Source organism: Melospiza georgiana, chromosome 31 (genome assembly GCF_028018845.1).
Source record: "Melospiza georgiana isolate bMelGeo1 chromosome 31, bMelGeo1.pri, whole genome shotgun sequence".
Classification (NCBI taxonomy): domain Eukaryota; kingdom Metazoa; phylum Chordata; class Aves; order Passeriformes; family Passerellidae; genus Melospiza; species Melospiza georgiana.
Window position 1 is genome coordinate 866,259 of NC_080460.1, and position 245,424 is coordinate 1,111,682.

General features: G+C 55.1%; 10 protein-coding genes across 30 annotated transcripts; 2 read left to right on the forward strand and 8 right to left on the reverse strand.

The window, feature by feature from the left end:
• The first annotated feature begins 243 nt into the window (after positions 1–243).
• Positions 244–53,352, forward strand: BIN3 (bridging integrator 3). The gene is made up of 9 exons (XM_058042302.1): positions 244–1,639; positions 14,027–14,075; positions 20,693–20,733; positions 21,319–21,380; positions 26,605–26,741; positions 27,950–27,990; positions 42,691–42,832; positions 47,505–47,639; positions 53,130–53,352. The coding sequence occupies exons 1-9, from the start codon at positions 1,632–1,634 to the stop codon at positions 53,274–53,276; spliced, it is 762 nt and encodes a 253-aa protein (XP_057898285.1). The 5' UTR covers positions 244–1,631; the 3' UTR covers positions 53,277–53,352.
• A 3,692-nt stretch (positions 53,353–57,044) lies between these two features.
• C31H8orf58 (chromosome 31 C8orf58 homolog) lies at positions 57,045–61,630 on the reverse strand. Of its 11 annotated transcripts, XM_058042301.1 has the most exons (5): positions 61,530–61,630; positions 58,952–59,547; positions 58,771–58,858; positions 57,710–57,813; positions 57,045–57,454 (listed from the first exon to the last, which is right to left on the reverse strand). In XM_058042301.1, the coding sequence occupies exons 1-5, from the start codon at positions 61,579–61,581 to the stop codon at positions 57,371–57,373; spliced, it is 924 nt and encodes a 307-aa protein (XP_057898284.1). In that variant the 5' UTR covers positions 61,582–61,630; the 3' UTR covers positions 57,045–57,370. The 11 variants fall into 11 exon arrangements, 2 of the variants coding, with proteins under 2 accessions (XP_057898284.1, XP_057898283.1); XR_009115789.1 differs by lacking the exons at positions 57,045–57,454; positions 61,530–61,630 and adding exons at positions 58,117–58,157; positions 58,308–58,422 and having other exon boundaries at positions 57,705–58,076; positions 58,499–59,934; XR_009115791.1 differs by lacking the exons at positions 57,045–57,454; positions 61,530–61,630 and adding an exon at positions 58,233–58,348 and having other exon boundaries at positions 57,705–58,157; positions 58,730–59,934.
• A 2,499-nt stretch (positions 61,631–64,129) lies between these two features.
• Positions 64,130–74,182, reverse strand: PDLIM2 (PDZ and LIM domain 2). 3 transcript variants are annotated; one of them, XM_058042485.1, is made up of 10 exons: positions 74,008–74,182; positions 72,362–72,491; positions 71,074–71,225; positions 70,694–70,763; positions 70,536–70,612; positions 70,398–70,443; positions 67,468–67,619; positions 67,068–67,213; positions 66,887–66,992; positions 64,130–64,528 (listed from the first exon to the last, which is right to left on the reverse strand). In XM_058042485.1, the coding sequence occupies exons 2-10, from the start codon at positions 72,476–72,478 to the stop codon at positions 64,333–64,335; spliced, it is 1,062 nt and encodes a 353-aa protein (XP_057898468.1). In that variant the 5' UTR covers positions 72,479–72,491; positions 74,008–74,182; the 3' UTR covers positions 64,130–64,332. The 3 variants fall into 3 exon arrangements, with proteins under 3 accessions (XP_057898468.1, XP_057898467.1, XP_057898466.1); XM_058042484.1 differs by lacking the exons at positions 72,362–72,491; positions 74,008–74,182 and having other exon boundaries at positions 66,887–66,989; positions 71,074–71,448; XM_058042483.1 differs by lacking the exons at positions 72,362–72,491; positions 74,008–74,182 and having other exon boundaries at positions 71,074–71,448.
• A 358-nt stretch (positions 74,183–74,540) lies between these two features.
• SORBS3 (sorbin and SH3 domain containing 3) lies at positions 74,541–85,207 on the reverse strand. The gene is made up of 20 exons (XM_058042423.1): positions 85,169–85,207; positions 82,549–82,649; positions 81,408–81,541; positions 81,220–81,325; positions 80,929–81,134; positions 80,795–80,858; positions 80,589–80,703; positions 80,427–80,511; positions 80,312–80,353; positions 80,119–80,205; positions 79,031–79,086; positions 77,742–77,857; positions 77,495–77,574; positions 77,363–77,409; positions 77,125–77,239; positions 76,922–77,047; positions 75,371–75,751; positions 75,219–75,301; positions 75,018–75,124; positions 74,541–74,939 (listed from the first exon to the last, which is right to left on the reverse strand). Exons 3-20 carry the CDS (start codon positions 81,504–81,506, stop codon positions 74,878–74,880), a joined length of 1,977 nt encoding a protein of 658 aa, XP_057898406.1. The 5' UTR covers positions 81,507–81,541; positions 82,549–82,649; positions 85,169–85,207; the 3' UTR covers positions 74,541–74,877.
• An 882-nt stretch (positions 85,208–86,089) lies between these two features.
• On the reverse strand, positions 86,090–146,793 carry PPP3CC (protein phosphatase 3 catalytic subunit gamma). Of its 6 annotated transcripts, none has more exons than XR_009115801.1 (15): positions 146,672–146,793; positions 121,900–122,097; positions 119,153–119,277; positions 108,403–108,514; positions 106,036–106,181; positions 103,872–104,011; positions 103,012–103,089; positions 102,757–102,851; positions 100,819–100,944; positions 99,844–99,921; positions 98,121–98,202; positions 96,496–96,593; positions 93,446–93,475; positions 89,271–90,838; positions 86,090–89,225 (listed from the first exon to the last, which is right to left on the reverse strand). XR_009115801.1 is itself a non-coding variant. In XM_058042427.1 (14 exons), exons 1-14 carry the CDS (start codon positions 146,721–146,723, stop codon positions 90,663–90,665), a joined length of 1,536 nt encoding a protein of 511 aa, XP_057898410.1. In that variant the 5' UTR covers positions 146,724–146,793; the 3' UTR covers positions 86,090–90,662. The 6 variants fall into 6 exon arrangements, 2 of the variants coding, with proteins under 2 accessions (XP_057898410.1, XP_057898411.1); XR_009115800.1 differs by having other exon boundaries at positions 86,090–89,148; positions 89,194–90,838; XR_009115803.1 differs by having other exon boundaries at positions 86,090–88,490; positions 88,559–90,838.
• Positions 146,794–149,683: 2,890 nt separating this feature from the next.
• SLC39A14 (solute carrier family 39 member 14) lies at positions 149,684–162,344 on the reverse strand. Of its 3 annotated transcripts, none has more exons than XM_058042367.1 (10): positions 162,313–162,344; positions 159,552–159,613; positions 159,064–159,333; positions 158,786–158,972; positions 156,749–156,918; positions 156,187–156,309; positions 155,397–155,582; positions 154,619–154,826; positions 153,128–153,312; positions 149,684–152,895 (listed from the first exon to the last, which is right to left on the reverse strand). In XM_058042367.1, exons 3-10 carry the CDS (start codon positions 159,316–159,318, stop codon positions 152,749–152,751), a joined length of 1,461 nt encoding a protein of 486 aa, XP_057898350.1. In that variant the 5' UTR covers positions 159,319–159,333; positions 159,552–159,613; positions 162,313–162,344; the 3' UTR covers positions 149,684–152,748. The 3 variants fall into 3 exon arrangements, with proteins under 3 accessions (XP_057898350.1, XP_057898349.1, XP_057898351.1); XM_058042366.1 differs by lacking the exon at positions 162,313–162,344 and adding an exon at positions 161,179–161,372; XM_058042368.1 differs by lacking the exons at positions 156,749–156,918; positions 162,313–162,344 and adding exons at positions 158,074–158,243; positions 161,179–161,372.
• Positions 162,345–164,360: 2,016 nt separating this feature from the next.
• On the reverse strand, positions 164,361–181,693 carry PIWIL2 (piwi like RNA-mediated gene silencing 2). Its single transcript, XM_058042365.1, has 21 exons — positions 181,474–181,693; positions 181,290–181,404; positions 180,763–180,906; positions 180,576–180,686; positions 180,218–180,335; positions 180,010–180,131; positions 179,833–179,913; positions 178,926–179,039; positions 178,634–178,822; positions 178,394–178,478; positions 177,554–177,640; positions 177,316–177,456; positions 177,113–177,226; positions 174,724–174,912; positions 170,734–170,835; positions 170,535–170,654; positions 169,271–169,359; positions 168,913–169,018; positions 167,237–167,490; positions 166,452–166,559; positions 164,361–165,217 (listed from the first exon to the last, which is right to left on the reverse strand). Exons 1-21 carry the CDS (start codon positions 181,691–181,693, stop codon positions 165,061–165,063), a joined length of 2,766 nt encoding a protein of 921 aa, XP_057898348.1. The 3' UTR covers positions 164,361–165,060.
• Positions 181,694–182,667: 974 nt separating this feature from the next.
• On the reverse strand, positions 182,668–193,492 carry POLR3D (RNA polymerase III subunit D). Of its 2 annotated transcripts, none has more exons than XM_058042372.1 (9): positions 193,148–193,492; positions 191,696–191,903; positions 189,982–190,025; positions 187,876–188,021; positions 187,668–187,792; positions 186,950–187,121; positions 185,236–185,483; positions 183,307–183,459; positions 182,668–183,091 (listed from the first exon to the last, which is right to left on the reverse strand). In XM_058042372.1, the coding sequence occupies exons 1-9, from the start codon at positions 193,186–193,188 to the stop codon at positions 182,969–182,971; spliced, it is 1,260 nt and encodes a 419-aa protein (XP_057898355.1). In that variant the 5' UTR covers positions 193,189–193,492; the 3' UTR covers positions 182,668–182,968. The 2 variants fall into 2 exon arrangements, with proteins under 2 accessions (XP_057898355.1, XP_057898354.1); XM_058042371.1 differs by having other exon boundaries at positions 187,668–187,795; positions 193,148–193,487.
• Positions 193,493–195,143: 1,651 nt separating this feature from the next.
• On the forward strand, positions 195,144–198,155 carry PHYHIP (phytanoyl-CoA 2-hydroxylase interacting protein). Its single transcript, XM_058042373.1, has 4 exons — positions 195,144–195,308; positions 195,968–196,142; positions 197,299–197,416; positions 197,538–198,155. The coding sequence occupies exons 1-4, from the start codon at positions 195,144–195,146 to the stop codon at positions 198,070–198,072; spliced, it is 993 nt and encodes a 330-aa protein (XP_057898356.1). The 3' UTR covers positions 198,073–198,155.
• A 1,854-nt stretch (positions 198,156–200,009) lies between these two features.
• On the reverse strand, positions 200,010–233,792 carry BMP1 (bone morphogenetic protein 1). Its single transcript, XM_058042364.1, has 20 exons — positions 233,654–233,792; positions 221,385–221,498; positions 221,167–221,313; positions 220,965–221,082; positions 219,696–219,874; positions 219,373–219,478; positions 218,898–219,022; positions 213,628–213,743; positions 213,333–213,435; positions 209,980–210,096; positions 209,760–209,905; positions 207,448–207,643; positions 207,249–207,374; positions 206,988–207,148; positions 205,817–205,997; positions 202,022–202,147; positions 201,818–201,945; positions 201,532–201,745; positions 201,199–201,449; positions 200,010–200,271 (listed from the first exon to the last, which is right to left on the reverse strand). The coding sequence occupies exons 1-20, from the start codon at positions 233,790–233,792 to the stop codon at positions 200,137–200,139; spliced, it is 2,928 nt and encodes a 975-aa protein (XP_057898347.1). The 3' UTR covers positions 200,010–200,136.
• Between the last annotated feature and the right edge of the window lie 11,632 nt (positions 233,793–245,424).

The following is a 245,424-nucleotide window of genomic DNA, read 5'->3' on the forward strand; positions in this document are numbered from 1 at the left end:
CCCAGGGAATAACCCTGCCCACACCCATCCCCTTCCCTGTGCCCTGGCCCACCCCAGGGAATAGCCCTGGGCACCCCCTGCCCACACCCATCCCCTTCCCTGTGCCCTCACCCACCCCAGGGAATAACCCTGGGCACCCCCTGCCCATCCCCTTCCCTGTGCCCTCACCCACCCCAGGGAATAACCCTGGGCACCCCCTGCCCATCCCCTTCCCTGTGCCCTCACCCACCCCAGGGAATAACCCTGCCCACACCCATCCCCTTCCCTGTGCCCTTGCCCACCCTAGGGTGTTCCTGGGCACCCCCTGCCCATGCCCATCCCAGGAATCCCTTCCCTGTGCCCTGGCCCACCCCAGGGAATGCTCCTGGGCACCCTCTCCGTGCCCTCACCCAGCTCAGGATGCTGCCAGGCAGTTCCTGACCCTCGCCCACCCCAGGAATGCTCCTGGGCATCCCCTCCCTGTGCCACTGCCCACTCCGGGCTGTTCCTGGGCATTCCAGGCTCCTGCCCTCACCCACTTCTGGGGTGTTCCTGGGCATTCCCTCCCTGTGCCCTCACCCACCCTGGGCTGGATCCAGGCAATTCCTTCTTGCCCACCATTAAATTCCTTCTCCTTGCCCACCTTGGGGTTGACCCATTAAATTCTTTCTCCTCGCCCGTCCTGGGGTTGATCCAGGCAATTCCTTCTTGCCCATCATTAAATTCCTCCCCCTTGCCCACCTGGAGTTGATCCAGGCAATTCCTTCTCCTTGCCCACCCCAGGGATGATCCAGGCAATTCCATCTTGCCCATCCCGGACTGATCCAGGCAATTCCTTCTCCTTGCTCACCCTGGGGTTGATCCATGAAATTCCTTCTTTTCCACCCCAGGGGTGATCCACAAAATTCCTTCTCTTTGCCCACCCTGGGGTTGATCCAGGCAATTCCATCTTGCCCATCCCGGACTGATCCAGGCCATTCCTTCTTGCCCATTTTGGGGCTGATCCATGAAATTCCTTCTCCTTGCCCATCCCGGACTGATCCAGGCCATTCCTTCTTGCCCATCCCGGACTGATCCAAGCCATTCCTTCTTGCCCATTTTGGGGCTGATCCATGAAATTCCTTCTCCTTGCCCATCCCTGACTGATCCAAGCCATTCCTTCTTGCCCATTTTGGGACTGATCCATGAAATTCCTTCTCCTTGCCCATCCCAGGGCTGATCCAGGCCATTCCTTCTTGCCCATTTTGGGGCTGATCCATGAAATTCCTTCCCCTTGCCCATCCCAGGGCTGATCCAGGCCATTCCTTCTTGCCCATTTTGGGGCTGATCCATGAAATTCCTCCTCCTTGCCCATCCCAGGGCTGATCCAGGCAGTTCCTTCTCCCGGCCTACCCCAAGGACTCTCCACAGCTCCCAGCCGTTTATCTCCACCCCTCCCGCCCCATTTGCAGCCCTTTTCACCCAAACCGGGCGAATTTCGGGATTTTTCTCCCCGCGCGCCATCCCCGTGACGTCACCCCCCGGCCATGTGACGTCACGCCCCCGCCGCGTGACGTCACCGCAGCGCGCGGTCCCGGCGGGTGAGCGCTGGCGGAAGGGGCGGGGCTAAAACCGGCGGCACTTCCGGGAGCGGCGCGGGGCGGAGGGGGAACATGAGCTGGTGAGTGCGGGGGGAGCCCGGGGCACCGGAACGGGACCGGGAGTGGGGCAGGGCAGGGGGAACGGGAGCGGCTCCGGGAGGAGGAACCGGGACCAGCGGGACCGGGAGCGGGGCAGGGCAGGGGGAACGGGAGCGGCTCCGGGAGGAGGAACCGGGACCAGCGGGACCGGGAGCGGGGCAGGGCAGGGGGAACGGGAGCGCCGGGACTGGGACCAGCGGAACCGGGACTGGGTCAGCGGAACCTGGGACCCCGGCACGGCGGGTGAACGGGAGCGCCGGGACTGGGACCAGCGGGGCCGGGAGCGGGGCAGGGCAGGGGGAGCGGGAGCGCCGCACCGGGACTGGGTCAGGACGGAGGAACCGGGAGCGGTGCTGGGGGAACGGGAGCGCCGGGACCGGGTCAGGGCGGAGGAACCGGAACCGGCACCGGGGCAGGGCGGGGAAACCGGAACCACTGGCACCGGCCCGCCCGGTCCCGGCTCCTCACCTTGGGGGCTGCGGGTGAGGAGGAGCCGGGAACGGGCCCGGAGCGGCCCCGGTGCTGAGCGGCCATGGCCCGGTGGGAGCCCCGGTGCAGGCCCTGGAGCAGAGGCGGTGCTGCCGGGGATGTCCCGGTGCAGGCCCTGGAGCGGAGCCGGTGCTGCCGGGGATGTCCCGGTGCAGGCCCTGGAGCGGAGCCGGTGCTGGTCAGGTTTGTCCCGGTGCTGGTCAGGTTTGTCCCGGTGCTGGCCCTGGAGTGGAGCCGGTGCTGGTCAGGTTTGTCCCGGTGCTGGTCAGGTTTGTCCCGGTGCTGGCCCTGGAGTGGAGCCGGTGCTGGTCAGGTTTGTCCCAGTGCAGGCCCTGGAGCAGAGCCGGTGCTGGTCAGGTTTGTCCCGGTGCTGGCCCTGGAGTGCAGCCGGTGCTGGTCGGGTTTGTCCCGGTGCTGGCTGGGTTTGTCCCGGTGCTGGCCCTGGAGTGGAGCCGGTGCTGGCCGGGTTTGTCCCGGTACTGGCCCTGGAGTGGAGCCGGTGCTGGTCAGGTTTGTCCCAGTGCTGGCCCTGGTGGGATGCCCAGTCCTGGCCGAGTTTGCCCCAGTCCTGGCCGAGTTTGTCCCAGTCCTGCCCAGGTTTATTCTGGTGGGCTCCCAGTCCTGGCCAGGCTGTCACCCCCACAGGTGTCAGGTGTGCAGCCCTCACCCCCCTCACCTGTGCCCCCACAGCCCCCCCGGCCCTTCCCACCGTTCCCCCTCCTGCCTGTCCCTGCCCAGGAGCTGCTGCAGGTGCGTGGAGGGTCCCCAATGTCCCCGTTGCCTCTTCAACTCCATGAAAGTAAAAGTTTTTTCCTTTAAAACAAGAGGAAAGAAGAATTCCTGTGTGTTTGAATCAAGCTGATGAGGGCTCAGTATGGACACACTGGTGCTTATTTAATTGAATTGTATTAGAACTCAATAATACTAGAAATTAATAATATTAGAAATCGATCTGGACTGCTGTGTGTGATTTCTCATGCTGGGTAATTCTGGAGATCCAGGGCTGTTGTGGGAGGCAAAGGATGGGATGGATCAAGAGCTCAAAGGGCTTTTCCTTGCCTGGCAAGTTGAGTTCCATGGTGACAATGGAAAATTTTTTGGGTTGGGAGCTGTGGAAGTTGTGGTTTGGAAATGTACTGCAAGAATGTAATGAGGCACACAGAGGTATGATTAAAACCTGGCATTTGGGCTAAAAATACACATTTATCCACTGGAATGGCTCTGGACTCGTCTCAGAACAGGAACAGTTATGGACAGCGTTGGCTAACGAGGTTTTGGAGCCAACTTTTCCCAGGGAATCTGAGGGAAGGGACTCTGGAAGGGACCCTCTGGTCCAGGAGGGGCTTCAGAGGCAAAATGTGAGGAATAAATCATCCCTTGCATGATTCCTCATGTGTTGGATGAGGAATAATTTGGGTGCAGGGTATCCACACTTCCACTTCCCTGTGTCCATCCCTCCCCAGGGACTGTCCCTTGTCACCACAACACACGTGGCTTTTCCTGGGATCCCTTTCTTAGGGAAATTGGGTATTTTCACCTCTTTCTGGGGAGAAATCTGAGGTTTTGGCTTCCTTTTTCTACCTCTGTTGAGGTCAGGATTGAGATGATAATTTAGACTCAGATGTTTATTATTTATTATCAGTTACAGTCTCACAGCAGTGAGTCTTGTAGCCTTTCATTAACAAGGCACAAAATGGTTAACTATCTCTTGGTACAAGGTCTTTTAAGGCTAAACTATCCAATTAAGAAATTACACCTAAATTATTTCCACTTTTAACCCAATAACTGATCACTTGAAGTCTGCACTGTGGACTTTTCTGTTCAGTTACAAAATACCACCCAAACCCATGAAGAAGAAGGTAAAGAAGAACAACCTACCTCAGCCTGAAATCATCCATCTTGCTCCATATTTATTCCTATAATCTAAAACCCCAAACTCCTAAGTTTTCCACCCTGTGATATCACACACTTCTGACCAACTCCACACCTGTAATCCCAGTGTTATCAGTCAATTTTGGAAGCCTTTTCCACAGCTTCAGGTCTAATGTAGTGCTCTCCTGAGAGTCAGAGTCTGTCTGTACAGAAAGTCTGAAATTCTCAGCATCCAGAACTCCAACAGTTGCCTGGTGAGCAGAGGTTTGGAATGTAGTTATATTGCAAATAGTTATATAGCTATATTCCAGATAGATCTATAGTTATATTCCAGATAATTATATAGTTATATTTCAATATAGCTATATTCCAGATAGTTATATAGTTATATTCCAGATAGTTATATAGTTATATTCCACTATAGTTATATTCCAGATAGTTATATAGTTATATTCCAATATAGTTATATCCTAAATAATTATATAGTTATATTCCAGATAGTTATATAGTTATATTCCAATATAGTTATATCCTAAATAATTATATAGTTATATTCCACTATAGTTATATTCCAAATAGTCATATTCCAGATAGTTAACCATTTTGTGCCTTGTTAATCAAAGACCACAAAAGCCTTCTCCACAGCCTCAGGTCAAACGCGGTGCTCTCCTGGGAGTCACAGTCTGTGTGTACAGAAAATTTGAAATTCTCAGCATCCAGAACTCCAAGAGTTGCCCAGCGAGCGGGGGGAACTCCGGGGGAATTCTGAGTCTCTTTCTTCTCTGGCTGCGTCACCCTCTGGAGCGCGGCTGACGCACGAGGGGCTCGGAGCCCGCGGGGTTCCAGCGTGGCTGCACAATTGTCCTCAGTCCGGCCTTGGGTGTGTGCCCTCAGTTCAGCCTTGGGTGTGTGTGCCCTCAGTCCAGCTCTGTGTGTGTGTGTGTGTGCCCTCAGTTCAGCACTGTGTGTGTGTGTGCCCTCAGTTCAGCTCTGTGTGTGTGTGTGCCCTCAGTCCCTCCCTGTGTGTGTGCCCTCAGTCCAGCCTTGGGTGTGTGCCCTCAGTGCAGCCATGGGTGTGTGTGTGCCCTCAGTCCCTCTGTGTGTGTGTGTGTGTGTGCGTGTGTGCCCTCAGTCCAGCCTTGGGTGTGTGCCCCCAGTATGGCCCTGTGTGTGTGTGCCCTCAGTCCAGTTCTTTGTGTGTGCCCTCAGTCCAGTGCTGTTTGTGTGTGTGCCCTCAGTCCAGTTCTGTATGTGTGTGTGTGCCCTCAGTCCCTCTGTGTCTGTGTGTGTGTGCCCTCAGTCCAGCTCTGTGTGTGTGTGTGTGCCCTCAGTATGGCCCTGTGTGTGTGTCTGTGTGTGTGTGTGTGCCCTCAGTCCAGCCCTGTGTGTGTGTGTGTGTCCCCTCAGTCCAGTTCTGTGAGTGTGCCCTCAGTCTGGCCCAGTGTGTGTGTGCCCTCAGTCCATCCCTGAGTGTGTGCCCTCAGTATGGCCCTGTGTGTGTGTGTGCCCTCAGTCCAGCCCTGTGTGCGTGTGCGTGTGCCCTTAGTATGGCCCTGAGTGTGTGTGTGTGTGTGTGTGTGTGTGCCCTCAGTCCAGCTCTGTGTGTGTGCCCTCAGTCCAGTTCTTTGTGTGTGCCCTCAGTCCATCCCTGAGTGTGTGCACCCTCAGTGAAACCGTGTGTGTGTGTGTGTGTGTGTGTGTGTGTGTGTGTGTGTGTGTGTGCCCTCAGTCCATCCTTGTGTGTATGTGTGTGCCCTCAGTCCTGTCCTGTGCGTGTGTGTGCCCTCAGTATGGCCCTTTGTGTGTGTGTGCCCTCAGTCCCTCCCTGTGTGTGTGTGTGCGCCCTCAGTGAAACCGTGTGTGTGTGTGCCCTCAGTCCCTCCCTGTGTGTGTGTGTGCGCCCTCAGTGAAACCGTGTGTGTGTGTGCCCTCAGTCCCGCCGCTCCCTCCCGGAGCTGCCCTCAGTCCAGCTGCCCCTTCCCGGGTCTGCCCTCCCACAACTGCCCTCAGTGCAGCCGCTCCCTCCCGGGCTGCCCTCCCGGTTGCTCTGTCCCGGGGCTCCCTCCCGGCCTCAATCGGGCCATTCACGGCTGCAGGGCCCGCCGTGGTGTCCATGACGTCCGTGGCAGCGCTGACACACGTGGGGTCGTGCCCCACTGCTGAAATGTCACAGTTCCGGCCCTGGCATCGCTCCGGGGAGGGAGAGCTTTGTTCCAGCCCTGGATGCTTTGGGAAGTGTTGGATCATGCATACATACATTATGTGAACTTTCTGTCAAGCTTTAAAAATGCTCTACAAATTCATTTCCTTCAGGGAAGAAGGGACTTTGCTCAGCTTCCATGTGCATCTCTCTCTGGCATTGGGCACCATTAGTCCTGGGTTGATCCCTCTTTTTCCAGGGTTTAGATGCTGTAGCTGAGGAAGAGGATGGAGCTTTGTCCTCAGCTTTGTCTTGCACAGCTGGAAGTGGCACAAACTGCCGCCATTTGGGCTCCTGGGCACTCATATCCTTAATTTTTTTGTAAGGGGAATCCCCAGAGATTTGAGGACTGTTGGCAGGTTGGTGCTTTGAGTGGGGTGGAGTTAATCCTGGGCCATCACTCCTTCCTTGTGAGTTCTCTGTGCTGCATGAGGGCTGGGAATGCTCCCTAGAATAGGAGGACTGCTCCCTGGAACATGGGGATCACTCCCAGGAACACAGGGAATGTTCCCAGGAACATGGGGAGCACTCCTGGAACACAGGGAACACTCCCTAGAACACAGGGATCACTCCAGAGGGCTCCAGCTGGTGACAGAGCCTGGATTAAACCCCCAAATTCCCAATTTCTGCACCCAGGCAGTGAGGCAGCTCTGCTTTTCTAGCCTTGCATGGACAGCTGGGATGTTTTTGGAATCTCAGCTGAGCTCCATGGCTTCCTTTGGGCTTTGGATTGGGGCATCCTCATCCCCCTCTTCCTCCTGTGCAACCCAGTGATTCCCTTGGCCATCCCTCCTTCCAAAAATAAAAGGAGTGGAGTGCTGGATTTTAATGCCCTGAGTGCTCCATTTTTTATTTTTAAAGTGTTTTTCAAGGTTCCCGAGACTGCATCAAACCAAACCTCAAAACCAGACTCCCAAACATCCCCTGCTCCTATTTCCCACTCCCCCCAGGTGAATTCCCACAGGAAAAGGGGGTCTTTGTCTCTCCCAGAGGATGGGAGGCTGGATGGGTTTGCACAGCCTCAAAAGTGGGGTTGTTGGTTCTTGCTGGTGTTTTCCCTGTTATGGATTTGCACGTTGTTGGTTATTCCTGGTGTTTTCCATGTTACGGATTTGCACAGGTTGTTGGTTATTTCTGGTGTTTTCAGTGTTATGGATTTGCAGAGGTTGTTGGTTATTCCCAGTGTTTTCCACGTTATGGATTTGCACAGGTTGTTGGTTATTCCTGGTGTTTTCCATGTTGCAGATTTGATCAGGTTGTTGGTTATTCCTGGTGTTTTCCATGTTGCAGATTTGCTCAGGTTGTTGGTTATTCCTGGTGTTTTCTGTGTTAAGGATTTGCACAAGTTGTTGGTTATTCCCAATGTTTACTATGCTATGGATTTGCACAGGTTGTTGGTTATTCCTGGTGTTTTCCATGCTATGGATTTGCACAGGTTGTTGATTTTTCCTAGTGTTTTCCATGTTACAGATTTTTGCTCAGGTTGTTGGTTATTCCTGGTGTTTTCCATGTTACAGATTTGCTCAGGTTGTTGGTTATTCCTGGTGTTTTCTGTGTTAAGGATTTGCACAAGTTGTTGGTTATTCCCAATGTTTACTATGCTATGGATTTGCACAGGTTGTTGGTTATTCCTGGTGTTTTCCACGTTATGGATTTGCACAGGTTATTCCTGCTGATTTCTCTTAAGGATTTGCACATATTGTTGGTTATTCCCGGTATTTTCCCTGTTTTGGAGCTGTGTCCACTCTGGGCAGGTGCAAACCCAGCCCCAGGCTCTGTTTTCCTCCCTCTGAATCAATATTGATGTTTTTTTGGAGCCCGTTGTGGCCCGTGGCACCGCTCCCCCTTCCCTGCAGGTTTCAGTGATACTGGGATCAGGAGATGAGCATGGATAAAATTACCTGGGATGAAGCAAGTGGATACCAGAGCAGTGAGCGAGGCTCCCAAACACCTCCCTGTTACCTGTGCAAGGTGCTTTGCACATCCCAAAGTTTTTATCATGGTGAAACTGGAGCGCCAGCCGGGCATTTCCCGGGGTGGAGCAGCTGGGAAGAGCTACCTGCCACCCTCCCCTGCCACCATCACAGGCCTCAGAGTGCTTATTCCTTAATTGTTCATTTTTCCACCTGTTTTGTCCAGGTAGCTCCAAGCCAATGCTCTGGTTGAGCCACAACCGTGTTTCACAACCGTGCTTAAAATGGATATTTTTGTAGCATAGTCAGGGCCTAAAACAGCCCTGCAAAATTCTGCTCGCCCACGCGCCTGGCGTGAGTAATTTTCTTTTGATGGGTGAGTAAAATATCATTATTTTTTTCATGCTCCTCTTGGAATGGGTGGGAGAGAGGATTCTGACATTATTTTTGATTTGCTTAACACTGACACCGCGCCTGGCTCCGTGCAGGATGCGGAGGGACCCGTTCCCAGGAGCTCATCCCTCCGCTGCCAAACTTCAGCAAGGTGCCTTGTTTTCCCTGGCCTGACCTAAAATCCAGAAAATCGATGTTTACACCTCTTTTTTTGCCTCTTTTTACACCTCTCTTTCCCTTCTCCCCCGCTGCAGCGGCTCGCCCTGACATCCCTGCGTGCCTTAAACCTCCAAGTTCCCAAGGATGGGGCTGAAATCTAAAATCCAGGTGGGAGCACTCACCTGCTTCATCCCTGAGGGATCCCATCCCCACATCCCTCCTCTCTCTCCCCACCCTGTGACCTCCCCTCTCATCTCCTCGAGGAGAGCACCCAAACGGGGATTTGGCGCAGAGTCTCCCTCGACAGAAGCTGTTTGTGATCCGTTGGAATAAATTTTTTTTTTTTCCTTTTTTTTCTCTTTTTTTTTTTTTTTTTTTTTTTTTTTTTTTGCCTCGGCGCTGTGTTTGGAGCGGTTGCCATGAGTTCCCGGGAGGGGGGGAGCGGGGTGGGACGGTGCCTGCGGTTTCCATGGACACGCCTGGAGCACACAGCGAGGAGGAATCCGGGAGATTCACGCCTAACCTGAGCCTGCCCTCCTGCCTGCCTCACCTGGGCACGGCTGCCATCCCCTCCTGCCCGGGAATCTGGGTGGTTTTAGGCAGCCCAATCCAGGTTTCCAGGATTTTGGGCGGGCAGTGTTGCCTCTCCTCGTGCAGGCTGGCATGAGAAATGCTGCTCAGGAAAGGTCTCTCAGCTTGCTTTGAACTTCCTGTGATGGAAAAGTCCTTCACTAACACCTCAGTCCCTCAGGGGAGCTTCACCCAAGCGGAGAGGGAGGAGAAGCTCAACCAAGTTCACTCTGTAGCAAAGTGCGAAAGTGAAGATTCACATCCTTCCTGGAGTGCTCCCGACCTTCCTGTTGGAAGTGTTTGCAGGAACTCTTTGATCTCTCTGGGATAGAGCTGATCTCATGGCCAGGCAGCTTTTCTGACCAGGCAGCTTCTCTGGATGCAGCTGAATCCATTCCCAACCCAGCAGCTTCCAAAGGGAAGGACCCAATTCCTGTGCTAGCTTTGGGATGATTTTTGTCTGCACAGGTGTAAAGGGATGGCTTTGTAGAATCCCTCGTCATCCCACATGCCAAAATCCTTGGGAAAACCAGGCTTGGAGGGTCAGGGTCACCCTGGCAGCACGGGAGGCTGGGTGTCATCCTCCTGCCTACAGGCACTGAGAGGTTTCTTTCCGGTGAAGGAATTGAGATTTTTGGTGGAAATTCAGAGTGAGAAGCTCTGGCAGGCATCCAGGCTATGCTGGCGCTTGGGGTTTCAATGAGAGAGAGAGAAAAAGGGGAAAAAAATCCCTGAAACTTTCCACGGGAAGCGGGCACTTCCCACAGGACATGGATTTAGTCGGTGGTCTGGCAGTGGTACCAGTACAAACCAGTTTTGGCCACCAGTTCATACCAAAGTGGGACTTGTGGGTCCCATGCAAACACCACTCATGCCCACCTGGGGCAGGAATATTGAATTCAGAGGCTCAATGTCACTTTTCCCAAATTAATTTATCATCCAAACCGCCCCAGCCTCTGCTGCCCCCATCCCTGCCTGTCCATCTGTCTGTCCGTCCTTCCCTCCCTTCCCAATCCCTGCCTGGCAGCTCAGCATCCCCAGGGAGAGCATTTTATCAAAAATATTTGGTGTTTATCCCTTGCTTATGTGCCAAGGGTCTTCTGGGGCCTGATTAGGGGTGGCAAAGCCGTGTTGAGCTGGAGTGAGCTGGGAAAAGGAACACATCCCACGGGGAATTTATCCCTCTGAGCTCCATCCCAGCTCCCCACATAGGGGTGATGCCAAGGTTTGATGTCCACCCTAGCAAAGGAGCATTGCTCCCTAATTTAGCAGGGTTTGAGTGATTCCTGCTGGCAATTCCTGCCTTCCAGGAATGCTGGGGAGGGAGAGGGAGCTCCACGATTTAAGCTGCAGCTCCCCAGAGACCTCATGGAGCTGCGTCTCCCCCCCCTGCCTGGGAGGTTTGTTTCCAACTCTCCTGTGCATCCAGAGGAGAATTAACTGCTTTGGTGTGTGTGGCCCTGCGTTTGCTCATGGAGAAGCCAAGTAAATAGATGAGATTGCCGGGGAAACTTCAGAGAGAAAAAATCAGCCACAGCTTCTCCCACCTTCCCCTCCCTGGGGTTCCTGAGCATCCCCGAGTAGAGCTCGCAGGATTCTCTCCACCCACACTTTTTTTCCCTTACTTTGAGCTCTTCCCACCCTCTCCCTGCAGCGTTTCACCCTCCTCCCTCCCCCTGAACCCTGCTGCTTTGCTTTGCCTTGCCGAGCTCCAGGTGCCCTGGCAGGGCCGTGAGGGGCCGGGGCGCTCCCCGCAGCCCCGCGGGCTGGGAACGCTCCCTCCGCCTGTGACTCAGCGCGCTCGGCTCTTCAGGAACGGGATTTCAAGGGATTTCACACCCCAAACACAACCCCAGCTTTCTCTCGCTCAGCAGAAACGAGAGACATCAGCAAAGGAAAAAAAAAAAAAAAAAAAAAAAAAGCAGCACCGATTCTGGTTTTTCTTTGGTGTTTATAGAGCTTTGAAGGTACCGGGGAGATCCGTGGAATTCATGGCGCTGATGGATATGGATCCGTATGCATCCACCTCCCCCTCAGTTTATTTGTATTATCCCCATCATGCATTTTCTAACCTTTAAATTTTGAAGCAAATGGTTGTGATGGTGCTGTCTGAACTGCACTTTGTCCCCCCACAATTTCACAATTTTGCAGGCAGGGACACAACTCCCAGAGGGACAAAACTTGGGTGCCAGCAGCACTTTTGAGGCGTGGGGTGAATCCATTTGGTTTAAAAGCTCCAATAAAATCCATACCTTTCATCTTTTTTTTTTTTTTTCTTCCTTCTTTCTTTCCTGCTCATCCATCTTCCCCCCCCTCCCAGAGAATCATATTAAAAGGCAGTGATTTAAAAACCAGGAAAATTATGTAAAATTGTAAAATAGAACAAAAACCTCCAATAATTGAGGAACAGACCTGACTTGCACAGGGTTATTTTTTTTTTAGAGGTTTTACTGAGACAGACATAATTACCAAGTGGCATCACGATGCTGATAGAGATATTTACTGCTGCACTGGAGATTTGCAGTGCTCCACTTACTTCCCTTTGTTTCTGAGAGAAGAAAAGGGATTTTTGGGGCTCCTTGGTGGGGTGAGGATGGGGAATGGGATGGAGCAGCACCCCCTGTGCTCCCTCTGCCTTCCCTTCCCAGCTCTGATCCCCAACCAGTGGCTTTTCCTATCCCAAATTCCCTGGATTGAACCATTTTTCCAGTGACAACACCACTTTGGGATGCTCTCTGTGCCCCTCACAGGGACAGCTTGTGCACAGGTAATTCTTTAATCACCTTTTTAATTGTCCTTTCCCACTAGGAACCAACCTGGCTCCAGCTCCTTGCTTGTTCCCACCCTGCAAACTGGTTTTAAGTGGGATAACACTCCCTGAGTAAAATCCTCATTTTTTTTTTATCCTTTCACCACCAAGTTGGTGCCATCACTTCCAAAAACATCAAGTGACAGAGAGGTGCCTCATTTTGGTTTATATTTGACCCACAGAGGAAAACACAAAGGAAAAAAAAAAAAATCCATATATTTTTGTTTTCTTCCTGTAAGGCACCACACCCCCGGTTATTGACAGGGAAATTATACAGCAGAGTGATGTTTGTTTATAAAAGAAGGGTGATTCACACTGCCACAGGAGCTTGAAAGGGTTAAACCCAAAATTACACCGGTCCTGCTGGAGAACCATAAACAGGAAGTTCTCCCGAAAAAAAAATTTAAATTTAAACCTGGTGACTCAGGTTGGCTCCAGAGCTGCTCAGGGAGGGTCACAGGGGGTGCAGCCCTGGATTATTCCAGTGGGTAATTACAGCCTTGGCTTGAAAACAGCGGGAAAAGTGGGAAGAGCAGGGGTTGGAGTTTGGATAATCAGGTTTTTTTTGCGTCGTCCTGCCCCTTCTTCCACTACAAATTCCTTCTCACAGTTGGATTTTGCAGCAGGTTGCACTGATAAAAATATTTCCTGGGGGTCAAGCTGTTGTTTGGGGCAGTACTGGGGGCTTGGAAGTGGAGTTGGTGGGAAAAAAATGGAAAACCAGCAGTGGGAAAAGCCAGACTGGGAGGCAGCAACACAAAATCCCCAAATCCATGGTTTTATCTCAAGTTTTGTGTAGCAGCATGAGAGTTTGGGCTGGTCCAGTCCAAATTCTCAGGAGGGGACTCAGACACTTTTCTCAGAAGCTCCTGGTGCAGATTTGGGATGGGAAATTGGAAGTGGAAGATTCCATTGGAAAGGAATGGGATGAAGCTGAGCTGTAGGTGAAACATCTTTGGCAAAAAAACACTTTAATGTCATTATGACCTCAATTTTTTTCTATTTATTTAAAGCATCACAACCCAGAAAACATTTGGGAGATTTTGGCTGAGATGCTTTAACCAAGCAGCACCTCTTTAACTTAATTAAATCCATTGACAACAGCAGCTGAATTCCTGGATTTTCATTATACTGATAGGTGAAATAAATCCAATTATTTTCAGGCTGCCTGCGTGGTTGCTCCCAGCTGACCCAGCCACCCTTACATATGTTGTGTAATTTATTTAGAGTACTCTTCTCATTCAGGTAACCCAGATTTTCCTGGGAATTAGGGATTTTAAGAATGAAGGCTGTGCTGGCAGGTGAGCCTCTCCTCCAGCTGTTGGAGCAGAGGAATCCTTTGAAGCAGCTCTCAGCAGCTCCAGACACCGGCTTGTTACTTTTTTTAATATCCTCTTTCTAAATATTTACAGGCTTTGTTTGGGATTTTTTTTTTTTTTTTAGTATTATTTTATCCTCCCCAGCAGATTTGGTTTGAAGCAGAGTGGGTTCTTCAGCTGCTTGTGGAGCGTCCTTGCCTTGCTTTGGGGTGCAGGGAGGTTTGTGTGGGGCTGACCCCAATCAAAGGGACCCACAAGGACCATCCAGACGCCCCAAAATCCCACACTGGGAGCGTTGTTCAAGTGCTCCTGGAGCTCTGGCAGCCTCAGGGCTGTGCCAGTTCCCTGGAGGGCTGTCCCAGTGATTATCCCAGCCTTTGGGGGAGGAATCTTTCCCTAAAATCCAACCTGGCAGCTCCAGCCTGGGTGCCGTTCCCAGCTTCTGTCGCTGTCACGGAGCAGAGATCAGAGAGCTGCCCCTCTGCAATGCTGAGGGGTCTCCCCACAGTCTCTCCCACCTCTCTGGGGGTGCACAGTGCCTGAAATGAGGGGCTGCCAGCCCGGGACACCCCCTGCTGCCCCCCCAAAGTCACCCCCAGCCCCAGCGCTGCTCACACATCCCCTTTCTCCTCTCTCTTTTCCAGGATCCCGTTCAAGATCGGGCAGCCCAAGAAACAGATTGTACCCAAGACAGTGAGTAAACCAGTTCCCCCTTTTTAGCTCCAGCCTTGGATCATGTGGCTGATGAGTCAAGCCAGCACTTTGACTCGTCCCATTTTGCAGCGTGTGGGAGGGAGCTGGAGCAGCAGAACCTGTTGCCGCGTGTGACCAGCGCTCGGCTCCTCGTGCGAGGAGCGAGGGGGAGCCCCATGCAGGCAGAATATTTTGGTTTGGGAGCTGTTGAAATTAGAATTTTTTGAATTTTTTTTTTTTTCAATTTTTTTTTGGGAGGGGTGTTGAGTGTGTGTGCGGGGTAGGGGAAAAGAGCTCTCTTGGTCTGGCACGGTTTTCCTCGGAGATGGCTGAACGGGTTTGCTTCCTTCCTTCCTTCCTTCCTTCTTTCAGCAATGGCTTGTTTGTTCATCCTTTCGGAGCAGATGGAGGAGGAGGAGTGGTTCAGATCGCTGAATATAACTGTTTCCAAAGAAAGGCTTATAAGCTGAGATGCTTAGTGCTCGGGCGTGAATTAATTTGTGCTGCACAGCATTTGCTTTAAAAGCAAATTAAAAAAGCATTTTGTATTCCCGTGGATTTGAGGCTCCTACCCCAAGTGCTGCTGCTTGCAGCTGGCTGTGGTATTTTCCCTTCTCAAGCAGCTTGGCTTTGCATTTGTCCCATGCCAAAAAAAAGCTGTGGAACCTCCCAGGAGCTGGCCCTGAAAACTCACCTGGACACCTGCTCTGAAAAGGGAGCCCTGAGAGGCAGAGTGGGGCAGAGCTCGTCCCTCTGGTGGCACTGGTGCCCTAATCCCCTGCACAGACTGACATCCCTGATCCTTCCTCTCCGGGACACCCAGCTAATTCCGCAGGATGCGTGGGCACCCGTGTTTGTGGGGCAGTTTCTCCTTGGGACATGACATTTCCCTGGAGGCAGAGGGCTAATCCCACCACTCCCTTCAGGGCTTGATTGTCATGTTTTATTTTAAAGGATTTGGTGGTTGTCTGCTGCCGTGGAGCAGCAATTTGCTGTAACAGCTCCAAACTGTCAGAACAGAATTTAAGCCAGGCAGGCAACAAAGATGAGGACTGGTAAAATTCCTCCGTGGTTCTCCTGTGTTTTCAGCTGCCCTTTTCCAGGGGCTGCTGATCCACCAGCAAGGTGCTGCTGCCTGTGATCCCTCAGGTGAGGCAGCCCAGCCCCAGCCCTTCACACTCTCCCAGCTCGTGTCAGGAGCCCCCCACATTCCTTGCTCTACAATATTTTGCCTTTCCCAGTGCTCCCAGTGCTGATGTCCTTCCAGGCTGGGGCAAAAACCAACTGCTCTGCAGTTCTGGGTGTCTTGGCCAGCTCTGTTGGGCATCTCCAGCCCACCCATTCTCACATCCCAGTTTAATATATTCCATTTCCTTGCTGTTTCCCTCCCCTTTTAGAGGTTTTTCTCCCCTAAAATCAGCCATCTCTGTGCTCAGACTCCCTGCAGATGAGTGGTGGCACCTCTGAGATCTTCCCTTCCCCGGAGCTGCTGGAATGTGCTGTTCTGAAGCAGTTGGCAGCCTTTGCTTATATATACATGTGTGTGTATTAAATAGAACAGCTCAGAATATCCGGCAGGCAGAGGTTCATTCAGCACCCAGAGCCTTTCCAGGCCTTTTCCTTTTCCTTCCTTCCTTCCTCAGCTCCCTAGGAACAAGGAACGAGATTCAATGTCAACAAAGTTGATTTCTAAAAAGCTTCCACTTGCCCTGGAATGATGATAATGGTGATGATGATGATGGTGGTGGTGGTGGTGTTGTTGCTCTCCAGGCACCAGATACAGGGAAAGGAGAAAACAGGAAGCCCAAAACCTTGGAACTTCACACCCAGTGTGGAGTGCAGCTCTTCAAAGCAGAACAAAGGGCAGGAAACCACGGATATCCCCCAGGATCAGGCACTCCATGTGCAGTGGTGTGCAAGGGATGGGGCTGCTTTGATGGTGTGCAAGGGATGGGGCTGCTTTGACCTGCAGGGCCCCAGATTTACCTCCCAGCTGCAGGCTGAGCCACTCCATCTGTGCAGGCGTTGGGGAACAGCAGCAGCAGCAGCCAAGGGCTGGGATGTTCCAGATGTTGGGGCTGCAGGAAGTGGGAAGGTGTGGCATCTCCAGGGCTGCATCCCAAGCCCATCAGAAGGGAAGTGGTTGTGGGGAGAGGATCTCCCACTCACAGAGACCGGACCACAAAAGAGGAGGTGAGGGGGAAGGATTAAAAAAAAAGCAGCATTTGTGAGCATGTAACTTCCTTGGCTCTCCATGAGGCCTGGGCTGCAGTCAGGAGAAGGGGGTGGCTTTGAGAGAGGCTCAGCCAGCCAGAGAGGCTTTTTTGTTGTCTCAGTGCTGGGGCTGGTGTCAGATCTAGGCCGGGAGTAGTCCTGAAAAGCAATTTGCCTGGGCTGCCGAGGAATTAGTCATGACTCGCTGTGCCCACTCGCCTGTGATCCTTTGGAGAAGGGCACGGTGTCAGGCACAGTTTAGCTCCAGAGGGAGAAGGAAACCCCAGTAAGAAAATATCAGCTGGTGAACTGAGGTGATCTCCCCCTCCCCAGACATGGCTGCGCTTTGTTTCCACCTTAACCTGGGCAAATCCAATTCCAGACAGCCTAATCTCTCCCCTCCTCTTGCCTGAAAAGAGCAGCTGTCACCGGGCTCGGGGAGCCGGGTGGGAGGATCTAATGCTCCGAGAGGACCTGCTGTCAGCAGGGCCACGGGCCCACAGCCCAATTAAACTAATGCCCAGTGATAGGAGTTAAACCTGTTAGAATTATATCTCTGCATGTTTATTGCTCAGCCACGAAGCCTCTTATGGCAGAGATGTTCTTGCCTCCCTCGGGACAGCTCCGCTCCCAGCAGAGGCCGCGCCGCCGTCGGAGCTGTCTCGTCTGCCCAGCTCTCCTGCAGCTGCTGCTGAAGTTCACCTGTGTCCCCCCAGGTTGTTCCCTGCCCTTCACCAGGGCTGGGATGATCCAAGCAGGCAGGAGCTGGCCCTGCATCCCCCCAGTGAGGTTTTATCTCCCTCCCTGCTTCCCTCGGCCCTGCTCTGGCCTGGGCTGACTCAGACCGCTCGCCCTCCTCCTCCTCCTTGCTGGCCTGAGTCAGCTTGGCAGGGAGTGGAGACCTGAGCTGCCAAACCTCCTTTCCTTGACTCATCCCAGCAGCTCTGCCTTCCCCAGGGGTGTCGGACGGAGGAGCTCCGTGAGCAGCAGGATTCCACTGCAGCCCTTTCCATCGGGCTCCACCAGCGAGCTGGAAATCCCAACACAGTGGAGTGAATGTCATGGGAATGGTGGGGTGAATTCAAGCGGTGCCAGTTAAATAGTTTTGCTGGTTTTCCTTCAATCTATTCTGGCCAAATTGGTCTCTGCAGTTGGGAGATGCCTCCTTTTTCCTTTTGCCACTTTTCTGGGAAGTTTCTTGCAGGATGGGGATGTGGAGATCTTGCTGGGTGGAGTCTGTGACATCCCAGATCCACCTGCACTCTGCAGCTCTGGCTCAGAGTGTTCACCCATGGGACTTACCTTGAAATTCTCGATGGGATGGCAGAAGCTCAGCAGAAAATCTTAGTTCTAATTTCTGTGGGTTTTACTTTTTGTTTGGAGAAGAGGAAGAAGGAAATACTTCCCTCTTTTTCCCAAAATCCACAACGATGCTGAGACCACTGGGAGATGCAGAAATCAGCTCATCTTCCTCCTCCAGGAAAAAACATGAACCCCAGGGGGATAGGAAGGTTCCTCACAGTCCCTCATTTCCATCTCTTTGTAGTGTTGGCTTCAGCCTTGCTCCATTGCCTCATAACCAGGCTGCTGATGCTGATCCTGCCCTTCAAGCAGGAGGGATCTGATCACAGGTGGGAGGCCCAGTGTTTGCAAACAAAAAAAAAAAAGAACTGGGTGAAGGAGAGAACGTTGTTTTATTTCAAAGCTTTCGAGAGCTCGTCGCTCTTGATGTAGATTTAAATAAAAACCCCGAGACGAGCGATTTTTGCATTACCCAGCCCCTGTGCCTGGAAGAAGAAGAAGAAAAAAAAAAAACCTTCAATACAGAAAGTGTGGTTTGATTTGGAGTTTTCAGAGAGAGGCTGCAGAGCAGTGGGATTATTTTAATAATACGGAAACTTCCCTTCAGGATATTGTAATTTTCTTGCCTGTACTTCTTGTTCTCGTTACTCTTAACGTGCTAATCCTCTCCACAGCCTCTGTCGGCTGCGTGTGACCGTGGAGAGCTGCTGGGAGTGGGAATTACTGTGTGCTCTGCAAAATGTTCCCAAGCTTGTCCTCCTTGCAGCTGGGAGCACGTGAGAGCAGCTTTTCCCTCTGTTTTTGTGGGATACCCGGGCTCCAGCCACGGCTGGGAGCCTCCCTGAGCTCGCAGACTGTGGGGACTGGGAGCCAGTTGCTGCCTGTGGGCGTGAAAAATAAGAGCAATCCTTGGGCAGCTGTCTCAGAGAGATGGGGCTGGGGATGTGAGTCAGGCTGGGCAGCTCAAGTGTGTCTGTGTGGAGTCACCTCGGTGCCATGTGGAGCCTGCTCTGGCGCTGGGCTGGGGGCTTGGGGGAGCTCGGGAGGTTTGGGGGGTTCACAGCACCCAGAGGGTCGCAGGGTGGGGAGGTTTTGTGTCTGTGGAATGAATCCTAAAGTCCCAGAATGGTTTGGGTGGGAAGGGAGCATTAAACTCGTCTTGTTCCACCCCCTGCCATGTGCAGGGACACCTTCCACTGTCCCAGGGTGCTCTGAGCTGGCCTTGGGCGCTTCCAGGGATGGAGCAGCCACAGCTTCCCTGGGAATTCCATCCCAGCCCCTTCCAAAAATCCCACCCCAGTCTCACTTGTCCCAGTTTGAAGCCATTCCCTGTGTCCTGTCCCTCCATCCTTGTCCCCAGTCCCCTCTCCAGCTCTCCTGGAGCCCCTTCAGGCCCTGCAAGCTGCTCCATATCCATTAAGGCATGATGCCTTTTGCTTATTGCACAGAAACAGGCAAATCTGACAGCAAAAAAGGGGCCAGAAACCCTGAACATTCACAGGTATTCCACAGCCAAAGCTTTTGGAGGAGCTGGTTGCTGAGCAGATCCTCCTAACCACAGAGAGGCAACAATAAAGGAACGACACCCCCAGCCTTTCACGGGGGGGGGGCACATTTTCGAGTCGTGCCCGACCCTGTGTGGTTTGCAACCAAAACAATTCACACCTAAGGCCTATTTATAGAGTGCAATAGTCCCTGGGGATTTTAGCAGCCGGAACAGGCACGGGGATGGAGGGTGAGCTTTACTATGTGCTGGTTACCTGACCTGCAGGGCGCCAGCTGCCGCGCATTTCTGCGCTCCCCGAACGCCAGGCACAAGTCGTGTGAGCTGCCCCCACACTGCTCCGTGGCTGTTCTCTCCAGCACCCAATTTTAGCAGCACGAAAAGGGAGCTGGAGCTCCTGGGAGGGTTTTTTTGGAGCAGAGGGATGGGAGGGGGGAGAGAGAGAGAGAGCCCAGCTCGCATCCCCCGGACGGTGGGAGCGGATGGTGAGGACAGCTGGGAGCTGGGATGGGGCTGGAATGTGGCTGGGCACTGCCTGCCCTCAGATCAGGCCCCTGGAGTTCAAAACAGCCCAAAAAGATGTTTAAAGAAGGAGATTTTTAAGAAAAATCTCCATCTTTAACCCCCTCAAGCTTTTAACAGCAATTCTCCTTGAGAAGCAAACATCCCCGTTAAATTGTGGTGCTGCATCAAGGCTGGGATTGAAATCTGAGGGCCAGCAGGAAGAATTGGAACAAACCTTTGGATCCTTCTAGTCCTGGCTGCTCCCAGCACTCTGCATTTCCTTAATAGCACGGGAGCTTGACAACACAAGTGAACCCAGCGCTGATCCCATGACAACAAACGCGCACGGATTTACTCTTGGCTGTTCAATTGAAATCCATTTGCTTCTCTGGTTGACGAGGTGTGGAATGAATGTTTTAAGTGTGTTAAAACAGTCAGCATGGAAAGAAAGTTCCTTAAAATATCTCCTATCACTGGAGGTTTGCTGCCAGCTAGCAAGTAGGAGGGAGCAGGCACTGAGGTAGCATCGGGAGAAGGCTGTGCTGGAGCTCAGAGCTCGGAGCTCAGGGTTCCCCTCCCTTTTGGAGGTGTCACAGTGCACTGGGACTGTGCTCCAGCCCAAGAATCTCATGGGAGGGAGCTGTTGTAGGGGTAAGGAGTGTGTGGAGGGGGTGAATAATGCAGAGATGGTGGTTTAGGGGGAATTTCACCGTCCTGATGAGGATAAGGAAGGAGGAAACAGCCAGACCCACCTCAATGGGGCTGGAGGAGCAGCAGCTCCCCTCAGGTTTTGGGAGAGAGCACAGTTTTGTCCCCCAGCACTGAGCCATGCTGGGTTGTGACTTCCCTGCTTTTCTAGCATTCCTATTTATTCCATCAGCTCCCAATCCTCGTCCTTGGCTCCAGCTGACACGTTTGGTGCTGGCTCCAAGAGAGTCTGGAGCTCCAAATCCCCAACTTTTGAGGTGTAACTCCCATTAAAGCTGCAGCTTGTGCTGGCCTCAGCTCAGCATTTCCCAGGGACAGCTTTCCCTGCGTGCTCCAGGCTGCCCTGCAGTCCCCTGGAGCTGATTCCCTTCTCTTCTTTCCACAGGTGGAGAGAGACTTTGAAAGGGAATATGGGAAGCTGCAGCAGTGAGTATCAACCACACTGGTCAGACAGGACTGGCCACATGCTTGCATCTTCCCAGGGAATTTTAGCCAGGGATGCTCTTCCCAGTGAGCAAATCCCTCACTGCCCTGTAATTTCCAATTCTTCAGGCTTTCTCTGACTGTTCAAAGGTGTCCTCAGAAGTATTTGCAGATTCTGGCAGCTTAAAAAAAAAAGAAAAAGTGTAAAATTGCCAGAAAACTGCGGGGTCCCTGTAGAGGCCAACAGCTCAGAGGACCAGGAGTGGCTTTGCCATCCTGCCTGTGTCACAGGAGCTCACAGGGATCATCTGGAAGCATTTGGCTTTACCATTTGTGCTAAGTGTGAGAACTTTCAGGAAATATGCGAACTATGAATAAGAGATCACCAACTTGAAAAGGTTAAAAACCATCTGAAAACAACCCGAAAGGGTTGAGCTGCACTGAACTTCATCAAGCCTTGCCTGGATATTTTTAACTCCCACCAGAAGCCAGCATATTCAGCCCGTAAATGATTTGTTGCACGTATGATACACTTGGGTTTCTTTCTTTCCAAGATTCCGACTTTGCCTTCTTTCTCCCATCTTTCAGATTGGAAGATCAGACCAAAAAACTTCAGAAGGATATGAAGAAAAGCACAGATGCAGATTTGGGTAAGTGACTGGAGGATACATAGACTGTGAACTTGGCCACAGAGAGATGAAGTGACTTTTCTCGAGATCACATGAGTAATGTGTGACAAGTCTGGAAAACAAATCCAGAGCTCAGTCCCACTCAGTTTGCTTAGTTACAAGGCCATCTGCGAGAGGCAGCTCAGCCCAGGGAACACAGGGAGTGCTGCGGGCTCAGTCCCCTCTCCTGAGCTCCATGGCCTTGCACAAGTCCCTTCCTTTTGTTTGCCTCAGTTTGTGCCGCTGAGAAAACCCAGGAGTGGTTGTTCAGTCTCAGATTATCCAGCAGGAGCAGCTCCAGCTGAGCCCATTGTGCCAGCAGTGCTTTTTCACCTCCCTCTCTGGAGCCCCAGAAGGTGGGATGGGTCTGGGGGGCACAGCTGGCCACATCTGGCCGTGTTTCCCGTGGGAAATGCTGACCTGGCAGCTCTCCTTTGGGAACAACCCAGCTCATTCCCTCGCTGCCTGCCTGTTTTGGCTTCCCCTCGTGGCAGTGGGCGATGGAGGAAGCAATAAACAGCTCTGCCTGCACGTTTGGGGTGACATCTGCCCTTTGCAGGTGCCCTGTGCCATGTCCCAGCTCCCTTCACATCCCTCTGGTTGGAACCTGCTGTGCCCAGAGAGGGATCCAGCAGGGGGGAGCTGGGTTTGTTGGATGCTGGTCGCTGAACCTGCAGGAGGGAGCCGTTCCAAACCCAGATGGTTTTTCCCTGTGTGGTTTGGAGCAGTCCCTGCCTGGCCCCCACAGCTCCAGAGCCAAGGCAGAGGCAGCAGCACAAACAGGTGTGGGCTGCACTGGGCCAGCGCTCAGCCCGTGGGACCGGGGTCACTGCAGGGCAGGGCAGGGCAGGGCAGGGGGAAGGAGGCAGAGCTGGGGCTTTCCATGGTCCAGGCTCTCACCTGTGTGTGTGAGTGTGAGTGTGTGTACATCTGTGTGAATATTGCCTGACACAAACACAGATTCAGCCTCTCACCTCTGTGTGTGTGTGTGTGTGTGTGTGTCTGTGTGTGTGTGTCTGTGTGTGTGTGTGTGTGTGTGTGTGTGTGTGTGTGAATATTGCCTGACACAAACACAGATTCAGCCTCTCACCTCTGTGTGTGTGTGTGTATATATCTGTGTGAATATTGCCTGACACAAGCACAGATCCAGGCTCTCACCTCTGTGTGTGTCTGTGTCTGTCTGTGTGTGTCTGTGTCTGTGTCTGTGTCTGTCTGTGTGTGAGTGTGAGTGTGTGTACATCTGTGTGAATATTGCCTGACACAAACACAGATTCAGCCTCTCACCTCTGTGTGTGTGTGTGTGTGTGTGTATATCTGTGTGAATATTGCCTGACACAAACACAGATCCAGGATCTCACCTCTGTGTGTGTGTGTGTGTGTGTGTGTGTGTGTGTGTGTGTGTGTGAATATTGCCTGACACAAACACAGATTCAGCCTCTCACCTCTATCTGTGTGTGAGTGTGAGTGTGTGTACATCTGTGTGAATATTGCCTGACACAAGCACAGATCCAGGATCTCACCTCTGTGTGTGTGTGAGTGTGAGTGTGTGTACATCTGTGTGAATATTGCCTGACACAAACACAGATTCAGCCTCTCACCTCTGTGTGTGTGTGTGTGTGAATATTGCCTGACACAAACACAGATCCAGGCTCTCACCTCTGTGTGTGTCTATGTGTGTGTGTGTGAATATTGTGTGTATGTGTGTGTGTGTCTGTGTCTCTGTGTGGATATTGCCTGACAAAAACACAGATCCAGGCTGTTCCTCTGTGTGTGTGTGTCTGTGTGAATGTGTGTGTATATTTGTGTGTTTGTGTGTGTGAATATTGCCTGACACAAACACAGATCCAGCCTCTCACCTGTGTGTGTGTGAGTGTGTGTTTTCATGTGTGTGTGTCTCTGTGTGTGTATTGTGTCTGTGTGTGTGTGTGTGAGTGTGTGAATGTGTGTGTGTCTGTCTGTGTGAATATTGCCTGACACAAGCACAGATTCAGCCTCTCACCTCTGTGTGTGTGTGTGTGTGTGTGTGTGTGTGTGTGTGTGTGAATATTGCCTGACACAAACACAAATCCAGGCTCTCACCTGTGTGTTTGTGTGTATTGTGTGTGTATGGATATTGTGTGTGAATATTGTGTGTGTGTGTGTGGATATTGCTGACACAAACACAGAGCCAGGTTCTCAGGTGTGTATCTGGTGTGTGTGTCTGTGAGAGTGAGTGTGTGTGAGTGTGTGAGTATTGCCTGACAAGCACAGATCCAGCTTCTCACCTATGTGTGAATGTGTGTGAGTGCATTTGTTTGTGTGTGTGTGTATTGCCTGACACAAACTCAGATCCAGGCTCTTCCTCTGTGTGTCTGTGTGAGTGTGTGTGTATGTGTGTGAATGTGTGATTGTGTGTGTATATTTGTGTGTGTGAATATTGCCTGACACAAACTCAGATCCAGGCTCTCACCTGTGTCTGTGTGTCTGTGTGAGTGTGTGTGTGAATGTGTGATTATGTGTGTGTGTATTTCTGTGTGTGAATATTGCCTGACAAACTCAGATGCAGCCTCTCACCTCGGTGTGATTGTGTGTGTGTATTTGTGTGTGTAGATGTGTAGATATTGCCTGACACAAACCCAGATCCAGGCTCTCACCTGTGTGTATGTATTTGTATTTGTATTTGTATTTGTGTGTCTGTGTGTGTGGATATTCCCTGACACAAACCCAGATCCAGGCTCTCACCTGTGTGTGTATGTATTTGTATTTGTATTTGTGTTTGTGTTTGTGTTTGTATTTGTATTTGTATTTGTATTTGTATTTGTATTTGTATTTGTATTTGTGTGTCTGTGTGTGTGGATATCCCCTGACACAAACTCAGATCCAGGCTCTTCCCCTGCTCTCCCACCCTTCCCAGCACAGGCAGAGGGCTGGGAGAAGCCCCAGCCACCCAGAACTCTTTTCCAGGGTGAGATCTGCCCTTTCTGAGGACTCTGGTCATTGTCAGGGATCCTTGGTAAGTTTTTCCCTGTTCAGGATTCCCCTCCCTCCCTTGCAGTGGGCGTTGTTTATATGGAGCATTTCAAGTCCCAGAGGAGCTGTGGGAGGACTTTCTTTTTCCGTTCTGTTCCATGGCAGAGTCACAAATGAGCCTTGGCCAGAGCCAGGATGATCTGATTTCTCATTTAAAGGCTTGAAATGGTGAGTGGAGGGAGAGGTACAGCACACAGCCTGCCGAGGGAGGGCTGGAGGAGAAGGAGCTGGATCAGATCAATCCTGGCAGTGCCCATTCCCAACATCCAGCCCTCAAATCTGGTGAGGGTGGCAGAGTTTTGCCCTCCTGTCTGGTTCCTCCAGGCTCAGGGGTTTGGTTGGTTCTTCACTCCTTGGCAAAGTGGGACTGGTGGCTCCAGTCTCCACCTTCTTCCCAAAAAGCTCAGCTCAGAACAGGAGAATTCCTGTGCACAGAAATATCCCAGGCAGGCTCCACCAGCAACCAGGGAATGGGCTGATAGCAGCACTCCCTGCCCCAGGGCTGGACAGCACTCTCCCCCTTCCCCACCCTCTTTCCAGACAAAATACATTTTAAGAAGCAAGAGGATGTTCTTTAACTGGAGGTGAAAGCTCTCCTTTGGAATAATTAATTAGCATTACATCTCACACGTTTAATGAGCAAAAGAGCAGTGCAGACTCTCCTGAAGGCCACGCTGAGGGACAGGAGATCCTTTCTCCTCCTCTTCCTCCTTCTCCTCCTTGTCCTTCTCCTTCTCTCTCCTGCCCTGTCACTCTCAGACCCCACTATTTCAGCTCTCTCCAGGTGATCCCACTGATGCAGAGGAAATTCCTGCCCCAAATTCCCCCTGAACGTGTCCAAACCACCCCTAATTCCCAACCTCCCAGCGTGACCCTGCCACTCCCTCCCTCCATCCCCTTCCAATCCTTTCCTGTCAAGGAAGATTTCATTTTTCCTTCCAGCCAAAGGAGTTGTGCTGTTCTCAACTCCGTCCTGTTCTGGCACAAATCCCTGCTCAGATGTGGTCACACATATGGATTCTATCCCATCTGTTTCAAGGTTTAAATGCCCAAAGCCTTCATGTTTGGATAATAAATGGATACAGTGGCTTTGTTATCCCAGAGTGAGAGGCTTGTTCTGCACTGAGCTCCCCAGCTCTGCAGCTTCTGAGCTCTCTCTGGTATAATTGTGTGTAACCTTTCAATCAGAATGTTTAACCCCTTGATTTATGATCTTAAGCCCCATTATTGGGATGATTTTAACTTTTAATATCTAAGGGAGTCTTTCCAAAGCTCCTCCAAAGCACAGCTCAAGCATCTGGCTTTGTGATCTCCAACTGGAATAGCTTCCAGCACTGAGGAAAAAGAACATTTTTTTTAGTACCTCTGGCCTTTTTTTTTTTTTTTTTCTCAGTCTATTTTATCCCTGTTTATATTTATGCTTTCCTTTTTATTAGTCTTTTTTTCCATTCTGCACCTTCCCTGATTTCTTGCTCATTTGTGTAGTGGCTCTGTCATTGAATTTTCCCTTTGCAGAGCAAGTGTTTGGATAAAGAGGGATGTGGCTGATGGAAAACAAGTGGAATGCTCAGTCAGAGCATGACCTGCTGCTTCTGGATTTCTTGGTGGCACTCCCAGGGCCTGTAGGGACTTCCTATTCCCCCTGGCTCCTTCTCCACAGGCAAAAAAATTCAGCTTATTGAGGGGGAAATACTTAACTTGTGTCCCTGCTCTTTGTGTTTGGAGAGGGAAAGAGAAACCTTCCTCTCCCAGTCCTGTCAGTCTGGTCCTTTCCCACTAAATCCACTTCAAATACGTGGGGTTTTTTTTTTGTAAAGCCATTTGAAAGACTTAATGGACTGTGATTTTTCTCGTTGTGGAAGAGCTGTAGTGAGGCTGAGAGTGACACTTAATAGTCTGTCGAGAGAAGATGTATAAAAACCCCCATCTCTGGGTGTTTTTTTTTAAGAGAACAGTGCTTTTGTTAGTCTGGGATTATTTCTGGCAGCATCACAAGCCTCACATCGGAGTGCTTCAGATTTAACTTATATAAAAACACTTCTCTGGGTGTTTACATGAATGAATTGGTGCCTTTTCCTTGCTTTTCTCTCATCCTCCACTGCCAGCTTGTGTGACCCCCTCCTGGCTGCCTCAACTCCCTGATTTTTGCCCTCCTAGCAGTGGGAAATGTGACCCTGTCTGGTTTCTTTTCCACCAGCCATGTCCAAATCTGCAGTGAAGATCTCCTCAGACCTGCTGTCCAACCCCCTGTGTGAGCAGGAGCCCGCGTTCCTCGAGATGGTCACAGCCTTCGACACGGCCATGAAGAGGATGGACGCCTTCAACCAGGAGAAGGTGGATTGGCTTTGGCTGGAGGTTGGGAGTGCTGGGAGTGTCCTGGAGGCTTGGAGTGGTGGGAGTGTCCTGGAATCGTGGGGTGGTTGGGGTTGGGGAGGATTTGAATCCATCCCCTGCCACGGGCAGGGACACCTCCCACTGTCCCAGGTGGCTCCAAGGAAATCCCTTGGACATTTCCAGGGATGGAGCAGCCTCAGCTCCTCTGGGAATTCCATCCCACCCTCCCAGGGAAAGATTTCCTCCCAAAATCCCATTTAGGGATGGAGCAGCCACAGCTTCTCTGGGAATTCCATCCCACCCTCCCAGGGAAGGATTTCCTCCCAAAATCCCATTTAGGGATGGGACAGCCTCAGCTCCTCTGGGAATTCCATCCCACCCTCCAGGGAAGGATTTCCTCCCAAAATCCCATCTAGCAATGGGGCAGCCTCAGCTCCTCTGGGAATTCCATCCCAGCCTCTCCTCACCCTCTCAGGGAAGGATTTCCTCCCAAAATCCCATTTAGGGATGGAGCAGCCACAGCTTCTCTGGGAATTCCATCCCACCCTCCCAGGGAAGGAATTCCTCCCAAAATCCCATTTAGGGATGGAGCAGCCTCAGCTTCTCTGGGAATTCCATCCCACCCTCTCAGGGAAGGATTTCCTCCCAAAATCCCATTTAGGGATGGGACAGCCTCAGCTCCTCTGGGAATTCCATCCCAGCCTCTCCTCACCCTCCCAGGGAAGGATTTCCTCCCAAAATCCCATTTAGGGATGGAGCAGCCACAGCTTCTCTGGGAATTCCATCCCAGCTTCTCCCCACCCTCCCAGGGAAGGATTTCCTCCCAAAATCCCATTTAGGGATGGGACAGCCTCAGCTTCTCTGGGAATTCCATCCCAGCCTCTCCCCACCCTCTCAGGGAAGGATTTCCTCCCCAAATCCCATCCATCCCTGCCCTCTGGCAGTGGGAAGCCATTCCCTGTCTCCTGTTACTCCCTGCCGTGTCCAAAATCCTCATTTCTCACCCCTTTCCCTTTTTATCATCATCCCCAAGACTTTTCCCACTGGAGTTTCTCTGATCTCCCTCTCCAGGCTGGGATTTCAGCTCCCATGGCAGAAATTCCCTGTCTTTTGGTTAAAGGACATTGTGGTTGTGGGATCCCTACAAACCCAAATGGGATTTTCCAACAATCCTGACGTGCAATCCTCCCTTTTTTTGCTTCCCACAGGTGAATCAGATCCAAAAGACAGTCATAGAGCCTTTGAAAAAGTGAGTACCAAGCATCATCTCCTGGGGTTTGTCCTCATCTGGAGCTTTAGGGTCCTGGAGAGAGGCTGGAAATCATCCTCAAACAATCCTGCCCTGTCCTGCTGGTCACACTGCTTTTGGTACCTTAATTAATAATAATTTTAACCTTTTTTTGCCACTTTGATCCACTGCTGCCTTCACCTGTAGCTTAAAGAACTCCTGAGATATAAAATCATGGAGCATCCTGGGCTAGAAGGGACCCCCAAAGGATGAATAATTCAATTTTCTCTGTTTATGTGTTGGTTTTTACCTCCAGCAAAGGAACAAAACCACTGGAGATAATCCAGGGGGGTGAGAAATTGGCTGGTTGAACAAAAGTTTATTTCATTTAGAAATTTTCCTAAATAAAAGAGGAGAAAGTGGAAGTTCCTGCATGTTTATAAATAATATTTATAAATAGTATTTATATTATTTGGTGGATAATGAGGGGTTGGAAATGAGGGGGAAAAGCCCAAATCCCACAGTTCTGCCACATCTAGCCTGCAAAATTTCCACCTTTCCCAGGGTCACAGGCTGTACCCCCAAACCTTTCAGGATAATTCAGTTCTCTCCCAAATATCCCCTTAAATCCCAAGATTTGCTGTTTTGTTGCAGGAACAGAGCCAGCGAGCAAAAATAAAATGAAATTACTTTAATATGACAGTAAGTGTTGCAAATTGCTGAATAACAATTTCAGTTTAGGTTTGACACACACAGGAGGTTGTCGTGGTTTAGTTGGTTTGGGTTTTTTTTTCCCCCTGAAGTTGTTGTTTCTGCCCAAATCTAAAAGTAAAATCTCCTGGATCACTTAACACCTGAGGTTACAGCATGTTCCTGTCTGGGGGATGTTTGGTGACTCAAGTTTTACCTTGGTCCTCTATCCACAACCAGAAATTCCTGCTTATTTAAGGGAAAAAAAATAAGAAGAAAGAAAGAAAAAGGAAAAAAAATCCCAGCCTTTTGCTGTGGAATTGTGTTGCTTATTATCTAGATTGTCCTCATGAAAGATACATTAACTTTTTCTTCCAGCATTCTGTTAAAATTGGAAGAACTTGTGTTTCTGAGATATTCTGGGTTTTTTTTTTTTTCTTTCCCTCAGCTTGTGTTAGTTGGTGAAATGAAAGACAAATCCCTTTCCCTGCAAACCAGCCTTGGGTTTGAAATGCTGTGCTGGTGAATTCAGGACAGTAAATCCATTTCCATGTGCCCACGGGAGATGCTCTGAGGGCTGGAACTGTGACCAAAATCTCTCAAATTTTGGAACAGGAACTTGCTCCAAGGCAAAGGGATGTCCTGGTCATCACACCTGGGTGACCAGGACGTTCTCATGCCCAAAACTAATCCAGTTTTGGGATGTTCTGGTCAAAGGGATCTCCTGGTCATCATGCCAGGGTGACCAGGACGTTCTCATGGCCAAAACCTCTCCAGTTTTGGGAGCAGGAACCTGCTCCAAGTCAAAGGGGTGTCCTGGTCACCATGCCAAGAACCTGCTCCTTTGCATGGAGGACATTCCAGGGTGACCAGGACGTTCTCATGGCCAAAACCTTTCCTGTTTTGGGATGTACTGGTCAAAGGGATGTCCTGGTCACCATGCCACACTGGCCAGGACATTCCCATGGATAAAACCTTTCCAGTTTTGGGATGTCCTGGTCAAAGGGATGTCCTGGTCACCATGCCAGGCTGGCCAGGACATTCCCATGGCCAAAACATCTTCAATTTTCCAACAGGAACCTGCTCCAAGTCAAAGGGATGTCCTGGTCACCATGCCAAGGTAACCAGGATATTCCCATGGCCAAACCTCTCCAATTTTGGGATGTCTTGGTCACCATGCCAGGAACCTGCTCCTTTGCATGGAGGACATTCCAGGGTGCCCAGGACATTCCCATGGCCAAAACCTCTCCAATTTGGGAACAGGAACCTGCTCCAAGGCAAAGGGATGTCCTGGTCACCATGCCAGGGGGACCAGGGCCTTCCCAATCTTCAATTTTGTGTGAGAGAGGTAAAGGCTCCAGGGAGACCTCAGAGTCCTAAAGGGGCTCCAGGAGAGCTGGAGAGGAACCTGGGACAAGGGATGGAGGGACAGGACCCAGGGAATGGCTCCCACTGCCAGAGGGCAGGGTTAGATGGGATTTTGGGAAGGAATTCCTGGCTGGGAGGGTGAGGAGGGGCTGGGATGGATTTCCCTGAGGATGCCTCATTTCTGGAAGTGTCTGAGGCGAGTTTGGAGCCACCTGGGACAGTGGAAGGTGGGGAAGGGGTGGGTCTGGGTGATCCTTCAGATCCCTTCCCACCCAGCCCATTCCCTGTTTCCCTGACTCAGGACACTCCGTTATCTGCCCAGTCCTCAGTTCCACACCAGGGTGTTTACTCCAACCTCCTGGCTGCTTTCCATCCCAGCAATTCTCTCCAACTTTCTGAATTTCCACGATGAGAGGTTTATTTTTCCCCTTTTTCCTGCCCTTTGGCACCTGCAAAGCTTCACCCTGTGTGCCTTTAACCAGCTTATGTTCCATGCCGGGGGAGCTTCATCCCCACTCCCAAGAACAAAACTGCTCCTTCCCTTCCCTCCTCCTTCCCTTTGTAGGTGCATCCCTGCCCAGGAACATTTCTGAGGAGCCCAAGGGTCCATTTTGAGGCTAATGAGATGCAGGAGAGAACTGCAGAGTTTGCACCTCCCTCCCTTTGTCCTGCTGGCAGATAAACCCCAGCACCAGTTCTGGCAGAAAAGTTCCAGATTAATGAAAGCTGCCTTGAGGAGCTCTTCTTATTTCCAGTTAGGTTTTCCTTCCCCTCTCTGAGGCAGCTCTCCCAAGCCTCTCCCAACTTTGCTCTGACCTAGAAAAAAAAAGGCTTTTTAATTTTTTTTTTTATTTTTTTTGCTCCAACAGCTGCACTTTATTACATCTTCACTGGTGGTCTTTTATAGTTTATTAGCCAAAGAAGCAGATAAGTATAATCCAGACAATTATCATTAGTGGTAATATATTGTAATCAGAGGCACATGGGCAGTAAAATCTCCATTCAGTTGTCCAGGGATTGGAGTTTCCAGGCAAATACTGGGGAATTTGTTAAACCACGTTGAAAAAAAGCAGTAGTAGATTTAGTTGAGGGGGGTGGAGGCTTTGTATTGTTTCAATCCTTCTGCTTCTGGGCTCGTAGGGTTATTCACAATTTGGCTTTTTGAGCCCCAAGAAGCCTTTGGCTGGGAGTGACTCATTTATTTTCAGGGAAAGAGCAGAGCTCCAGTGAGAATATTGCATTTTTCAGGGGATGGGTTGGGCGAGGAGCTGGGCAGGAGGGATGGGCTCCTCTTTGGGAGCCGCCTGTGGAATCTCACACCAGAGCAGCGGATTTGGGGCAGAAAGGGACAAAATCAGGTTTGGACTTCACTCTCCCAGCTCTTCCCAGTCAAGGCAGGGTCAGGGATTGGGGATGGAGTCTTAGTGTTCCATATTGTGTCTGTATTTAAGGAAGGAAGCGGCTTAAACGAGCCAGGTGGTTTGGAAATCCACAGGATTTAGGACCTTTCACGTTGGGAGAGGATTTGCAGGGCCACAGGTCTCAGCTGAACTGACTCTGTCTGACTCCATCAGAGCAAGGGGGTGACCTGGTCACCTTGGCTTGGTGCCATTCCCTTAGGGCATTGTCCTGCTCACAAATCCAGAAAGGTTTTGGCCATGGGAATGCCATGGTCACCTTGGCTTGGTGCCATCCCCTTGGAGCATTGTCCTTCTCCCAAAATTGGGGAGATTTGGCCATGGGAATGTCATGGTCACCTGGAATTGGTGCCATCCCCTTGGAGCATTGTCCTTCTCCCAAAACTGGGGAGATTTGGCCACAGGAATGCCATGGTCACCTGGAATTGGTGCCTTTCCCTTGGAGCATTGTTCTGTTCCCAAAATTGCAGAGATTTGGTCATGGGAATATTATGTTCACCTGGAATTGGTGCCATTCCCTTGGAGCATTGTTCTGTTCCCAAAATTGGAGAGATTTGGCCATGGGAATGTCCTGGTTACCCTGGCACAGAATCACCCCCTTGGAGCATTGTCCTTGTCCCAAAACTGGAGAGATTTGGCCACGGGAATGTCATGGTCACCTTGGCTTGGTGCCATTCCCTTGGAGCATTGTTCTGTTCCCAAAATTGGAGAATTTTGGCCACAGGAATGTCATGGTCACCTGGAATTGGTGCAATCCCCTTGGAGCATTGTTCTGTTCCCAAAATTGGAGAGATTTGGTCATGGGAATATTATGTTCACCTGGAATTGGTGCCATTCCCTTGGAGCATTGTTCTGTTCCCAAAACTGGAGAATTTTTGTCCATGGGGATGTCATGGTCACCTTGGCTTGGTGCCATCCCCTTGGAGCATTGTTCTGTTCCCAAAATTGGAGAGATTTGGCCATGGGAATTATCCTGGTTACCCTGGTACAGAATCACCCCCCTGGAGCATTGTCCTTGTCCCAAAATTGGAGAATTTTCGGCTATGGGGATGTCCTGGTCACCTTGGTAGAGGATCACCCCATTGGAACATTGTCCTTGTCCCAAAATTGGGGAGATTTGGCCACGGGAATGTCATGGTCACCTGGAATTGGTGCCATTCCTTTGGAGCATTGTCCTTCTCCCAAAATTGGGGAGATTTGGCCACAGGAATGCCAAGGTCACCTTGGCTTGGTGCCATCCCCTTGGAGCATTGTTCTATTCCCAAAATTGGAGAATTTTTGGCCATGGGGATGTTCTGGTTACCCTGGCACAGGATTACCCCCTTGGAGCATTGTCCTTGTCCCAAAACTGGGGAGATTTGGCCACAGGAATGTCATGGTCACCTGGAATTGGTGCCATTCCCTTGGAGCATTGTTCTGTTCCCAAAATTGGAGAATTTTTGGCCATGGGGATGTCATGGTCACCTGGAATTGGTGCAATCCCCTTGGAGCATGTTTCTGTTCCCAAAATTGGGGAGATTTGGCCACAGGAATGTCATGGTCACCTGGAATTGGTGCCATCCCCTTGGAGCATTGTTCTATTCCCAAAATTGGAGAATTTTTGGCCATGGGGATGTTCTGGTTACCCTGGCACAGGATTACCCCCTTGGAGCATTGTCCTTGTCCCAAAATTGGGGAGATTTGGCCACAGGAATGCCATGGTCACCTTGGCTTGGTGCCATTCCCTTGGAGCATTGTTCTGTTCCCAAAATTGGAGAATTTTTGGCTACAGGAATGTCATGTATCACCTGGAATTGATTCAATCCCCTTGGAGCATTGTTCTGTTCACAAAATTGGAGAATTTTTGGCCATGGGAATGTCTTGGTCACCTTGCCACAGGATCACTTCTCTGGAGCATTGTTCTTGTCCCAAAATTTGAGAGGTTGTCTATGTGGATGTCCTTGTCCCAGAATTGGAGAGGTTTGGCCATGGGGATGTCCTGGTCACCCTGGCACAGCACAATCCCTTTGATGTTGAGCATTGTCCCACTCCCAAAATTGCAATATTTGCCATGTCCTGGTCACCCTGGCTTTGGCAGGGGTGGCACAGAGGGTGCTGCCCCCGAGGTGCCACCACACAGGAGTGGGTGTCAGACCTGTGGGACATCCCAGAGGTGCAATCCAGGAGCTGCTCAGAGCAGTGAGGGACAAATTCCATCAGAGCTGAGTGTCACCAGCACAGCTGGGAGGAGTCACTCAGTGAGTGAGGATCCCTCACTCCATCCCTCCCACCATCCCACCATCCCCATGGTGCCTCAAGGCAGCCCAGGCTGGCCAGGAGCAGCTCCAGGGGTGCTGGACAGGAAGCAGGAAAAGCAGATTTCATGTCCTTAACGAGCCCTTAATGAGGATTTGGAGGAGCCACATGGCCACCTAATCCCCCACGCTGCTTCCTCATCGCAGCCTCTCCATTCCTGCACCTTTTCCCTCCAGGAGGAAGGGCTGGGTTTCATTTCCCCCTTCCTGGTGGGTGGATGGGCCCCCACGGATGTGTGGGCACGAGCACAGGAATGGCAGGAATCCCCTTCCCTGCTCCAGCCCCTCCTGGTGCCTCTCCAAACTTCCCCTCTCCTCATCCACACTCTCCTCCTTTGGCATCTGGTGCTTCCCACCTCTGGAATTCCTTTTTTTCCTTACCTATCCATCACCAACTGGAGATCTTGTCCACTTTTATCCACTTCCTTTTGGTTTCTTATCCAAAATACCCCAAAAAGAGCCCTAGGGAAGAGCCATGTCTGTGCCAGCCAGGTCCAGCTCACAGGCTGCCGGTGAGGGTGTTTGAGATGCTTGGAAACAAGTAGAATTAAAGATTTTACCATCTTTAAAGCTCCAGCACCCCTTTGCCACTAGAAAGGGGCAGGAGGAAGCAGTGGGATGAGGATTTGGGGCGGAGAGGGTGAGGATTTGGGGTGGAGAGAAGACAGAGAGGTGACAGAATGTTCCCACTCCTCCTCGAGCATCCCCACCATCCCCAGGGCTTCCCAGCAGGGAGATGGGAAGGAATTTCCAATTTCCATCCCCAGGGCTTCCCAGCAGAGAGATGGCAAGGAATTTCCAATTTCCAAGCCCCAGATTTGTCAGCTGGGCTGAGTAAGAGACAAATCTGGCAGCACCAGGAATCCTGGGGCACTTTTATCTCCCCAACCCCATCCTTCAATTAAGGGGAGCCTGGCGTGGAGACGAGGTGGGAACACGATTTGGAACGCAGGGAACGAGGTGATTTAGGTGTTTTTTTCCAAGCATAAGCTGTCATCCTGTGAGGAGTTCACCCCCAGGTTTCCCCTCTGCCCCCAGAGCCACGAGCAGAGTAATTTTGTGTTTTCTTTTCCTTATCCCTGCGGATCTCCCCTCACCTGCTCCTCTTAAGCTGCCTGGGCTGTAATCCCCTCTCAGAGCCTTCCCTGAAAAGTGACAGGGAACAACAGCAGCTCATTCCTCAAGCTGCTTTCATGGCAGGCCCTCTGAGAGCCCCTGTGCTGCTTCACCTGCACTTTGCCACCGTTCCCACCACGTTTTCTTTGGAGTCGGCTTTGATTTTCTTGGCTTTGCATTAAAAAAGGGAAGTTTTGGGTTACAGAGGGTCCTGAGGGGCATTTGGGAGTGGTTTTGGCTGTCACAGCCCCTCATTCCCTGTGGAGGAGGATGGTGTTGGGATTATTGATTGTATCAGAAATTAGGAATATGTTTTTCATGGTGAGAATTGTCAAACCCTGGCACATTCTGCCCAGGAGTCACCATCCTTGGAAATGCTCAGAAAATTCATGGATGTGGCACTTCTGGACTGGGTTTTAGGGCCACACCTGCTCCAGGGTTCACAGGGACAGGAATTGTTCCCTTGCCCCAAGTGTGAGGGATGGATGAGTGAAACATCCAGGATTTGCTTGTGAGGCTTCCCTGCTCTTTCCCCTTATCCTGAAATTCTCTGTGGAATTGTTCAAGCTCCATTTCCAAAGGGTTCCTTGGCTGCCCCACTCCCAGTTAATCCCAGTCCCAGCCAGGAGGGGTTGGTGATGCTTCTCCAAATTAGGAATATTTTTTTCATGGTGAGAATTGTCAAACCCTGGCACATTCTGCCCAGGAGTGACCATCCCTGCAAATGCTCAGAAAATTCATGGATTTGACACTTCTGGACTGGGTTTTAGGGCCACACCTGCTCCAGGGTTCACAGGGACAGCAATTGTTCCTTTGCCCCAAGTGTGAGGGATGGATGAGTGAAATATCCAGGATTTGCTTTGAGGCTTCCCTGCTCTTTTCCCATGTCCTGAAATTCTCTGTGGACCAGACTCCATTTCCAAAGGGTTCCTTGGCTGCTGCTCCCCTCCCAGTTAATCCCAGTCCCTGCCAGGAGGGGTTGGTGCTGCTTCTCCAAATTAGGAATATTAGGAATATTTTTTTCACAGTGAGAATTGTGAAGGATGGTGTTGGGACTATTGATATCAGAAATTAGGAATATTTTTTTCATGGTGAGAATTGTCAAACCCTGGCACATTCTGCCCAGGAGTCACCATCCTTGGAAGTGCTCAGAAAATTCATGGATTTGACACTTTTGGACTGAGTTTTAGGGCCACACCTGCTCCAGGGTTCACAGGGACAGCAATTGTTCCCTTGCCCCAAGTGTGAGGGATGGATGAGTGAAACATTCAGGATTTGCTTGTGAGGCTTCCTTGCTCTTTCCCCATGTCCTGAAATTCCCTGTGGAGTTGTCCAAGCTCCATTTCCAAAGGGAGAATGAGTTGATCCCAGTCCCTTTGCTGCCAGGAGGGGTTGGTGGTGCTTCTCCAAATTAGGAATATTAGGAATATTTTTTTCATGGTGAGAATTGTCAAACCCTGCACATTCTGCCCAGGAGTCAGCATCCCTGGAAATGCTCAGAAAATTCATGGATTTGACACTTCTGGACTGGGTTTTAAGGCCACACCTGCTCCAGGGTTCACAGGGACAGCAATTGTTCCCTTGCCCCAAGTGTGAGGGATGGATGGGTGAAACATCCAGGATTTGCTTGTGAGGCTTCCCTGATCTTTCCCCTTATCCTGAAATTCTCTGTGGAATTGTTCAAGCTCCATTTCCAAAGGGTTCCTTGGCTGCTCCCCTCCCAGTTAATCCCAATCCCTGCCAGGAGGGGTTGGTGATGCTTCTCCAAATTAGGAATATTAGGAATTTTCTTTTTTCGTGGTGAGAATTGTCAAGGATGGTGTTGCAATTATTGATATCAGAAATTAGGAATATTTTTTTCATTGTGAGAATTATCAAACCCTGGCACAGTCTGTCAAGCCCAGGAGTCAGCATCCCTGGAAATGCTCAGAAAATTCATGGATTTGACACTTCTGGACTGGGTTTTAGGGCCACACCTGCTCCAGGGTTCACAGGGACAGGAATTGTTCCTTTGCCCCAAGTGTGAGGGATGGATGAGTGAAACATCCTGGATTTGCTTTGAGGCTTCCCTGCTCTTTCCCCTTATCCTGAAATTCTCTGTGGAATTGTTCAAGCTCCATTTCCAAAGGGTTCCTTGGCTGCTGCTCCCCTCCCAGTTAATCCCAGTCCCTGCCAGGAGGGGCTGGTGCTGTTTCTCCAAAGGCTTTGGGAATCTCTCCTGCTCCTTGCAGGGCTGTTCTTGGAGGGCTTGGCTGTGCCCGTGGATGCCAGGGGCTCTGCAGAGCCTTGGTGCCAGGCTGTGCAGCAGGAGCATTTGTCAATAACGTGCATGGGATGGTTGTGGAGACACTGGGGCCGCGTGTGGAGTCAGGAATTCCTCGGAATAACTTGGCACCAGCGGGAGCCCAGCTCTCCCTCTCGCCCTGCACGGGTGTTTGGCACCCCTGGCACTCACCCTGGCATTGTGTTTCTGTCCACACACAGGGAGAAAATCCTGGGCAGGACTTGAGACCCCTTCTCCTTGGATGCCAGGGCAGTTCAGAGCTGCTGGGCTGACGGGGAATTCGGGGTTCCTGGGTTCCTTCAGGAGCCGGAGATCAGAGCAGGCCAGGGACGGTCCTGCCTGAGCCGAGCTGGTCCTGCCTGGAAATGAAACCTGGGAGAGGGTGGGGAGGGTTCAGTGGGCACAGGGAGGGTTCAGTGGGCACAGGGAGGGCCCAGTGGGCACAGGGAGGGTTCAGCGGGCACAGGGAGGGTTCAATGGGCACAGGGAGGGCTCAGTGGGCACAGGGAGGGCTTGGTGGGCACAGGGAGGGCTCAGTGGGCACAGGGAGGGCTCAGTGGGCACAGGGAGGGTTCAATGGGCACAGGGAGGGCTCAGTGGGCACAGGGAGGGCTCGGTGGGCACAGGGAGGGCTCAGTGGGCACAGGGAGGGCTCAGTGGGCACAGGGAGGGTTCAATGGGCACAGGGAGGGCTCAGTGGGCACAGGGAGGGCTTGGTGGGCACAGGGAAGGGTTCGGTGGGCACAGGGAGGGCTTGGTGGGCACAGGGAAAGGTTGTTGGGCACAGGGAAAGCTTGGTGGGCACAGGGTGAGCTCAGCTGGACTAGGGAGAGCTCGGTGGGCACAGGGAAAGGTTGGTGGGCACAGGGAGAGATCCTTTGGCACAGTAAGAGCTCATCTGGAGCAAGGAGAGCTCAGTGGGCACAGGGAAAGGTTGGTGGGCACAGGGAGGGCTCAGTGGGCACAGGGAAAGTTTGTTGGGCACAGGGAAGGGTTCAGTGGGCACAGGGAGGGCTTGGTGGGCACAGGGAGGGCTCAGCGGGCACAGGGAGGGCTTGGTGGGCACAGGGAGGGCTTGGTGGGCACAGGGAGGGTTCGGTGGGCACAGGGAGGGCTCGGTGGGCACAGGGAAAGGTTGGTGGGCACAGGGAAAGGTTGGTGGGCACAGGGAGAGCTCAGCTGGAGCAGGTGGGCACAAGGAAAGTTTGATGGGCATAGGAGAGCTTGACTCCTACAGGGAGAGCTTGGCTGGTCCAAGGAGAACTCAGTGGGCACAGGGAGAGCTCAGTGGGCACAGGGAGAACACAGGCTGGCCCAAGGAGAGCTCAGTGGGCACAGGGTGAGCATTTGGGCACAGGGAGAGCTCAGTGGGCACAGGGTGAGCTCAGTGGGCACAGGGAGAGCTCAGTGGGCACAGGGAGAGCTCAGCCACAAAGGACCCAACCCTTCCCTGCTGGAGGACAGCCCCACTGAGGGAACCTCCAATAGTGATGGGCTTGGCTTTGAACTACAAAAGGGGAGATTTAAAGAGGATATTGGCAAGGAATTGTTCCCTGGGAGGATGGGGGTGGCACAGGTGGCACAGAGAAGCCAGCAAACACTTCCTCATCTCTGCAGGGCCAGTTTGGATGGGGCTTGCAGCACCCTGGGACAGTGGAAAGTGCCCTGCCCATGGCAGGGGTGGACCAGGGTGATTCAAGGTCTCTTCCCAGGCAGGGCAGTGTGGGATTCTGTCGGTTTCTGGGTGTTTAGGTGGCCTGGAAAGGCCCGGGATGGCCTTGGACAGCCCACGCTTCAAAGGACGAGGAGAGGCTTCAGATCTTTTCTCGGTCTCGGTGTTTATTAATTGTTTATCTAAAAGATTTTCTCTGGGCCCGACAGAGGTCTGCACAGCAGCCAGCCATGGGCACACTGAGAGCCCCCGGGGCGGTCACTTATCTTTATACTCGAAGTTACGCATACAATATTTATCATTTTTCCCCAATACTATTGGAAAAAGGGCTCCCAATATTCCCAGTTAGATTGTGCCTGGGCCAGTCTGACCCTCGCTGCTGGGCCAAAGGCAGCAGCTGCGGTGTATCACCCCAGAGATACCTTGGCTTGCTGGAGATTGCAGCTGGGCACTGAACAAGTCCAGGCTTGTTGGGAACCCCGTTTACCTCAGGAGGAATGGCTTCAGGCGATGGTGAAGAGAAAAAGGAGAGGATTCTGCTGGAGGGTTTAATGTCCAGAGGTTTATTCCATGGTTACAGAGGTCTGAACGTGAGCAACTGCTCCAACAGAATCCCCCCGCATGGTCTGATCACCTTTTAAGCTCAGGGACAGGGGAGGGGAGGTACAGGTGAGCCACCAACCAGGTGAGGGGGGCAGGGTCTCAGGGGAAGATGACACCCAGACAGGCCAATGACCTCTGGGCATAGGGGCATCCTTTGAACTTGACCAACCACACGACGCCTTGCTGGGATGTTCAGCCTGATTGACAGGACTCACTCAGCATGGGGGCAAGGGGGAAGGGAGAGAGGTACAGGCACACCTGGGGGAGTGACCTGGAAGGCCAAAATGGGACATTACAGCACACTACAACACAATACCTTTTACCCTTATTAACCAGTGCACTTCTAGTAATAACCAATCCCAAAGTGCCACCATCACCACAGAAGATGGAGGCCAAGAAGAAGAAGAAGAAGGACAGGACACGCCCCAATTCCTCCATCTTACTTCTCTAAACCCCCCTGTACAGAAATCCTAAACCCTGTGTTTCACACTCTAATTAACCCATCCCTTCACCATTTACCCCAGTGAGATCCTCCCATCCTCATACAGGTGTCGTCTCCCGTGCAGGATCAAAGTCCAGCCACCAGACACTGCTGGCAACATCCCAGGACCTCCGAGCCCCCCAAGGGTGGTCTCGGCCACTCTGCACATCAGTCCTGAGGTGCTGAGATCCCACAGGATTCCAGCGTTCCCAGTGGCCAGGCTGGAGCTGAGGACACTCAGAGCTCCATGGCTGCAGCTCTGGGGAGCTGGGCCCCCCCTGCAATGGGAAATGCAGCGTATAATCTATGCATTAAAGTCCTTGGGAGACAGGAGCTGCTGTGCCTACACACTTCCAGCCCTGTAGATATTTTTTAAAGCTCTGCCTGAGCACGGTGTCCTTCCATTCGGGGCTGCGAAATTGCACCGAGTCGATACCGGGAATAAAAAAAAAGGGGGAAAAAAATTAAATAAAAATTTTTCCTCCCTTTTTAAAACGCAGATTTAACTTCAAAGTGAATGGAAACTGCGTTGCTGATCGTCTTGTGAGCCCTCCCTGGCCGCTTTTTTCCAAGGGGAAGGGTTGGGGGTGGGAGTCAGAGTCCCGTGGCTCTGTTCAGGCAGGAGCCCTGGGAAGTGCCAGGGGAAGGGCAGGAAAGCACCACAAACAGCTGGGTTTGGGTGCCAGCACGAGCTTCAGTGGTTTGGGGACGTCTCAGGAAGGTGCCCAGCAGGGAAGGGAGGATTTCCCAGCCTGGAATCTCCTCTGGCATTGCCATGCCTGCATTCCCAGTGTGGACGAGCAGCTCAGCTCATCCCCGTGGTCTTTATTCCCTGCTTTATGTTTTGTGTCCTTCCCAAACCTCCCCCAGCCAGGGGAATAATGTGATAATAATTAAAATAAACCTGGAAAACCTCTGGGCTGATGGGATCCTCCTTCCCATCTTTAATAATTGGGAGAAATTCCTGCAGGAGCTGCGGCCTCGAGCAGCTGGCATTTTGTGTGTGCCATGTTGGGAAAGGAACAAAAACATCCCTGGAAGTGCCCAGGCCAGGCTGGAGTGGCCTTGGAGCCTCCTGGGCCAGTGGAAGGTGTCTCTGCCCCAACTGGAGTGTCCTGAAGGTCCTTTCCAACCCAAACCATTCCCTGATCCTGTGAACCCAAACCCTCGAGACCTCTCGATCTGGCCACCCCTTCCTCCATCCCTATTTCCCTGCCCCTTTCTCCTGGCAGATTTTTGGACTTTACAAAGAGGTAGGAGAGTTTTTAGCAGCCCAGGAGCTGCTGGGGCCATGCCTGGAGCCTGCTGCATGCAGGACATGGCTCCCATTTAAATATAATGGCATTGTGTGGGATGGTGCCCATAAAAAGCAATGTCAGGGCAGAGCAGCTGATCCTCTCCGGGCAGCTGGAGCAGCTCCCTGATGACTTTTCCAGGTTGTTCCTCATCCCCAATCTGTTGCAACAGAGGGATATGTATTTATATTTATATTTTATAATTATAATTATATTTATATTTACATGGATTTGTTCTGTGCCAGCCTCGGCAGGACTGAAGGATCACATCCCCAGTTCAGCCTCTCACCCAGGGATGCTCCAAAACCTCCACTCCAAACCCTTGGAATACAAAAATTCCCAACTTCTCCCTGCTCCTGGCGTTTGCCCTTTGCAAAATGAGGCTCAGGGATGAAAGTTTTCTCTCAGCACCCACCAGCCCAGCCCATCAGCACCCTCCAGAGCGAGCAGAAAATGGGATTTTAATAGGGCTGGAGTGACTGGGAACACCCATGGTTCTGCCTGAACCCTGGATTTGGGTCACATCCAAAGCAAATGACACTTGTCAAGTGACATTTGTGTCTTTTCTTTTTGCTAATGGCCCCCCAAGCTGGATTTCTATTTCTATTTTGGTTTTTTTTTTTCCCATTTTAAGAGGTGGGAAGGCTGTTTGTTCCCTCGTGGAAGTAAAATCCATCACCAGGCTGCTCAGAGAAAATTTTCACCACCAATCCTTGGCCTCAACCCCCCCAAAATCACCCTGGAATTGATGAATATTAAATTATTATCTCCAGAGGGAGCATCACCTTTTTGATCCCAACCCACAGCCCTGGTATCCCCTGGGATAATTTGATTTCCTGGAATTAAGAGGCAGGAGCAACGTTCCAGTTCCTGCTTTTCCCTTTTCTGTCACATTCAAAAATATTCTCCATCAGATGTTCATGTTTCCTCAATTTGTAACACATTTTAATAATAGGAATCTTTTCCATCGCCTGGGTAAATTGTTGGATGCTGTGAATCCTTCTGGGGAGGGCTCAGGGCTCCTCTTCAGCTGGGTTTGTGACCCAAAAAGAGCAAAAAATTTGCTGAAAAAAGAACAAAAAATGAATCAGAAAAAGCAAAAAAATTAACCAAGAAAGCACAAAAAACTATAAAACAAACAAGCTAAAAATAATATCCAAAAAGGAACAAATGGTGTAAAAAATAATACAGTTAATATTTAATTATTAACTGTATATTAACTATATTTATTTAATCTGCAGTTAATATTTATTTTGCACTCATTGTTTATTTTTCCTGGACTTTTATTTCGACTTCTCTACCTCTCCTTTCCCTTTCCAACCAGGAATCACAACATTAATTAAGAATATTCCGAATTCTGGGATGGTTTGGCTTGGAAAAATCCCACCCGGTGCCACACCAAGGAACTTCTGCTGGACCAGGGTGCTCCACAATTTCCTTGGGTGCTTCATCCACCCAAAATATCCCATCCCAAGCTTTTCCATCTTTTTTTTTTTCCAGGTTCAGCAGCGTTTTCCCAAGCCTGAACATGGCAGTGAAGCGCCGGGAGCAGACGCTGCAGGACTACAAACGCCTTCAATCCAAGGTGGAAAAATATGAGGAAAAGGAGAGAACTGGCCCTGTCCTGGCCAAGCTGCACCAGGTATTGAGGTGTCCCCAGAGCCACAATCCCGGCAGCATTCCTGGGAAAACTCAGGAAAAGCTTCTCCCTCCTATCCGCCATCCGTGCCACAAATAGAACATTTTGGGGAGGATGTCTTTTATCCGTGTAAAAATCACATTTTTGACAGCACAGCGCTGGTTTGGAGTGCTGGGTGAAGGGAAGGAGTTGCTTTTCTGAGAGAAAATGGAATTTTTTTTGCCAAGGGAAAATGGAATCAGAGCCCTGGGTGCTCTGGGGGAGCTCGGAGGCAGCGCTGAGGTCGAGGTTCCCCCCGACCTCGGCGTCGGAGCGAGCAGCTGGATGGGGAAGGGAACAGATCAGAGCATTTCCCAGCTTTAAGTTTGCCACCTGTTCCCCCAAAAAATTCGCCTTGGAAAATTGCAGTAATTGGTTAACAGGAAGTTTTGCCAGATTCTTTTTTGCTCTCTCCCGAATTTTAGCGAAATCGCGATGAGTTTGTTGGTTTTGTGGTTTTTTATTTTATTTTTTTTTTTAAATCAAATCTTCCCCAGCGTTTTTCCCCAAAATCTGTCGCTCCAGCAGCACGTGGCTTGATCCTCCCAGGAACAATTGATTCTCAGAGTCAAAGAAAATGTGTTTTTCTGATGAATTTCCCCCCAAAAAAAATGAAGTTTTGTGTTAAATAACAGCCTGAACAAAAGACACCTCTGGTTTAACAGTAAGCAGCTTATTTTGCTCAGCCTCAGCGACTAAAGCTGGGGCTGGAAAAATGGGAATTCTTTTGTCCTGGTGATTAAGCAGGGTTTAGTTATTTCATATATTTTTTCCTCTTAATGAACTTTTGATCTAATTCCCCCCCCTCAAAAAAAAAAAAAAAATTTAACCAAACACTGAGTTTAAACACCTGTGAGAGGGAGCCTTGAGCAATCCTGAACCTGGGGTATCCAGAGGGTCTGGATTTGATGGCAAAGGGCCTCATCTCATCCAGTTATTTTTAATTATTGAGCTGCAAATTTACATCCATTGTTTGCTCCAGGTTTTCTGCTCTTCTGCCCCCTGTGAAGTCCATCCTGGGAGTTTGCCCTGTGGGTTCCATCCCAGGAGTTTCCCCTGTGAGCACCATCTAGGGAGTTTTCCCCCATGAACTCCATCCCAGGAGTTTCCACCTGGCTCCATCCCAGGAGTTTTCCCCATGAATTCCATCCTGGAAGTTTTTCCCATGAACTCCATCCCAGGAGTTTCCACCTGGCTCCATCCCAAGAGTTTCTCCTATGAACTCTGTCCTTGGATTTTTTCCCCATGAACTCCATCCTGGGATTTTCCCCCCCCATGAACTCCTTCCCAGGAGTTTTTCTCTGGAATTTTCCCCATGAGTTCCATCCTGGAACTTCCATCCTGGAAGTTTTCCCCCATGAATTCCATCCTGGAAGTTTTCCCCATGAATTCCATCCTGGAAGTTTTTCCCCATGAACTCCATCCTGGGATTTTCCCCCCCATGAACTCCCTCCCAGGAGTTTTCCCCATAAGTTCCACCCCATGAACTCCATGTCAGGAATTTTCCCCATGAACTCCACCCCATGAACGCCACCCTGGAAGTTTTCCCCTAGAAGTTTTTCCCATGAACTCCATCCCAGGAGTTTCCCCCATGAACTCCACCCCAGAAGTTTTTCCCATGAACTCCATCCCAGGAGTTTTTCCCCCATGAGTTCCACCCCATGAGCTCCATCCCAGGAGTTTTCCCCATGAATTCCATCCCAGTTTTCCCCCAGGGGTTTCCTCCCATGAACTCCACCCCAGGAATTTTCCCCAATGAATTCCATCCCAGGAGTTGACCCCCTGAACTCCATCCCAGGAGTTTTCCCCCATGAAGTCCATCCCAGGAATTTTCCCCATGAGTTCCATCCTGGAACTTCCAGCCTGGAAGTTTTCCCCATGAACTCCATCCCAGCAGTTTCTCCCATGAGTTCCATCCCAGGAGTTTTCCCCATAAGTTCCACCCCATGAACTCCATGTCAAGAGTTTTCCCCATGAACTCCACCCCATGAACGCCACCCTGGAAGTTTTCCCCTAGAAGTTTTTCCCATGAACTCCATCCCAGGAGTTTCCCCCATGATCTCCACCCCAGAAGTTTTCCCCTGGCTCCATCCCAGGAGTTTTTCCCCCATGAGTTCCACCCCATGAGCTCCATCCCAGGAGTTTTCCCCATGAATTCCATCCCAGTTTTCCCCCAGGGGTTTCCTCCCATGAACTCCACCCCCAAAGTTTTCCCCATGAACTCCACCCCAGGAATTTTCCCCAATGAATTCCATCCCAGGAATTGACCCCCTGAACTCCGTCCCAGGAGTTTTCCCCCATGAAGTCCATCCCAGGAATTTTCCCCATGAGTTCCATCCTGGAACTTCCAGCCTGGAAGTTTTCCCCATGAACTCCATCCTGGAAGTTTTCCCCCAGGATTTTTCCCCATGAACTCCATCCCAGCAGTTTCTCCTATGAGTTCCATCCCAGGAGTTTTCCCCCAGGAGTTTTCCCCCATGAACTCCCTCCCAGGAGTTTTCCCCATAAGTTCCACCCTATGAACTCCATGTCAAGAGTTTTCCCCATGAACTCCACCCCATGAACGCCACCCTGGAAGTTTTCCTCTAGAAGTTTTTCCCATGAACTCCATCCCAGGAGTTTCCCCCATGAACTCCACCCCTGAAGTTTTCCCCATGAACTCCACCCCAGGAATTTTGCCCAATGAATTCCATCCCAGGAGTTGACCCCCTGAACTCCATCCCAGGAGTTTTCCCCCATGAAGTCCATCGCAGGAATTTTCCCCATGAGTTCCATCCTGGAATTTCCAGCCTGGAAGTTTTCCCCATGAACTCCATCCTGGAAGTTTTCCCCCAGGATTTTTCCCCATGAACTCCATCCCAGCAGTTTCTCCCATGAGTTCCACCCCAGGAGTTTTCCCCCAGGATTTTTCCCCATGAACTCCATCCCAGCAGTTTCTCCCATGAGTTCCATCCCAGGAGTTTTCCCCCAGGAGTTTTCCCCCATGAACTCCCTCCCAGGAGTTTTCCCCATAAGTTCCACCCCATGAACTCCATGTCAAGAGTTTTCCCCATGAACTCCACCCCATGAATGCCACCCTGGAAGTTTTCCCCTAGAAGTTTTTCCCATGAACTCCATCCCAGGAGTTTCCCCCATGAACTCCACCCCAGAAGTTTTCCCCTGGCTCCATCCCAGGAGTTTTCCCCATGAGTTCCACCCCATGAACTCCATCCCAGGAGTTTTCCCCCATGAAGTCCATCCCAGGAATTTTCCCCATGAGTTCCATCCTGGAACTTCCAGCCTGGAAGTTTTCCCCATGAACTCCATCCTGGAAGTTTTCCTCTAGAAGTTTTTCCCATGAACTCCATCCCAGGAGTTTCCCCCATGAACTCCACCCCAGGAGTTTTCCCCTGGCTCCATCCCAGGAGTTTTCCCCATGAGTTCCACCCCATGAACTCCATCCTGGGAGTTTCCACACTCCCAGCCTCATGGCCAGTGATAAATTTGCTGCTTTGCTGGGATGATTCCAGGCCTTTCCAGCCTGGAGCCCAGTCCATGCCATGCCCTGGCACGCTGTCCCTGTCCCCAGGGCCGGCGCCGCGGCCGGGCCGGGCTCTCCCGCTCCCCCCTCCCGTTGGAATGGCACTGGGATTAAGTGGCAGACTTGAACTGGTCTAATATTTCACAGCCCACCCCCTCCTGCCCTTTTCCACACCATCCCAGAGACATTTCCCGTTCTCCCCACGCTCTGTTTAAAGGAGCCAGTTGGATGCACTGAGCTGAAGGTCACGGTGACGGTGGGGCAGGATGCTGGGAATCACAGGCTGAGGGGACAGGGATGTGGCCAGGACGTTCTCCAGCCTCACTGAGCTCTGGGAATGGGTTTTGGCCGTGTGTTTCTGAAGGAGAGAAGGCACAACCTCTCTGGGTGTCCTGTGGCTTTCCAGGGTCAGAGCATGATGGTCCCATCAGGATCCATCAACTGCTCACTTGGGCCCCACCAGGTTCTGTTGAGAGGTCACTTGAGTCCCACCAGGTTCTATTAACAGGTCAGTTTGGATTAACTGATTAACTTGGATCCCACCAGGGTCCATTGAATGGTTACTTGAGTCCCACCAGGTTCTGTTAACTGGTCTCTTGGATCCCACCAGATTCCATAGGATGGTCACTTGGATCTCACCAGGGTCCATTGAATGGTCTCTTGAGTCCCACCACGGTCCATTGAATGGTCACTTGGATCTCACCAGGGTCCATTGAATGGTCACTTGAGTCCCACCAGATTCCATTAAATGGTCTCTTAGATCCCACCAGGGTCCATTGAATGGTTACTGGAGTTCAACCAGGGTCCATTGAGTGGTTACTGCGTCCCACCAGATTCCATTGAATGGTCACTTGGATCCCACCAAGGTCCATTGAATGGTCCCACCATCCATACGATGGTCGCTTGGGTCCCATCAGGTTCCACAGGATGGTCCTTGGATCCCACCAGGTCCCATGGGATGGTCACTTGAGTTCCACCATTGAATGGTCGTGTGGATCCCGCCAGATTCCGTTGGATGATCCCAGGCTGGTCGCTGCTCGTCCCCTCAACCAAGCAAAGCCCCCCATTGTCCTGGGGTGGATCCTTGTCCCTTGACCCCCCTGTGTCCCTCCCCAGGCCCGCGAGGAGCTGCGCCCGGTCAAGGAGGACTTTGAAGCCAAGAACAAGCAGCTCCTGGAGGAGATGCCCAAGTTCTATAGCAGCCGCATCGATTACTTCAAACCCAGCTTCGAGTCGCTGGTCCGGGCACAGGTGAGACATTGTCCCTTCCTGCTACCTGTGTCCTGTCCCACAGGTGCTTTATCCACTGGAATTCCATGGCTTTGTCCACCTGGCATTGCCATCTCCTTCAGTTTGGAGGCCTGAGCTTGGCCTTGAGTAGGTTTGAGGCGTTTGGGCTCCTGGTGCGTGGAGAAGACATCTCCACACCAAAGATCTGCAGGAAGAGATGCCCTGAATAACCACCAGCTTTCATTTCCATCCTCCAGCTTCCTCCAGAACGTGCTGCCGCTCCTCTTCCTCCTCCTCCTCCTCCTCCTCCCTTCTTCCCTCGGGCTGCAGAGGGGCAGGTTGGGATCTCCCCGAGCTTTGAGGACCTGCGGGCGGCTCCCGGCGCGGGCGGGCGGGCGGCACCGGGCGGTGCCCGCTCCGTGGGCGTTTTCCTGCGGCATTTCGGGGCCGGGAGCTGCCGCAGGGCCCCAGGTGCGCCACGGGGGGAGGTGCCGGGAGCACGTGTTCCATCTCACCTCCGACTTGGGGGGGGCCTCAGCGCCGAGCTGCCAGCGAGTTGTCTGCAGGCTGATTCACCTAGCAGATGGTGCCGATGCTCCCTGCGCCGCAGGGTGGGTGCTGGGGATGCTGTTCCTGCTGTTCCCTTAGCAATCGGGCGCGGGGCTCCCTGTTCCAGCCCGGAATAGCCACAATTCCCGCAGCCACCGCAGGCTCCTGCTGGCCCTGCCCCGCTGTGGATCCCCTTTGTAGGTGAGACCTTGGAACCTGAATGTTCTCTGCCTTTTTTGGGGTTTGTGATCCGTGAGTTTCCTCAGCTTCTCTGGCCTCTCCGGGGTTTGTGATCCGTGAGTTTCCTCAGCTTTGCCCCTCTGGCTTCTCGCTGCATTCGTGTCTCGATTCCCAAAGAATTTGGGGTGAGGAGGACGTTGGGATAGGTGTGCTCAGAATGCCCAGGGTGTCACTGCCGGGGCTGTTGGTGACACTCTCCATCCACATCCCTCTTCTTCCTTGGGAATCCTCTGCTTTCTCTCTGCCCTGCCTCTCTTCAGGTGAGGAATTTGTTGGGAAAAGCGAGCGAAATCCCGTCTTTAACACCCAAAAAAGGCAGCGTCACAACAAAGCTGATGCATCCCCCGTAGGCTGGACTTAAAGCTGGTCCCAGATGGATGCAGCTCCTCACATCCCTCCCTCCCTGCCAGCCTCCATGGGAGCTGCATCCCTCTTCCTTCCCAGCCCTGGCTGCATCCTTCCACCCCCAGGGAAGGAGGGCTTGGGATGTTTGTGCCCCCCCTGGCTCAGGAGCTCTGTGAAGCGTTTTCCCACTGAATTGACTGAAATCAAGTGGGAAAGGGATGTGATTTGCCCAAGGTAATGAGTCAGTGGCGAGCCAGGAATAGCAGGCAGAGCCCTGAGTCAGCTCAGCACTGCTCACCTGCAGGCACCTGGCTGGGAAGGGCAGGCAGGAGCATCCCCATCCCAGCTGGAAATACTGCTCAGCTTTCCCTCCCTCTGAGCTGATTAACAGCTAGGGGGGGTCGTGTTCCTCGAGATAATTTCCATTTTCAGCCTTTTCTGCAGGTACCTCTTTAGGAGTGGGATGAGGCTGCAGGTGAATCCCACAAGGAAAGGCTGCATGGGGCGGGACTGGGCTGCAGGGTGCTGTGACTTTGGGGTTGTTTCTCCTTGGGTCAAACCCACCATCCAAAGGCAAAACCACATTATTCTCCTGATTTTTCAGCCCTGGGGGCAGCAAGACAAATGGTGTGACAGTGACACCATCCAGTGCCACCGCTGAGCTGGGAAGGGAGCAGCTGCCTCCGGGGACAGGGGAAGAAGGAGCCTGCTCCCGAGCACCTCCATGGCTGTGACCCAGGGAGACCCTCCCAGAGCCTCCCCAGGCTGTTCCCATGGCACAGCTGGCTGTGCTCCCAGGCCTGGGTGGCTCCTGACGCCGGGACATGTCCCGAGCTCGCAGGGCTGTAACATTCAACACCAAATTCTTCTCTCCGCCCACGGGCCCGGGCCAAGCCAAGGGAGGCAAATATTTCCCTGGCTGGGGGCTTTGAAGTGGCCACATGGAGATGAAAGGGGGAGATTTTGGAGCTGTGGCTGGTGTGTGAGGCGTGAACAGCACTTCCTTCCCGCTCTGGGCTTTATTTTCCAGCTAGAAAACACGAGATTCCTTTGGGTTTGAATGGAATGGGGGCAAAAATGGGGCTGGCAGGCAGGGATGGTGCTGTGGGCAGGGAGAGCCCGTCCCTGGCAGCACCCCTGGGTTTGTTTTGGGTAGGGCTGCCCCAAACAAGCAGCCACGGGGCCATTGTGGCCAGGATCTATAGAAAATCCACAGAACACAGCGTCCCCAAACAGAATTAGTTCAAGACAGGTGGACTCGGGGCCCTTGGCTCGGGCTCAAAGGCGAGCTGGAGCTGGGATTTGATGGGATGGGGACACAGCATATGGCATCCATAGCTGGAAAAGTACTGGGCTGGCAGAGCAGGTAGGGCAGGGGGAGCTGGCTGCCCCCCTGGCACTGTCACCATTCTGGGCTGCATCCCCTCCCTGGGGGGGTTTTCACCCCTGTTTCAACAGGAGGAATCAGGGGGGGATCAGTGCCAGTGGGATTTTGCTGATGAAGCTCGGGAGGCTCAGCTGGCAAGGCACTGGGTGGTGCCAACTGGGGCTGCTGGGGGAGAGGGGCATCCCCAGGGACACCCACCAGGCCCTGGGGACACGGGGGGTCCCTGAGGAAGGGATTGGTGGCGGTGGGATGTGGGTGGAGGGGGAGCAGCACCAAGGAGTTCACTCTGCTCTGCCTGTTCAGTGCAGTGTGGATGCTGGGGGCAATCCAGGGGACAGTCCTGGGGGTCAATCCAGAGGAAAATCCTGGGCGACAATCCTGGGCTCAATCCTGGGGGTCAATCCATTGGGGACAATCCTGGCCTCAGTCCTGGGGACAATCCCAGGCTCAATCCATTGGGGACAATCCCAGGCTCAATCCATTGGGGACAATTCTGGGGGACAATCCTGGCCTCAATCCTGGGGACAATCCCAGGCTCAATCCATTGGGGACAATTCTGGGGGACAATCCTGAGCTCAATCCTGAGGAAAATCCTGGGGGACAATCCTGGGCTCAATCCATTGGGGACAATCCTGGGCTCAGTCCTGAGGAAAATCCTGGGGGACAATCCTGGGCTCAATCCATTGGGGACAATCCTGGGCTCAGTCCTGAGGAAAATCCTGGGGGACAATCCTGGGCTCAATCCATTGGGGACAATTCTGGGGGACAATCCTGGCCTCAATCCTGGGGGACAATCCTGGGCTCAATCCATTGGGGACAGTTCTGGGGGACAATCCTGAGCTCAATCCTGAGGAAAATCCTGGGGGACAATCCTGGGCTCAATCCATTGGGGACAATCCTGGGGGTCAGTACTGAGGAAAATCCTGGGCTCAATCCTGAGGAAAATCCTAAGGCGCAATCCTGGTCCTGCAGGAATCCTCAGGGATTTCTGGATCCTGGTGGGGGAGAGAATTCTGGAGCCAATCCTGAGGGACAATTCCCCAAATCCTGGGGAGCAATCCTGGAGGACAATCCTGGGACCAATGCTGAGGGACAGATGTCCCCAAATCTTGGGGAACAGCCCTGGGGGCACAGCATCTGCCTGCAGGCCTGCCACCCTGACAAGATTCAGCTTTTTCCGTGCTGGAATTGGCAGTGCCACTTGGCCATATGTGCCTGAGCAGGGCCCAGCTGACTGCAGCCTGGGGACAAGGGACACGGGGGGCTGCTCCAGGGCTGTGGCACCCCCTTGGCACCCCTGCCCCCAAGATCCCTGCCCACCTGTGGCATTGCTGAAGGATTTCAGGTGTTTCTGGCATCTCTTGCTGGCAGTGGGGGGGGTTCAGAGGATGTTCAGGGTGACCCAGCTGTGGGTTGTGCTTTGGGGGGGCGTGCAGGGATTTTTGGGGAGCCCCTGCCAGCTCAGCCCTGTGTGGGGTTCGTTAGTCACTGTGTAAATGAGCATTGCTGTGACTCAGCCAGCCCCGCTGCGTGGGGAGCCCCGGCCGCGGCGCAGCCCCCGAGCCCCCAGCACGGCCAGGCTGGCAAAGGGGGGGTTCAGGCAGCCACAATTGCAACGTGGGGCCCCACCAGACCCCCTCAGGCCTCCCAAAATCAGCATAATTCCGAGCAGGATTAGGGGAGCTGTCTCCATGGAGACCGTGCATGTCTCAGCACCCGGGCTGCTTGTGGGAAACGGGGACAGCGCTGGCACTGCCCACCCTGGGGGGCTGCGTGCCCCAACCCCTCCCTGAGGGCCGTGGGGGCATACCCAGGACAGGCCCCGGGGGTCCTGCAGTGCCAGGGGTCCCACGGGAGGCTCTGAGGGCCCTGTGGCACCCGGGGGCTCCTACAATGCAAGGACCCAGAGGTTCTGTGGTTCTGGGGGGTCTCCCAGGCAGCTCTGGGCTTCCCACAGCACCACGAGTGCCCCAGGCAGCATTTGGGGGTCCCACAGTCAAGGATGGGCACCCCCAATGCTGGGGCTCCCACAGGCAGGGCTGGGGGTCCAACAGGCAGCACCGAGGGGGTCCCACAGCCCCGGGGGTCTCTTGACACTGGGTGGGGGGGGTCCCACAGCCCCGGGGGTCCCACAGGCAGGGCTGGGACCCCCAGTGCTGAGGCTCCCACAGGCAGGGCTGGGGGTCCCGCAGTGCTGAGGCTCCCACGACACCTGGTGGGGGTCCCACAGCCCCAAGGGTCCCCCACAGGTACGGCTGGGGGTCCCGCAGCCCCAAGGGTCCCCCACAGGTACGGCTGGGGGTCCCACAGCCCCAAGGGTCCCCCACAGGTACGGCTGGGGGTCCTGCAGCACCGAGGGTCCCACACTTGGGGGTCCCACAGGCAGGGATGGGCACCCCCAATGCTGAGGCTCCCACAGTCAGGGCTGGGAGTCCCTCAGCACCAAGGGGGTCCCACAGCGCCGGGGGTCCCGCAGGCAGGGCTGGGAGCCCCCCTGTCCCCGCTGGAGCAGCCACCCCCGCTGCCATCTGCGTGCGCTGACCCACGGGCTCCCGCGCCGGCAAGCGCCGCTCGCTGCCGGAGATAATTGGCGGTGCTAATTAGCACGTTATTAACACAGCCCTCCCTCCTCCTCCTCCTCTCCGTGTTGCGCGCGGGGCACGGCTCTGCCGGGCGTGCCCCCTTCGCCGAGCCCAGCGCGCCCTGGCCGTGGGCAGCGCGGGCCGGCGGCTCGTGCCGGTGGCACCGGTGGCAAAGGCGGGCACGGGAGGGTGGCGGGGCCGGTGGCAGCCCCGCACGCGCGGCTCGCAGATGGGAAGCGAGCGGAGAAGGGCAGCGCGTTATTAAAATGTGTTGAGTTGTAATAATCCGAGGGGGCGGCACGGCCAGCGTGGGCGGGAGCTATTTCAGACACCAACGCCGCCCAGAGGGGCTGAGGGCACCCACGGGGAGGAGACCCCCCCCCAATCCCCCCCTTTTTTATCCAACAGGTTGTCTACTACACGGAGATGCACAAGATTTTTGGGGACCTGACGGCGCAGATCGACCGGCCCGGGCTGAGCGACGAGCAGCGCGAGCGCGAGAACGACGCCAAGCTCAGCGAGCTGCGCGCCCTCTCCATCGTGGCTGATGACTGAGGCCAGGCTGGGCACGGGCAGGGGATGGGCATGGGGATGCCCCTCGTTCTCAGCCCAGCTGCCCCTCCCAGGGATGGACTTGTGGGGCTGGAGCTGCTCCCGTCACCCCACGGCTCTGCATCGTCTTTGCGGGTGCACGAATGAGTTTTGCCTTAAAGGTTGGGGTGTGGAGGAGCAGGAAGGGGAGCGATACTAAAGATGGGGAGTGGGGTGTGGGATGCTGGATTTTGCCAGGTTCCAGCCTCCCTTGGCACCCCCAGAACCCAGAGGGTGAGACCCCCCCCACTCCTTCCCCTCATTTTGTGCCTTAGTAGCCCAGTGGGACTCTCAGGGGAGGGTAAAATCACTCAAATCCCTTTTTTTCGAGGTACGGGGAGAGGGTGATGCTTCTCATGGTGATGAGCATCCATCCCTCTTTTCCCAGGAATGCTCCAAAGAGCCTGTGCCCCAGAACTGGGGGTGCAGGCTGGGGCCAGGGGACATCCCCAAGGGAGACAACCCAGCCAGGAGCAAACCTATGGAAAACTGGGGGGGCTTCAGCCCCTCCTCGGTGTGAGGGAAGAGCCACAGGGACTCCGTGGCGTGTCCCCAATAAAGTTTTTGGCAGCATGGCCGGGGCTGTGTCAGTGCCACCACCGGGGCTGTGCCGGTGCCACCGCTGGGGCCGTGTCATTGGCACCGCCAGGACTGTGCCGGTGTCAGTGCCATGTCACTGTCACCACCGGGGCTGCCTCACTGTCAGTGCCACCACTGGGGCCGAGTCATTGGCACTGCCAGGACTGTGCCGGTGTCGGTGTCGGGGCCATGTCACTGTCACCACCGGGGCTGCCTCACTGTCAGTGCCACCACCGGGGCCGTGTCATTGGCACCGCCAGGACTGTGCCGGTGCCATGCCACTGTCACCACCGGGGCTGCCTCACTGCCGGTGCCACCGCCGGGGCTGTGTTGGTGCCACTGTCACCACCGGGGCCGTGCCGGTGCCACCGCTGGAGCCGTGCTGGTGTCAGTGTCGCTGTCACTGCGCCTGGGCCGTGTCACTGTCGGTGCCGGTGTCGCTGTCACCGTCGTGTCCGTGCTGGTGTCGCTGTCGGTGCCATGCCTGTGTCACTGTCGGTGCCGGTGTCGCTGTCACCGTCGTGTCCGTGCTGGTGTCGCTGTCGGTGCCATGCCTGTGTCACTGTCACCGCCGTGTCCGTGCCGGTGTCGCTGTCACCGCCGTGCCGGTGTCGCTGTCGGTGCCATGCCTGTGTCGCTGTCACCGCCGTGCCGGTGTTGCTGTCGCCGCTGTCTCTGTCGCCGTCACCGCCGTGCCGCTGTCGCCCTCTGCCGGCGCCCGGCCGCCACTGCAGGGGTTCGCGGGGGGCTCAGGGTGTCCCTGGAAAGGAGAACGGGGATGGAACATCGGCACGGGAAGGAAACGGCCTCAAATCACCAGGAATGGAGAATTCCAGCACGATTTGGGCCTTTTAGGATAAGGAGAAGCCGCCTGCTGTGTCCTGGCGGGGAGCAGGTGCTGCTTGGGATCAGGGGTGGGGAGCCCACCCTGGAGAGGTTCTGGTGGACATGACAAAGTCCCTTCTCTGCCTTGGGGTGGCTCCTGCTGCTCCAGGTGAGGGCACACGGCTCCAAACACCAGGGAAACCATCACATCTTCCTGCCAGGACCTGGGCTTGGCCAACCTGCACGAGACAGGGAACAGGGCTTGGCGATTCCTGGGATGCAGAAAATGGGGATGGAACCCCTAAAAACTAAACCTTCCCTTCCCAGATGGAGCAGAACCATGGCAATGCTGGTGGCTGTCCCCAGTGCAGGGACACAGCGAGGTCCCCCCCAAGATCAGCCCGTGCCAAGGCTCCTCCCCAGCTCCCAGCATGGAGAACTTCATCCCTCCCTCTCCCCTTGGCTGTTCTTTCCCAACCACATCACATGCCAGGCCAGGTTTAAGCAAAATAAACCCGGTTGCCACGGTTACCCAGAGCAGGGATGCTAAATATACAGAATATAGATATTTTTATAGATATTTTAACAGCCACGCACGCAGCCCATGAGCCCGAGCAGGGGACACGGGATCTGAGCCCTGCAGACCTCAGGGTGGGCAGAGATCCCTCTGTGGCCTGGAGGCGTTGATTCCTCCTCAGATTCAAGCCCACGTGGTGGCTTTGTCTGCATTAATGTCACCGTGTGTGGCACAGCCAGACCTCCCGAGCCACCTCATCCCCATCATCCCACCCGTCCTGGCCTCAGAGCACCCCAAACCCCAGCTCTGGTCCCTGCCACCAGCTCCTCGTGCCCTCCCAGCGCTCAGGAGAGGGATGTCACCCGTGGAAACTCAAAGCCAGGCGTTCCCAGGGATTCACTCGGGGAGGAGAATTCCATCTTTTGTAGTAAAAAGTGGATAATGAGCGGGTGTTGCACCGCCCACAAGGTGCCAGCGTTAATGGGGAGAGCTGGCAGGAGGGGAAAACTCACTCTACAACAAGGAACGTGCCGAGGCACCCCTGGGTGAGTTCACTCAGACCTCCAGGAGCAGAGGGGAGGGAAGGACCACCCCAAGATGAGGGGCACTGGGGCCATGCCAGCGTGGGGAGCGTTCCCTGCTGATGGACAAATCTTCCTCCTCATCAGGAATTCCAGGTTAGCCCAGTGGTTGTCCCCCCCCCTTCCTCCCCAAATGCCCTCAGGATGGGTTTGGCAGGTGCCAGCCCACCACCAATCCCGAGGAATTTCTTCACAAACCAGATGAATTAACCCTCTCCAGGCCGGCCAACGCCAGCACACATCTGGATCCACACCTGGATTTTCCTTGTCGGATGCTCGGGAGCTTCTCCTCGTTCCAGGTGATCCTGGGGTGGCGCAGAGAGGCTCAGAGCTCCTTCCTCCTCCTCCTCCTCCTCACCTGGGCCCTGGAAGGAGAATCAGCATCCCCTGCAGCACCCTCAGCCATTTCCAGGGGATCACCCACAGGGTCCCAGTGAGGGGGAGGATGGGGGTGGCAGAGGGGCAGCAGGGCAGGGGGTGCCCAGACCCCCCCCACACCCCAGCCATGCCCTTCCCCACCTCCCCGAGCCCCTCCCCATCGCTCCTCCCACTGGGGGGCCCAGGACAGCAGAGGGGCTTCCATGGGAAGGGTTTGATGCTGGAAGGGGAGGGACAAGGATCAAACACTCCCCGTGCCCAGCTGTGCTCCGGAATCCCTTCAGTGACCCAGCCGGGGGCACTGCCAGGGACCCCCTGTGCCCCCGGGCACGGCAGGGAGGAGCGCTCACGGTTCCGGGAAGGAAAAACCCCAAGTGACGGTAGGAAATCGGCAGGAGAGGGGGGAAAGGGAGGCAGAACGGGGTACCTGATGGGAGAGCGCCTGGCCGCGGCTCGGGGCCGCATCTTCCTCACCCGCGGCACAGGCAGCATCTTCCTCAGCGTCCCGCGCAGAGCAGGCGACGCCAGGAGGGGCTCCGGCAGCGCCAGAACAGCATCGAGCGCCCTCCTCATCCTCACCCTCATCCTCCTCTGTCCCCCAGACTGGGGAGCCCCTCGCCAGAAAGCCGCGATGCTCCCGGGCAGCATCATCCCATCATGCCGGGACCCCCGGCGCCCCCTCCCCACCAAACCCCGCGGAGGGGCCCGGGGGGCTCCGGGGGTCGGACGAGCTTCATCATCCCCACCCCCCCGGGCAGCGGGACCCCTCCGGGGCTGAGCGGGGCTGAGCGGGGAAGGGGCTCGGGGATGCCCAGGGGAGATCATGGGGATGCCCAGGGGAGGGGGCTTGGGAGCCGCTCGGGCCGTCCCCGGGTCCGGGCCCGGCGGGACAAAAGGGGCGGAAAAGCCGTCGGAAGTGATGCGGCGGTGACGCGCCCTGGCGTGACGTCACGCCGGGTTCAGGGGCGTGACGTCACGGCGCGCCAGCAAGCACCTCGCTCAGAGCCGCCTGTTTGTGGGTGAAAAGACTTTATTGAGGGGGGAAAAACAAAAAACGTGAAGGGGTGCGCCGGGTCGGGGACCGGCCCCGTGCTGGCGTGACGTCATGGGGTGAGGTGTGACGTAGTTCCTCCATCCAGGTGTGGCGGTGCGAGCTGAGCGGGACCCCCACCCCCGTCCTACCTGCAGCGGCTGCCGCGCAGCGAGCGGCGGGTCAGGCGGGTGAGCAGCACCTTCACCCGGCCCCAGTGCGAGCGGCCGTCCTGCGGGACAGGGGGGGATCAGCGGGGGGACAGGGGGGGATCAGCGGGGACACCCCAGGGACCCCCCCTGATCCCCCCAAGGCTCCTTCACCCGGCCCCAGTGCGAGCACCTGTCCTGCAGGACACGGGGGAATCAGTGGGGACACCTCAGGGACCCCCCCAAGGCTCCTTCCCCCGGCCCCAGAGCGAGCGCCCGTCCTGCAGGACACGGGGGGGGGATCAGTGGGGACACCCCAGGGACCCCCCTGGCCGTACCTGCTCCGGTGCCAGGCCATTGGCGCCGCCCTCGGCGGGCTCCAGCAGGCTGGGCGAGCTGACCGAGTGTCCCCAGAGCCGCCGGCACGGCCCGGGCTCGGCTGCTGCCAGGGGGAACGGAGCTGGTCAGGCTCGGGGGCCGGCGGGGCACCGTGCTGCCATGCCATGTGCTGCCCCCCCTCACCTGGTGCCGCCATCCCAGCCCGCTCACCTGGCACTGGCGCTGCCATTCCTTAGCCCACCCCGCTCACCTGGCACCAGTACTGCCATTCCCTCATGCCCCAATGCTCACCTGGCCCCAGATCCCCTCATTCCCGAGCCCACCCCGCTCACCTGGCCCCAGGTCCCACCATCCCACCCCATTCACCTGGCACTGGTGCCGCCATTTCCTCATCCTCTGTGCTCACCTGGCCCCAGGTCCCTCCATTCCCGAGCCCACCCCGCTCACCTGGTGCCAGGTTCTGCCATCCCAGCCCATTCACCTGGCACTGGTGCTGCAATTCCTGCATCCCCCAGTGCCCACCTGGCTCCAGGTCCCGCCATCCCAGCCCATTCACCTGGTGCCAGGTCCTGCCATTCCTGCATCCCCAATGCTCACCTGACCCCAGGTCCCGTCACTCCCGAGCCCACCCCGCTCACCTGATGCCAGGTTCTGCCATCCCAGCCCATTCACCTGGCACCGGCGCTGCCATTCCCGAGCCCACCCCTCTCACCTGGCCCCAGGTCCCGCCATCCCAGCCCATTCACCTGGTGCCAGGTCCTGCCAATTCCTGCATCCCCAATGCTCACCTGGCCCCAGATCCCGCCATTCCCGAGCCCACCCCTCTCTCCTGGCCCCTGATCCCATCATTCCCGAGCTCACCCCCCTCACCTGACCCCAGGTCCCGTCACTCCCGAGCCCACCCCGCTCACCCGATGCCAGGTTCTGCCATCCCAGCCCATTCACCTGGCACCGGTGCTGCCATTCCCGAGCCCACCCCTCTCACCTGGCCCCAGGCCCCGCCATCCCACCCCTCTCACCTGGCCCCAGACCCCATCATTCCCGAGCCCACCCCTCTCACCTGGTGCCTGGCTGTCGGAGCAGGAGCGCTGCCGGAACCCTTCGCCCCTCCAGGTGCCCAAATCCCTCCTGGGCTGCTGCCGGCCGGGCTGGGGGCGAGCAGAGCGCGGGCAGGCTGTGAGCTGGGTGTGAGCCGGGACCCCCGCGCCCCCTCCCCGCCATCCCCCTGCCCGGGCCCTCACCAGGGAGGCGGTGCGGGCTCCGGCCGCCTGCTGCCGCAGGGCGCGGTTGTCCTGCTGCAGCCTCGCCAGGCGCTCCAGCATCTGGCACACGTGCTCCAGGTAGCGCAGCCCCTGCCCCGGCAGCTCGGGCACGGCCCGGGGGTCCCGAGGAGACCCCTCGGCCCACTCGGGGTCCCGGGGGGGCTCGGCCAGGTCGGCGGCGCTGGCGCTGCGCCGGCTGAGCTGTCGCGGGCAGCGCTGCCTCCGGCTCCGCTGCGCTGCCTGCAGCAGCCTCCGGCTGCCCGGGCGGCTCTTGGGGGGCTGCTGCTCATCTCCGGGGGGCTGCTCCTCTTTGGGGGGCCGCTCCGACGAGAAACCATCCAGGGAGAAGCGGCTCTCGGAGCCCAGCGGGCTGCGGGGTGAGTGCTCGTTGCTGGCCGTCTCCACGCCGGAATCCTCGGACTCGGACTTGGGGGGTCTCCCTGCGGCCGGGGGGCTGCTGGGGGGTCCGCGAGTGCTCATTCCCCGCCGGGGCTGCCGCGGGCTCTCCTGCAGCCGGCGGTAGACGCTGGCGGAGCTGCGCACGATGCAGCTCTCGGCCGACTCCCAGGGACCATCTGCGGGGCAAGGGAGGATCGGGGGCGCTCAGCTGGGGGGTCCCTGGGCAGAAAACTGGGTGCCAGAGCAGCTCCAGCCGCGCCCAAGGCTGCTCTCCCCCTGCCCAGCGGTCCATGCACTCCTACAACCCCAGTGTGTTGTCTCTGCTCCCCAAAAACACAGCCCTGGCCTCCACCATCCTCTTCCTCCTCCCAAGCTGAGCTGCTGGGGGGCACCCACGGCCATGACCGGGATTTTGAGCCGGGTTCTTCCTCGATCCCGCTCGAGCTCGGTGCCAGCGACCCAGGACACGGCACAGCCATGGCATCCCGGGTCTGGGATGGCTCCAGGGCCACCAGCTTGTCTCCATGGCATGGGTGGCATCGCCATGCGGGATGTGCCCCCAGCGCCCGGTGGGATTTCGCTGCACCCACGGCAATCTCGGCTCTCCTCGCTCCCTTCCCCGCGGGCTCGGGGAGGGCACAGCGGAGCTTTGGCACCTCCTGCAGGCTGCCCACCCCCCAAATCCCTCTCGGGGGGTCGCCCCCCACCTCTCCCGCACTCACAGCGGCTGAACCTCCTCTTCCAGCCGGCGCAGGAGCCGCCCCACATGGCCGAGAGCCGGAGCCGGGCCCGCGTCCCGGCGCTCCCTTCTAAAGCCACCCCAGGCGGGCCCTGCACCCCGAGCGCCTCATTACAGGACCGGTTCCCAACTGGTTCCTCGCAGGGCTTGGGATGGGCGATACTGGCTGGGCCGGTGGTTAAGGAGTGGGGAGGAGAGAGGGTTCGGGCGCAGGGCAGGGAGCCAGCGCCGCCTGCATCCCACCGGATTCCACACCACTCACTCGGGGCTCGGCGTGGGCTGAATTCACCGCTCGGGGGTCGCGGTGCTCCCAAATTCCTGCCCCTGCTGCGGCCTCAGCACTCACCGTGCATCCCTCGGGGGCTGGGGAGGCCGAGGGGAGCCGGGGAGCCCCGGGACAATCCGCGCTCGGCGGGATTGAATCCCAGCCGTGCCCGGAGCAGCCCGTCCGCCCCAGCACGATTGAATCCCAGGAATTCCGGTGGGGGCAGCCCCTGCAGCGCAGCTCCCTGGCCTCTGCCAGCAGCCCGGATCCCACACGCTGCAATTCCACGGGCTCCAGGACCCCACGTGCCGAGGGGCACCGCCACCGGGGGTGGCACCGCAGCCCCACGGGGGTCGGCACCGCAGCCCCACGGGGGTCGGCACCGCAGCCCCACGGGACGTGGCACCGCAGCCCCACGGGACGTGGCACCGCAGCCCCACGGGACGTGGCACCGCAGCCCCACGGGACGTGGCACCGCAGCCCCACGGGACGTGGCACCGCAGCCCCACGGGGGTCGGCACCGCAGCCCCACGGGGGTCGGCACCGCAGCCCCACGGGGGTCGGCACCGCAGCCCCACGGGGGTCGGCACCGCAGCCCCACGGGGGTCGGCACCGCAGCCCCACGGGGGTCGGCACCGCAGCCCCACGGGGGTCGGCACCGCAGCCCCACGGGGGTGGGGGTCCCATCGGCTCCTCCTGGGGTGGTGCCCCCCGCTCTGGCAGCTCCAGCTCAGCCCCTGGTACCTCCCAAATGTTGCTGCTGTGTCCAGAACTGCGGCACACACGGAGGTGGCCTCTGGGTTTTGGGGATCCCCACGCCGCATTTGGGGACATCAGCCCAAACATGAGAAGGGCAAACCTGAATTCCCAGCGCAGCCGGTAGACTGAGCCCCTCCCAGCAGAAAACCAGAGCTCCAGGGACCCCCTTTAGCACAAATTGGGGGGTCCGGGGAGCCCCCAGGTCCTTCTCAAGCACGGACAACACAAACTGGGGTTCCGCGGAGCCCAGGTTCACTCTCCAGCACCGACACCGCAAAGCAGAGACCCCTGAAGATCCCGTCCAGCATCCAGCGTGATCCTCGTGGTCTGGAGACCCCGAGGGACCCCCCCAGCCCAGCCCAGCCCAGCCAGACACGTGAAGGGCTCCGACTCACCGGGCTCAGCACGGAGCGGCTGCACCGCGAAGGCTCCGCGGCGGCGCAGCATCCTCGGGATGGACCGGGAATAGGAACGGGCCGGGAGCACCGGGAACGGGGCACGGGGAAAGCACCGGGAACGGGGCACAGAGCACCGGGAACGGGCCGGGAGCACCGGGAACGGGCCGGGAGCACGGGGAAAGCACCGGGAACGGGCCGGGAGCACCGGGAAAGCGCCGGGAACGGGCCGGGAGCACCGGGAACGGGCCGGGAGCACCGGGAACGGGGCACGGAGCACCGGGAACGGGCCGGGAGCACCGGGAAAGCACCGGGAACGGGGCACGGAGCACCGGGGCTGCTCCTCCGCTGCTTTATGGGGCAGGGCCGGGGGGCGGCTCAGCCCCGGGGCGGGGCGGGGGTGCGGGGCCGCCCCCTGCCCGCGCAGCCCCTTCGCCCCCAGCCTCAATTGTGTGATCCCTGTAGGGCTCCGAGCGTTTATTCCCCTTTTTCCTGCGTGGAGAGGGCGGGAGGAGGGCAGGACCATCATCATCATCATCAACATCATAATCATCATCATCATCCTCTCTCCCTGGGTGTCATAGAGCCATGGAATGGTTGCGTGGGGACCTTAAAGCCCTTTCAGTGCCACCCCTGCCATGGGGCACCTTGGACACTTCCAGGGGCAGCCCCAGCTGCTCTGGGTTGATTAATTGGGAATTCGATGGTGGGATGATTAATTGAGGATTTGATGGTTGAAAGATTAATTGGGAATTCGATGACGGGATGATTGATTGATTGGGAATTCGATGGTGGGATGATTGATTAATTGGGAATTCGATGGTGGGATGATTGATTAATTGGGAATGCGATGGTGAGAGCTCCATGACCGAGCCCGGGGTGCACGGGGGGCTGTGGCACACCCCAAACGGACCCCGTGAGAGCCCAGGCAGGAGGGGACGGGCGGTCCTGGCTGTCCCTGCTGCAGAGGGACAGGGGAAGGGACAGGGGAAGGGACAGGTCTCTCCCAGGCCGCTGATAACAGCGAATCTCAGATAACAGCGAATCTCAGATAACAGCAAAGCCCTGATAACAGCAAAGCCATCTCCGTGCAGGCGGGCACGGAGGGCGGGGAGCGGCGATAAGAGCACCTGGAGCAGGACAAAGGCCTCGGCCAACAGCCCCCAATAAACCCGGACACCTCCCAGGGCCGCAGGGAGGGGCAGCCAGCCCTGAGGGCAGCCCTGACCTTCCGGGAGCAGCACAGGGAGCGGCACCGGAGCAGCCGGACCCGCACTCGGGGTACAGGCAGCAGCGCTGAGGGGTTTGGGGGATCCCTGTGTGCACTCGGGTTTGGGGCTGGGGGGTCCCTGTGTGCACCTCAAGTTTGGAGCTGAGGGGTCTGGGGGGTCTCTGTCTGCACCCCGGGTTTGGGTCTGGGGGATCCCTGTGTGCACCCCAAGTTTGGAGCTGAGGGGTTTGGGGGATCCCTGCGTGCACCCCGAGTTTGGAGCTGAGGGGTTTGGGGGGTCCCTGTCTGCACCCCGGGTTTGGGGCTGGGGGGTTTGGGGGATCCCTGCGTGCACCCCAAGTCTGGGGCTGAAGGATCTGGGGATCCCTGTGTGCACCTCAAGTTTGGAGCTGAGGGGTCTGGGGGGTCCCTGTGTGCACGCCGGGTTTGGGTCTGGGGGATTTGGGGAATCTCTGTCTGCACCCCGGGTTTGGGGGGTCTGGGGGGTCCCTGTGTGCACCCCAAGTTTGGGGCTGAGGGGTTTGGGGGATCCCTGTGTGCACGCCGGGTTTGGGTCTGGGGGATTTGGGGAATCTCTGTCTGCATCCCGGGTTTGGAGCTGAGGGGTTTGGGGGATCCCTGCGTGCACCCCGAGTTTGGAGCTGAGGGGTTTGGGGGGTCCCTGTGTGCACGCCGGGTTTGGGGCTGGGGGTTTGGGGAATCCCTGTCTGCACCCCGGGTTTGGGGGATCCCTGTGTGCACCCCGGGTTTGGGGCTGAGGGGTTTGGGGGGTCCCTGTGTGCACCCCGAGTTTGGGGCTGGGGGGTTTGGGGAATCTCTGTCTACACCCCGAGTTTGGAGCTGAGGGGTCTGGGGGGTCCCTGTCTGCACCCCGGGTTTGGGGGGTCTGGAGGGTCCCTGTCTGCACCCCAAGTTTGGGGCTGAGGGATCTGGGGATCCCTGTGTGCACCCCGGGTTTGGGGCTGGGGGGTTTGGGGGATCCCTGCGTGCACCCCAAGTCTGGGGCTGAAGGATCTGGGGATCCCTGTGTGCACCCCAAGTTTGGAGCTGAGGGGTCTGGGGGATCCCTGTCTGCACCCCGAGTTTGGGTCTGGGGGATTTGGAGAGTTCCTGTGTGCACCCCGGGTTTGGGGCTGGGGGGTCTGGGGGGTCCCTGTCTGCACCCCAAGTTTGGGGCTGAGGGATCTGGGGGTCCCTGTCTGCACCCCGGGTTTGGGTCTGGGGGGTCTCTGTGTGCACCCCAAGTTTGGGGTCGAACCCCCTTCCCCCTGCCCTGGGGTCCCGGCACGGAGCAGACACGGCAGTGCAGCAAATATATATTATATATTTAAAGAGAATCCCGTTTAATTCCTCTGAGGACCCTTCGCAGTCAGTGCACAAGCGGTGCCAGCCCCTCGCCGTCCCCAAGTGCCCAAGCGACCCCTCCCGATGTCCCCAGGCTGGGAACTCGCCCAGCTCACCGCACACACCCCCCAAGGGGTGAAGGTGGCATCGCGTCCCCCAAATCCCGTCCATCCCCCAGCCCGGGGTGGGACAGCCCTGGGGACACCGGGGTGACCCCACGCGCGGTGCTCAGGAGCGGGGGGACACCGAGGGCGACACGGGCGCCCCCGGGGGTCCCTGGTAGCGCAGCCGCGCGTGTTTCTCGCAGAACAGCTCGTCGCCCACCCAGAAGTGGCCGCGCATCTTCAGGCTGAGGCCGCAGTCGGCGCAGGTGTAGCAGGAGGGGTGGCGGTAGCGGCCGTCCTGGATCCGCACCGCCTGTGTCCTGCAGGGTGGGGACAACGCGGTCAGCAGAGCCACCCTCGGTGTCCCCAGGGTCCCCTCCCAGCCGGGGTCAGCCCCATGGCGGCCCGGGAGCGACGGCGGGGATGGATCCTGCTCTGGCCCCACTCACAGCCCAGGGCAGTCCCATTGGCACCCTGAGGGAGCAATGGCGAAGATGGATCCTGACCCCACTCACAGCCCAGGGCAGTCCCATTGGCACCCTGAGGGAGCAATGGCAAGGATGGATCCTGCCCCAGAACCCCACTCACACCCCGGGACCGCTCCCATTTTCACCCTGAAGGAGCAATGGCAGGGATGGATCCTGCCCTGGCCCCACTCACAGCCCGGGGCAGTCCCATTGGCACCCTGAGGGAGCAATAGCAAGGATGGATCCTGCCCCAGAACCCCACTCACACCCCGGGACCGCTCCCATTTTCACCCTGAAGGATCAATGGCAAGGATGGATCCTGTCCTGGGACCACCCTGACCCCACTCATAGCCCAGGACCGACTCCATTTTCAGCCTGAAGGAGCAATGGCAGGGATGGATCCTACCCTGGGACCACTCACACCCCCATTTTCACCCTAAAGGAACAATGGCAAGGATGGATCCTGCTGGGGCTCATTCCCACCCCACAATCAGCCCCATTCCCATCCCTCCAGCAGTGACAGAAGGGATGGATCCTGCCCTGACCCCATCACATCCCAGGACAGCCCCATTTTCACACTAAAGGAGCAATGGCAAGGATGGATCCTGCCCTGACCCCACTCACACCCCAGGACCGACTCCATTTTCGGCCTGAAGGAGCAATGGCAGGGATGGATCCTGCCCTGACCCCATCACACCCCAGGACGGCCCCATTTTCACCCTGGAGGAGCAATGGCAGGGATGGATCCTACCCTGGGACCACTCACACCCCCATTTTCACCCTAAAGGAACAATAGCAGGGATGGATCCTGTCCTGGGCCTCCAACCCCGTTCCCACCCCACAACCTGCCCCATTTTAACCCCTCCAGCAGTGACAGCAGGGATGGATCCTGCCCTGACCCCAATTCACACCCCAGGACGGCCCCATTTTCACCCTAAAGGAACAATGACAAGGATGGATCCTACCCTGACCCCACTCACAGCCCAGGACCGACCCCATTTTCACCCTGGAGAAGCAATGGCAGGGATGGATCCTGCCCTGGGACCACTCACACCCCCATTTTCACCCTAAAGGAACAATGGCCAGGATGGATCCTGCTGGGGCTCATTCCCACCCCACAATCGGCCCCATTTTAACCCCTCCAGCAGTGACAGAAGGGATGGATTTTGCCCTGACCCCAATTCACACCCCAGGACCGACCCCATTTTCACCCTAAAGGAGCTATAGCAAGGACGGATCGGGCCCTGGGCCCCCAGCCCCATTCCCACCCCACAGTCAGCCCCATTCCCATCCCTCCAGCAGTGACAGAAGGGATGGATCCTGCCCTGACCCCATCACACCCCAGGACAGCCCCATTTTCACACTAAAGGAGCAATGGCTGGGATGGATCCTGCCCTGGAACCCCACTCACACCCGAGGGCAGTCCCATTTTCATCCTGAAGGAGCAATGGCCAGGATGGATCCTACCCTGGGACCACTCACACCCCCATTTTCACCCTAAAGGAACAATGGCAAGGATGGATCCTGCTGGGGCTCATTGCCACCCCACAATCGGCCCCATTTTAACCCCTCCAGCAGTGACAGCAGGGATGGATCTTGCCCTGACCCCAATTCACACCCCAGGACGGCCCCATTTTCAGCCTGAAGGAGCAATGGCAGGGATGGATCCTGCCCCGGGACCCCACTCAAACCCCCATTTTCACCCTAAAGTAACACTGTCAAGGATGGATCCTGCCCTGGGCCCCCAGCCCCATTCCCACCCCACAACCCGCCCCATTTTCACCCTAAAGGAGCAATGACAAGGATGGATCGGGCCCTGAGCCCCTAGCCCCATTCCCACCCCACAACCCGCCCCATTTTCACCCTAAAGGAGCAATAGCAAGGATGGATCCTGCCCTGAGCCCCCAGCCCCATTCCCACCCCACAACCCGCCCCATTTTCACCCTAAAGGAGCAATGACAAGGATGGATCCTGCCCTGAGCCCCCAGCCCCATTCCCACCCCACAACCCGCCCCATTTTCACCCCTCCGGCGGTGACAGCCGGGGTGGATCCCGCCCCAGCCACACCCCGGATTATTTTATCCCCGCCGGGGGCAATGTCAGGGACAGCTCCTGCCCTGCCTGAGCGCAGCCCCCCTTTTTGGCTTTGCCAGGGGAAATGGCAGGGACAGCCCCACCCCCGGGACCCCCCGAGCCCCCAGCCCCACTCACGCGATGCTGCTCCCGCATTTCTCACAGACGTGCAGCTTCTGCACCCCGGCCACGGGCCTGCGGGCCCCGGCCGAGAGGCGGCTGGGGAAGGGGGCTGCGGGACCTGCTGGGGGCACACGAGGCCATCAGAGCCGTGCCACCGCCGTGCCAGCCGTGCCCCAGCCCCCCGTGCCCCCCTCACCTCCTTCCTCTTCCTCCAGCGCCTCCTGCAGCAGGCGGAAGGTGCTGGATTGCCGCGGGGCCGCCCGCAGCTCCCGGTTCTCCTGCAGCATCTTGTAAACCTCCGAGTCCTCCTCCAAGCGCCTCATGGCCGGCTCCGAGCCTTGGCTGGGGAGATTTTGGGGGGGTTCCCAGCGCCCGAATTCCGGGATCCACCCCAGATCCCGCCCGCCACCTGCTCCCTCCACCCCGGGAGCTGCCCCGGCCTGCCCGGCCCTCCCTCGGCCCCACCTGCCTGCAGGTGAGTTAACCCTTTCCACGGGCTCCCCGAGCACCCACGGGTGACAAACCCGCGTGGGGACGCGGGCTGGGGTGTCCCCAGCGGCGGGGTCCGCATGCAGAGCCCCCAGCCCGCTCCGTACCTGAGGCAGGCGCCGGCGGAGGGCGAGGAGAGGCGCCTCTCCCGGGGGGCTGCCCAGGGGTTTTGGGGGGCTCCGGGCTCTGGTGAGGGTGGCCGGGGAGGGGGGGGCAGGACGGGCCCCTGGGAGCTGCTCTGGCGGCTCAGGGCTCGCTCCTGGTGGGGGAGAAGGGAGGGATGTCCTGGGGGGGTCACAGAGCCTCGCTGTCTCCCCAGGCACCCCAAGAACACCCAGGCAGCCCCAAGGGCTTCCCCCGAACCCAGATCTCCACAGGGATGCTCCGTGGGGCTGCTGCTTCTCCTTGCCACCCAAAATGGAACCGGTGGGACGCCCAGAGGGGCCAGGGCAGCGCCCCCAGCCCATAACTCAGAGCCTGAGCCCGTCCCCTCCCCTCATCTGCTCCTGCTTAGCGGGGCCGGGAAGCGGAGCCCAACCCGGCTAAGTGGAAGCCGATGTTGTTCCCGATGTTGTTCCCGATGTTGTTCCCGATGTTGTTCCCGATGTTGTTCCCGATGTTCCCGCCAGCAGCTGCCCCGCAGATGGGGACGAACCCCCCAGGATGGGCACAGGGCACAGGGGGAGCCCCTGGCTGGACCCGCGGATGGGGAGAGGGGAGCACCGAGGCTTTGTGGGATGAGCTAAAATGAGCTAAAACGAGCTCAAATGAGCTAAAATGAGCTAAAATGAGCTAAAGTGAGCTAAAATGAGCTAAAATGAGGCATGGGGGGGAGCCGGGCCTTGGCCTCATCCAAGGCGAGGAGATGAGGAAGAGTGGGATGGACCCAAGGGCCGCCATCCGTGGGGTACAGGGGATTGGGTGGGGGCTCCGGGCACGGCACCCTCGTGTCCCCAACCCTGTGGGGCAGGGAGGGAGCCCTCGGAGCCGGCAGCGAAGCAAACAAGGCGCTGGAACGGGAGGAAGGAGGGAGCGGCGGCCGGAGCAGCCAAGGGGCGGCCGGGGCTGCGGCCAAAGGCAGCTGGGAAGGACCGCGCTGCTTCCCAATTTGGGCTTGAAAAACAAGAAAAAGAGAAAGCAGGGAGGGAGGAAAGGAGGGAGACGCCAAGGCCGGAGCCAGCGGCTGCCCGCAGGGAGGATGGGGCGGCCGAGGGCACCCTGGCACTGAGCTCGGGGCTGGAGGAACCACTCGGGGCGTCTCCATCCCCATCCCGGCGCATCCCGACCCCATCCCGGGGTGTCCCGCGGCCGCGGGTCCCTGCCCGGCCAACACCCCGGAGCCCCGGGCTGGCGGCACCGGGGCTGGGCCCTCCCAAACTGGTTTGGCCTCCCCGGGCTGGCGCCGCTGCCAAGAGGAGCAAAACATCCCCGGGCAGGTGCGGCGGTGCCCGCGGGGCCGGGGGCGCTGCCAGCGCGGCGGGGAGGGGACACCTGTGACAGCCACGGCAGACGGGGACAGAGGGGACAGCGGGGACAACGGGGACAGCGGGACAGAGGGGACAGAGGGGACAGAGGGGACAGCGGGACAGCGGGGACAGAGGGGACACTGGGACAGCGGGGACAGCAGGGACAGAGGGGACAGAGGGGACAGTGGGGACAGAGGGGACAGTGGGGACAGCGGGGACAGAGGGGACAGCAGGGACAGAGGGGACAGAGGGGACAGCAGGGACAGAGGGGACAGAGGGACAGAGGGGACAGCAGGGACAGCAGGGACAGAGGGGACAGCGGGGACAGCGGGGACAGCAGGGACAGCGGGGACAGCGGGACAGCAGGGACAGCGGGGACAGCGGGAACAGCGGGGACGGAGGGGACAGAGGGGACAGCGAGACAGAGGGGACAGAGGGGACAGCGGGGACGGGCCCGGGGGGAGGTACAGGGAGTGGTTTGGGGCTCAGAGTGCGGCTGATTTGGGGCTCAAAAGAAAGTGGTTTAGGGGCTCAAAATGAGGCGATTTGGGGGCTCAAGGGGGGAAGGTTTAGCATCGCAAAGGGGCAAGGTTTGGGGGTTCAAAGCAAGGAGGTTTGGGGCTTGAAACGGGGGTTCAGAGTGGGGTGGGTTTGGGGCTCAGAGTGGGGTGGATTTGGGGCTCAGAGTGGGATTGGTTTGGGCTCAAAGGAGGGTGGTTTGGGGGCTCAAAATGAGGTGGTTTAGGGGTTCAGGGGGGGAAGGTTTAGCATCACAAAGGGGCAAGGTTTGGTGGTTCGAAGCAAGGAGGTTTGGGGCTGAAAATGGGGATTCAGAGTGGGGGGGGTTTGGGGATCAAAGGAGGGTGGTTTGGGGCTCAGAGTGGGGTGGTTTAGGGGTTCAAGGGGGGAAGGTTTAGCATCACAAAAGAGCAAGGTTTGGTGGTTCGACGCAAGGAGGTTTGGGGCTTGAAATGGGGGTTCAGAGTGGGGTGCGTTTGGGGCTCAGAGTGGGATTGGTTTGGGCTCAAAGGAGGGTGATTTGGGGGGCTCACAATGAGGTGATTTAGGGGTTCAGGGGGGAAGGTTTAGCATCACAAAGGGGCAAGGTTTGGGGGTTCAAAGCAAGGAGGTTTGGGGCTTAAAATGGGGATTCAGAGTGGGGGCGGTTTGGGGATCAAAGGAGGGTGGTTTGGGGGCTCAAAATGAGGTGGTTTAGGGGTTCAGGGGGGGAAGGTTTAGCAGTGCAAAGGGGCAAGGTTTGGTGGTTCGACGCAAGGAGGTTTGGGGCTTAAAACGGGGGTTCAGAGAAGGGGTGGGTTTGGAGCTCAGAGTGGGATTAGTTTGGGCTCAAAGGAGGATGGTTTGGGGGCTCACAATGAGGTGGTTTAGGGGTTCAGGGGGGAAGGTTTAGCATCACAAAGGGGCAAGGTTTGGTGGTTCGACGCAAGGAGGTTTGGGGCTGAAAATGGGGGTTCACAGAGGGATGGTTTCCGGGTTCAAAGGGTTTTGGAGCACACACGCTCCCCCAGCAGCTCTGCCTGGCCCCTGCAGCCCCCCCAGCTCAAGCTCACCTGGCTCAGGCCGGGACAGCTGAACTCCTGCTCCAAGGGCTGTGAGCTGGGGACAGAACGGAGCCATCAGGGGGGTCCCTGCCCCTCCCCAGCCCCCTCCTCATCGCCAGCCCCTCACACAGCCCCGTGCAGCCGTACCTGGCACTGAGGGATGCCAGGCTGGGGTCGAGGCTCCTCGGGGCCCTTTGGCTCTCACTCGGCACCTGCAGCGTGTCCTGTGGAGGGGAGGGTGGCACCAGCAGCTGCCACCAGCCCTGGCTGTGGGGTTGGAGCACGCAGGGGCTCCCGGGGCTCACCTGGAAACGCGTGGCCAACCCCTCCAGCGAGGTGTCCCCGTTGGTGACGCTGGGAGATGGCACCGGGGCCCTGGGAGAGCAGCAGCGTTTGGGATCTGCCCCGGGAGCCCCAAAACGCTGAGCACAGCACGGTGCGACCCTTCCTGCAGCCCCGGAGCCGCAGAGGCAGCAGCTCCATCCCCAGTTGGCCCCAGGTAACCACTGCCAGCGCTGCCCGGCCTCGTTAGCACCCGACTCATTAATTAGAGAGCTGGGAGAGCCTCCCGTGGGGATGGCAGCGCCCCAAGAGTCACCGAGGGGGGGGAACAAGTGACACACGCGTGGTTGGGGACCCGCAGACACCGCTGGCACCCGGGGCTGCCCCAGCACCCAGCACCCACCTCTGCACCTCCAGCCGCAGCTGCCCCGCGCTCCGCTTGATCTTGTTCTGCGCCTCCACGTTGAGCATCTCCGCCGTGCTCTCCCCGTTGATGGCGACAATGACATCCCCCGGGCGGAGGTCACCCGCGGCCGCCTTCCCGTGCTCCGTCACCTCCGCCAAGGGGACAGGGGACAGTGACACACCGGGGCAGGGCAGCATCCCCCAAAGCCCGCCCTGCTGCGATGGGATGTTCCCACCCTCTGGGATGGTCAGGGCATGCCAGGAGGGGACCCCGGCCTTGGGGACAACAGCTGGGAGTTTGGCACGGCCCGGTCCAGGGGCCGCGGGAGCCGCCAGGGTCATTTCCAAGGAGCAGGATCCCCTAAGGATGGCAAACGGGATCCCCCAAACAGGGTCCCCCAAGGATGGCAAACGGGATCCCCCAAACGGGATCCCCCAAACAGGATCCCCCAAACGGGATCCCCCAAACAGGATCCCCCAAACAGGGTCCCCCAAGGATGGCAAACGGGATCCCCCAAACGGGATCCCCCAAACAGGATCCCCCAAACAGGGTCCCCCAAGGACACCAAACAGGATCCCCCAAGGATGGCAAACGGGATCCCTCAAACAGGATCCCCTAAGAATGGCAAACAGGATCCCCCAAAAAGGATCTCACAAGGATGGTGAACAGGGTCCCCCAAACAGGATCCCCCAAGGACAGCAAACAGGATCCCCAAAGAGCAGCAAAGAGGATCCCCCAAACAGGATCCCCCAAACAGGATCCCCCAAGGATGGCAAACAGGGTCCCCCAAACAGGATCCCCCAAACAGGATCCCCCAAGGATGGCAAACAGGATACCCCAAACAGGATCCCCCAAAGACAGCAAACAGGGTCCCCCAAACAGGATCCCCCAAGGACGGCAAACAGGATCCCCAAAGAGCAGCAAAGAGGATACCCCAAGGACACCAAAGAGAATCCCCCAAGGATGGCAAACAGGATCCCCCAGACAGGATCCCCCAAGGATGGCAAACAGGATCCCCCAAACAGGATCCCCCAAACAGGATACCCCAAGGGCAGCAAACAGGGTCCCCCAAACAGGATCCCCCAAGGACAGCAAACAGGGTTCCCCAAACAGGATCCCCCAAACAGGATCCCCTAAGGATGGCAAACGGGATCCCCCAAACAGGATCCCCCAAGGATGGTGAACAGGATCCCCCAAACAGGGTCCCCCAAACAGGATCCGCTCCCCGGGGCAGCCCCCAGCCCCCTCGGCTCTCCCCGGGCCGGGGCACACGGGGGGCTCCTACCTTGGAGACGGCGATGGGCTTCCCGAAATCTCTGCCCCCGGAGATGCGGAAGCCCCACGGGGCCGGGCCGGGCAGTGTCACTGTCGCTGTCGCTGTCGCTGTCGCTGTCACCGGCATGGCAGCGGCGGCTCTGGGCGGGCAGCAGCGGGGTGTCAGCGATGCCGGGTGCTGAGGGGATCAGGCAGAGGGGACCCCCCCTCCTCCTACCCACAGACCACACAGCGAGGGCCTCCCTGTGCCCGCCGCACCCCGAGGGTGCTTTCCTTCCGGGGAGGGCACCCAGCTCCTCGCAGGGTGACAGCAGCCACCGCCGCTTCCTCCTGTCCCCGGGGCTGGCGGCTTCCTCCCCGGGCCCGGGGGGTCCCAGGCACCCGGGACGGCCAAGGTCGTTCCCAGGAGCTGCAGCAAGGCAGGAAATTGGTGAAGCCTTGGCAGCAAGGCCGGCGTTGTGGCCTGGCAGAGCTGAGCGGGGTTTGGAGGGGAGGATGTGGCAGCGAGGGACGGGTCCTGCTGCACCACGGCAGCGCCCAGCGAGGACCGGCAGCGCCAGTCCTTCGTGCCACAGCAAATCCACCCTGGTGAAGGACGCTGAGGGTCCCCTGGGGGTGGCACAGGGTCCCCGTGGCACCCCGGTGAGCGGCGCGGCCCTTGGCTCCCATGGGATGGGTGGGAATGGGCAGCAGCATCCCCTAAATCCACCCCAGAGCCCATCCCACCCATCCCGGCACAGCCTGGGGGAGCTGGGCACCCCATCTGGGACCGGGCACCCCATCCGGGACCGGGCACCCCATCTGACACCGGGCACCCCAACTGGGACCGGGCACCCAATCTGGGACCGGGCACCCAATCTGGGACTGGGCACCCCAACTGGGACCGGGCACCCCATCTGGGACCGGGCACCCCAACTGGGACCGGGCACCCCATCTGGGACCGGGCACCCCAACTGGGACCGGGCACCCCGGCTGGCACCGGGCACCCCATCTGACACCGGGCACCCCATCTGGGACCGGGCACCCCGGCCGCAGCCACCGGGAATGTTAAAAATCCCAAGAGCACAAAGAGGGGCTTGAGAGGCTGCCCGGAAGAATTTCCTGGGCTGGGCTTCCAGAGCCGGGAGGAAACCCCAAACCCCAAACCCCCTCCCCATGGCCAGCCCCGCTCAGCATCCCTGGGCAGCCCGGGGACCCCCACACGCAGCTGGGCACCCACCCCAGACCCCCAACAGCCCTGAACCTCTCCTGTGGACCCTGCACCCCTTCTTTAGGCACTGCACCCCACCTCTCCCTAATGCTCCCTTTCTCCATCCCAGCACCTCCCTATCGTGTCCTGCTCCCCTTCTCCACCTCTTGCACCCCTTCTCCATCCCTGCACCCCTTCTCCATTCCTGCACCTCCCCTTCGTGTCCTGCACCCCTTCTTCATCCCTGCACTCCTTCTCCACCTCCTGCACCCCTTCTCCAGTCCCTGCACCCCTTCTTCATCCCTGCACCCCTTCTCCATTCCTGCACCCTTTCTGCAGTCCCTGCACCCCTTCTCCATTCCTGCACCCCTTCTCCATCCCTGCACCCCTTCTCCAGTCCCTGCACCCCTTCTCCATCCCTGTCCCCAGCTCTCTCCGGGCTCCCTTCCTCGGTCCCCGCTCCCCACCTGTGTCCCCGCTGCCTCCGGGCTCTGTCCCCTCCGCACAGCGATGTCTTTGTGCCCGCCGTGTCTGGCGGTGCCGCCTGGCATCCGCGGGGCGAGCGGCGGGGACGGGCGATGCCAGGAGGCGCGGAGACCCGGGGACGCGAGGACTTGGCACTCGCGACGATCCGGCGACACAGTGGGGACCTCCCCGCGCACCGGGACCCCCGAGGGACGGACGGACGGACGGACGGACGGACGGACGGACGGACGGACGGACCCCCCCGCGCCCCCCGCGCACTCACCGGGGCGGCCGAGCCGGGCGGCCCCGCGGGGCTGCGGAGCCGAGCGCGGCCCCGGGACGGCGCCGCCTCCTCGGGAGGAGCCGGGCCGGGCTGCGGGCACGGCTCCCCCCCTTCCCCGACGGGGCGCACGGCGGCGCTGGGCCCGCCCCGGGCCCGCCCGTGGGCGTGGGGGGATCCCCGCGGCCCCACGCGGCGCCCCCGCCCCCGGCTCCGCTGGGACGCGTCCCGGAGCGGCTCCGCCCCAGTCCCGGCACTCCCAGAGCGGCGCTGAGCGGAGCTTTAATGACGGAAAAGAAGCGAAGGCGACTCCCGGACGCGGACCCGCACGGCGCGGCCCGGCCGTCATGGTCAGGCCCGGCACCGGGCAGAGCGATCCCGGCCCGGTGGCACCGGCAGCGGTGAGGAGGGGGCGCGTTAAGGCAGCGGGGCGGGGGAGACAGCCCGCGCTGGGGGATCCGTCCCTGTTAGAAGCAGCCCCATAGGGGCGGGAGGGAGCTGGAGGCGCTTCATCCCCGTGCGGGGACACGGCGGGACACGGCGGGGACACGGCGGGACACGGGGAAGCCCCCGCGGTGCCCACGGCCGCGGGTCACACCGGCGCCACGTAATTCCCGGGGAAAGTGCCGAATTTCTGCGTCCTCCTGGACACTCCTGCGGGTACAAAGAGGCGGTGAGCGGTGAGGGTGGCACCTCGTCCTCATCCCTGTCCCCGAGGAGGTCGCCACGCACCCACGAACCAGCCGTCGTCGCATTGCTGCATGACATCCACCCTGTCCCCTTCCAGCAGCTCCAGCTCGTCGGCGTTTTGGGGCCGGTACTGGTACAGGGCCCGGTACCTGCGACACAAACCATGGGCAGAGCCCACCCCACGCACACGGGCGGGACCCTCGTGGGGACCCCGCGCCCGCGGCCGCCCCTGGCTCTGCTTACGGAGTCCACCGGATCTCGGAGCCGTTGTGGGACGGGGCGGGCTCGGGCCGGGCGCTGCTTTGTGCCACCGCCGGGGTCGGGCGCTGCGGGGGGACACGGGGGGTCAGGGTGGCACCCGCAGCACCAGCGGTGCCAGGGCGGGGGGCACTCACCTGCTCGGGGCTCCAGCCAGGACGCCGCGGCTCCGCAGGGTGTGGGGGGCTGGCAGAAGCCACCAAGGGGCTGGGGGTGCCGGCGTGGGGCAGCTTTGGGGACGGGGGGAAGGTGGCACCGACGCCGGGACCCCGCTTGGCTTCCCGGGGGGACCCCGCGGGAGCCTGGGGGCTGCGGGGGCCGGGCGAGCGCTGCAGGGCCGGGGACCGGGGGCTGGCGGGGCCGGGGGAGGCGGGGATGTCCTCGGCCGTGGTTTTGACCCGCGGCTCCTTCAGCACCTGCACGTAGGTGGCGGGGAAGATGCCCTGGCGGCTGGTGCCCGAGATGCGCCCCTCGTACCAGTTCTCGTTCACCCGGCGCACCAGGCAGATCCGCTCGCCCTGCGGCGGGAGCAGAGGGAGGGTTAGCGCGGGGTGGCACGGGATGAACGGCCCGGGATGGCACGGAACGGCCCGGGATGGCACAGAACAGAGAGGCACAGAATGGCCCAGGATGGCACAGCACAGAATGGCCCAGGATGGCACAGCACAGAATGGCCCGGGGTGGCCCGGAACAGCCCGGGATGGCCCAGCACTGAGAGGCACAGATTGGCCCGGGATGGCAGAACACAGAGAGGCATGGAATGGCCCGGGATGGCACAGCACAGAAAGGCATGGAATGGCCCGGGATGAACAATCCGGGATGGCACAGCATGGCCCGGGATGGCACAGAATGGAGAAGCACAGAATGGCCCAGGATGGCACAGCACAGAATGGCACAGAATGGCACAGAATGGCCCGGGGTGGCCCAGAACGGCCCGGGATGGCACAGCACTGAAAGGCACAGATTGGCCTGGGATGGCAGAGCACAGAGAGGCATGGAATGGCCTGGGATGAATGGCCTGGGATGGCACAGAACAGAGAGGCACAGCATGGCCCAGGATGAACGGCCCGGGATGGCACAGAACAGAGAGGCACAGAATGGCCCAGGATGGCACAGCACAGAATGGCACAGAATGGCCCAGGATGAACGGCCCAGGATGGCACAGCATGGCCCGGGATGGCACAGCACGGAGAGGCACGGATTGGCCTGGGATGAACGGCCCAGGATGGCAGAGCACAGAGAGGCACGGAATGGCCTGGGATGGCACAGCAGAGAGGCACAGAACAGCCTGGGATGGCACAGCACAGAGAGGCACAGATTGGTACGGGATGGCCCAGAACGGCACAGGATGGCAGAGCACAGAGAGGCACAGAACAGCCCGGGATGGCATGGAACAGCCCGGGATGGCCCAGCACGGAGAGGCACAGATTGGTACAGGATGGCCCAGAACGGCACAGGATGGCACAGCACGGAGAGGCACAGAACAGCCCGGCATGGCCCAGCACAGAACAGCCCGGGATGGCACGGAACGGCCCGGGATGGCCCAGGATGGCAGAGCACAGAGAGGCACAGAACAGCCCGGGATGGCACAGAACAGCACAGGATGGCACAGCACAGAGAGGCACAGAACAGCCTGGCATGGCCCAGCACAGAACAGCCCGGGACGGCCCAGCACGGAGCCGCGGTACCTTGCGGAAGGAGAGCTCCACGTGCACATCCCCTCGGAAGTTGTAGAGCGCCAGCGCCTCGCCGTATTCCAGCACCTGCAGCGTGGGAGCCTTGATGGGCTTGGGCACCTCGGTGGGCGGCAGGATCTGGGGGGCACACGCGGGTGAGGGGCAGCGCCGGCGCTTTCCCCCGGCCCCGCTGCCCCCGCACGGCCCGCGCCCACCTCCACGTAGTTGGAGGGGAAGATGCCCACGCGGCCGTGGTGCTCCCCCTCCAGCCAGTTCCTGTCCACCTCCTTGTGGATGTAGACGATGTCGCCCTTCTGCAGCGTCAGCTCCCTGCAAGGGACGCCGTCACCCCTGCCCGCGGGCACGGACCTGCCCTCGGCTCGGCTGGCAGTGCCAGGGCTCCCCCGGTCCCATCTGTCACCGAGGGACCCCAGGGGTGACCCCGGCGCTTACTTGGGAGACTCAGCCTGGAAGTTGAACTTGAGGCGAGCAGCTTTCATCTGCGGAGGGACAGGAGGGGTTACAGGGGACACCGCCAGTCCCGCCACCCCAAATCCCCCCTGGCACGGCACAGCCCGGCCTCACCTTCTTCTCCTCCCTCCTGACGGCCTCCACGGGCTCCCCCAGGTCCGACAGGCTGGGCAGGGTCCCTGGCCTGAGGGTGTCTGTGAAGAGCGGGGTGTGGGGGTCTCAGGGAGGCTCGGGAGGGCTCAAGGGGGGCTCAGGAGGGATCAGAGGGGGCTCAGGAGGGATCAAAGGGGGCTCAAGGGGGGCTCAGGAGGGATCAAAGGGGGCTCAAGGGGGGCTCAAAGGGGGCTCAAGGGGGTCTCACCTCTGCCAGGGCTCCGGTCACTGGCCAGCCCCAGCCCAGCCCGCTCCATGCTGGGGGTGGCAGCTGAGTGCTGGGTGCCAGGGGGGCTCCACAGCCGCTGGGGTGACAGGGGGCTCCTGAGGGGTGACAGTGGCTCAGGGCAGGGCCGTGAACCCTCCCTGCTCTGGCCCTGCTGCCCTTGGGGGTGGCAGGACCCCTGTGTCCCACAGAGCAGGACATCGGGGTCCTGTGCATTGCATGCACCAGGACATCAGGGACCCTCAGGGCCCCTTTATCCCATGGACCCCTGGATCCACAGACCGGGAATTCGGGGTCCACCAGGATCCCTGAATTCCATCAGCCAGGATATCGGGCTCCCCCAGCACCAGGAGCCCGGGATCCCGCAGCCCAAAACCACGGGGTTCCCCAATGAAAGAACACTGGGGTCCCCCAGAACCGGGACCCCCGCTCTGCTCCCTGCGCCGCTCCCGGGGCTCCTCCCGGGGCAGCCAAGCGGGACTGGTCCGAAGTTTTCCGGCAGCGCGGCCCCGCTGCGGCCGAGCAGGAAGCGCCGGGAAGGGCTAATGAATAACCGCGCTCCGGGGGGCGCTGAAAGAGCCCAAATGCGCCCCCCAAAGCCGGAGGAGGGGCTGGGGAGGGGGAGAACCCCCGCCCTGTGCGCCCCTGGGGGTTACGGTGGGTCCTACAAACGGAGGCACTCGTTGGTTTGTTTGTTGGATTGTTTGTTTGTTGGATTGTTTGTTTGTTGGATTGTTTGTTTGTTGGATTGTTTGTTGGATTGTTTGTTTGTTGGATTGTTTGTTGGATTGTTTGTTTGTTGGATTGTTTGTTTGTTGGTTGGTTTGTTTGTTTGTTTTGCTGGCGGGGCACAGAGGGGTCTGTGAGGACACTCCGGTGTGCCCACCCCATCCCGGTGTGCCCACCCCATCCCGGTGTGCCCACCCCACCCCACCCCACCGCGGTGTGCCCTGGCACAGCCGTCCCCTCCCCGTGCCCGTAAGGGACACAGCGGTGGGAATTGGGAACCCGAGCGCCGTCACCTCCCCTGGGACGGAGCCAAAGGCCGGGACGCGGCGTTCCCTGCTCGGGGCCGGGGGAAAGGCTGAGCCCCGCTCCGGCCCCGTCCCACCCTGCGGGCAGCCGGCCCGGCGCCGCTCCCAGCCGTGCGGGGATCCCGGGGGGGTTCCGGGGGGCTCCCACCCCGCGGGGACAGCCCGAGCGCCACCCCCGGAGCGGGGTCCCGTCCCTCGCCCCCTCGGTTTGGGGCTGGGGGCGGCCGCGGAACTCACCGAGCAGCCGGGGAGGCCGGAGCGGGGGAGCGAGCGGTGGGAGCAGCGGCCGGGCTCTGCCGGGAGGAGCGCGAGGGGGTGGGAGAGAAAAATTAATCATCCAGGAGGCCGAGTCTCGGCGGGAAGCGAAGGAGTCCAGCTCGGCTGCGCCAATAAAGCGCCGGACGGACGGACGGACGGGCGGGCTGGGTCCTAAAGCCCCACAGCCGCGGCTCCGAGGGCTGCCGAGCAGCCGTGCGTGCGGCCAGATGTGCGCGGAGCCAGGCGGGGTGTGCGCACATCCAGATGTGCGTGCAGCTCCGTGCAGGCACCCAGATGTGCGGGGCTCCAGCCGCGCACTCATCCATCCATCCAGTTGTGCCCACATCCAGCTGTGCCCACATCCAGTTCACACATCCAGTTGTGCTCACATCCAGTTGTTCCCACATCCAGTTGTTCCCACATCCAGTTGTGCCCACATCCAGTTGTGCCCACATCCAGTTGTTCACACATCCAGTTGTGCACACATCCATCCATTCATCCATCCAGTTGTGCCCACATCCAGTTGTGCCCACATCCAGTTGTTCCCACATCCAGTTGTGCACACATCCAGCCGTGCAGACACCCAGATGTGCAGACACCCAGATGTGCAGGGCTGCAGCCGTGCACCCATCCATCCATCCATCCATCCATCCATCCATCCATCCATCCAGTTGTTCCCCCATCCAGTTGTGCCCACATCCAGTTGTGCCCACATCCAGTTGTGCTCACATCCATCCATTCATCCATCCAGTTGTGCACACATCCAGCCGTGCAGGCACCCAGATGTGCAGAGCTCCAGCTGTGCACTCATCCATCCATCCAGTTGTTCACACATCCAGTTGTGCACACATCCAGCCACACATGCGCCCAGATGTGCAGGCACCCATCCGGGCATTAATCCAGATGTGCATCCCACCACGTGCATGCCCAAGCCTTGCACAAAGCCAGCCCACAGCTGGATGTGCCCACAGCTGGATGTGCCCACAGCTGGATGCGCCCACAGTTGGATGTGCCCACAGCTGGGTGCCCTGGGGTGCCCAAGGGGCAGCAGGAGGGCCCGGGGGTACCTGGCGGGGTGCCCGGCGCGTCTCCATGTCCCTCATGTCCTTGTCCAGCTCCTCGCTGAGCTGCTCCAGCTCCTGCTCCAGCAGCACCTGCACGGGCAATTCGGGGCTGTGGCGGCCAGGCTGGCACTGCCCGCGGGCACCGGGACCCGCTGCCACCCTCAGCACCCCCTGCCTGCCACCCCCAGCTGCTCACCTCGATGGACTGAGCCCGCTTCGGCCGCGCTGCTGCCGGGCTCTGAAAGGGCAGGGGCCGCTCAGGGGTGTGCCCACCTCGGGCCCACCCCTCGCCCTGTGCCAGCCCTGCCTACCTGCTCCCGCGGACAGAACTCCCCTGGTTCGTAGTCAAAAATGCTGCCAGGCTCGGCGGTGGCACCGGTGCCGCCCCAGCGGGTCCTGTGGAGGACGGGGGGGTTCAGCCAGCGCAGCCCGCACTCCCGCCGTGGGCACCCCCGTCCCTGTGCCAGGCTCACCAGTCCATCCCGTTGGGCATCCCGGGGGGCTCAGCCGGGGCCGAGCCCCTCCTGCGCGGCTTGGGGGGCGATGGAGGCGCCGTGGTGGGGCAGGAATGGGTGTCCCAGTCGGGCTCTGGGGACGGGGAGGTGAGCGGGGGCCGGGCCGTGCCCGCCCCGTGCCCGCTCCGTGCCCGCTCCGTGCCCACCCGCGCAGCCGGGCTCACCTGGCAGCTTGCGGTGGATCTGCCGGAACATGCTGCGGTACCAGTCCCGGGGGCTGTCCACGCTCTGGGGGGACACGGTGGGGTGGTGAGGGGGTGACAGCGGGGTGGCACCCCCGCCCTGCGCCCCCACTCACCGAGCGAGATGCCAGGGGCATCCCCGTCTCGTCCACGGGCCCGATGCCATCGTACTTCACCCAGCGCCGCTCCCGCCGCTTGCTGTCCTTGGTCCAGGTCGCCGACCAGCCCGGGGCGGCCCTGGGGCTGGGGCTGGGCTGGGCGGGCACCTGGGTACTGGGGGCTTTGGGCTCCTTGGCTGGCCAGGTCTGGTACCACTCATTCACTGCAGGCAAGGTGGGCACGGCTCAGGTGGGCACGGCCCGGGGGATGTCCCCAGGTGTCCCCGGGATGCTCGGGGCTCTCTGTACCTGAGCTCTTGGGAGCTCCCGGGCTGTTCTGGGCGGTGCCGCGGCTCTCCGGCTCGTGGAAGTGGAAGTTGAGGGTGTTGGAGCCGCGGTGGCGGATGATGGGCACCTGTGGCACAGGGAGGGGCTGGCACAAAGCATCGGGGGGTGCAGCCCCTCCGAACCCCCCAGCATGTGCCAGCCCCACTCACCCTGTGCTGCGGGGACACCTGTGGGGCGGGGAGGAGGCGGGGAACGTCCTCCACCCCCAGGGCCGGGCTGGGGTCGGGGGGCAGGAGCCGGCCCGCCATGGCCGGGGGGCGCGGGATGGTGCCCGGGGGATGCCCTGTGGGAAAAGCAGCTGCGGTGCTCATGGCGTCCCTGTTCCCTGGGCATTGCCAGGCTTTGGCGGAGAGACGGGGGCTCGGAGGAGCCGCGTCCGCACCGCTGGGAGCGTCCCCTGTTATTCCACAGGGGACACCACGTGTGGGGTGACAACGGCGCTGGGAGCGTCCCCTGTTATTCCGAGGCACGGGGGGTGCCAACCGCGGTGGCAGCGTCCCCAGCTCAGCGAAGGGGCTGTTCCTGTTCAGAACCAGCCCTGGCACGGTGCCCGCCTCATTCTCCATGCCAATCCAGACCCCCGCCCCTCGGCCTGCCCCGGCTGGGCAGGGATGGGTCAGCCCGGAGCGGCTCGGGGGGCGATGGCAGCGCCGCGTTCCCATCCCGTGCCCGGTCCCGGGGCGCTGCCCTCCCGCCCGGGCACGTGGCGGCAGCAGCGTCGCCCGCCCGGGAGCGCTGCCAGCGCCGGGAACACGACAGGGCAGAAATATTTCCCCGCCCTGCAGCGCAAACAGAAAGGGAGAGGGGACGGAGGAACAGGGAGCCGGGAACGCGCGGCCGGGCTGTGACTCACCAGGAACGGGCCGGGGGGCGGCTGGGGGGGACGGGACCCCCGGAGCCCTTCCCGACACCCCAGGGATGGCTCCGGGGCCTTCGGGGGACACCGGTGCTCTGGGCTCCGTCCCCACCCCGTCACCGTGCCAGACCCCGCCTCAAACGGGGCGTCCTGGGGGCTCCCCGGCGCCCTCTGTGTGTGTGGGACCCCCAATGGGGACCCCCCGTTTCCCGCACCGCTGGAGGCTCGGCAGCCCCGAGGTTGTAATTAACGTTAATCACCCCCGTGGGGAAACTGAGGACCCGGGGCACACAAAGTGGGGTGCAGGCTCCCGACCCCCAGGGCACCCCAAAAACCTCCGCGCCATTCCCAGCGCAGCCCCACACGGGGCTCGGCCCCTTCCTTGTCCTTTCCCCCCAGAGCTGTCCCCTTGGGCCCCCCCAGCCTGCTCTTACCTCCTGTGCGGTGCCCCCCGAGAAGCTCCGGGCTTTTGGGGAGCCCCGGGGCGAGCGGGCCGGAGCTGCGAGCGGCACGGAGGGAAAAGCCACGGCACGAACTCGGCCGGGAGAAGGAGCGGGGGGGCCCTCAGCTCGTGGAACTGCAGGAGAGCCCCCCAAGAGCATCCCCCGGGAGGGTCGGGAGGCACCGGCTCCGTCCCGGCCGCCGCTGGGTCCCCGTGTGCCCCGGCCCCCCCCCGGGGTGCGCTGCCCCCCCAGCTCTGGAGCGGGGCCGGCCCATTCAGAGTTTCCAGTGACATTTCCAGGGATGGGATCCAGGGAATGGGGCCAAGAGGCTGAACTCATCCCACGCCCCGCGCACGCGTTCCCGCGCACCCGGCCCCGCTTACGAAACGGGGCGAGCCCGGCGCCGCCGCCCCCCGGCGCGATGGAGACGCGGGCTCGGGGGGGGGTTTGGGGAAAGGACGGGGAGGGAATTCCGGGGGGAGGTCGGGACTGAGGGGAGGAGCGGGGTCTGTGCTCCTGAGCGCCTCCGAGAGCCGGCATGGGGCACGGGGAGAGCAGAGACCCCAGCCCCACTGCCGGCCGCTGTCCCACGGTGACCCTCCATCCCTCCATCCCTTCCATCCCCTCCGTTTCTCCATCTCTCCATCTCTCCATCTCCTCCATCCCTCCATCCCTTCAATCTCTCCATCCCCCAGGGATTTGGGCACCGGGGACCCCCATGTGAGTCCCCCGTGTCCCACCTCATCCCCTCCAGCGTCCCTGCTTCCCCACCGATGGAGAAGGGGATTTCGGGGGATTTTTGGCAGAGGGTGAGGAGGGAAATGCGGAGAGGTGAGGGCCGAAGTGGGGAGTGGGATCTGTGCTCCTGGGAATGGAATCTGTGCTCCTGGAGTGGGATCTGTGCTCCTGGGAGTGGGATCTCTGCTCCTGGGAGTGGGATCTGTGCTCCTGGGAATGGGATCTGTGCTCCTGGAGTGGGATCTGTGCTCCTGGAATGGGATCTGTGCTCCTGGGAGTGGGATCTGTGCTCCTGGAATGGGATATGTGCTCCTGGAATGGGATCTGTGCTCCTGGGAGTGGGATCTGTGCTCCTGGAATGGGATCTGGGCTCCAGGGAATGGGATCTGTGCTCCTGGAATGGGATCTGTGCTCCTGGGATGGGATCTGTGCTCCTGGGAGTGGGATCTGTGCTCCTGGGAGTGGGATCTGTGCTCCTGGAATGGGATCTGTGCTCCTGGGAATGGGATCTGTGCTCCTGGGAATGGGATCTGTGCTCCTGGGAGTGGGATCTGTGCTCCTGGAATGGGATCTGTGCTCCTGGGATGGGATCTGTGCTCCTGGAGTGGGATCTGTGCTCCTGGGAGTGGGATCTGTGCTCCTGGAGTGGGATCTGTGCTCCTGGAGTGGGATCTGTGCTCCTGGGATGGGATCTGTGCTCCTGGAGTGGGATCTGTGCTCCTGGGAGTGGGATCTGTGCTCCTGGAATGGGATCTGTGCTCCTGGGAATGGGATCTGTGCTCCTGGAATGGGATCTGTGCTCCTGGAGTGGGATCTGTGCTCCTGGGAGTGGGATCTGTGCTCCTGGAGTGGGATCTGTGCTCCGGGAATGGGATCTGTGCTCCAGGGAATGGGATCTGTGCTTCTGGAATGGGATCTGTGCTCCTGGAATGGGATCTGTGCTCCAGGGAATGGGATCTGTGCTCCTGGAATGGGATCTGTGCTCCTGGAATGGGATCTGTGCTCCTGGGAATGGGATCTGTGCTCCTGGAATGGGATCTGTGCTCCTGGGAGTGGGATCTGTGCTCCTGTGCCCACCCAAGCCCTGCTGTGGGGCACAGTCCGAGCAGAGCCCCCCATCCCCACTGCACCATCCCCTCCATCCGCCCGTCCCTGAGGAATCCAGGCAGGGTCCCCCCCCCCCCGGAACACCCCCCGGGTGCCCCACTCTGTGGGTGCCCCGTGTCCCCCCGCAGCCCCCACTCACCCGCCGGCCGCTTCCTGCTCCCCTAAAGTGCTGACACCCCCAAAACGGGGCTGCCCCAGCCCTTCCTCATCCCGTGAGCTCCCACGTGAGCTCCAAGGGCGATGGTGGCTTCGCTGCCACCCCTCGGTCCCCACCAGGTCACCGCCCCCTGCTGCTGGGGACCATGGCAGGAGCCCCGGCGGGCTGCGATCCTGCGCCCGGGGACACAGGGGACACCGGACACAGGGGACAGAGGGGACACAGGGGACAGAGGGGACACAGGGGACACCGGACACAGGGGACACAGGGGACAGAGGGGACACAGGGGACAAGGGACACGGGGGACAGGGTGTACTCCCCCGCCCCAATGCCTGGGAATGCGGCAGCTCCTTGCTGCCCGCTGGGGACACCGAGGCGAGGACCAGGAGCGGATCCCGCTGGCAAATCCCGGGGTGCCGAGGGCAGGGATGGCAGCAGGGCCAGGGTGGCGGGGTTAAACCCAGCGAGAGGGGACCCCGAGCCCATCCCTGCTGCCAAGGGGTGACAAATCCCCTCCAGCCCACCCAGGGACACCTCTCGATGTCGCAGCGATGCCAGGAGCAGCCCCCTCACCCCAGCCCCCCTGGGGGTGCCCAAATCCCCGCTCACCTCCCGCTCCCGTGCCCGGCCAGGAGCCTCCAGCGCCGGCCCTGCCTCGGTCCCTCCCTCCCTCCCTCCCTCCCCGCGGCTCCCAGCACCAGCCTCCGCTCACAGATAAATATTTAACGCGCAGCCCGGGCCGGGATTAACAAAGGGCGAGTGTTTCCTGTTTGCTCAGCGGCGATGCCAGCCGGGAACGCGCGGCCGGGCCCGGGGATGCTCCCAGGGATGCTGCCCTGGGCAGGGATGTGCCCGGAGCCCCCCGGTGCCCAGCGCGGGGTCTGCCAGCGGCTTGGGGGCTCCCCGGTTTGGGTGGGAACACCCAGGAAAAGGGTGGGAGAGCCGGAGCATCCTGGCTGGGGCGGGCCCTGGATGCATCCGGAGCGGGAATGCTGCGGGGAGGAGCAGGTGGGAAATGGGAGCACGTGGTGAGCTGAGCCCGAAGGAATTCCTGATTGGGATCACGGCCTGGAGTCCTCCAGAGCTCATCCTGAATATTCTGCTGGCCCTGGGGAAGAGGGGATGGATCCCAGGTGTGGAAGGCAGAGTGGGAGCCACAGCAGCTCCCAGGGAATGATGCAGGAGGGGATCCCTGAGCAGGACCCGTGGAACTTTGGGGACCCACCCAGATCCCGAGCCCAGGGCTGCTCCCTGAGTCCTCGCTGTGGAGGGAACACCCCCAGAAGGGACAAGGAAGGAGCTGGGGTGGAACAAGAGCTGGCACATCCCGTCCTGCCCCTGCTGGCACCGCGTTATTTACCCAGGGAAGGACGAGGAGCAGGAGCTGAGAGCTCTCCAAATCTCCAAATTCCTGTGCTGGGGGCTGGGAGATGACCTGAAGAGCCTCTAAAACCCCCCAAATCCTCCTTTCTGGCAGCAATGAACCCCCCTCAGCCACCCAAAAAATCACAGTGGAGCACAGTGACTGTGTCAATTTTTAACTTTTTTTTTCTTTTTTTTTTCCTCCTTAAAGATGACTCCGATTTACATCGAGACAGTTCTAACAAATTCATTCCTTGTTTCACAAAAAAAAAAAAAAAAAGAAGAAATTATATTAAATAATTTCTGCCAATAAATAACATTTTCACCATTTTTTTTCTCCTTTCAACAGAACTAAAAAAAAAAAAAAAAAGAAAAAAAAAAAAGCAAGAAATAAAAATAAAAATTAAAAAGGAGGCAGTCTCCAGGCAACGGGCGTATGATCCTTCAGCATCGAGAACCCTAAAATCACCATCACTGCACCCCTGGAGGGCTTCAGGTCCTCCCTGGCCGAGGTTTGGTGGGATCTGCATCCCTGCCAGCTCCCCTGGCCAGGTGGGATCCGTGCCAGAGGCAGCCAGAGGGGTTCTCCCAATCCCAAAAAAAGAAAATTAAGCTTGAACTCAACCCACCACCCGCCCCATTGCCGACTCCCCTCCTTGGACATGCACCTTGCTAGAACATGCAAAAAAACCCAGGCTGCGGGGAGGTGGGGGCTTTCCCTGGATTTGGGGGCTCCCTCGGGCCGGGGGGGTCCCCTCAATCCCGGATGTCCAAGCTCCAGGTGGCAGCCGGGGAGGGGAAGGGACGGGCGGGAGCTCGGAGAGGAGGGGTCAGAGACAAGCCCAGCCCCGAGGCGCTGGATTTGGGGGGAAAAGGAGGAAAAGGGGGAGTTTGGGGGCGTTTCTGGATTGGTTTTTTTTTTTTTTTTGGTTTGCCGTGGTGGGGGATCGGGGCAGGGAATTCTGCTCCCAAGTTGTCCCCAAAAGAGGGGAGGGGGGATCTCGGCTGGGGGCGGTGGCAGGGGCAGCCCGGCATGGAGAGGGGGCGTTAATTAATTGAGGGGGTAATTAGCACCCAGAGCCCCATCGCTGCTCCTCACCCCCTCGGGAAGTGCTTCAAAGGGAACAGGGGAGCTGGCAGTGTGACAGCCACACGTGTGGGTGCCACAGGGACACAGGGACAACACCCAGGTGGCCCTTGGCCACCATCTCCAGGGTGGCACAGTGCAGCTCTAGGGATAAGGGGGGATAAAAATTCCACCCATTCTCCAGGGCCAGGACAATGAAGATCCAGCCCTTTTCCAGAGCTGGGACACTGGGGAGCTGCAGTTCCACCAGCCCCAAGCATCATCAGGGGGTTGGATCCGAGCGCCCAAACCACGAAGCACAAAGTCCAAAAAGATTTTGAGGAGGAGGAATTGGTGATGCCAGAGCAGGAGAAGAGGGTGGGGGGGACAAACTGGCCAGCAAAGCAAATCCCCCTGTGTGATGGGCAGGGCCCTGCTGACCCCCCCACGGCGGGAACAGGGGGGGTGCCAGGCTCGGGGTCCCGCAATTCCCATCCCAAATATCCCGACTAAAACCTGGCTGGCTTGGGTGAGATCCCAGCCTGGGTCAGCACAACACGCCCGAACATGCACGGGCAGCCCTGGGCACCACACACGGGCTCACCGCTCACAGGAGGCCCTGAAAGGACAAAGAAATACTCACAGACAAAAGGCAATTTGGCCCCACTCCTCGGACTGGGGGGAGAGAAGCTCGCTGCAAACATCTCGCAAAGCGGTGGGCGTGGAAAATAAAAAGGGATCAAAGGGAAAAAAAAAAAAAAAAAACCAACCAAAAAAAGAAAAAGAAATTAAAAAAAAAAAAAAAAGAGGGGAAAGTGGAGGCATGTGACTGAAAAGTGTGGAAACCCAGCGGTCTGCTCACAGAATCCTAAAGAGCCCCGTGGGATTAGGTGACGTCTGATCCTAAGACAATTTGAAAGCTTCCTGGGAAGTTGCTGTTTTCCCTCTGGCGCTGGAACCGCCGAGGGAAGACGGCAACAAGCAGGGAAAGCCTTGGCAAAGATCCCCTGGAGAGGCTCAGCCCTGCCTGCAGAGAGCTCGGGAGAAGGGGGACGGGGAAAGATGGAGAGGGGAGTGCTCCAGGAGCTGCTGCCTCAGCTGCAGGCAATGGGCACGGCTGGGAAGGGAAGGGACCAATGGGAATCCCATCAAACACATGGGAATCCCATAAAAACACATGGGAACTGAGCAATGGGAACCCCAGAAAAAACTTCACAGCTCACAGGGAACTGAGCAATGGGAATCCCATAAAACACATGGGAATCCCATAAAAACACATGGGAACTGAGCAATGGGAACCCCAGAAAAATCTTCACAGCTCACAGGGAACTGACCAATGGGAATCCCATAAAACACATGGGAATTGAGCAATGGGAACCCCAGAACACACATGGGAAATGAGCAATGGGAATCCCATAAAACACACGGGAACTGACCAACAGGAATCCCATAAAAACCTTCACAGCTCACAGGGAACTGACCAATGGGAATCCCATAATACACCTGGGAACTGAGCAATGGGAATCCCATAATACACCTGGGAATTGACAAATTGGAATCCCATAAAACACATGGGAATCCCATAAAACACATGAGAATTGACAAATGGAAACCCCATAATACACATGGGAACTGAGCAATGGGAATCCCATAAAACACAGGGGAACTCACCAACTGGAACCCTACAAAATCTTTCACAGCTCATGTGGGAAGTCACCAGCAAGAATCCCACAAAATCCTGCCCAGCTCACAGGGAAGTGACCAACGGGAATCCCATAAAACCCTTCACAGCTCACAGGGAAGTCATCAATGAGAATCCCATAAAACCCTGCACAACTCTTATGGGAAGTGACAAACAGGAATCCCATAAAACCCTTCACAGCTCACACTGGAACTGACGAACAGGAACCCCACAAAATCCTGCACAGCTCACAGGAAAGTGACCAACGGGAATCCCAAAAAACCCTGCACAGCTCACAGGGAAGTGACCAAAGGGAATCCCACAAAACCCTGCACAGCTCACACTGGAACTGACCAACAGGAACCCCACAAAACCCTGCACAGCTCTCACTGGAAGAGACCAACAGGAACCCCACAAAACCCTGCACAGCTCACAGGGAAGTCACCAACAGGAACCCCACAAAACCCTGCACAGCTCACACTGGAAGAGACCAACAGGAACCCCACAAAATCCTGCACAGCTCACAGGGAAGTGACCAATGGGAATCCCAAAAAACCCTGCACAGCTCTCACTGGAAGAGACCAAAGGGAATCCCACAAAACCCTGCACAACTCATGTGGGAAGTGACCAACGGGAATCCCAAAAAACCCTTCCCCAGCACTCCCAGTGTAAATGAAGAATGCTCAGAGTGACAGAATGCTCAGCTCCCGCTCCAAAATCCCTCACCCCACACCCAGGGGTGTCCCCTGGGAACCCCCAGGATCCCTGTCCAGAACTCCCTGCCAAAATTCCTGCCACATCCACTCGGTTCTGCCTTCCAAGCCCTCCCTGCTCCCCAGTCCAGGGGCTGTCCTGTCACCAGCACCCAGCCACATCTCCCAGAACCAGCAGTGCCCAAATCTTATCTCAAACTTTTATCAGCCATCCCCTGCTCCAGCTGCTGGGAAAGGCAGAGCTGCCCATGGCTCCTCTGGAACAGCCAAGGGTGGGTGATGCCCAAAGCCACACACCCTGGGGGGACAGGGGGGTGACACTGGGGTGACCACGCTGTCCCCAACACCCCAAACTGCTCAGCAAGGGCTGACTGCAGAGAGGGGAGCAGGGAATGTGCCATGGGCTGGGCAGCTGTGCTGGTGGGGGAATGGGGGAGCTGCAGCCTGCAGGGTGTAAATCACCCCCTTTTCCTTTAAAACTTTGCCCTGCAGCTTTCCCAGGGATCATCAGACAGCAGAGATAATTCCTCTGCTCTGAATCAGAGGGATTCCCAAGGGAATTCTGCTGCACAAACTGACTGCTCCAAGAGGAAGGACCACAACAAGGGGCAGCACTTCCCCCACCTTCTCCCGATTTTCCTTTGGGATAAAGCTGAAATCCTGAAGGAAAAGGTGCTGTGATTGGTGTTAACAACCCTGGAGCTGCCCCTGGCTGTCACCTTGGAAAAGAGGGATGGATCCCAGCAATCTGCCTTCCAGGGAATTGGTTGCTAAAGCAGCAGCTGCAGGTAGGCAAGAGGTGGAAAAAAAGAACAGGAAAAATCTGGGGAAGAAAACAGGTGTGTAAAGGAAAACCAACCCAACCGTATCCTGAAGGGAAGGACCTGCTGTGGAAAGCTCAGGCTAAGTCCAAATTGTGCCAAAGTCAACGACCCAAGTTGCCTGGTTTGACTGATTTTTGATTTTTAATCCAACACCCCCCCAGCAGAGGTTTGGCCTCTCAGGGAGGGCAGCTGGACAGCACAACACTCCCGGGATGCTCTAGCAGTTGGATTGGTTTCTAACTCAAAAAAAAAAAAAAAAAAAAAAAAAAAAGACATTTTCATATATATTGAACATAAATTAAAAAAAAAAAAAATTACAAAATGGTCACTTTCTCACAGAACGGATGCGGACTGGATTTATGGACGTGCCTCCAGGTGAAGCCGGTTTTCTCCCCCTGCCCCCACCCCACCCCGCTAATAAATAAATAAAATTCATGACGTTTTGGATCCTCTGGCGTTACTGGGGTTTCTTGCCCGTGCCGTTCTTGTCCGCAGAGTTCGAGGTTACCAAGTTCACGGGGCCGTCCGCGTGCAGCGAATCCTTGCGCGGCGGCATGCGCTCGTTGATGCGGTCCAGCCCCCGCGCCTCCTCGAAGCTGCGGATCTTGTGCTGCGGGGAGAAGCCGCGGATGGCTGCGGGAGGGAAGGGAGCACAGGGAGGAGAGGTGTCAGCATCAGGATGGAATGAACCCCAGAGGAACCCTCCAGCACACGCCAGACACCAACGGGGACAGGTGGAGGGGACAGAAAGCACCGGGCTGCGTTTGGGGATTCTTTGGGAGGTTTGGGAGGTGCCAGCGCGTGTTCGGGAGCAGCTGGAGGCAAGGTTTAGGAGGTGCTCTGCTCCCTAAGAGCTGCTTCTTTATGGGGAGGTTTGGGATTTGCTCTGCTCCCTAAGAGCTGGTTCTTTTTGGGGAGGTTTGGGATTTGCTCTGCTCCATAAAAGGAGGCTCTTTTTAGGGAGGTGTGGGATTTATACTGCTTCCTAAGAGCTCGTTCTTTTTGGGGAGGTTTAGGATTTACTCTGCTCCCTAACAGCTGGTTCTTTTTGGGGAGGTTTGGGAGTAGATCTGCTCCCTAAGAGCTGGTTCTTTTGGGGGAGGTTTAGGATTTGTTCTGCTCCCTAAAAAGAGGTTCGTTTTGGGGAGGTTTGGGAGTAGATCTGCTCCCTAAGAGCTGGTTCTTTTTGGGGAGGTTTAGGATTTGCTCTGCTCAAGAGATGGTTCTTTTCGTGGAGGTTTAGGAGGTGCTCTGCTCCCTAAGAGCTGCTTCTTTTTAGGGAGGTTTGGGATTTGCTCTGCTCCATAAAAGGAGGCTCTTTTTAGGGAGGTGTGGGATTTACTCTGCTCCCTAAGAGCTGGTTCTTTTTGGGGAGGTTTGGGATTTGCTCTGCTCCCTAAGAGCTGGTTCTTTTTGGAGAATTTCAGGATTTGCTCTGCTCCCTAAGAGGAAGTTCTTCTTTTTAGACAGGTTTAGGATTTGCTCTGCTCCCTAAAAGGAGGCTCTTTTTAGGGAGGTTTAGGATTTTCTCTGCTCCCTAAGAAGTTGAGGATTTGCTCTGCTCCCTTAGAGGAGGTTCTTGTTTTTAGGGAGGTTTTAGGATTTGTTCTACTTCCTAAGAGCTGGTCCTTTTTGGGGAGGTTTAGGATTTGCTTTGTTCCCGAAGAGGTTCTTTTTCTTTAAGAGAGGTTTAGGACTTGCTCTGCTCCCTAAGAAGTTTAGGATTTGTTCTGCTCCCTAAGAAGAGGCTCTTTTTTTTAGAGAGGTTTAGGATTGGCTTTGTTCCCTAAAATGAGGTTCTTTTTAGGGAGGTTCAGGATTTCTCTGCTCCCTAAGTGCTGGTTCTTTTTGGGGAGGTTTGGGATTTGCTTTGCTCAAGAGATGGCTCTTTTTTGGGGAGATTTAGGATTTGCTCTGTTCCATAAAAGGACGTTCTTTCTTTTTAGGGAGGTTTAGGATTTGCTCTGCTCCCTAAGAGCTGGTTCTTTCCTTTTAGGGAGGTTTAGGATTTGCTCTACTCACTAAGAACTGGTTCTTTTTCTTGAAGAGGGGTTTAGGATTTTCTCTGCTCTCTAGGAGGAGGTTCTTTTTTGGGAGGTTTAGGACTTTCTCTGCTACCTAAGAGCTTTTCATGGAAGCATGCAATAGTTTGGGCTGGGAGATTAAAATCACCCAGTTAAATTATCCCAGGTTTAACCTTGGACACTTACAGAGATGGGGCAGCCACAGCTTTTCTGGAAATTCCATCCCACCACCCTTACAGGAAAGAATTTCCTTCCAATATCCCAAACTTCCCCCGATTTTAATAGTATAGGAAGAACTCGATAAACCAGACAGGTGCTTGCTGTCCCCAGAGAGTGAAATCTCAGGAAAATTTCAAAGCTGAAAAACACGACACTAAAAAATAACAATTAAAAAGAAAATAAAAATTTTAAAAAAAGGCAAAACCCAGAACAACAGAACAAAGACACCACCACAAGGCTCTGAACTCCGACACAAACCACACACTGCAACACCAGGAGAGGGAACAGCTAGTCCTTGGATCACAAAGGCAAAATTCTTGCATGACCAGGAGACACACGGGCAGATTTGGGAGGGATGAATCCCACGGAGGAATTTCATGTCCCTGTTCCATCACCGCGGGGACGAGCACGTCACCCTGGCCCTGATGACACGGACCAAATGTGAAACTCCTTTGTGCTACGGAGAATTTAAGGAAAAGGAGCCTCTGCCAAATCTTTTACAAGGACTTGGCTGGCTCACAAACAACTTCCCTTGGTAAGCAAAGCCTCTGTAGAGCTGCGTGGCCCCGCTTGGCATCGAGGAAAAATCCTCATGGATCCGTCATTCCTACACCCTACAGGCAGAGAATTGCCTCTCCACCTTGGCCTACCTGTGGGGAGGGCAGGGGTTACACCAGCACCACAAAATCCTGTTTTCTAAGGGTTTTGATGGTGCTGGCAGATTGTAGGACCTCAACCCCAAGGTCTCGAGCCGCCGCAGCAGGAACCGCTTTGGCAACTCCAAATAAAGGTGTCCCACTAAGGAATAAACTGTTCAAGCTGCAACAGCCTTGAACCAAACCCCTGGGTGTTTTTTCCTTCCCAGCAGGGCCTTGTCCTCCCCCACTTCTGGTGATGCAAGAGTAAAAAGCTTCCGTTAAGGGCTGGTAAAGCTCTTTAAAATGAGCGCACGCACACACGGAGATGATTTGAGTCTCTCGCCGGGTTCTAGCCATACCTTCCCGTGCCTCTACCGCTTCTACTGTGGCTGCAATACAGAAGAACAGTGGCATGCAGAAATGAAGACAGGGAAAAAAAAAATAAAATAAAACAAAACAAAAAACCAAAACAAAACAGGAAAAAAAAAAAAACAAAAAAAAAAAAGGAACAAAAACAGAGTGACAGTGAGTGATCCGACATCATGGCTGCGACGCAGAGCCCGCGGCCCCCCAGCCCCGGTGGTGCCAAACGAGTGGCGAGAGGGGAGAAAAAGGTGACAGGAGGTGGAGAGGAAGGGGGGAAGGGGACCCCCGAGGGCTCAGGGGGAGTCTCCTTTCCTCTGGGTTGATCTGATGGAAGGACAGAGGAGCAGAGAGTGGGGGCTTCCTGCTGTGTGCACCGCACAGGGACAAGCTCGGAGTAAGCTCTGCTCCAAGCTGGGTGGCTCCAGAACCCCTTTGGGTGATCAGTTATGTGGGATTCACCCTCCACCACACAGAAGAGATCCCAGGGGATGTTTTGGAGCAGTGGGAAGGAGAGGGGCAGCCTGTTTTCCAGGGAAGGACAAGCAGCAGGTACTGGGCTGCTCCGCTCCCGGTGCCTTGAGTTGTAACAGAAAATCAGGCTCCAAATCCAGTTTGGCTTCAGCTCCACCTCCTGCAAGTGTTACCAAGCAACAAGGCACCACAGAGCTGAGCAATGTCCCCCTTCCTAAATCTGCTGCAGCAACATCCGAGGTTTGGTAGGCCCTGCCTCAACATCTGGAAGGGCGCCCTTCCCTTGAGCAGACTCTCTGGATTTTAGCCTCAAAACTGCAGCTTTTTTCACTTTGGACACAATGCAGAGGCCACGTGGTCCTGGGGAGGCCACGGAGGAAGGATGGAGCTGTGGCTGCACAGCTCAGCTCTGCCCCAGATTCCGTGACTTTGTTCAGTAGATTTTGCCAAGCCCTGCTGTGAAAGGCTGGGGAGAGGCTCAGGAGGGCAGGGCCCCCCTCACTGCAGCCCTGTTTCCCTTTTCTGAGGTGCACAGGCACCCCAAAAGGGGGGCACGGCCCCTCCTCCTCACCCAGCAGACGGGGCTCCCATAAATTCACTGGGAGTGTGAAGGGATGTGCAAAATGGGAAAGGGTGGGAGGATGGGGAAAAGGGGGAGGGGAAAGGGTCAGGACAGGAAAAGGGGGAAGGACAGGGAAGGGAGAGTGGGAGAAGGGGGAAGGAAAGGGAAAAGGGGGAGGGAAAAGGGTCAGGACAGGGAAAGGAGGGTGAGAGAAGGTGGAAGGACAAGGAAAGGAGGGAGGGAGAAGGGGGAAGGACAGGGAAAAGGGAAAGGAAAGGGGTCAGGACAGGGAAATGGGGTTGGGAGAAGGTGGAAGGACAGGGAAAGGGGGAGGGAAATGGGTCAGGACAGGGAAAAGAGAATGGGAGAAGGAGGAAGGACAGGGAAAGGAAGGTGGGAGAAGGGGAAGGTCAGGGAAATGGGGGAGGGAAAAGGGTCAGGACAGGGAAAGGAGGGTGGGAGAAGGAGGAAGGTCAGGGAAAGAGAGGTGAGAGAAAGGGAAGGACAGGGAAAGGAGAGTGGGAGAAGGAGGAAAGACAGGAAAAGGGGAGTGGGAGAAGGGGGAAGGACAGGGAAAGGGAGGAGGGAGAAGGGTCAGGACAGGGACAGTGGGAGAAGGGGAAGGTCAGGGAAAAGGGGGAAAGAAAGGGGTCAGGACAGGGAAAGGGAGGAGGGAGAAGGGGAAGGACAGGGAAAGGGGTCAGGACAGGGAAAGGAGAGTCGGAGAAGGAAGGAGGACAGGGAAAGGAGAGTCAGAGAAGGAAGGAGGACAGGGAAAAGGGGTGAGGAGGGCAGGAGAAGGCGGGAGATGCCGAGGGCAGCGGGGGCAGCCTGCAGGCGCGGGCAGGGCGGGTAAGGCAGCAGCAAAGGCCCAGCTTGTTTGTTCTGTCCTGGGGAGAGGCTGATTTTGGGGGAGAGGAGGTCCCTGGTACCCCTGAGAGCAGCCCCTGAGAGGGGAAGGTGCTGGAGAACGTCACAGCATGACCCTGTGCTGTCGGGATCCTGGGACAGAGCTGCTGCAGCAGCCACCTTCCCACTCAGGCTCTGTTCCCAGAACTGGGGCGACGGGGCTGTGATGGTTTCTATAAAAAAAGGGAAAAAATATCCATCCTCCTCTGTGGGCAGAGGAATCCATGAGCTTGGGAGTGCTGCTGCACCCTCCCTGGGAGCAGGCAGTGATATTGCCACGTTTCTGACTCGTGAACTCTTTAATCCAGGCAAACCCCAGCCCCAGCCCAGGGAGAGCTGCAGGAAATCCCCGGTGCCCATGGAAGGGGGAAGCTGGGGAGGTGCCAGGCTTCAAAGGCCATGGCAGGGGAGGATTAACACACTGGATTACAGGATTCCCCCTGGGCTAGCTCATTCCCTGAGCACCAGCCAACCTCCTTGCCCTGGGAGGGGAAGGATTGGATCCTGTGCTTTCTGAGCTGCTGAGGGAGGCAGCAAATTTGGGAAGAAACCTCCACAACTACCTCAAAACCTGAGAGGAGACTTTTCTGAACCATCCAGCCCTGGAGGAACCTCGTTCCTTTGGCTGGACCTTCCTCCTGTTTGGGATTCATGACTTTTGACAGGGGCAGATTGGGAGGGGTGTGGTTGAACGAAGAACAAACAAGCAGCTGTGTCACTGTCACATTCACACAGAGGCAGTGTCACTGTCACATTCACACAGAGGCTGTCACACAGCAGCAGCACAGCGAGGGGAGGCAGAGGATGTGCACCATGCAGCGTTAGAAGGGAAATCAAGGAGAAAAACTTGTTGCAGAAACAAACAATTAAGCACTGAACATGCTTTAGGCAGGGTGCTGTGGGTTTTCTTCCTCGAGGGTACACGGGGACAGCCTGGCATCTCTCCACACCCCCGCCTACACCTCTGCTTACTCCTGCTTGGCAATCCTTCCTCCCCAGGGGCCTGAACCCTGGCTGGGGTCCCCTGGCACCCTCCAGGCCGCCCGTGGGAGCTGCTCCAGGGGGTTTGGGGCAGGGGGATGCAGGGGCAGGGATACTCACCGGTCTGCAGGGTCTGCCTCCCCCCCGAGAGCACTCCCAGGGGCAGGGTACCTGTGGGGGTCAGGCCTTTGAGGGTCAGCACGCTCTCACTCTCCTCCCTGCAGGGAACAGCAGCAGTTACACACTGAGTTACACGCTGTGGTGGGGTGTTGTGGGATCATGGATCGTGAGAATCATGGAATCATTAAGGCTGGAAAAGACTTCTAAGGTCACCCAGCACCACCACTACCCACGTCCCCAAGTGCCACATCCACACACCTGTTCAACCTCTCAGCCCTGGACAGCACAATCCAGCACTTGGCAACCCTTTCCATGCAGAAATTTCCCCTAATATCCAACCTGAGTGCCCCTGTGCTGCAGTTTGAGGTTGTCTCCTCCCCTCTGTCATTTGTTATTTGGGAGAAAAGACCAACCCCGACCTGGCTACAACTTTCTTTCAGGAAAATGTGTCCTGAAAGGGTGAGGAAAAACCACCTGTCCTAGGAAGTTTTTCCCTTCTTTCTTTTCCTAACCAGTGTTCCCCACCACCCAGTCCCCAAATTAAACTCAGTCCCAAAATTATGTGCAGTCCCTGAATTAAGCCTAGTTTCTGAATTAAGTCCAGTCCCTAATTTAAGCCCAGTCCCCAAATTAAGTTCGGTGCCTAAATTAAACACAGTCCCCAAATTTAGCCCAGTCCCCAAATTATACTCAGTCCCCAGTTAAGGCCAAGTCCCCAGTTTAAGACCAGTCCCAGAACTAAGCTCAGTCCCTGAATTAAACCCAGTTCCTGAATTCAGCCCAGTGCCCAAATTCAGTCTGGTCCCCAAATTAAGCCTGGTCCCAAAATTTAGCCCAGCCCCCAGATTAAGCCTAGTCCCCAAACTAAGCTCAGTCCCCAAAATTAAGTCGAGTCCCCAGTTTAAGCTGAGTCTCCACTTTAAGCCCAAACCCCAAACTAAACTCAGTCCCCAATTTAAACCCAGTCCCCCAGTCAAAGCCCAGTTCCCAATTTAAGCCCAGTCCCCAAATTAAACTCAGTCCCCAATTTAAGCCCAGTCCCCCAGTCAAAGCCCAGTTCCCAATTTAAGCCCAGTCCCCAAATTAAACTCAGTCCCCAATTTAAACCCAAACTAAACCCAATCCCAAATTTAAGCCCAATCCCCAATTTAAGCCCAGTCCCCAATTTCAGCCCAGTCCCCAATTTAAGCCCAGTCCCCAATTTAAGCACAGTCCCCAATTTCAGCCCAGACCCCAAATTAAACTCAGTCCTCAACTGAAGCCCAGTTCCCAATTTAAGCCCAGTCCCCAAATTAAACTCAGTCCTCAATTGAAGCCCAGTTCCCAATTTAAGCCCAGTCCCCAAATTAAACTCAGTCCCCAATTTAAGCCCAGACCCCAAACTAAACCCAATCCCAAATTTAAGCCCAATCCCCAATTTAAGCACAGTCCCCAATTTCAGCCCAGACCCCAAATTAAACTCGGTCCTCAATTGAAGCCCAGTCCTCAATTGAAGCCCAGCCCCCAGTTTAAGCCCAGTCCCCAGTTTAAGCCCAGTCCCCAAACTAAGCCCAGCCCCCAGTTTAAGCCCAGTCCTCAATTTAAGCCCAGTGCCCAGTTAAGCCCAGTGCCCAGCCCATCCTCACCGAAGGACTGAGAAGACCCGTGCCATCTTCCCAATGGCTCTGATCTTATTCCTGATGATCTCCTTGCGCACCGTTGTCCCACCTGAGGGAGAGAAAAGAGCAGAGAGCAGCACGTTGGAGGCTTCCTGCTCTGCAGGGAGGGTCAGCATGAAGCCCCTGCCTGACTCCAGGAAAAGAAATCATGGTTTGTACAGAGTCACAGCTACACCGGAGAGAGAACGGTGCTGGAAGGATGGCATCGGGATGGCACCAGGATGGCATCAGGATGGCACCAGGATGGCGGTGAGGAGGGCAACACCAACGAGATGGCACACACGGAGCTCGAGAGGGCTAAAGAGAGTAGAACCACCACAGGACACGGCCTCGGGGGGGGTGTGGCTGCCAGGTCACCAGCTGGGCCCACACTGCACGGGATGGGACACAAATGACTCAGCCATGAGGACGCGCTTTGCAAGGCAGGGCACGGAGGGGCTGATGGGCACCGCTGGGCTCGCCCGCAGCGGCGCACAAGCATCAGCTTTGGCATCCAAGGAGCACAGGGAAGGGCTGGCCCGAGCCTGGCAGCTCTGCTCTGACCCCACACGGACACAACAGAACGGGGGGGAGCTCCCCTTCCTTCTCCGGGGGAGAGAGAAACATAAAAAAAAGCACAGAGGGAGCTGAAATCAAAGGGAAAATTCGGGTGGAAAGAGGGAACAAATCCATCTCCTCTCAGCTGAGATTCCTCACATGGCCCAGTACACATCAGGACAGGGAAGCCAAACCCAGGGCTAACATGCACCATGGCTCAGCCATGCACTACGTGGCTGCATTCAGAATCGGGTAGAAACGTGACCCCCGTTTCTCAGAGTTCCTGGAGGAACGCAGAAGGGTTAAAAAACACATGGAGCTTATGTTAAAACTGAAAGGGGATGAAGAGACTGCCCCACTAGTCAGCTCTGGAAATCCACTTCAAGGATCTGGTGGCACAGGCAGTGATAATTAAGCTCGTAGCAAATTCTAGCTGGGTACCTTTCGGATAGCTTGAAATGTAGTGATCTTCAGGGAGAGGAGACACCAAGAAACAAGTAGATGAAGACAGAGATAGAAGAAACAAATTTAATTTTCATGGGAGGGAGGAAAGAAAAAAAACCAAAAAAGCAAAAAACAAAACGGAAATGCAATGGGATAAGCGGGTTAGAGTCTCCACCTGGGGCCGAGGCAGCTCAGGCCCCACTTCTTGCTGCCCCCCTCAGCTTCCTCAGGTCACCACCTCACTCCTGAGTCCCCCCAAAATCCAAACTGCTCATCAGCTCAACCACTGATTTGTCCCCTTCATGCACAGCTCAAAAGCAGGGCCAAACCCAGCGTTTTTGGGGAGGGGGGTGACACGAGAAGCCACTTTACAGAGGAGTTCACTGCAACAGATGAGAAGACTGGGTGGATATTTTGGTGCAGAAAATTCTGAATTGGGGGAAAAAATAACCAGCAGCCTGTGTAAGGAGCAGGAAACCATTCCCAGAGTAGCTGGCAAGAAGTGTCTGTCGCAGTGAATGTCATTTAATTTCTCTGTGACTGAAAAGCAAAGGAGAAAAAAAACCCCAAACATTCCCTACCCAAAACTGCAAAAAGAACTGGAGACCCTGGCTGGGCATCCAGCTATAAATCAAGAGCTGCTCAGACATGAAAGACCTTGCCCAGCCTTTCCCCCCGCTGCTCTCTGCTGCCAGCAGGGATATTTTACCTTCCAAGGTCTCGTCGCCATCCGAGATCAGCTCGTCGTCGGAGCAGATGTTGAGGATGTTCACGAGCATCTCGGTGACTGCAAGAGGCACAGACAGAGAGGTCAGAGAGGCCTGGCCATGCAGAGGGATTTGGAGGGCCAGGGAAGGATTTCAAGGTCGTCTGTGCCCTGCAAGTGGGAGCCTGAAGACACTTTTAGGCACAGCCTGCCGGTGCCCGCAGCGGCGCCGGAGCAGACGACACACGCTGCATCTTCTGCCAAGGAGGTGGATGCAGGCCAAGCACATCACAGAGGAACCAGACGTGGGGAAGGAGGTGCCAACATTCCTGCAGAACAGCCTGAGCTCCCTCAAGGTCCCCCCTCCCCATCCTCACCCATGCCAAAGCCACCTGGCTCTGAGAAGGGCCAAATTTGGGGAGGGGGGGGATTCGACCTTTGCTGCCTCAAAGTCAAAAAATCCTTTGGGGGTGGTGAGGGTGAAGCTGCACCCCAAACAAATGAGGCTGGGGTGGAATTTAATCTCATCAGGAGAGGTGAAAATCCTTTTGGTGAAAAGCTGAGGCAAAGTCTTGGTCATATTTTAAGCTGCCTCGCCTTGTTCAGAATGAAATAAGCCTTGGATTGAAGTGAATGCTTCCTTTTTGGTGGGCCAGGAGCCAACAGGAATTTAAAATTCCTCTGCTGCAAACCGAGAGAAACATCTCCAAATTCTGAGGTGGGGCTACAGCACCCAAGAGCAGCCCCACCAGCAATGCAGGAAGAGCAAGAAAGGAGTGTTTTATTGGTAAAAGCTTTTTCAAACAGCTGGTTTTGCATGAATTTAATCCAGTAATGAAGATCTCCTTGAGCCTGAACTGCTCTCCTGTGCTACCTGGAGTTGCAACACTCTGCCAGCAGTGTGGGACAGGTTTGTGACACTCAGGATATGAGGAGCAGTCACTGGGAGTTGGGAACAGGACCCCAAATCTCTCTTACCCTTTTCCCCTACAAAAGGCAAGGACCATGTGAAGACATCCATGAAGTTTGGAAGCCAGTAGGGGTGAGGGGAACAGTTGAACTGCCTGATGTTCATGACGTTGTTTTCATATTTCAGTACAGCAGCTGGGGGAGAAAAGGCAGAGAGAATAAATGTCCATGGGCACTTTCCACCTACAGAATCCTGGATTTGAAGGATCTTAAGGGCAGCGACACCTTCCACTATCCCAGGGTGCTCCAAGCCCCCCCAGCCTGGCCTTGGGCACTTCCAGGGATGGAGCAGCCACAGCTTCTCTGGGAATTCCATCCCAGCCCCTCCAGACCCTCAGAGGAAGAAATTCCTTCCCAATATCCCATCCATCCCTTCCCTCTGGCAGTGGGAGCCATTCTCTGTGTCCTGTCCCTCCATCCCTTGTCCCCAGTCCCTGTCCAGCTCTCCTGGAGCCCCTCTAGGCTCTGAGCTCTCCCTGGAGCCTCTTCCTCTTTCACCCCCAGCTCTCCCAGCCTGGCTCCCTCTGCAAGTTTTATAAAACCTTCATTATCAACACCCTGTTACACTCATGTAGCATCAAGCTACCAACTCTCCAAAATGAGAAGAGAAATTCTGGTTTCCTCAGGTTGGTTCTCAGCTTAAAACAGCGAAACTCAAACAGAGCCAAGATCCAAAGTGAGGGGTGAAAACCCCACAGCTGGAGAAAATTCCACCATGAACCCCATGGGTTAGGGGCAGAGGGAAGTGGAAAACTGTCCTACACTATCAGCTCCTGTGGGATGGCAGCATCCATCAGAAGGGCTCCATTCTGCTGTGCTGGGAATGAAAGCTTTATTCCAGGCCTCATGACTCCACAGTTAATTGCCACAGTAACACATTAAGTCAACCACTTCAGCTCAGCACACAAAGCTCTCTTTCATTCCAGGCACAAGAATGTGACTGGAGGAGAGGGTTTGTATCAAAAATAGGGTGGTTTTTGTATCAAAACCAGTGTGGTGGCAGCTGGAGAAGGACTGGGATTGTCCCTCTGTGCTGGGCACTGGGGAGGTGCCTCAAGGGCTGTGTCCAGTTCTGGTCCCCTCACTGAGACCTGGAGGGGCTGGGGGGGATCCAGGGAAGGGAACGGAGCTGGGAAGGGGCTGGAGCTCCAGGAGAGGCTGAGGGAGCTGGGCAGGGGCTCAGCCTGGAGCAGAGGAGGCTCAGGGGGCCCTTGTGGCTCTGCCCAGCTCCTGCCAGGAGGGCACAGGGACAGGAGCAGAGGGAACGGCCTCAGGCTGGGCCAGGGCAGCTCAGGGTGGGCACAGCAGGAATTTCCCCATGGAAAGGGGGCTCAGGGTGGGCACAGCAGGAATTTCCCCATGGAAAGGGGGCTCAGAGCAGGCTCAGGGTGGGCACAGCAGGAATTTCCCCGTGGAAAGGGGGCTCAGGGCAGGCTCAGGGTGGGCACAGCAGGAATTTCCCCGTGGAAAGGGGGCTCAGGGCAGGCTCAGGGTGGGCACAGCAGGAATTTCCCCATGGAAAGGGGGCTCAGGGCAGGCTCAGGGTGGGCACAGCAGGAATTTCCCCATGGAAAGGGGGCTCAGGGCAGGCTCAGGGTGGGCACAGCAGGAATTTCCCCATGGAAAGGGGGCTCAGGGCAGGCTCAGGGTGGGCACAGCAGGAATTTCCCCACGGAAAGGGGGCTCAGGGCAGGCTCAGGGTGGGCACAGCAGGAATTTCCCCATGGAAAGGGGGCTCAGGAACTGCCCAGGGAGGGTTGGAGTGCCCATCCCTGGAGGTGTCCAAGGAACAGATGAAGTGACACTCAGTGAAAGGTGGGGATTGGGCACAGGTTGGGTTCAATGGCTTGGAGCTCTTTTCCAATTAAATTATCCTGTGATTTTGGAAGGGCAGAGTGGGGGAGAGTTTTCCTGACCCCCATAAGAGCAGCAAAGGCCCAGCCTTACCCTTGTTGTTATAGACATCTAAGTAATTTGGTGCAGAGAAGATTGTGATTAACGAGGGAAAGCCCGTGGTCTGGCTCTTCCTGTACATTCGATACCTGCAAAACAGAGCACGAGTTAAACCCGGCTTAGCACAGCCCAAACCTCGTTTAGCACTGCCCAAACCCGGCTCAGCACAACCCAAACCCGGCTCAGCACAACCCAAACCCCGCCCAGCCCAGCCCAAACCCCGCCCAGCCCCGGGGCTGCAGCACTCACCCGGCGTCCTGGGCTTCGTGAGCTCGGATTACGGATAACAAACTATTGTTCTGCAAAAATTCACACACTGCAGGATAACTGCAAAACAAAAAGGGAGGAGAACTCATCTGAGAGCAAAGGAGAGCTCAGAGCTCGGGTGGTCTTGGTTTCTGGGAGCAGCCACTTGCAGAAAACATCCAGTTTCTGGATGTTTTTCCAACACCAAATATGTTTTATTCAAAAATTATTCAAATTTTATATTTTTATCCAAAAATTAATTGCAAAGGGTTCTGTTAAACCCTTCCTATAAGTGGACTATCAGCACAAATCCTTTTTTAGCAAGAAAAAAATATTTCCTAGAGATCCAGGTGCTGCAAACCACTCACAGGGCCATTCCAAAGAAGCATCTCTGCTGCTTGAGATGCCAATTGTACAAAGTAACTTATCCAAAGACAGATCAAAATTCACATTTATCCAAAGACAGCTCAATATTCACGGAATCACAGAATGATGAGGTTGGAAGAGATCTCTGAGATCATCAAGTCCAACCTGTGCCCTAACACCTCAGACTATAGCACCCAGTGCCACGTCCAGTCTTTTTTAAATACATCCAGAGATGGTGATTCTCCCTGGGAAGAGCATTCCAGTGCTTTATTATTATTTTGGTGAAAAATTTTTTCCTAATATTCAACCTATACCTTCCCTGACATAGCAAATTCTTATCCAAAGACAACTCAATATCCAAAGAAGCAAAAAAACAAAGAAGAATTTGTGCATCAGAGCCAAGTGAGGAGAATTCACGTAGACTGCAAAGGCCCCCAGAGCGGCCTGAGCACGATTTTGGTGTGAGAGGAGAGAAATGCCCCCTGAACAGCCCTCACCTGTAGAAATAGGAGCAGCCTCGGACAGTGTTGTGGGCAAAGTGCTCCAGGGTTTTCTCGTTGCCGTAATCCTCCGAGGGATCCGACCACAGCAGGTCACACATCGGACCAAAGGCTGGAGGCTCCTTGAACCTGTCTAACTGGAGAGGGGACACAACATCAGCAGGAGCTGGGGCAGGATTCCTGCTTTGTTCCTCTGTTCATGTCCTGGATTGCCAAGCAAATTGTGTTCTATTGACCATCTGCATGGCAGCTGTCTTCTATTAAATGAGCAGTTTTCCTTATCTCTTCCACACCCATTCCTCCCTCTGGGGAGACATCTGCTGATAAGAGGCCACTGAATGTCACTGCATGGCTGATAAGAACTACAGCATCCCATTGGGAGATGTGAGCCCAGAGGGAGGAGCCAAGCATTCCTGCCTGGATATAATCTGGAGATTCGGGAACACCAGCCAAGCATTCCTGCCTGGATATAATCTGGGGATTCTGGAACAGCAGCCAAGCATTCCTGCCTGGATATAATCTGGGGATTCTGGAACACCAGCCAAGCATTCCTGCCTGGATATAATCTGGGGATTCTGGAACAGCAGCCAAGCATTCCTGCCTGGATATAATCTGGAGATTCTGGAACACCAGCCAAGCATTCCTACCTGGATATAATCTGAAAGCTCTGGAACACCAGCCAAGCATTCTTACCCAGATACAATCTGAGGATTCTGGAACACCAGCCAAGCATTCCTGCCTGGATATAATCTGGAGATTCTGGAACACCAGCCAAGCATTCCTGCCTGGATATAATCTGGGGATTCTGGAACAGCAGCCAAGCATTCCTGCCCAGATATAATCTGGGGATTCTGGAACACCAGCCAAGCATTGCTACCTGGATATAATCTGGAGATTCTGGAACACCAGCCAAGCATTCCTGCCTGGATATAATCTGGAGATTCTGGAACACCAGCCAAGCATTCCTGCCTGGATATAATCTGGAGATTCTGGAACACCAGCCAAGCATTCCTACCTGGATATAATCTGGAGATTCTGGAACACCAGCCAAGCATTCCTACCTGGATATAATCTGGAGATTCTGGAACACCAGCACGGCTTCTGCACTGGATTCCCCAGAGGAGCAGCAGCTGCCTCTGCCCCTGGATCTCCAGAGGAGACTCCACCCTTGTCCAGGATCCTTGCTCCAGCAGAACCAGCCCTGACTGCAGGAGGGCTGAGCCACAATTCCAATGGGACTGCTGCCAACACCCTGACCCACAGGGTTTCAGGCTGGGTTCTGACTCTGCATTGTTTATCTTTTTATTTACTGCATTGTTTATTTTATATTTTTATTTTCTTCCCTATTAAAGAACTGTTATTTCTTGCTCCCATATTTTTTTGCCTGAGAGCCCCTTAATTTAAAATTTATAGCAGTTTGGAGGAAGGAGGGGATTTACATTCTCCACTTTAGGGAGGCTCCCGCCTTCCTGAGCAGACATCTGGCATTCCAAACTGAGACAGTACAAATCACCAACGGGATGGGACTGCTGTGGGACACCTCTTGAGCTGTTTTATTTTCCAGCATCAGCTTTATTACATGGTTATGACAATGGGAAGATGTCATTTCAGTTCACATCTTAGGTAGCAGACAAAGAACTTAACGTTACAACTCACTTTTTAAGTTTTTTGACCAATCACACAAAGCAAAAGCACATTGACAGTAGTTCCATCCAACCCCTATAAGCACAGGTACCTTTGGTTAAACAATGCTTGCTTATTTCAAATACAATACCTGCTTGTGAGCCTTAAAACACAATGCACAGAGCTCCCTTATTAAGCTTAGAACTGCCTAATATCTTGCTAGATAGACTTTTCAGTAGCTTATGGATTTATTTTAGACAAGCATTAATACACAGACCATTGTTCTATTTGATTAATATAGAGACCATTATTCTACTTGCTTTTACTTTTCTACTTTTTGCATAATTTTTCTACTGACCAATCTCATGGCTACTGCTTAGTTCCAATCACAGTTCTGCTGTTTCTAAGTCCTGCCTTCTTTAGCTTTCTCCAAACCCTCTGATTTTATGGATTCCCACCCTTCCAGCCCCAAATCCACACAGGAGCGAACCCCACAGGGAACTGGGAGGGAAGGGAAAAGCTCCTGGAGCTGACTTACTTTCCTAATGTCATCTAGACACGTGATTTCTGGAGACAGGCCCCCGTGGACACACAGGAATTGCTGGTTGAGGAGGGCAGCAAGAGGAAGACAGTCGAAGGTGTCCATGCACGCGTCGTACACTCGCTCCGAGTACTTGATTCGACCTGCAGGGAGGAACCCAATCAAGCTCTGATCAGCTCAAGTGCTGATCAATAAACTCCAGGAACCCAGCTCCTCAATCTAAATGGCTCACAAATCTAACTTTGCACCTGGTAGTGAAAATACTGCTTTAAAATCAGCAGTGTATTGGCGAAAATACTGATTTAGATAAAAATTTTGCACCTGTGTATTCATGAAAATGCTGATTTAGAATGAACTCTGCACCTGCACATTTGTGAAAATACTGATTTGGAATCAAACTTTGCACCTGTGTATTCTTGCAAATACTGATTTGGAGTAAAACTCTGCACCTGTGTATTGGTGAAAATACTGATTTAAAATCAGCAGTGTATTGGTGAAAATACTGATTTAGAACCAAACTCAGCACCTGGGTATTCATGAAAATACTGATTTAAAATCAACTCTGTGTATTGGTGAAAATAATGATTTAAAATCACCTGTGTATTGGTGAAAAATACTGATCTAGATTAAAACTTTGCACTTGTGTATTCCTGAAAATGCTGATTTAGAATCAACTCTGCACCAGTGTATTTGTGAAAATACTGATTTAGAATCAACTCTATGTCAGTGTACTCCAGAAAATCCTGATTAAAATCAGCAGTGTATTCATGAAAATACTGATTTAGGATCAAGTCTGCACCTGGAATCAACTCTGCACCTGTGCATTTGTGAAAATACTGACTTGGAATCAAACTTTGCACCTGTGCATTGGTGAAAATACTGATTTAGAATCAACTCTGCACCTGTGTATTCCTGAAAATGCTGATTTAGATTAAAACTTTGCAACTGTGTATTCATGCTAATACTGATTTGGAATCAAACTCTGCACCTGTGCATTTGTGAAAATAATGACTTAGAATCAAACTGCACATGTGCATTTGTGAAAATACTGATTTGGAAAATAATTGTTGGGTGTGTAAAAGAAATTTTTTTAATCTGGAATTGGACAATATTAATGTCCCTTCAGTTTGTTTTCCACAACACCTGCACTGAGATCAGCACCAAGGAGATGAGGAGTTCCCAAATAATGAAAATTGGGATCAGGAAATAAATTTGGGATGCTGCTGAAGCCACCCCATCACTTCCCACAGCACCTCCAGCCTCATCCTGACTGCTGAATTTGGCACAGCAGCCTCACACAGCCATGGGGGCAGGAATTGCTTTTCCACAGCTCCTGGGAGCAGGATTTGCCCACTGATCTTCCAGGGCTGACAATTCCAGAGATGCCTCACCCCAGCAGAGGGGAAGAGGATGTTCCCATAGATAAATCACAGTTTGGCTCTTACACCAAGGCTCAAATCTGCTCAGAAATAGCCATTTTCCAGAGACACTAACAGGGGTTCTCAGGGAAAGGGAAAAGCACCACCTCCTGTTTTCCAAAGGGGAAAAGCCAACCCCAGCACCTGGTTCAGACTCAGCAGGAGCTCACCTGTGTGCAGGTGATGGGCACAGCAGCCAGCACAGAGCTGGGAGGTGTTTCCCAGCTCATTCCTGAGTTAACAGAACAGGGACTCATCCCCTCTGAGCCTTCCCCCCATCCAGCACCACCCAGAGCTGATGGGATAAAGATTGGATTTGTGCCTTGCCCAGAATTATCTCTGGAGGTCGGGTCCTTGAGCAAGAATTCCCTAAAGGAGCTTTGCACTGAGTTCTCCACCTCTTTTATTCCTTGGAATGACAGACACCCATCATTCCCTGACCTCCCCTCAGCACTGCTTTAAAAACATCCAAATGCTGTGCACAAACCCATCTTTTCACTGCAAAAAACCATTTGAAAGGTAAATGATCCTCCCCAGTGCAAACAGGGAGGTGCAAATCCTTCCCCCATTGCAGCTCCAATCACTGATCCCAGCTGCACAATCTGGAGCTGGAAGGCTTTTGGCACTGATTACATGTTGGAAGTCAGGGAGGGGAGGGTGTGTGTGCCTGCCTCATCAGGAGAGAAGTGTTCCCATTTCTTCCATCCACACTCAGGCTTTGAAACCAAAAGGCCACATTTGGTGCTTAGCAGAACTTAAAGATTTGGGGTTTGGGGTATTTTTTTTATAGCAGAAGAGCAGGAAAACAAGACAACAGGTTTTTACAGCTCTGAGGCACAAAAATTGAAGCCCACGCCTTCTCACACCACCTTATTTTTTTAAAAAATATATTTTAAAATGCATTATTTAAATGGATTCAAATCCTTCTCCCACTGCTGATACTTACATTCCTGCTTGAAGGTGAAGTACTCTGTGAGGTGCCTGCACTCGTGGTTCCCTCGAAGGAGGAACAACGTTTTGGGATGATTTATCTTTAAACTCCATAAATACAGCACGCACTGCAAGAGAGGCAAACAGAGCAGGTCATAAAATCCTTTCCCAGGGCACTCATCAGCCTCAGACTGCACTAAGAGCTTCTGGGAAGACACCCAAAGTGGAACCCAGCTCCATAATGGGCAGTGCATCTTCTCCTGGCCAAGTGGGGAAAAGCCACCGGGATTTCTCTATATTAGGGCTGTCTTGGAGAAGTGACAAATGAGGTCGTGGCCAACAGAAAGCAGCTCAGGGCTGGGTGGGGGCAGCTTTGCTTCCAGCACAAACCAAAGGATAAAAAACCCCTTTTGTAGAGCAGCAAAGCAGAAGCAGCTGTTTGCTCCAGATGTTCCACTGGGATGGAGACCAGTGAGAGGAGCTGGCAGACATTTGTCCATGAAACACCTGGAAAATTAAACTTCACCTTCCCCACTGATTTCCACCCCCACTGGTTTTTCTGCTTATGCTACAGTCATGTGAAGTTCAAGCTCAAAACAGGAAAAGCTGAGCCTAAAAAACAAGCTTAGCTTAGCAAAGCTGTCTGCCTTTGAAAAGGGCTTTCCACATCCCCTCTGTGAGCAGCAGCACCTGCAAAACAGAGCCTTTGATGAGGCACAGACCAAAGTCAGCCTGAAATTGGGGTTTTAGCAGAAATATTTCATGCTGGCTTCCCCCAAAAAAGCCTGAGGGAAGGGCTGGGAGGGCTCACCCAGCCCCATGTGCTCGGGCTGACAGCAGCAGAGCTGTTATCTCACACGGGGAAGTGTTATCACATTTCCCTCCTTGCTGTGGAGTGCTGGAAGGACAATCCATAAGGACAGCAAGCTCCAGGAGCTGGATTAAAGGCTCTAATAGGAGCTTACCCTGGAGGCTGACAGGCTGCAGGACACGCCTGGGAAACAGGAACCACCACAAGTGTGTTTTACACCCTCCAAAATTCCCCATTTGGGGCACAGATCCCCAGGAACCAGCTGGAAACAACCAGAACCAAACTGAAGCAGTTCCCAGTTGGTTCCCAGCACAGATAGCTTAGATCTGGTGGTGTTGAAGCACTGAACCTGTTGAAGCACTGAACCCTCTAATTTAAAATTCCCAACCTGGGGCACAGATCCCCAGGAGCCAGTTGGAAACAACCAGAATCTAAATTAACCTGTTCCCAGTTGGTTCCCAGCACAGCCAGTTTAGATCTGGTGGTGCTGAAGCACTGAACTCTCCAATTTAAAATTCCCCATTTGGGGCACAGATCACCAGGAACCAGCTGGAAACAACCAGAACCAAACTGAACCAGTTCCCAGTTGGTTCCCAGCACAGATAGCTTAGATCTGGTGGTGCTGAAACACTGAACTCTCCAATTTAAAATTCCCAACCTGGGGCACAGATCCCCAGGAACCAGCTGGGAACAACCAGAATCTAAATTAACCCATTTCCCAGTTGGTTCCCAGCACAGCCAGCTTAGATCTGGGGGTGCTGAAGCACTGAACCCTCCAAAATTCCCCATCTGGGGCACAGATCACCAGGAACCAGCTGGGAACAACCAGAACCCAAATGAACCAGTTCCCAGTTGGTTCCCAGCACAGCCAGTTTAGATCTGGTGGTGCTGAAGCACTGAACCTGTTGAAGCACTGAACCCTCCAAAATCCCCAAGTTGGGGCACAGATCCCAGGAACCAGCTGGGAACAACCAGAACCCAAATGAACCAGTTCCCACAGCTGGTTCCCAGCACAGCCAGTTTAGATCTGGTGGTGCTGGAGCACTGAACCTGTTGAAGCACTGAAGCCTCCAATTTAAAATTCCCCACTTGGGTCACAGATCCCCAGGAACCAGCTGGAAACAACCAGAACCAAACTGAAGCAGTTCCCAGTTGGTTCCCAGCACAGCCAGCTTAGATCTGGTGGTGCTGGAGCACTGAACCTGCAAGGTAAGCTCTGCAGGAATCATCCCAGCTGATCCCAAAAACCCTGAGGAGCTGAAAAGCACTGCCTGTGTCTCACTTGGAATTCAAGCCCACATTAACAACTTGATTAATTGGGAATTCCAAACGAGAACGGGGCCAAGGCCAGTAGCAAAATCATGTTTTATTGCATCTGTTACCAGGAGGAATGCTCCCAACAAAACCATTTATAATTATTCTGGGATTTAAAGCTTTAACCTCCCTGTGCTTGCAAGAGAAATGTCATTTTTCTGGGCTGCCAGGAGAGCTCTGAGGCTGCTATAAATGAACCAAATGACTTGGAGGAAGAAGCAGCCCTGGCATCAAAGCAAGGCAGAGATGCAGCATCAGTAGGGGAGGGTTTGGGATGCATTTCTAAAATGCAGAGATTTTTAAAACACATTTGAAGGGGTTTAAAGTGAAATGGGGTTGAATTTGGCACCACAATTCTTCCTGGACAGGGCAGGGACGTGGAGAGAGACCATTCCCTGTGGCTGGAGGTTGATGTGGGGACTTGCCAGGTACCAGGAGGACACTGGTAAAGGACTTTGGAGAGCCCTCAAAGGCTCCAGAGGGGCTGGAATGAGGAATGAGGGAATTTCTACACTTGCATGCCTCAGATGCTTCCTGGTGTTTTGCACAGATCCCTTTCCCAGGAATTGATTCCTGCCTGTTTGCAATAACCAAGGAGCAAATCCAGGCAGTCAGAGCTTTTTGGGTTTAAATAATTTTACATAATCTCCTCCCTTTATTCTGTCACTCAGTGTGAAACCCAAAGCCAAGGGTTTGATCTGCTTGGAAAGTGAAAGCTCAGCAGGACACAGGGAGGGAATTCCAAGAGGAATTGGGACTTTCAACCCTAAAAATACAAGAGGGGCTGGTGCCAAACCTGCCCCCACCAGGACTTCTGTCACCATTCCCAAAACCTGGCATTTGTAAGGAAATTTTACACATGGAGCTTGCCAGGGTGGGAACAGAGGGAAAAAACTCCCAAATCCAGCCCACAAATCCACCTTCACTCCCACTTTACAGGGCTGACTGCATCTCTTGTATATTACCCTGGATATATTTAATATTATTCTGGATAAAAAGTGTGTTAAATCTATATTAACATATAACTCCATAATTAGATAGCAATTGTGTATCCCATCATAATTGGATTGGAAAAACTGGGAAAGGTGCATGCCATGATCACACCCCTTCTCCTGATAAATTTCCTCTTTCCATGGATTGTGTTCCTGGCCATATCAATTCACTTTCTAATTTTACAAAACCATTCTATTCATTATTTTCCAGCTTTGACCTATGTCACCATTCCCAAAACCATCTGTAAGGAAGTTTTACACACAGAGCTTGCCAGGGTGGGAACAGAGGGAAAAAACTCCCAAATCCAGCCCACAAATCCCCCATCAATCCCACTTTACAGGGCAGACCAGATCTCTTTTATATTACTCTGGATCTCTTTCATATTATTCTGGATAAAAAGTGCATTAAATCTAGATTAACATATAACTCCATAATTAGACAGCAATCATGTATCCCATCATAATTGGATTGGAAAAACTGGGAAAGGTGCTTGCCATGATCACACCCCTTTTCCTGATAAATTTCCTCTTTCCATGGATTCTGTTCCTGGCCATAACAATTCACTTTCTAATTTAACAAAATCATTCTATTCATTGTATTCCAGCTTTGTGGACTGGGATGATCCTTCCCTACCATGAGCACAGACCCCTCTTGTGCCATTCTGCGATTTGGCACTAAAAGCTGAATGAAAGGAGCATTTTTCCCACTGGGGATCCTTCAGCAGGGCCCTGCCTCATCAGCATCTCCCTAAAATGGGGGGATTTCCATGGGAAATCAGGGAGTTCATCCTGATTTCCATGCTGCCTGTGAGCCTTGCACTCTGGAGCTGGGATCTGTGGCCAGCAAACCCTTCCAGCAGCATTCCAGCTTTCACACGCTTCTTTCCCTCCCCTTTTCCCTCACAATTCTTTTCTTAAAAAAAAAAAAAAAACAAAAAACCACCACCAAACCATCAACCAATCCACTCTCTGTGGCCTCATTATGCTGGGAATTCATGTTTTTAAATGAGAATTTCCCTAAGCCAGAGGCCCAGCAAGAATTTGTTGAATGATTTGTTGCTGATTTCCAGCTGAGAGCCTTGGGGAGGGGCTGGGGGTTTGGAAGGTTTTGTGTGAGCCACAAATTCCTCCTTGTACCTGGACAAGCAAACACCTGGAGCCACAGGGAGCACCTGGAAGGGAAATTTGGCCCTTACACCTCCTTGGCCCCCAGTCTGGCATCATTTCCTGTAATTAAACCCTCCCCTCCTGCTTCATTCTGTAAAAAGGTCACTGTTAAGGAATATCCTGAGCTGGAAGGAATCCACAGGGACTCCAAGGCCTGGCTCTGCCCAGGACAGCCCCAGCTGCTCAGATCATCCCAACTTAGTGTGGTGACTCATGAGGTGCTGCTGCTGCTCCAAACCTTCCCAGAGGTCACACCACAGGGAAAACCTGGATGTTTTCCCATCTGGGATACTCCAAACCTGCTCTTGTTCCACTACAGAAAGCAGATTTTGTGCATTCAGGTGGGAATCTCTCCCAGCACAGTGGGTGTGCAGCATTCACATTCTCTAAAATGTGAATCTGAATACTTTGCCCAGGATTTTTCTCTTGGGAAGCTGAGAAGCTTCAGAGAAAAGGAAAACAATTCTGATCTCATTTGCTTCTGCTGTGTTTTGCTTGTCTGGAATGTGTTTGGAGATTGTTTATCCACAGGTGATTGTTTCATTGGATTCTGGTGTGAGGTATTTTAACTTTTTGGCCAATCAGGGCCAAGTTGTGTCAGGACTCTGCAAAGAGTCACAAATTTTCATTATTATCTTTTTAACATTTACTAAGTATCCTTTCTGTATTCTTTAGTATAATATAATATTCTTTAATATAATATTATAAAATAATAAATTAGCCTTCTGAGAACATAGAATCATACTCATCATTCCTGCCTGTGTCAGGGCATTTCCCAGCAAATATAACAGCGGGTGGAAGGGAGAAGCACATGGGGATGAAAACTTCTGGATTCTGCCTTATCCTCATGTTTGGAGTGTTTGCTGTGCCCATCAAAGCCCACCCTGAGCTGTGGGACCACAGGGATTCTCCAGGGGGAAATTGTGGCATTCCTGCTGCAAAAGGGGGGGGAAAGGGAAGAAGGAAATAGAAGCTAAAACATCTTTTTTGTCCCACCACCTCCATTCTCCAAGGCCATACATCCTCTTGGAATTATTCCATATTATCACAGGCAGATAGGACAAGGGGGATTTGAACTAAAAGGGGATTTGGATGGGATATTGGGAAGAATTTCTTCCCTGTGAGCATGGGGAGGGCTTGGCACAGGATGCCCAGAGGAGCTGGGAAAGAGTTCCTCATCCCTGGAAGTGTCCAAGGCCAGGTGGGACAGGGTTGGAGCAACCTGGGACAGTGGAAGGTGTCTCTCCCAGGGGTGGAACAGGATGGGATTTCAGGTTCTTTCCAACCCAAAGCATTCCATGAGTCTGTGATGGAGAGATCAGAGTCTGATCCCCAGCATTTCTGGGTTAAGAGCAGGGAGTGGGAGCAGGGCTTTTCCACCCTGGATCTACACAATCCATACACACACAGGGCCCAACACCTCTCATTTGAAGGCTCAAAAAAAATTTAAAAATCCACTTTTTCTCTCAGAAGGAGCTGCTGCTCTGGAATTTAATCCCTTTTCCAGGTGAACACTGCACACACAGTGGGATGTGTCCTTCCCCTTCCTCCCTGGGGGCTCCTGCTGCCAGCACCACCCCAAACCCCCCAAATCCCAGATCCCAGCAGCCCCAGCTCTGCCTCTGTGTCCCTGCTCCTCGTCACACCTTGGCTCCCTGTCAGCATTCCAGAGCCTGGGGCTGGAAGGGAGCCAGGGGCTGCTGGAGCTCAAGCTGTCAGCCCTGCTCTCCCTAAATCCTCTGCAGAATCCTTCCAAGAGCCCCTTGCACTCAGCCCTGACAGCTCCTTCCCAAGATTCCTCTGCAGAGCCACAGGCTCAGCTGTTCCTGCAGCCTCTTTTATCCAGGAGAAATCACTCCCTCTGTTATTCCAGCTGATTTCTGCCACATTTCAGGCCCCTGCTCCTCCAAAAGCTTTTCCTTGCATGGCTTCCAACTGGGATAAGTGCTGCACTTGCACTCAGCCCTGCCTCTGTGAATCCAGCTGGCTGCAATCCCTTGGGATTTGTGGCATTTTGCTAAGAGCTGTCCCTTCCTGTCCCATCCCAGCTCTGCACTGAGGCAGCCACAATCCTTTGTACTCCCAATTTCTTGGCCATGGAATCCCTGGCACAGCCCAGGTGACTCCTGCTCCTCTCTCCTGACCCCATCCCAAGGTTTTAGAAGGAAGCAGTGACTCTTTCTCCTCCTGCTCCATCCTGAATTCTGCAGCTTTTCCAACATTTCCTTCCCACCGCCTGCTGGGATCCTGCTGGAACCCTGGATGCTGAGAATTTTCAACTTTCTGTGCTGACAGGACTCACAAGAGAACATCTGACCTAAGAAACTTCCAAAATTCATTGATAACACTGAGATTATGGATGTGTAATTAGTTAAAAGTGTGTGATATCACAGAGTAGAAAACTTAGAATTTTACAATACAGAAATATAAATAAAAAGCAAGACAGAAGTTTTAAGGCAGAGACAGCTTGTTCTTCTTTACCTTCTTCCCTCTTTTCCATGAGTTTGGGTGGTATTTTGTAATTAGAAAAGTCCACATTACAAGTTTCAAAAAACCAGTTATTAAGTTAAAAAGGAAAATAATCCAAGTGTCATTTCTTAATTAGATAGTCATTCTTAAAAGAATAGTTAGCCATTTTTTTGCCTTGCTAATCAAAAGCTGCAAAACTCAGAGTTGTAGGACTATACCAGTGATAAAAAATAACAAACACTCAAGTGCAAACATGAACTACAAACTCAAATTCCTTCAATCCCAAGCTCCAGAACCCACAGGATCTGCAGCAGCACCATCAAATGTCCCTCTGCTGTCCCTGAGTGACAGCCCCAAGTGACATTAAATCCACCCCAGATGGCAGAGGTCAGGCTTTAACCCCATCACTGCCACTTCTCTGCCACTGGGTGAGGATCCAAAGATGGGGACATCAATTTCCTGCCCAAAATCACACTGGGAATTATCAGCATTGCCTTCACCCCATGCAGAACTCCACTGGAGGGGAAATCCAGCATGAGAGATCTGGGGTTGGTGTTTGGGCTGACCCTGAGCTGGATTTCAACTCATTCTGGGCTGAATTTTACTGATTTGGAGCTGCATTTTACTGATTCTGAGCTGTATTTATTGTGCTGCATTTGAACTGATTCTGAATTTAATTTTACTCATTTGGAGCTGTATTTAACTGATTCTGAGCTGTATTTATTGTGCTGCATTTGAACTGATTCTGAATTTAATTTGACTGATTTGGAGCTGTATTTAACTGATTCTGAGCTGTATTTAATGGATTCTGAGCTGTATTTATTGTGCTACATTTGAACTTATTCTGAATTGAATTTTACTGATTTGGAGCTAGATTTGAACTGATTCCAAGCTGCATTTTATTGAGCTAGATTTGAACTGATTCCAAGCTGCATTTAATTGATTCTAAGCTGAATTTTACTGATTTTGAGCCATATTTTACTGATTCTGAGCTGCATTTAATTGATACATTTGAACTTATTCTGAATTGAATTTTACTGATTTGCAGCTGCATTTTAGTGATTTGGAGCTGTATTTATTTGATTCTGAGCTGTGTTTTATTGTGCTGAATTTTACTGATTTGGAGCTGTATTTCACTGATTCTGAGCTGTATTTATTGTGCTGCATTTGAACTGATTCTGAATTTAATTTGACTGATTTGGAGCTGTACTTAACTGATTCTGAGCTGTATTTAATGGATTCTGAGCTGTATTTTATTGAGCTACATTTGAACTTATTCTGAATTGAATTTTACTCATTTGGAGCTAGATTTGAACTGATTCCAAGTTGCATTTTATTGAGCTAGATTTGAACTGATTCCAAGCTGCATTTAATTGATTCTAAGCTGAATTTTACTGATTTTGAGCCATATTTTACTGATTCTGAGCTGTATTTCACTGATTCTGAGCTGCATTTAATTGATTCTGAGCTGTATTTTATTGAGCTACATTTGAACTTATTCTCAATTGAATTTTACTGATTTGCAGCTGCATTTTAGTGATTTGGAGCTGTATTTATTTGATTCTGAGCTGTGTTTTATTGTGCTGAATTCTACTGATTTGGAGCTGCATTTTACTGATTCTGAGCACCATTTAATTCATTCTGAGCTGAATTTTACTGATTCTGAGCTGGTTTTAACTGATTTTAGCTGAATTTTACTGAGCTGAGTTTGAACTGATTCTGAGCTGCACTTGAACTGATTCTGAGCTGAATTTGAACTGGTTTTAACTGGTTTGAACTGATTCTGAACTGGTTTTAACTGATTTTAACTGCATTTTACAGAGCTACATTTGAACTGATTCTGAGTTGAATTTTACTTATTTGGATCTGTATTTTACTGATTCTGAGCTACATTTAATTGATTCTGAACTGAATTTGAACTGGTTTTAACTGATTCTGAACTGGTTTGAACTGATTTTAACTGCATTTTACTGAGCTGCATTTAATTGATTCTGAGCTGCATTTTGGTGATTCTGAGCTGCATTTGAACTGATTATGAGCTGCATTTGACTGAGCTGCATTTGACTGAGCTGCATTTGACTGATTATGAGCTGCACTTGAACTGATTCTGAGCTCCATTTTAGTGATTCTGAGCCTGAATCTGAACTGATTTTGAGCTGGTTTTAACTGACTAAGCTCTGCTTTAACCAAGATTCACCACTTTGGCTTCCTCCAGCCCCAGCACCCCCACAATGGTCACCTCTATACTGAAGTAGCCTCTGTCCACGTAGTCCCCTGATTTTAACTGATTCTGAACTGGTTTTAACTTATTTTAACTGATTCTGAACTGGTTTTAGCTGATTTTAACTGCATTTTACTGAGCTGCATTTTAGTCATTCTGAACTGAATTTGAACTGGTTTTACCTGGTTTTAGCTGATTTTAACTGTATTTTACAGAGCTGCATTTTAGTGATTCTGAGCTGAATTTGAACTGGTTTTAACTGGTTTGAACTGATTCTGAACTGGTTGTAACTGATTTTAACTGCATTTTACGGAGCTGCATTTTAGTGATTCTGAGCTGCATTTTACTCATTCTGAACTGCATTTGAACTGGTTTTAACTGGTTTTAACTGATTCTGAACTGGTTTTAACTGATTTTAGCTGCATTTTACTGAGCTACATTTGCACTGATTCTGAGTTGAATTTTACTTATTTGGATCTGTATTTTACTGATTCTGAGCTACATTTAATTGATTCTGAACTGAATTTGAACTGGTTTTAACTGATTCTGAACTGGTTTGAACTGATTTTAACTGCATTTTACTGAGCTGCATTTAATTGATTCTGAGCTACATTTTAGTGATTCTGAGCTGCATTTTACTGATTCTCAGCTGAATTTGAACTGGTTTTAACTGATTCTGAACTGGTTTTAACTGATTTTAACTGCATTTTACTGAGCTACATTTGAACTGATTCTGAGTTGAATTTTACTTATTTGGATCTGTATTTTACTGATTCTGAGCTACATTTAATTGATTCTGAACTGAATTTGAACTGGTTTTAACTGATTCTGAACTGGTTTGAACTGATTTTAACTGCATTTTACTGAGCTGCATTTAATTGATTCTGAGCTGCATTTTGGTGATTCTGAGCTGCATTTGAACTGATTATGAGCTGCATTTAATTGATTCTGAGCTCCATTTTAGTGATTCTGAGCTGCATTTTAGTGATTCTGAGCTGAATCTGAACTGATTTTGAGCTGGTTTTAACGGACTGAGCTCTGCTTTAACCAAGATTCACCACTTTGGCTTCCTCCAGCCCCAGCACCCCCACAATGGTCACCTCTATACTGAAGTAGCCTCTGTCCACGTAGTCCCCTGATTTTAACTGATTCTGAACTGGTTTTAACTTATTTTAACTGATTCTGAACTGGTTTTAGCTGATTTTAACTGCATTTTATCGAGCTGCATTTTAGTGATTCTGAGCTGAATTTGAACTGGTTTTAACTGGTTTGAACTGATTCTGAACTGGTTTTAACTGATTTTAACTGCATTTTACTGAGCTGCATTTTAGTGATTCTGAGCTGCATTTTACTCATTCTGAACTGCATTTGAACTGGTTTTAACTGATTTTAGCTGCATTTTACTGAGCTACATTTGAACTGATTCTGAGTTGAATTTTACTTATTTGGATCTGTATTTTACTGATTCTGAGCTACATTTAATTGATTGTGAACTGAATTTGAACTGGTTTTAACTGATTCTGAACTGGTTTGAACTGATTTTAACTGCACTTTACTGAGCTGCATTTAATTGATTCTGAGCTGCATTTTGGTGATTCTGAGCTGCATTTGAACTGATTATGAGCTGCATTTAATTGATTCTGAGCTCCATTTTAGTGATTCTGAGCTGCATTTTAGTGATTCTGAGCTGAATCTGAACTGATTTTGAGCTGGTTTTAACGGACTGAGCTCTGCTTTAACCAAGATTCACCACTTTGGCTTCCTCCAGCCCCAGCACCCCCCCAATGGTCACCTCTATACTGAAGTAGCCTCTGTCCACGTAGTCCCCCAGGAAGAGGTAGCGGGTGTTATTGGGTGATCCTCCCACTTCAAAGAGCTTCATCAGGTCAAAGAACTGCCCATGGATGTCACCACACACTGGGGGAGCAAGAACAGCACAAAAGAGGGACAGAATTACCACGCTAAGAAAAGCAAGGTCACGGCGGCAGCGAGGAGCAGCAAAATCTTCTCTTGTGAGAGCTCAGCTGAGTTAAAAAAACCTTGAAGGTGGAAGGAACAGGGCAAAAAAAACCTGCTGGGGTTATCCAGGTTGTTATTTAGGAATTGAGCCATGAGTTCTAGCGGAATATGGGTCTCCTCTCCAGGTCTTATAAGCTCTTCAAGATTTATTTCACATCCAGGATAGCTCAGCTGCCTCAGAAGGCATAAAATCAGTAGGATGACTCCTGGGGTAGTGTTGGAAACTAAAAGGTTTTAATAAAAGGCAAAATAACAAAACTCTGTATTTACAGAGAAAAACTGAGGTCCTTGCCCCCTGGTAAAACACCTCACAAAAACAATTAATTTCTTTGTTCTCTTCTTTTCCTAGAAAATTGCTCAGGGGGAACTTTTTGGCTTCTGTCCACCTTAAGTGTGAGGTGAAGTCCCCCAGGTCCTATGAGGTATCTTTTCACCTAACTGAGGAGAGAAAATTCTAAGTTTATTTCCTTTTTAAGAGGACAAAAGATAGTTTTGTCACTGCATCAACAGGGAGCACATTCCTATGTGAAAAACACCAATTCTTGGTTTTAAAAATTTAAAAGTTTAAGAGTAATAAAATGGTTATAAAAATAGGAATATAATTAGAGTAATAAAAATTGGAACAATTTGAATTAGGACAATGTGAGACAATAAGAACAAAGAGTTAAGGACAGCCTGGGTACCTTTTTCTGGGTAAAATAAGCCCAAAAAAGGACCCAGGTTAACAGAGGATTAACCCTTAAAAGCAACAGCCTGTTGCATATTCACACATCTCATACATGATGCAAAAATTCCATTCAAACACAGGATTCTGTCTGGGCAGTGACAACTTCTTCCTCTTAATCCTAAGGTGAGTGAGGTGGGAAGAAGTTCGAGGTGGGAAGAAGTTCTTTTCTTCTGATAATGGAGCAATAAATTCTCTTTCTCTGAAAGATTTAGGTGTCCTGTGGCTGCTGTCTTGGTGTGAGTACCTCATTCCTCTCTTTAAAAAAATATCCCACATCCACAGTTTCTGTTTTCACTACAAAAGCTCCATTTTAACTACAAAACTACATTTCCCATCCTATTAAAATGTTAACACACAATATAACATACAAATAGTAAATATCTGTGTAGAGCCACATCATTTGCACTTTTCACAGCCAGGAGCTCTGACCTGTGATTGGAGCCTCCACCTCGATCATGGTTTTCTCGAAGAAGTTCTTTTCTTCTGATAATGGAGCAATAAATTCTCTTTCTCTGAAAGATTTAGGTGTCCTGTGGCTGCTGTCTTGCTGTGAGTACCTGACTCCTTTCTTTAAAAAAATATCCCACATCCATAGTTTCTATCCTAACTACAAAAATTCCATTTTAATGACAAAACTACATTTTTCCCATCCTATTAAAATGTTAACACACAATATGACATACAAATAGCAAATATCTGTGTAGAGCCACATTGTTGAAAGTGAAGGGAGCCAACCCATCTTTGTTAACCAGCATCGACTCCAATTTATTGATCAATCAGCCACCTTTTATAACAGTGTTAATTAACTTCGTGCATATTGCAAAATTCAAGCTCACCATAGGCTACAGAGAAAACTCTGACCCCTCCTTTTGTTTACAACACCAAGATTTGTGTTCTCAAAACTTACTTTTACTTTCCCAAAACAGCCAAAGATAGAATGTTCACCTGTTATGAGAAAACTGCCTGAGAACCCTGGTATGAAAGGTTCTCAAGGCCTCCATGTTTGTCACTTTTGCTTTCCCATACCTTATCCAAGGACAAGATATTTACTTGTTATTAAAAACAACCTGAGAACTTCTGCTGTTTACATAAACATGCCCGAGAATCTTGCTGTTTACAGAAACTGGCTGTGAGAATTAGCTGCTTACAGCAGCCTTTCCCTTTTCCATCAGCTGTATTTTTTCGTGGCCTTTTTCCTTCAAGCCATGTCTGAGCAAAAATCTCCAACGCCACAAAATTTGCACTTTTCACAGCCAGGAGCTCTGACCTGTGAGGCTACAGAGAAAACTCTAACCCCTCCTTTTGTTTACAATACCAAGATTTGTGTTCTCAAAACTTACTTTTACTTTCCCAAAACAGCCAAAGATAGAATGTTCACCTGTTATGAGAAAACTGCCTGGTATGAAAGGTTCTCAAGGCCTCCATGTTTGTCACTTTTGCTTTCCCATACCTTATCACAGAATCACAGAATTTTCAAGACTGGAAGAGACCTATAAGATCATCTAGTCCAGCCGATGTTCTAACTGTTCAACTAGATCATGGCAGCAAGTGCCACATCCAAGGACAAGATACTTACTTGTTATTAAAAACAACCTGAGAACTTCTGCTGTTTACATAAACATGCCCGAGAATCTTGTTGTTTACAGACACAGGCTGTGAGAATTAGCTGCTTACAGCAGCCTTTCCCTTTTCCATCAGCTGTATTTCTTCACAGCCTTTTTCCTTCAAGCCGTGTCTGAGCAAAAATCTCCAACGCCACAAAATTTGCACTTTTCACAGCCAGGAGCTCTGACCTGTGATGGGAGCCTCCACCTCGATCATGGTTTTCTCGTGCCTCAGGATGGCGGCGCCGTCGTTGATGATTTTCAGCGCCGCGTCCTCCTCCAGCCTGCCCTCCTTCACCAGGTGGCTCTTGAGGACGTCCAGCCTGGGTTTGCCATCCTCAAACACCTCCTTGAGGGTGAGCCGCTGCGTGGGAGGGAATGGCACAGCTGCAGAGGCAAGGCAAGGAGTCAGCTTCTCATGGAGAGGGAGTGACAGGCGCTGCTGCTTTTAGGAAATTTAACCCACAAACACCAGAGGTTTGTTGTTGTACTGTGGTTTTATGGTTTACAATGGTTTTGTCTTTGTATCGCCTTATTTTCCCCAAATAATCCCTCTCCTTTGCTGAGATCAGGATGTTGAGTGATCAGCCAGGGGTCAACCCCCCAAATATTACTCCATAAACTGTCCTAAATGTCCATTCCCCAGTATCCATCCCTTAAATTCATTTATTGGTTTGTCACCCCAGGATGGGCTCTGCAGGGTGAGCTGAGGCCATTCCCAGCACCCCAGTGTTGCTGTGTTTTTACACTTTGTAATAATTTCTAATAGTTTTGTTTTTCTGTCCCAGATTGTACCCCCTCCCTCTACCTGTGCAATCCCTCTCCATTGCTGAGATCATCCCCAAACCCCCACCCTGGCTCTCTGTCAGTCACTCACATCCCATCCCCTCCCCTCCATCCAGAGCTCTCAGTCCAGGACCTTGAGTGATCAGCCAGGGGTCAACCCCCCAGGTGTCACCCCATAAACTGTCCTAAATGTCCATTCCCCAGTATCCATCCCTTAAATTCATTTATTGGTTTGTCACCCCAGGATGGGCTCTGCAGGGTGAGCTGAGGCCATTCCCAGCACCCCAGTGTTGTAGTGTGTTTTTCTACTTTGTAATAATCTGTAATAGTTTTGTTTTGTATTTTTTCCAAATGGTTTACCCCAGATTGCATCCCTTTGCTCTACCTGTGTAATCCCTCTCCATTGCTGATATCCCCAAACCCCCACCCTGGCTCTCTGTCAGTCACTCACATCCCATCCCCTCCCCTCCATCCAGAACTTTCAGTCCAGGACCTTGAGTGATCAGCCAGGGGTCAACCCCTCAAGTGTTTCTCCATAAATGTCCATTCCCCAGTACCCACCCCTTAAATTCATTTATTGGTTTGTCACCCCAGGATGGGCTCTGCAGGGCAAGCTGAGACCCTGCCCAGCACCCCAGGGTTGTAGTGTGCTTTTATACTTTGTAATAGTTTTGGTTTTGTATCCCAGTATTTTTCCCAAATTGTTTACCCCAGATTGTACCCCCTTCCTCTACCTGTGCAATCCCTCTCCATTGCTGAGCTCATCCCCAAATCCCCACCCTGGCTCTCTGTCAGTCACTCACATCCCATCCCCTCCCCTCCATCCAGAGCTCTCAGTCCAGGACCTTGAGTGATCAGCCAGGGGTGAACCCCCCAAGTGTTACCCCATGCACTGTCCTAAATGTCCATTCCCCAGTATCCATCCCCTTAAATTCATTTATTGGTTTGTCACCCCAGGATGGGCTCTGCAGGGTGAGCTCAGGCCATTCCCAGCACCCCAGTGTTGTAGTGTGTTTTTCTACTTTGTAATAATCTGTAATAGTTTTGGTTTGTATTTTTCCAAATGGTTTACCCCAAATTGCATCCCTTTGCTCTACCTGTGCAATCCCTCTCCATTGCTGAGCTCATCCCCAAACCCCCACCCTGGCTCTCTGTCAGTCACTCACATCCCAACCCCTCCCCTCCATCCAAAACTTTCAGTCCAGGATGTTGAGTGATCAGCCAGGGGTCAACCCCTCAAGTGTTACCCCATGCACTGTCCTAAATGTCCATTCCCCAGTGTCCATCCCTTAAATTCATTTATTGGTTTATCACCCCAGGATGGGCTCTGCAGGGCGAACTCAGGCCATTCCCAGCACCCCAGTGTTGCTGTGTTTTTATACTTTGTAAAAATCTCTAATAGTTTTGTTTTTCTGTCCCAGATTGTACCCCCTCCCTCTACCTGTGCAATCCCTCTCCATTGCTGAGATCATCCCCAAACCCCCACCCTGGCTCTCTGTCAGTCACTCACATCCCATCCCCTCCCCTCCATCCAGAGCTCTCAGTCCAGGACATTGAGTGATCAGCCAGGGGTCAACCCCCCAGGTGTCACCCCATAAACTGTCCTAAATGTCCATTCCCCAGTATCCATCCCTTAAATTCATTTACTGGTTTGTCACCCCAGGATGGGCTCTGCAGGGTGAGCTCAGGCCATTCCCAGCACCCCAGTGTTGTAGTGCGTTTTTCTACTGTGTAATAATCTGTAATAGTTTTGTTTTGTATTTTTTCCAAATGGTTTACCCCAAATTGCATCCCTTTGCTCCACCTGTGTAATCCCTCTCCATTGCTGAGATATCCCCAAACCCCCACCCTGGCTCTGTCAGTCACTCACATCCCATCCCCTCCATCCAGAACTCTCAGTCCAGGACATTGAGTGATCAGCCAGTCCTAAATGTCCACTCCCCAGAATCCATCCTTAAATTCACTTCTTGCTCAGTAAAATGTTATCTACTTTAAATTTCCACCTCCCTTTAAATGTAACTTTGGCCCTGAGGTTCTGGGGGCTCCCCAGAGCTCCTGAAACAAACCCTGGATTAACCCCTGCTACGAGTCCACCCCTTCATCTCCTTCCATTGTTCCAGCATGCCATGTCCAGTCTTTTTAAACACATCCAAAGATGGTGATTCCACCACCCCCTTGGGAAGAGCATTCCAATATTTTCTTATTCTTTTGGTGAAAAATTTGTTCCTAATATCCAACCTATACCTTCCATGACAAAATCTGAGACTGTGTCCTTCAGGAAGTTGTAGAGAGGTCACCTCTAAACCTCCTCTTCTCCAGGCTAAACTCCTTCAAACATCTCAAATTTTTGGAGTTTGCAGCCTCCCTTTTTATCCCGTTTTCCAGCCACATTTCCCTTCTCTCTTTCCCCATTTCTGAAGTACTTGAGAGGTTCAGACTTCTTGGAAGACCTAATACCAAAGATTCCCCTCTAATGCATAACCCTCCCTTTTCATTTTTGATTCTTACTGAATTTAGGGGTTTTCCCCATTTCTGAGGTACTTGAGAGGTTCAGACTTCTTGGAACATCTGACACTGAAGATTCCCCTCTAATGCACAATCTTCTAACCTTCTCTTTTAATTTTTTAATTCTTACTGAATTTAGGGGTTTTCCCCATTTCTGAGGTACTTGAGAGGTTCAGACTTCTTGGAACACCTGACACCAAAGATTTCCCTCTAATGCACAATCCTCCTTTTAAAATTCTTATGGAATTTTGGGGTTTTTCTTCCTCATTGTTTCTTTCACCTTTCAATATCTAATTTCATTTATCAACAAATCTAAAGTTTATCTGTAAAATAATATTTTTTTTTCCATTCATTAATCAGTGGAATCCTTCCTATAGTTTCTTTTATTTCCCAGTGCTGGCTTCATCTACCAGCAGCCCCACAGCTTGTTTGGAAACACAAATCTAGTATTCCTCTCACCCAGAAATGGAATTCCCACTGAAATTACGCTCTCAAACAGTGAGAAAAGAGCTGAGCTGCCAGAGCTGCTGGATTCACCCCTCAGCTTGGTTAATGATTTACAAGAGAGAAACAGAAACCATTCACCTCCATATTCCCCAGCACTCAAGCATGGCCACAGCAAGGCAGTGAGAACCCCAAAAGTGGGGTTGGAGCGCCCAGCAAAGCTGGGATGTGACCCCAGGGCAGCTCTGCCCATCCAGAGATGCTCAGGCAGCCCCAGCCCCCTGCATTGCCCTCATTCCAAGTCCTGGGCTGGCACTTCCACCTTTTTCATTCCTTCTGCCCTCCCTCATGCCATCCCTGATCCTGTTGGTGCCAGCCCCACATTTCCTCCCACATCACAGCCTCAAGCATGGCCAACCCCTCTGGAGCCACAGCAAGGCAGTGAGAACCCCAAAAGTGGGGTTGGGGAGCTCAGCAAAGCTGGGATGTGACCCCAGGCCAGCTCTGCCCACCCAGAGATGCTCAGGCAGCCCCAGCCCCCTGCATTGCCCTCATTCCAAGTCATTTCCACCTTTTTCCTTCCTTTTGCCCTCCCTCATGCCATCCCTGATCCAGTTGGTGCCAACCCCACATCTCCCCTCATTTCCTCCCACAGCACAGCCCTGGCAGCCACAGCAAGGCAGTGAGAACCCCAAAAATGGGGTTGGAGCACCCAGCAAAGCTGGGATGTGACCCCAGGACAGCTCTGCCCACCCAGAGATGCTCAGGCAGCTCCTGGCTTTGCCTTTTCCTGGTGGCCCCAGCCTTGTCCTCATTCCAAGTCCATTCCATTTCCACCTTTTTCATTCCTTTTGCCCTCCATATCCAATCCCTGATCCTGTTGGTGCCAGCCCCACATCTCCCCTCATTTCCTCCCACAGCACAGCCCTGGCAGACACAGCAAGGCAGTGAGAACCCCAAAAGTGGGGTTGGAGCACCCAGCAAAGCTGGGATGTGACCCCAGGACAGCAGAGCCCATCCAGAGATGCACAGGCAGCCCCAGCCCCCTGCATTGCCCTCATTCCAAGTCCTGGACTTGCATTTCCACCTTTTTCCTTCCTTTTTCCCTTCCTTTTGCCCTCCATATCCAATCCCTGATTCTGTTGATGCCAACCTCACATCTCCCCTCTTTTCCTCCCACAGCACAGCCTTGGTAGCCACAGCCTCCAACACCTCAGCAGCCACAGCAAGGCAGTGAGAACCCCAAAAATGGGGCTGGAGAGCCCAGCAAAGCTGGGATGTGACCCCAGGCCAGCTCTGCCCACCCAGAGGTGCTCAGGCACCTCCTGGCTTTGCCTTTTCCTGCCAGCAAAGTTATGCAAGATCAGATCTGAGGCTTCAGCCAAGAACTTTTATGTAAGTTCCCTCCTTGGCTCTGCACAGCTCCACTCCCACAAGGAGCTGGGCACGACCAGGAACCAACTCTTCCTTTGCTCTGCCAGGGTTTCAGCCACCTCATTTGAATGAAACATCTCAATTTTATCCACCTCAATTTTATCTTTATCCATGCTCCGTTCTCTTGGCCACGAGGAAGAGATGTTCCCTCTCCAAGAGCAGGAACAGCCCTGAGAGCAACCTGCCCTGGAATTTTGTACCTCCAGGGCACTGAGAAGGGTGGAGAGACTCACCCAAGTTCCTGCTCCTCTCTGGAAAACAAGGAGATAAGCCCTTATCTCACCAAAAGAAATCAGAGCTGTGGAATGGCTTGGGATGGAAGGAGATTCCACCACCCCAGGTTGCTCCAAGCCCTGCCAGGGACATTTCCAGGGATCCAGAGCAGCCAAAACTCCTCTGGGAATTCCATCCCAGCCCCTCCCAGGGAAAAATTCCTTCTCTACATCCACCCTAAACTTCTCCTTTTTCAGCTCAAATCCATTGCTCCTCTCACTGCAACTCCAGGGTTGTCTGTGGAATGCCCAGGCAATGGTTAAGCTCATCCTCAGAGCCAGCTCCCAAATAATTAATGAAAATTATGAACAAACCACTCCCAACATTCCAAGAATTCAACCCTGTGACCTCTGTGCCACCTTCCCTCTACACACAAACCCAGGTGTTGCACCCAGGCTTGTTTGAACAGTGAAATGTGCAGGTGTGGGGTTTGTAAATGCACCAAGGGCACCCAAATCCACGGTGAGGAAAAGGCAATTCCTGCTCCACCAGAAAAGAGAATTCCTGATTTAACAGGAAAAGAGAATTCCTGCTCCACCAGAAAAGAGAATTCCTGCTCCACCAGAAAAGGGAATTCCTGTTTCACCAGGAAAAGAGAATTCCTGATTTAACAGGAAAAGCAATTCTTGCTCCACCAGGAAAGCGAATTCCTGTCTCACCAGGAAAGAGAATTCCTGCTCCACCAGAAAAGACAATTCCTGCTTTACCAGAAAAAGAGAATTCCTGTTCCACCAGAAAAGAGAATTCCTGCTTTAACAGGAAAAGAGAATTCTGCTCCACCAGAAAAGAGAATTCCTGCTCCACCAGGAAAAGAGAATTCCTTTTCCACCAGAAAAGAGAATTCCTGTTTCACCAGGAAAAGAGAATTCCTGCTCCACCAGAAAAGAGAATTCCTGATTTAACAGGAAAAGATAATTCCTGCTCCACCAGAAAAAGAGAATTCCTGCTCCATCAGGAAAAGGCAATTCCTGTTTCACCAGAAAAGAGAATTCCTGCTTTAACAGGAAAAGAGAATTCCTGTTCCACCAGAAAAGAGAATTCCTGCTCCACCAGGAAAAGAGAATTCCTGCTTTAACAGGAAAAGAGAATTCTGCTCCACCAGGAAAAGAAAATTCTGCTCCACCAGGAAAAGAAAATTCCTGTTCCACCAGGAAAAGAGAATTCCTGTTTCACCAGGAAAAGAGAATTCCTGTTCCACCAGGAAAAGAGAATTCCTGCTTTAACAGGAAAAGAGAATTCCTGCCCCACCAGGAAAAGAGAATTCCTGCTTTAACAGGAAAAGAGAATTCTGCTCCACCAGCAAAAGAGAATTCTGCTCCACCAGGAAAAGAGAATTCCTGCTCCACCACCAGGACACTGCTGAGGGCCCATCCACAACAAAAGGACACAAAAGCAAGACAAGTTTGAGGTGTGAAATGGATTAAAAGGTCAGGTGTGCTCAAGGGAAAATGAAAAGGAAATTAAAAGGGAAATCAAAGGGATCTCTTTGGCAAGATTCCATTTCCTGCCAAATTAACATGGATTTTATTTATTTTATGAGCAAGGGGGTATTTGCAACACTTTGACAGGACATAAAGCTGCTTTTCCACCACCAGCAGTGCTCATCCCTCAGTGCCAGATAAAAATCCCACAGGGGGAAAAAATAAAAATCCCATTCCTCCCTATCCCAGTCCTTAAAACACAATTAAAATTCAGCTTCATCAGGGCTGCCCCATCCCCACCTCCAGAGGAGAACTCAGAGTGAGCCACAAATGATTGTTTATACATCCCAGAGTCCCTGAGGCAGATTCATTACTGAAAAAGGAGCAGGAGCTCCGTGCCTGGAGAGGCAGCGCTGGCCAAACACTGCAGGGAAAAGGGATCCCCTAAATCCCCCCAAAAATAACCCCAAAGGGTGCAAAATTCACTAAAACAAACCAGAGAGAGGATTCCCTGCAGCTCCTGGTGCACAGCTGGGAGAAAATTAAAAAAGAAGCTCCTTCCCTGCTTGCTCACATCTGGGAGAGAATCCAAACAAAGCCCCTCCCTCAGCACAGAGCACATGGGGAGAGGTGAAATTTGGAGCAAAAAAAGCACATTTTGGGGCAAAACTGAGGATTTGGACACTGAGGAGGTTGAATGGGCTGGTAAAGGTAGAAAAGTCCACCAGGAGCCACCCAAACCCCTGGGGAAGGGAGAATTTCCAGAACTGAGCTGGGCACACGACAAAGAGCAGGGAGGGTTTTTATTTTCCTCTTTCCCAATTTGCTCCTCAGCACAGAGTGATGGTAAGAGATGAAATTTGGAGCAAAAAAAGCACATTTTGGGATAAAGCTAATGATTTGGGCATTGAGGAGGTTGAATGGGCTGGCAAAATTAGAAATATCCCAGGAAAAGTCCACCCAAACCCCTGAGGAAGGAAGAAGCTCCAGGGCTGAGTTGGGCACAGCACGAGCAGCAGGGATGGGGTTTTTTCCTCTTTCCCAATTTCCAAAATTCACTAAAACAAACTGGAAAAGGGATCCCCTAAATCCCCCAAAAATAACCCCAAAGGGTTCAAAATTCACTAAAACAAACCAGAGAGAGGATTCCCTGCAGCTCCTGGGGCACAGCTGGGAGTGAATCCCAACAAAGCCCCTTCCGTGCTTGCTCCTCAGCACAGAGTGATGGTAAGAGATGAAATTTGGAGCAAAAAAAGCACATTTTGGGGTAAAACTGAGGATTTGGACACTGAGGAGGTTGAATGGGCTGGTAAAGGTAGAAAAGTCCACCAGGAGCCACACAAACCCCTGTGGAAGGGAGAATTTCCAGGGCTGAGCTGGGCACACGACAAAGAGCAGGGAGGGTTTTTATTTTCCCTCTTTCCCAATTTCCAAAATTCACAACAACAAACTGGAAAAGGGATCCCCTAAATCCCCCAAAAATAACCCCAAAGGGTTCAAAATTCACTAAAACAAACCAGAGAGAGGATTCCCTGCAGCTCCTGGTGCACAGCTGGGAGAGAATCCCAACAAAGCCCCTTCCCTGCTCACTCCTCAGCACAGAGCACATGGGGAGAGGTGAAATTTGGAGCAAAAAAAGCACATTTTGGGGTAAAACTGAGGATTTGGATGCTGAGGAGGTTGAATGGGCTGGTAAAGGTAGAAATATCCCAGGAAAAGTCAACCCAAATCCCTGTGAAAGGGAGAATTTCCAGGGCTGAGCTGGGCACACGACAAAGAGCAGGGAGGGTTTTTATTTTCCTCTTTCCCAATTTGCTCCTCAGCACAGAGCACATGGGGAGAGGTGAAATTTGGAGCAAAAAAAGCACATTTTGGGGCAAAACTGAGGATTTGGACATTGAGGAGGTTGAATGGGCTGGCAAATGTAGAAATATCCCAGGAAAAGTCCACCCAAACCCCTGTGAAGGGAGAAGCAGCTCCAGGGCTGAGCTGAGCACTGCAGGGTGAGGTTTTTAAAATCTTTTCCCAATTTCCAAAGAGCCCAAAGTTATTTTTATCCCAGATTTTATTCCCATTCACACCTAACCTACATTCAGCTATTCAAAGCCAAGTCCAGGGCTCAGAGGGAAGAATGTGGAGAAATCCAGCACAGAAAAGTCACAGAAATTGCATTTTTTTTGCTGGGAAAAAGGTGGATTTTCAGCTTTCAGAGTTATTAATAAGGAACAAACCCTTGGAGGAAAAGCCCCCAAGGCCATAAATTCCAAATTCAGTGAGCAATTCCCAGCTCAGAGCACTGAGTGGAGGCCCAGGCAATAATAATGATAATAATAATAATGTTATTATTATATTATTCTTATTGCCATTTCCATCTGGTTTCCCCCAAATTTTTGCATGTTCCAATCCTTTTTTTTTGCTCTGGGGAAGGAACCTCCAGATTTCAAAAGTCCCAGAAATAAAGGGGAAAGTATTATTATTATTATTATTATTATTATTATTATTATTATTATTATTATTATTATTATTATTATTATTATTATTATTATTATTGAACCTGCAGAACCAGAGTCCCAAATAGAGGGGAAATAAAAACTTCCAGGGCTGAGAAGCAGAACTCTTATTATTGTAATTTCCATATTATTATTATTATTATTATTATTATTATTGAACCTGCAGAACCAGGTGTGTGTGTGTGCTTGATATCCTGATTTCTTATTTTTATTGGATCAAGCCCTAATAAATAATCTGGAAAATAATTTTCCAGGGCTGGCACAGGCAGCCTGACCCTGTCATGGCACAGAACTGTTCGTTCCAGCTGCAGGAACTGTGTGGAAAATAAAATAAAAATAAAAATAAAAATAAAAATGGAGCTTAGTCACCTCCCATCTGAGGAAATAATGAACTTCTCCCTTATTAAAATAAATATTAATGTCAAAGAAAAATCTCAAAATAAAGTAAAAATTTTCTTGTATAAAAGCCGCAAGAGCCAGGAATAATAGTAATAATAGTAATAATAGTAATAATAGTAATAGTAATAATAATAATAATAATAATAATAATAATAATAATAATAATAATAATAATAATAATAATAATAATAATAATAATAATGATGTTATATTATTCTTATTGCCATTTCTATGCTTTCCCCCAAAATTTTTGCATGTTCCAAATAATAAACATTAATGTCAGAGAAAAAAAATCTCCAAATGAAGTGAACACCTTCTTGTATAAAAGCAGCAAGAGCCAGGAATTATTATTATTATTATTATATTATTAATGCCATTTCCATGTTTTCCCTCAAATTTTTTGCATGTTCCAATCATTTTTTTTTTGCTTTGGGGAAGGAATCTCCAGAAATAAAGGGAAAATTATTACTATTATTATTATTAGTAGTAGTAGTAGTAGTAGTAGTGTTATTATTATTACTACTATTACTATTGTTAGTATTATTAGTATTACTACTATTATTATTGCCATTTCCATCTGTTTTCCCCCAAATTTTTGCATGTTCCAATCTTTCTATTTTGCTCTGGGGAAGGAATCTCCAAATTTCAGAAGCTCCAGAGACTCCCAAATAGAGGGGAAATAAAAACTTCCAGGGCTGAGAAGCAGAACTTTTATTATTGCAATTTCCATGTTTTCCCCCAAATTTTTGCACGTTCCAACCTTTCTATTTTGCTCTGGATAACGAACATCCAGATTTCAGAAGTTCCAGAAATAAAGGGGAACTAAATTCCAGTTTATCATGTCCTAGTTTTAGCCAGAACTCCCAACTGTGCTTCTGGTTTGGAGAGCTGCCTCTGATCCTCACCTGCAGCCACAGATTCATCATCATCATCATCATCATCATCATCATCATCATCATCATCATCATCATCATCATCATCATTATTATTATTATTATTATTGCCATTTCCATCTGTTTTCCCCTAAATTTTTGCATGTTCCAACCCTTCTTTTATGCTCTGGATAAGGAACATCCAGATTTCAGAAGTTCCAGAAATAAAGGGGAACTAAATTCCAGTTTATCATGTCCCAGTTTTAGCCAGAAAAATAAATTCCAGAAAAAAATAAATTCCAGTTTATCACGTCCCAGTTTTAGCCAGAACTCCCAACTGTGCTTCTGGTTTGGAGAGCTGCCTCTGATCCTCACCTGCAGCCACAGATTCATCATCATCATCATCATTATTATTATTATTATTACTGCCATTTCCATCTGTTTCCCCCAAATTTTTGCACCTTCCAGTCTTTCTATTTTGCTCTGGATAATGAACATCCAGATTTCAGAAGTTCCAGAAATAAAGGGGAAATAAATTCCAGAAATAAAGGGGAACTAAATTCCAGTTTATCATGTCCCAGTTTTAGCCAGAACTCCCAATTGTGCTTCTGGTTTGGAGAGCTGCCTCTGATCCTCACCTGCAGCCACAGATTCCTTTTTTGTAGGACGAGCAGAATTATCTCCTCACAATAACCCTAAAAATACCTGCATTGGAGGAGCTGGATGAAGGATTTTCTTCGAAGGGGACAGAGCTGGGATGGAGCAATGGAGCCAGCAGCAAATCTGTCCCTGCCTCAGCAGCTGCCAGGAGGAACACCCAAAATTTGAGGCCACGTTGGGAGAAGCTGGCAGGCCCCAAGGCTGAGCAGGAGCCAGGTGCATTTAAGGCTAAAAAAAAAGCAGGTGACAGCTCTGGGTATGGAAATGCAAACACAAACAGAGCACAGCCCTGGAAAATTATTTTCCAGATTATTTCTCAGGGCTTGATCCTATAAAAATAAGAAATCAGGATATCAAGCACACACACACCTGGTTCTGCAGGTTCTATAATAATAATAATAATAATAATAATAATAATAATAATGATACTTTCCCCTTTATTTCTGGAACTTCTGAAATCTGGAGGTTCCTTCCCCAGAGCAAAAAAGAAGGATTGGAACTTGCTCAGGGTCGTGCTCAGGGCTCCCACAGAAACCTGGGCTGTCCAAGAGGCTCCAAATCCACCCAGACCTCAGGCAGACATGAACAACCAAGGAAACATCACAGAATTCCAGAACGCTTTGGGTGGGAAGGGACATTCAAGATGATCTCATTCCAGCACAACTTCCACTAGGTCAGGTTGCTCCAAGCTGGACTTGGCCATTTCCAGGGATGCAAGCAGAGATTTTCAGGGAAAACCATCCCAGCGCCTCACCAGCCTCTGAAACCTCACAGCTCCCTGAACTGGGCTCACAGCTCCCTAAAATCTTTGGGATAGCAGTGATTATCCTGGTCTTGCTGGGAATTTGGCCAGCAAATGAGGCCAGGAGCAAGCAAGGTGCCTTTGCTGAGGAGGATTCCCCAGGCTAGGTCAGGTTGCTCCAAGCTGGACTTGGCCACTTCCACGGATGGGGCAAGCAGAGATTTTCAGGGAAAACCATCCCAGCGCCTCACCAGCCTCTGAAACCTCACAACTCCCTAAAATCCTTGGGCTAGCAGTGATTATCCTGGTTTTGCTGGTAATTTGGCCAGTAAAAGTGAGGCCAGGAGCAAGCAAGGTGCCTTTGCTGAGGAGGATTCCCCAGCAGAGCTCAGGGCTGAGGTTTTGCCACGGCTGCTGATTCTAGGCTAGGTCAGGTTGCTCCAAGCTGGACTTGGCCATTTCCAGGGATGCAAGCAGAGATTTTCAGGGAAAACCATCCCAGTGCCTCATCAGCCTCTGAAACCTCACAGCTCCCTGAAATGTGCTCACAGGTCCCAAAAATCTTCGGGATAGGAGTGATTATCCTGCTCCCCTGTGCCCACAGCTCCCTGAAATCCTTGGGCTAGCAGTGATTATCCTGGTCCTGCTGGGAATTTGGCCAGTAAAAGTGAGGCCAGGAGCAAGCAAGGTGCCTTTGCTGAGGAGGATTCCCCAGGCTAGGTCAGGTTGCTCCAAGCTGGACTTGGCCACTTCCAGGGATGGGGCAAGCAGAGATTTTCAGGGAAAACCATCCCAGTGCCTCACCAGCCTCTGAAACCTCACAGCTCCCTGAAATCCTTGGGCTAGCAGTGATTATCCTGGTCCTGCTGGGAATTTGGCCAGTAAAAGTGAGGCCAGGAGCAAGCAAGGAGCCTTTGCTGAGAAGGATTCCCCAGCAGAGCTCCGGGCTGAAGTTTTGCCAGGGCTGCTGATTCCAGAGGCCAAGTGAGGTTGCTCCAAGCTGGACTTGGCCACTTCCAGGGATGGGGCAAGCAGAGATTTTCTGGGAAAATCATCCCAGTGCCTCACCAGCCTCTGAAACCTCACAGCTCCCTGAACTGGACTCACAGCTCTCTAAAATCCTTGGGCTAGCAGTGATTATCCTGGTACCCTGTGCCCACAGCTCCCTGAAATCCTTGGCATAGCAGTGATTATCCTGGTCCTGCTGGGAATTTGGCCAGTAAAAGTGAGGCCAGGAGCAAGCAAGGTGCCTTTGCTGAGGAGGATTCCCCAGCAGAGCTCAGGGCCGAGGTTTTGCTGGTGCTGGTCCCACCAGGTGGAGCTGGAACTCTGCTCCAGGCAGGATTAAACCCAGGAGGGTTTAATTCGAGCAGAGGTGACTTAAGCCTCAGCAGGCAGCAGCTCCCAAACCCTCCTGGCACAGCAGCCAGGGCTCCTCACACCCCACAACCTCAACGAAGCTGAACCCAGAGCTGGATCTGTGGGGTTGGCCTGGCTCCTGCTCCTGCCAAAGATCCCCATGGATCAGAGACCTCAAAATACTCTCAGTGGGCACCCTCAGCCTCCCTGAAGTGATAAAATCCACATTTGCTTGCAAGTTCCCAGCTCAGATTTGGCTCCTAATGAGCGGCACTGATGCGGATTTTCCTGGGATTGTCATTGAGCCAATGAGTCCAGAGCAGGGACATCACTGAGGGCCAGCTCAGCAAGCAGAGACCAAAACTCTGCAATTCCAGCCTGGAAAAACTCTCTCTTTGAGAGCCTGCAGCTCTACAAACTTCCCAGAGGGTAAAAATCAATGTATTCCCAGAAAATCATCACTCAACAAAGCCAGTGTCTGCCTCTCGTTGGTGGGATTGCGAGGAGTCACTGCAAAGCCTGAGGGGAAAAACGAGGGGGAAAAGGAGGGGGAAAAGGGAGGAGGGAAAAGGAGGAGGAGGAAAAAAGGAAGAGGATGAGGAAAAAAGGAGGAGGAAAAGAAAGGGAGGGGGAAAGGAAAAGGAGGAGGGAAAAAGGAGGAGGAAAAAAGGAAGAGGATGAGGAAAAAAGGAGGAGGAAAAAGGAGAGGGGGAAAAAGGAGGAGGAAAAAGGGAAAAAGGAGGAGGAAAAAGGAGAGGGGAAAAAAGCAAAAGGAAAAAGGAGGAAAAAAGCAGGAGGAGGAAAAGGAGGAAGAGCAGGAAGAGGAGGAAAAAGGAGGAGGAAAAAAGGAGGAGGAAAAGAAAGGGAGGAGGAGAGGAAAGGGAGGAGGAAAAAAGGAGGAGGAAAAGGAAGAGGAAAGGGAGGGGGGGAAAAGGAGGAGGAAAAAGGAGAGGGGAAAAAGGAGGAGGAGGAAAAAAGGAAGAGGATGAGGAAAAAAGGAGGAGGAAAAGAAAGGGAGGGAGAAAGGAAAAGGAGGAGGAAAAAAGGAGGAGGGAAAAAGGAGGAGGGAAAGGAAGAGGGGAAAAAAGGAGGAGAAAAGGAGGAGAGAAAAAGGAGGAGGAAAAAGGAGGGGGGAAAAAAGCAAAAGGAAGAAGGAGGAAAAAAGCAGGAGGAGGAAAAGGAGGAGGGAAGGAAAACATTGAGGAGGAAAAAAGGAGGAGGGAAAAGAGGAGGAGAAAGGAGGAGGAGGAAAAAGGAGGAGGAAAAAGGAGGAGGAAAGGAAAAGGCGGAGAAAAGAAAGGGAGGAGGAAAAGAAGAGGAGAAAAAGGAGGAGGAAAAAGGGAGGAGGATGAAAAAAGGAGGAGGAAAAAGGGAGGAGGGAAAAGAGGAAAAAAAGGAGGAGAAAAGGAAAAGGAGGAGGAAAACGGAGAGGGGGAAAAGGAGGGGGGAAAAGGAGGGGGAAAAAAGCAGAGGGAAAAAAGAGGAAAAAAGCAGGAGGAGGAAAAGGAAGAAGAGGAGGAAAAGGAAGAAGAGGAGGAAAAGGAGGAGGGAAGGAAAAGGAGGAGGTAAAAGGAGGAGGAAAACATTAAGGAGGAAAAAATTAAGGAGGAAAAAAGGGGAAGGGTGAAAAAGGAGGAAGAAAAAAAGAGGAGGAAAAAGAAGGAGGAGGAGGAAAAAAGGAGGTGAAAAGGAAAAGGAGGAGGAGGACAAAAGGAGGAGGAAAAGGAGAAGAAAAGGAGAAGGAGAGAAGGAGGAAGAAAAAGGAGGCGGGTGAAAAAGGAGGAGGAAGAAAAGGAGGAGGAAAGGAAAAGGATGAGCAAAAAAGGAGGAGGAAAAAATTCAGGAGGAAAAAATTAAGGGGGGAAAAAGGAGGGGAAAAGAAACGGAGGAGGAAGAAAAGGAGGAGGAAAGAGAAAAAAACAGGAGGAGGAAAAAAGGAGGAGAAGGAGGAAAAGAAATGGAGGAGGAGAAAAAAACAGGAGGAGGAAAGGAAAAGGAGGAGGAAAAAGGAGGAAGCTTAGAGCAAACAGCTGCAGCTACTTTAAAAAAAAAGTGACTTCCCCCAAGGAGCAGGGAGGGATTCCTGGATGTCAGCAGGCAGGGAAATTCACCACCTGTTTGCCAAGGTTCCAGCCTGGCCACTAATAGCTCATTAACGGAGGCCCAGCGGGGGCTTGGTGGAAAAGGCAAATCCCAGGAATGTGAACCCAACCCTGCCACGGCTCCCAAGGGCTTCTGGAGCCCATTTCAAACCTGCTCTAAGCAAACACAACTTTGTGTCCTTCCAAGATCTGTGCTCCAGGGAACAGGCTGATCCACGTGGGAATCCTGGGCAGAGCAACCCCCAGGAAAAATTCCTGCTGGAGCAGCAAAAGGAAATGGGAAATGTGAGCACAAAATGGAGAAATGGGAAATGTGAGCACAAAATGGAGAAATGGGAAATGCGAGCACAAAATGATGAATTTGGACACAATCTGGGCCTTGGTCTCTCTTCTCCTTCTCCTTCTCCTTCTCTTCTCTTCTCTTCTCTTCTCTTCTCTTCTCTTCTCTTCTCTTCTCTTCTCTTCTCTTCTCTTCTCTTCTCTTCTCTCTTCTCTCTTCTCTTCCCTTTTCTCTTCTCTTCTCTCTTCCCATCTCAGGCCTCAAACCCTCACCCTGAGTTGGATCCTCATTGTTTTCAACTGCTCTGCATAAAATATTCCTTGTCAGGTGCTTATTCCCAGATTTAGGAACATCTGTACCAAGGTCCAAAGGGAGCTGCACAGAATTCAGATCTTCCTGGTGGACATCAGCCAGAGCAAAGCAAAAAACAGGCCCCAAAAATTGGGATAAATCAGTCCCAGAGCAGATTCCCAGATCCACACGGCAGGGATGAGCAGGATGAGAGGAGGCTCCAGCTCCTGCTGACTCAGCAATTCCTGTGCCCTGGTCACTCCTCCTCCAGGAAACCCTCGTGGGATTTTTCCAGGACATCACCTTTGGGATAATATTCTGCTCGAGAAGCCATTTTACCACATCTTGCTCTGCTCAGCAGCTGATAAAAGGGAATATTTTCTGGAGCAATCTAGGCTGACAGCACTTCCTCGTGTTCTGAAATTCACCCTGAATCACTTGGGAAATTCATCCTGGGAAATTCTCCTTGGAGAAATTATTTCATTTCAACTCTTATTTGGAAACTCTTATTCTTTTGGACCATCATGCCAAAAGGAAGCTCCAGGTGGAAAATTGGTGGAGAATTTTGGAGAAAAAACTCCCCCTGAGCTCCTCAGGATCCCAATCAGAGGGGATCCCAGTGGCCCTCAATGGAAACAGGGGCAGTGGGATCTGAGATCCCAGAACCCCAAAAAGATTTGGGTTGGAAGGATCATTAAGGACATTAAAGGACCATTTGGACATTAAGGATCACCTTGTCCCAGAAAATCATCACTCAACTGGTGCTCCCACCAGGCAGCAGTGAGGTTTTGGTTCAGAGGCTGGAAAATCAGAACAGCCTGGACAGCCAAAAATTCCTCCTCCTGCCAGGAAAATCCTTAAAATCTGCACTGAAATTTCCTTTTCTTTAGAGCATCCATCTTCCATTCATCACCTCACTCTCCCCCATGCATCCTGAGGGGCTTTCCCAGGATATTTGCAGATTCCTGAAAGTGTCCAACGCCAGGCTGGATGGGGATTACAGCAATGTGGGATAGTGGAAGGTGCAATGAGGTGAGCTTTAGGATAATTTTCCAACTCAAACCCTTCCAGGATTCCACACCTGACCTGGTTCACCAGGATGTGCTCCTTTGGCACAGCAATCCTGACCTCCAGGAGCCTCTGAGAGCCCAGCCCTGCATCATGGGATCACTCTGATGCCCAATATTGCTCTTCCTGCCAGGAAAATCCTTAAAAATCCTTAAAATCTGCACTGAAATTTCCTTTTCTTTAGAGCATCCATCACCTCACTCTGCCCCAACCATCCTGAGGGATTTTCCCAGGATATTTGCAGATTCCTGAAAGTGTCCAAGGCCAGGCTGGATGGGGATTACAGCAATGTGGGATAGTGGAAGGTGCAATGAGGTGAGCTTTAGGATCCTTTTCCAACCCAAACCCTTCCAGGATTCCACATCTGCCCCTTGGCACAGCAATCCTGACCTCCAGGAGCCCCTGGGAGCCTCTGGGAGCCCAGCCCTGCATTATGGGATCACTCTGATGCCCAACACTGCTCTTCCTGCCAGGAAAATCCTTAAAAATCCTTAAAACCTGCATTGAAATTTCCTTTTCTTTAGAGCATCCACCTCAATCTGCCCTCTCCCCCATGCATCCTGAGGGATTTTCCCAGGATATTTCCAGATTCCCCATCCTGGAAGTGTCCAGGGTCAGGCTGGATGGGGAATACACCAATGTGGGAGGTGCAATGAGGTGAGCTTTAAGATCATTTTCCAACCCAAACCCTTCCAGGATTCCACAGCTGCCCCTTGGCACAGCAATCCTGACCTCCAGGAGCCTCTGAGAGCCCAGCCCTGCATTATGGGCTCACTCTGCCTGCTCCCTCATTCCTGCTCTTTAATGATGTCACATTCCATTAGGATCTGAGCCATGCCCAGCCCTAAACACGGGCAGGGAATACCTGGCAAAGCAGCCAAGCTGGGAAGGATCCCAGACAAATATAGATCCCCAAGGAGTATCTTTAGATTAGCAGGCAGCTCTGCCCCCACTGAGACCCCAGGATTTACCTAAATAGCTCCTTCAGCACAGCCCAGTGCTCAGAGCTATTTTAAGCCAGCACCCTGCCCTACTTCCTAAGGAGCAGCCTTCCCTTCTCTGTGCAGCCAGAGCAGCCCAAAGGCACTGCTCTCTCCACTCTGATACCTTTCATGAAATAAAAAAAATACATTTTTGGCACGGGAGCTAATTAATCTGGGCTCATTTATTGCCACAAGGCCCTTCATGGCCTGGAGGAGGGTAAATGGGATGAACTTTTGCAGGGTTGATAGGCAGGAAAATAAAATTAAACAGGGGAATTCTGAGGGGCACAACCTGCACACCCACCTGAGGCTGCTGCCCATGCAGGGCCACTTCTACCATCCAAACTTGTTCCAAGCTGGCCTTGGGCACTTCCAGGGGCAGCCACAGCTTCTCTGGGAATCCCTTTTCAATATCCCATCTAAACCTTGCCCTCCTTCAAGTGGCAGACACAGACCATAATGTTTATTTTGCCTTCCCCACTGCCCTGCACACCCACCTGAGGCTGCTGCCCATCCAGTGCCAGCCCTGCCATGACAGGAACAACCTGAATAATGTGGATTTTGTAGCATGTGGATCCATCAATCCCAAGATGGGATATTGGGAAGGAATTCCTGGCTGGGATGGAAGTGCCCAAGGCCAGCTGGGAACAGTTTTGGATGGGCACTGGATGGGCAGCAGCCTCAGGAGCGTGTGCAGGGGGGAAGGAAAAACAGAAGAAGGCCTTGGGCACTTCCAGGGGCACTTCTCTGGGAATTCCTTCCCAATATCCCATCTAAACCTTGCCCTCCTCCATCTCCAAGTGGCAGACACAGACCCTCATGTCTGTTTTGCCCTCCCCACTGCACACCCACCAGAGGGAAGGGAAAAATCCCAATCCATGTGCCCTAAAGCTTTATCACTGCTCCTCAATGTTGTTTTGAGCCCAAGGCTGGGTTTGGGGTTTGCCATCAGCATTTTTGTCATTCATTAGCAAGCAGAGCATCCCTGGATCTCAGCATCTGGCAGCTCTGCCTCTGTTTGTGTCATCCCAGGGACACAGTTTGTGTCATCCCAAAATATTCACCTCTGGATTAATTTTTGGGATGAAATGCCACAAAATCAGGCCCAAACCAGCCCCTTTCCCCAGGATTTATGGATAATGAAACAATGTTCCTGTTTATACATAACAATAATAAGAATATTGGAATGACTCTGATGAGTTTTGGGTTTTTTTTTTTCTGGAAACCCCCCCCAAAATATCAGATTCCCAAGTAATTGAATTCCATGGGATGCCATGGGGTTCCTGCTTTAAGGACTGCCTCACCCCACACCTCCTTGAGCCCTGGCCAGCCAAGTTGCTGCATTATGACACAACTTGCTGTTTAGGGATCCCCCTCCATGTCTTGACCCTGCTGGCATTCACACTTTTCCCTTGGCATCCCAAGGTCTGAGCACATGGACCTTGGCCTTTCTTCCATTTTTAGAGCTCCTTTTCCCCCTTAATTCCTGCAAGACATCAACACTAAACAAACCACTGAGTTTAAAACCCCACAATCTCCTTTCATTTATGATTCTCCTCAATTAAAAAACCCACTTTGACTTTCCTATCGGCGCTTGCTCCGTGATGAAAATTCCCAACCTGGAGAATATCCAACACTCCAGCTCCCAGAGTTGTAGATGATATTAAAAACAAGGTGGGAAGAAAGCTGCACATTTTTTTTTTTTTTTTCATCCCCCAAAAGCATCTTCAGGCAGTGAGATGAACTGGAAGAGCCTCTGAACTCCCTGAGGAGGCAGGGATGGAGCTGAAGATGGGTGTGTGGAACAGAGGGTGTGTGGAACAATTCCTGTGGGATCTTCTCTGTGTCTGCAGCTGCAGAGAGGAGGGAGAGGCTCCTTGGATGTGATTCCAGCTGGGCTGAGGGTGGAGGTGTCACTGAGGCTCAAATCACCTCATTCCACCCCTTATCCCACCTCATTCCACATCTCCCACTCTCCCAGGACTTGGGCACTTCCAGGGATCCAAGGGCAGCCACAGCTCCTCTGGGAATTCCATCCCAGCCACGAATTTCTTCCCAATATCCCATTTATCATCCACCCCTTGTCCCAAATTCCTCTCCCTGCTGAAACACATCCCACACGAAATGGACACTGAAATTTCAGAGGTTTAAAAATCCCACACAAACCCTTTCATTGGGAGATGAACTGGAAGAGCCTCTGAACTCCCTGAGGAGGCAGGGATGGAGCTGAGGCTGGGTTTGGGCTCCCCAGAGGGTGTGTGGAACAATTCCTGTGGGATCTTCTCTGTGTCTGCAGCTGCAGAGAGCAGGGAGAGGCTCCTTGGATGTGATTCCAGCTGGGCTGAGGGTGGAGGTGTCACTGAGGCTCTGGGATATTCCCAAAAATCCTTGGCTGGGTGTGAAACAGGTCAGTGGCAGCAGAGAATTGTGGATTATGGAATGGGCTGGGGGATAAAGGGACTTGAAATCACCTCACTCCAGCCTTTATCCCACCTCATTCCATCCATTATCCCACCTCATTCCACCCCTTATCCCACCTCATTCCACCCCTTATCCCACCTCATTCCACATCTCCCACTCTCCCAGGACTTGGGCACTTCCAGGGATCCAGGGGCAGCCACAGCTCCTCTGGGAATTCCATCCCAGCCAGGAATTCCATTCCCAATATCCCATTTATCATCCACTCCTTGTCCCAAATTCCTCTCCCTGCTGAAACACATCCCACACCAAGTAGACAATGAAATTTCAGTTTAAAATTCCCACACACTTTCAGTGTCTTCCATTTGGGAAAAAAAAACCAGATTGGACATGGAGAAAGGTGCCTGAAAGTTATTAAGAAAGGACAACAAAGCACAAATTGGGAAAATCCACCCAATTCCAGGATATCTTTGGAAACAGCACCAGCTTTACACCACAATTCCTGGGATTTCCTTTAAATTTCAGATTTTCCTCAATTAAAAAGCCTCAGAAAAGCAGGGAAACACTTCAGGAATTCCAGCCAGGAATTAGGGATGTCTCTGAACAGAGAGCACTGGATCCCAGCTGCACCCAGCCCAACATTTTGTCCATGATACACAAAATAATAATAATAACACATAGATAAGAGAAAAATCCCAGTGGATTATTTGCTCTGGTGTCTAAATAGCAATATCTGAGGTTTTGAAAGGATTTGTCATGGATGCAACTGGACACAGCTCTGCTTCCCAGAGGATTTTACACTTTCTGGCAGGAAGAATGGAGCAGGTGCACAAAATTCAACCAAAAAATGACCACAAAATTCAACCAAATATGACCACTAAATTCAACCACATATGATCACAAAATTCAACCAAATATGACCACTAAATTCAACCAAATATGACCAAAAAATTCAACCAAATATGACCAAAAAATTCAACCAAATATGACCACAAAATTCAACCAAATATGACCACAAAATTCAACCAAAAAATGACCACAAAATTTAACCAAAAAATGACCACAAAATTCAACCAAATATGGCCAAAAAATTCAACCAAATATGACCACTAAATTTAACCAAATATGACCACAAAATTCAACCAAATATGACCACTAAATTCAACCAAAAAATGACCACAAAATTCAACCAAATATGGCCAAAAAATTCAACCAAATATGACCACAAAATTCAACCAAATATGACCACTAAATTCAACCAAATATGACCAAAAAATTCAACCAAATCTGACCAAAAAAGCACTTCAGGTTTCTTTTAATCACCCTGAGCTCCAGGATTGCAGCAGCACCATTCCCACCTGCCTGAATAATGTGGATTTTTTAGGATGTGGATACATCAATCCCATGGATCCACCAGGTAATTCAAGCCCAATTTTGGGATAATTCAGACAACCAGACTTCCTAATCCTTCAGATTTCCAGCAGAATCTTCCCAAGTGCTCTCTAGAGATCAAAATTTGGACATTATTCTCCATCACCATCAGCTTCCTGCTAAAACTGTGCTACAAAGAGCAATTATTGCCTTAAAATTTGAAATATTAATAAAAAGAAACTCCTGACAAACCCCAAAATGAGAGATTTAAAAAGCTGTTCCTGACCTACCCCAAAAGCCAAGATTTTAATAAAAAAAGTTTCCTGAAGCACCCAAAAATGGGAGATTTTATAAAAAGCAATTGATGGCCTACCCCAAAATTCAAGATTTTCATAAAAATCCATTCTTGACACACCCCAAAATTTGTGATTTTAATAATGAAGCTCCCCCAGTACAAGTTTTAGCCTAAAACTCTATTTCCTCTGACTGACTAAACATAATTACAGTTCAGACCTTCTGCAGGGCCCAGGAGATGTAAATATATAGGTTAAACATAGTTAAAATTCCACATCCTACTTAATTGCAGGCATTTTCCACGGAACAAAACGAGCTTTTTATCTTCACTTTTTAATTATTAATAACCACGAACAATTGTCACCACCTTTCAACAATAACCCTGGCCTGAGGAGGAGATATTTCTCCCCAAATTTCCACAGGCACTGGGGCAACATGAGGCAATTTTGGGAGGATTTTGGGGAGATTTTGGGGCGATTTTGGGGCGAGCAGGCCCTGAGCCTCCACCCTACCTGGATAGGGATTAATGGCAGCGATTAGCAGGATTTTTGTGGGGTTGCCAAAGCGCTGAGAGGGACCAGCAGGATCTCTGAGAGGGATTCCCAGGAATCTGGAAGCCCCGGGAAGAGGGAGAACGCCTGGATCCGGCCGACTCAGCTGAATCATAATGGCTGCATTGCCATTACCTTTCCCGAACAAGGCCAACCTAAACACAGGCAGCTGCCTGGGATTTAGCAGGAGATTTACAGACAGCACCGGCCACTCAGCCTGCCTGGAGACCTACAAATCACCACAGCACATGCAGGGCTCCGGGAACACCCCGGATCCCCCCCAAATCTGGGAGCACTTTGGGATTATTCCCATTAAAAACAAAACCCCTCCCGCCGTGGAGCTTCCCCCGAGCCTGAGGGGCCTCCACGCTCCGGATCCCCTTTCCCTGAGGTTTGAGGTTATTAACATCAAACATGTGATCGGCCACATGACAGGCTAAAGGCTAAAAAGGAAAAAAAAAAATAAATATATAAATGAAGAAATAAATAAAAAAACGGCTTGGACACACATGCAGAGGGGAAGGGAGGGATGGCAGCGTGGTGGGTTACAGCTCCATGGCCGGGGATTACAAGCATTGCTGGGAAATCTGCTGCTTTTCCAGCGGCCCGGAATGATGGAAGCCATGGCGGGAGGAGGTTTAATAACGGGGTGATTGTGTAACTTGGAGCCTCCCGGCGAAAGTTGAGGCACCCAGTGGATGTTCCTGGTGCAGGGGGACGAGGATGGCACCGGATCAATTAGGGCAGCGAAATGTGCATCCCCCCCCACCCCAGCCTCCTCCTCCTCCTCCTCCTCCTCCTCCCGATCCAGGAGTTTCTCCGCTAACGTATTTCTCTCCTCATTAACTGCTTCGGTGTCTTCTGCTCTTTCCAAAATAGTACCTACTATAACGGGGCCGCAGAGGGGGCCAGCTGGCACCGGCCGCAGGGCATCCAGACACGGAGCAGGGATTTGGGGGAGGAAAGGCACGGGGGGCTGGCCTGGATCGGGGCAGGGAGGGCTCTCATCGCCCTGCTCCCCCAGATCCTCAGGGGAACCCCAGTTCCACCCACAGCACCCCAATCTTGGGTGGGGGGGTGATGAGGCCCAGGCCAGGATGGGGATTCCCCCCATCCCACAAACGGGATGTCCCCTGCTGTCCCCCCCCTTCCTTGGCACCGCTGTGCCCCCACGCCACAGAATGGAGGGAGGGGGCTGCATCCTCTTGGAACAGGGAGGGCTAAAAATGTCCCCCTCACCCCTCAGTGCAGGTGCCCCCCACAAATCAGAGATGCCCCCCAGCTCCTCTGCAGAGGTTTCTGCCTGAACAGGAGGTGTCCCCCCAGCCCGACCCCCCCCATCAGGGCTCCCCTTTATGGGGGCTGCTCCAGGCCTCCCCCTGCGCTCTCTCTCGGGGATGACCCCCCAAACCATGCTCTCCCCCTGATTTTCCAGCCTCCCCGCAATCTCCTCCCACTCAGGGGATGATGCCCCCCAAACCAGAGTCATCCCCAACGGGGGTCACCCCTCAGAACACCCCCTCCTCAGTGCTCCAGGCATCCCCAGCCCCCAAAGCCCTCCTTTAACGGGGCTGCCCCTCCAGAATACCCCCCAAAATCACGCTGCCCTCGCCCTTCCTCGGTTCTCCCCCCACCCTGGGGACCCCCCCTCAAACCAGGCTCTCCCTCCATTAAAGGTTCCCCTCACCCAAACCAGCTCCCCCTCCATTAAAGGTTCCCCTCACCCAAACCAGGCATCCCCCTCCCTTTCTCCGGGTTTCCCCAGACGGGGGGGCTCCGCTAACCTGGGGACCCCCCCAAACCAGGCATACCCCCATATTTCTGGGGAATATCCCCCTAAACCAGGCTCCCCCTCCTCCCATATCACGCTCCCTCCCTCTCTTTTCTCCGGGCTCCTCCAACCTGGGGACCCCCAAAATGAACCGCCCTCCTTTCTCCGGGCTCCCCCACTTTGAAGGAGCCCCCCTTTAACCACGCTCCCTCCCATAAAATCACTCTTCAACCCCCCCTTTTTTCCGGCCTCCTCCAAACCATGAGCCCCCCCATAAAGCAGGCAGATTCCCCTCCCCTTTCTCGGGGCTCCCCCAGCTTGGGGACCCCCCCACACCTCGCTCGCCCCCCGTTTCTCGCGGCCCCCCTCCGCCGAGCCCCCCCCGCGCCCCCCGCGCAGGCAGGGGGCGCCCTCGCCGCCCCCTCACCCTTGACGATGCGCTCGGTGGTCGGCAGCTTGTTGTGGCCGCGCCCGGACATGGTGGCGGTGGCGGCGGCGGCACCGCTGCCCGCCGTGCCCCGCTCCGCTCCCGTCACCCGGAGCGGGGGCCGCGCGGGTGCTCCCGGCGGACCCGCTGGGCTGCCCCGGCAGCGGCGGCTCCGCGGCGCTGCGCTCCCCCCGTCCCGCCCCCGCCGCCGCCGCCGCCGCCACACCGCCCTCCGCCCTCTGCTCCCCCCCCACGCCTGCGCCTGCGCCACGCCCGCCCCGCCCCGCCCGCCATCTTGGAGGGGAAGGGGGCGTTGCTAAGCAACGGGGGGGCAACATGGCGGCGGCGCTGAGGGTGCTTGGCGCTGCCCTCGGGCACAGCTTTGCTGGGGAATATCCCCTAAACCAGGCTGCCTTCGCTGGGAGGGACTGTGAGGATCAGCCAATGCCGCCCCTGCTGTGGGCAGGGACAGCTTACACTATCCCAGGGTGGCCTTGGACACTTCCAGGGATCCAGGGGCAGCCCCAGCTTCTCTGGAGATTTTATCCCATCCCCTCACCACCCTCACAGCCCGGAATTCCTCACCAGTATGCCATCCATCCCTGCCCTCTGGCAGTGGGAGTCCCAAGTTTCCTCCTGAAACACATCCAGGAGGTTCCCACATAAAGCGGACACTGACATTTCAGGGGTGTAAAATTCCCACACGCTTTTTCAATGTCTTCCATTTGGGAAAAAGAAAAACAGACTGGAGATGGAGAAAGGCGCCTGAAAGTCTTCAAGAAAGGACTTTCCTTCCCCAATATCCCATCCATCCCTGCCCTCTGGCAGTGGAAGCCATTCCCTGTGTCCTGTCCCTCCATCCTTGTCCCCAGTCCCTCTCCTGGAGCCCCTTCAGGCCCTGTGAGGGGCTCTGAGCTCTCTCTGGAACTTTCTCTTCTCCCTTGGGCACTTCCAGGGATGGAGCAGCCACAGCTCCTCTGGAATTCCATCCCAGCCCCTCCCCTCCCTCATTCCTCCCAGAAATCCCACCCCAATCTCACTTTTCCCAGTTTGAAGCCATTCCCTGTGTCCTGCCCCTCCATCCGTTGTCCCCAGTCCCTCTCCTGGAGCCCCTTCAGGCCCTGTGAGGGGCTCTGAGCTCTCTCTGGAACTTTCTCTTCTCCCTTGGGCACTTCCAGGGATGGAGCAGCCACAGCTCCTCTGGAATTCCATCCCAGCCCCTCCCCTCCCTCATTCCTCCCAGAAATCCCACCCCAATCTCACTTTTCCCAGTTTGAAGCCATTCCCTATGTCCTGCCCCTCCATCCCTTGTCCCCAGTCCCTCTCCTGGAGCCCCTTCAGGCCCTGGCAGGAGCTCTGAGCTCTCCTGGATCCTTCCCTTCCCCAGCTGAACACCCCCAGCTCTCCCAGCCTGGCTCCAGACAGAAAATTTCTGAGGGAAAGGCAAAATAGACACGATGGTCTGTGTCTACCACCTGAAGATGAAGGAGGGCAAGGTTTAGATGGGATATTGGGAAGGAATTCCTGGCTGGGATGGAATTCCCAGAGAAGCTGTGGCTGCCCCTGGATCCTTGGAAGTGCCCAAGGTCAGGATGAAGCAACTTTGGATAATAAAAAGTGTCCCTGCCATGGCAGGGGTGGCACTGGATGGGCTTTAACCAACCCAAACCATTCCAGGAATTCCATGACCCCATCCTGCAGCGTTTTCTGAGGTAACAGCTCAGAATTCAGCAAAAAAAAGGAGAATTTTGCAGCAGAAAAGAGCTCACCCAAAGTCCCCCTGGAAGTGCTGATGAGCAGGAGCAAGTCCAACGCTTACCGTGACCTTCCTTGCTTAATAAAACATTAATTTTTTTTAATAAACCACCTCAGAATATCAAGATTTGGTTTCTTTAGCTGCAACAGGGTTTCTAAAAATTGAGTTTGCTGCTCAGAGCTGGCAGATGGGGGGGAAATGGTGTAGAAAAAGGCAAAAAAGGAGAAGTAGAAAGGCAAAGTTTGGTTTGGTTTTTTTTTTTCGCTAATGGAGGGTAGGAAAACAAGGACACAGACACTGCCAGGAGCCTGGCTAGTGTGAGCTGGGGACAAACCCAGCATCCCACACCTCCCAGCCAAACCAGGGTTTGGAAATATATTTCAGAAAAATTAAAAAAAAAAAAAAAAAAAAAGGAAAAAGAATATATATAAATAATGAAGGGTTTTTGGAGCCGCAAAGGCCGTGCCATGCGGGCAGGCTGGGGGTTGTCAGTGCCACCTCCTGTCAGCCGCGCCGCACTGCACAGCCAGGGAAATCCAGCTGGAAAAAGCAGGATTGCATCACCCAGCCCCGCTCCAAACCTTCCCCTTGGAAAAATCCTGAGCCAGCAGCGCTGCCACCCCTCTGTGAAAAATGCGTGTATTTTATCATTGGCTTTTCGCAAATATTAAAATGAATGTAATATGTGTTGTGTTAGAAAGCAATGCTGCATTAATTTTCTTAAGTACTGTGTTAAATATAGTTTTAGGTTATAAAAATTGTTAAAATAGAAACTGTGCTATGTAAGATGCTTTGCTTCAAAGAAAGGACTTGCAGCGAGATAACAGGCACAGGACACCTAGATCTTTCAGAGAAAAAGAATTTATGGCCTTCTCATCAGAAGAAACTAACTTCTTCCCAGACCAGACAGAATCCTGTGTTTGAATGGAATTTTTGCATCATGGATGAGGTGTATGAATATGCAATGGGCTGTTGTTCTTAAGGGTTAATCCTTTGTTAACGGGGGTCCTTTTTTGGGCTTGTGCTGCCCAGTAAAAGGTACCCGGACGTCCATAACTCTTTGTTTTTATTGTCTCATATTGTCTTAATTCAATTTGTCCAAATTGTTATGACTCTAATTGTGTTACTATTTTTATAACTATTTTATTACTATTAAACTTTTAAAAATTTTAAAAACAAGTGACTGGCGTTTTTCACACCTCCAACCCCAGCAGCAGCGAGAGGATTTCACTGCCCAGCACGCCTGGGACCCTCCGTCATTACAGAATATATTTTATTTATGGAATTTTACAAATATCTGTACAATTCACGTGACATTTAAGTTAACGCTCTTTGTTTCTCTCCTACAACACCTGAGTTATAATTTGAAATACTGAGATGGAACTCGAGGGGAAGGAGACATGGATGAAAATCCACGAGGGGCTGGGTTTGGGTGGGTTCCCATCCCTTTCCCACTGGCAGGTGCCAGCCTGCCCTGGGGGAACAGGAGCTCTCTCTCCTTGGTGGCAGCCTCGATTCTCACCCCAAATAATCCCAAATTTCTGGGGTGCCTGCCCAGGGGAAACAGCAGCTCTCCTTGGTGGCCGGGCAACCTCAATTCTCACTCCATAATCCCAAATTTCTGGGTTGCCTGCCCAGGGGGAATAGGAGCTCTCTTTCCTTGGTGGCAGCCTCAATTCTCACTCCATAATCCCAAATTTCTGGGTTGCCTGCCCAGGGGGAATAGGAGCTCTCCTTGGTGGCAGCCTCAATTCTCACCCCAAATAATCCCAAATTTCTGGGGTGCCTGCCCAGGGGAAACAGGAGCTCTCCTTGGTGGCAGGGCAGCCTCAATTCTCACCCCAAATAATCCCAAATTTCTGGGGTGCCTGCCCAGGGGGAATAGGAGCTCTCTCTCCTTGGTGGCAGGTCAGCCTTAATTCTTCCCCAAATCCCAAATCTTTGGGTTGCCTGCCCAGGGGGAACAGGAGCTCTCCTTGGTGGCAGGTCAGCCTTAATTCTTCCCCAAATCCCAAATCTTTGGGTTGCCTGCCCAGGGGAAACAGGAGCTCTCTCTCCTTGGTGGCAGCCTCGATTCTCACCCCATAATCCCAAATTTCTGGGGTGCCTGCCCAGGGGGAACAGGAGCTCTCCTTGGTGGCAGGGCACCCTCAATTCTCCCCCCAGTCCCAAATCTCCAGGTTGCAGATTCCTCAGGAAACAGGGATAAACTGGAAACGAGGAGATGGCAGAGTTGTGATCCCCACAGTGAATCCTGCCCGCTCTGAGGACACCAAGCCCTGCTCTGTGCCACCTCCCAGCTCTTGGGGACCTTCCAGGCACTGTCCAGAGGGGACAAACCCCCCATTGCCCCCTGTCCTCCCCCACAGAGGCTTTTCCAGCAGCTCTGCCAGCCACATGGTGTTTTCCAAGTGCTTCCTTGAGAGAGAGCAGAGGGCACCTGTGCCAGGGAAAGGACTCAGATTTTCCACATCGACTCAGTCAGCTGGGGCTGCTGCTCTCTCAAGCAAGGAAAAAGTGTTTGCAATGGCCCTTTGGTGCTGGAACCTGCAGCACAGGGAATGCCTGCCAGGTGATAAATGACTGCCCCGGGCAGCACAGGCCACGCTGCTCTGCTCCAGTGGGAAAAGTGACTTTTGGGGACAATCCACAAGGGACACCACAGGGGACAAAGCAGAGCCTGTCTCTCCTTGAGGGAATCACCCGAGGACTGTGTGACACCTTCAGGTGATCCCAAAAAGGCTCCCTGCTCCTCCAGAATTGATATTTAGGTTTTGGGGTGCAGGACAAAGCCAAAATCCAGGGGTGCTGAGGGGACAAATGCCCAGACTAGAAAAGCCACCGAGTGCAGGTGATGATCCATGAGGATCCTGGCAGTGCCACAGGGCACGGGCTCGGTGACAGCTGTTGGGAGCTTAGGAACAACATCACCCAGCTGGGAACTACAGGAATTCAGGGATTACAGAGATCCAGCCAGGGCACAACGCTGCCAGGGGTGCTGAGCCTGTGCCAGGGCCCTCTGTCTGAGATGGGCAGGAATAACACCTGGCACAGCCTCAGGTTTGCTTTCCTCACGGGGCAAAGGGAAGGTGTGAGAGCCTCAGCTCCAGCACGGTGCCACCACCCTGTCACACCCCACACACCTGCACAGGTGGGCAGAGAAGGAAGACACTTCACAAACACCTGCACCTCTCCTCCATCCCAATCCAGCACCAGACCACGAGGGATTCCCCTGAATCCACACGGCCACAAGCTTACACCAGGTACAGGACGAGGGGGGAAAAGGGGTGTGAGGGAACCTCAAGCAACACAGGTGGGGTGGACAACCTTATCAATATGATAATAAGTAATTCACCTAGTGAATCTGGAACGCCAGCCCGGAGGCAGAGCTGGGAGGTGCCTGGAACACCCTTCTCTGGCTACTCCCTAAGGCTGGGAACACACAACCTAAAGAGGTTCACAGTCTGAGTTTTGCTTTTAAAAACACCCCCCACCCCACCCTGAACCTTAGCACTGTTTAAAAACTGGTGGCTGTTCCTGGGTGTCACCACGAGCTTGGACACAGCCTGAGGAGAAATCCCTGGGCTGGAGCCTGCGGCAGGGCAGGGCTCTGCTCTCATCCCCTCTGGAGGAGGAGCTGGCTTTGCCCCTCATTCCAGCTGCATGGACTGAAGGGAGGGTCAGGGCATCCTGGCAGGCTTCACCCAGCAGCCCAAGTGTCACTCCAAGCCAGTTTGGTGTGCTCTGCTCTGAGCACTGACACCCAAAATGTGCTTTGAAACCCCTGCCCTCTTCACCCCGCTCTTGCCAGGGCATTGTCCAAGCTGAAACGGAGCAAAAGCAGTTGGATGATGGTGACATCCTCCTCATCCTCAGAGAGCACAGCTGTGGGGAACGCTCTGAGAAGGGTCTGTGCCTGTCTGTCCCCATCACACACCCCCAGAGGGGTCAGGACAGCCTCATGTGCCATGGGAACGCTCCAAGCACCACGGCTGGAGCAGCTCCTGTCTCCCCATTCCATCCTTCCTGGGAGAGGCGAGGAGAGAAGGGATATGACACTGGACAAAGTCAGGTCAGTCCTATGGGAAGGGGAATTCCACTCCCCTCAGCCTTAAACCAGCAGAAAATCCATGGAATAGCTTTCAAAGCAACGTCTCTCCTGTAGTGTGACGTCAGTGCCCGCACAGGTACCGTCGTATGTTTGCAGCAGGAAAAGGAAAGAAAAAAAAAAAAAAAAAAAAAAAAAGAAAAAACCATTCCCCCCCCCCAAAAAAAAAAAAACCATGGAAAAATTGGATCAGGGCTGCAGCTCGGGCTGGTCCTACCCTATCTGGATCTGCCCCGAGTACATGGTGAGCAGCACCATGATGGTGAAGCCCGTGAGCAGCCCCGCGTTCTGGATGGCGAAGGTGATCAGGGCGCTGCCGTTCTGCTCATCCTCCCGGCTCACCTCGTTCATCTCAGGGAACTGCAGGGGGAAACATTGGGGTGGAGGGCTCAGTGACAGCCCCATCCTTCCTCAGCAAACACCCACCAGCCTCCCATCCCAGGGATTTCAGCCAAAGCAGAGATATCTGCATGGGCCAAGGGGACGGAGCAAACCCCGCCGTGCCTGCAGGCTGAGAGCAAGCAGAGCTTTTCCTAGGAAAAAATCCCAGGGCTCAGGGTTCCAGGCTCAGGATTTGGGGCTCAGGATTTACCATGTCAGCCAGTGCTATGTACAGGAACATCCCTCCAGCCAGAGCAAAGATCCAGTTGGCAGAGAAGTGGCTGCCGGCCACGATGCCGAAGGCCAGGCCCACGTAGCAGCAGCAGGCAGAGATGAAGTTGAAGAAAAGTGCCTGGCGAATGGTCATCCCAGCATTGAGCAGGATCACAAAGTCCCCTGAGGGAGAAGAAGATGGGAGGATGAGGAGAGAAGGGCTGTCAGCAGCACTGGGACAGCACCAACTTGAACTCACAGAAACCCGGAATATCCCGAGCTGGAAGGGACACAAAGGGTCAGAGTCCAACCCCTGGAGTGCACAGAACACCCCAAACATCACAGCATGTGCCAGCTCAAGTGTGGGCTCCCCTTGGCTGCTGGCACTGGGCACTGACCATCACACTGCCCCTGAATTCAGACATTCACACCCAAACCTGCCTCTCCTTCACTGACCATTCCACTGCTCCTGAATTCGGACATTCACACCCAAACCTGCCTCTCCTTCACTGACCATTCCACTGCTCCTGAATTCAGACATTCACACCCAAACCTGCCTCACTGACCATTCCACTGTTTCTAAATTCAGACTTTCACATCCAAACCTGCCTCTCCTTCACTGACCATTCCACTGCTCCTGAATTCAGACATTCACAGCCAAGCCTGCCTCTCTGACCATTCCACTACTCCTGAGTTCAGACATTCACACCCAAACCTGCCTCCCTCCTCATCTGCCCCTAAATTTGGACATTCACACCTAAACTTGCCTCCCACTCACTGACCACAGCTCTGTCCCTAAACCCACACACTCACACCCAAACCCCCTTCCCCTCCACTGACCTCTCCAAATTCAGACATTCCCACCCAAATCCCCCACTGACCTCTCCACATTCAGCCAGTCCCATCCAAACCCACCTCCCCTCCACTGACCTCTCCAAATTCAGACATTCCCACCCAAACCCCCTTCCCCTTCACTGACCACTCCAAATTCAGACATTCCCACCCAAATCCCCCTCTGACCTCTCCAAATTCAGACATTCCCACCCAAACCCCCCACTGACCTCTCCAAATTCAGACATTGCCACCCAAATCCCCCTCTGACCTCTCCAAATTCAGACATTCCCACCCAAATCCCCCTCTGACCTCTCCAAATTCAGACATTCCCACCCAAACCTGTCTACCCTGCAATGACCTCTCCAAATTCAGACATTCCCACCCAAACCCGCCTCCCCCCTCCCAAACCAACGAGGTGTTGAGGGTTTTTTTCTTTTTTTTTTGTCTTCAGATGCCTCCATCTAAATTTAAATCTCAGACATCATATTACCTCGTTATTTTTAGAGCGGCGATTACTCAGAGCAGTTTCCAGCCCTCCCTCTCCCCCCTCTCAGCAGCATCACCGTTTATTCCACCCCAAATCTGCTTTTCTGGATGGACAAAGGACAGACTCCAGAGCAAGCAGGAGCAGGGGCAGCCCCAAGGAGTCACATACCCAGCTCGTGTGGGAACTCCTCACACAGGATGGCCACGGAGGTGCTGATCCCTTGGAACACGGACACGGTGAAGGAGGCGCCGATGGCCAGGCCGTCGATGAAGTTGTGGAGGCCGTCACTGAGCGTGATCATCCAGGCCAGAGTGCCAATGTCCGAGTACCTCACCTCCTTCAGCCAGTAGCACGCGCTCTGGGAGGCCTGCAGGTCCTGCCACAGCACCCCAGAATGGACATCAGCACCCAAATCCCTCCTCCAGATGGGAGAACCACCCCATTCATCGTTAAACCGGCACAGCGGAGCTGTTTGGTCCTGTCACAGACATCTTTTATGGAAAATCCTTTCCTTAGGATTTTTCTTCCTGAGAAGCTGAGAGGCCTCAGGAACAAGATGTAAACATTGATTACCTGCTGCTGTGGAATGCAACAGGTGCATCTGGGATTGGTCTCATGGGGTTGTTTCTAATTAATGCCCAATCACAGCCCAGCTGCCTCTGACTTTCTGTCCGAGCCACAAACCTTTGTTATCATTCTTTCTTTTTCTATTCTTAGCCGGCCTTCTGATGAAACCTTTTCTTCTATTCTTTTAGTATAGTTTCAATGTAATATATATAATAAAATAATAAATCAGCCTTCTGAAACGTGGAGTCAGATCCTCGTCTCTTCCCTCACCCTCAGACCCCCGTGAGCACCATCACAGGTCCCACCACACACAGAGAATTTGGGCTGCAGAACTGGTTTTAACTGATTTGGTCACAATGCCACGGCATGAGGCGCTCACCTGGACAGAGAGGGAGCCCACCACAGCCTTCTCATCCCCCGAGGGGGGCTTGCACTCCAGGTCACTGGTGATGTGTGGGATCATGTGGTCCAGGTCCCCATTCTGCAGCTTCTCTGTGACCCCCTCCTCCCGGTCCTTCTTGGAGGGCAGAGCCTCGGGGCCGTAGTGGCTGTGCCCGTGGTGGTGCTGTGGGATCAGGGGATTCAGGGCTGGCACTCATCTGATATTCCTGCTCTTTCCCACCCTGCCATGCTGATATTCCTGCTCTTTCCTGCCCCACTGCCCTGAAATTCCTGCTCTTTCCCACCCTGCCACCTCAATATTCCTGCTGTTTCCCACCCCTCCATCCCATTATCCCTGCTTTTTCCAACTCAGCCATCCCGTTATCCCTGATGTTTCCCACCCCACTATCCCAATATCTCTGCTGTTTCCCACCCCACCATCCCAAAATTCCTGCTGTTCCCACCCTTCCATCACAAAATTCCTGCTGTTTCACACCCCACCATCCCAACACCACCATCCCAATTTCCCTGCTGTTCCCATCCCACCATCCCAAAATTCCTGCTGTTTCCCACCCCACCATCCCAATTTCCCTGCTGTTCCCATCCCACCATCCCAAAATTCCTGCTGTTCCCACCCCACCATCCCAAAATTCCTGCTGTTTCCCACCCCACCATCCCGATTTCCCTGCTGTTTCCCACACCACCATCCCAAAATCCCTGCTGTTTCCCACACCACCATCCCAAAATTCCTGCTGTTTCCCACCCCACCATCCCCTGCTGCCCCTCACCTGGTCCTTCTGCTTCAGGAGCATCTTCAGGATCTTCTCAGTGAAGAAGAAGAGGTAGAAGCCGCCGAACACCACAGCGGATTTGGAGACATAATAATCTTCCTGAGGGTTGAATCCAAACGCCTGCAGGCAGGAGGGGACCCAGGAGAGGATGAGGAGCAGGCCCTGGCAGTGCCCTTCATCTGCCTTTGCCCCTGGGGTGACACTGGATGGGTGACACAGCTCTGAGCTCCCTCTGAGGAGCAGCTGCTTTGGGGGACAAGCTCAGGAAACACCTTTCATCTCCCTCACTCCCTCCCTGAGGCATTGGATCCAGCACCTGCCAAAACCATTTGGGGACCTACCTCCAGGGCTAGAAAAAGTCAGAAAAGGCAACAAAACAAACCAGGGATCTCCCTGGAGCCATTCCCTTCCAAACTCCAGCTCTGAGGGGCTTCCAGCCCTCCATACCTCGCTCTGGGCTCCCCTCCGACGCCGCCTTCCCCTTGTCCAGCCAGAGAGAGACAGAAACAGCCCCAGAGAGAGAGAGAGAAAAGCACAGACCCGCCAGTCCTCTCCCTACCTCGGGAATGAGCTGGAAGAGGGCGTTGGAGTAGAGAGTTCCAATCGCCAGAGCTATGAAGTAGAGGAGCAGCCGCTTGTAAAATGTCTTCTTCATGAAGGGCACCACGCTGGCTCCCACCAGCGAGCACAGGGAGATGACGGAGACGCAGAGGAAACCGTAACCCCAAACTGGCAGAGCCAAACCCGCCCCAGGAGATGGGAGATGGGAAGGGAGGAGATCAACGTGGGGTTATGGGCAGGGGAGGAATCCACAGCGACAGCACAGAGAGAGGAGGGAGGGAGAGAAGAGGACATTCATTAGTGATTGTTGTTCATCTGGCGCCACCTCCACGGGGCGAACCCGGCGCTCGGCGGCTTTGGGAATCTCAGCTGAGTTTTCCAGCCAGGCCATGTCCCAGCCAGCCCCCAGCTCTGCTCCATGAGCTATTCCCAAGCCACAGAGTGCCAGGTCCCCCCAGCACCGTGTACACTCCAGCCCCATCCTGCAACCACAGCGCTCCGGGTGCTGGCAGGGCTGGAGGGTACCTCTGGCATTTCGATTCCTGGCAGATCAGGAATTAGAGGCGCTTGGTTTTTATGTCCAGCAAATAAAAGTTGCAGTTGTGGAGCTGAAAAGCTTGGAAAAACATCCCACTGCCAGTACAGATGAAGCATTCACTGCCCAGCAGCAAACGGGCAACACCAGGGGGAAAAACCCACTGGAATTTTAAGGTTGGATGTGCCAAATCCAGCTCATGCTCTGAGGAGGCACCTGGACCACGTTCAAAGGTTTCCAATCCGGGTGGATTTATTCAGCTCCAGAACTGCGCAATTACAACACAATTAATTTGCAATATTTCTGTCGGTCCCATCAGAGCACCAGGATACCTCATGGAAGGCAGAACCCTTGTGGGAACACTGGGCTGGGAAATCAGGTAAGGGGAAAAAAAAAAAAGGCAATTAAAGGATTTGTAAAAGTTGGCTGATTCCAGAGGAAGCCAGGCTGTTCTCTGTGCTTTTATATGGATATTTGATCATATTTTCATGGATATTTCACATTTTTTTCCCCTCTGGCTCATGCCAGAAATGTGGCTGAGCACAGATGAACTCGTGGATGCCCAAAGCAGGAGCAAACAGCTTCTCCCGGCACATTCCCACTCCTCAGCCGTGGCATGGAGGACACTGAGGGTTTCCTGGTGCTCAGAGGGGTGAGAAAAGCCCTGTGCAGCCCCTTGAGCCAAGCCCTGAGCCTCGGGTGACGAGGGGTCGGATCGATTCGGCGGGGTGGAGGCAGAGAGGAGCCGCCCCCGGAGACGGGAGAGAGGCAGGGACGTTCTACCGCACCTCTGGGATGAGCTGGAAGAGCGCGTTAGAGAGCAGCGTGCCGATGGAGAGCGCGATGAAAAACAGCAGCACCCGGCTGAAAAAGGCCTTCTGGGAGCACGGCACGATGAGGACTCCGAGCAGGGAGGCCACGTTAATCATGGACACACTGAGAAAACCAAAGCCCCACACTGCGGAACGAGAAGAAACGAGGGCCAGACATTACCGAGGCTCTCGGAGAGCCCGGACCCGGGTGGGTGGGAAAGGCTCCAGGGCTGCTCCGGGTGCTCCAGCTGCGATAAAACCATCCTGGTTGGTGCAGGGAAGGTAGGAATGAAGCCAGGGGTTCTTCAGAAAAGGTTTTCCCCAGCCAGCCCCAGCGTGGGAGAAGCTGAGCTGTGCTCAGGGACGCTGATCCAAGACCTTGGGCAGCGTTGGCACAGGCGTGGGTGGGAGCTGGCTGAGCATCCACTGGCAGCTGGAGGCCAGCAGGTCCCTCCAGGTCACCCCCTCCCACCCAGGGAACCCCACAGCAGAGTCCCCTCCTCATCCAGCTATCCTGGAGGCACAGAGGTTATCCCAGAAAACCACACCACAGCGAGGAGAACTCGGTCAGGACTGCCAGCTGCTGCAGGAGGGAACTCCCAGGAGTGGGAGCTGGCTGCTCCTCATGTCCCCAAGCTCCAGAACCAGGCAGTGCCTGTAGCCCCCCACCCCCCAGCACCCCAATTACCTTCAGCTGAGCTGGGCCTGCTCTCCTCTGTCTGCTCATTCTCCTCATTTTCCAGGTTTTCGGAGGCGCACGCCCCCGACTCCAGCTGCTGCAGGATGGTGGGGCAGAACTCCTTGAACTCGCTGTGCCCCACAGGGGAGCCCTCGCTCAGGTTGTGGATGGCAAAGAGCTCCACCGAGCTGAAGCACTGGGGGAGGGAAGGGACAGAAATGAGCCTTGAGACCCCCACAGCTCCACAGGGAAGTTCTGGGGGAGGTTTTGGGGGGTCTCCTCCTTACACGGGAGAGGTTGAGGCGCTGCTGAGGTGTTTGGGAGACATTGGCGTGCCCCACTCCCACATCCAGGCGGTTCAGCAGGGCCTTGAGCTGCTTCAGGCTCAAGGTCTGGCTCTCCCCGTAGCGCTGGAGCAGATCCTGCAGGAAGGAGGCAGCCGAGACGCCGGGGCCGTCCCTGCCCGCCCGGACCTGCGGGCAGGGGAGGAGGCAGAGCAGCAGGAGCAGGCAGCAGCTCCGGGGGCCCACGCTGGGGATCATGGTGCCTCTGGGATGCTGGGAGAGAAACCACACTGCTGTTGGCTTTGGCATTCCCAGCGCTCCAACCGCGGCCGCTCCACCCCACCGATGGATTTATCCTCAGGGCAAGGGGGAATGGCACTGCAAACACCCGGATCCTACGGGGGATTCAGCACTTTTCCACAATCTTTCCATGCAAAACCACCCCCTCCTCCTCCTCCTCCTCCCTGAGCCACCCCAAGCCCCTCACTCACCCTCGGGGGCTGCCAGCACACGGCTCCTGGGGGCTCTCCAGCTCCGCAGCACCTCGGGCACCCTGGGAAGAGCAGGATGGTTGGGAAGCGGGCAGGGCTGTGCCAACACCCAGCTGTGCCAGTTCTGGACGGGGGTGAGGAGTGAGGAGTCACCCTCCAGGCCTGGCCACGCGTGGGTCCCCTCGGCGTCACCGACGCCGCAACGCCAGCGCTCGGAGGGACACGGCAGCCCCGGGGACAGAGGTGGCCTGTTCATTAGGTTATAATTTAACCAGGATAATTACCATGAACCGAGTGAGCTTCCCCGCTCTAACTGTAGGTGCCTTTATAGTGTTTGCCCAGAATCAATCCTTGCCCTCTCTGTCCCTTTCATTTGTGCCGGGAATTGATAAAAGAGGGGTGGCACAGCCGCGGGGTGCAAAGGAAGGGGCGCAGGAGAGGAGGGGACGCCAGGCACGACCTGCACGTCCACCTTGGGAGGCACCCAGGGGCCTGGAGCTCAGGCTGCCTTCCTGGGAAAGCTCCCCTGAAAGGTGGATGGCAAATTTAGGAGAAAATAAAAATGCAGCAGCCATCCCAGTCCCAATGTGGGGCTCCAGGTGAACCTCCTGATCCCCCTGGAGGGGCTCCCAACCCAGCCCTGGACACCTCACAGTGCCTGGCCTGTGCTGACAGCTCACAGGCTCCAGTCTCTTCCAAAAACCAGGACATTTTTGAGGCCCGGCCAAGCAATTGTTCCAAAAATAACCTGAGGCCAGGATTTCCACGCCGAGGGGCTGCAGGGATCTCGCAGGACCCCGCTCCCCACGCAGGACCCCAGTGCCCCTGAAGGCTCCCACATTCCCACAGGTTTTACCAGCTTACCACCACTTTGTGAGCTTTGTTCTCCGGGAGCTTTTAGCCTTCTCCTGCCAGGGCTTAGCTCGGATGCTTTGACTTAACCCCTCTCCTCCCAAAACGAGCGAGGGAGCCCATCCAGAGCCGTGCTGGGAACACTCTGCTGGCTGGGGGGACCCGAGGGACCCAGCGAGGCCAGAGCCTTCCTCTTCCTCCCTATCCCAATCCACCTTTCCAGGTGGGCTCTGTGGGACACCCAGGCTGCCGGTGACACCCACAGGTGCTGGCACACAGCCCAGCGTGCCAAAGGTTTGTCCCGCTGGCTGCCCTTTCCAGCCGGGTGCTCCCCAAATCCCCGGTGCCACCGGGAGCCCTCCTGCTCCCTGCACACCGATGGAGCACACACCGAGTGCCAAGGCACGCAGCTCTCCCCGCTGCCAAAACCCCTCCCGGGGGTTTCTCCCAAAGCCGGGCTCAGCCGGATACATCCAGGCTGGAAAACCGGACCTCAACTTTCCCCTGGCTGCCAAAGGAAAGGCAGGAAGGGCAGAGCCGGCCACAGGCTGCACAGGCTCGCTCCGTTTTAGGGCAAAACGAGGTGGAGGAGCCGCCCCTGAGGAAGAGAAGCGCCCAAAGAGGCACATCCCGGGGGGCTCCGACCTGCTGCAATCCCGGGGCAGAGCAGCACAGCCAGCCCAGCATCCCGGGACAAACCCAAAGAACAGCGAGCCTCGCCATCCCCACCGCCAGCTGCGACCCCCGCGGAGCCCCCCGGCCTCCTGGCCGCTACCTTCAAGGGCGTTCTCGCACCGGGATGCGCTCCGGGAGCCCGGAGCCAGCGCCTGACCTATTTTATTTATCGGGCTGGGGCACGGACAGAGCGCTGCCACGCCGAGGGACGGCTGCCCGGGAGGGATGTGCCCGGGAGCGATGCCACGACAGCAGCACGCAGCTCCCGAGGCCGGGCAAGCCCTTCCCATCCCATCCCATCTGCCCGGAGCTCAGCGGTGCCGGCCGCAATCCGCGCATCCCCCAGGGTGACGCCGGGAACGGGAACCGCTGGCACGGCCGAGCATGACCCCGCCGACGTCAGCCCCGAAATCTGCGCAGGGATTGCCGCAAACCGGGGGGGGGACAGGGCCAGCGGGACCCCGAATCCCAGCCCCGGAGCCGTGCCGGTGCTGCCGGCGCTCGGAGCCCGCGGGGCCTTCCGGGGCAGCCGCGCTCCACGTGTCCTGCGGCACGGAGGGCTCCGGAGGTTTTCCGTGCCCTGCGGCTGTCCCGGCGCTGGCAGCGGACCCGTTCCTGGGTCACCGACACCCTGGAGCCTCCGCACGCAGCCCTGTCCTTTCCTTGCCCGTGATCGCAGCGCCGGGCGGGCAGAGGGGCAGCGGGACAGGGACATCCCCTGGGCATGGCACCCCACAGGGACCCCCCAGTCCTGCCCAGAGCCCCCCGGGCCGGAGCTGCTGCTGCCGCCCGCTCCCTGCCCCATCCCAGCGCTCTCCCCATCCCACCGCCGCTGCCTGGTCCCAGAGCTTCCACTGGTGGAGCCAGACCCCATAACTGGGCCCTGCACCCCAAAATTGAGTCCTGTATCCCATAACAGGGTCCTGCACCTCTGACCCCACCTCCACCTGCACCCTCCCCTGCCCCAGACGCCACGGCCTGCCCCAAAACGAGCTCCCAAGGCTGCCCCAAGGACCGGCCCCAAACCCTAAACAGCCGCTCCCTGCATCCTTCATCCCTCCCTGCATCCCCCATCCCCATCCGGGGCTCGGGGCCGGCCCCAGCCCGCTCCCCCCGCTCTGCTGCCTCCCTCCCCGCGGGGCCCGTCCCCGCAGCCGGTTCTTCGTCACACGGCAGGGCTGCCATGCCTGTCCCGTGCCTGTCCCGTGTCTGTCCCGGTCCATCCCGGTCCTACCTCCGCTCCCGCTCCCGCCGCCGCCGCTCGGGGCCGCGCAGCGCGCACGCGCGGCCGCCGGCACGGGGAGCGCTCCCATTGGCTACCACCGCCCCTGGCCACGCCCCCTCCGCCTCAGGCCCCGCTCCCTCAGCGGCGCAGCGCCGGGACCCCCCAAAAAAATCACACACGGGACCCCAAAAATCACACACGGGACCCCAAAAAATCCCACACGGGACCCCAAAAATCCCACACGGGAACCCCCAAAAATCCCACCGGGGAACCCCCAAAAATCCCACCCAGGACAACCCAAAATCTCACCGGGGAACCCAAAAATCCCACACGGGACCCCAAAAACCTCATCCAGGACCCCAAAAATCTCACCTGAGACCTTCCAAAAATCTAATCCAGAACCCTAAAAATCCCGCCCGGAACCCCTCAAAAATCCCACCCGGGATTCCCAAAAAACCTCACCCAGAACCCCAAAAATCCCACCCGGGAACCCGAAAACCTCTCTCGAGACCGCAAAAATCCCACCCGGGAACCCCCAGAAACCTCACCCAGAACCCCAAAAATCTCATCCGGGACACCAAAAATCCTACCCAGGAACCCAAAACCCTCACCCGGGACCCCCTAAAAAACCCTATGCAGAACGCCCTAAAACCTCAGCCAGGACCCCAAAAATCCTACCCAGGACACCAAAAATCTCACCCAGGACCCCAAAAATCCCACCCGGGAACCCCAAAAATCTCACCCAGGACCCCAAAAACCTCACCCGGGACCTCCTAAAAAATCCTACCCAGAACCCCCAAAAATCTTACCCAGGACCCCCAAAAATTCCACCCGGGAACCCCCAAAATCTCACCCAGAACCCCAAAATCCCACTCAGGACCCCAAGAATCCTACCTGGGAACTCCCAAAACTCTCACCCAGGATCCCCAAAATTTTTACCCAAAACCCCCTAAAAAATCCCACCCAGGAGCCCCCAAAAATCTCACCCAGAACCCCTAAAAAATCCCACCTGGAAACCCTCAAAAATCCCACCCAGTACCCCCTAAAAATAATCCCACTCGGGAACCCCAAAATCCCATCCGGGACCCCCTAAAAATCCCACCCAGCATCTCAAAAATCTCATCCAGGAATTCCCAAAAATCTCACCCAGGATCCCCAAAAATCCCACCCACAACCCCCTAAAAAAAACTCCTACCCGGGAACTCCAAAACCCCATCTGGGAACCCCAAAAATCCCATCCTGGATCCCCTTAAAAAATCCCACTTGGGAACCCCAAAGCCCCATCCAGGACTCCCTAAAAAATCCTGAGATCCCCACATTGCTCCAACACCCCTCTCCGTGGCACTGGGACCCCCAAAGAGCCCCAAACACAACGAGGAGCACCAAAACCCCCCAAAATCCCACCTGGGACCCCCAAGACTGCCCCAAAACATCCCCTGGGATCACCCCAAAACACCCACCCTGAAAGCATTGGGACCCCCAAAAACCCATCTGGGGGTACTGGGGCACCCTGAGGGCACCACAGATCCCCCACCACCCCTCTGGGGGCACCTCAAACAGTCTTGAGGGGTACAGGGCACCCCAAGGACCCTCCAAACACCCCCCTCAAACCCTTCCCGAGGGGTCACAGCACCAAAAATCCCCTGGGGTGGGGCTGGGGACCCCCAAGGGCCCCCTGGAAAAACCCAGGGAGGGACAAATCCAAGCAGGCAGAGCCACCCTGGCTCTTCTCCCTGTGCAAGGAAAAGGCAGAGCTGGGATAGAAAATGCTGCTGGATGGGGTCAGAGCTGAGGGGAACCCCCAAAATCCCAGCCCAGCACCCCCAGGGCCAAGATTTGTTCCTAAATCCCACCCCAGGCTGGGCCACGCTGCCAAAGTCCGCGGGGATTGGCAAATAAACAGGGATAAATGATTAACTTAGGGCACAAGGTGACAGCCCTGGTGGCACCGCTGCTGTGACCCCTCCTGAGTGTCCCTGCTCCATCCTGGGATCCCCCAAAAATGAGGGGCAGGATGTGGCCACCAGCAGCCCCCCAAAAATCCACCAGGGAGCAGCTGCCAGCAACGATTTTATTGGAAAGAACCAAAAAAACTGGTTAGAGGGAAGAGAAAAAGGAGGCGATTGCAACTTGGGGAAAAAAGCACCTAAAATAGGTGAAAACTCCAACCTTTCCCTGGGGTAACCACCTGAATCCACAAAGAATTCTCCTTGGAAAACCAGTGACTCCTCAAGGACGGGACAACCGGCCAAACTGGAGCTTTGGTTTGTTTAACAGCAGCTTGGAAAAGCCCAGGAAAAAAAAAAATAAACTTTAAACCTGCATGGAAATGCAAGAAACTGGAGGGGGGAAAAAACCCTGAAATTTTTCGATTTACATCCAGCACCTGCATAGGGAGGAGCTGTGGGAGCAGCAGCACTTTTGGGGCTCATTAACTCAACCCAATTTACTGTGGGAGGGCTGGAAAGCAGCAGGATGTTCCTTTGGGGGTCATCCCCGTGGGGATAATTCCCAAAATAAAACCCCACAGCGCTGGGACGCTGCTGCAAACAAACAAAGAATAAATTAACACCAGAATTAACAGGGAATTGAGGAAGATCTGCCTTGGCAGGGGGGGGGACAAACAGCAGCAGGAATTCCAGGTGCAATCCCATTTTTGCCGGTGCCAATCCCGGATTTCCCGGTGCCAATCCCGGATTTCCCGGTGCCAATCCCGGATTGCCCGGTGCCAATCCCGGCTTCCTGGGTCCTGGCAGGTTAAAGGAAGAAGAGCTGCTCGCAGAGGTGGGCGCTGGGCTCGTGGTGCAGGACCTGGCCCACCAGGAATGCCAACTTGTGGGCGTACTTGCAGGGGGCAGGGACACGCACGGTGCCCGGCCAGTTCCAGTAGAGGTGACACAGCTTGAAGGTCAACCTGGGGACAGGGAGGGAATTGGGATTTGGGATTCCTGGAAAAGGGATGGAGGCAGGTCCAGATCCCTCCCAGAAACTGCTCTCAGCTGTCCCAGAAATGGGATTTGGGATTCCTGGAAAAGGGCATGGAGCCAGGTCCAGATCCCTTCCAGAACCTGCTCCCAGCTGTCGCAGAAATGGGATTTGGGATTTGGGGAAAAGGGGGTGGATCCAGGTGCAGATCCCTCCCAGAACCAGCTCTCAGCTATCCCAGAAATGAGATTTGGGACTCCTGGAAAAAGGGGATGAAGGGCATGGAGCCAGGTTCAGATCCCTCCCAGAACCTGCTCCCAGCTATCCCACAAATGAGATTTGGGACTCCTAGGAAAGGGATGGATTTCTCCCATAACCTGCTCCCAGCTGTCCTTGGGACAGGGAGGGAATTGGGATTTGGGATTCCAGGTTCAGATCCCTCCTGGAGCAGGGAGAAATGGGATTTGGGATTCAGGGAAAAGGGGATGGAGGCAGGTCCAGATCCCTCCTGGAACCTGCTCCCAGCTGTCCCAGAAATGGGATTTGGGATTCAGGGAAAGGAGGTGGAGCCAGGTGCAGATCCCTCCTGGAACAGGGAGAAATTGGATTTGAGATTTCCAGGAAAGGGGATGGAGCCAGGTCCAGATCCCTCCGGGAACCTGCTCCCAGCTGTCCCTGTTCTGGGGAGAAATGGGATTTGGAGGGTCTCTCCCACTCCCAAGGGAGGATTTTGGGGGACTGTGGGATACTGGGGGGCTCTGAGACTCCTGCATTTCCCCTGGATGATTTTGAGGGTCCTCCCTCTTCCCCCTGCAATATTTTGGGGTGCTGCAGGATCTCAGGAACTCCAGGACTCCTCCATTTCCCCTGGATGATTTTGAGAGTCCCCCCTCTTCCCCCTGCAATATTTTGGGGTGCTGCAGGATCTCAGGAACCCAGTGACTCCTGCATTTCCCCTGGATGATTTAAGGGTCTCCTCCATTCCCCAGGGAGGATTCTGGGGGTCTCTCCCCCTCCCCAGAGAGGATTTTGGGGTGCTGCAGGACCTCAGGAACTCTGGGATTCCTGCATTTCCCCTGGATGATTTTGAGGGTTCCCCCCTCTTCCCTCTGCAATATTTTGGGGTGCTGCAGGATCTCAGGAACTCCTGATTTCCCCTGGATGATTTAAGGGTCTCCCCCACTCCCCAGGCAGGATTTTGGGGTGCCAGGGCCCCCCCTTACCTCTGGAGGTGCTCGGAGCTGAGGTTGGCCGTGTTCCACATGCAGATGTAGCGCGTGGGGACGCTGCAGCCCTGCCGGGAGTGATGGGCCAGCAGGAAGAAATCCTCCCTGCAAGGGCCAAACAAACCCCAAAATCTCTTTTTGTTCCACCCCAAAATGAGGATTTTGGCACCTCAGGGTGCTCTGAAGCCCAGACTGAGCTGTTTTTAAACCACAAGGGTTTATTTTTTGCACACTCCGCAGGAATTTTTTTGCACCCTGGATTGGTTTTGCCACCATTTTTTTCCTTCCACTCTGGTTATTTTTTTAATGCAAAATAAAAATTTTAAACCATTTATAACCTTTTTTTTTTTCGTGCACTCAAGATGTTTTTATACCCCAGAGTGCTTCATTTTGTAAAAACAATAAATGCTAAAACACCTTCTGGTATTTTTCCAACCATTTTCTAGCAAACTGGGGGGGGCTTTTACACACCATTTACACCTTGGGTTGGATTTTTTCCAGCACCTTGGGCTGGATTTTTTCCAGCACCTTGGGCTGGATTTTTTCCAACACCTTGGACTATTTTCACAATTTGTCACCCTAGGAATTTTTTTGCACCCTGGGCTATTTTTACAACCTTTTTTTTTTTGCACCTTGGGGGTGCTTTTAAAGCCATTTTTTCACGCCGAGGGTGGATTTTTTCCTACTCTGGGGCATTTTTTATCTCTGTTTTTTTTACACCCAGGTTAATTTTTTTTCCCCTGGGGGTGTTTTTTACCCCCAGCCCCAGCTGTGCCTCTCACCTGCCCGAGCTGGTGACACCATGGTCGATGACGGTGCCCAGGGGAGGGGACAAAAACTCCTCTCCTGTCAGGCAGTAGAAGTTTGTGCTCAGCTGCTTCTGCACCACCACGACCACAAGGCTGGGCTGGTAATTTTGGAAGGTGTGGAAGCTCTTCTGGAGCTGGGGCACCTCATACTTGAGCACAGTGTCCAGCTGGGGGTCAGACACCCCATCCCGGTACACCACGATCTTCATGGGCAGGGAATGGTTCAGCTGAGGGGAAAAATTGGGGAAAATCAGCTCATTTTTACCTCCCTGCCACGCACAGGATTAGCTGAGGGAGGTGGGGAAATATCCCCTGGTCAGGAGAAGTCTGAGTGTTGGGGTGGAGCTGGGAATTGAATGAGTCCCCACAGAAATGCAGCTCGGGGTGGGTTTGAATTAATCACAGAATTCCAGAATTATCTGGGTGGGAAGGAGCCTTAAAATCAGCTCATCCCACCCCCTGCCATGGGCTGGACACCTCCCAGTAAGCCAGGGTGCTCCAGGCTGGCTTTGGGCACTTCCAGGGATGGGGCAGCCACGGCTGCTCTGGGAATTCCATTGAGCCAGGAATTCCTTCCCCATCTCCCATCCCTCCCTGTCCCTCCTGCCCAGCACATTCCCAGTGTCCAGGGCTGTTCCTGCAGCACCCACAGAAAAATGGGGAAATAAAATCAAACAATCCTGGAGTGGTTTGGGCTGGAAGGGACCTTAAAGCCCATCCAGTGCCACCTGTGCCATCCCAGGGAACCTCCCACCACCCCAGGGTGATCCAGGCTGGCCTTGGACACTTCCAGGGATCCAGGGGCAGCCACAGCTGCTCTGGGAATTCCATCCCAGCCAGGAACTCCTTCCCCATCTCCCAACCCTGCCCTCTGGCTGTGGGAAGTCATTCCCTGTCCCTCCTGCCCAGCACATTCCCAGTGTCCAGAGCTGTTCTGCAGCACCCACAGAAAAAATGGGGAAATAAAATCAAACAATCCTGGAGTGGTTTGGGCTGGAAGGGACCTTAAATCCCATCCAGTGCCACCCGTGCCATCCCAGGGAACCTTCCACCATCCCAGGGTGATCCAGGCTGGCCTTGGGAATTTCTGGTGATCCAGGGGCAGCCACAGCTGCTCTAGGAATTCCATCCCAGCCAGGAATTCCCAATATCCCATCCATCCCTGCCCTCTGGAAGCCATTCCCTGTCTCTCCTGCCCAGCACATCCCCAGTGTCCAGAGCTGTTCCTTCAGCACCCACAGAGAAATGGGGAAATAAAATCAAACAATCCTGGAGTGGTTTGGGCTGGAAGGGACCTTAAAGCCCATCCAGTGCCATCCCAGGGAACCTCCCACCATCCCAAGTTGCTTGGACACTTGCAGGGATGAGGTTTCTCTGGGAAATGCCAAGAGCAGGGATTTTCCCTGGCCCTTGCCCTGTCCCAGCCTGCTTTTCTCACGCTGGGGACAAGGGACAGCCCCTGGAGCTGGAACGTGGCACTTCCCCCTGAGCACAGCCCCAGATAAGGACGAGCTGTCCCAGTTCACAGCCAGTCCAAAGGCTGCAGGGAGCTTTGCTCCCCTGCACGTCCCCAGGCTGGAAGTTTTGAGGTTTTCCCTTGGTTTTGGGGGAATGTGGAGCCACAGGAGGGTGAGTTTGGGTGGCCTCACCTCATAGAAGCGTTTGAGGGCCTGGGAGAGGCAGAGCCGGAGGCTGTCGGCGATTTCCTGGTGGGGCATCTGGAAAACCACCCTGGAGTACCACTTGGTGAGGATGCTGGGGAGGGATGGATGGATGGAAGGGGAGTGAGCAGCCTGGAGGAGCCCCCCCAGCAGCAGGCAAAGTCCACTGAGCTCTGAGCAGCCCCAAAGCAGCCCTGGCTGAGCACAGGGTGAGGAACTGCTCCTGGGGAGAGCAGCACCCTCAGCCCCTTCCCAGCCAAGGAAAGGAGATTTTGGGGGTGGCAAATCCCAAAATTGCCAGGGCAAGGGCAGGAAAATCTCTCCCCTTTCTCAGGGAGCCACGTACTGGTTCATGCTGGCCACGAAGCCGATGACAGAGCGCATGCCGTGGCTCCTGCTGTGGTGGATGTCCATGCCCACCACCATCAGCTGCTTCTGGAGAGGGGAACAGAGATGGGATTTGGGGATAATGGCCATGGCCATGACCATCAGCTGCTTCTGGAGAGGGGAACAGAGGTGGGATTTAGGGACAATGGCCATGGCCACCACCATCAGCTGCTTCTGGAGAGGGGAAACAGATGGGATTTAGGGCCACAACTACGAAACCCTTCTGGATGGGGGAACAGAGGTGGGATTTAGGGACAATGGCCATGGCCATGACCATCAGCTGGTTCTGGAGAAGGGAACAGAGGTGGGATTTAGGGACAATGGCCATGGCCACAACTGTGAACTCCTTCTGGATGGGGGAACAGAGGTGGGATTTAGGGACAATGGCCATGGCCACCACCATCAGCTGCTTCTGGAGAGGGGAAACAGATGGGATTTAGGGCCACAACTACGAAACCCTCCTGGATGGGGGAACAGAGGTGGGATTTAGGGATAATGGCCATGGCCACGACCATCAGCTGCTTCTGGAGAGGGGAAGAAGATGGGATTCAGGGATAATGGCCATGGCCATGACAATCAGCTGGTTCTGGAGAGGGGAACAGAGATGGGATTTAGGGATAATGGAGCAGGGAAAGGCAGGTGGGATTTAGGGATCATAGCCATGACCATCAGCTGCTTCTGGAGAGGGGAAGAAGATGGGATTTAGGGATAATGGCCATCAGGAAAAAGATGGGATTTTGGGATAATGGCCATGCCCACAACTGTGAACTGCTTCTGGAAAAGGGAAGAAGATGGGATTTAGGGATAATGGCCATGCCCATGACAATCAGCTGGTTCTGGAGGGAGGAACAGAGGTGGGATTTAGGGATAAAGGACCAGGGAAAGGCAGGTGGGATTTAGGGGCAATGTCCATGCCAACCAAAGGCAGCTGGGATTTAGGGATAATGGCCATGCCCACAACCCTCAGCTGCTCCTGGAAGGGGGAAAATCAGCCAGGTGGGATTTAGGGATAAATCAGGCACCTCCAAGCTTGGATCCCTCCAGCTCCAAGGGACTCATGAGCACCCAAGAGAAGCCAACCCCGATTCTCCAGCCAGTTCATCCAGCCCATGCCCACAATAATCCAACAACAATCCAAATAATCCAACCCCTCCGCAACAATCCAACCCCTCCAGAGCTTCCAGGCTCATGCCAGGCCTCCTGCCAGGGTGCTCCTGCCTTACCAGTGGGATATCAACCCCCCAGAGCTGCCCGCCCAGCTTGCAGTTGATCTGCAGCAGAACTTTCTGCACCACGCTCCTGATCTTGCCAGGGTGGCCCATGAGGGACTGGGCATTGATGACCTGTGGAGAGGGGAAAACTCAGGGAAAAAGGGAGGCTGGAGAGAGCCAGGGATTGCCAGGGATGGGGGTGCCAGCCCACCTGGGAGGGCACAGGGCTCTGCACACAGCAAAGCTTCTTGATGGCGCCGTAGACGTCGTCCCTGCCACCAGGGATGATGCACAGGAGCAGCTGCACCTTGTCCTGAGGGGGATCGTGGAATTGTTCAGCTTGGAAAAGCTCTCCTGGAGCACCGAGCCAAACCCAAGGTCAGCAACAACCCACGTCCCCAAGGGCCACGTGCACAGCTCCAGGGATGGGGACTGCACTGCCTCCCTGGGTTAAACCCATTCCTGGATTTAATCCCTCTTTCCATGAAAGGAAATTTAACCACTTTTCCTGTATTTACCCCCCTTTCCATGAAAGGAAATTTAACCACTTTTCCTGTATTTACCCCCCTTTCCATAAAAGGAAATTTAACCCTTTTCCTGTATTTATCTCCCTTTCCATGAAAGGAAATTTCAACACTTTTCCTGTATTTACCCCCCTTTCCATGAAAGGAAATTTCAACACTTTTCCTGTATTTACCCCCCTTTCCATGAAAGGAAATTTAACCCTTTTACTGTATTTATCCCCCCTTTCCATAAAAAGGAAATTTCACCACTTTTCCTGTATTTACCCCCCTTTCCATTAAAGGAAATTTAACCCTTTTTCCTGTATTTATCTCCCTTTCCATGAAAGGAAATTTCACCACTTTTCCTGTATTTACCCCCCTTTCCATGAAAAGAAATATAAATTTAACCACTTTTCCTGTATTTATCCCTCTTTCCATGAAAGGAAATTTCACCACTTTTCCTGTATTTACCCCCCTTTCCATAAAAAGGAAATTTAACCACTTTTCCTGTATTTACCCCCCTTTCCATGAAAGGAAATTTCACCACTTTTCCTGTATTCATCCCCCTTTCCATGAAAGGAAAATTTCACCACTTTTCCTGTACTTATCCCCTTTTCCATGAAAGGAAATTTAACCACTTTTCCTGTATTTACCCCCCTTTCCATGAAAGGAAATTTAACCACTTTTCCTGTATTTACCCCCCTTTCCATTAAAGGAAATTTAACCACTTTTCCTGTATTTACCCCCCTTTCCATTAAAGGAAATTTAACCCTTTTCCTGTATTTACCCCCCTTTCCATGAAAGGAAATTTCACCACTTTTCCTGTATTTACACCCCTCTCCATGAAAGGAAATTTAACCCTTTTTCCTGTATTTACCCTCCTTTCCATGAAAGGAAATTTCACCCTTTTTCCTGTATTTACCCCCCTTTCCATAAAAAGGAAATTTAACCACTTTTCCTGTATTTACCCCCCTTTCCATGAAAGGAAATTTCACCCTTTTTCCTGTATTTACCCCCCTTTCCATAAAAAGGAAATTTAACCACTTTTCCTGTATTTACCCCCCTTTCCATGAAAGGAAATTTCACCCTTTTTCCTGTATTTATCCCCCTTTCCATGAAAGGAAATTTCAACACTTTTCCTGTATTTACCCCCCCTTTCCATTAAAGGAAATTTAACCCTTTTTCCTGTATTTACCCCCCTTTCCATAAAAGGAAATTTAACCCTTTTTCCTGTATTTACCCCCCTTTCCATGAAAGGAAATTTAACACTTTTCCAGAATTTACCCCCCTTTCCATGAGAGGAAATTTAACCACATTTTCTGTATTTATCCCCCTTTCCATGAAAGGAAATTTAACCCTTTTCCTGTATTTATCTCCCTTTCCATGAAAGGAAATATAACCACTTTTCCTATATTTATCTCCCTTTCCATTAAAGGAAATTTAACCCTTTTTCCTGTATTTACCCCCCTTTCCATAAAAGGAAATTTAAGCACTTTTCCTATATTTAACCACCCCTTCCATGAAAAAATTTCACCATTTTTCCTGTATTTACCCCCCTTTCCATGAAAAAATTTCACCACTTTTCCTGTATTTATCTCCCTTTCCATGAAAGGAAATTTAACCCTTTTTCCTGTATTTACCCCTCCTCTCCATAAAAGGAAATTTAACCACTTTTCCTGTATTTATCCCCCTTTCCATAAAAGGAAATTTTACCACTTTTCCTGTATTTACCCCCCTTTCCATAAAAAGGAAATTTAACCACTTTCCCTATATTTAACCACCCCTTCCATGATGAAATTCCCCCTGGTGTCCAAGCTGAGCCTCCCCTGGCACAGCTTGGGGCTGCTCCCTCTCGTCCTGTCCTCTGTCCCCAACCCCACCTGACTTCACACTCCTGTCGTTGGTTTTTAGGGAAAATAAAGTTCCCCTTGAGCCTCTCCTGCAGGCTGAGCTCCTCCAGGGCTTCCCAAAGATCCCCCAGGGCTGTCCCTGCTCCTCACCTGGTTCCCCAAGGACCTCTGGATGGCCCTGACATGGGCTCCCATGCCACCTTCCCAATGATCTCCACTCCTCACCTGGCTTCCCAAGGAGTTCTGGATGCTCTGGGCTCCCATCCCACCTTCCCAAAGATCCCCAGGGATGTTCCTGGTCCTTGTGGCTTCCCAAAGAGCTCTGGATTGCCCTGATGTGGGCTCCCATCCCACCTTCCCAAAGATCTCCCTGCTCCTCACCTGGCTTCCCAAGGAGCTCTGGATGCCCTGGGCTCCCATCCCACCCTCCCAAAGATCTCCAGGGATGTCCCTGCTCCTCACCTGGCTCCCCAGGGAGCTCTGGATTCTCGAGGCTCTCATCCCACCTTCCCAAAGATCTCCTTTCTCCTCATCTGGCTTCCCAAGAACCTCTGGATGGTCTGGGCTCCCATCCCACCTTCCCAAAAATCCCCCAGGGGATCCTGTGGCTGCTCCTTGTGGCTTTCCAAGGAGCTCTGGATGCTCTAGGCTCCCATCCCACTTCCTCAAAGATCCTCAGGGATGTTCCTGGTCCTTGTGGCTTCCCAAAGAGCTCTGGATTGCCCTGATGTGGGCTCCCATCCCATCCTCCCAAAGATCTCCAGGGATGTCCCTGCTCCTCACCTGGCTCCCCAAGGACCTCTGGATGGTCTGGGATCCCATCCCACCTTCCCAAAGATCCCCAGGGATGTCCCTGCCCCTTGTAGCTTCCCAAAGAGCTCTGGATGGTGCTGACATGGGCTCCCATCCCACTCTCCCAAAGATCTCCTGCTCCTCACCTGTCTCCCCAAAGTGCTCTGGATGATCTAGGCTCCCATCCCACCTTTCCAAAGATCTCCTGCTCCTCACCTGGCTTCCAAAGAGCTCTAGATGGTCTAAGCTCCCATCCCATCCTCCCAAAGACCTCCCTGCTCCTTGTGGCTTCCCAAGGACCTCTGGACGCTCTAGGCTCCCAACCCACCCTCCCAAAGATCTCCAGGGATGTCCCTGCTCCTCACCTGGCTCCCCAGGGAGCTCTGGATTCTCTAGGCTCTCATCCCACCTTCCCAAAGATCTCCTTTCTCCTCATCTGGCTTCCCAAGAACCTCTGGATGGTCTGGGCTCCCATCCCACCCTCCCAAAAAACCCCCAGGGGATCCTGTGGCTGCTCCTTGTGGCTTTCCAAGGAGTTCTGGATGCTCTAGGCTCCCATCCCACCTTTCCAAAGATCTCCCTGCTCCTCACCTGGCTCCCCAAGGACCTCTGGATGGTCTGGGCTCCCATCCCACCCCCCCAAAAATCCCCCAGGGGATCCTGTGGCTGCTCCTTGTGGCTTTCCAAGGAGCTCTGGATGCTCTAGGCTCCCATCCCACTTCCTCAAAGATCCTCAGGGATGTCCCTGCTCCTTGTAGCTTCCCAAGGAACTCTGGATGGTGCTGACATGGGCTCCCATCCCACCCTCCCAAAGATCTCCTGCTCCTCACCTGGCTCCCCAAGGAGCTCTGGATGATCTAAGCTCCCATCCCACCTTTCCAAAGACCTCCTGCTCCTCACCTGGCTTCCAAAGAGCTCTGGATGGTGCTGACATGGGCTCCCATCCCACCCTCCCAAAGATCTCCTGCTCCTCACCTGGCTCCCCAGGGAGCTCTAGATGATCTAAGCTGCCATTCCACCCTCCCAAAGATCTCCAGGGATGTCCCTGCTCCTCACCTGGCTCCCCAAGGAGCTCTGGATGGCCCTCACGTAGGTCTCGATGCGATCATCGCGCAGCTCCTGCACCGAGGGCTGCCCCACCTGCATCCCCATGGCCCCACAGCTGCTCCTCATGGACGCCAGCAGGTCCTTGGCCAGGTGCTGCAGCCTCTTGGGATAGATCAGGAGCCAGGAATTGATGGAGATCTGGGAGAAAAGGCAGCACAGGCCGTGGTTGGGGGCTGTTTCTGCGACGCAATCCATGCAGCACGTTCCTGTTTGGGAGAGGAGGAACCCACCAAGCACAGAGGGGAATTTGGGAGAGGAAAAGGGGGCCCAGAGGAACCTGGAGCACAGCAGGGAGTTTGGGAGAGGGAGATTTGGGAGGGGGAATTTGGACAAAAAGGAACCTGCAGCACAGAGGGGAATTTGGGAGAGGGAAATTTGGGAGAGGAAAAGTGGGCTTAGAAGAACCTGGAACACAGCAGGGAGTTTGGGAGAGGGAATTCTGGCCAAGAGGAACCTGGAGCACAGAGGGGAATTTGGGAGAGGGAAATTTGGGAGAGGGGATTTGGGCCAAGAGGAACCTGGAGCACAGAGGGGAATTTGGGAGAGGAAAAGTGGGCCCAGAGGAACCTGGAACACAACAGGGAGTTTGGGAGAGGGAAATTTGGGAGAAGGAATTCTGGCCAAGAGAAACTTGCAGCACAGAGGGGAATTTGGCCCAAGAGAAATCTGAGTACAGAGGGGAATCTGGAAAAGGGAAAGTGGCCCAAGAGAAATCTGGAGGACAAAGGGGAATTTGGGAGAGGAAAAGTGACCCAAGAGGAACCTGCAGCACAGAGGGGAATCTGGAAAAGGGAATTTGGTTCAAGAGGAATCTGCAGCACAGAGGGGAATTTGGGAGAGGAAAAGGGGGCCCAGAGGAACCTGGAACGCAGCAGGGAGTTTGGGAGAGGGAGATTTGGGAGGGGGAATTCTGGCCAAGAGGAACCTGCAGCACAGAGGGGAATTTGGGAAAGTGGGACAAGAGAAATCTGCAGCACAGAGGGGAATTTGGGAGAGGAAAAGTGGGCTCAGAAGAACCTGGAACACAGCAGGGAGTTTGGGAGAGGGACATTTGGGAGGGGGAATTCTGGCCAAGAGGAACCTGCAGCACAGAGGGGAATTTGGGAAAGGAAAAGGGGGCCCAGGGGAACCTGGAGCACAGCAGGGAGTTTGGGAGAGGGAAATTTGGGAGAAGGAATTCTGGCCAAGAGAAACTTGCAGCACAGAGGGGAATTTGGCCCAAGAGAAATCTGAGTACAGAGGGGAATCTGGAAAAGGGAAAGTGGCCCAAGAGAAATCTGGAGGACAAAGGGGAATTTGGGAGAGGAAAAGTGACCCAAGAGGAACCTGCAGCACAGAGGGGAATCTGGAAAAGGGAATTTGGTTCAAGAGGAATCTGCAGCACAGAGGGGAATTTGGGAGAGGAAAAGTGGGCCCAGAGGAACCTGGAACACAACAGGGAGTTTGGGAGAGGGAAATTTGGGAGGGGGAACTCTGGCCAAGAGGAGCCTGCAGCACAGAGGGGAATTTGGGAAAGTGGGACAAGAGAAATCTGCAGCACAAAGGGGAGTTTGGGAGAGGGAATTTGGCCCAAGAGAAATCTGCAGCACAGAGGGGAATTTGGGAGAGGGAAATTTGGGAGAGGGAATTTGGGCCAAGAGGAACCTGAAGCACAGAGGGGAATGTGGAAAAGGGAAAGTGGCCCAAGAGAAATCTGCAGAACAGAGGGGAATCTGGGAGAGGGAATTTGGCCTAAGAAAAATCTGGAGCACAGAGGGGAATTTAGAAAAGGGAAAGTGACCCAAGAGAAATTTGCAGCACAGAGGGGAATTTGGGCCAAGAGGAACCTAGAGCACAGAGGGGAATTTGGGAGAGGGAATTTGGTTCAAGAGAAATCTGCAGCACAGAGGGGAATTTGGGAGAGGGAATTTTGGCCTAGAGGAACCCGCAGCACAGAGGGGAATCTGGAAAAGGGAATTTGGTTCAAGAGAAATCTGCAGCACAGAGGGGAATTTGGGATAGGGGAATTTGGGCCAAGAGGAACCTAGAGCACAAAGGGGAATTTGGGATAGGGAAAGTAGCCTAAGAGAAATCTGGAACACAGAGGGGAATTTGGGAAAGGGAAAGCGGCCCAAGAGAAATTTGGACTGAACTGCAGCCAATTCCTGCATGGGAAAAGCTCCCTCCACCCTGGGACGAGGTGGGAAAGCAGACACCACAGCCACATACCTCCACCTCCTCGGCAAAAACGGGCTGGAGCGCAAATCCAACACAAACAAGGGAAGGGCTCGTGCTGGAAGGGGCTCAGCCCTCAGGAAAACCCAGCCCAGCTGCGCCCAGCAGGGCAGGCTCTGCTCACCACGGCGATGGGCACCTCCTTCGTCACCTCGCGGTGCCAGCCCAGCTCCTCGGCGGGGAGGAAGGAGCGGTGCCGGAGGTTGATGCGCTCCGCGGGCAGGACGTGACCCTGGGTCTGGGCAGAGCGGCAATCTGCGGAGCTGCCTCCTCTGCCCGGGGGCCAGGGGAAGGCCAGGGGAAGGCCAGGAGCCCCGGAGCCCTTACCCTGTAGATGTCGGTGTCCAGCACCAGCCCCCAGCGCTGCAGCTCCCGCGCGGCGTCCGGCGTGTCGCGGATGCGGCGCAGGAGGCCGGTGAGGCGCTGGTAGTGCTGCTGGGGACTCTGCACCATCTCCCACATCACCTCCTGCACCAGCAACACCCACGGGTCACAGGGAGGGCTCCCCACACACCCTGGGAAACCCTGGGCGAAGCTGGGAGCGCGGCGTGAGGCAGGACCTGACCTTCAGCATGCGACTGTTCTTGCGCAGGTCGGAGAGGCCGGTGAGGAAGGTGAGCTCTGGCACGAGCAGCACCATCTTCAGCTGGCACTGCAGGGAGGGACAGGCACTGTCAGCGTTCCAGGGGCAGAACTCCTGCTCTGCCCAGGGGCTGGAAAAGCTCAGAGCAGCCCGTGGATCTCTCTGGGCTGAAGGAGCCCAGAGCAGCCCATGGAGGAGCCCAAAGCAGCCCGTGGATCTCTCTGGGCTGGAGGAGCCCATGGATCGCTGTGGGCTGGAGGAGCTCAGAGCAGCCCATGGATCTGTCTGGGCTGGGAGAGCCCAGAGCAGCCCATGGATCTCTCTGGGCTGGAGGAGCCCATGGATCTCTCTGGGCTGAAGGAGCCCATGGATCTCTCTCTGGGGTGGAGGAGCTCAGAGCAGCCCATGGATCTCTCTGGGCTGGGAGAGCTCAGAGCAGCCCATGGATCTCTCTGGGCTGGAGGAGCCCATGGATCTCTCTGGACTGGAAGAGCTCAGAGCCGCCCATGGATCTCTCTGGGCTGGGAGAGCTCAGAGCAGCCCATGGATCTCTCTGGGCTGGAGGAGCCCATGGATCTCTCTGGGCTGGAGAATCCCATGGATCTCTCTGGGCTGGAGAAGCTCAGAGGAGTCCGTGGATCTCTCTGAGCTGGAGGAGCCCATGGATCTCTCTGGGCTGGAGGAGCCCATGGATCTCTCTGGGCTGGGAGAGCTCAGAGCAGCCCATGGATCTCTCTGGGCTGGAGAAGCTCAGAGGAGCCCATGGATCTCTCTGGGTTGGAGAATCCCAGAGCAGCCTGTAGATCTCTGTGCCCGGCTCACCCTCCCCTCTGGTGTCTGCTTCTCCTTGGGCTTGTGGACGAGCAGGGGCTGGTCCAGTTCCCTGATGGTGATCCCGTGGGTCTTGCTAGAAAAAAACACCATGGTCACACAAGCGTGGAATCTCACTTTGCAATGGAAACCCAAACCCCCACCGTGGGCAGCAAAACCTCCCTGCTGCCACTGGCCCACCTCAGAGCGGCCCTGCCCGTTCCCAGGGGATGATCCAGCAGCTCCTCTCACCTGTAGTACTCCACAAAGGTGATCTCCTGCCCGCTGGCCAGCGTGAAGGTGTCCTTGGGGGTCTTGTCCCAGTCGATGTCGTCCACGCGGTAGGTGCGGTTGTTGTAGCGCGTCATGACCACGCTCCCCACCAGCTGCCTGGTGCACTCGTCCTGGAACGTCCTCTGGCTCTGCGAGTGGATGGTTTGCCTGGGAAAACAGGAGAGGCACGGAATGCTCCCCCCCCGTGCTATCCCAAAATTCCAACGGCAGCTCCGTGCCCAGAGCTTGGGGGATTCTGTTGCTCTCTCACATCACGCTCAGCACGGACTCGCTGCGGATGATCTTGTGGATGGCGTCCACCATGAGGAAGAGCCCCCCGTCCTTCCTCCGGATGCTGACGGCGTATCCCGGCCAGATGTGGAGGCTGTGCCCACAGGGAAAGAGGCCTGGCTTAGCCCAGAGCAGCCAAGGAACCCCCAAACTCAGGTGTCCCGTTCTCAGCTGTTTTTGATGGCCTGGAAAGGCTCGGGGTGGCCTTGGGACAGCCCGTGCTCCAAAGGATGAAAAGATCTTCAGGTTTTTTCTCAGTCTTCAGTGTTTATTTGTTTTTATCTACAAGATTTTCTCTCAGCCCGACAGAGGTCTGCACAGCAGCCAGCCATGAGCACACTGAGAGCCCCCGGGGCGGTCACTTATCTTTATACTCAAAGTTACGTATACAATATTTATCAATTTTCCCCAATACCTTTCACCCTTATTGACCAGTGCACTTTTAGTAAGAACCAATCCCAAAGTGCCACCACCACCACAGAAGATGGAGGCCAAGAAGAAGAAGAAGAAGGACAGGACACGCCCCAATTCCTCCATCTTACTTCTCCAGACCCCCCTGTACAGAAATCCTAAACCCTGTGTTTCACACTCTAATTAACCCATCCCTTCACCATTTATCCCAGTGAGATCCTCCCATCCTCATACAGGTGTCGTCTCCCGTGCAGGATCAAAGTCCAGCCACCAGACACTTCTGGCAACATCCCAGGACCTCCGAGCCCCCCAAGGGTTATCTCGGTGTCTCTGCACATCAGGACTGAGGTGCTGAGATCCCACACTCAGGGATTCATTTCCCAGCTCCCAACTTGTCAGAACAGCCAAAGTCAGGCTGACCTGGGAACACGTCCCAGTTTCCAGGGAGACAGGGATGACTCTGTGCCAGCACCCACCTGTATTTCTGAAGGGTGGTGGCTTGGGCAGGCTCAAAGAAATGTCTCCCAACCAAGCTCATGTTTAGGATTTTCATCACCCTAAGGAAGGAAAAGCAGGAAAAGCAGGGTTGGATGAGGACTGAGAGGGAGGAGGAGGAAGGGGCTCTCCTCCCTGAGCTCTCTCTGGTCTCCCACCTGCGGAACACCACGTTGTAAAAGGGGGTGCAGAGATCCGAGCTGGGCTCCAGGATTTTGGTCATCTGGATGTTGATGAAGATCTCCTCCCCGTCGCCGCTCTTCCGAGCCTTCAGGCTGACCTTTGGCACGGCCAGAGGGGGTTCTCCCACCCAAAACAGGGGCACCCCCGTACCCCCAAACCGGGGGAGACCCCCTTACCCCTTACCTTGGGGATCTGGATGGGCAGGAAGAGGATGGAGCCATCGAAGGCCATCACGTCGCCGGTCACGGCGTGCTGCTCCTTCAGTATGGCAAAGCGGGCAGCCTTGCACTCCACCTCGGGGCTGGGGGCACACAGGGCCTTTTCTCCCTCCTCTGACCCCCCCAGACCTCGCTCAGCCCCCCCAAAAATCCCCCCTGAAGATGAGAACCCAGAGCTCTTCATTGCGCCGGGGCCGCTCCACCTCACGACAGCGTGGACAGCGTGAGGGACACAGAGGGCTCTGCATGGGGACACCCCAGCCTCAAAGGGGCTGTGGGGGACCCTCGAGGAGGTGTGGGGGACCCCAGCCCCCCATTATCACCTGAAGGTCACGTGGTACTGGTAGACAGCTTCGTTCTGGCAGTGGATCTTCACAAAGTTCAGCCCCACGGGGACGGTGGCTCCCTTGGCCACCGCCTTGGTCCCCTGGGCCCTGCGAGGGACAGGGGCTCAGCGGCGACCCAGCAGCACCTGCACCCCCAAAACGCGGGGCTGGGGACGCCACTCACGGCCTGGCAGCGGCTGGGGGGTGCTCCGGGGTGGGCACGGGCGTCGGGCAGGGCTGGGGGCTGGGTGGGCACGGGGCGGGCACGGCGGGCAAGGCTCGTCCAGGCGGGGTGGGCAGCGCGTCCCCTCTGCCTTTCCACAGGATCCTGCGTCCCCAGGGGGGGCTGCGGTGAGCCCTGGCACACGCTGGGGACACACTGGGGGTGGCCTGGCTGCAAACCCCCAGCGACGACCGAGACCCCCCGAAATGCCCCCGTTGCTCCTGCCCCACAGCAGCCTGGGGGGCTCAAACTGCCGAGTTCGGGGATAAAGGGATGGGAGGGACGGGGGGGATGGGGAAAACAGAGGGAATAAGGGAATAGGGCGGAGTTATGGGGCAGGGGGAGACAGAGGGGATGGAGGGGGAGAAGGAATGAGGGCAGGAAGGACAGAAAAGATACGGGGGGACAGAAAAGATGGAGAGGGACAGAAGGGCTCAGAGGAGGGTGGGCACTGAGGGTTTGGGGGTTCAGGGCTGCGGCGGACTCACTGCCCACGCGTGGGGAGCGCCGCCAGCGCTGCCCCCTTGTCCTTCTCCTCCTCCTCCTGCCGCTGCACCGGGCCGGGCGGAGCCGCTGCCTTCGCATCGCCAGCGCCGCCCCGGCCTGCGGGAGCAGGGCCACCGTGAGCGGCACAGCGGGGCCCACCGGGCCCCCCGCACCACCGGCACCTACCGAGGGGCCGCTCCAGAGGCCGGTCCTCCAGGCCCAGCCCGCGGAACAGCGCGGGGAACGGCGAGGCCGCGGCTCGGGGCTGGGCGGGGCCGGGCGAGGGCAGGCGAGGGGAGAAGGCGGCGAGGCCGCGGAGCCCCCTGGCCATGGGCACGGCGGGCCCGGGCCCGGGCCGGGGCGGGCGGAAGGGCCGGGGCGGGCGGAAGGGCCGCGGGGAGTCCATGGCCGCCCCGTCGAGGCGCGCCGGGAGCCGCGGCCACGCCGCCGCCGCCGCGCCGAGCGCACGCGCGGCCCCGCCCACGAGCGGACGCGGCGCTGATTGGGCGGCGCCGAGGACACGCCCACAACGCCGCGCGCCCGGGCGGAGGGAAGCGCGCGAGGAAAGGGCGGGAGTGGGAAAGGGGGCGTGGTCACACAGAGAGTGGGCGGGGTTATGCAAAATAGGGCGCGGGCATGGCGGGAGGAAAGGAAAGTGCGATGGGGGGATAATATGGGATTGGGGAGTAAAATGGGACGGGCAGGAGAGGGTTAAGGTGGAATTGGGGGGGTAGAATGGGACGGGCAGGAAAGGGGTAAGGTGGAATCGGGGGGGTAAAATAGCATGGGATGGGCAGGAGAGAGTTAAGATGGAATTTGGGGGTGGGATGGCCTGGGCATGAAAGGGTTAAAATGGAATTTGGGGGTAAAATGGGAAGGGCAGGAAAGGGTTAAGATGGGATTCAGGGGGTAAAATGGGTGGGGTGGGAACGGGGTAGTGTGGGATGGGCAGGAGAGGGTTAAGATGGAATTTGGGGGTAAAACGGGACGGGGTGGGGTGGGAATGGGGGTAATATGGGATGGGCAGAAAAGGGTTAAGATGGAATTCGGGGGGGTAAAATGGGCTGGGCTGGGCTGGGATGGGATGTGATAGGGCAGGAGTGGGGGATAATATGGAATTGGGATAATATGGAATTGGGATAATATGGAATTGGGTGGGTAGGGTCAGATGGGGAGGGGGTTTAAGATGGCACGGGGTGGGAAAGTTCCCCCATCCCTGCTCCCTGCCCAGAGGCTGGTGGCACCCAGGGAGCCATGGCTGCCCAATGACAGCCCTGTCACCCCCCAGGACAGGGTGGGGGTCACCCAGTGCCCCCCACCTGCTGCAGCCACACCCCAAGGCCTTGCAGGGCCCAGCAGAGGCGACAGAACCAGACTGACCAGGGGGAACAGAGCTTTTATTCCAGAGGTTTTTCCCCCAGGACGTGTGTCCTGCTCCCACCAGCGTGTCCACAGAGCTGGGGGACACCCCAGAGCCCCCACACACCCCAAGATCCCCGTTTGGCTCCAGGGGCAGCCGCTGGTGTGGGGGACACGGCCGGACAGCAGCTGGGAGCTGGCTCTGGATCCCTCAGGATCACAGCATGGGATTGCAATCCCAGCCCCCTGCCCACGTCCCAAAGGCACATCTGGAGGGGCTGAAGGTCCATCCTGGGACCTGGGGGGGCTGGGACCCCCTGGGCTATCGGTGCCTGTGCTCCAGGAGAGCCTCAAAGTCCGGGGAGCAGACGAGCTTGTGCCTGACGTGGCCCAGCACCATCATCTCACCCGTGCGGTTGTCCCCGATGCCCACGGACACCAGCTCCTGTTCCAGGGGACACAAACAGCCCTGAGCCACAGCAACCCCTGGGAGACCCCCAGAGGGGACCAGCAGGACCCCTCCCCACTGTCAGCAGGGTCAAGATCCCACTGCTCCCAGAGGAGATCAGCAGGGCTCTTCCCCACTGTTAGCATGGCCCCCCAGTTGGGGTTATTTTGGGGTGAAACCCCCCAGATTGGGTGCCAGTGTCCCCTCCATACCTGCAGGAAGGAGCAGGGGGTGCCCATGGTCACGTCCAGGGTGACCTTGCCCAGCACCAGCTGCACTTTGCCTGACTTTCGGATGAGCAGCTTCCCCACCTGGCCCTCGGGGAGGTCGGCCAGGGTGCAGATGTTCTCTGCCTGCTTGGCCTCCTGCAGGGCACAGCGGGACTGGGATCAGCCCTGGGAATGGGATCAGCCCTTGGGAATGGGATAACCCCACTGGGAATGGGATCAGCCCCACTGGGAATGGGATAACCCCACTGGGACTGGGATAACCCCACTGGGACTGGGATCAGCCCTTGGGACTGGGATAACCCCACTGGGAATGGGATCAGCCCTTGGGAATGGGATCAGCCCCTGGGACTGGGATAACCCCACTGGGACTGGGATCAGACCCTGGGACTGAGATCAGCCCTTGGGAATGGGATCAGCCCTTGGGACTGGGATAACCCCACTGGGACTGGGATCAGCCCTTGGGACTGGGATAACCCCCCTGGGACTGGGATCATCCCTTGGGACTGGGATCAGCCCCCCTGGGACTGGGATCAGCCCACTGGGACTGGGATAACCCCACTGGGACTGGGATAACCCCACTGGGACTGGGATCAGCCCACTGGGACTGGGATCAGCCCTTGGGACTGGGATAACCCCACTGGGACTGGGATCAGCCCTTGGGAATGGGATCAGCCCTTGGGACTGGGATCAGACCCTGGGACTGGGATCAGCCCTTGGGAATGGGATAACCCCCCCTGGGACTGGGATCAGCCCCTGGGACTGGGATCAGCCCCTGGGACTGGGATCAGCCCCTGGGACTGGGATAACCCCAATGGGACTGGGATAACCCCACTGGGACTGGGATCAGCCCTTGGGACTGGGATAACCCCACTGGGACTGGGATCAGCCCTTGGGAATGGGATAACCCCCCTGGGACTGGGATAACCCCACTGGGACTGGGATAACCCCCCTGGGACTGGGATCAGCCCTTGGGAATGGGATCAGCCCCTGGGACTGGGATCACAGCATGGGATTGGGATCAGCCCCTGGGACTGGGATAACCCCACTGGGACTGGGATCAGCCCCTGGGACTGGGATCAGCCCTTGGGAATGGGATCAGCCCCTGGGACTGGGATCAGCCCTTGGGACTGGGATCAGCCCTTGGGACTGGGATCAGCCCCTGGGACTGGGATCAGCCCTTGGGAATGGGATCAGGCCTTGGGACTGGGATCTGCCCCACTGGGACCAGCCCCTGGGACTGGGATAACCCCCCTGGGACTGGGATCAGCCCTTGGGAATGGGATCATCCCACTGGGAATGGGATCAGCCCCACTGGGACTGGGATCAGCCCCTGGGACTGGGATAACCCCACTGGGACTGGGATAACCCCACTGGGACTGGGATCAGCCCCTGGGACTGGGATCAGCCCACTGGGACTGGGATAACCCCCCTGGGACTGGGATCATCCCACTGGGAATGGGATCAGCCCCACTGGGAATGGGATCAGCCCCTGGGACTGGGATCAGCCCTTGAGAATAGGAAAATCCCACTGGGACTGGGATAACCCCCCTGGGACTGGGATCACATCATGGGATTGGGATCATCTCGTGAGATTGGTATCACCCCACGGGATCAGGGGGCACAGCACCATGGGATAAGGGGACAGCAGAGGATTGGAGGAGAAAGGACACCACAGGATGGGGGGAACATCATGGGATAGCAGGGAGGTCACCGGGGGACTGGGGAAGATGACATCATGGGATCTAGCAGAAAGGCCACCACGGGATGGGAGGACAGTGACACCAAGGGATGGAGGGACATCACAGGAAGGGGTGGGAAGGACACAATGGGATGGGGGCACATCCTCATGGGCTTGGAGGGACACCACAGAAGGGGATGAGGATGAGGGGACACCCCCAACCATGCCCCTACCTGGCTCTTCTCCTGCTTCACCAGCAGCACCTGCCCGTCCTCGCTGTGCAGCTCAGCCTTGCTGGGTTTGGAGTCGTGGCTGGGGGGCTGCCCTGGCAGGGTGTCAGGGAGCTGCAGGAACAGCAGCTCCTCCTCCTGGGCCAGGCTCAGCCTCTGCAGCAGCTCTGCTGCTGACACATCCCGTGGGAACCCGGGGGGGCCCTTGGGCTGGGCTGGCTTGGGATCCTCCTCACAGGGCTCTTCCTTCACTGCAGAGGGGGCACGGGGAACAGGGGACGCCCCCAGATTGTCCCTGCTGTGTCCCCTGACCAGCCAAACCCAGCCCAGCCCAGCCCTGCCCAGCCCAACCCAGCCCTGCCCTGCCCTGCCCTGCCCAGCCCAACCCAGCCCAGCCCAACCCAGCCCAACCCAACCCAGCCCAGCCCTGCCCAGCCCAGCCAAACCCAACCCAGCCCAACCCAGCCCAACCCATTCCAACCCAACCCAACCCAGCCCAACCCAACCCAGCCCAGCCCTGCCCAGCCCAGCCAAACCCAACCCAACCCAGCCCAACCCAACCCATTCCAACCCAACCCATTCCAACCCAACCCAACCCAGCCCAACCCAACCCAGCCCAGCCCTGCCCAGCCCAGCCAAACCCAACCCAACCCAGCCCAACCCAACCCATTCCAACCCAACCCATTCCAACCCAACCCAACCCAGCCCAACCCAACCCAGCCCAGCCCTGCCCAGCCCAGCCAAACCCAACCCAACCCAGCCCAACCCAACCCATTCCAACCCAACCCATTCCAACCCAACCCAACCCAGCCCAGCCCAGCCCAACCAAACCCAACCCAACCCAGCCCAGCCCAACCCAACCCAACCCAACCCAGCCCAGCCCAGCCCAACCCAACCCAACCCAGCCCAACCCAACTCATTCCAACCCAACCCAGCCCAACCCAACCCTGCCCAGCCCAGCCCAGGTTGTTTGGGATGATGAGGCAATTAAGAAGAATGGCAGGTAGGTGAAAAATGTTGCAATGTAGGGGTCTGAGGCCATGTATCATGTTGCAAATTGTAGGATAGATCATGATTTGAACAGTGCAATGGGGAAGGAGGTGAGGGAGTAGAAGTCTGTTTTTATGGTGATGGGGATTTTGAAGTTTGTAATGAGTTTTCATTCTCAGAAGGAGGTGAGGCTTTCTGCTCCAGAGTGGACGTGGATTGTTATTGGGATTAGGCTGATTAAGAAGGAGGTTTTGGCTGTGTTTGTAATTGTGCTGGGGGTGTTTCTGAGGTTGCTGGATAGAAGAGGAAATAGGATGGGAGTGGAGAGGGTTAAGAGTATGAATGTGTTTAGGACTAGTGAGAGGTCCATGACTTGGATTTGCACCAAGATGAGTGGCTCCTAAGAACACTGGGTTACTATTATCCTTTGAAAGTGAGGAGACTGAGGTTTTATACTCAGATACAAAAGTGAGCAGTTCTTGCTGGTTTTACCTCTCCCACCCCAACCCAACCCAACCCAGCCCAGCCAAACCCAACCCAACCCAACCCAACCCAATCCAACCCAGCCCAACCCAACCTAACCCAGCCCAGCCCAACCCAACCCAGCCCAACCCAGCCCAGCCCAACCCAACCCAACCCAACCCAACCCAACCCACCCAAACCCAACCCAACCCAGCCCAGCCCAGCCCAACTCAACCCAACCCAACCCAGCCCAGCCCAGCCCCACCTTTCACTGCTGGTGGGTCCAGCTCCATCTTCTCCTCCTTGGCTGCAGGCAGCCATGGCTGTGTGTCCTCCTGCTCTGCCACCTCCTCCTTGAAGAGCCACCCCGAGTGTGCCAGGGGCAGCTGCACCGGCTTGTTCCGGATGTCGTTCTTCAGTCCCGGGTCATCCAGGAACTGTGGGGACAGCCAGGGGACATCAGCACTGCCCGGGGGCACAGGGGACACTCAGCACTGCCATGGTGGCACAGGGGACACTCAGGATCACCCCAGGTAGCACAGGGGACATCAGCACTGCCCGGGGGCACAGGGGACACTCAGCACTGCCATGGTGGCACAGGGGACACTCAGCACTGCCATGGTGGCACAAGGGACACTCAGCACTGCCATGGTGGCACAGGGGACACTCAGCACTGCCATGGTGGCACAAGGGACACTCAGCACTGCCAGGGGGCACAGGGGACACTCAGGATCACCCCAGGGGCACAGGGGACACTCAGCACTGCCCCAGTGGCACAGGGGACACTCAGCATTGCCCCAGTGGCACAGGGGACACTCAGCACTGCCTGGGTGGCACAAGGGACACTCAGGATCACTGCAGGGACACAAGGGACACTCAGCATCCCCAGGTGGCACAAGGGACGCTCAGCACCACTGCAGGGACACAAAGGACACTCAGCACCCCCCAGTGGCACCAAAGCCACCCCTTCCATGCCCACTGACATCGTCCTTCTGCAGCATCCTCAGGATCTGCTTGGTCTCCTCGTCCGTCTCCCTCTTCTCCTTCTTGATGTTGATGATGTGGGAAGGGCCGAAGTCGGACACGTCCACACTCCTGTCCCAGGAGCCTGCTGGGGACACAGGAGCAGCCCAGGGTCACCCCAAAGGTGTGACCCCCCCCCAAAAACCCCCAGAGGGGAGCTCCCCTCACCTTTCTTCTTCATCATCTCAGCGGGGCCCTGCTCGAAGATGGAGTGGGACTGGATGACCTCGGGCCGGTTGCGGCCCCGGCCATGCCCATCCCGCTGCCGCTCCCGCTCCTTCTTCTCCTTCTTCACCGCCACATCCTCCCGGGGCCTGGGGGCAGAGGGGGCACAGCACCCCCACATCAGCCCCACAGCACCCCCACATCAGCCCCACAGCACCCCCATATCAGCCCTGCCCCTGCTAGGACATGGGGTTTGAGGAAGAGATCTCTGCGCATCACCCAGAGATGTTAGTGGGGGTGTTTGGGATATTGGTGTGGATGTTTATACGGATATCTGAGAATTTCCATGGATATTTGAGATATTTATATGGATATTTGGGATATTTATATGGAAAATTTGGGATATTTATATGGATATTTTGGGGTATTTATATGGATATTTGGGATATTTATATGGATATTTTGGGGTATTTATATGGATATTTCGGACATTTCCGTGGATATTTGGCAAATTCATATGGATTGCTGAGATATTTCCATGGATATCTGGGATATTTCCATGGATATCTGGGATATTTATATGGATATTTGGGCTATTTCCATGGATATCTGGGCTATTTCCATGGATATCTCAGACATTTCCATGGATAACTGGGATATTTCCATGGATAACTGGGATATTTATGTGAATATTTGGGATATTTCCATGGATATCTGGGATATTTATATGGATATTTGGGATATTTATATGGATATTTGGGGTATTTATATGGATATTTCGGACATTTCCGTGGATATTTGGCAAATTCATATGGATTGCTGAGATATTTCCATGGATAGTTGGAATATTTATAGAGATATCTGAGAACTTCCATGGGTATTCAGGCTATTTCCATGGATATTTGAGATATTTATATGGATATTTGGGATATTTATATGGATATTTGGGGTATTTATATGGGTATTTCGGACATTTCCGTGGATATTTGGCAAATTCATATGGATTGCTGAGATATTTCCATGGATATCTGGGATATTTCCATGGATATCTGGGATATTTATATGGATATTTGGGCTATTTCCATGGATATCTCGGATATTTCCATGGATATCTGGGATATTTCCATGGATAACTGGGATATTTATGTGAATATTTGGGATATTTATATGGATATCTGGGATATTTATATGGATATTTGGGATATTTATATGGATATTTGGGGTATTTATATGGATATTTCGGACATTTCCGTGGATATTTGGCAAATTCATATGGATTGCTGAGGTATTTCCATGGATAGTTGGGATATTTATAGAGATATCTGAGAACTTCCATGGGCATTCAGGCTATTTCCATGGATATCTGGGATATTTATATGGATATTTGGGCTATTTCCATGGATATCCCAGATATTTCCATGGATATCTGGGATATTTCCATGGGTATCTTGGATATTTATGTGAATATTTGGGATATTTATATGGATATCTGGGATATTTCCATGGATATTTGGGCTATTTCCATGGATATCTCAGACATTTCCATGGATAACTGGGATATGTCCATGGATATCTGAGATATTTATATGGATATTTAGGATTGTTATATGGATATTTGTGGTATTTCCATGGGTTTTGGGGATATTTATTTGGATATTTGGGATGTCTCCATGGATATCTCTCAGACATTTCCATGGATAACTGGGATATTTCCATGGGAATCTGGGATATTTATGTGAATATTTGGGATATTTATATGGATATTTCCATGGAAATCTGGGATATTTCCATGGATATCTGAGATATGTATATGAATATTTGGGATATTTCCATGGATAACTGGGATATTTCCATGGATAACTGGGCTATTTCCATGGGTATCTGGGATATTTATATGAATATTTGGGATATTTATATGGATATTTCCATGGTACCTGAGACATTTATATGAATGTTTGGATATCTGAGAATTCCCAAGTGTATTTGGGATATTTCCATGGATCAATGGGATCCCCTCTCACTCCTCCAGACCGACCAGCCCCACCTCAGAGATGCTCCAGACCCCAAACCAGCCCCGTGCCCCCCATGTCACCCAGATCCACCACTCACTCCTCCTTGATCTTCCTGCTGATGATGTTGGGGGTGAAAGTTTTCTGTGGGGGAAAAAAAACAGAGAGAAAAAATCATCCCCAACCCCCCCCAGGCTGTCACAGCCACCCCAGAGCCTCGCTGGGGACACTGGGTGAGATGTGAAATGTGTCACCACACTTCTCCTCACACAGAAAAGCAAGGCACAGTTCTTGCCAAGAATATTTCTGGGTTTCACATTCCCTGAACCTCAGAGAAAGGAAAAACAATTCTTATCTCATTTGCTGGGCAAAAGTAAAATGCAGTATAAAAAGTGTTTACCCAAAGTGATGGGGTTTTATTTCCTTGGCCTATCAGGGCCAGGTGTGTGTGTGAGGTGGGACTGTGAGGTAAAAGTCACGAGATTCTGTGCAGTGTGTGCAGCGTTCAATACTTAGCAAATCCAGATAATATAATATAATATATCATAATATAATATAATATAATATAATATAATATAATATAATATAATATAATATAATATAATATAATATAATATAATATAATATAATATAATATAATATAATATAATATAATATAATATAATATAATATAATATAATATAACATAATAGTATATAATAGTATATAATATAATAGTATAGTATAGTATTTAATAGTATTTAATAGTATATTATAGTATATCATATCATATCATATCATATTATAGCATGTTATAGTATATATTATTTATACATAGTATATTTCTATATTATATATAATATATATTATATATATTATTATACTATAAATGCTATAATATACTATAAAATAATATACTATAATATAATTAATATAACATAATGTAATATATAGCATAATATAACATAATATAATATAGCATAATATAATAATATACTATAATATAATTTAATATAATACAATAATGGAATATAAATAATAAATATAGTATGATATAATATACTATAATACACTTTAATGTAATATAATATTATAGTATATTATAGTAATAGTAAATATAGCATGATATAATGTAATGTAATGTAATGTAATATAATATAATATAATATAATATAATATAATATAATATAATATAATATAATATAATATAATATAATATAATATAATATAATATAATATAATATAATATAATAGTAGATTATAGTAATATAGTAAGTTATATTCATAATAAATATAGCAAGATATAATATACTAAAATATACTATAAAATACTATAATATACTAAAAAATAATATACTGTACTGTAATTAATATAATAGAATATAACATAATATAATATTGCATAATAAAATAATATAATATTATTATAACATAATGTAATGTAATATATTATAATATAATATAATATATGAATATAAATAATAAATATAGCGTGATATAAAATACTACAATATGCCATAATATACTATTATATAATACTATAGTATATTATATTAATAACAAATATAGCATAATATAATATAATTAATGTGACATATTTGTATTACATTTTACTATATTATACTATACAATATTATATTATATTATTAATATAATCAAACAAATTAATCAAATAATAAAATGAATTAAATTATTAATTAAATAATAAAATTAATATAATTAAATCAATTGCCTTTCTAATATCAATTAAACCCCCCTCCTCGTCTCTCCTGCCACGGGGGTCACGCGATCGGACGCCGGGTGCCCCCAATTTGGGGAGGGGGTCTCTCTCTCACCTTTTTGACGCCGCCCAGGGTGAGGTCCCGGGAGCGGATGGAGGGCAGGCGGCCCGGGCTGAGGGGGGGCGCGGGGGGGCGCCTGCCCAGCACCCCCCGGGGCCCCCCCGGCCGGAGGCTGCCCGGGGAGCCCGAGTTGCCAGAGCCCCCCTCGGCCATGCTGCGGGCAGGGGGCACGCTCAGGGGGAGGTGGGGCCCCAGACTGCGCCTGCAAATACACACACCCCAATAAGGAACACCCTGAACCCCCAGACTGTGCCTGGAAATACACACACCCCAATAAGGAACCCCTGAACCCCCAAACAGGGCCTGGAAATACACACACCCCAATAAGGAACCCCCAAACAGCTCAGAAATACACCCCAGTAATGAACCCCTGCACCCCCAGACTGCGCCTGGAAATACACACACCCCAATAAGGAACACCCTGCACCCCCAAACTGCGCCTGGAAATACACCCACCCCAGTGATGAACCCCCAAACAGTTCAGAAATACACCCACCCCAGTAATGAACACCCTGCACCCCCAGACTGCGCCTGGAAATACACACACCCCAATAAGGAACCCCTGAACCCCCAAACAGGGCCTGGAAATACACATACCCCAATAATGAACCCCCAAACAGCTCAGAAATACACCCCAGTAATGAACACCCTGCACCCCCAGACTGCGCCTGGAAATACACACACCCTAGTGATGAACCCCTGAACCCCCAGACTGTGCCTGGAAATACACACATCCCAATAATACACCCCCAAACAGCTCAGAAATACACCCCAGTAATGAACACCTTGAACCCCCAAACTGTGCCTGGAAATACACACACCCCAATAATGAACCCCCAAACAGAGCTCAGAAATACACCCATCCAATAATGAACACCCAAACTGGGTTCAGAACTACACCCACCCCAGTAATGAACCCCCTGCACCCCCAAACACGGCTCAGTCCTACACACACCCCAGTAATGACCCCCCTGCACCCCCAAACAAGATCCCCGTAACCCAGGGGGGTTGTGTTCCCTCTGCCCCCCCCCAGGACCCCCTCGTTCCCCCCTCCCCAGGTTTCCCAGCTCCCCTCCACCCCCAACTTGTCCCCCCGTCCCCAGCTTTCCCAGCCTCCCACACACCCCAAACAGGACCCCCTTGTGCCCCCTTTCCCAGCCCCCCACACACCCCGAACAGGACCCCCTTGTTCCCCCTCCCCAAGGATCTCAGCCCCCTCCTCACGGGCCTCACTCCCTCAGGACCCCCCGGCGCCCCCTCCCCAGGGATCTCACCCCCCTCCTCCCCTTCTCACCCCTCTCCCCAGCATTCTCACCCCTCATACACCCCCAAACAGGGCCCCCTCTCCCCCCGCTCCCCCTGGGTCTCACTCCCCACCTCGCACCCCTCAGGACCGCCCGGAGCCCCCCAAATTCCGCCCCCCTCCCCCGCCACGCCGCCCCTCACCCTGCCCGGGCAGCCACGGGCTCGCCGCCCTCACTGCGCATGCGTCACGCGCGGCGCGCCCTTCCTGGCACGACGCTGCCGCCGCCATCTTTGCTGAGGGCACGGCGGGCTTGGCAATGAGCCGCCATCTTTGTGGTTGGCATTGCCCAACCCGATGTGAGGGCGGTGGCGCCATCTTTGTGACGGGCAGTGCCCGGCTCTCCGGACCGGGCACCGGGGTCAGCGCTGGGGGGGACATTTTTGGGGAGTCACTCTTTCTGTATTTAACACCCTCACGGGATTCCTGCAGTGCGACCGCCCCCCTCAGGGTCTTCTGCAGCCCCACAGCCAGCCGGCACCCACACAGAGGGGAGTTCATGCGTGGGCACCCCCTGGCAGAAATTTGGGGAGCAATGAGGTTTTTGGGGTGCTCTCCCACCCGCCCACCCGAAAAAATCTTTGTCCCTCCAAGAAGAGTGTTTATCACGTGCAAAACAAAAAGTCCGTCGGTCCGTCCGCCCCGCTTGGGCTCTGCACCCCCATTCCGCGGGGGTCCTGTGTGGGTACCAGCATCCCCACGCACCTCCTCCATCCTCCATCCCGTTTTTGGGGCCGGGAGGGGAACTGTCCCGGTTGTGCCGTTTGCAGGACAATGGGGACACCCCCTCCCTGCCCCAAAAATGGGGGGAACAGTCAGAACCTGCCCACCACCCACCCCCAATCTGCACCCACATCCCACTCTGCCTCCATCACCTGACGCCGCACGCATCCCTCCATGCCATTGGCAGAACCGGGAGGTTTTTCCTTCCTCCCCCTTGGATATCTATTTTTCCCCCCCTTTTTTTTTTTTTTTTTTTTTTTCTCTCTCTCTCTCCTCTCCCTCCTCTGGAGGGTGTTTGCTATTTCCGAGCTGGCTGGGAGGATCCCATTCGCATCAGCCGCAGGCAGCGACGCGGCATCGCCGGGTACCACCTCGCTCCCTCCGGCATCCTCCGTCCTCCCCGCTTGGATCAGCCCCACCGGGGCTCCGTGTCCTGCCCTGCCGCTGCACCGGCACCCCCGCGGCTCCCGGCAGCCCCCCGGCACGGCCAGGTAAGGGCCTCACCGGCACGGCCACACCGGAGCGCCCACCGAGCCCCGGCGGCGCTGGGGCTCCGTGGCACGGCCGGGGGGGATGCTCGGAGGGCAGGGGGACACGGCGGGCACGGCGTCTCTCAGGGGACACGGTGACACGATGCAGCTGGCACAATCCCGGTGCGGAATTCCTGCGCCACCGCCGGGCACGGCGACGGACGGGGCAGCGAGGTGGCACCGTGTCCCCGGAGCGGTGACCTTCGCAAGGGCTCTGCCGGGGGGTGACAGCGGATTTGGGGAGCAGATTGGGGATGGGGGGGGGGACACGTGGCCGTGGGTGGCCGTGGGTGCCGAGTGACGGGGACACGCGCGGCGTGGGTGGCCGTGGGCACACGGAGGGGGCGGTGGCACCTTGGCACCCAAGGCTGGGGGGGGCACCCTCGCCTGCAGCCCCCCGTGCCGTGGATGCGACTCCTTGTCCCCCCTCCGTGGGCATCGCCCACCCCCAGAGCGCCTTCCTGGGGGGATGGGGGGCGCGGGGAAACTGAGGCACGGGCCGGGGCAAAGGCGGATCCAGCTTTTCCAGTGCCTGCGTCCAACCCTCCCCTCTCCCAGCAACTCCCTCGGCTCTCCCCTTGTTTTTCTTTCCCCACCCGGTGTTGAGCAAACCCCGAAACGCCCGCTGGCGTCGCGCCGGGGCCCCGCGGCACCCGGGGGAGCGGCCGGGGCCCCCGCACCCGACCGGGCTTGTTGGCGGCGTCCCGCTGCCTGCTGCTGCCTGCGCTGCCTATTCCTGGCTCCCGGCCGCCCTTCCACCCCGCTGCCATCTGCTCCGCCGCGGGCAGCCTTGGCAGCGCCGGCGTGGGCAGCCAGAGGGGGCTCGGCACCCCCAGAACCCCGCGCTGTGCCCCCCCCCTCCCGCAGGAGCTCAGCCCCTCCGGCCATGGAGCTGCTGTCCACCCCCAAAAACATCGAGATCAACAACATCACCTGCGATTCCTTCCGCATCTCCTGGGCCATGGAGAAGGGGGACCTGGAGAGGGTCACCCACTACTTCATCGACCTCAACAAGAAGGAGAACAAGAATTCCAACAAGTTCAAGCACCGGGTGAGCCGGGTGGAGGACGCGGGACCCCCTGCCCGGGGAGAGGAGACGGGCTTGGCGGGGAGGAACCGGCTCTTAGCCCTCTCTAGCGCTGAATTTGGGTCATTCCCGTCACGGGACACGCTGGCGCAGGGCACCGGGACGGGGATCGGGGGGTGGCGGACCCCGCTGAGCCCCCGCGGGGGAGCTGAGCTGCTCCTGCTCCCCCTCCCCGCGCTGCGAGTCACTAATTCGGGCCGTTTTTAGCAGCGCCGTTGCCACGGTGATGCTATTTAATGTTTAACATTATTTTTTTTTTTCTCTCTCTCCTCCCCAATAATAAGGGGTGGAGGGGGGGGTGGGATATTTTTTTTTTCCCCCTCCATCTCCCGACTTCAGCATCCGCCGTTGCCACAGAAACGGCTCTGCACTGCGGAGCTGCTCCGTGGCCTCTTGACACCGCGAGATGCCACCGGCAGCGGGGGCACCCCGAAACCACCTCGGGGACTCTGTGTCCCCACGGCAGCAGCGGGGACACGTTCGGGGACATATTTGGGGGAGCGCTGTGGGCACAGAGCAGGGGGGATATTTTGGGGGGGTCTCCATGGATATTTCGGGGTGCGCGGTACCCGGGGGGGTGCGGGAGGGATGCTGTCCCGCCTGACCCTCGCCGCTCGGCGCAGGATGTCCCCACCAAGCTGGTGGCCAAGGCGGTGCCGCTGCCCATGACGGTGCGGGGCCACTGGTTCCTGAGCCCCCGCACCGAGTACAGCGTGGCCGTGCAGACGGCGGTCAAGCAGAGCGACGGCGAGTACCTGGTGTCCGGCTGGAGCGAGACCGTGGAGTTCTGCACCGGGGGTGAGCGGGGACCGTGGGGGCGTCCCCGGGAGGCCGGAGGGAGGATGGGGGCGATGCCAGCAGCCCGGAGCTGGGGGGAGGACGGGGGCGATGCTGGGAGCAGGGAGGGAGGACGGGATTGATGCTCCTGGAGTCGGGAGCTGGGCCGGGGATGGGGACGGTGGGGAAGAAGGATGGGGTTGATGCCTGGAGCCGGGAGGAGGATGGAGGCGGTGCTGGGAGCCGCGGGGATGAGGAGGACAGGGGCGAAATCTAGGATTGGGAGCCAGGAGGGAGGATGGGGTTGATGGAAGGGGGAAGAGGGCAATGCCTGGAGCTGAGAGGGAGGATGGAGATGGTGCTTGGAGCTGGAAGCAGGGAGGGAAAACAGGGGAGACCCAGGAGCTGGGAGGGAGAACAGGGGTCAGTGCTGGGAGCAGGGAGGGAGAACGGGGGCGATCCCAGGAGCAGGGAGGGAGAATAGGGGCGACCCCAGGAGCTGGGAGATTGAAGGGGAAAGAGGGCAATGCCTGGAGCTGAGAGGGAAGATGGGGACGATGCCTGGAGCAGGGAGCAGGGAGGGAAAACAGGGGCGATCCCAAGAGCAGGGACGGAGAACAGGGGAGAACCCAAGAGCTGGGAGGGAAAGGGGGTCAGTGCTGGGAGCAAGGAGGGAGAAAAGGGGCGATGGCAGGAGCTGGGAGGGAGGACAGGAGCGATCCCAAGAGCTGGGAAGGAGAACAGGGGAGAACCCAAGAGCTGGGAGGGAGGACAGGAGCAATCCCAAGAGCTGGGAAGGAGAACAGGAGCGATCCCAAGAGCTGGGAAGGAGAACAGGAGCGATCCCAGGAGCTGGGAAGGAGAACAGGAGCGATCCCAGGAGCTGGGAAGGAGAACTGGGTGATCACAGGAGCTGGGAGCAAAGAGGGGTCAGTACTGGGAGCCACGGGGGAGATCGGGGGTGGTGTCGGTAGCCACGAGCCGGGAGAGAGGATGGGGGAAACGCTGCGAGCTGGGAGCCCGGAGGAGGACGGGGGCGATGCCGGGAGCTGGCACAAGCCGGGCCGGTTGGAGCGGCAGCTGATGAGTGGGAGGCAGGAGGTGCGGGGAGCTGCGGGCAGGGATGGGCTGCTGCAGGGGGATGGAGACGCCCTGATGTCCCTGCGCCTGTCCCCAGACTACGCCAAGGAGCACCTAGCCCAGCTGCAGGAGAAAGCGGAGCTGATCGCCGGCCGCATGCTGCGCTTCTCCGTCTTCTACCGCAACCAGCACAAGGAGTATTTCCAGCACGTCAGGTACCCCCAGCCCCATTGCCCACGCTCCCCGCCCGCAGAGCGCATTCCCTGACCCTGCCTGTGCCTGTCTGTGTGTCCCTCCTCCTCCTCCTTCTCCTCCTCCTCCTCGTCCTCGTGGCAGGATGCACTGCGGGAACGTGATGAAGCCGTCGCTGAAGGACAACAGCGGGAGCCACGGCTCGCCCACCAGCGGGATGCTGCACGGCATCTTCTTCAGCTGCAACACCGAGTTCAACACCGGGCAGCCCCCGCAGGACTCGCCCTACGGCCGGTACCGCTTCCAAATCCCGGCGCAGCGCCTCTTCAACCCCAACACCAACCTCTACTTCGCGGACTTCTACTGCATGTACACCGCCTACCACTACGTCGTGCTGGTCCTGGCGCCCAAGGGCTCCTCGGGGGATCTCTTCTGCCGGGAGCGCCTTCCCCAGCTGGACATTTCCTCCAACAAGTTCCTGACGTGCTGCGTGGAGGAGGGCGAGCTGGTGTACCGCCACGCCCAGGACAGCATCCTGGAGGTCATTTACACGGAGCCGGTGGACCTGAGCCTCGGCGTGCTGGGGGAGATCAGCGGCCACCAGCTCATGAGCCTCTCCACCGCCAACGCCAAAAAGGACCCCAGCTGCAAGACGTGCAACATCAGCGTGGGGCGTTAGGCGGCCCAGGCGGGCAGGGCCGGGCAGGGCGACGGGCGCTGCCCGCGGGGGCTTCTCCCACGGACGCCGGTGGGTGGAGGACACGGGTGGGCTCGGGGGAGCCGGGACGCTGCTTCGGCGAGGAGGCAGAGCCCGCGCCGCTGCGCGCCCCGAGGGAGGAAGCCTTCATCTCCTGGACTGGCCGAGCAGCAGCGTCCTCGCTGGCGTGAGCCCCGCGCTCTGCCCCGCTCCGGGACCCCCTTCCCCTCCCTCCGGCGTCCCCCGCATCCCCCCACCCGGGTTCGCGCAGCTCCCAGGGAGCCCCGGCCCTGCCAGCCGGGACTGGGGCTCCCCGGCTATTCCAGGGGGTTCAGGGAGATATTGGAAGCACCCCCCGGTTTTGAACTGCTCCCGGGGACGGGGGGTGCTCGGACGCCATGGGGCCGTGGGGGACCCCCGGGCGCGCCCCCGTGTCCCGTCCCTCTCTGCTCTGCGCGTCCCCGGCCCCGCGGCCCCGGAGGCAGCCGGAGGAGCCGGGGAAGGGGAGAACGGATCTGCAGCCCCCCCTCCCTCCCCGTGCCCCCCCATACCCGCCGCCCCCCGCATGAGCCGTCGGCAGCATGGCGCTTGCGTGCGGCCCCCCCGGGGTGCCCGCGCCCCGTTCTCTGTGTCCCCCCTGCACGCTCTACAACAACGGCTCCCCCTCCCCGAGCATCCCTGTGCTGTGCTGGAGGTGTTTCAATAAACTCTGTGCGGTCGCCACCGGCCGTGTGACGCGCCTCTGTCCCCCACGGGACCCCAAGGAGTGGCTCAGACCGCCCCACAATCCCCACACCGATCCGGGGATCTGGGACTGGGAGGGGACGAGGTGGCCCTCGGCAGCTCTGGGACAAGTTCAGGTTGGAAGGGCCTTCCTGGAGATCACCGGGTCCATCGCACCTGCCCGGGCAGGGTCACCTGGCTCAGGTGACACAGGAGCACGTTTGGAATGTGGCCAGAGAGGGAGGCGCCACCCTCGCCTGGGGCTGTCCCAGTGCTCTGCCACCCTCGGTGGAAAGCAGCTCTTCCTCACGTAGAGGTGGAACTCGTGTTTGTGTTTATGGCCGTTGCTCCTCATCCTGCCACTGAAAAATCCCCCCGAGCTCTTCACCCCACGGAGACTGAAACCCCCTCAGGGTGAAACCCCCGGTGCCCATCCCGGTTGTGCCCGCGGAGCATGCCAGGCTGGCACACGGAGGGAACAGAAACATCCCCGTGGCAGCAGCAGCAGCAGCAGCGAGCAGGGGCTGCAGGAGGGGTCGAGGCACGCGGTGGGCGCGGGGGCCGTGGCACAGCCCACCCTCCATCTGCCACCCGCCACCACGGGCACGCGCTGGAGCACGCGGTGGGCACAGCACGTGGCACCCACCCACGCACCCTGCCACCCACCCACCCCACAGCGGCTGCTGCCTCAGAGACACCTCGAAATAAAGATGTGGGGGGACAGAACCCACCTGCAGAGTCCTGGGGGCTCCGAGCCCACCGCCCTCCTCAGGACCTTGGTTGGAGTTCCTGGCTCTGCTCCATCAGAACCCCCAAGGATGGGGCTCCTCCTTTAGGATTGGGGTGTGTGCAGGGTCCTGGCTGCTTTCCCCCCCCATTCCAGCCCCATTTTGGGCGCTGTTCTGCCGGGCTGGAAGCAAAGAGGCCGCGGCTGCCCCCGCTCCAAGTACAAGGGTATTTATTTCATGGGTACAAGAGAGAGACAGCACCTTGTGTGTGTTGGGCTCTTCCCGGTTACTGGTTTGTACATTCAGAGCTTTGGCCGGGGCAGGGGAGGGCAGCGGGTCCTGCTCGGCCCCTCCCCAGCCCCGGGGTGGGCGGCTGCCGGCGGGGACCCCCCCTGTGCCCCCCGTGCCGCGGGCGCCCGAGCCCCGGGGCCCCGTGCGAGCGTGTCTTGAGTGCTGAGGTTGGCTGTGTGCTCCTCCTCCGTGCAGTCTGTGCGGGGCAGCGCTCCCCGCCGTCCTCCCTGCCCTCTTCCTCCTCCTCCTCCTCTTCCTCCTCCTCCTCCTCCCCTGCCCGCGGCGGGGCCGGGACCCCCGGCCCTCATTTCCTCGTGTGCAGCGTGTCCTGGAACTTGGTGCTGGTGTAGCGAAGGTGGAAACCCTTCTTGTTGATGGTGTCGTCCGAGTGGAAGCGGATCATCACCGAGTCTCCGGCCGAGTAAACCTCCTCGGGGGGCTGCAGGGAGGGGAGGGAGGGGGTGCTCAGATCCACGAACACCCCTGGGGTGATTGCTGGGGGGAATATTTGCACTGGGGAATGTGGGAATCATCACACCAGACCAAATTCCCGTGGGGATTTCTCCACACTGCTGATCCATGAGCACCCCCAGGGTGAGCACCCATTGTGGCTGGGAATATTTGCACTGTGGAGAGTGGGAATCGTCACACCACACCAAATTCCCACAGGGATTTCTCCACACTGCTGATCCACGAGCACCCCAGAGGTGAGCATCCATGGTGGCAGAAATATTTGCACTGGGGAGGGTGGGATTGATCACACCACACCAACTTCCTGTGGGGATTTCCACTGTGCAGAGTGGGAATTTGCACTGTGGAGAGTGGGAATCCTCACACAAATTCCTGTGGGGTTTTCTCCACACTGCTGATCCATGAGCACCCCCAGGTTGAGCACCCATTGTGGCTGGGAATATTTGCACTGGGGAGAGTGGGAATCATCAAATTCCCGTGGGGATTTTTCCACACAGCTGATCCATGAGCATCTCCAGGGTGAGCACCCATGGCAGGTGGGAATATTTCCACTGTGGAGAGTGGGAATCATCACAATACACCAAATTCCCATGGGGATTTCTCCACACTGCTGATCCACGAGCACCCCTGGGGTGAGAACCCATGGCAGGTGGGAATATTTGCACTGGGGAGGATGGGAATCATCAAATTCCCGTGGAGATTTCTCCACACTGCTGATCCATGAGCATCCCCAGGGTGAGCACCCATTGTGGCTGGGAATATTTGCACTGGGGAGGGTGGGATTTATCACACCACACCAAATTCCCATGGAGATTTTCCCACACTGCTCTGGCTCTGCCTCATCCCTCACCTCGAACCCTAACTCCTCACCCCCCAGCCCACATGCCAGGCTCACCCCGGAGCCGCAGAAGCGGCCGAGGCGCGGGGCCGTCCCGTCGTAGCCGTCGAAGAGCTCCATGTAGTCGTACCCACAGTCGGCCTCCTCCTCGATCTCAAAGGTCTGGAAGATGAGCTCCACACCGAAGCCCTCCTCGGCCATGATCACCCACTCGCAGTCCGAGCCCCCTGGGTAGTTGTTGTCCCCAAATTGTGCGTGGGAATACAAATCCTTGGTCTTCACCTCGGCGCGCACCTGGCCCCCGCACACTGCGGGAGGAGATGGGGTTTAGGGTTTGGGGGCTCTGAGCCCCCACCCCACAACCCCATTTCCCATCCCCAGTGGAGGTACCTGTGCTGTGCGTGGCCTCGAATCCCTTCTTCTGGATGGAGTTATCAGACACGAACTTGAGGAACATCTTGTTGCCCGAGGAGACGATGGGCTCGGGCTCCTTGGCCCCGCAGAAGCGCCCGAGCGCCGGCGCCTTGGCGTCCTTCCCATCGAAGATCTCCAGGTGGTCGTAGGTGCATTCCTGCTGTGCCTCCACATCCAGCTCTGAGAAGCTCTGTGGAGGGTCTGGGTGAGGTCAGGGCTCGGCAGAGGTGATCCAAGTGCCCCCCACCCCCCAAAGCCCTACCAGCTTGATGCGGTGCCCCGGCGTGGTGCTGATGGCCCAGGTGCACTCCTTCTTACTGGGGTATTTATCGGGCCAGTTGGGGCTGGTGATGGTCCCCGAGACAGATGTCACCTTGTGGTCACAGCCAGCTGTGGGGACAGCCAGGAGGGTCACAGAGGGGTGGTTGGGGGGTTCCCAAGGGAACGGGGGGCGGGCTGGACCCACCTTCCTTGCAGTCGTGCTTGTTGTCGTGCAGCACGAAGCCGCTGCGGCACTGGCACTCGTAGCTGCCGAAGGAGTTGAGGCACTCGTGCTGGCAGCCCCCGTTGTTCTTGGAGCACTCATCCTTGTCTGGGAGAGAGCAGAGTGATCCCTGAGCGGGCTGGGGAAGCCTGGAACGGTGCAATTCCATCCCCCCAGGCCCCCCGGCCCCGCTGCCCTCCAGCCAAGCAAGCGCCCCTGGGCAGCAGCGAAGCAGCTCCAGCATCCCAGCCCCTGCGGGCACCGACGGCTCCTCCTCTCCCGTGGGCTCACCCATGGGTGCCACCATTACCTGCTGCCAGGATGGACGGGGGATAAAGGCAGAAAAACACACAGTGACAACCAAAGGTGCACAAGAAAGACCAGGACGCTGGAGTCCCTCTTTACTCATCGATAGGAAATGTCACAGACACGGTAAAAACTGGGGGGAAGGTGGGGGGAAAAAAATAAAACAAACAAGGTCAGCTGGTCAATGACAAAACCAAGGGGGTGGGGTGCTTAGAACCAAAAAAAAAAAAAAAAAAAAAAAAAAAAAGTTTAAAAAAAGTTAAAAAAAAAAAATAAAAATAAGGTCAACAACCAGTTCTGTCAAGCAAAAGGCTGCCGGGGCCGGCAGCACGGCTCGGCTCGGCTCGGCTCGGTCCCACCGTGCTCCCGCACGGCTCCGGGGCCGCGGCGTTCCTGAGAAAGACGGAGAGGACGGAGCGGCTCAGGAGGGGCCCCGCGGCCGCTTCTGCATGCGGAACTTGAGGCCGGGCGGGCGAGACTTGGGCGGCTGCAGCTGCTGCTTCTTCTCTGCGGAGAGAGAGGGAGAGAAGGGGGGGAGCGCTGGGGGCGCGGGGGGCGGCGGGGAGGGGCTGGGGGGGCCATGCGGAGCGGCAGCCGGGGGCAAGCAGCAGCGAGGGGACCCCCGGGAGCCCCTCTGCGGCCGGGGAGGAAGAGGAGGAGGAGGAGGATGAGGATGAGGTTGGGCTTTGGGTGGGTTCCTAGGGCTGGGAATGGCGCTGGAGGGGTTTGGGGTCACCCCGAGCTGGGCGGATTGACCTCCCAAAGACCCCTCCGGGTGCCATCGCTCCCCCTGCCCTCGGGGCCGTGCTGTGGGGAGGGAAGGCGGCAGCAAGCGGGCACCGGAGCCCCCAGCGCCCCCCTCCGAGCTCACAGCGGGGCCGGGAGGAGCCGGGATCCCTCCCGGAGCCATCGGTGAGCGGGGGTCCTGCCCCGACCCCCCGGCCGCCTCTCAAGCCGTAACCTGGCGTCTCCTCGGTGTGAGGGAGGAGGAGGCGAGGCAGAAAGGCCCGGTTGGGGTTGGGGAGGGGCTCCTGGGCTCAGAGCAGCTCCAGCACGGCTGGAGGGGGAGCTGGGAGCCTGGGCGGGCGAGACGAGAGCGGCAGAAGAGTCGGCAGCGGGAAGAAGCCCGGCGGCTCGGTGTCTTTGCTTAGCGATCCTTTATTCCAAAGCAGCTCGCCCGCCGCCACCCGGCATCGCTCACCGTTCTCCCCCGCGGGCATCCGACGGCTCCGGGCTGCTCCGACCGCCCCGCAGCCCCCGGCAGCGCCTCTCCCCCCGCTGCGGACCCCCCAGCGCCGCCGGGGCTCGGCACAGAGCCGGGGGGACCTACCTGCATGCCGACACCGTGGCGGATTCCCGGGAGGAACGCGCGTCCCGGGAGGAGGAGGAGGAGGAAGAGGAGGAGGAGGAGGAGGAGGAAGGGGTCACGTCTTCAGCGGGGAAAAGCGGGCGCCCGGACGGCCAGGCTGCCCCGCGGCACCGAGGGGCTCGTCCGGAGCGCGGGGACCCTCCGCGGCCAAAAATGGGGCCGCACGGGAGAGGTTTTGCCCAGGGAGCAACCCCGGAGGGACCAGAGGCGGCCGAGTCCTCCAGGGTGGTCCTGCTGCCGGGAAAGCCCGAGACCTGAGCGGGGGAAGGTGGAGGAGATGGATTGATGATGATCTGTTATCACCCCGTATCCCGTGGGGTGAGGAAAAAGGGGATGAGGAGGATGATGAGGATGGAGCCCGCAGCGCTCCGTGGGGAGACTCACCCGGCTGCCCCGTGGTCCCGCTCGGCTTCCCCGAGGAATCCCCCGAGGAATCGCTTTGTGGAGGGCGCCGGCTCCCGACGGCTGGGCCCCCTGCGCCGCCCTCCTCGCCTTGGTTTTCATCGAACACATAAAGCAAAGACACTCCGTGCCCGGCCCGCGGGGCTCTGCCGCTCCGGGAACGCCGCTCCCGCAGCCGGAGCCCCTCAAAAAACGGCTCAGGGCTCTCTCAGAGCTGGCATGGCCTCCAGGGCACCGTGCCACACCCGGGGGACCGTCCGGTGCACCAGGCTCCCGTGGCAGCCCCCAGCGCGTCCAGCCTTTGGTGGTGTCGCCATCCCTGCGCACCAAACCCGTCCGAAGGCGACACCGCCTCGTGGAGGGGCGGCCCGGGAGAGGAGAGCGGACAGAGAGAGGCCGGGGATGGTGTTTGGGAGGAGCGATGGCTCCGGATGCTGAGGCCGGGATGCGGAGCGCCCTGCGCGGGGAGCGGGGGCAGCCGGGGCCGTGCAGCAGAGCGGGAGCAGCAGCAGCAGCAGCAGCAGCAGCAGCAGAGCGGGGTGTCACCGTCCCCCCACCCTGGGAATGCCACCCCAGGGGTGCAGCACCCGGGGCCCAGCACATCCCTGTCCCCAGATGGAGCCCAGCATCCCCTGGCTGTTTGGGGAGCCCCTGAGAGCACCCCCGACTCTGAAATAGGAGCCAATTGTCCCCAAAAAAAGAGGAGAAAACCCCAAAAATATGCTGCCAGCCAGGTTGCCTGTGGCTGGAGGGTTTTGAGACTAGAACCTCTGAGGTAGGAGCCGATTATCCCCGAAAAGAGGAGAAAATCCCCCAAAATGTGCTGCCAGCCAGGCTGCCCGTGCCTGGAGGGTTTTGGGACTGGGGGCTCTGAATTAGGAGCCAATTGTTCCCTAAAGGAGTTGAAACCTCTCAAAATGTGCTGCTAGCAAAGCTGCCTGTGCCTGGAGGGTTTTGGGATTGGGGGCTCTGAATTAGGAGCCAATTGTTCCCTAAAAGAGTTGAAACCTCTCAAAATGTGCTGCCAACCAGGCTGCGCCCATGGCTGGAGGGTTTTGGGACTGGGGGCTCTGAGATAGGAGCCATTTGTTCCCTAAAAGAGGAGAAAACCTCCTAAAATGTGCTGCCAGCCAGGCTGCCTGTGCCTGGAGGGTTTTGGGGCTGGGGGCTCTGAGGTAGGTGCCAATTGTGCCCCAAAAGAGGAGAAAACCCCAAAAATATGCTGCCAGCCAGGCTGCCCGTGGCTGGAGGGTTTGAGACCAGGGCCTGCACTCCCAGCTCTGAATTAGGAACCAATTGTCCCCTTAAAGAGGAGAAAATCCCTCAAAATGTGCTGCCAGCCAGGCTGCCAGTGGCTGGAAGGTTTTGAGACCAGGAGCTGCACCCCTAGTTCTGAAATAAGAGCCAATTGTCCCCAAAAAGAGGGGAAACTTCCCAAAATGTGCTGCCAGTAGTAACCCTTCGTGGCTGAAGGGTTTTTGAGACCAGGAGCTGCACCCCCAGTTACGAAACAGGAGCCAATTGTTTCCCAAAAGAGGAGAAAAACCCCCCAAAATGTGCTACCAGCCTGGTTTTCTGTGGCTGGATGGTTTTGGGGCTGCACTCCCGTCGTGGCCAAGGGAAGCGTTAGCGGCGTTTTGGGGGGCCTGGCTGGGTGAAGGAGGGCAGGGGGTGCCCGTGCTGGGGCCAGGCGGCTCTACCTGAGAAGAAATGGGCTTTGAAGCCCTTTTTGGAGACGGTGTTGTCGGACTTGAACTCGATCCTCATGTTGTTGTACTGCGAGGTGATGACCTCGGGCTTCTCGGCGCCGCAGAACTTGCCGTGCAGCTTGGAGTCGGCCGTGAGCCCGCTGCGCACCTCCACAAAGTCATATTTGCACACCTGGGGGTGACACGGGGCTGGGGATGCCGTGGTGCCACCCTGGGGGCCGCCAGCAGCCCCTGAGAGCACCCCCAGCCCTGAACCAGGAGCCAATTATCCCCTAAAACAGGAGAAAAGCTTCCAAAATGTGCTGCCAGCCAGGCTGCCTGTGCCTGGAGGGTTTTGGGAGTGGGGGCTCTGAAGTAGGAGCCAATTGTCCCCTAAAAGAGGAGAAAACCTCCCAAAATCCAGGCTACCTGTGGCTGGAGGGTTTTGGGACTGGGGGCTCTGAAATAAGAGCCAATTGTCCCCTAAAAGAGGAGAAAATCCCTCAAAATGTGCTGTCAGCCAGGCTGCCTGTGCCTGGAAGGTTTGGGGACTGGATCTCCATCCCCAGCTCTGAATTGGGAGCAAATTGTCCCCTAAAAGAGGAAAAAAGGTCCCAAAATGTGCTGCCAGCCAGGCTGCCATGGCTGGAGGGTTTGGGGACTGAAGGCTCTGAGGTAGGAGCCAATTGTCCCCGAAAAGAGGAGAAAAACTCCCAAAATGTGCTGCCAGCCAGGCTGCTTGTGGCTGTAGAGTTTGGGGCTGTAACCCCAGCTCTGAATTAGGAGCAAATTGTTCCCTAAAAGAGGAGAAACTCCCTCAAAATGTGCTGCCAGCAAGGCTGCCCATAGCTGGAGGGTTTTGGGACCGGGGGCTGCACCCCCTGTTCTGAAGTAGGAGCCAATTGACCCCTAAAACATGAGAAAACCCCCCAAAATGTGCTGCCATCCGTGGCTGTAGAGTTTGGGGCTGTACCCCCAGCTCTGAATGAGGAGCAAATTGTCCCCCAAAAGAGGAGAAAACCTCCCAAAATGTGCTGCCAGCAGGGCTGCCTGTGGCTGGAGGGTCTTGGGGCTGCACCTCTGGCATGGGTAAGGGGTGGCACGGGGGGCAGAGAGGAGCTGCTCCCCTGGCACGGGTAAAGGGTGGCCCGGGGGGCAGACAGGGGCTGCTCCCCCCACTCACATCGTTGCCCTCGGTCTCGAAGAAGTCGAACTGCAGGGAGATGCGGTACTGGGTGGGCGCCACCAGCTGCCAGATGCAGTTCTTGTTGGGGGGATACTCCTTGGGCCACCCCGGGCTGGTGATGGAGCCGTTGAGCTTGGTGAGGAACCCTCCGCAGGCGGCTGCAGGGCGGCACCGCCAGCGCCCGTCACCTCCACGGGGCTGGGGGCGCCACAAGGAGCACGGGGTGGGTTTTGGGGGGCGTCTCATGGGCTCACTCACCCTCGCAGCGGCGTTTATCAGACGCCAGCTCGTAGCCAGGGTCGCAGGCACACTTGTAGCTGCCCAGGGTGTTGACGCAGCGCTGCTCGCAGCCGCCGTTGTTGGGCCGGGAGCACTCGTCCATCTCTGGGCAGGGCACAGGGGGTGAGCGGCCGGGGGGCTGCAGCACCCCCTGCGCCCCCCTGAGCTCCCCCCAAACCTTTGAAGAAGTTGACGGCGAAGCCGGCCTTGTTGATGGAGCCGTCGGACACGAATTTCATCCAGAGCTTGTTGGAGGTGCTCTTGATGTCGTCGGGTTTGTCGTAGCCGCAGTAGCGGCCGATGAGGCTGCTGGAGTCGCTGCTGCCGTCGCGGATCTCCAGGTAATCGTAGGCACAGCTGTCGTGGCGCTCGATCTGGGGAGGGGGACGGCACCACAGTCAGAGGGCACAGAAAGGTGTCACAGGAAGGTGCCACAGTAAGAAAAACGTCACTGTAAGATGGCCAATAAGATGTCACAAGTGAGAAAGGTGTCACGGTAAGATGGCACAATGAGATGGCACAGTAAGAAAGATGGCACAATAACGTGGATGTCGCAGTAAGGTGTCACAATAAGGTGGCCAGTAAGATGGCACGGTAAGAACGATGGCACAGTAAGATGGTACAATAAAATGTCACAGTAAGATGTCACATGAAGATGCCACAGTAAAAATGATGGCGCAATAAGGTGGATGTCACAGTAAGATGTCACAGTAAGATGTCACGGTAAGGTGTCACAGAAAGAAAGATGTCACAGGAAGATGTCACAGTAAGATGGCACAGAAAGAAAGATGTCACAGTAAGATGTCACAGTAAGGTGTCACAGTAAGAAAGATGTCACAGTAAGGTGTCACAGTAAGATGGCACAGTAAGATGGACAGTAATGTGTCACAGCAAGAAAGATGTCACAGGAAGATGTCACAGGAACATGTCACAGGAAGATGTCACAGTAAGACAGATGTCACAGGAAGATGTCACAATGTTATGTCACAGTAAGATGGCATGGTAAGGTGTCACAGTAAGATGGCACAGTAAGGTGGCACAGAAAGGTGGCACAGTAAGATGTCATAGTAAGGTGGCACAGTAAGGTGTCACAGTAAGATGGCATGGTAAGGTGTCACAGTAAGATGGCACAGTAAGGTGGCACAGTAAGATGTCGTAGTAAGGTGGCACAGTAAGGTGTCACAGTAAGGTGTCACAGTAAGGTGGCACAGTAAGGTGGCACAGTAAGATGTCATAGTAAAGTGTCACAGTAAGGTGGCACAGTAAGGTGGCACAGTAAGATGTCATAGTAAGGTGGCACAGTAAGGTGTCACAGTAAGATGGCATGGTAAGGTGTCACAGTAAGATGGCACAGTAAGAAAGATGTCACAGTAAGATGGCACAGTAAGATGGCACAGTAAGATGGCACAGTAAGGTGGCACAGTAAGAAAGACGTCACAGTAAGGTGTCACAGTAAGAAAGATGTCACAGGAAGATGTCACAGTAAGATGGCACAGTAAGAAAGATGTCACAGTAAGATGGCACAGTAAGGTGTCACAGAAAGAAAGATGTCACAGTAAGGTGTCACAGTAAGATGGCACAGTAAGATGGACAGTAATGTGTCACAGCAAGAAAGATGTCACAGGAAGATGTCACAGGAAGATGTCACAGGAAGATGTCACAGTAAGACAGATGTCACAGGAAGATGTCATAATATTATGTCACAGTAAGATGGCACAGTAAGGTGTCACAGTAAGGTGGCACAGTAAGGTGTCACAGTAAGGTGGCACAATAAGATGTCACAGTAAGGTGGCACAGTAAGGTGGCACAGTAAGATGGCACAGTAAGATGTCATAGTAAGGTGGCACAGTAAGATGGCATGGTAAGGTGTCACAGTAAGATGGCACAGTAAGGTGTCACAGTAAGATGGCACAGTAAGGTGGCACAGTAAGATGGCACAGTAAGATGTCATAGTAAGGTGGCACAGTAAGATGGCATGGTAAGGTGTCACAGTAAGGTGGCACAATAAGATGTCACAGTAAGGTGGCACAGTAAGGTGGCACAGTAAGATGGCACAGTAAGATGTCATAGTAAGGTGGCACAGTAAGATGGCATGGTAAGGTGTCACAGTAAGATGGCACAGTAAGGTGGCACAGTAAGGTGGCACAGTAAGATGGCACAGTAAGATGTCATAGTAAAGTGTCACAGTAAGGTGGCACAGTAAGATGGCATGGTAAGGTGTCACAGTAAGATGGCACAGTAAGATGGCACGGTAAGGTATCACAGTAAGATGGCATGGTAAGGTGTCACAGTAAGATGGCACAGTAAGGTGGCACAGTAAGATGGCACAGTAAGATTGCACAGTAAAGTGTCACAGTAAGAAAGATGTCATCATAAGATGGCACAGTAATTTGAATCTGCTTTTAGAGGAGCTCCTTTGGGGGGGTTCTCTCCCAAATTTGCCCTGAACCAGGACACCCCTATTCCATTTGTGGGGGGATGCTGACCCACCTCGAAGGACTGGAAGGTCAATCCCACGTGGTAGCCCTCGGACACGGTGATTTTCCAGACGCACACCTTGCTGGGCCGGTAGTCATCGGGGTAGTTGGGGGACTGGATGTGGCCGTTGTCCTTCTTGACGTCCCCCCCGCAGATGGCTGGAAGGGAGGAGCAGCAGCCTGAGCCCCCCCGGGCCCCCGGCCGCCCCCTGGGCCCCGCTGCTCCCCCCTACCTTCGTAGACGGCGAAGAAACCTTTGCCCACCCAGTTGCTGCTGCTGCGGAACTCCACCCACAGGCGGCTGTCGGTGGAGATGATGGGCTCAGGCAGCTTGTTCCCGCAGAACCTGCCTGGGGAGGAAGGCGTGCTGGGCTGCCGTGCTGGGAGCCTCCTCTTCCTCACCGCCACCCGCTCTTCCTTGTCACCACCTCCTCTTCCTCACTGCTACCACCTCTTCCTCACCGCCACCTCTTCCTGTTCACCACCTCCCTTTCCTCACTGCCATCTTATCTTCCTCACTGCCACCTCTTCTTCACCACCACCTCCTCTTCCTGCTCACTACCTCCTCTTCCTCACTGCCATCTCCTCTTCCTCACCGCCACCTCCTCTTCCTCACCGCCACCTCCTCTTCCTCGCCGCCCCCTTCTCTTCCTCACTGCCACTTCCTCTTCCTCACTGCCACTTCCTCTTCCTCACTGCCATCTTTTCCTCACTGCTACCACCTCTTCATCATCACCAGCTCCTCTTCCTGCTCACCACCTCCTCTCCCTCACTGCCCCCTCCTCTTCCTCACTGCCATCTCCTCTTCCTCAGTGCTATCTCCTTTTCCTGGCTGCCACCTCCTTTTCCTCATTACCACCTCCTCTTCCTCACTGCCGTCTCCTCTTCCTCACCACCACCTCTTCCTTGTCACAGCCACCTCCTCTTCCTCACTGCCATCTCCTCTTCCTTGCCCCATCCTTCTCTTTCTCATCATCACCTCTTCCTTTCTGCCACCTTGTCTAACTCACCATGACTTCCTCTTAGTCCTCATGACCTCGTCTTCCTCACCTCCATCTCCCCTTCCTCACCGCCACCTGCTCTTCCTCACTGCCACCTCCTCTTCCTCATTACCACCTCCTGTTCCTCACTGCCATCTCTTCTTGCTCACCGCCATCTCCTCTTCCTTGCCCTCTCCTTCTTTTTCTCATCATCATCTTTTCCTTTCTGCCACCTTGTCTACCTCTTCATGACCTCCTCTTCCTCACCACCCCCTGCTCTTCCTCACTGCCATCTCCTCTTCCTTGTCCTCTCCTTCTCGTTCTCATAATAACCATCTCCTGCTTTCTGCCACCTTGCCTAACTCACCATGACTTCCTCTTCCTCCTCGTGACCTCCTCTTCCTGCTCACCACCTCCTCTTCCTCACTGCTACCACCTCTTCCTCACTGCCATCTTCTTTTCCTCATCACCACCTCCTTTCCCTCATTACCATCTCCTCTTCCTCACTGCCATATCCTCTTCCTTGCCCTCTCCTTCTTTTTCTCATCATCATCTTTTCCTTTCTGCCACCTTGTCTACCTCACCATGACTTCCTCTTCCTCCTCATGACCTTCACTTCATCACCACCACCTCCTCTTCTTCCTCACCACCTTCTCTTCCTCCTCACCACCTCCTCTTCCTCACCTCCACCTCCTCCTGGTCCCCCCGCTGTCCCTTTCCAGCCCAAAGCCAAAGGCTGCTTCTCCCTCCACTCCTCCCCAGTCCCCTCTGGCTTTTCTGGCTGTTTCACATCAGCTGCTGATTCCAGGGGATTTGGGAATCCTGGGGTTTGGGGAACATCCAGCTCATGGGATGGGGCTGGGATCTTGCAGCGTCCCTGGGGAACACCACAGGGTTGGGACTGGGACCCTGGAATCTCCCTGGAGAACATCACAAGGACTAGAATCTCCCTGGAGAGCATCACAGGGATGGGACGAGGACAAGGACACTGGAATCTCCCTGGGGAACATCCCAGGGACTGGAATCCCCCTGAGGAACACCACAGGGATGGGATGAGGACACTGGCATCTCTTGGGGAACATGACAGGGACGGGACAAGGATGCTGGAATCTCCCTGGGGAACGTTACAGGGATAGGACCAGGGCCCTGGAATCTCCCTGGGGAACATCACAGGGACGGGATGAGGACATTGGCATCTCTTGGGGAACATCACAGGGACGGGACAAGGATGCTGGAATCTCCCTGGGGAACGTTACAGGGATAGGACCAGGGCCCTGGAATCTCCCTGGGGAACATCACAGGGATGGGATGAGGACACTGGCATCTCTTCAGGAACATCCCAGGGATGGGACTAGGATGCTGGAATCTCCCTGGAACCTCCCCGGGGAACACCCAGCTCCTTGGGGTGGGACTGGGACACTGACATCTCTTGGGGAACATCACAGGGATGAGACCAGGACGCTGGAATCTCCCTGAGGAACATCACAGGGACAGGAATCTCCATGGGGAACATCCAGCTCCTCAGGGTGGGACTGGGACACTGGAATCTCCCTGGGGAACATCACAGGGATGGAACCAGGACCCTGGAATCTCCCTGGGGAACATCACAGGAATGGGACCAGGACCCTGGAATCTCCCTGGGGAAGATCACAGGGATGGAATGAGGACACTGGCATCTCTTCAGGAACATCCCAGGGATGGGACTAGAATCTGGAATCTCCCTGGAGAACAACACAGGGATGGGACCAGGACACTGGAATCTCCCTGGGGAACATCACAGGAATGGGACAAGGACGCTGGAATCTCCCTGGGGAACATCACAGGGACAGGAATCTCCATGGGGAACATCCAGCTCCTCAGGGTGGGACTGGGACACTGGAATCTCCCTGGAGAACACCACAGGGATGGGACCAGGACACTGGAATCTCCCTGGGGAACATCACAGGAATGGGACCAGGATGCTGGAATCTCCCTGGAACCTCCCCGGGGAACACCCAGCTCCTTGGGGTGGGACTGGGACACTGACATCTCTTGGGGAACATCACAGGAATGGGACCAGGACCCTGGAATCTCCCTGAGGAACATCACAGGGACAGGAATCTCCATGGGGAACATCCAGCTCCTCAGGGTGGGACTGGGACACTGGAATCTCCCTGGAGAACACCACAGGGATGGGACCAGGACACTGACATCTCTTGGGGAACATCACAGGGATGAGACGAGGGCCCTGGAATCTCCTTGGGGAGCACCCATCTCCTCGGGGTGGGATGGGACACTGACATCTCTTGGGGAACATCACAGGGATGGGACCAGGACCCTGGAATCTCCCTGGGGAACACTCATCTCCTCGGGGTGGGATGGGACACCGCCACTCCCTGAGGACAGATGCTCCAGCCAGCCGGATCACCCAGCCTGCTCTCCCTGGCCTGGGCTAAACTGGAAGCTCCGTTCACCTCAACAACCCCTCTGGGGGGTAATTCCCCCCTCCCCAGGAGTCTGGAACAGCAGGCAGGCAGGGAGGGGGTGAGGGAATCCCCTGGTCCCCTGCCGGCCCCGGGGTGGCACCGGCGGGCAGGAGGGGCGGGCAGCAGGCCCCGGGTTGTTACCTCGCAGCGTGGCCTTTCTCCAGAACCCGTCTCTCACCTCCACGTAGTCGTACCAGCACAGCCGGCTTCGGTACAGGTCCAGGGTGGTGAAATTCAGGATGATCTAAGGGTGGGAAGGAGCAGGAGGAGCCTGGGGTGAGCTCCCCTCCATGCCCCATCTGCCCGGAGCCGGGGGAACCTGGTGGAACCCAGACCCCACGAGGGATGCTGGGGGTCAGAACACCCCAAAACAAGGCTGGGAGGAGGAAGAGGAGGGCTGGGAGAGGGCGGGAGACATCACCCCAGCAATCAGTACCTTCTCTCCGGGGGTGACTGAGATCCTCCAGACGCAGTGCATGTGGGCTGAGTATCCATTGGGGAATTCCGGGGAGGAGAAGTTGCCCTGGCTGTCCTGGAGCGTCTCCCCACAGGCTGCAGAGGGAGAAAAGCGGGGTTCAGACCCCCCAGAAAAGCGGGGTTCAGATCCCCCAGAAAAGCGGGGTTCAAACCCCCACTATTCACTGTCCCCTGATCCACTAATAACCCCAACACATCCCCTATAACAACCAACCCCATCCCAAAGCCATAACCAACAATGCCCCAACTACCCCAAGCCTCTGGATGAGGATCCGCTGCCAGTGACACTGGTTGCAAAAAATGCATGTATTTCATGCATGGCTTTTTGCAAATATTAAAATGAATATTGTATGTGTTGCGTTAGAAAGTGATGCTGTATTAATTCTCTTAAGTACTGTGTTAAATATAGTTTTAGGTTACAAAAAATGTTAAAATAGAAACGATGCTATGTAGGATACTTTTTTTAAAGAAAGGACTTGCACTGAGATAGCAGCCACAGGACACCTGAATTTTTCAGAGAAAAAGAATTTATTGCCCTCTTATCAGAAGAAATGAACTTCTTCCCACCTTGAAGGCACTGTTAGGATTCAGAGGAAGAAGTTGACACTGCCCAGACAGAATCCTGTGTTTGAATGGAATTTATGCATCATGGATGAGGTGTATGAATATGCAGCAGGTTATTGTTTTTAAGGGTTAATCCTCTGTTAACGTGGGTCCTTTTGTGGGCTTGTGCTGCCCAGAAAAATGTACCCGGACATCCATAACTCTTTGTCTTTGTTGCCTCATACTGTCCTAATTCAAATTGTCCAAATTATTATTACTCTAATTGTACTACTATTTTTATAACCATTTTATTACTATTAAACTTTTAAAGTTTTAAAAACAAGCGATTGGCGTTTTTGACACTGAATAAACAAACACTACCAACATCCCCCCTAAATAAACCATAACAAGCACCAAAGAGACAAAAGAGACCCCCAAACTCACGAGTCAACCTCACCCTACAACCAGCACCCCGTAGTAAGGGTGTCAGCGTTCAGAAACACAAAATCACAGAATGATTCTATGCAGGTGCTTTTATTGAAGAGCTCTGGGTGTCAGGGGTACAACCCCAAATCTGACTCCGACATGGGTTCGGGATGAACACGTTTTTAGATTCTATCGTTATATGACTTTCATGGTTAATTATTCAACTTATATTGTTCGGTTGTATGCATAGATTTCATCCAAGCATGGGTTCCTCGTGGTCCCCTCAAACTTCTAACATAGTTTTTCATGATTCTTCTTACGATTAAACAATAATTATATTTAATTACTAAACAATCATCACATCTAACACTTATATAATTTATCATATACTGCTTATGCAGGTGCAATTTCACATGATCTGGCAAACACAAAGCCCGACATTTTCAGAGTCTATTTTTAACATTTTTCCAGAGCCCCACTAAGTCTAGCTTCTTTCTAATTCCCCGAATTTTATGATTTTAAAAGCTTTTACTATCAAGGGTGTTTTGTGGAGATATAGCTAAAAACTCTACAACTTTTGTGACAGTTGTAAAGCCGGGATGTTTATTACAGCGCTGGACGCATGTGGGAATTGTTCCCTTAAAATGACATTTATACCTCTGGGAACTTCAGGTCCCTTTTTATCTCTTTCTCAGGTACACATGCATAAAATTTCACAATAGGTTGTGAAAGGGACAAGATGGGCACCACGGTGCTGGCACCTGTGTTTTGTGGAGATAAACAAAACTCCACAACTTTGTGGAAGTTGTAAAGCCGGTGTGTTTATTACAGGGCTGGACGCATGTGGGAATTGTTCCCTCAAAATTATATGTGGGAACTTCAGGTCCCTTTTTATCTCTTTCTCAGCTACATATGCACACAATTTTACAAGAAGTTCGTATATATATTCATTTTTACTAATTTCACTGACATTTGCTGCTAGTTCTTCTTTATCAAAAAGAATTCCCAGGTCAGGCTGAGCTGCTCTCACAGCAGCGTCTGTCTCTTTCTATCACCTTCTGTCTCTCCCCCTTATCTCCGTCCTTCACTGAAGCAACTTCACTGAGCTTAATTTCTGCAGTCAGGCTAAATAGCTATAGTTTCTCACCACACACTCAACTCAAAAATGTACATTTCACCTAAATCAAAATACATTTTCACCCTAGAAAATTTTCACTTTGCCTCACGGCAGGGCTTAGACGCATCCCCCAGCAGCAGCAGCAAGATCATCGCCGCCTTCCCCCTCACCCTAGCGCCCTTTTCCCACCCAAATCCCCCAAATAAACCGCGTCACCGCCATCCCCATCCCTCGCTGGAGCTGCTCCCGGCCCCGCGGCTCCCCTCCAGGCTCCTCCCGGGCCGTGCCACGCCGCGGGGCCGGGCTGGCCGCCCGCGCTCCGGGCAGCTCCCGCGGCTGGAGCCGGCCCAGCGCTGCCATCTGGGAGCCGCATGAGGCTGCGCCCCGAGCTCTGCGCCCCCCTCCCCACCGGCCCGCTCGGATGAAAGGCGAAACTCTCCAAAAAAAATCATCCCGCTTGAAACCTGGGCTCGCTGCCTTTTTCCCTTTACGCTGGAAACAAAAAGAAGGGGGACGCTTGCGAGCCTTTTTCGAGGCCTTATAAAAGGCTCCTCCTTTTATAATATTTTTTTCTTTTTTCTGCTCCAAACTAATCACTTTTCCTGCTCCCCTGAAGGCGGCACGGCCGTGGGGCCCCTCACAAAAGGCTTCCCTCTCTGTTCCAGGCTGCTAATTAGTCGCTGGAATTAAGCGGGAGCGTGCGGGAGCCAAACTCCTTGCAGATGTTGGCAGCGCAGCCCCGGAGAGCACGTGCCTGCCGTCGGGGGGGGACTCGTGCCAGACACCCCCTCCCCGCTCCTGGGACAATGCCACCGCTCGTGGTCACAGCCCCGGAGCCCTCTGAGGTGACAGCAGAGCTCTGCTGGTCATCTGCTCCAACCTTGGGAGGGATTTGTGGGCTCTGATGGGACCAGGATGCTCCCAGAGCCCTCCGAGATGACAACAGAGCTCTGCTGGTCATCTGCTCCAACCTTGGGGAGATTTGTGGTCTCTGATGGGACCAGGATGCTCCCAGAGCCCTCCGAGGTGACAGCAGAGCTCTGCTGGTCATCTGCTCCAACCCCCGGGGAAATCTGTGGGCTCTGATGGGATCAGGATGTCCCCAAACCCCTTTGGGGACAGGTGTGGGATGGAAGAGGCTCCAAGGAGGCTCTGAGAAGGTTTTGGTCCCCAAGGGTGCTTGTGGGGTCAGAGGATGCTCTCAGGAGATGTTCTGCTCTTGGGGGAATGGTCTGTGGAGGATTTTTCAGGGGGATGCTCTTGGAAGATCCTCTGGGGGTGGGGGGATGCTCTTCCCTTGAAGGATTCTTTGGTAGGAATTCTCCAGGGAGATGCTCTTTGAAGGATTTTTTTCTTTGAAGGATTTTTCAGGAGATTTTTTTGGGAGATGCTCTTTAGACGATGCTCTTTGGGGGATGTTTTTTAGGGGACTTCTTTGGAGGATGTTTTTTGGGAGGTGCTCTTTGGGGGATGCTTTTGGGGGATTTTCTTGGCTGATGCTCTTTGTGGGATTTCTTTGGGGGACGTTTTTTGGGAGATGCTCTTGGAGGAGGGTTGCTCTTCCATTTAAGGACTCTTTGGGGCGGATGCTCTTCCGTTTAAGGAAGAGATGCTCTTCTGGAGATGCTCTTTGTAGGATTTTTAGGGGATGCACTTGTAGGAGGCTCTGGGGGGAGATGCCCTTTGAAGGATTTTTTGGGAGATATTTTGGGAGATTTTTTGGGAGATTTGTTTGGGAGACACTTTTCAGAGGATGCTCTTTGGGGGATGGTCTTTAGGGGATTTCTTTGGGGGATGATTTTTGGGAGATCCTTTTGGAGGATCCTCTTTGGGGGATGCTGTTGGGGGATTTTCTTGGCTGATGCTCTTTGGGGGATTCCTTTGGCAGATAATTTTTGGGGATGCTTTAGGAGGATGCTCTTTGGGGTGGATGCTCTTTAGGAGATTTCTTTGGGGGATGTTTTTGGGAGATGCTCTTGGAGGAGGGTTGCTCTTCCATTTAAGGATTCTTTGAGGGGGATGCTCTTCCCTTGACGGATTCTTTAGTAGGAATTTTACAGGGAGATGCTCATTGTAGGATTTTTTGGGAGATTTTTTTGGGAGATGCTCTTTAGAGGATGCTTTTTGTGGGATTTCTTTGGGGGATGCTTTTTGGGAGATGCCCTTTGGGAGATGCTCTTTGGGAGATGCTCTTGGGGGATTTTCTTGGCTTATGCTCTTTAGGGGATTTCTTTGAGGGATGCTTTGTGAGGATCCTCTTTGGGGAATTTCTTTGGCCAATTATTTTTGGGGATGCTTTTGGAGTATGCTCTTTGGAGGATGCTCTTGGGGGATTTTCTTGGCTGATGCTCTTTGGGGGATTCTTTTGGCAGATTATTTTTGGAGATGCTTTTGGAGGATGTTTTTTTGAGGGCTGCTCCAACAAGAGGCTCTGGAGAGGATTTTTTGGGACAACGCTCTGGGGGGGAGTGCTGTGATTAAAAGGGATTAAAAGGGACAGTGGCTCGTCCTGAATGGGAGCAATGGTGAAGTCAGGATGAGCATCCACATTTCAAGGCTTTCACATCCCTCCCTCACTGCCTGAATCACGTCACCTTTCCCCATTCTGTGTAATTTCCATATCTCCTGGAGTCTCCATCCTCAGTGAAGACCCACAAATTGTCTGTGCACACCCAGGGCTCTTTTCTTGCAGGAATGAGAAGAGAGGGGAGCTGAGGACACCCTCACACAGGCAGATTGTCCTCAAAGTGGATGGATGAGCACCTTGAGTGCTCTTTAGGGAGTGAGGACCCCAAAACCACTGGAAACAGTGAATCCACCCAGCCGGACACCACTTTTGCCAAGATTTGGGGTGAAACTGGAGGAAATCCAACCTTGAGTGCTCTTTAGGGAGTGAGGACCCCAAAACCCCTGGAAACAGCGAATCCACTGAGGATGACGCCGCTTTTGCCAAGATTTGGGGTGAAACTGAGGGAAATCCAACCTTGAGTGCTCTTTAGGGAATGAGGACCCCAAGACCCCTGGAAACAGCGAACCCACCCAGGATGACGCCGCTTTTGCCAAGATTTGGGGTGAAACCGAGGGAAATCCAACCTGGGGGTGCTCCCATGGGTTCTCAGTGCCCTCGAGGGGGTGGCACTCACCTGGGCAGCGGTAGAGCTTGCGGGCCTGGGCAATGTCCCCTTTGCTGAGCCGTGTCCTCTGGCCGATGGCGGGCCGGACGCCGTTCACGTCGTATTTGGGCAGGATGGTGTCCAGGAAGATGCCCCTGGGGCAGGAAAGGGATGAGCTGGGTGGGAATGGCCGGCACTGCGGCCTCACCACCGGGGAAGGATGCTAAAAACAGCCTGGCTAATTAAAGCAGCCTGGCTAATTAAAGCCTGCGGGCCGGTGAGTCAGCCAGCGGGGACGTGTCCCCAGCGGAGGTGACCTCAGGGACAGCAATTCCCTGCTCCGGGAAGAGACCTGAGGGGTTTCATCCCAACCAGAACACCAATGGAAACATTTCTTGGAGGGAATTCACCCTGTGCACAGCTGCTAATCACCCTCAGGGATTGGGGACACCATGGCATTGTCCCCAGGGTGTGAGGTGACACCAGGGGACAGCCCAGGCTGTACCTGGAGAAGGTGTTCCTGGCGTAGTGCATGATGCTGTCGAAGTCATAGGTCTCCCCCAGCGACTCCACCTCCTCAGGCTCCATCTTGAGGAAGTTGTATTCCTGCCCTGAGGAGCACAGGACGGGGGCACTGCCAGGGGAACCCCAATTTCGGCAGCAGGGATGAAGAAGAAGAGGAGAAGGAGAAGGAGAAGGAGAAGGAGAAGGAGAAGGAGAAGGAGAAGGAGAAGGAGAAGGAGAAGGAGAAGGAGAAGGAGAAGGAGAAGGAGAAGGAGAAGGAGAAGGAGAAGGAGAAGGAGAAGGAGAAGGGAAGCTTATCCCCACCTGGCTGGATGTTCTCCCTGATGATGGAGACGTGGTCATCCCTGTCGGGGCGCGTGTGCTCGTGCCAGAAGCCGATGACGTGGCCCAGCTCGTGCACCACGATGCCGAATTTGTCGCAGTTTTTGCCGATGGAGATGGCCTGGGGTCCCCCTCCCCGGCGGCCCACGTAGGAGCAGCACCTGCAGGGGAGCAACCAGACGGTTCCTGGCTCTCTGCTGTGGACATCTGCCACAGACATCTTTTATGGAAAATCCTTTCCTTCGGATTTTTCCTCCTGAGAAGCTGGGAGGCCTCAGCAACAAAATGTAAACAATGGTTATCTGCTGCTGTGGAATGCAACAGGTGCATCTGTGATTGGTCTCATGTGGTTGTTTCTAATTAATGGCCAATCACAGTCAGCTGGCTCAGACTCTCTGTCCCAGCCACAAACCTTTGTTATCATTCCTTCTTTTTCTATTCTTAGCCAGCCTTCTGATGAAATCCTTTCTTCTATTCTTTTAGTATAGTTTTAATATAATATATATCATAAAATAATAAATCAGCCTTCTGAAACATGGAGTCTGATCCTCGTCTCTTCCCTCACCCTCAGACCCCTGTGAGCACCGTCACAAATATCCTGGTGTTCCCCAGCCAGGAGAATCAGGTCCCAAAAAACCCTGGGCATGTGAGAATCATCCCTGATCCAGAACCTCAGGCATCCTGCCCACGGGAGGAACTCGAGCCTCAGCTCTGCTTGGAAACTGGGAGCGCTCAGCTGCTGGCATGGCACGGACCAGCACGGCATGGCACAGCTGCACCAGCCCCAGATCCTGTGGTCCTGCTGCCAGGGGTGCCCAAACAGCTCCCTGGAGCCATCCTTGCCCCTGCCCCACATCCCTGGAGCCATCCTTGCCCCTGCCCCACATCCCCATGGTTCTGCTGCCAGGGCTGCCCACCCAGAGCCATCCTTGCCCCTGCCCTGCAGCTCAGCTGCTCCATCCCTCCTCTCTGGACCCGAGCTCAGCGTTTGCGCCCACGCAGGGGCTCCCATTCCAGGGGAAATCCTCCTCCTAACCACCATCAGCTTGGCCAGGGCCGTGCCCTGACGTGTGAAGACGCTGAGCTCGTCCAAACCCCTGTTTCCTTTGGCTCCATCCCTGCTGCAAGCCCGGGCTGGTGCCGCGCCACCGACCTCATCCCCGGCGGCTCCAGCACCTCCTGCACCCCAAACAGACGGATCCCAACCCAAAACCGAGCCCCAAACCGGTCCCAGAGCAGCCCTGCACGTACCCACAGGGCCGGTAGGTGAACACGATGTAGCTGTCCTCGTCGTTGCGCTCCAGGAAGGTGACGCACGTGTGCTTCTCCCAGTGGCGCATGGCCTGCCGGAAGATGGCTCGCTGGCTGCCTGCGGAGGGGCGGCAGGGGGGAGTCACTGAGGGGAAACTGAGGCACGGCGGGGCCGGGCGCCCCTCGCCGGGCTGTCACTCACCGCTGAAGTTGCCGCTGATGACGTACGGGATGACCCCGTCCGGCCACACGCGCTCGGGCCGGGACGTGGCGGCGCGGCGGCTCCGGGAGCGCTGCCGGCCCCGGCGGCGCCGAGGCTGCCCCGGCCGGGGGCTGGTGCCGTTGGTGCCTGTGGGGACGGAAGGGTCAGCGGGGCCGGGGGGAGGCGGGCAGGGGGCAATGGGGGCGGGCACGGGGTACCTGAGGAGTTGGAGGGCAGGCGGGTGATGGTGTGACGCGCCAGGTCCACCACGCGGTCCACCTGGAAGAGCTGCAGGTCCTCCTCGTCCAGGGCGATGTCACCCAGGAAGGCGGCTGGGAGGGGAAGGGGAGGTGTGAATTCTCCTTGCTGGATCCCAAATCCCATCGGGTGCCTCTTCCCAGCCCCTCCACACCTGGCAAACCCTTCCTCCTCCCCCTCCTCCTCCTCCTCTCTCTCTCCTTCAGCTGAGCGTGGTGCTGGCCGGGCTCCCCCCACTCCCCAGCAGCTGGAGCCAGCCCCACTCTCACATCTGGATCGCATAAAACCCATCCATCACTTTTTAGAGTTTCTATTATTATTTGTGTTGCAAAACCGCCTTTTTCACCCCCCTCCCCGCCGACTTTTGCTGGCTTTAGGACCCCCTTCCCCCCCGGCTCTTGCCCCCCCAGCCCTGAGCGAGCTCCGAGAGCCCCAGGATGCTCCAAGCAGCGACCTCTGAGCCATGCGGAGCTCTGAGCGGAGCCATCTGGGCCGGGAAGCTCCCGCCGTGCCCGGAGCCCGCAGGAGCGGGGCCGCCGTCTGCCGGGACCCCCCTCCTCCAGCAGCACCGCGGGGCTGGAGGACACAGCCCTGCTCAAAACCCTTCCTCATAACCCTTCCTCCTCTTCCTCTCTGTCGTTCTCCGTGGCTTCGGGCCGGAGCTTGACCGGCCCCGAGCCCCGGGGAAACGGGGCTGGCTCCGGAGCTGGGGGTTCCTCAGCGGTTTTGGGGGTACCTGGGGAGAGCAGAGGGTGCCTGGAACCCCCTGGAACTCGGGCAGCGCTGGGGAATGGGGTGGCCGGAGCAGCTCCGGGGAGGAGGGCGAGCGGAGCCAAGGTCGCGCTCCAGGCAGTTTGCAAATGGATCCCTAAAGAGCCACTAATTATGAAGGCGAGGCGGGACAATTAGGATAACCCCGAGAGGTCCGGAAAGCCGGGGATCAGAGGAGCAGGCTGGATCCCGTCCCTTTGCACGGCCCCGAGCCCAAACCTCGCTGCAGCGGGGGTGTGGAGCGCATCGGGGAGAAACAGCCGCTTTTTGGGGTAAAACGGCCGCGTTTTGGGGTGAATCAGACGCGTTTTGGGGTGAATCAGTCTCGTTTTGGGGTGAATCAGACGCGTTTTGGGGTGAATCAGCAGCGTTTTGGGGTGAAACAGCTGCGCTTTGGGCTGAAACAGCTGCGTTTTGGGTGAAACAGTGGCGTTTTGGGGTGAATCAGCCGCGTTTTGGGGTGAAACAGCCGCAATTTGAGGTAAAATATCCATGTTTTGGGGTAAATCAGCCGCGTTTAGGATGAATCAGCAGCGTTTTGCGGTGAATCAGGGCCGTTTTGGGGTGAAACAGTCGCGTTTTGGGGTGAAACAGGTGCGTTCTGGGGTGAATCAGCAGCGTTTTGGGGTGAATCAGCTGCGTTTTGGGCTGAAACAGCGGTGCTTTGGGCTGAAATAGCCACGTTTTGGGTGAAACAGTGCCGTTTTGGGGTGAAACAGCTGCAATTTGGGGTAAAATATCCGTGTTTCAGGGTGAATCAGCCACGTTTAGGGTGAATCAGCAGCGTTTTGCAGTGAATCAGGGCCGTTTTGGGGTGAAACAGCCGCGTTTTGGGGTGAAACAGCCGCGTTTTGGGGTGAATCAGCAGCGTTTTGGGGTGAAACAGCCGCGTTTTAGGCTGAATCAGCTGCGTTTTGGGGTGAATCAGCCGCATTTTGGACAGAAACAGACGCGTTTTGGGGTGAATCAGTCGCGTTTTGGGGTGAAACAGCCGCGTTTTAGGCTGAATCAGCTGCGTTTTGGGGTGAATCAGCCGCATTTTGGACAGAAACAGACGCGTTTTGGGGTGAATCAGTCGCGTTTTGGGGTGAAACAGCCGCGTTTTGGGGTGAAACAGAGGCGTTTTGGGGTGAATCATCCACGTTTTGGGGTGAATTAGCTGCCTTTTGCGGTAAAACAGCCACGTTTTGGGGTGAACCAGCCGCGTTTTGGGGTGAATCAGCCGCGTTTTGGGGCTGTCCCCAGCACTGACCGCTGGGTGAATCCCATCGGGGGAGGCTCCGGGGTGGAGAGCAGACCTGCGGCAGCGCCGAGAGAAGCGCAAACAAGCCGGGGCCGGCACCTCCCCTGGCAGCGACCTGCGGCTGGCACGGCCAGGCTGCAATTTGAGGGCAGAGCAGAGGCAGGAGCCGGCCCCGGCCTCCCCACACCCTCCCGGGGCCGGCAGAGACGTGTCCGAACGGGCAGCGCGGGGGAGGACCGGGGCCGGGGAGCAGGACGAGCATCCCTTGCCAAGAGCTGCGTGGAAAGACAAGGGAAAGTAAGCTCGCTTACAGCCCAGCAAGCGCCGGCGGAGCCAAGTGATATGGAAACCATATGTGAGGGATTTGGGAAGCCGTGAGAGAGCCGGGCAGGCCGGCCCGGGGATGAGGGGCTGCTCTTCCCGCGGGTTTGAGGCGGCTGGGCCCCCCAAAAAAACCCCCAGGGCACAGCATGGTGGCCCCGGGGGCGTCCCCGCAGCGATCCCTGCATGGACACATCAGGGCCAAGCCCAGAGTGGTGGATTGAGAAATTCCAGGTTGGTTTGGGCTCCGGTCACGTCCTCCTCCTCCCACTCACGTCCTCCTCTCTGTGCACCCGTGGAATGAGGTGACACGTGGGGTATTTTGGGGGGGGTCTCTGCTCACCCAAAGCCCCCAGACACCGTTAAACTCCCTGAGGGGCTTCCCTGGGGACAATGCCACGCTGCTGCCACTTGGTGTGGGAGAGGTGGAGGGGACACCCTGCAAACAAAGGGGACCCCCTGGAAATGAGGGGGATCCCTGCAAGTGAGGGGGACCCTCTGCAAGCAAAGGGGACACCCTGGAAATGAAGGGGACCCTCTGCAAGTGAGGGGAACCCTCTGCAAACTCAAGGGTCACTTGGCAGGAGTGATCCCAGCCCAGGTTGGAACAGGAGGAAACTCCCCCCGAGGGGTCACGCTGCCTTCAGGACATCCCCTCACCCCGCCAGAGCAAGGTGCCCAAGAGACCCCAAACCAGGGGACACAGATACCCCCCTGGAGCTGTCCTGGTGTCCCTGAGCTGCTGCCAGCCTGGGCTGCTCTCTGCTCGGTCACAGAGGCCCTGAGGGCAAGGAGGGAACACCTCCGAGGGGTCACAGCCCCAGAAGCACATCCCCTCAACCCCTCACCCAAACCAGGGGACACAAATCCCCTCCTGGAGCTGTCCTGGTGTCCCTGAGCTGCTGCCAGCCTGGGCTGCTCTCTGCTCGCTCACAGAGGCCCTGGGGGCAAGGTCCGAGCGCAGCGGTGCCAGCAGGGCAGGGGGGATGCGGTGCCAGCGATGCCAGCAGGGAGGAGGATGCGATGCCAGCGATGCCGGCGATGCCAGCTCCAAGGCCAGGCGTGGGAGTGAAGGCGGGCAGAGGGGGATGCACGGTCCCAGCTCCATCCCCGCCGCCCCCCAGCGCAGACCTGGGAGCTCGCACGGAGCTGGCTCTGCCCCCGCCCCCCACAGGCGGGGATGGCTCAGCCCTCCTCTGTTGTTTGACTTTTTGCGCTGTGTTTTCCTTCGGGTTCTCGGAACGCTGACGTAACCCCGGGGCTGAAGCTTTAGACAAACAAGGTTTTTCACTCGGAGCAGGGCCAAACCCCCTCAGCACCCCGTGCTGACCCCACAGGCACCTCCTGATCCTCCTGGGTCCCTCTGCTCCCTGCCCGGGATGCAGGAGCTCAGCATCCCCATGGCAAGGTGAGCAGTGCAGGGCCTGACCTCTCTGGTGTCACTGGGGTTTGGGATGAGCCTGACCTCGGGCCCCACCAGGGTTGAGGAGCTCTGGTGCAGGAGAAATGGGATGAAATTGATGCTGGGAAGGGGCTGGGGAGTGAACGAGATGTTCTGGGAGCTGGGAAAGGCAAACAGAGCTGAGGGGAAGCCTTGGCAGATGAACAGTGCAGGATCACACGGCAGGGCAGCCTGGGGCAGAGGAGGCTCCGAGCAGGGTGCAGGGCAGGAGGGACCCCCATCCATCCCTGCCAGGATCCCACCAGAGATCTTCCTGTGAGAATCACCAGGCCTTGAAGGACACTGAGCAAGAAGGACCCTCATTCCTGTGAAGAGGACCCCCATCCATCCCTGCCAGGATCCCACCAGAGATCCTCATGTGGGAATCACCAGGCCTTGAAGGACACTGGGCTGCGAAGATCCCACAAAAGGATGGGAAAGATCCTCCTGTGGCTCTCACAAGGCCTTGAAGGACACTGAGGAGTGACCCTCATCCATTCCTGCCAAGATCCCACCAAAGATCCTCCTGTGGGTCTCACCAGGCCTCAAAGGACACTGAGCAAGAAGGACCCTCATTCCTGTGAAGAGGACCCTCATCCATCCCTGCCAGGATACCACCAGAGATCTTCCTGTGAGAATCACCAGGCCTTGAAGGACACTGGGCTGCGAAGATCCCACAAAAGGATGGGAAAGATCCTCCTGTGGGTCTCACCAGCTCCTGAAGGACACTGAGGAGTGACCCTCATCCATCCCTGCCAAGATCCCACCAAAGATCCTCCTGTGGGTCTCACCAGGCCTCAAAGGACACTGGGCAGGAAATCCTCACCCCTGTGAAGATCCCAGCAGTGGGTGGGAAAAATCCTCGTCCTCTCATTCTCCTGTGGGTCTCACCAGGCCTTGAAGGACACTGAGCAAGAAGGACCCTCATTCCTGTGAAGAGGACCCCCAACCATCCCTGCCAGGATCCCACCAAAGATCCTCCTGTGGGTCTCACCAGCTCCTGAAGGACACTGAGGAGTGACCCTCATCCATCCCTGCCAAGATCCCACCAAAGATCCTCCTGTGGGTCTCACCAGGCCTCAAAGGACACTAGGCAGAAAACCCTCATCCCTGCCAAGATCCCATCAAAGAATGGGAAAGATCCCCATCCCTCTGTGGATCTCACCAGGCCTTGAAGGACACTGTGGAGGGGCCCTCATCCCTGTGAAGATCCCACCAAAGATCCTCCTATGGTTCTCATCAGCTCTCAAAGGACACTGGGCAGGAGGGACCTTCATTCATGTGAAGATCCCACAAAAGGTTGGGAAAGATCCTGATCCTTGTGTGGGTCTCACCAGGCCTTGAAGGACATTGAGGAGGGACCCTCATCCCTGTGAAGATCCCACCAGAGGGTGGAAATATCCTCATCCTCATGTAGGTCTCACCAGCTCTTGAAGAACATTGAGCAGGGGGGATGCTGATCCCTGCCAAGATCCCACCAAAGATCCTCATGTAGGTCTCAGCAGCCCTTGAAGGCACTGGGCAGGAAGGACCCTCATCCCTGTGAAGATCCCACCAGAAGGTGGAAAGATCCTCATCCTCCTGTGGCTCTCACAAGGCCTTGAAGGACACTGAAAAGGGACCCTCATCCCTGTGAAGGTCCCACCAAAGGGCACCAGGTGGGGAGGACCCTCATCCTTGTGCAGCTTGGAGGTTCCAAGCAGGAGGGACAGGAGGGATCCTCATCCCTGTGTGGGTGCCAGGAGCCCCCAAAGGGCTCTGTGCAGGGTGGGCAGCATCAGCCCAGCCCAGTGTTCCCTCAGCACCTCCATCCCAGCCACCCCAAATCCTGGCGAGTCCCGAGCGTCCCTCGCTGCGCAGGCAGGGTTTGGGATGTGGAAAGGAGCAGGGACCGAACCTCTGTGCCCCAACCGGGACCGGGATGGAAGTGAAATCTCCAATAGCTGCATCCCGGGCTGCAAAGCCACGGAGCCACCACCGGAGCAGCGTCCTCGGAGCCCTTAAATATGCGCGGAATGCTCCTCGCACCGCCCCTCGCCCCCGCACCCGGCCCAGCTGCGCGGCCAAACACCCGGGGCCGCGGCCCGGCCGAGGGGGGGACCCCTCTGCTTTGGGGGGGTCCCCTCAGCCCTGGGGGTCTGCGCTGACCGCGCTGGGAGGGGATGGAGGGGGAAAGATGAGGAGCATCCAGGGGTCGAAGGATGAAGGAGCATCCCGGGGTTTTGGGGCTGGGGGAGCAGCACTGCAGGGAGACCTCCGGGACAGACGGAGGGGAAGCAGCACCTCTTGGGGACAGACGGACGGGAAGCAGCCCCTCTTCTGCCTCCCCCGGGACAGACGGAGGGGAAGCAGCGCCTCTAATGCCCCCTAGCACCGGTACAGCCCCTCTCCTGTCCCCCGGGACAGACGGACGGGAAGCAACCCCTCTCCTGCCCCTCTCTCACCCCCGGCACCTCTCAGCCCCTCTCCTGCCCCTCTCTCACCCCCGGCCCCTCTCAGCCCCTCTCCTGCCCCTCTCTCACCCCCGGCCCCTCTCAGCCCCTCTCCTGCCCCTCTCCCACCCCCCGGCCCCTCTCAGCCCCTCTCCTGCCCCTCTCTCACCCCCGGTACCTCTCAGCCCCTCTCCTGCCCCATTCCCACCCCCCGGCACCTCTCAGCCCCTCTCCTGCCCCTCTCTCACCTCCGGTACCTCTCTGCCCCTCTCCTGCCCCTCTCTCAGCCCCTCTCCTGCCCCTCTCTCACCCCCGGCCCCTCTCAGCCCCTCTCCCGGTGCCCCTCGCCGTCGGCGGGACAGAGGGAGCCGCCAGCCTGTGAACGCCGGCCCGAGGAGTGTTTGCTTTCCCAGAGCACCTTCCGAGAGCAGCCCGGCAGGCACAAAGCAGGAATTCAAGGCTGGGAGGCCACGCTGGGAGCCAGGCCAGATCACGGCCCCTGCGCGGGCTCGGGGAAACTGAGGCACGGGGGGATAGAGCCACTCAGCACCCCCAAAGAGCTCAGATATCCCTCACTGCCATCCCCCACCTCCTGCCTGGAGCATCCTGATCCCAGCTGGAGGTTTTGGGATGCCCAGGGGCAGAGAGGCTCCAGCACAACATCCCCGGTGCGAGGGATGATCCCAGTCCCGAATTCCCTCCGCTGCAAGGCACATCCTCCCTCCGCCAACGCTTCCCTGAGCACCCGCAGCCAAATTCCCTCCCCAGCCCCGGGGCAGCGGCGTTCAGGCTCCAACCAAGCCCTTCGCCTGCTCCGGGCCATGAAATGAGCACCGTGAATAAACATCCCGGGCTGCAAACGAATTCCAGGGGCAGGAAACGTCCGTCGGGGGCAGGCCGGGAGTGGGAGGGATGATCGGAGCGCTCCAGGGGAGCCTTTTCCTTCTGCCGCTCTTCCGTGACAGCAAAAGGAGGAAAAGCCTCGCGCAGGGCTCGGCGTGGAGGATGCCAAGGCTGAGGCACGGCGGGATGGAAGGAGATGTGAGCGGGGAGTGAGGTCTCCCCTTTCCCCGAGGAAAACACATCCCGGGCCAAGAGCAGCGGTGCCTGTGCAAGGGAGAGCGGCTGCAAAGGGAAATATTTGGGAATTGCACTGCCAAGGGGATGCCGGGGGGGGTTGTTGTCACTTTGGAGAGGAGCCTGGTGGCAGCAGGGACAGGGAATGGAGATGGGGACGGGCCCTGACAGCCAAACCCGCACATGTGAGGCTCTGCTGTCCCTGTCCCTGTCCCTGCCCCTGCCAAAGGGCTCCCAGACCACTGGGCATCCTCCCAGGGGCTCAGGCTGCAAACATTCCCCCTGTTGTGCTTCCTGTCCTCGCAATCCCCCCTCCCCACACACCTTAACGCCTTCCCGAGGGGTTAACCCCTTCCCTTCCCTGCTCCCGGCTCCCGGACAAACCCTCGGGATGTTCCACTGCATTCCCACACGCGTAGAGCTCGGTTTGCCACGCCAAGTTTGCCACTCAACTTCGTCACTCCAATTTTGCCACGCCAAGTTTGCCACTCCAAGTCCGCCACTCAAGTTTGGCACATCAAGTTTGGCATGCCAAGTTTGCTACTCCAAGTTTGCCACGCAAAATTTTCTACTCAAGTTTGCCATGCCAGATTTGCCACTCAAGTTTGCCACACCAAGTTTTCCACTCAAGTTTGCCACACCAACATTGCCATGCCAAATTTGCCCCTCCAACTTTGCCACTCAAGTTTGTCATGCCAGATTTGCCACTCGAGTTTGCTACTCCAAGTTTGCCACTCCAAGTTTGCCACTGAAGTTTAGCACTCAAGTGGCCACTCCAACTTTGCCACTCAAGTTGGCCACTCCAACTTTGCCACTGCAAATTTGCCATGCCAACTTTGCCACTCAAGTTTGCTACTCCCGGTTTGCCATGCCAAGTTTGCCACTCAAGTTTCCCAACCCAAATTTGCCACACCAACTTTGCCATGCCAAATTTGCCACTCCAGATTTGCCACTCAAGTTGGCCACTCCAAGTTTGCCACTCAAGTTTCCCATGTCAAGTTTGCCACTCGAGTTTGCCGCACCAAATTTGCCACGCCAGATTTGCCATGCCAAGTTTGCCACTCAAGTTTGCCATGCCAACTTTGCCACTCAAGTTTGCTACTCCCAGTTTGCCACGCCGAGTTTGCCACTCAAGTTTCCCACTCAAGTTTGCCATGCCAAGTTTGCTACTCCAACTTTGCCATTTAAATTTGCCCCTCCAACTTTACCACTCCAACTTTGCCATGCCAAGTTTGCTACTCCCAGTTTGCCACTCAAGTTTGCCACTCAGGTTTGCCACGCCAACTTTGCACTCAAATTTCCCATGTCAAGTTTGCCACTCGAGTTTGCCACACTAAATTTGCCATGCCAAATTTGCCATGCCAAGTTTGCCACTCAAGTTTCCCACTCAAGTTTGGTGTGCCAAGTCTGCCACTCCAACTTTGCCACTCCGAGTTCACTATGCCAAGTTTGCCACACCAAGTTTGCCATGCCAAGTTTGCCACTCAAGTTTGCCATGCCAAGATTTCCACTCAAGTTTGTCACACCAAGTTTGCCACTCAACTTTGCCATGCCAAATTTGCCACTCAAGTTTCCCACTCAAGTTTGCCATGCCAAGTTTGCTACTCCAACTTTGCCATTTAAATTTGCCCCTCCAACTTTGCCACTCCAATTTTGCCACTCAAGTTTGCTACTCCCAGTTTGCCACTCAAGTTTGCCATGCCAACTTTGCACTCAAGTTTCCCATGTCAAGTTTGCCACTCGAGTTTGCCACTCCAAATTTGCCACTCCAAGTTTGCCATGCCAACTTTGCCACTCAAGTTTGCTACTCAAGTTTGCCATAGCAAGTTTGCCATGCCAAGTTTGCCACTCAAGTTTCCCACTCAAGTTTCCCACTCCAACTTTGCCACTCAAGTTTGCCACTCAAGTTTCCCACTCAAGTTTGCCACGCCAACTTTGCACTCAAGTTTTCCATGTCAAGTTTGCCACTCGAGTTTGCCACTCCAAATTTGCCACTCCAAGTTTGCCATGCCAACTTTGCCACTCAAGTTTGCTACTCCCAGTTTGCCATAGCAAGTTTGCCATGCCAAGTTTGCCACTCAAGTTTCCCACTCAAGTTTCCCACTCCAACTTTGCCACTCAAGTTTGCCACTCAAGTTTCCCACTCCAACTTTGCCACTCAAGTTTGCCACTCAAGTTTCCCACTCAAGTTTGCCATGCCAAGTCTGCTACTCCAAGTTTGCCATTTAAATTTGCCCCTCCAACTTTGCCCCTCCAAATTTGCCGGCAGTGACCTCCTGCAGCCCCTGGCCAGGTGATAAGCGGGATCTCCTCTTCCCACATCTCCTCGTGATGCAGTAGGAATCTTTTTCTCCCCAGACACCTCCAAGAATCCTCAGCACAACCACAGGCAAGCAGGATGACTCGTTATTGCCCGGAAAACTCCCTTCCAGGGCAGAAATTTCGGGGAAAGCCCAGCGCGACCCATCCTCCCTCCTCTCCCGGCCGCTTTGTTCTGCCCGGCTCTCCCCGGGGCCGCCCGGTCCTTGCCGGCCATGTGTTTCCCAGCCCGGATAAAGCCTCAGGAAGCTCCGTCTCCCCCCTGGGCACGACCCGCCGGCGTGAATCAGCAGCCGAGGCGTTTCCCAGGAGCCGGGGAAGGGAGGGCAGCGAGCAGCGAGCCCCCGGCCCCGCCGTGGCACCCCGGGCCCCCGCCGGAGGATGCGGCCGCGCCGAACGGGTGATTACACAAAGATAAAGCAGATCCCGCGATCGGCCTGAGATTTTTCCAAGGTTTTTTGCCGAGCCCCGAACCGCAGGCCTCCCGCCGGCCCCGGGCTCGGCGGGTGGATTTTTTAGCCGGCATGAATAAGTGACATATAACGGCTGGAAAATATTTTCGGGCAGCTTGACAAGTGTGACTGCAACCAGTAGCCTGGGCTGGCTACGCCTGGAAAGTGTAATCTAGGTGAAATCCCGGCGGCTGCAGAACTCCAGGCACGGCTGGGGAGCTCCTGCAGACGGCAAAGGGGGGCTCAGATCCCCGGCCCTGTCCGTCTGTCCCGTGGTTGCGCCACGCAGGTGATGCTGAGATTGGGAGAGGAGATCCCGTGGGGGTTTGGGAGAGAAAATCCCCCCCAAACACCCATTTTTTGGGGCGGTGTGAGTCCCCAAGAGCTCTGCACCCCGGTGGGTGATAGAATGTTGGACAGGGGGGTTTCAGCGCCCCAGTTTAGCCAAGCACCCCAAACTGTGGATATGGGGTACAGGATGGGCTCAATCGCATCCCCCTGGTGCTGGGGGCACCCAAAGGGTCTCGGATCCCACCCCAAATGCTCATCCAGCCCGGGATGAGCCCCCCCGAGCCCCGGGGCCGCTGTCCCAGCACAGCTGAGGGCACTGCGAGCCCTTCCAGCCCTTCCAGCCGCCACTCCCAACCGGAGATCCGACCCGGATCTGACCCTGCGGCCGCTCCCGGGCACCGAGACCTGACCGGGTGAAGGCAAACCGGGGCCACGGCCGGTTCCTTCCTCCCTGCCCGCCCCAAGGGCTGCATCTCCCGGCGCTTTCCCGTTTTGGCATCCTTGGGAGCGACGCGGCGGCACGGGAGGCGCTTCCCCTTCCGCTGGCGCTGCCAAGGACGGGTGGCATCACCGCGGTGGCATCGCCGGGGGTGGCCGGCGAGCCGCGGGCAGCCGGTGGCCTCAGGATACCTCTGGCATGAGGAGCACAAATCCCTCTCCCGGTGTTTTCCCTCCCCGCGGCTGCAGCGGTGGCAAAAATTTTGGTGTTTGGCCGATTTTGGAGCTCGGGGAGCGTCTCAACACCCCAAAATTCAACTAAACACTCGCACGGGATGCCAGGGGGGGATCAGGGGGAAGTCAGGAGGGTGGCAAGGGGTTCTGGCTCCCCGAAAAATGGAATTTCATCATCTCAGTGCTGCGGAGCCAAACGAGGGTGAATCCCCGGCTCGCTCCATGCGTGGCAGGGCCTGATCCCCCCCACCCCCGTAATTAAATTAATTAATCCCATCGGGATCTCATGAAGGCAGAACAGGAATGGGAAAGGGGCAAAAGCCAGCCCCGGGAGGCGAGGTGGAGGTCTCGGGGTGCAGGAAAGGGGGGAGAGGAGGGGACAGGGGTGAAATTCATGAATCGGGGGAAGCCTCGTCCCCAGCGCTCAGCTGGAGGAAGCGGGAGCGGGGGGAAGGCTCCAGCCGCCTCTGCCCGGACGGTTTTGCAAGCTCTGCTGTTTCAGCCCGGGAGGGCAGGAAGGGAAGGATTTTTGGCCAGAAAAAAGCCCTCGTGTAGACAGAGTTATATCAACAGCCGCCTCGGCAGCGCAGACAATGCCAGTACAGAGAAACGTGATCCCCCGCCAGACCCCGGCCCTCGCAGCGGGCTCAGCCCGGCGCGGCCCTGCCGTGCCTCAGTTTCCCCCTCCCCAAATCCTCCCATCCCCTCCAGGGCTCACAGGGACGCGGGGATTCGCCCCTCGCAGCACCCAGTTTGTTCCCAGCCCTTGCAAAACCTGGGGAGCGGCTCTGAACCCCCCGTCCCGGCACGGAGGGACCCCAACCCGCGGTGGCACCTCCGGGGTGTCCCGGGGTGGGGGACGAGCTTTGGCTGCGGGCTGGGGGAGCGGGGGGAAACCAAGGGGTGCAGAGCGCGGGCTCAGGGATGGGGGATGGAGTGGGGGGTTGCCATGGGGGGCTGGGGGCTCCCCGCCGCCTTTGACAGCTGCCGGCGCAGCCGGGAGCGGGCAGGGAAAGCGGGGACCCCCTGCTCCTCACCCTGAGTACAACCAGCTCTGCATCCCGCAGCGGGAGCCGCCGCTCGCCCCGTTCCCCCGGCCGGGAGTGCCCGGGCCCGGCGCTGCGGAGCCCCGAGGTGCGTGCGGGGCACGGTCCCGCTCCCCGCGCTCCCCTTTGTCCGCCCGCCCGGCCGCGCATCCCCCCGCTCCCACCGGCTTTGCAGGGGTCCTTGTAGTCCAGGGGCTCCTCGTCCTCCTCCTCTTCCTCCAGCACGTAGGAATAGTCCGGAAAGCGCAGGGCCCGGGCCAGGAGCAGGCAGAGGAGCAGCCCGCAGCTCCGCAGCCCGGCCATGGCTCCGGCCGGCGTTTTTTTTTTCCTCTCTTCCCTCTTTCCTTCCCTTCTTCGCTGCTTTTTTTTTTTTTTTTTTTTTTTTCCTCCTCGCTCTCTCTCCCTTCCTTTTTTTTTTTCTTTCTTTTTTTTTTTTTTTTTTTTTTTTTAGGGAAATGAGATCTGGCGGGGGCGGGTTCAAGCGCGGAGCTCGGCCCCTGCTGCAGCCCCGGGCGCAGGGCTCGGAGCGGGGCCAGCGCCGGGGGGCGGCGGGGCCACCGGCACCGGGACCTGGCCCGCAGCCCCCGCTGCTGCCCCCGCACCGGGGCTGCCCCGGCCCGGCCCGTCCCGCACCCCCCGAGCCCCGTTTCGGATCCCCCGGTACCGACAGTGCTCTCTCCGGTACCGTCCCCATATCCCCGGTACCAATCCCGCTCTCCCCCGGTCCCGTCCCATATTCCCAGTACTGATCCCGGTCTCCCCCGGTTCCGTTTTCCCCAGTACCGATCCCGGTTTTACCCCCGTCCTGCTCCGTTTTACCGGTAGCGACCCCGCTCTCTCCCAGTTCTGTTTCACGGTACCGATCCTGGTCTCCCCCACTCCTGTTCCGTTTTCCCGGTACCGATCCCGGTCCCCCCAGTCCCGTCCCATATCCGCGGTACCGATCCTGCCGAGCTTCCCCGGTCCAGTTCCGTTTTCCCCGGTCCCCATCCCGGTCTGCCCCGGTCCTGTTTCATTTTCCCCCTACCGATCCCGCTCTCCTCCAGTCCCGTTCCGTTTTCCCCGGTACCGACCCGGTTTCCCCCATCCCTGCTCCGTTTTCCCGGTACCAATCCCGGTCCCGTCCCATATCCTCAGTACCGGTCCTGGTCTGCCCCGGTTCCGTTTTCCCCGGTACCGATCCTGGTCTCCCCTGATCCCGTTCCGTTTTCTCTGGTCCCGATCCTGGTCTCCCTCAGTCCTGTTTCATTTTCCCCGGTACCGATCCCGGTCTCCCCCATTCCCGTTCCCTTTCCCCGGTACCGATCCCGCTCTCCCCCGGTCCTGTTCCATTTTCCCCAGCACCGATCCCGGTCCTTCCCGGTCCTGCTCTGTTTTCCTGGTACCGATCCCAGTCTCTCCCAGTCCCGTCCCATATCCCGGTACCGATCCAGTCTCCCTTGGTCCCGTAATGTTTTCCCCGGTACCAATCCCACTCTCCCCTGCTCCCATCCCATATCCCCGCTACCGATCCAGTATCCCCGGTCCTGCTCCATTTTCCCCGGTACCGATCCCGCTCTCCCCCGGTCCCATTCCGTTTTCCCCGGTACCGATCCCGCTCTTCCCCATTCCTGTTCCGTTTTCCCCGGTCTCCCCTGGTCCCGTCCCATATCCCCGGTACCGATCCAGTATCCCCGGTCCTGTTTCATTTTCCCCCGTACCGATTTGGGTCTCCCCTGGTCCGGTTCCGTTTTCCCCCGGTACCGACCCGGTCCCCCCCATTCCTGTTCCGTTTCCCCCCATACCGATCCCACTCTCCCCTGGTCCCACTCTGCTCTCCCCGGTACCGATCCCAGTCTCCCTCAGTCCTGTCCCGTTTCCCCCGTACCGATCCTGGTCTCCTTTGGTCCCATCCCATATCCTGGTACCGATCCCGCTCTCTCCCAGTCCCATCCCCTATCCCGGTACTGATCCCGGTCTCCTTTGGTCTCATCCCATATCCCGGTACCGATCCCGGTCTCCTTTGGTCCCATCCCCTATCCCGGTACCGATCCCGGTCTCTCCCAGTCCCATCCCCTATCCCGGTACCGATCCCGGTCTCCCCCAGTCCCATCCCCTATCCCGGTACCGATCCCGCTCTCCCCCAGTCCCATCCCCTATCCCGGTACCGATCCCGCTCTCCCCCAGTCCCATCCCCTATCCCGGTACCGATCCCGGTCTCCTTTGGTCCCATCCCCTATCCCGGTACCGATCCCACTCTCCCCCAGTCCCATCCCATATCCCGGTACCGATCCCGGTCTTCACCAGTCCCATCCCATATCCCGGTACCGATCCCGCTCTCCCCCAGTCCCGTTCTGTTCTCCCCGGTACCGATCCCACTCTCTCCCAGTCCCATCCCATATCCCGGTACCGATCCCGGTCTTCACCAGTCCCATCCCCTATCCCGGTACCGATCCTGGTCTCCCCCAGCCCCGTTCTGTTCTCCCCGGTACCGATCCCGGTCTCCCCCAGTCCCATTCCATATCCCGGTACCGATCCTGGTCTCCTTTGGTCCCATCCCATATCCCAGTACCGATCCCGGTCTCCCCCAGTCCCGTTCTGTTCTCCCCGGTACCAATTCCGCTCTCTCCCAGTCCCATCCCATATCCCGGTACCGATCCCGGTCTCCCCCAGTCCCATCCCATATCCCGGTACCGATCCCGGTCTCTCCCAGTCCCATCCCATATCCCGGTACCGATCCCGGTCTCTCCCAATCCCATCCCATATCCCGGTACCGATCCCGGTCTCCCCCAGTCCCGTTCTGTTCTCCCCGGTACCAATTCCGCTCTCTCCCAGTCCCATCCCCTATCCCGGTACCGATCCCGGTCTCCCCCAGTCCCATCCCCTATCCCGGTACCGATCCCGGTCTCCCCCAGTCCCATCCCCTATCCCGGTACCGATCCCGCTCTCTCCCAGTCCCGTTCTGTTCTCCCCGGTACCGATCCCGGTCTCCCCCAGTCCCATCCCCTATCCCGGTACCGATCCCGGTCTCCCCGGTCCTGCACCATTTTCCCCTGGTCCCAAGCCCACCTCCCATCCCCGATCCCCCCCCCACCTCTCCGTGCACCCCAATATTTCTCCCGCCCCGCTCCGGTCCCACCCGGTGTCCCCAGCCCCGCTCGTGCCACCCCTCAGTTCCCCGGTACCGATCCAGGCCCCCCCCCGGATCAATCCCAGCCCCCCAATATTCCCAGGACACAAATCCCACAATGCCAGCACCCATCTGTCCCCTTTGGTGCCACCCCGTGTCCCCCAGCACCCCAAAATCACCCAGTCCCACACCCCCCGTTGGGGTCTGGTGCCCCAAATTCCCACCCCACATTTTCCAGCCCCATTTTCCCCAGTCCCATATCCCAACCCTGCCTGTCTGCTTGTTCACCCCTCATCCTGCACCCCAAATCCTGGCCAGCACCCCAAGGACTGAATGGGCACCCCAAGAGCTGGAAAAAACACCCCAAGAATGGTGGGCAAGGAGGCCAGGAGTAGGATGAGCACCCCAGGAACAAGACGAGCACCCCAGGAAAGGTTGGGTGAGTGTAGGAGCGCCTCAAAATCTGGGCAAGCACCCCAGGAAGGATGACCAAACACCCCAAAACTGGGATGACCACTTTGGGGAGGCTGGGGGAGCACCCCAAGAACAGGATGAGCACCCCAGGAAGGGTTGGTGAGTGTAGGAGCACCCCAAAATTTGTGCAAGCACTCCAGGAAGGGTGGCCAGGCACCCCAAAAATGGGATGACCACCCAGAGGATGGTGTGTGAGCACCCTGGGATCAGGAGGAGCACCCCAAGAGCTGAAAAAACACCCCAAGAATGGTGGGCAAGGAGGCCAGGAGCAGGATGAACACCCCAGGAACAGGATGAGCACCCCAAAAGCTGAGCAAGCACCCCAGGAAGGGTGGCCAGGCACCCCAAAAGTGGGATGACCACCTCAGGGAGGGTGTGTGAGCACCTTGGGATCAGGATGAGCACCCCAGGAGCTGGAAAAGCCCCCTGGGAGTGGTGGGCAAGGAGCCCAGGAGCAGGATGAGCACCCCAAGAACAGGATGAGCACCCCAGGAAAGGTTGGGCGAGTGTAGGAGCACCTCAAAATCTGGGCAAGCACTCCAGGAAGGATGACCAAGCGCCCCAAAACGGGGATGACCACTTTGGGGAGGCTGGGGGAGCACCCCAAGAACAGGATGAGCACCTCAGGAAAGGTTGGGCGAGTGTAGGAGCACCCCAAAATTTGTGCAAGCACTCCAGGAAGGGTGGCCAGGCACCCCAAAAATGGGATGACCACCTCAGGGAGGGCGGGTGAGCACCCTGGGATCAGGATGAGCACCCCAGGAGCCAGAAAAACACCCTGGAAATGGTGGGCAAGGAGGCCAGGAGCAGGATGAGCACCCCAGGAAAGGTTGGGCGAATGTAGGAGCACCCCAAAATCTGGGCAATCACCCCAGGAAGGATGACCAAGCGCCCCAAAACTGGGATGACCGCTCTGGGGAGGCTGGGGGAGCACCCTGGGATCAGGATGAGCACCCCAAGAGCTGGAAAAGCAGTGGGCAAGGAGGCCAGGAGCAGGATGAACACCCCAGGAACAGGATGAACACCCCAAAAGCTGAGCAAGCACCCCAGGAAGGGTGGCCAAGCACCCCAAAAGTTGGATGACCACCTCAGGGAGGGTAGGTGAACATCTTTGGGATGAGGAGGAGCACCCCAAGAGCCAGAAAAACACCCTGGAAATGGTGGGCAAGGAGCCCAGGAGCAGGATGAGCACCCCAAGAACAGGATGAGCACCCCAGGAAAGGTTGGGTGAGTGTAGGAGCACCTCAAAATCTGGGCAAGCACCCCAGGAAGGATGACCAAGCAACCCAAAACTGGGATGGCCACTTTGGGGAGGCTGGGGTAGCACCCCAAGAACAGGATGAGCACCCCAGGAAAGGTTGGGCGAGTGTAGGAGCACCCCAAAATTTGTGCAAGCACTCCAGGAAGGGTGACCAAGCACCCCAAAAATGGGATGACCACCCAGAGGATGGTCTGTGAGCACCCTGGGATCAGGAGGAGCACCCCAAGAGCTGAAAAAACACCCCAAGAATGGTGGGCAAGGAGGCCAGGAGCAGGATGAACACCCCAGGAGCAGAATGAATACCCCAAAAGCTGAGCAAGCACCCCAGGAAGGGTGACCACACACCCCAAAAATGGGATGAGCACCTCAGGGAGGGTAGGTGAACATCTTTGGGATGGGGATGAGCACCCCAGGAGCAGGATGATAACCCCAGGAGCAGGATGAACACCCCAAAAGCTGAGCAAGCACCCCAGGAAGGGTGGCCAGGCACCCCAAAAATGGGATGACCACCCAGAGGATGGTGTGTGAGCACCCCGGGATCAGGATGAGCACCCCAAGAGCTGAAAAAACACCCCAAGAATGGTGGGCAAGGAACCCAGGAGCAGGATGAGCATCCCAGGAAAGGGTGGGCGAGTGTAGGAGCACCCCAAAAGCTGGGCAAACACCACAGAAAGGGTGGCCAGGCACCCCAAAAGTGGGATGACCACCCAGAGGATGGTGTGTGAGCACCCTGGGATCAGGATGAGCACCCCAAGAGCTGAAAAAACACCCCAAGAATGGTGGGCAAGGAGGCCAGGAGCAGGATGATAACCCCAGGAGCAGGATGAGCACTCCAAAAGCTGAGCAAGCACCTCAGGAAGGGTGACCACACACCCCAAAACTGGGATGACCACTTTGGGGAGGCTGGGGGAGCACCCCAAGAACAGGATGAGCACCCCAGGAAGGGTTGGCGAGTGTAGGAGCACCCCAAAATTTGTGCAAGCACTCCAGGAAGGGTGGCCAGGCACCCCAAAAGTGGAACGACCACCTTGGGGAGGGTGTGTGAGCACCCTAAGATCAGGATGAGCACCCCAGGAACAAGACGAGCACCCCAGGAAAGGTTGGGCAAGTGGATGAACACCCCAAAAGCTGGGCCAGCACTCCAGGAAGGGTGACCAAGCACCCCAAAAATGGGATGACCACCCAGAGGATGGTGTGTGAGCACCCTGGGATCAGGAGGAGCACCCCAGGAAAGGTTGGGCGAGTGTAGGAGCACCCCAAAATCTGGGCAAGCACCCCAGGAAGGATGACCAAGCGCCCCAAAACTGGGATGACCACCCAAAGGATGGTGTGTGAGCACCCTGGGATCAGGAGGAGTACCCCAAGAGCCAGAAAAACACCCCAAGAATGGTGGGCAAGGAGGCCAGGAGCAGGATGAACACCCCAGGAAAGGTTGGGCGAGTGCAGGAGCACCCCAAAAGCTGGGCAAACACCACAGAAAGGGTGGCCAGGCACCCCAAAAGTGGGATGACCACCTCAGGATCCACCCTGGGATCAGGATGAGCACCCCAGGAGCTGGGTCAGCCCCCCAAGTGAGCACTTGGGGAGCACCCCAGGGTGATCCTAACACGATCCCAGCCCCCCAGGGTGGCCAAGGGACGGGGACACGGCCCTGTCCCCTTGCAGTGGCCCTGCTGGGCCGTTCCAGCCTGGGGATGCTGCAGTGGGATCTGGCTCACCCCGTGCTGCCCCCACAAACCCGTCCCTCTCCTCTCACAGCACTCCAGACTTGCATTAACTTTGTTTTTTTAGGATTTTAAGTGTTTCCTGTGTTTGATGACCTCCACAGGGACACACTGGGGGACACCAGCATCCAGGCTCTGCTCACCAAGCCCCCAAATCCCCTTTGCCTTCACTTTTGGGGATCCCCTGCATGCAGGGCCGGGCTCATTGACCCCAGGAATGACGGAGGAACGACGGAGGAATGACGGAGTCTCCTTCACCCCTCACCTCTGTGTCGCTTTCCTCCCCCATCAGGATCATCCCAGGATGTTTTCCTCCTTCTCCCTGATTGCAAAACCCACATCCAGCAATCCTTTCCTCCTCAGAGCAGATAAATAAACCCTGGAGAAGCGGCTGAGGCCGTGTCCCTGCTCTGCCCCAGCCCCCAGGTCACAAAACTCATCGCAGGGACGGGAATTCGGGGAGCAACCGCTGGACTCCACTCCGGGCTGGAGCCCATCTCCCAAGAAAACAAACAAAACTCTTGGAATCCTTCTTGTTTTCATCCCGTGCTGGGGCTGGGGAGGATGTTTGGAGTCCCTGGATGATGTCAGTCCATGATGTCAGGGTCCAGCCGTGGCTCTCCAGGCTCTCAGATCTCCCGTTTCTCACGGAGCGCTGCGGGGAGCGCGGCCCGGCCCCGGAGCCGTTCCCACGGCAGAACATTCCCCAAAATCCCGGGGCTGCAGGCTGGGCTGGCCCTGGGGCCTGCGGGACACGGCCACCGGCGCTGCGAGACGGGGCCCGACCTGGAACGGGAGCATGGGGTGGGAATGTCCCCATGCCCAGGGAGATGGCACCTGGCGTCAGGGTGGGAATGTCCTCATCCCCGGGGAGATGGCACCTGGCGTCAGGGTGGGAATGTCCCCATCCCCAGGGAGATGTCACCTGGCATCAGGATGGGAATGTCCCAGTCCCTGGGGAGATGTCACCTGGCATGGCCTGAGCATCAGGGTGGGAATGTCCTCATCCCTGGGGACATGTCACCTGGCATCAGGGTGGGAATGTCCCCATCCCTGGGGAGATGTCACCTGGCATCAGGGTGGGAATGTCCTCATCCCCAGGGAGATGTCACCTGGCGTCAGGATGGGAATGTCCCCATCCTCAAGGAGATGTCACCTGGCATGGCCTAAGCATCAGGACGGGAATGCCCTCATCCCAGGAGCCATGGGGGGATGTTGGGCTTGTGCATCAGGATGGGAATGTCCCAGTCCCTGGGGAGATGTCACCTAGCAGGGCCTGAGCATCAGAGTGGGAATGTCCTCATCCCCGGGGAGATGTGACCTGGCGTCAGGATGGGAATGTCCCCATCTCTGAGGAGATGTCACCTGGCAGGGTCTGAGCATCAGGATGGGAGTGTCCCAGTCCCAGGAACCCTGGGGAGATGTCACCAGACAGGGTCTAAATATCAGGATGGGAATGTCCTCATCCCGGGAAACCTGGGGAGATGTCACCTGGCACCAATGTCCCCATCCCAAGAACCTGGTGGGGATGTCACCTGGCAGGGCCTGAGGATCAGGATGGGAATGTCCCTGTCCCCGGGGAGATGTCACCTGGTGTCAGGGTGGGAATGTCCCCATCCCCAAGGAGATGTCACCTGGTGTCAGGATGGGAATGTCCCAGTCCCAGGAGCCCTGGGGAGATGTCACCTGGCGTCAGGGTGGAAATGTCCCCGTCCCTGGGGAGATGTCACCTGGCATCAGGACGGGAATGTCCCCATCCCCTGGGAGATGTCACCTGGCGTCAGGATGGGAATGTCCCCATGCCCAGGGAGATGTCACCTGGCATCAGGGTGGGAATGTCCCCGTCCCAGGAACCCTGGGGAGATGTCATCAGACAGGGTCTAAATATCAGGATGGGAATGTCCCCATCCCTGAGGAGATGTCACCTGGCGTCAGGGTGGAAATGTCCCCATCCCCGGGGAGATGTCACCAGGCAGGGCCTGAGCATCAGGATGGGAGTGTCCCAGTCCCAGGAACCCTGGGGAGATGTCACCTGGCATGGCCTGAGCATCAGGATGGGAATGTCCCCATCCCTGGGGAGATGCCACCTGGCATCAGGATGGGAGTGTCCCCATCCCAGGAACCCTGGGGAGATGTCACCTGGCACCAATGTCCCCATCCCAAGAACCTTGTGGGGATGTCACCAGACAGGGCCTGAGGATCAGGATGGGAATGTCCCCGTCCCCGGGGAGATGTCATCTGGCATCAGGATGGGAATGTCCCCATGCCCTGGGGAGATGTCACCTGGCATCAGGACGGGAATGTCCCCATCCCCTGGGAGATGTCACCTGGCATCAGGACGGGAATGTCCCCATCCCCGGGGAGATGTCACCTGGTGTCAGATTGGGAATGTCCCCATCCCAGAAACCCTGGGGAGACATCACTTGGTACAAATGTCCCCATCCCAGGAAACCTGGGGGATGCCACCTGGAACAAATGTCCCCATCCCAGGATCCTTGGGGAGATGTTGGGCCTGAGGATCGGGATGGAAATGTCCCCATCCCTGGGGAGATGTCACCTGGCATCAGGGTGGGAATGTCCCCATCCCTGGGGAGATGTCACCTGGCATGGCCTGAGCATCAGGGTGGGAATGTCCCAGTCCCAGGAACCCTGGGGAGATGTCACCTGGCATCAGGATGGGAATGTCCCCATCCCTGGGGAGATGTCACCTGGCATCAGGGTGGGAATGTCCCAGTCCCTGGGGAGATGTCACCTGGCATGGCCTGAGCATCAGGGTGGGAATGTCCCCGTCCCAGGAGCCCTGGGGAGATGTCACCTGGCATCAGGGTGGGAATGTCCTCATCCCTGGGGAGATGTCACCTGGCATCAGGGTGGGAATGTCCTCATCCCTGGGGAGATGTCACCTGGCAGGGTCTGAATATCAGGATGGGAATGTCCCCATCCCAGGAACCCTGGGGAGTTGTTAGGCTTGGGCATCAGGATGGGAATGTCCCCATCTCAGGAACCTTGTGGGGATGTCACCTGGCAGGGCCTGATGATCAGGATGGGAATGTCCCCATCCCTGGGGAGATGTCACCAGGCAGGGTCTGAGCATCAGGATGGGAGTGTCCCAGTCCCAGGAACCCTGGGGAGATGTCACCAGACAGGGTCTAAATATCAGGATGGGAATGTCCTCATCCCAGGAACCCTGGGGAGATGTCACCTGGCACCAATGTCCCCATCCCAAGAACCTTGTGGGGATGTCACCAGACAGGGCCTGAGGTTCAGGATGGGAATGTCCCCATCCCTGGGGAGATGTCACCTGGCATCAGGATGGGAATGTCCCAATCCCAGGAGCCCTGGGGAGATGTCACCAGGCAGGGCCTGAGCATAAGGATGGGAATGTCCCAGTCCCAGGAACCCTAGGGAGATGTTAGGCTTGGGCATCAGGATGGGAATGTCCCCATCCCAGGAACCTTGTGGGGATGTCACCTGGCAGGGCCTGAGCATCAGGATGGGAATGTCCTCATCCCCGGGGAGATGTCACCTGACATCAGGATGGGAATGTCCCCATCTCTGAGGAGATGTCACCAGGCAGGGTCTGAGCATCAGGATGGGAGTGTCCCAGTCCCAGGAACCCTGGGGAGATGTCACCAGACAGGGTCTAAATATCAGGATGGGAATGTCCTCACCCTGGGAACCCTGGGGAGATGTCACCTGGCACCAATGTCCCCATCCCAAGAACCTTGTGGGGATGTCACCAGACAGGGCCTGAGGTTCAGGATGGGAATGTCCCCATCCCAGGAACCCTGGGGAGATGTTTGGCTTGGACATCAGGATGGGAATGTCCCAATCCCAGGAGTCCCAGGAGATGTCACCTGGCATGGCCTGAGCATCAGGGTGGGCATGTCCCCATCCCTGAGGAGATGTCACCTGGCATCAGGATGGGAATGTCCCCATGCCCAGGGAGATGTCACCTGGCGTCAGGATGGGAATGTCCCAGTCCCAGGAGCCCTGGGGAGATGTCCTCATCCCAGGAGCCCTAGGAGATGTCACCTGGCATGGCCTGAGCATCAGGATGGGAATGTCCCCATCCCAGGAACCTTGTGGGGATGTCACCTGGCAGGGTCTGAGCATCAGGATGGGAACGTCCCAGTCCCAGGAACCCTGGGGAGATGTCACCAGACAGGGTCTAAATATCAGGATGGGAATGTCCTCATCCCGGGAAACCTGGGGAAATGTCACCTGGCATCAGGATGGGAATGTCCCCATCTCAGGAACGCTGGGGGATGCCACTGGAACAAATGTCCCCATCCCAGGAGCCCTGGATGAATGTCACCTCGCGGGGGCCTGAGGATCAGGATGGGAATTTCCTCATCCCAGGAGTCCTGGGACAAATGTCCCCACCTGGCACCAATGTCCCCCTCCCAGTAGCCCTGGGGAGATGCCACCTGGCACAGGCACACGAATTCCAGCGCTCCTACCTCACCCTGCAGGGCTTCCTTGGCACCCTGGAACGCCAGCTGGGCCATGCCAAGGCCTGGCACCGGCACAGCCGTGAGGGTGGGGGCACCGGGAGCTGCCAGGAGCATTCCTGGATCCATCCTCAGCTTCTCCATGCCCAGAACCTGCACACAAGGAGCAGCCCGGGCTGTTCCCGGCACCTTTTCCCCAAGGGAGGTCCCTGTGCAGTGAGACTGGCACTGGATTGTCCCCTGTGGCCACTGTCACACAACCCTGGGGGCTGCAGGGTGGCAGCTCCTCCTCCCAGGGATGGGATCCCCTCACTCCCAGCATCTCCTGGGGGGTTTTACTCAGATTTCCCCCCCTGAGGTCCCTGCTGTGCCACAAACCTCCAGAAATCAGAATTATTGCTCAAGGAGCTGGTGCTGCCAACTTGGTGTCACCTCCTCCCTCTGCTCCAGCCTTGGGGGGTTCTGGGGGTCAGGGAGGGTTTGGGAGGGGAACCCTGGAGCTGAGGAGGTCCTGGATGGGTGCCCCAGGTCCTGGCAGGCTGCAGGAGCAGCTTCCCTGGTTCCAGAGGGGGAGATGGGGCTGGAGTCAGGGTGGGAAATGTGGGGGCTGGTGGTCCTCCCTTGGGGCTGGTGGGCCTCCCTTGGGGCTGGTGGGCCTCCCTTGGGGCTGGTGGGCCTCACTTGGGGCTGGTGGGCCTCCCTTGGGGCTGGTGGCCCTCCCTTGGGGCTGGTGGTCCTCCCTTGGGGCTGGTGGGCCTCCCTTGGGGCTGGTGGTCCTCACTTGGGGTTGGTGGTCCTCACTTGGGGCTGGTGGGCCTCCCTTGGGGCTGGTGGGCCTCCCTTGGGGCTGGTGGTCCTCCCTTGGGGCTGGTGGTCCTCACTTGGGGCTGGTGGGCCTCCCTTGGGGCTGGTG

Bases quoted from the DNA above. Each gene is read 5' to 3' on its own strand.
- BIN3 (XM_058042302.1), top strand. The intron at 21,381-26,604 runs GTAAGTGACTGG...CTTTTCCACCAG, and splicing joins AAGCACAGATGCAGATTTGG to CCATGTCCAAATCTGCAGTG. The intron at 42,833-47,504 runs GTATTGAGGTGT...GTCCCTCCCCAG, and splicing joins TCCTGGCCAAGCTGCACCAG to GCCCGCGAGGAGCTGCGCCC.
- C31H8orf58 (XM_058042301.1), bottom strand. From the start codon at position 61,581: ATGCTGCGCCGCCGCGGAGCCTTCGCGGTGCAGCCGCTCCGTGCTGAG. The intron at 59,548-61,529 runs GTGAGTCGGAGC...CTTGCCCCGCAG, and splicing joins GCCGCTCCGTGCTGAGCCCG to ATGGTCCCTGGGAGTCGGCC. The intron at 58,859-58,951 runs GTGAGGGCCCGG...GCTCGCCCCCAG, and splicing joins GAGCCCGCACCGCCTCCCTG to CCCGGCCGGCAGCAGCCCAG.
- PDLIM2 (XM_058042483.1), bottom strand. From the start codon at position 71,417: ATGACCCTGGCGGCTCCCGCGGCCCCTGGACCGGGCCGTGCCAAACTC. The intron at 70,764-71,073 runs GTGGGTGCTGGG...CTGCTCTCCCAG, and splicing joins CTGCGGCTGGAGGTGCAGAG to GGCCCCGGTGCCATCTCCCA. The intron at 70,444-70,535 runs GTACGGCTGCAC...TTCTGTCCCCAG, and splicing joins CTGGCATCCCTCAGTGCCAG to CTCACAGCCCTTGGAGCAGG.
- SORBS3 (XM_058042423.1), bottom strand. From the start codon at position 81,506: ATGGCGGGCCGGCTCCTGCCCCCCGACCCCAGCCCGGCCCTGGGGGTG. The intron at 81,326-81,407 runs GTGAGTGGGGCT...CCTGTGCCACAG, and splicing joins AGGTGTCCCCGCAGCACAGG to GTGCCCATCATCCGCCACCG. The intron at 79,087-80,118 runs GTACCCCCGGGC...TCCTCCCGGCAG, and splicing joins CGCGCCGGGCACCCCGCCAG to AGCCCGGCCGCTGCTCCCAC.
- PPP3CC (XM_058042427.1), bottom strand. From the start codon at position 146,723: ATGTCCGGGCGCGGCCACAACAAGCTGCCGACCACCGAGCGCATCGTC. The intron at 104,012-106,035 runs GTAAGTCAGCTC...TCCCCTCTCCAG, and splicing joins GTCTAGATGACATTAGGAAA to TTAGACAGGTTCAAGGAGCC. The intron at 102,852-103,011 runs GTGAGTGCTGCA...TCTGTTTTGCAG, and splicing joins CACGAAGCCCAGGACGCCGG to GTATCGAATGTACAGGAAGA.
- SLC39A14 (XM_058042366.1), bottom strand. From the start codon at position 161,368: ATGGGAAGGGCTTGCCCGGCCTCGGGAGCTGCGTGCTGCTGTCGTGGC. The intron at 159,614-161,178 runs GTAGCGGCCAGG...TGCTCTTCCCAG, and splicing joins GTGCGAGAACGCCCTTGAAG to GGTGCCCGAGGTGCTGCGGA. The intron at 156,919-158,785 runs GTAATTGGGGTG...TGGCTCTGCCAG, and splicing joins CAGGCCCAGCTCAGCTGAAG to TTTGGGGTTACGGTTTCCTC.
- PIWIL2 (XM_058042365.1), bottom strand. From the start codon at position 181,693: ATGGACTCCCCGCGGCCCTTCCGCCCGCCCCGGCCCTTCCGCCCGCCC. The intron at 180,907-181,289 runs GTGAGTCCGCCG...CTGGGGACGCAG, and splicing joins GCGCTCCCCACGCGTGGGCA to GATCCTGTGGAAAGGCAGAG. The intron at 179,914-180,009 runs GTGGGAGACCAG...TTCCTTCCTTAG, and splicing joins TACAACGTGGTGTTCCGCAG to GGTGATGAAAATCCTAAACA.
- POLR3D (XM_058042371.1), bottom strand. From the start codon at position 193,188: ATGCGCAGTGAGGGCGGCGAGCCCGTGGCTGCCCGGGCAGG. The intron at 188,022-189,981 runs GTGAGTGGTGGA...CTCTGCCCCCAG, and splicing joins AGCAGGAAGATCAAGGAGGA to GCCCCGGGAGGATGTGGCGG. The intron at 185,484-186,949 runs GTGGGGCTGGGC...CCCCCTCTGCAG, and splicing joins GGACCCACCAGCAGTGAAAG to TGAAGGAAGAGCCCTGTGAG.
- PHYHIP (XM_058042373.1), top strand. From the start codon at position 195,144: ATGGAGCTGCTGTCCACCCCCAAAAACATCGAGATCAACAACATCACC. The intron at 195,309-195,967 runs GTGAGCCGGGTG...CGCTCGGCGCAG, and splicing joins CCAACAAGTTCAAGCACCGG to GATGTCCCCACCAAGCTGGT. The intron at 196,143-197,298 runs GTGAGCGGGGAC...GCCTGTCCCCAG, and splicing joins CGTGGAGTTCTGCACCGGGG to ACTACGCCAAGGAGCACCTA.
- BMP1 (XM_058042364.1), bottom strand. From the start codon at position 233,792: ATGGCCGGGCTGCGGAGCTGCGGGCTGCTCCTCTGCCTGCTCCTGGCC. The intron at 201,450-201,531 runs GTACCTCCACTG...CTCCTCCCGCAG, and splicing joins CGAGGCCACGCACAGCACAG to TGTGCGGGGGCCAGGTGCGC. The intron at 200,272-201,198 runs GTGAGCCTGGCA...CCCTCCCTGCAG, and splicing joins GCCGCTTCTGCGGCTCCGGG to CCCCCCGAGGAGGTTTACTC.